This window comes from Rhinolophus sinicus, linkage group LG14, assembly GCF_036562045.2.
Source record: "Rhinolophus sinicus isolate RSC01 linkage group LG14, ASM3656204v1, whole genome shotgun sequence".
Classification (NCBI taxonomy): Eukaryota; Metazoa; Chordata; class Mammalia; order Chiroptera; family Rhinolophidae; genus Rhinolophus; species Rhinolophus sinicus.
The window spans coordinates 44,748,413-45,036,770 of NC_133763.1; the positions used below are offsets into that span (position 1 = coordinate 44,748,413).

The 288,358-nt window shown below is 41.2% G+C and overlaps 8 protein-coding genes, 4 long non-coding RNA genes and 2 pseudogenes across 37 annotated transcripts; 6 read left to right on the plus strand and 8 right to left on the minus strand.

Annotated features, from left to right (window-relative positions):
* Window positions 1-459: 459 nt before the first annotated feature.
* On the minus strand, window positions 460-44,637 carry PHTF1 (putative homeodomain transcription factor 1). 2 transcript variants are annotated; one of them, XM_019730380.2, is made up of 19 exons: window positions 44,120-44,635; window positions 43,734-43,808; window positions 43,057-43,113; window positions 20,577-20,646; window positions 19,415-19,573; window positions 16,816-16,972; window positions 15,507-15,641; window positions 14,163-14,322; window positions 13,093-13,266; window positions 12,892-12,981; window positions 11,662-11,883; window positions 8,729-8,857; window positions 8,055-8,327; window positions 7,168-7,299; window positions 6,611-6,697; window positions 3,187-3,342; window positions 2,091-2,186; window positions 1,536-1,661; window positions 460-998 (listed from the first exon to the last, which is right to left on the minus strand). In XM_019730380.2, exons 2-19 carry the CDS (start codon window positions 43,776-43,778, stop codon window positions 978-980), a joined length of 2,289 nt encoding a protein of 762 aa, XP_019585939.2. In that variant the 5' UTR covers window positions 43,779-43,808; window positions 44,120-44,635; the 3' UTR covers window positions 460-977. The 2 variants fall into 2 exon arrangements, with proteins under 2 accessions (XP_019585939.2, XP_019585940.2); XM_019730381.2 differs by lacking the exon at window positions 2,091-2,186 and having other exon boundaries at window positions 44,120-44,637.
* LOC109446711 (uncharacterized) lies at window positions 44,037-49,427 on the plus strand. The gene is made up of 4 exons (XR_012491655.1): window positions 44,037-44,324; window positions 44,453-44,940; window positions 45,759-45,828; window positions 49,298-49,427. It is a non-coding gene; the product is annotated as an uncharacterized LOC109446711 (long non-coding RNA).
* On the minus strand, window positions 47,338-90,926 carry RSBN1 (round spermatid basic protein 1). The gene is made up of 7 exons (XM_019730377.2): window positions 90,171-90,926; window positions 79,861-80,534; window positions 62,672-62,809; window positions 62,215-62,357; window positions 54,266-54,433; window positions 52,566-52,674; window positions 47,338-51,964 (listed from the first exon to the last, which is right to left on the minus strand). The coding sequence occupies exons 1-7, from the start codon at window positions 90,877-90,879 to the stop codon at window positions 51,491-51,493; spliced, it is 2,415 nt and encodes an 804-aa protein (XP_019585936.2). The 5' UTR covers window positions 90,880-90,926; the 3' UTR covers window positions 47,338-51,490.
* Window positions 90,746-114,988, plus strand: LOC141568478 (uncharacterized). The gene is made up of 2 exons (XR_012491632.1): window positions 90,746-91,247; window positions 108,785-114,988. It is a non-coding gene; the product is annotated as an uncharacterized LOC141568478 (long non-coding RNA).
* On the minus strand, window positions 91,866-138,410 carry PTPN22 (protein tyrosine phosphatase non-receptor type 22). The gene is made up of 21 exons (XM_019730373.2): window positions 138,324-138,410; window positions 127,944-128,052; window positions 127,598-127,674; window positions 127,345-127,440; window positions 126,888-126,926; window positions 125,661-125,732; window positions 125,483-125,542; window positions 124,764-124,906; window positions 124,189-124,255; window positions 123,293-123,370; window positions 120,826-120,912; window positions 109,603-109,679; window positions 108,635-109,455; window positions 107,016-107,099; window positions 106,731-106,861; window positions 105,605-105,632; window positions 102,911-102,994; window positions 102,537-102,652; window positions 102,007-102,037; window positions 96,873-96,950; window positions 91,866-92,972 (listed from the first exon to the last, which is right to left on the minus strand). Exons 1-21 carry the CDS (start codon window positions 138,408-138,410, stop codon window positions 92,908-92,910), a joined length of 2,430 nt encoding a protein of 809 aa, XP_019585932.2. The 3' UTR covers window positions 91,866-92,907.
* LOC109446710 (peroxiredoxin-1) lies at window positions 97,444-98,326 on the minus strand (annotated as a pseudogene).
* Window positions 138,411-142,902: 4,492 nt separating the features above from the next.
* Window positions 142,903-156,126, minus strand: BCL2L15 (BCL2 like 15). 5 transcript variants are annotated; one of them, XR_012491623.1, is made up of 7 exons: window positions 155,989-156,126; window positions 152,377-152,482; window positions 150,952-151,105; window positions 150,515-150,636; window positions 147,709-147,933; window positions 147,024-147,096; window positions 142,903-142,968 (listed from the first exon to the last, which is right to left on the minus strand). XR_012491623.1 is itself a non-coding variant. In XM_019730390.2 (6 exons), exons 1-6 carry the CDS (start codon window positions 156,003-156,005, stop codon window positions 147,079-147,081), a joined length of 642 nt encoding a protein of 213 aa, XP_019585949.2. In that variant the 5' UTR covers window positions 156,006-156,126; the 3' UTR covers window positions 146,956-147,078. The 5 variants fall into 5 exon arrangements, 3 of the variants coding, with proteins under 3 accessions (XP_019585949.2, XP_074174698.1, XP_074174697.1); XR_012491624.1 differs by lacking the exon at window positions 142,903-142,968 and adding an exon at window positions 145,505-146,554; XM_019730390.2 differs by lacking the exon at window positions 142,903-142,968 and having other exon boundaries at window positions 146,956-147,096.
* AP4B1 (adaptor related protein complex 4 subunit beta 1) lies at window positions 155,863-164,790 on the minus strand. Of its 7 annotated transcripts, none has more exons than XM_074318593.1 (11): window positions 164,771-164,789; window positions 164,150-164,339; window positions 162,517-162,741; window positions 161,930-162,060; window positions 161,438-161,585; window positions 160,332-160,828; window positions 159,144-159,227; window positions 158,333-158,436; window positions 157,372-157,579; window positions 156,876-157,157; window positions 155,863-156,612 (listed from the first exon to the last, which is right to left on the minus strand). In XM_074318593.1, exons 2-11 carry the CDS (start codon window positions 164,260-164,262, stop codon window positions 156,185-156,187), a joined length of 2,220 nt encoding a protein of 739 aa, XP_074174694.1. In that variant the 5' UTR covers window positions 164,263-164,339; window positions 164,771-164,789; the 3' UTR covers window positions 155,863-156,184. The 7 variants fall into 7 exon arrangements, with proteins under 7 accessions (XP_074174694.1, XP_074174695.1, XP_019585942.2 ...); XM_074318594.1 differs by lacking the exon at window positions 164,771-164,789 and adding an exon at window positions 164,628-164,731; XM_019730383.2 differs by lacking the exon at window positions 164,771-164,789 and adding an exon at window positions 164,703-164,725.
* DCLRE1B (DNA cross-link repair 1B) lies at window positions 164,759-172,017 on the plus strand. Its single transcript, XM_019730387.2, has 4 exons — window positions 164,759-165,322; window positions 165,888-166,053; window positions 166,403-166,585; window positions 168,881-172,017. The coding sequence occupies exons 1-4, from the start codon at window positions 165,134-165,136 to the stop codon at window positions 169,957-169,959; spliced, it is 1,617 nt and encodes a 538-aa protein (XP_019585946.2). The 5' UTR covers window positions 164,759-165,133; the 3' UTR covers window positions 169,960-172,017.
* A 4,585-nt stretch (window positions 172,018-176,602) lies between these two features.
* Window positions 176,603-179,827, minus strand: LOC109446712 (uncharacterized). 8 transcript variants are annotated; one of them, XR_012491627.1, is made up of 4 exons: window positions 179,691-179,827; window positions 178,787-178,850; window positions 177,025-177,181; window positions 176,603-176,874 (listed from the first exon to the last, which is right to left on the minus strand). It is a non-coding gene; the product is annotated as an uncharacterized LOC109446712 (long non-coding RNA). The 8 variants fall into 8 exon arrangements; XR_012491629.1 differs by having other exon boundaries at window positions 177,025-178,365; window positions 179,543-179,751; XR_012491626.1 differs by having other exon boundaries at window positions 179,496-179,751.
* Window positions 179,828-179,883: 56 nt separating this feature from the next.
* HIPK1 (homeodomain interacting protein kinase 1) lies at window positions 179,884-228,429 on the plus strand. 8 transcript variants are annotated; one of them, XM_074318589.1, is made up of 16 exons: window positions 179,884-180,014; window positions 192,256-193,333; window positions 200,306-200,429; window positions 206,020-206,139; window positions 206,967-207,053; window positions 207,941-208,125; window positions 208,433-208,595; window positions 209,500-209,728; window positions 213,607-213,728; window positions 214,623-214,757; window positions 217,432-217,574; window positions 217,989-218,171; window positions 218,619-218,822; window positions 220,546-220,787; window positions 222,496-222,626; window positions 223,696-228,429. In XM_074318589.1, the coding sequence occupies exons 2-16, from the start codon at window positions 192,258-192,260 to the stop codon at window positions 224,182-224,184; spliced, it is 3,633 nt and encodes a 1,210-aa protein (XP_074174690.1). In that variant the 5' UTR covers window positions 179,884-180,014; window positions 192,256-192,257; the 3' UTR covers window positions 224,185-228,429. The 8 variants fall into 8 exon arrangements, with proteins under 8 accessions (XP_074174690.1, XP_074174689.1, XP_019585929.2 ...); XM_074318588.1 differs by lacking the exon at window positions 179,884-180,014 and adding an exon at window positions 180,239-180,390; XM_019730370.2 differs by lacking the exon at window positions 179,884-180,014 and adding an exon at window positions 180,758-180,906.
* On the minus strand, window positions 180,022-189,375 carry LOC109446707 (suppressor of cytokine signaling 5; annotated as a pseudogene).
* Window positions 228,430-229,900: 1,471 nt separating the features above from the next.
* Window positions 229,901-232,766, plus strand: OLFML3 (olfactomedin like 3). Its single transcript, XM_019730389.2, has 3 exons — window positions 229,901-230,240; window positions 230,871-231,156; window positions 231,482-232,766. Exons 1-3 carry the CDS (start codon window positions 230,127-230,129, stop codon window positions 232,300-232,302), a joined length of 1,221 nt encoding a protein of 406 aa, XP_019585948.2. The 5' UTR covers window positions 229,901-230,126; the 3' UTR covers window positions 232,303-232,766.
* A 31,542-nt stretch (window positions 232,767-264,308) lies between these two features.
* Window positions 264,309-279,807, plus strand: LOC141568691 (uncharacterized). Its single transcript, XR_012491916.1, has 3 exons — window positions 264,309-264,424; window positions 267,849-268,002; window positions 279,639-279,807. It is a non-coding gene; the product is annotated as an uncharacterized LOC141568691 (long non-coding RNA).
* Window positions 279,808-288,358: the final 8,551 nt, after the last annotated feature.

A 288,358-nucleotide genomic window follows, 5' to 3' on the forward strand; every position in this document is an offset into this window, starting at 1 on the left:
GTAACAGTAAGAATTATGTGTAGACTATACTAGAGTTTTCATTACTGTGTGTGTATGCCTAGGTAATAGGGGATGCTGATAAGAAAATCTAAATCATCAAGGGCATAGTGTAGGGGACATAGACCCGAAATTATACTAAAATTTGGATACGTTAAAGTGCGTAACAGGTGAACTATTAATGCTTCACTTAGTACTGTGATAGGACACCCAGCTCAGATGCTTTATATGGACACCAAGTTGTGCAATGGGCATGGATGGGTTTGCATGCACTTAAATTTCTCACACTGAATTACATTGCGTATTTTATGCATGACCCTTTCACCAACATCTACATGGTTACTAGGTTAACCTCAAAATTATAAGCGAATTAAAATTTTCTCCATTGTTTAACAGAAACTCACAGTTTAAAAGGTTACTTTTTTTCCTTCAATAACAACAAAAAAAGCCTACAAACTGAAATTCTCCAATAAAGTTATTTTATTTGGGTTCCACCTAAAATAGTTTAAATTTGACCCCTCCATGTGCTAGAGAAATGGAATCTCCAATTCTATAGACTGTAATACAAAAGTACCGAATTTGCATATTTCCAACAAAGCATATTTGCTTCATGCTTGGGCATCTACCATAGTTACCCAAAAGACTATTTCCAGTAAATATATATAACTGTAACAGCACTGAAATGTCCAGAATAAATTTCCTAACTTAGAAAGTTGTCCTTGTGTTACCAAAACACACAGTCTTTAGTCTCCTGACTATTCACATTGTTTGAGAATCATGAAAATATAGGTTTTCAGCACACACGTCCAACTGGAAAAGGACTGGTTCCTCTGAAAACACCATTCGATAGATTAGGCTGAGTCGAGGGCACCTCCGTATATGAAGAAGCAGGTGGGTATCTCATGGTTTCTCCGGGGATATCTTTTCTTAATGGGTAAGTTGATGCCAGCAAGGGGAGCAAGTCCAGGCCATGGCTCAGCTTATGGTTTAATTTTCCACAGCTAAGAAAAGAAAATCACCAAAATAAGTTAGTTTTAAGACAAACGGGTGGGGTTTATAGGTACACTTACATGACTATGAACCAAGAACCCTTTACAAATAAGAAAAAGTATTAACTCCGGCAACAGCAACCACAGAATACCACAGAGGAAAAAAACACTAAAAATCTCCAGGATCAAAAAGAACGTACTGCAGTTGATGGGTTTTGGTTTTCATTCATTCTGCCTCTGTACATTTCCCTAGATCAATGGAAAACCCTTACCCAGTCCATGCTAGTAACTTGACATGAGACTCAAACTTGATTTTTTTGTTCCATTTGAGAGAATAGTCTATTGTACTTGTGTAATATGAGAAAACCTAAGCTGAGAAGCCTATGGACCACCAATCAAAATGTCTATCTCTTCAAGAGTTATTTCCTGCCAGCCTCTCTCTTTCTCTCTCCCCACCCCCACACACACAGAATGAAGAACAAAGATCATTATTACATATAGTAAGTTTTAAGACTAAGGCAGATGCTACAGAGTGGTAGTCACACTTACTCGTATATTAAATCCTAGAAGATCACTTATAACACCTGAGACGGCAGAAAGGATAACTACTCGTGTGATATTGTAGATTAAAGGATTCATTGTCAGCCCATAGAGTCGAAATGGTGTGTCCAGTTCCTACAGAAACATGAAAGCACCGAGATGAGATACATGGCTTCTCAACAGCTATCAGTGATTCTGGGCTGTTTTTTAAGTCTTGGGTGAGGGTGACCGCTTAAGGCCGTCTTTCTTTAATGTTCAATAGCTACCTTCAAAAAAAGCCTCTAATGGAGTTCACCTACTTTTCCATTAGCTGAGTTTTTAAAGGTGGATTCAAGCAATATGCTACTTGTGGTTCTTTTTTTTTAATGTTATTTAAGAAATATGACAGATATCAGCAAGCACCAGAACCTGGGTAACAAGACAGGAAATTTTCTCTTATACAGTCATTAACCCAAAACTATGAAGTTGGCATTTTCAATCTACACAGCTTGTTACTAAGGTCTTCTCAAAGAAGTAAAGCATGATTTAAATGGTAGTAAACGTGTATCGGAGGAAACTACTTACTTTCAACAATTTGGTGGAGAGTTTTAATACATTGTTTACTAGGGTAAGCTGTTCTTTCTTATTTGGCTTTTTTTCCATCTTAAGATATAAGTTAATCTAAGGGAAGGAATAAAGATTAAGGTAAAGGTCATAGAAAAAGATATATATACTGCACTGAATCTGGCACATTTTGAAAATCATGTTTTCAAGTAAAATAAAATTGGAAATTCCAACAGCTATTTCTACAGAGCACATCTGTCATGTACCCTAGCCCCCAACCCCTGAGGAGTCAAGTTTGGCACACGCACACACACAAAAAAAGTTATTTAATGACGGAAAAAATGAGGAAGCAATTTAAATATCAAAACAATGAAAAATCTAATATTAATTATAACATAACAATTAGACTATAAACTCTTTGAGATCAAAAATGATATCTTACTCTTCTTGGTATATCCCAAATAATCTAACATCCATATTAAACATTTTTGGAATGGAAGGAGATAGTTGTCTTTAACTTACTCCGTATTTTATCTCTTATAGGAAAAATTCTCTACTATAATTCTAAAATAAGAAACTAATGACACCAAATGTTTTTATTTAAAACTTATAAACATGAAATTTTTTAAAATTTAAAAAAACTTCATACTACTCTATATTTATGAGAAACATTGCTCAATAATAATAGCTATTCACATAATAAAGAACAAGTATTTTCCAAACACTGAATGCATTCTATGGCTGCTACAGAAGAAATTCAAGAAGCTTATTCTACATACTTAAAAGACAAGAACTCTTAAGATCCAATATTTGATGTAAAATATGAGATTAAAATTATGCTCTGTTCCCACCAATAAAAAAAAACACTTTATAGTATCCAAAGTATTTTCAATCCATTAGATCTTACTTACTTCATACAGTCCTGGGAGCAGGTGGGGAAGATACTATTCACATTTTATAAGAAGGAAACAATTACATATGGAAACAATGGCAGAGTGACTTATAGGGTCACATGGCTAGACAGTGTCAGAATCAGGACTCAACCCTGAATCTTCTGCACAAACCTTATTATGCCATCTCTAACCACTGAACCAAACTGACAGGGGCCAATCAATACCTGTTCAGTAAGTAATATTGAAACATTGCTGTATTTCTTATTGGTTTCAGACCCCAATGAGGCCAGGCGCAGTAAAAAAAGCAGTAAAGCTGTTTCCCAGATCAAAAACTCCCAATTATAAGCATCATTCAGGAAAGTTTTATGTCCTTGGAGAACCTATATGAGGGACCAAAAAAAAAAAAAGTAGTTTTTCATTTGTCTTAAAATTTGTAATTCCTCCTTTATGCTAGCAATTTAAAAACATTTACAAGATACCAATATTTTAAGACTTAAAGCAGAAGAATTTTAACTCATAAAGTACTATCTATCTAATTAGTCATTATGTATTTCTCTACATTTACTGGACTTTCTCCTCTGCATGAAAGACAGCAAGGGTCTGGAAGTAACAAAGGAGGAAAACCTAATACAATAGGTGAAATAAGACAAATGCATTTCCAGCCTCTTTAGCCACCAGTATGCCCACTCACAATTATATGGTGACCATTTTTCCAAGTACTAAATTTGCTTATGACTAGTAGTGCTCCCTAAAACACATGGACATATCTCACTGGTATGACTAGAAAATCCTGAGGCTCAGTTCTTTACTCCACTTTAGGCTCTGAGTAACAACAGCAGCAGTAGCTACCAGTTATTGAATGCCTGCTATATGGCAAGTTTTCTGGTAAAAGTTTTTGGATTTTTCAAAAGTTTTTTCTTGATCTGAAAGTAAAGAAATTTATTCAGGCAAGCCCAATGTACAACGGAATTTACTGAAACACATACAGAGACTCCTCACAGAGACCAATTGCAGGCCTTTCGAAAAATAGGAAGTCACCAAGCAGCTGCCTTCTCCATCTCTCTTCCCCAGGGCCATTTGGGCTCCCATCTCCACTCCTCTTAGCTAATTCCACTGCCTTGCAAGACTCTCGTTTACTGCTCCCCGCTACTTTGTCTTGTTCCAGCCTTAGTTTATCACAGCATCCTGCCGGCCCCCCTGACCCCTACTGACCTTTCTTCTCCAAAGTCCACCACTGATAGCTCGGGTTTTCACTTCTATTAATAATTTTCAAAAGAGGGAATATGTTTAGCTTGGTCTGGGTCAGGTGTTCACCCTTGCCAATTACTTATAACGGGGGGAGGAAAGTAGTAACTGGTAGCAACCGAGGCCCACCTCCTTAGCAGGTGATACAATTTGCTGTAAGCAATAGATAACTTATACACAAACCACAGCCAAACTGCTACAAAACCAAACACAAAGAAAACTCTCTAAACCAGCCAGAGAAAAAGGATGCTACTTTTAAAAGAGCAGCCATAACAATAACAGTTGACTTCTCAAGATAAAATATGGAAATCAGAAGAACAATAGAATCCTACAAGTGCCAAAAGTAACTGGCAACCTAGAAATCTACACTCAGTGACAATATCCTTCAAACATGAAAGTGATGAAAGACATTTTCAAACAAAAACTGAGAGAAGTCATCACCAGCAGATTCTTCAAGCAGGAGGAAAATAATCCAGAGAACAACAGAAATGCAAGAACTAATGAAAAGATACGGAAAGGATAAACATGTAGGTAAATATAAATGAATAACTGATGACAAAAAATAATAATTACATCTTGTGGGTTTGAAATGTATGTAAAATTTAAATGAAGGACACTAATAATACAAAAAGTGAATGGATAAATGAGATAAAGTGCTCTAAGGTCCTAGCATTATCGAGGAAGAGGTAAATCAATAATTTTATTAGACTATAAGCTCAGGATGTTAAGTTGTAATCTCTGAGGTGACTAGTAACAAAAGAACATATAACAAGTTAACAGGATTAAATAGACTATTAAAGAATATTTGATGGCAAGAAAGGAGAGGAGAAAGGAAAATTAACAGGTAGACCAAATAGGAACCAAATCGTGTTTGTAGTTATAGTAATTACATTAAGTTTAAATGGGCCAGATACTCCAAAACACTAAGACTGTTAGGCTGGATAAGAAATAAGAAATGAAAAAAGGACATGCTGATTACAAGAGACACAACTAAAATATGAAGTCAAAATAAATGAAATAGGGTAGACAAAGATATAACATGCAAAAACTAGGGAAAGGACAGATGGTATAAACTGATATCAAATAGGGCAGATGTTACGAAACATAACACTAGAAATAGCGACATTTCCTAAGGTCCATGAAAGAGAAAGACCTAACACTATTCCAGATTAAAGGAGACTAAAGAGACATGACAACTAAATACAATATGTGATCCTCAATTGGATCCTGGATTGAGAAAAGAAGTAACTATAAAGGACATAAAAGTCAATCCACCAAGATGGATAACAATTCTAAATCTGTATGCACTCAGTTCCATAGTTTCAAAACATATACAGCAAAAACTGACAAATATAAGGAGAAAAAGATAAATCCACCATGACAGTAGACTTGAACATACTTCTACCAATGGCTGACAGAATAAGCAGACTAAAAAAGTGAGTAAAGTATATACCCTGTTTCCCCATAAATAAGACCTAGCCGGACAATCAGCTCTAATGCATCTTTTGGAGCAAAATTAATATAAGATGCGGTCTTATTTTACTAAAATATAAGACCAGGTCCTATATAATACAATATAAGATCAGGTCTTATATTAATTTTTGCTCCAAAAGACGCAGTACGGCTGATTGTCTGGCTAGGTCTTATTTTCAGGGAAACACAGTAGGAGATTTCACAACTAATAAACTTGGACTAATTTTTATATAGAGAACATTGTTCCCTAAACAACAGAATATAAATTCTTTCAAAGTGCTGGTGGAAGATTTAATAAAACTAGGTAATAAAGCAACCCTCTACATATTCAAAGGACTGAAAACATTCAGAGTTATGTTCTCTAAACACAGAAGAATTCAGTTTAAACTCAATAAATGAGAAAGTGTATGATAAACCTGTAACTTCTTGTAATGGAGAAAGCACAGAAGTGCCAAAAACACAAAATACATACAGGGCCCTGTCAAAAAGGACACAGGAAGGGACTTCAAGGGTCTCCTACTGTCCAAATCTGGAACAATTTAGGCATCAAAACAAATATAGTAATAGGTCATAGTTCACTGGATAAAAACAAGAATACATGAGTCCATAGTATAATAAATGAATGAGTGAATGAATGAATGGGAAACAAAGGAAAGGTCTACCTTCGAGTGAGAATAAATGTAGAAGGAATGATGGAGTCAGAAAAATCACTACTTTGCCACCATTGTGGTATGACAGCCTTATCATCAGTCAAAGATTAGCAACTAAAACTAAATTAGCATGCCCTTAATAGTTTTCAAAATCATCTTTATTCTCATTTCCAAAGTTAAGAAAATTAACAAGCGTTCAAAATGGCAGAAGAAATTTAGACACATTAAAAATATATATATACTTAAACACAGTGGTCTAAAACAGGTCTGGACCATTTACCTGGGCACAACAAATGAAAGCAATCGAAAGGGTCAGGAGGAAGACTGATGACACAACCACATCCACGGAACGCTGCGGCCCCCGCCTCTGTGGGGGGAGACACACGGGTTTGCACGTTAGGTCAGAGACAGCAGCAGCCTCGGTACTGTGAACATCAACTTTAATAAGCAGTTTCTGACACACGACTTGAACACAGTTTGGACACCTTCAACTTTAATGAAGCACTGAAATCCATGCTGCTCCAAATTAAGGGCGTGACTGATTTACTGACTTATTTCCAGCTGGCATATTTCCCACCAAGTCAGACAAAGATGCAATATTCAATTTATCGCTCTGCCCTAGGAATTTAAATTTTCTTTTCCCTTTCGAAGCTTTTCCTTACTTACCTCTAGCAGCTTTGCAGATGTACCACTTCCAGCAAGTCTGTCAGCCACTAACATAATCTGTCCAGTACCTACAGCTACACTGCCTATTGAGTATCAGCTGCCAGAACTTTCAATGAGCATGTTTTCTGCATATTTTTGCATATTCTTCTATGTTAATAAAATAAAACTCACCTTTAGAAAGGAACGCAATGATAACCATATCTTAATGTTCTCCACCTTTTTAAGTCTGAAATGAGGTATTTCATATTTCCTAGCTTTCCTGGCAGAAGTAATATGGCTGAAGAGTTTTGCAAATAAAAATCTCTAGAGGAGATTAAAAAAAAAAAAAGACAAAGTGAAATGTACATGTCTCTGTGTGCTTACATGATTGTAAACAATATCCCTGGCATATAAAAATTATTAAAAGAATGAAATTCTAATCGGTGATCACTAAGGCAGTGAAAAACTTTGTTAACAGCTCACTACCCTGTTGCTTGCAAAGCACATGATATAGTAATATACTTCTTCACAACATGGCGCACTCTTGACATTTTCAACGAATATTCTTTGCAGAACTTGGTGAATTCCCAACTTCACCAACAAATGTTTATACAGAAGTCTGTCTTACTCTCAAATTCCATTTCCATTCAAAATCATGTTTTTTATACATATCAATACACTAAATCCTCAATCCCTAACTCGTACCAAATTTCAATCCTTTAAATTCTCACTAGGCCCTTTTTTACAGAAACATTTTAACCATGAGAATTACTACACATGCTACGGATGAAACCCAGCAAAGGCACAGTGAGGCACAGGTGCTAAGTTAGCTAAGAGCACTCGCTGGCTGAGCCACTGACTCCCACACGTGGGTGCAACAAAATCCCAGATTACAGCAAGTTATCTGTGAACAATCAGTGTCACAAGTGTTAAACCCACAAACACCGAAAGCCTACTGACCCATCTTCATTGCCCACATTAACTTTTGGAGAAAGAAGAAAACAAGAGGACAAAAACAACTCAATGGAATATCATAGACAAAAGTAGAGGTAAGAAATTTTACGAAAGTTTCTACCAACCTGTTTATACGTTCTCTCTGCCACACACATCATAAAGAAAAACATCCACGTAAGACACAATCGTTCAAAAAAAGTAATTAGAGACAAAATAATAATAGGTGTAACAGGTGGTGCCCCACAAAAGAGAGTAACGATCTCCTCTGCTGAAATGGACTTGAGCTGGTCAAGGTTCTTCTCACGGAAAAGTCGATGTAAAAAAGGAAAAAATGCTAATCCGATGGTGACGGCATTTCCCAGCATCTGATAACCTACTCCTTGCTGATACGTGTTAACCTGGGAATTAATTCAGTATGTCCATCATTACTGTATAGCTGAATGGAGTATTTATCAAATACGATTTGATTATTAAAAACTAAATAAATTTTAAATCTAAAAGAAATAAAAATAAAAATAATGTACAGACTTATGATTTTTAGATCTTATTAAAAATTAGCCTGACATGAGATAAGGAATATTTGTAGAGTCTAACTGAACAATTGATCATGTTCATAGAGACCTCTGGAACAAATTCAAAAAATACTACCACATAAATATTCTGACTACAAAATTAAAAATACATATATTTGTGTTTCAAAAGCAGAGTCAGTGTTTTGATCACTATATAAATTCTATGAAATAGCTGCTGATCACTAAATAGATTTTTTTGGAAAATCTGGAAAGTTATTAAATCTTACCCTGCTCATAATGATGCCACTTATTTCCAACACAGACATATCCATCTTTTTGCACTCATTTCCTTCCCAGATTATTGCACTAACTCGATCAGAGGCAGGACTTGAGTTCTGAAGCCAGAATAAATGATTCTAAGAAGAAAAACAGAAAACAATTTCTATTCAGTCCTTCTTTCTCTCCTCCATTAGATCTTCCCCCTCTGTCCGTCTCCCGAGCTCACTTCCCCAATGGTCGGCCTCATCGCTCTATTTTCTCCGCTGACAAAGCTCATCTCTCCAGCTCCCACTTCTATGGGCAGACTTCTGGTCCTTTTTTCTTTACTAAGCCATTTCCTTACCTGGAGAGGGGCTAATTGTCTTCTATAAAGTAGGGTTGCATGATCTCCAAGTTTGCTCTCCTCTCTAAACTTGTGCAAGTGAGGATGAGCCTGGTGTATTTACAGGATTTAAGGAGGAAAGTATTTCTAGAGCAACACAACTGTATTGGGGGTAGCAGGAAGTTAGGTACCAGAGATGCTAATAGGTCTTAGTTACCACATGAGTAACTGACGACTGAAGCCTCTCTCTAGTCTAATCAGGACACAGCAAAGCATAGCAAGCTCAAGAGAGGGTCACAATGAAAAAGCCCCATTTCCTCTGCCACATCATGTCTTCAAGTACCAGCTCCAGTGCCATTTCACCCACAAGGTCCTCTCTGACCACCACAAGCCTCGTCTGGCCCTTTTCTGAAATTGAAAACCTTATAGTCCATATCAAATTAGCATCTAATTACACACTGCTGTTTGAGTGTCCTCTACGTGACGTCTCCCATATAAGCATCTTATCCCAAACTAAAGTTTCTAACAAATATGATTTATTCACTTTCTACCGCAATGCTCAGCATAATGCTGATGGGCATTTATTGAGTCGATCATTGATTTGGCTAAAAAAATATGTATCAAGTACCTACTACGTAACACACACTATGGATACAATGGTGAACAAGATAAATGTGGTCCTTTACATGTGGAGCTTAGAGACTCATGAAAGACACATGATTAAATGGAGCTCCTATACAGTGCGATAAGGGGAGCAGAGTGTGCTCATTTAGGAGCCTACAGGAAAGGCTTCCTGGGAAGGTATCACTTGAGCCAAGACCTAAAAAATCAAGAGAAGTGAGCCAAAGGAATGGGTATTGGAGAAAAGTGAGTTCCGGGCAAAGAAGCCAGTGTGTGTGAAGGCACATGAAAGACGGCACGTTTCAGACACTGGAAGTAGTTCATTGGAGTTAAAGTACACCACTGGAGGGGCGGGGAAGGGACGGTCAGAGATGAGACCGTATCAGACAAATAGAGGAACAGAAACAAATCATCCAACAGGGGAACAAAAGCAATGAAAGGATTTCAAGAGGAGTGGCATCAGTTTTGTATTTTAGAAACATCACACTGGCGGCAGTGTGGAAAATGAAACGGTGGGGAGTCAGCTTAGAGGGGCTACTGTAATGACCCAGGTGAGAGCTGACGATGATGGTGTGTACCAAGCAGGGCAGACGCGAGAGGGCAGATGAATCGAGAGGAAGTGATGACCCATCAGAAACACGGTGAAGAGAGTGAAGTCATGAATGACCCCAGGGTTTCAGCCTTGAGTGGTTAGTAGTGGCATTCAGAAATGCAGGGACTGAAAGAAGAGCAGCTTAGGTGGGGGGACTGGGAAGAGAGTTCCCTGCGACATGGTGAGTGTATCTTACCCACTGATTCTTCTATATGCCTTAATATTATATTGCTGATCCCCAAAGTGCAAAGGAGGTCGAGACCATCGTGATGCTGCACGTAACTACTGAGGGCTACTGTCATTTAGATGCCTCGTCAGATGAATGTAAAGAATATTTATATTCAAACTTTGCAAGCAACAGCAGAGAAAGAAGCTTAAAAGTTTAATGAGAAAATGTACGTTGTTCCTAATTAGTTTTTTAAAATTGTATACATTTAATGAAGGATTTCTTTTTTTCATGAAAATGTGTGACCTAAATCAATGGTATCTTAGGATCAAGAAAAGTCAATAATTACACAAATGCATATCCTTCATCTACTATTTGTAAGTCACTGTGGAAATATTTAGCCTAAAAAACAAAAAAACAAAGAAGAATCATGACCATTGTCAAATATCTGGAAGGTTGCTATGACAACAGTTTCTTAATCATTCAATATGTCCAGCAGTGTATCAAGCTGTCTCATGAAATCACAATCATTCCAGCTCCAGAAGTATTTACGCAGAGGTTTGATTTAGCCTCTGAAGGTTTGATGTATACACTTCGCCAGGCATTGTGCTAAGTCTCTAACAAGCAGGACTTTATATTATCTTCCTTAGACATGTCACACCATTCCTAAGAAGTGGAGACTATTACTGCCATGTGATGGGTACGTGGTAAACAAATTTTAACAGGTGTAGAATGAATTCCTACATCGGGTGGAAGGTTGAAATACCTCCTAAGGAATATCCAATTCTAGGCTGTCTGATTTTATGTATTAATATAAAACCTAAAACTAAAAGCATCAGTTGGTTTATACACTATTTGAGAAGCAAGCAATGCCATTTCCCAGTAACTCATATACAATACAGGGATGTCTGTAAAAACGTAACATGAGGTTGATGTACCATTCAAACAACCTCGCTCATATACTCGTAAAATGAATATTATTAAGTAAGGATCACTCTAAGGAAAATAATGAGCAAAAGTATTACGAAGAAAAACGTAGGTTAGGGCAATTCTAGAGTACCCCCTCCCAAATTCTAACCCCAACATCTTCATTTACAAGCTATGCTCAATTTTCTCATCTCTAAATTAGAGATAATAACAGCATCCACCTTACAGGATTATTATAAAGTTAAATGAGACAGTACAGTGCCTGGCACATGGCAAATACACAACATTAGCTATTCCCATCACCTTTATATACCTGCTGAAAAACGTCCTCTTTGGGGTCACGTTTGGTCCCTGAGTGAAGGGTATTCACATGGGCCCCCTCACTGTCACTGGTGACAGACGACCTGCACTCTGGACCATGCAGCAGGTCATCCCATAACATGTCTTCGGTCTCCGAGTCCTGGCGGGTGCTTTCTGAGTCTCTTCTTGACATGTTGAGGTTTCGAGAACCTCCACTCACACCAGATCTGGAGCCCTTTAAAGGAAAACAAAACAACATTTTTTTCATTCATTTTAAAAAAAACAATTACCTATCTGAAATAAAACGAAAACGAGTTATCTATGGGGATGGCTGGCCAGCTTTCATAAGCTGATAACCACGTACTCATCTGTTCACAAGGCTTCACATAATAATACATTTTAATATTCAAATGTTAAACTCTGATGACTCTCTAACAAGCAGGACTTTAAAAAGACTCCCTCTCAGAAGTTACTGGCAAGTTAGGGGATTGTTCAACTAAGCTGTCCTAGGGTGGAGTGGCGCCTGCAAGCCTTTCCAGAGGACCGAGCCTGGATGTAGGCATGGCTGAGCCCTCTGACACCCAAAGCTTCCCCTATTCTAAACATTGTGAGGGTGACTATAGGTCTAGTCACGTCCGGGGGCCCAGCCAAACACAGAAAAGGGTAATCAGCAGAGAAAAGGACGGACCACCCAGCTCTCCTGCGGTACAAACATCAAGATTAAAGTCTGTCCCTGACCCCGATTGCTTCGTCATTCAAAACCAAACCCACATCCCCAAACCCACCATCAACCCTGCCCACCTCTGAGTTATTATACTCCAGGTGTGTAATATGCCCACCAGCCTTCCGGATGGGATTCCCTGCTCCCATCTCTTGGGGGTCCTCTCCCAAGTCTGTCCTCAGCAGTGTCAATCCCACATAACATGGGAACGAACGGTGCTTAGGAATAAACTCCATATTCTAAGTGAACATTATGTAAGCGTCCCATCTTTTGAGGACTGAGTAGCCTCTTTCTGAGCATCAGCAATGATACTTTTAAAATCAGAGTCAAAGTGAAAAGAGGTCCTTCTCTTTCTGAGGGCAGGTAGTCATACAGAAGCTGCTCGGTAGGTGGACAGGCGGCTAAGGCAGGAGAGGGGCAGGCAAATATAAACGCGACTTCAGGACAACCAATTGAAAAGGAATGGATAATGTTCTTAGACTGGAGAATACTCTTTCAACAGCGATCTCTCAAAAGGATTACCTGACTGAAGGCTGCTGATTCAAATTCTGATTCGGCCAGACTATCTGAATCCCGCACAACATGATACCAGTTGGTAGTGGTTTTCTTTACCTGCCAAAAAATCAAGCCAACACACAATAGGAAAGCATGTGAAGTGCCCTGCTACTGCTCAAGGATTTAGGAGTTAATTCCTATCCTATTGTAAACTAAAAGACAAATTACCTGAGAGTTTATGTGCCTTGAGAGTATTGATTTTCTGTTCTTGACTTCATAGCCATTGTCACTAGAGGCCCCTTCCACGCTCCGACGCAGAATCATCATCTGTGTCCGGGCTTCACCATCTTCCTCACTCGACAGCTCATCTGACATCCCATTACCCACCTGTTCCAGAGCCTCCTGTAAAGAGAACAGTAATTCCTTCACAGAGGGCAGCCCAAAATACTCTGGTAAACTGCACACGTGAAAACAAAAAACCATGTAAAACTAAGAAGCAGCAAAAGGCAACAAAACCCAAGCTGAGCAAACCTATATAGGGCTTGGTCTCGATAAAGAAGAGTATTGAATTGGCTACTAAATAGCCTAAATAATGAGGCAGCAGAAATAATGAGGCAGCGTTATGCAGCGCTAAGAGAGGCACAGGGTCCAGCCAAACTCTAACTCTGAATCACAGCTCTTCTGCTTCTTAGCTATGTAACCTTAGGCAAGTTTCTGTACCTCTCTGAATCTGTTTCTTTGTCTGAAAAGCAATGATAATAAAAGCACCCAGTTCCCCGAGTTACTGGGAAAAAAATGAAAGGAGTTACTACATGTAAAGACTTAGAATAGTGCCTGGTTGTAGCAATGACTCAAAAATATTAGCTACTTGTGTAACTATGAAATGCTACAGTTTAACAAATGAGAAAAACTATTTCAAGACTATAAAGTAGAAGTGTTGTTACAGACACAGAGCAGAACATCTGTACCTAAACCTAGAGAACAGTTTCCCGAATCGTCACCACACCATCACTGACTGTGGAATATGACACAGCCGCCTCTGCACTAAGCTGGTTGGTTATTAAACCCCCCAGCCTACTGCTGAGGCTGGGTCAACAGCAGAAGCAGTAACAAGTTCTTGTCCTAGAAATTAGAAGAATAAGCTACAGTCGCCTTTTCATGTCCTTACCTTATTTGTTAAGACAAATTATGCACACCTATTAGCATCTATTTTGTTGTGATTCTAGCAGTCTAAGAATAGGAAAATTTTACACGGGAAAGAAAAGATGTTGTCACATTTATACTCATTGAAATCTTACCCTACGGCACTTTTCTCCATCGGAAAATTTTGCTTTCTCTGTCGTTTGCCACATTTTAGTATCTGGTCGACACTGTCTCTTCTTAATGACAGGAAGCAGATTACTTGAGTCATTGTCCGTTTCAGTCCCTTTGTTACATATTAATTTTACTCCTTTAATCCTATTTTTTCAAAAAGGACAAAAGTTTACTGACTAGTTTTCTGAAAGTAATTATCTTCCATGAAACGATTCTCTTCTGAGGAGTATAATATCTTATTCTGGATATCAAGAAAATTCAGAAATCATATTTTTCAGATTTCTAGCTTGCTAAAGGTATAGAAAGACTCATGGATAATCCCTAGTCTCGAAGACTCATGTCAATTAACTGAGAGGAAGCCTGGACTTCAGTTTTGCACAGGAAGAGGTTCCCAGTCTTCTCCACTTTCCTCCTCAGACACAATGACAATCCCTACCTCACACCTATAGGTGCCATTTGACAGAATGTCCTCCCTTCTCCGGGTCCCTCAAAGCCTGACATCTCTCAGCTTCTTCATGACTCCTGCTGACTACTTCACCCCAGAAAAATCACTCCATCTGCTGAACGCATGGCCTCTCGGCCGCATGTAATTATTTATACTTTTTTTTTTTTACATTGCTGTGACTGCATCATACCGGCTACTTTTCTCTTCCTAATTGGATGGTAAAATCACTGAGAATGGGGATTCCCAGTGCCCAGTACAATGTTCAATACGAAGAACTCAAACACCTCAACTCAAGAGTGGAGTGCAGACGTATCTTTAGAAAAGTATGTGAACATACTTCTCATCTTCAAAAAAGGAACTGCAAAAGAACTTTATTTCTGAGTCACACTCATTAATAGATGGCAAAAGAAGTATTTCTCTGAGGCATACTGAAGCTGTCACAGCCTGCCAAATCATCGAGGAGGCAGAATTTGTCTTGGATCCACTTCTCTTTGTCCTGCAGCCCTAGACACCATTTCTAAGGAGGGAGCAGCTTTCACACTGTAAAATACCTCATCTTTTTAAAACCCTTCTTTCTCTCCTCTTTCTCCCAGATGGCTTAAAATAGTTACCCTTTCAGAATACTTGCATTTCTGTAATCTTGTGGTCTAAAAAATCATTAAAGATCAAACAGAATGAAACTCTGATGGTAGATTACTGGATTTACAGGTAACACGACAGACAACAGAGACGTTTTAAGTAATTCATTCTAAAGCCCTAAAATTCACACCACAAGGATAATATGCTTACACTATATACTCCTATGACCTAATCAGATTATATACCATGTAAATACTAATACAAATACAAAATCAAGTAAAAATTCCAATGTAAGACTTCCCACCTGTTGCCAAAGAGAGTCCCCCAAAAACCACGAATAAAGGGTACAGGTCCCACAGTTTCTACTTCTCTGACTTTATCAGAGGAGTTATTTCCATTTTCTCGGCTCCCATCACCATTTACGGTTTTTCGTAATTTTCTATAAAAAAAATAATACTTCAATAACTTCAGATTATTCAAGACCTTTTCTATTTCTGCCCTAAATATCCTTCTAGGAAATTATAGTAACAGATTACTACCTGAAATTAAATATGGTGAACTTCATGTAATGAGGACAAATGTGCAGGAATATATCTGACTTAAGGGCAAAAACAGATTCCAAGCAAGTCCTGGGCTATCATTTTGTTCGGTCATTAAAGAGAACTACTATTCAAAACGGTTATGAGAAGAAAATTTTCACCTGTATGACTGAGAGTCTTTTCAGGTACCACTGGCAGAAGGAACAATTTCTTTAAATATGGATGTCAGAAATCTACCAATGTGGCACATTTAATCAGGAGATCACAAAATAATAGCAACTGATCACTTATTGATACCCTATGCAGTTAAAAGAGATAGCCTAGAAATACCAACGAGACACAGCACATTTGATTTCCTCAGCAAACATTAAATCAATTGAACTGAATTTTCAAGGAATCTTTTTTGGAGAAAAAATTTGATTTGAAAATAACATTCATAAATAAGAATAAATATGCTAAAATTCATTACAACAAATGAAAAAAAACTTATTTAGTAGTTACTTAGGGGAACAAAAATCTAGATATTCTGAGGAAAGATCATACTACATATACTTAAGAAACCTTTAACAATTTCAAAACCCACACATAGCACATAACCAATGAAAACATGACATGAATTCAATGTGTAGAAAAAAGTCAACCTTTATTAAAAATTTAGAATACTTAGAAATCCATTTTTCTTGTAATTATTGAAAAAAGGTAAAATTTTAGTAGCACTAACCCAATGTACTAAGATCCTTATTTATACTGAATTTTCAAATTTTGATTAAGACTGAATTTTGAAGAATATTTTTTCAAAATCAGTATAAATTTTAATAAAGAATACTACAGGAATAGTACAGGAAATTCCTTTTAAGCAACTCTAATGACAAAAATCCCACACTGGATTAAAAATTCATGACAAGGTTTCTTAACATCAAGCAGAAAAGTGAAACATTTATTTTTTTTTAAGCCAAGAAATAATGAAAATTATATGCAAATTGGTATTTTTATTACTTCAATCAAAGATTTTGTAAATGTTGACCATGCCTCTCCCAGAAAATACACAACTCCAAGTGTAATTTCTCATCTCACCTTCGTCTTCGATTTCCATTATTTCCGGATGGCTTGGTTATCTGAGTGGACACAATTTGACAGTGGACAGTTCCCATGAGTAACATAAGGCACAAGGGTCCAAGTACTTCACTTACATTCACAATAGGCATCATAAAATATAACACGAGTGCTATCACTGAAAAGAAGAGATTTCAAAATGTAAAATATTAGGGCTCAACTCTAGTAGTTACACAAATTATTTCTACAAAAAAACCTATCATTTTAAAAAGTACACAAGTGAAAGCACATAATTTCCTATAATACAATCTACCTGCCCATTAGCTGAGTAATTCAGCTTTCTGGCAGTACAATAATCTTATGAGAATAATCATACAAATTGATGATGCAGAAAATAAAGCCCAGCAATAGGCCACAGTATACATGAAAATCTACTATATATAATTTATTTCAACAACAATGAAATAAATTCTTCAGTAACAAACTCAGGAAAATATTTAACTTTCTCCTTATCAGTGACCAAAGAAATGCACAGTAAATGAGCAAAATTCTAGTTTCTGTATGTCAAATTAGGTAACAATTTTTAAATTATAATAATGCTGGTAAGATTGTGGTAAAACAGGCACTCTCATCCACTGCTTTTCAAAGGAATTATGTCGCCAACAATCTCACTATATGTACTAAAAGCCTTAAAATGTTGACACTCTTTCGTCTGTTACTTCTGCTTCAGAAAATAAATGCTAAAAAAATATAAAATATGAAAAATTTTATTCATGATGGCATTAAGAGGAAAAAAAACACCAGAAACAACCTAAATGCTCACCATATGGAAACAGTTATGTAAGTGACAGTTTTATAAAATTTTACATAATGGAACATTAAGCAGCTATAAAAAGGCATTTATGGTAAATCCATTATGATAGACTTATACAGACATTAAAATGAGTTTTAAATGATGGCGTGTTCATAAAATGAAATATTATACAGCCATTAAAATGATAGTTATGAAGACTTAATTACGATTCAGTAAAATTTAGAATTCAGTCCCTTATTCACACTAACCACATTTTGAGTGCTCAGTGGCCAACAATTACCATATTGGACAGTGCAGACATAGAACATTTCATCAACCCAGAAATTCTATTGGATGGCATTGCCACGACTTTAAAAAATTAAAGATTTGTAAATTCATAGATACATTTTTCATTCTATAATTTAAACAATTCAAGAAAAATGAACATAAAGAAAGCAAAAATCACCCTAACTCCTCTCAACCTAAACCAACCTTCACTAATCTGTTCTCATTCATGTCTTTTTGCACAGGTACAACCGTAGTGTACATGGGCCACTTTCAGTAAGTATTCCCGGGGGGCACTGGTGATACTGCGGTAAAGAGAATATACTGGGTCCCTACACATGGTGAGAAGAGAAAAAAAACACCATCAGGTAGTGATGCGTAATGCAGAAATTAAAATAGATTCCTGTGATGGTGATTGGGGAATGGAAGGATAATTTAGAAAGTATAGATAGGGATGGACTCTGAAAGTTACATCTGAGCTGAGACCTTAAAAATGAGAAAAAAGATGGCCATGTGAGAAGCCTTAAGATTGTTTCAAGCAGCAAGAAAAGCTCTATGTGAGGAACAGAAAAAGGCCATTATGCCTAGAGTGAGCGAGGAGGAGAGTGGTAAGAGATGACATCTAAGAGGTTAGCAGGAAAGGAGTGGTAAAGAGCAGTGGGGTTTTATTCTAAGGCCAATGAGAAGTTACTAAAAGGTTCTAAGCAGGAAAATGACATGATATGGTTTCTGTTTTCAAAGATTTCTCTAATTCCCGTGAAAAGAACAGTTGGTGGAAAGAAGAGTCAGCATCGACGTTATTTGCGTGGTCTAAGCAAAGAGATGCTGGTACTGTGGACTGTGATGGCGGCCACAGAGACGGAGATAAACAGAGTCAAGACACGTATGAGAGGCCAAGCTCACAGATTTGGTGACAGCCTGGATGTGAGAGTTGATGGCAGTGCAGAATCGGGACACTTAATTTTTCACTTGAAAACTGGGTGGCTGATGATATCATTTAATGAAATGCGGGCTATACCAAAAAGGTACAAGCTTGTACAAAAAAAGTTTGTAGAAAAAAACTAAGAGATGGATATGATTAAGTTCGAGATACCGAAATGTCAAGCAGGCAATTAGGTGTACAAGTCAGAAGTTCAGCAGAGAGTTCTTTCGGCCTGAAGATATAAATTTAAGAATCTCCAGTATATCAATGATATTTAAAGCAATGGGGCTTGATGAAAATACGTAAAGAAGAGAACAAAATCTGGGATCCAACCTTGAGGTAATCCAATATTCAAACGTCAGACAGAAGGAAAGATCTTCTGAGAAGGCCTGGCGAGTGAGGCAGGTAGGAAGAAATTCAAGAGAGGAGAGGTTCAACAATTGTGTTTGCTCCCTGTCAGAAAAATTTTAAGATGATCTCCAAATGACGTGTGTCCCTTCATTTCTTTGAACTTTAAACCATCAAAAGAAAGAATAAATGTAAGAACTGTAAGGTCTGCATTATCTGATAGCAAAAGCAGCAAAAAAACCGTCATAACTTTTTCCATCTCCACCAATTACCTTGCATGAGGTAAAGCAGGAGCAGCCAAACAAAGATTCTTAAAGAGGTAACCTGAATCCACCAATGGCTGAACAATGGGAAAAATACAACTCGAACAAGCCCCTTCCGGGTCAGAGATGTCCATGGAATTTCAGGTTTGGCTTTGGCAAATGTTGAACCTTTAAATATACAATAAAACAAAACATCAAACATTTACATACACTATACTAGTGCCTACTTGTAAGACTATTAAAAACAGGTGAGAGCAAAAATCAGCACACAGCCTGTTCAGTTGAAAAGAATCGTCTTTGATGTTCATTAAATGTAGTAACTTCTTGCCTCACTCGCTAGGACAGGAGCTCAAAATAAGTCTGGCTCACTTGAATGTTTTACAATAGATTTTTCTTAATTACAGAACAGTAAGTCTCCAAGTTCATCCCTCCTTCATCCTTATGGAAACCATGTACCATATTTTGCCGTGTATAGTGTGTACTTTTCCCCCCAAATTTGTGAGGGAAAAATAAGGATGCGCATTCTACATGAGTAGTACTAATTCCGTATCTATATAAATGTTTTTAATTCTTTTATTTACGAGTATGCTTATGAGTTAAAAGTGTAACTCTAGCAATCAATAACGATATCCATAATCAAAATACCAGCCTGGAATAAGATAATCAGTTTTGTTGAACTTAGACGAACTTGCAACGATGAAGAGTTCCCAGCCTTCTATGATATGTAAATATTGTAAATTTGTCACCGGTACATAAAATTTCTTGTATCTTTTAATCTGTTCTTGTATTTTATAAACATTTATTACATAAAACTTCTTGTACCATAATATGCTAAAAAATAAATGCTGAAATTCCTTTATAATACAAAAACAAGTACCTAAATTAAATAAAAAATTTGAATTAAAAAATTAAAATAAATGATTTTTTTCCCTGAAAGTTTGGGCCAAAAACATGGGTGCACATTATACACAGCAAAATACAATAATTTATGTAGCCACACAGTACTTAAAGCAAAGGGGGGGGGGAAATGCTAAAGCCTGAATGAGGAGGAAAAATCTTTACTTTTGGAAATTAAAGTACACTATCATATAGGGGAGAAACCTAAGCACAATCTTTGGTACCACTATAAAATAATAATATACATAAGAAACAGAACAAATTTGGAACTCACCTCTAATTAAGTCAACATCAATCAAGTCTGGCTTTATGTGACCCATCTTTTTTGGTTTGTTTTTGAAGCCCTAGGAAGAAACAAAACAAAAACAGAAATAAACAAAGAAAAAAAGCCCGTTTAAATACAAACGGTAAACTTGTATTTCTTTTTCTCTATATCTGACTCCCTTTTACCAGGAATATTTGTTCCTAATGCTCCTAAAAGTAACTTGTCATTAATATTTGTTTTAGTTTTATGAAGTAATGCATAGATACACTTTTATCACTTTTAAAAATAATCACAAAGTGCCAAAAGATCAATTAAGTGAAAAATAGTAATCCCCTGACCCATCTCTCCTTCCAATCTTATTCATGAAAAACAATTTTATTTTTCAGCTGTCTCTCTTGGTATGTACTTCCATACCTCTAAATAATATGATTATACTGCTACTGTTAAATTTATTGATTTTAGAAATCACCTACTGACTCTCAATATAGTATATGAGAATTCAGCTCTTTCACTACTAATCCCCACATCCTAACTTCCACCCCAAAAATGTATCTTCACGATATCGTGATATTGATTTTTTGACAAATCAGTAATTAGAGTGTGATCACCTTGAAATATCATTCCCTGTAAGCTGTATTTTATATTCTTCCATTGACTCTATGAGGTCAAAATATTTATCATTTTCCAAACATTAAGATGCCAGAAAACAAATCAAAGTCCTTTTTCTCTAAAAAACTATTTTCAAAAAAAATCCTGGTAACACCCTTCCCAGAACCCTCTCTCTTCCTGGTCCAACTGGGCTAGTTGCTCTCTGGCATGCTACTTAGCTGTAACCCCAGGACATTCCTTCACTGTCACCCTGACAATTCCCTTCACCTCTCTCTGTGGTGTGCTGAATCCCTACTTCCTATTCCCCATGTCTTCTTGGAGCACAATCTTCAGTAGCTTCCTAAGAAAGGGGTCACAAACGATAATTTTTTGAATCCTTGCATATCTGAAAATGAATTCATTCTACCCGCAGACCTTTTTAAAAGTTATACTACATAGGAGCAGAATTCAAAGTTGTTAATAATTTTCCCTCAAGAATTAAGACATTGTTCCGTCATTTTCTGGATTCCAATGTTGCTGTTGCAAACCCCAGTGCCATTCTGAATCCTGATCCTTTGCACACAAATTATTTCTTTCCTCAATACTCACTTTATTCATGGTATTCAGAAATTTCGTAATGATGTGCCTTGATATGAGTCTTTTATCATTTACTGTGCTGATATTCCTTTCTACACAAAAATTCAAGTCTTTCAGTTTTAGGGCAGTTTTCTATATTTTTATATTTCTTCCCTTGTCAAAACTTTTTAACTTTTCTCTATGTTCTATCTTTTTTGTATTTTTGTTCTGCTTTCTGTAAATTTCCTCAAATGCTTCTTTTTTTTTTTTTTCATTTTGATTCTTTGGGTTCATTTCTTTCTATTCTCTTTCATATTGGAGGATTTCTTCAAATATCTAGTAATCATTGGCTGTCTGTTTACATATTAGGATGAGGAGCTAAAAACCTAAAGGACCCAATATTCTATCTACTTCTAAGTACATACCAAAGAGAAATACATACACACGTCACTAAATAATGTGTACAAAATGTTCATAGAAGTATTATTTATAAGTCCTCCAAATTGGAAATTACCCATCAGCAACTATTGGAAATTGCCCATCAACAGTAGAATTGATAAATAATTGTGGTGTTATACCGAATAAACAATTATGCAACAACATTAATGAATCTCACAAACATAATACTGAAAAAATTAAGACTCAAAAGAATGTATTGTACAATTCCATTTACATACAGTTCAAAGAAGGCATGTGCTAGTAGTCAGGATACTGGTTACCTTCATTGGTGGCAATGACTAGAAGAGGAAAGTATAGGGAGAGCTTCTGTGGGACCACTAATATTCTGTTTCTTGAACTGAGTGTTTGTTACATTGTTATGTTCAGTTTGTGAAATTCTTCAAGCTGTATACTTATAATTCTGTTATATAAGTGCACATGTACATAAGTATATTCATGTTTACTGAATATGTTTTACTTCAATAAAAAAATTTTTAAATTTACTGGAAGCTCTGTGTATGTGAGTGTAGCTTATAGATTTGGGACTTCACTGCAGGGTAATCAAGCAGAAAGCTTGAAGGAATCTCCAAATGTCAATATCCGGAGGCAGTTTTTCTGGGGTCTTTTACAATGATGGAATCAATTATCAATGTCTGGAAGCATTTTTTCTGAGATCATTCAAAACTCTTTAAAATTATCCTCCATCACTATTTGCAGATGACATACTATATTTAGAAAACCCTAAAAAATCCACCAAAAAATTATTAGAAGAATTCAGTAAAGTAGCAGGGTAAAAAATACACAAAAATCCATCACATTCCTGCATACTAATAATGAAGAAACAGGAGGAGAAATGAAGAAAACAACCCCATTTACAAGTGCATCAAAAAGAATAAAATAGTATGTCTGGTCAAGATGGCGGAATACGTAAACCCTGTGCTCACTTCCTCCCATGACCACATCAAAATTACAACTAAATTATAGCACACCACCCTTGAGAACCAGAGATAAACAGAACTTCTATAAAGAAGCCATGTTGATCGAGACTGGTCGAGGGGTGGAGACGTGAAATGGGCAGGTGCTACACTCACCATGTGGTGGTTAAGAAACAGGAGGGATATCTCAGCTGAGGAGGTCCTTCCCCACCCCCTACTCCCCCCACCCCCGCCAAGGAACAACAGTTGGTTAACTGAGGCTCCAGAATCAACACAACTGGTGGCCAGCTTCATACTACACCAGAGCACCACACAACCAGCTCCAAAAACAACTCACCTGAAAGGTAGACTCATCTGGCACTAGAAACCTACAAAAGTGACTCCCGTTCTGTGGGGTTAGCGGTCAGCCCCTGCACAACAGCTCATCTGCTGTAGTCACAGCCAGCCCTCACAGCCAGTCAGCCTGACTGTCAATCCCATATACTGACATGCCAACAGCAATCAAAGCTCAAATACACACACAAGGGACACCACTGAAACACTCAGCTCAGGTAAACAGGGAGACTGGGCCACACAGGACACCTACTACATACACCTACTTCTGTGACAAGATGAGGAGATGCAGCAGATCTACCTAATACATTGAAGAAGAAGGAAAAAAAAAAAAAAAAAGCGAAACAAGAAGACACCCAAAATGAGGAGACAAAGAAAACATGACCCAAATGAAAGAACAGGACAAAATTCCAGAAAAAGAACTAAACGAAATGGAGGCAAGCAATCTACCAGGTGCAGAGTTCAAAACACTGGTTATAAGGATGCTTAGTGAACTTAAAAGAATAGAGAACTCAGTGAGAACTTCAATAATGAGATGAACATAAAAAAGGACATAGAAACCATAAAAAAGAACCAGTCAGAAATGAAAAACACAGTAACTGCAGTGAAGAATAAATCTGATGGAACCAATAGCAGGTTAGATGAAGTAGAGGATCAAATCAGCTAATAAGAAGACAAGGTAGTGAAAAACACCCAATTGAAACAGCAAAAACCAAAAAGAAGTTTTAAAAATTAGTATAAGGGACCTCTGGGAAAACAGAGAGTCACAAACAAGATGAACCCAAGAGGCCCACATCAAGACATCACAATTAAAATGCCAAAGGTTAAACAAAGAGAAAAATCTTAAAAGCAGCAAGGGAAAAGCAGTTAGTTACATACCAGGGAGCTCCCATAAGACTGTCAGATGATTTTTCAGCAAAAACTTTGCAGGCCAGAAGGGGTTGGTATGAAACATGAGAAGTTATGAAAAGCTAGGACGTACAACTAAGATTGCACTATCAAGCAAGGCTATCATTTAGAATCTAAAGAGAGATAAAGAGCTTCTCACACAAGAAAAGGTTAAAGAAGTTCACTACCACCAAACCAGTATTACAAGAAATGTTAAAGGGACTTCTTTTAGAAGTAAAAAGATGAAAAATATGAATAATAAAATGGCAATAACTAAATACATAGCAATAATTACTTTAAATGTAAAGAGATTAAATGCTCCAATTAAAAGACATGGGAGGGGGATAAATAAACAAGAAAACAAGATCCCTACATATGCTGCCTACAAGGGACACACTTCAGATTGAGAGACACACATAGACTGAACATCACAATGTTCACTGCAGCATTATTTACAATACCCAAGATATGGAAGCAACCTAAGGGTTCACTGATAGACAAATGGATAAAAAAGATTTGATGTGTGTGTGTGTGTGTGTGTACACACACACACACACACACACACAATGGAATATTACTTGGCCATAAAAAAAGAAACCTTACCATTTGAGACAACATGGATGGATGTAGAGGGTATTATGCTAAGTGAAATAAGTCAGACAGAAAAAGACAAATACCATATGATTTTACTTATATGTGGAATCTAAAGAACAAAATAAACAAACAAACAAAACAGAAACAAACTCATAGAGAACAAACTGATGGGGGTGTTGAGGGGCTAGGTGGAAAAGGAGAAGGGATTAGGAATTAAAAATTGGTAGTTATAAAATAGCATGGGGATGTAAAGCATAGGGAATACAGTCAATAATATTGTAATAACTATGTATGGTGTCAGAGGGGTACTAGACTTATTGGGGGAATCACTTCATAAGTTATATAAAAATCTAAACACTGTGTTACTCCTAAAACTAAGATAATATTGCATATCAACTGTAGTTGAAAAATAAAAAAAATAAATTTAAAAAATTAAATAAATGAAAATATTTTTTTTTAAACAAAGACTACATTAGAGAGAATTATATATACAATGCATATATACAACACATTAGATGAAGCAGAGGACTGAACTAGCAATCTGGAAGACAAGGTGGGGAAAACAAATTGGAACAGCAAAAAGAAAAAAGAAAAATAAATGATGATACTTAAGGGACCTCTGGGACAACATCAAGCATACCAACATTCACATCATAGGGGTACCAGAAGGAGAAGAGAGCGAGCAGGGGATTGAAAATCCATCTGAAGAAATAAGGACCAAAAACTTCCCTACTCTGGTGAAGGAAATAGACATACAAGACCAGGAAGCACAGAGAGTTCCAAACAAGATGAACCCAAAGAGGCCCACATCAAGACACGTCACAATTCAAATGCCAAAGGTTAAACACAAAGAGAAAAATCTTAACAGCAGCAAGAGAAAAGCAGTTAGCTACATACCAGGGAACTCCCATAAGACTGTCAGCTGATTTCTCAACAGAAACTTTGCAGGCCAGAAGGGATTGGCATGAAATATTCAAAGTGATGAAAGGCCAAGACCTACAACCAAGATTTCTCTACCCCGAAAGGCTATCATTTAGAATCAAAGGAGAGATAAAGAGTTCCTCAGACAAGAGAAAGATAAAGGAGTTCATCAACACTAAACCAGTATTACGAGAAATGTTAAAGGGACAACTTTAAGACAAAAAGATCAAAAATATAAATAAGAAAATATAGGAAAGAAAAAAAAATCTCACTGACAAAGGCAAACACTTAAAAACAGTGAATTAATCATCTATAAAAACAGTACAAAGGTTAAAATGCAAAAGTAGGAAGACCATATGTAATTACAACAATAAATTAAGGGATATACACAAACACATACACACGAAGCAAAAATGACAAAAACATAAACATGGAAGGGGTGAGTGAGTTAAAAACTGTAGTGATATTACAATGTGTTCAAACTTAGGGGACCATAAACTTCAAATAGGCTGCAGTAAACATAGCTTGATATATATGAAGCACATGGTAACCACAAACCAAAAATCCATAAGAGATATACAAAGGAACTAAAACATAACACTATAGAAAGTCATCAACATACAAGAGAAGAGAGCAAAAGAATAAAAAAAGAAACAGACAGGAATTAGAAAAACAATCAGAAAACAATAAAATAGTAGTAATTACATACCTATCAATAATTACTTCAAATGTAAATGGACTAAATGCTTCAAACAAGACATAGGGTGACTGAATGGATAGAAAAACAAACACATACATGTGCTGCCTACAAAAGACCCACTTTATATCAAAACATATACACAGACTGAAAGTAAAAGGATGGCAGAAGATATTTCATGCAAATAGAAACAAAATAAATCTGAAGTAGCAATACTTATATCTGACAAAATAGACTTTAAAACAAAGGCTATAATAAGAGACAAGAAAGGCATTTCATAACAATAAAGGAATCAATCCAACAAGATGATATAACTCTTGTAAACATCCATAAACCCAACATAGGAGCATATATATATATATATATATATATATATATATATATATATATATATATAAAGCAAATTGTGACAGACATAAACGGAAAGATCAACAGTTACACAGTAATAGTAGAACACCCCATTGACATCAATGGATAGACCATCCAGTAGAAAAACAACAAGGAAACAGTGGTTTCAAATGGCACATTAGACCAGATGGACTAAATTGATTATTTACAGGACATTTCATACAAAAGCAGCAGAATATGTATTTTTTTCAAGTTCACCTGGAGCATTCTCCAGGATAGACCACATGTTAGGCCACAAAACAAGTCTCAATAAATTTAAGAAGACTGAAATCAAATCAAGCATCTTCTTTGATCACAATGATATGAAACTAGAAATCAATTACAAAAAGAAAACAGAAAAACACACAAACGCATGCATGCTAAATAACATACTATTAAACAATGAATAGGTTAACAAGATCAAGGAAGAAATCAAAAGATACCTTGAGACAAATGAAAATGAAAACACAACCAAACACAGAGGGAACTAGAAAAAGAAGAACAAATAAAGCCCAAAGTACAAGGAAAGAAATAATAAAGATCACAGCAGAAATAAATGAAATGGAGTCTTAAAAAAAAAAAAGAAAAAAAATTAATGAAATCAAGAGCTGGTTCTTTGAAAAGATAGACCAAATTGATAAACCTTTGTCAGACTCGGTAAGAAAAAGAGAGGGCCCAAATAAATCAGAAATAAAGGGGAGCAGTGATAAGCAACACCAGAGAAATATAAAGAATTATAAAGAAATACTACGAACAATTATATGCCAACAAATTGGACAAACTGGAAGAAATGGATGTCTAGAAATATAAAATCTTCCCAGGCTGAATTAAAAACAAACAGAAAATTTGAACCATACAAAGACACTAAAAAAAAATTACACTAAAAAGATCATACATCATCATCAAACTGGATTGCTGGGATACAAAGCTGGTTCAATATCCACAAATCAATATGATACACCACATAAACAAAATGAAAGATAAAAATAATATGATCTTATCAAAAGATACAGAAAAAAATCCAAAACCTATTCATGATAAAAATTTTCAGCAAAGTGAGGATAGAGGGAACATATCCCAAGATAATAAAGTCCATATAAGACTACCCCATAGCAAACATCATACTCAACAGTGGAAAGCTGAAAGCTTTTCCTCTAAGATCAAGAACAAGACAAAGATGTCTACTTTCACCACTTTTATTCAAATTAGTATTGGAAGTCCTAGCCAAAGCAATCAGACAAGAAAAAGAAATAAAAGGCATCCAAATTGAAAAGGGAAAAGTAAAACTGTCATTATTTGCAAATGACATACTATAGAGAGAGAACCCTGAAGATTCCACAAAAAAACACTATTTGAACTAATAAGTGAATTCAGTGAAGTAGCAGGATACAAAATTAATATTCAGAACTGGGTTGCATTTTATACATCAATAATGATTAGAAAGAGAAATTAAGAAAACAATCCTATTTACAACTGCCTCGAAAAGAATAAGATACCTAGGAATAAACTTCAACAAGGAGGTAAAAGACGTGTACTCAGAAAACTACTAAGACACTGAAGAAAGAAACTGAAGAAGATATAAATAAGTGGAAGGATACATTATACTATGCTTATGGATAGGAAGAATTAACATCATTAAACTGTCCATACTACCCAAAACAATCTACAGATTCAAAGCAATCCCTATCAAAATACTAATGGCAAAATACAAATAGTCAAAGCAATCTTGAAAAAGAAGAACAAAGTTGGAGGTATCACAATACCTGATGTCCAAATATACTATAAGACTACAGTAATCAAAACAGTATGGCACTGACATAAAAACAGACATATAGATCAATGGAACATAATACACTGTCCCAAAATAAATCTTCACTTACATGGTCAACTAATCTAGTGACAAAGGCAAGAATATATAATGGGTAAATGACAGTCTTTTCAACAAGCGGTGGTGGGAAAAGTGGACAGGTACATGCAAAAAAATAAATAAGTAAAACCGAACCACTCTCTTAACACTATATACAAAAATAAACTAAAAATGTACTAAAGACTTAAATGTAAGGTCTGAAACCATAAAACTCCTAGAATAAAACATAGGTAGTAAACTATTTGACATCAGTCTAATATCTTTTTGGATATGTGCCCTTAAGCAAGGGAAACAAAAGCAAAAATAAATAAACGGAACTTCATCAAACTATAAAGCTTCTGCACAGTAAAGAAAACCATCAACAAAACAAAAAGACAACCTACTGAATGGGAGAATATATTTGCAAACGATACATCTGATAAGGGGCTGATATCCAAAATATTTAAGTAACTCGTACAACTCAAAAATAAATAAACTATCTGATCAAAAAATGAGCAGAGGACATGAAAAAACATTTCTCCAAAGAAGACATACAGAAGTCCAACAGACATGAAAAGATGCTCAATATCGCTACTCATCAGGAAAATGCAAATCAAAACCACAATGAGTTATCACCTCACACTTGTAAGAATGGCTATCATCAATAATTTAACAAACAACAAATGCTGGTGAGGATGTGGAGAAAAGGGAACCTTTGTGAACTGTTGTTGAGCCTGCAAATTGGTGCAGTCACTATGGAAAACAGTGTGGATATTCCTCAAAAAACTAAAAATAAATCCACCATAGACCCAGCAACTCCACTTCTGATTTATCCAAAGAAAACAAAAACACTAATTCAAAAAGATATATGCACCGCTAACCTCATTACAGTGCTATTTACAACAGCCAAGATATGAAATCAACCGAGGTGTCCATAGATAGACGAACGGATTACACACACACAGAGCAATATTACACAGCAATAAAAAAAAATGAAATCTTGCTATTTATGACAGTATGGATGGATCTAGAGGTTATGTTAAGTGAAATAAGTCAGAGAAAGACAAATACTATATGGTTTCACTTACATGTGGAATCTAGAAAACAAACAAAAACAAATGAATAAACAAAACAGACTCACAGAACAGAGACCAAAGGGATGACGGCCAGAGGGGAGGGAGGTGGGGGGCTGGATGCAAAAAGTGAAGAGGGAATATAGTCAATAACACTGTGATAAGTTTGCACAGTGACAGATGACTACTAGAATTAATGGGGAAATCACATTGTAAGACATAAAAATGTCAAATTACTATACTGTACACCTGAAACTAACTAATATAATAATGCATTTTAAGAATTAAAAAATAATAATAAATAGAGTGTGGCCGGGTCCACATGCAAATGATCCAAAGATCCAGTCACTACCTAGGAAGGGCAAACTCATTTGGTCCCATCTATGTTTCCTTCTTTCAGACCTTGAACTATTTCATCAAAACAATGCCATAAAAAATTGTTTCTAATTTCATCCTTTTCTTTGCCCTCAGAGACAAACAACTTCTATCAAAAGCAATATGTTAAAAATTAACTCATTGCTGAACAAACATTTTGGAAATTATTTGCAAACAAATCTTTGTTACATCAATTGTACTTTATTTCCTGTCTCAAAATCTTCTGGATTAATGACATCTGGAAAATAAATTCACAACTCCTTAAGATGTTGGGGAAAGAAAAAGAATCATACAGTGTTGTCCTCAGTCAGGGGCTAGGGAAGCTGAAGATTTCTACGATGGAAGTTTTGAGATTGGACAAAGGAGCTCACAATTCTGTTTCAAGTATCCTGCCCTAACAAGAAAGTAGATATTGTGACTACTGGACTCAAAATTAAAAACATTGTTTAGAATTAGTGTCACTATGTTAGCTAATCTGCACCAATAGAAATGCCTTCCTTCTATTGATCTAATTGTTGCCCTTCCCTTTCTCCTAATTACCCATTGCCTTTGTCTCCTGATGGGAACACTATTTGGGCTTCTGCCTGATTCAGTGCTTTCCAAATAGCTTTTGGTTTTTTTTAATCTCAAGTAAATGCTCATTGCCTCTCACTTTGGCATTTTTAAATTAGCACTGCCAACATAACCATGCAAGACTTGACCAGTGTAGTTCCTCCTCTTAGGCAGAGGGACAAAAGCACTGGAGGTAATACGCTGTGCCAGTGGACTTTGTATTTAACAGGGAATAAAAGACAAGTGAAACCCTATGACACGTCTATCACTTAGTGTGCTGAAATTTCCAGTTGACTGCCATTGAAAGAATCAAACTACCATCTAGTCAGGCACAAAGAAGTCACCGCTGACTTAGGGCACATGATGAACAATAAAACAACAATTAAAGGCAAGGACTGAACCACAGGAACACGTGTAAAGGGCACGTAACTCAGATTCAAAAGTCAAAGAAAGATTTCCAGAGGAAAATATCTAACCTGAGACCTGAAGGGTAAGAATTTGCAAATACGGACATGGGGTGGAGCAAAAGGGGGAAATAAGGAAAAGCTATGAGAAGACCCAGAAAGGAGAGACAGCACGACAAAAACTGAAGAAGGTTCAAGAAGGCTGAAAGCACAGAGGAAGTGAAAAGGCATGAAAGTACGAGAGACAGAAAATGGAGAGGTAAGCAGAAGCCATATTGTGAAGATTATAATCAGGCCAAGAATGTGAATTTATTGGAAGGATACTAGGAAGTCACAGGACAGTGTTCAATATGAGAAAAAGAATCAGATTCGTGTTAAAACACAAATAAGATAACAATAAGCCCGCAGACAAACAGAAAGTTAAAAAGGCTACTCCAGGAATCTAGACCAGGAGTGGACACGTTTTATCTGTAAAGGGCCAGATGGTTATTTCAGGCCTTGTGGCCTGTTGGATCTTGGTGGCAACTACTGAACTCAGCCCCTATTGCACTAAAGCTGACTTGGACCCAGGCAATAAACATGTAAAACTCGGAGCCTGCGGCGCTCCAGCGGATCTGGCCTGCAGGCCAATCCTTCAGACTCAGTAATCAGAAGCATGAACTGGAAAAGGATTCACACTCAAAAGATACTAGAAGATAAAACACAGAAGTTTGAGTAATTAAAAATGACGGATCAGGGTGAAGACGGAGCCCCAGAAAAATTCCAAACCCCAACTTGAGCACTCCAGCTACTCACTGACTAGGAAAGGCAAGAGAAGGGGCAAGGCTGGGTCAAGAGAGGGCAGCTCACGGTCTGGTCACCTTCCACTCACCAAGCCGGAGGGAGGTCTGTGGGGCAGGATTCCCAGACCACAGGAAGGCTCGGCAGGTCACGTGACAATAGGTGGAGACACAATCTTCTTACAGGTAGGGGGGTGATCAAGAAAAGTAATACATATTTAAATCTACCTGACTCCAAAGCTCATGCCTTATGTTGATGAGATTTGTTGGTTTTGCTACTGGCATAAATAAAAGATACGGGTATATCCACATACCTATATATTACACGCCTCCATCAATCGATCCATCGATCTCATTTGGATTACATACATATATGTTATTCCTCAAGTAACTTCATTTAATATATTTTCTTTTTTTGTAGAAGAGAAACTTTTGTTTTTTATTAAAACACTTATATTACAAAGCTAGTAACAAAAAACCAACTCTTTCCAGCCTCAGCCTTCCTTAACCTTAATGCCTCCTTCCTAGTTATTTCTTCCTTGTTATTTCTCAATAAAGTATGTAGAGTGCTTTCTTCAATTTTAGATGCTATGCATTCACTTCTTACTGGCGAAGAGGAGGTGGCTTTCTTACTTAGCTTTTCTGTGCCTCAGTTCCTTCCCCTATAAAATTGGAATGATAATAAAGGTACCTCATAGGGCTGATGTAAGGATCAACTGAGAGACAGAGACAGAGACAGAGACAGAGACAGAGAGAGAGAGAGAGAGAGAGAGAGAGAGAGAGGCTTAGAATGCAACACACACACTACATGCTAATTATTAATGATTATTATTATTACTATTACCCCACCAAACACACATACACCCTCTGAACTACAGTTTTCCTCCGTACAGTTTTATCACAATTTTACTCAAATCCATGTTTGATGTTTTGAGTGTTATTAATTACATAAATATTGTTCCCGGCTAAGCCAAGTAGTAAACATGATTACATTTCCTTTCTTAGAAATTGTGTCTGTCCTAGAATTCTAATTGCCTCATTTTTTCATTCACTTAATTTTCTCCATACCTATTTATAATTCATCTTAAAACTCCCTAGAAATGTTACAAATCTGCTCACAATGTGCTCAGACACAACAAGGGCTAGTTTCTTTTTCCCCCCTGAAGCTATCTATACCACAGTTTCCTGCTCCATTCTGGTCGGGTTGTTTTGCAGTCCTGATAGAAACTGTCATCCTGGGACATCTCTTCATTGTCCTAGAATTCCCTTTACCTCTCTGTGTTGGCTCTCCTCCTTCTTGAAATTATGGATTGCTCCGAAAGTTTACTCATTGTAATCCAGTATTTGTCCTCCCCTGCTTTCTGAGCGAGGGGACATGGGTGATACATGTTTTTGAGACTTTGAAGGTCTGACTATACCTTCACATGGAGCCTGTACACTTGGTTAATAGCTAGGCTAGGCATAGAATTTTATGTTGGAAGTCATTTTCTCCCAGAACTTCGAAGGTTCCATGGTCTTCTGGCTTCCAGATGAGCTAGAAGTTGCTACTGAGAGGCCCGATGTCATTGACTCCCAATATTTTGTATATGATCTGTTTTGATCCTTCCCTCTATTCCTCGCTTAACTCAAGCTCTAATTCCAAATGTCCGTGTGTGTGTGTGTGTGTGTGTGTGTGTGTGTGTGTGTGTCTCCCCCTGGTTCCTAACACAGGGCTCCTGAAACCCTTTATAATTTCCTGGGTGTTATCAGTGTCTTCTGTTTTGTTCTAATGAGGTGACTCTGGGTGGGTTCCTGGATGGCTCCTGGGTGAGGACTCGTCACCAGAAAGAACAAGCTGTGATTAGATGCTTGGAATATTCATCCCTGCCACCCATTCTCTCAAGGGAGAGGGACTGAAAATGGAGTTAATGATCGATCACGCCAGTATGAGGAAGCCACCATAAAAATCCCAACAGTACGGGGCTTGGAGGGCTTCCAGGTTCATGAGCACATCCACACTGGGAGGGTGATGTACCCCACTCCAGGGGAGCAGAAGCTCCCACAGTGGGGACCCTCCCAGACCTCGCTCTCTGCCTCTGGTTGTTCATCTATATTCTTTATCATATCCTTTAATTAACTGGTAAATGTAAGTGTTTCCCTGAGTTCTGTGAGCCACTCTAGCAAATTAATCAAACCTGGGGTGGGGGGGTCATGAGAACTTCCGATTTGTAGTCGGGTCGGACAGAAGTGGTGGAACCTCAGGACCTACGACTTGCAATTGGCACATGAAGTAGGGTGGGAGCAGTCTTTTGAGATGCAGCCCTTAACCTGTGGGATCTGACACTATCTCCAGGTAGACAGTGTCAGAATCGAGTTAAATTTGTAGGCTACCCACCTGGCACTGCAGAGAACTGCTTGGTGTGGGGAAAAACCTTCCACACATTTGGTGATCAGAAGTGAAGTGTTGTGTGTGAGCAGGAAAAAGAGGCTCACAGGAAAAACACATGAGGAGACTGAACTGAGTTTTTCTAAATTTTAGTTCTGAAATTTCATGATAATGTTTCTTACTATAGGTACTGAGCACTGAAAAGATCCTTTTAACCTGGAAATGTGTGTATGCCAGTTCTGGGAAAACTTTTTGTATTACTTAGTAATTTCTCCCCCACATGTGTTTCCTTTTTCTGGAACACTTATTGGATGCCAGCCTTCCTGCATGAAATGTACTCACTTTTCTATGTCCCCCCCCCCTTGCTCTTTTGTACTATGTTTTTGGAAAATGCCTCAACTTTATCTTCCCATTTTTCAAATGAATTTATTCAGGTTGTTTTTATTTTCTGGGTCTCTTACTTTTTTCACCTATAACCCTTTAAAAAAAAATAGTATTCAGGGGGTGACATAAGCATCATGGCGAAGTGAGAAAACTCTTGGTTTCTCCCCTTCAAGTTACAACAAGTTGGACAACTATAATTCACCAAGAATTTCCTGCACAACACACAAACATATCTGAGAGATCTGTGCACTGAGACATCTCACGGTGGGTGTGTGGCGTGAGCAGCAGATGTGGGATTGGGGAAGGATAGAGACAGGAGCCACAGGTACAGTCCCGCGTTGGCAGCGACCCTGATGACACGGGAACAGTGGAGGGTTGGGTTGCAGCCCTTACTCGGCAGCCCACAGAGGGCTGGAGGGGTAGAGGCAGCATGCCAGCCCGAGAGGCTGGTACACATTGCTGCTCAGACCGGTGACGAGAGCAGAGACATGGTGCAAAGGGGTGGCAGCCACGAGCTGGCAGCTGTCATTACCAGGGAAATTACAAAGCCGCAGATGCACGAAACCTGACTCCCACTCACCCTCCCGTTGCCAACCTGGCTCCAGCTGACACAGTAGCAGCAGAGGTGTCAGGTTACAGCCCTCCCTCAGTAGCACAGAGAGGCCAGAGGGGCAGAAGCAACACTCCAGCCTGAGTGGTCAGTGCACATAGCAGCTAAACCCAGTAGAGAAAAAGCCGCTGATGTGGGAACCCACCTCCTTGCACCCACCCCTCCCACACCCATCACAGCTGAATCCTGTAGAGGCAGCTGGGACACTTCAGATAGTACAGGGTGGCTGGCAGCCTCTGGTTGCAGGGAGGCAGCGCCAGGAACTCACAGGTCCGGAGCCCCATCAATGGCCACATCCCACCACCGGTGTGGTGCCCGGAGACCTAGGCAACCCAGTCAGAGAGTGGATGCCCATCTCCTCAGAGAATATGGGGGCATTTTCCATGGCCAAGGTGACAATGCCCCACCGAGATCCTGGAAGTACCAGTAGTGCAAGTGAGAGAAAACAAAAACTTGTGCTATAGCCCCATCTACTGGAAGACAAAATAAAAACCTATACTTATCAACCTGGTGAATTGTTAAAAGCAAAACAGTACCTTAAAAAGATTTCAAAACCTCAAATGCCCAGGTAGAGAAAACAATCCATCTAGTACCACAAATAACCAAGGTAATAAGGTAGCTCAGAAAGATGAAAAGTTTCCAGAAAACAAACTCAAAGACATGGAAGACTGATTTAAATGACAGAGAATTCAAGACGGCAGTTCTGAAAAAATTTAACAAGATGCAAGAAAACTCAGAAAGGCAGTTCAGTGAGCTCAAGAATAATACCAACAAACAAAAGGAGTCTTTTACCAAAGAGATCGAAACTATAAAAAGAAAACCACACAGAAATTCTGGAGCTGAACAACTCAATAAATGAGGCAAAGAATGAATTATAGAGCTTAGGAAATGGAGTGGACCAGATGGAAGAAAGAATTGGTGATCTTGGAGGTAAAAATCTAGAAATGACTCAGGTGGAAGGAGAGAATTGAGAGTTTTAAAAAATGAAAGAACTCTACAAGAACTACCTGACTCCGTTAGAAAAGCAACATAAGAATATTGGCTATACCAGAAAGAGAAAAGAAGGAGAAGGGAACAGAGAGCCTATTCAAACAAATAATCAATGGAAATTTCCCAAACCTATGGAAAAAGCTGGACCCTCGAGTCCAAGAAGCTAACAGAACACCCAATTATCTCAATGCAAAAAGACCTTCTCCAAGACACATTATATTAAAACTGTCAAAAGTTAATGACAAAGAAAGACTTCTCAACGCAGCCAGGGGAAAAAAAGACTAACCTATAAAGGAAACCCCATTAGATTATCATCAGATTTTTCAGCAGAAACCCTGTTACAAGCTAGGGGAGAGTAGAATCAAATATTCAAAATATTGAAAGAGAGAAATCACCAGCCAAGAGTAATATATCTGGCAAAGTTATCCTTTAGATATGGAGAAATAAAGGCTTTTCCAGAGAAACAGTAGCTGAGGGAATTTACCACAAGACCTGCATTACAAGAAATGTTTAAAGGAGCTCTTCCACCTGAAACAAAAAGGCAAAAGGATACAAAACTGTAAGATGACAAAACACAGACATAAGCAGGAAATTGCAACTCTATTTCAGAACAGGGCATTAAACACTTACATATAACAAAGGTTAAAGGGGGTAAAAGCATTTTTTAAAAAGACAATTAATTACTGCAATTTGGAAAGGCGTACTGCACAAAGAGGGATAATTTGTGACAACTAAAACGTAAAAGGGGAGGGGAAAAGGGACTGAACTTGCACAGGTGAATGAAGATGCAATCAGAAGAGAAAGGACTATTATACTATGGAACTATTTTTTACATAAACATAATGGTAACCACAAAAGAAAAATCTAGAACTGAGACACATAACATAAAAAAAGAAGAAACAAGGGGGAAAAATCATAGATTACCACCAAACTAAAATAGCAGAGAGAAACACAGGACACAAGGCAACCAGAAAACAAAAGATAAAATGGCTATAGAAAGTCCTCATATATCAATAATCATCCTAAATGTAAATGAACTGAATTCACCAATTAAATGGCATGGAGTAACAAATAGATTAAAAAATAAGACCCAACTATATGTTGCCTTCAGGAAACCTACCTCAGTTACAAAGACAAAAATAGACTCAAAGTGAAGAGGTGGAAGATGATACTCCAAGCAAATGGCATGCAGAGAAATGCACATATAGCTGTACTTATATCAGACAAGAGATTTCAAGATAAAAATGGTAACAAGGGACAAAGACAGACATTTTATAATGATAAAGGGGACACTATATCAGAGACATAACACATCAATATATAAGCACTCAACCTGGGAGCACCAAAATATACAAAGCAATTATTAACAAAAATAAAGGGAGAAACTGACAAAAATACAATTATAGTAGGAAACCTAAATACTCCATTGACAGCAATGGATAGACTCTTCTCAAGTGCACATGGAACGTTCTCTCAAGGATAAACAATACGTACTAGGACACAAAACCAGTCTCAATACATTTTAGAAGATTGAAATCATACCGGACATATTTTTGGAGCAAAACAGTATCAAAGCAGAAATTAACTACAAGAAGAAAGCTGGAAAAACAACAAACATGCGGAGACTAACAACATGTTCTTCAACAACTACCGTGCAAGAAATAAAAGACCAAAAGCTATATAGACAAATGAGAATGACAATACAACATATCAAAATTTAGGGGATACAGCAAAAGCGGTACTAAGTTTTAGCATTACAGGCCCACCTCAAGAAACAAGAAAAATCTCAAATAAGAAAGCTAACATTTCACTTTAAAAACTAGAAAAAGAACAAATGAAGCCCAAAGTCAGTATAAGGAAGGAAACACTCAACATTAGAACAGGATTCAATGGAATAGAGAATTAAAAGAAAATAGAAAAAATTAATGCAACGAAGAGCTGGTTCTTTCAAAGGATAACTAAAATTGACAAATCGTTGGCTAGCCTCATTCAGGATAAAAAAGACCCAAAATAAAATCAGAAATGATAAGAGAAGTTACAATGGACACCACAGGAATACAAAGGATTATAGAAGAATACTATGAAAGGCTATACACCACCAAATTTGATAACCTAGAAGAAATGAACAAATTCTTAGAAATATATAACCTTCCTAGACTGAACCATGAAGAACTGGAAAACCTCACTAGACCGATCAACAGTAAGGAAATGGAAATGGAAACAGTCATCAGAAACCTCCCCAAAACACGCAAGTCTAGGACCACATGGCTTCACTGGTGAATTCTACTGAACACTCAACCGAGATTTAACACCAATCCGTCTCAAACCCTTCCAGAAAACTGAAGAGAGGAACACTTCCTAACACATTTTATGAGGCCAACACTACCTTGATACCAAAAAGTAGTATCCAGTTCTTTAAATATATTAATTATAGCTTTAAAAATAGTTTTCTCATGATTCCTGCATCACTTGTATTTTCTCTTCCTTTTTTTTCTTTAGGTCTCAAATATTTGATGATCTTCAATTATCCATTTACACTTAAGAGAAAGGTACTAACATGCTGAATGCAAGTTCAGTGCGCAATGGATGGAGACTTTGAACAGTGAGCCTCAGGTACCCAGCCATTTCACTTCCAGTATCCTGAGGTCTTTTCCCTTTAGACAATTTCTGCAGAGATATTTATTCCAGTCTTCTGTGTGAAGATTATAAACCTGGCCATCAGACGTTGCTTAATCTCCATCATTAATACCATATTTCACCCCACTCTCATTTGTGACTGGTGTTCCAGAATCCAAAACTCCTCTGGTTCAGCCTCTTAGAGAGCAAGCTTCAATCCAATCTTCTGTCAGAGGAATATGAGGGTAACAATATGGCCATGCATAGTAAGAAAGAGGACCTGGGGACAGGCCTATAGCTCCTTATACATATACTCAAACAATCCTATTTTCACATTTTCAGTTCTACCTTGTACCTGCAGATATACCTAACGCATCTAATTCTTGAGTCTTTCAGGAATACAGGGGTTTTACACAGAGAGTTCACTTGTTTCTTACAGCCATGCCCTAATGTAGACGCTTAACTTTCTGCACTTTCCAACTTTCAAAATGGTGTTAATAGCTCTCATTTACTGTAGTCTTCGAGATCAAATGGAGATTAATGCACGTTTAAACTGTCATCTTTAATGAAGATGTCTACAGAGTCTCACCAGTCATGTACCTACCATCCAGCTTAAGAAATAAAATACAAACACACCTGAAGTTACCTCTGTGCTTACAATCAGCCCTTTTAAATTTTCTAGGTAAAAATCATTTCATTTTCAAATACTGAGTTTTGTTATTCTAATATTAGGGGGGAAATCAAAGAAAAACAAAAGAAAAATATTTTCAAAATAAAAGATAATATGAATTAGAATGTTTTGCTCATTATGCTAAATAGTAGCATAGGGGCCATTCTTGTTTTACTCATTTTTTGTGTGTGGAGGGGGCTTCATTAATGAAAATGTTAGATTTAATCTATTCTCTCAATTAAGAAATTTTAGAAGACAGTTTTCTTTGGGAATATGTATGAATTTCTTGTGTATTACAGTATGATTTCTCCTATTTTTTTTCTATTGGTGTGATTTAAGAAAGTTGCTCTATTGAGGTATAATTTACATACAATAAAATTCACCCATTTTTAGGTGTACTTTTCATTAACTATGTAGATTTCTAGTAAATTCATAGAGTGATACAAGCACCATCACATTCAAGGTTTAGAACATTTCCATCACAAAGTCATTTTTATTCATTAGTAGGATTATTTTTATTATTTTGTCTCCCACTTGACTGTAAGCTCCATGAAGAGAAACATGTTGAGTGTTTTTGCTCATTATGCAGACACAGCGCCTAGCCGACTGCCTGACATATGGTAGGTAGGAAGCCAACTAATCTTTGTTAAATGAAAAATACATAATGACTGTTTTAGTTCTAGTTTTGGCATTTCTTTCCATTCTTTACTTTGACTTATTGTGTTCTTTCATTAGATTCTTCAAATGTGAACTTAAATCACTGTAACTCTTTCTTACTAGTCAATCTAGACATTTTTTTTTATTCATATAGACATATAAAGTGGTAGTTCATCAAGTACTACTTTGGAAAAATTCCACAGGTTTTATGTCTATATTTTTATTTCTAGCCTTCAAAAATACAGGTATGATGTAGCCTCCCAAAGCCATAAAATTTTTTCAATTTTTCTACAGAATAGTATCTAAAGTTCTTAGTAAAACACTCAAGTCAGCTCCAAAATGGTTTATGACCTATCATCTCATCTACATATCTTATACTCCAATCAGGTTGGGCTATTTGCTCTTCCCTTAAACAAGTATTGTACTCTGTTTGTAAATACTTTTTCTCTTGTGCGCAGGATCTAGCAAAATGCCTTAAACATAGCTGTTCAATAAATGGTTGTGGAAGAGTTTATATCAGTCTTTACGATCCAAGATTTTTAAATTTTATATCTTTTGTAATTTCGTATTTTTATTATTAATTTCTAATTTTATTGTACTGTGATCTGATATGTTTGTTTTTTAATGTTTCTTTTTATTTTTTCTTATTTTTTTGTTTTCAAAATATTTATATTTGTGTTCTCTATTTTTAGTTGTATGAAATACTTCTTTGTATCCTATACTTTGATCAATTTTTGTCTAAGACTTAAAATATATTTAAAAAGATATCTTGGCTTTTCTGCCACCACCATTAGACCATGAAATTCACGAAGGCAAGATCCATGTCTATTTTGATGACTGTATTCTGATGACTATGTTGATACATTAGCTCAGCAAATTTTTAGAGTTGTCTTTAATTTTATTCTTTCCACTGCTACTAAATTAAGAAGTATACATTAAGGTGTTCTTCAGTAGATTACCTTATGAGACAACAATGATTAAAAATATACATAACAGATGGGGTTCAATTAAATACAGCAATAGACACTGAGTTCTTATATGAATCAAGATGTAAGAGTGAGATACAAACACAATTCCTCCCCTTGAGGCCTATGAAAAGGCAGGCACAGGTTAACAAATAACTTGATAAGGTGTACTAATAGGAAGGTACATATAAAATGGCTTGGAAATCAGAGTTGAGGAAATCTTTAAATTGGTTAAGGAAAGGAGGTAGGCAAGGAAATTCTACAGCAGGAAGTAAAACCCTTCTAAGGATAAGAAAACCAAAACCCAGACAAACTATAGTGCATGTTCAAGATCACCACCGGCCTAGAGATCACAAAAGGATCTCTGCCAGTTCTGTGCTCTTTCCATGACACCATACTCACTATCGATACTTTTTAGCAGCTCACAAAACATAACAGGAGAGGATTTAGTTACTAAACAAAATTGTAAACCCATCGCCTATTAATATTAAAAAAAAATCAAGGACTGTACAAAATTGTAAAGAGTTAGCCAAGTACCATGTGGTTAAAACAATTTTCTAGTCGATTGGCCTATAAAAAGAAGGCACCCTAAAAGTGTTGGTTAACTGTATTGCATGAGAGATATACACGTCACAGTCCAATCAATGTACTTGGCGATAAACAGAACTATTAAGTTGTATTACACTTATATACACATATTTTTTAAAATGTTAATAGCGAGTCTGCAGCAAATCTTAAAAAAAAAAAAAAAAAAAAAAAGTCCAAACACATGATTCTGGCAGCCCTTAACTCAGCACTTCCCAAAGGAAGTGAGACCCTGAATCTGTAGATTTAACTATTAAAGTCAATGGAGAGACATTGTTTTAGGGGCAGGGATAGTGTTTAGTCTTTCCCCATTTCTCGAGACCATCCAATTACATTTGCTATCAAAGCAAACTTTGCATGATTAATTTGTACCACCTTGCCCCCCCATACATGTTGACCACACAATCCTGACTTTGGAACATTACGTTATTTAATCCCACATCCCCTAATATAAATTACTAAACTGGCATTCTGAATCAACATATTAGTTTCTGGTTGCTTGTTCAGCATGAAATAACCCCAAGAATCTGCTCAGTTCTAAACAGCAATGTAGAAATAGCTTAAGAACCTGAAAAATGTAAGACCATACTCTAAACCAGTAATTGAAAAGGTGACTCAGGCCACAAGTGGATTTTATCTGGCGTGCAGGGGAAGAGGAGGAAGTGGGGGAAGAGCTCTAAAACATCTGGATATTTCACATAAAAAATGCATATTCCCAGGTTCTCTTGAAAACTCTGAAGCTTTGGCAATACTGGGGCCACATTGCCACGAAGTAAAACCGGCCAGAGCTACCCCGTTTCCCCAAAAATAAGACGTAGCTGGACCATCCCCTCTAATGCGTCTTTTGGAGCAAAACTTAATATAAAGACCCAGTCTGATATTATTTTATATTATATAAGATCCAGTCTGATATTATATTATATAAGACCCCGTCTTATATTAATTTTTGCTTCAAAAGACGCATTAGAGCTGATGGTCCGGCTACATCTTATTTTCGGGGAAACACGGTACAAAGCCATAGCTCCATTTATATGGGACATTTGGTTCTAATACATCACAAACCAACCACTCCCTTCTATTTCCCTACTGAGGCCACAGGTCAACTGTCATTTCTCATTCTGCTTGCAGTGATGTCTGCCTTATACACTTCAAAGAACAAAGAATGCCATACTTGGTGGATAAGTGCAGTTTTTTTAAAAGTACAACCCACTCTTCATATTAATGCAATAAAATAAAGCTAGAATCAAAGAAACCAATTTACCTTAATCTGAGTCTGCTCGATTGACTTTTCCCATATCTGCTGATCATATGCTCCAATCTGAAAGAGGGAGCAGGCTATTTAAATGATGCAAAGGAAATCCTTTTATTTAGGTCAAGCCTCACAAAAGTCAGAAATTATTAAATATCAATATATCTAGAAAACGTTTATGCTTCTCAGAGTTCAAATCAATTAAGAGTTTCAAGGACTGTTTCCTTGAAAATCCTAAAGTAGCTGGATTTGAAAGATTAAAAAGCAGCGTCCAAAACATTTCAAGTTAAATACTACCTTAAAAGATATTTCCACTTCTTAAGGAAAACTAGAGAGGAATAAAAGACAAGGAACAGCTCAGGTATGATTGTTGACAGTGCTATTCTGAGACTGCAGATAAGTTTCATGTCTTAAGAAAAAAAAAGTTTGATCAGAATTAAACTTTCAAAACATTTCTGGGGCACTGTGTATGCAGCCTGGAGAAGGGAGGGGACTTGAAAATCCTATTCAGGAACCTGGAACTGAGTTTGAAAGACCTACTGACCTTGTCCATCCGTTTTTCCACTTCTGTTAAGAGCTGTCATGTAAGAATACCTGGCACCACCAAGCTCAGGAGAAATTAACGTGAAATTCTTTGAAGGCGCCTGGTACAGTAAGTACGCTTTACAAATAAAAAATACTGACATTACCTTCTTTTGGTACCACGATATAGCATCTCTTCCATTTGAGGCCATCTGTGTCTCCAGCCAGAAAATGGGATTTCACTGAAAATGAAGGAAAACCAGTGGTGAGGCCAGCTGCGGAAAGGTCCCCTCCCAGTTTGGGTAGGACTCAAAAACCGCTTCTCTCAGCCTCTCCCTGAGCTGCTATTTCTTTCTCTGTTTGACAGGGAAAGACAAAACAAAACAAAAGCAAACGACAACAACAAAACTCTGGCGCAGTGGCGCCGGGAGAAGCGTCTCTGCGATAATTTTACGCGAGGGTGTTCATGGATGCGGGGAAGGGCGGGGAGGGAGGTCGCGGGAGCTGACCTGCCCCCCACCCCGCCCGCGGGTCCCCGGCGTCCGGCTCTCACCTGGTGCCCGCTGCCCGGCAGGCCGGCGGCCGGGACCTTCCTCTTCAGTGGCCCCGGCCCCGCCGTGAGGCCGGGGTCCAGGCGGCGGGCCCCGCAGGCCGCATCTTTCCCCCGAGGCGGTGACGCCGGCGGGGCCGTTACCATGGAGACCGCGGAGGCCGCCGCAGCCCGCGAGGCAGCCCTCGGCTCAGCGCCCAGAGGACGCGTCTGTTGCCACAGACCCGGCGCCCTTCAAGCTCGACTTTCGGGGTCACCGGACTGACACTAAAATAAGCCAAGAATGAACTGGGAAAGAAAGGGAATAAAAAGTGAAGGGGAGGGGCGTCTTCGCAGGCCACCTGTCGCTACGGCAACGGCAAAAAGCTTTGTGCCGGGCCGGGAAAGTCAGGTGCCGAGGCCCCAGGGCCCGGAGGCAGCGGCTTCGGAGCAGCTGGGACACGTCCTCGCCCGGCCGGCGGTGACTCAGCCGGCGGGGACCGAGAGGAGAGCAGCCCCGCAGCCCCGGTGCAGCCCGGCCGCGGCTTCCGCTTTCCGGGTTTGGCTGCGAAGGTGGCTCCGCCCCCGGCCCTTACCCTGGAGCCTGGGTCTAGGCTCCCGGATGGAGGGGCTGGGGAGCCGCAGGGCCACCCCGGGCGGGAGCAGCTGCCCCAGGTCACTCTGCAGGTCGCTTCCTCACAAGTGCCTTTCCCGTCCATCGACCTGAAGGAGGTCGCTCCTGATGTTCTAATAGTTGTCCGCTCATTTGTTTGGGCTTCATTATTTACTATCGGTCTTCCCCCAATGGGCTGTGGGCTCCACGAGGTCAGAGACGGGCCCAGCACGTATGTTCTCAATATCTGCTGAATGGACGAATGTTTTCATCAGTTCACTCTGGGCTGGGACGGAGGGCCTAGCAGGCTGCGGCTTAGTTGTTTCCATCCTCCCGCCCCTCAGCAGCTCTGGGACTTAGGCTTTTCGGGTGCTCAAGGGGAAGGGAGGGGATGGGCTAAACTTGGTGCAGTACCAGGGCACTTTTCCCAAATTCGGGTGGAGGAAGGTGGCAGCGGGAAGAACTGTTTCTAGGTTAAGAATTCAAGCAGGCTGATAGAGGTAAAGGAGAAAAGCACAGTTGCTCCCTAAAGTGAAGATTTAAGGACATGTTAAGATTTTAAGCCACTTTCTTCCTCCTCCTCCTCCTCTCTGTGCATATATGGGTGTATGTAGAGAGCGTTCCAAAAAAATGTATACATATTTTAAGAAGAGGAAAAACTATAAAATTGTAATACTCAATATATACCGGTAACAAAAGATGAATACAAGTCATGTTTGACTTCTGCAATTATAAGAGGTGCTCAAAGTGGTTACCATCAGCGTAATTTTAAGTTTTTTCCTTTCTTAAAATGTGTATACATTTTTTTGGCACCCCTCCCGTGTGTGTGTGTGTGTGTGTGTGTGTGTGCGCGTGTGTGTGCACGCAAGTGTGTGTAAAGATAATTTGGCCATTGGTGGAATATGACCTCAATAGCCATCTCACCACAATTGAAGCAGTGACCTTGCTTGCCCAGCATATGGCATTTGGGTCAGGTAAAGGTAATCACAGATCATGGTTACTAGATACCACTTCAGAAAGCCTGAGGAGTATGTTCTAAATGTTTTACAGACATTTCATATCATTGGCTTCAGGTGGAAGTTATCCCATCTTACTGAGGAGGAAAATCCAGTTCAAGAAGGTAAGTGTAACTCCCACAGAATGAATTTAAAATTATTTCACCCAGGCTTATTTTTGTATTGCACACATTGGCAGTAGTTTCCTTTCTGCTTTTGCTTTCCAACAGCTTTTCCCCTCCTTAAAGCTAAGTTTTGGGTTTCAAGACAAATGGACAACTTAAAAAAAAAAAGAGCCAGAGGGTAAGGGGGGTGGGGGGTGGGGGGTGGGGGGTGGGAGATGTGGGTAAGGGGGATCGAATATATGGTGATGGAAGGAGAACTGACTCTGGGTGATGAACACACAACGGGATTTATAGATGATGTAATACAGAATTGTACACCTGAAATCTATGTAATTTTACTAACAACTGTCACCTCAATAAATTTAATAAAAAAAAAAAAAAAAAAAAAAAAAAAAGAGTAAGACAAACGAAGTCTTTTTGTTTTATCTAAAAGTTTGCTTTAAGACGTAAATTACATTAATAGCAAAAACATTTTACTTCATTGCTTAGTGTTCAAATGAGGCATTGGGGGCAGTTTGTGGAAGAACAGAAATCAGGTCAATTGGTAGGGAAGAGCAGTTAAGTAGCAAATCATCTTTCAGGAGCCTCTTTCCAAACTTTCCCAAGTGCTTCCTAAGGCTGCCACTGAAGAAAGCATGGTTTTGAACCCAGAATTGCACTCAAATTCCTGCTCCCACTAACAAACTATGTGATCTTAGGCAAATTTTCAACCTAACAAGCCAGTTTTCTCACCTGTGTTCTGCAGACTGTCTTGTTACCTTTCTAATAAATGTTGTGAGGATTAAAGGAGATACCCTCATATTAAGTGTCTGGCCCACTGCAGTTACTCAGAAAACATTAGTTCCTTTCCTTTTCCTTTACTAATTGGAACCAAGGGCTATCAGTGCTTAGGACAGTTCCCTCAATTAAAAAGAGTTCAAATAAAATCTGATGAGGAAAAACAATCCATTGCATTGTCACAATATATCAACGACATCTGAAAACTCTACACACCACCTTCATTAGCTAACACTGAATGCATGCACTTTCAAAAATATCAATATCGTCAGAAGAAAATTTAAGATTATCCTAAGTAGATATAAACCAATTTAAGCAGCAGGAGACATAATTGCCTCAAATGCCAAAGATGTGTGTGTTTTCTTCCCCCAAAACTTAGTCGCACCTCAACATGGACGGAATTTTCCCCAGATTATTCATGACCTTTTTTTTTAGGAAAGAAGAGTCACAGGATTTTCTAAAATACTAGAAAATAATAGGGGATATATTAGGAAGGAAGTAATACTTTAAAAACAGGTTTTAGGAGATCAAATATATGGTGATGGAAGGAGAACTGACTCTGGGTGGTGAACACACAATGTGATTTATAGATGATTTAATACAGAATTGTACACCTGAAATCTATGTAACTTTGCTAACAATTGTCACCCCAATGAAGTTTAATTAAAAAAAAAAAACAGGTTTAAAGTAGCTAGATCCTCATGTGCTATTCATTTTGTCATGACACATCAGGAAAGGACAAATCAGACTTTGTTTATTAAAAAAATACTTTACAGGAAAAAAAAAAAACCTCTATGCATTCCATTGTCCTATTTTACAAAGAAATAGCTTAACAATTTAACACACTTAGACAGCTACAAAAAAGCACTGTGTTAAAAGATTATTCACACAAATTTAGATTTAAGACTATTCATTAAAAACCTTTTTAAAACACTTGTTAATGTCAATAAACAAACTAAGGCCACACAACGCAAATAGTCCACCAGGCAAATTATACGTTTCATCTATATGCAAAGACCTCTTAGATAAATTAAAGCCACAGGAAAAAAAGTCTTAGCTGCCAATCAAAATGGAGTTTAGTCACAAAAAACACTATTACATGAAAATTTACATGTGATAGAAGTAGTACATAAGTATTTCTTTAGAGAGAATTGAAAAGTGCTATATTAAGAGACAGTGGTCTCAACTTACATGCACAAGTGGATTCTAAAACAATGTATGAGGAAAATGGAAGGCCATAATATTTATGGAGAGATACTTGCTTTTAAAGCAACAGACTTTCAGGATGAGGATGGGTCCCTTATATGCTAAAGAAAAACACATCTTACACATTTCCTCTACTTACTGCATGACCAATAAATACAGCTACAACCTGTTTAAAAAAAAACCAAAAACAACTTAGCAGAAATATGAACCTTTGACATGTATGTACTAGTGAAAGGTTCTTTTCTTAAAAACCTGTTAACAATGATAAAACAGATTTATTAAAAAGATACAAACTCAATTATCCTGAAGGTATAAACACAAATAAACTTTTAATGGCAAATACAGATGAAAATATAATGGGCTAATATTAATGGTCAAGAATATATTCACTAAGGGTTTTCTTGAATTTTAGAGTCTTGTTCCTAAATTAATTTTCATTCTAGAGAATATTTATAGAGGGAAAGGCAATAAGCACAAGATTCTCCAGTCATTAAGTGTGAACTTTATGCCTATTAAGACTGATGCAAGACATCTAAGGTTTAGTAAAGAATTTTATTTAATAAGCTCCTTTTTCCTACTACAAGAGCTTGTAATATTAGTCAACTGATATTCTAACTATCTAAGGGGAAAGGGCACCTTTCAAAAGTCTTTCATTAAAAATAATAAAGTACCAGTGAAACAAATGGTAAGTGCCAAATAAGCAAATTAAAAGTACAATGAAACCTAGGTATTCATTTTTAAAGAGTTAAAACTTTGAAGGGGGAAACTCACAGGTAGGGTTTTATTATTATTGCTTTATGAATTTGGAATACCTTTTTGAATTGTAATCCTACTCCTAGCATACCTCGGTATAATTACAGAATGACTTCTGGGGCAAGGGGAAGACTTTGATCCTTATTAATAAATACCATAAAATCACTCTAGTGACTAAGTTAGGAGTAGTCGTTTATTGGGTCCTTTCCATCAGCACATTTAAAAATATGTGCTCCACAAAATACTAAAACTTACAGTCACTTCTGCAAGTAATCTCAAAAAGTTGGCACAATGGATAATATACCAAAAAAGGAAGATCAGCCTCAATTTCAGTTATAACTTCACTGCCATCACTACTTTACAAATCAGAAGAGCCTGCCTGCTCCATGCCTCACTCCACCAAACCAAATAATTTAGAAAAGTTGCAATCATTTGTATCATTCAACTAGGATACAGCTTTGAAAGCAGGAAGAAACTCAAAACTTGGGCTTTTATATTCATCAGTCTTTAAAGCATGCTATTAAAATCTAATACTCACTCACATAGGACATTTAGAGTTTCCAGATACATTACTAGCTAAATATTTCTCTCTCCATCCTATTGCAATACTAACATACAATGAATTTATTAGTACATGATTTTAAACATTTTTATACTCTTTTAATGTGTTTCTATTGGAGGTGAGGGTAGAATGTTTTATTAAAGGAAAATGGGGATTTGCTTTTGATTGTAGGTCTTTGCAGATCCGCTGGTTCCTGAGTGATTATACACAGTGCTGGCTGTCAGGAGACAGTCTCCTTATTTATTAGCAATGACCAGCTTAGATGACAGATGGCATCTGCTGGATGGCAAGTGGGAGATGGGGAAATCGGATCTTGGAAGACAAGAAAAATAAAGTTTTTGCTTTAGCAACCTTGTTGTTCATGATTATTTTAAAAAGCAAATGTTGCCTGAGAAGAATTTTACTTTGCACAGCCTAGTAAAGCTCTAAGAAATTCTTCTGGACACAAAGACAAAAACCAGAAATAACCCAAGCCCACATACTTTGTGATTATCCCCCCTCCCCCACCCCATAACAACAGAAAAAATCCTTAAAGGCAGGTCCCTTAAAAACTAGTCTTGATAAACTAGAATTTACCCTAGAATTTATATCCCAAATTTAAAAACACCCTTGCAATAATCACATTACTTTTCATACCATTCTAATTACCTTATTTACAAAGATAACTAAAACCACCATCACTTCCAATTCATAAATGGTTTACATTGAAATGTTTCTCTATTTGTCTTTATGCTTTTTAACAGAGAATACATACATATACATATATATATAAGGAATAATACAGATTCTAACTAATCACTGCAGTATTTGCTGATGGTTACTTTTCTATCGGTTTACACAGTGACCTCTATACTTTGCTAATATGCAATTAACTACACAACAATATTGCACAAAGTAATATTTATATAAGATTTAACCTATTTCAGAATATTTTAGAGAAAATTCATATTTGATATTTCAAAAGATGCAGCTACGTTTTCATGGTGACAGACACAATAAAGCAGCATCTTTTTTTGCCTACATTAATGTAAATATTCCAAATCTCACCCTCCAGGAAAAAAAAAAATCTCCAAATTGCACTATAACCAGGTAGATATAAGAATCTGGCCTTAGGTGTGGGGAGTACTCTTCCTTTAATAAACAAAGGGGCTACTATATTATTAACTAAGGGCAAGTGAAGTGTGTATCACATTAACATTCTAAAATAATAGAAAGTTAAGACTACACTAGCTATATGAACTGTGCCTGTCTGAAAAGAAATTGAAGTACTCAGGCACTAAGCATTGGGCTACTGAAACTCTAGGATGAAATCGAGTGCTATATTCTTTATCAGAAAGTAGCAACACAGTAATAGTACATAAAACCCAGGTATATTCACCAGTTAAACTGTGAATTGAAGTGCCTTAACACTTGATCTTTATCATGAAGAGATTGATGCCAGTTGACAACATGAGTTTTCCCTAAGTTTCATGCACAAAATATGGCAGCCTCATCAGAAAGATTGATCTCATTCTCTAATTTCGATAGTCATGATTGGTTTTGGAAGCAAAAGTATCCACACAAAATGTGAGGATGCCAGGAAGCTGAACAATAGAGTATCATGTCAACATTATCGCTTTTACTCAAAATATCTTCCATACTTACAGTGTATTCTAGAAAGATTAATGAACCATGGATAATGAATGACCAAGGACTATTCATCTTTAGATATTTTTAACTGAAATATCCACTGGGTTTTAAATAAGATATATATATTTTTTAAAAAAGAAGACAGTTTGGATCAGAAAGTGCTGTGCTTTCTCTTTTGTTAAGAAATCAGAGAGCCACTGAATTTTCCTTAGAAACTACCTGTTCTTTATGGTTGGAACTAAAAAACTTGCCCACATACAAGATGCAGGAACTCTTTCCTGCAGCCTATGCCATTTTTACTGTAGAAATTGAATCTGTGCCATAAAAACACAGTACTAACCCATAAATCTGATCTTCTATCATAAAAACAGCAAATATGGCAAGCGACAAGGCAAGATAAAATTAAGGGAAGTGAAGAATTTGCCAAATAAGAATCTGTTATTCCAGAGAGTTCTCATTTTGATTTAAAGAAGAGATTGAATTGTTACCTCACACCTTAAAACAGAAAGTAGCAGCAGACCCACTATTACGTACTGTACTAACGGGATAAGATACAACTCTTAGCTTTGCATAATCTGTATAAAAAAGATATGCTTGACATTTGTGGAATGTCATTTCTCTTTATAGAATTATAGGCAAGATTTCTCCAATAAAACTTAACTTAAGCCAGTTATAAAACTATAACTTCACATCAAAATTTAAAAAAGTTAAAAAATGTGTTTGGATATGTACATATCACACAGGAGTGCTTGAATGTTCCTGCAGGTTGTGTTGCTGGTCAGAGTCCAGTCTACTTTCCACCTTTAAAACTGGAATAGGCTGAGTCATCTGATCTTGCTGTAGATTCAGTTCTGATGAAGGTGGGAAGGACGATGAAGCAGTTGTCAAAAGCTGCATCTCTGTGCACGTTTCTTCAGGTTCAGTTTTTATCCTCACACACTGGGGGTCAACTTCTAATTCTCGTTTTACAGTTAAATCACAGTCCATGTTAGAACTGCTTTCCGTGTTCTGAGTGGCTTCCACAACAGGGTGGTACTGTTTAAGCCTTATATGCCAGGCTAAGCTGCACACTGCTGACACCGTTTTGAACTGATGAATGACATTTCTAGGGATGAAGTAGATGTCATTGTCGCAGAGCTGAATTCGAGCGTAACGAATGCCTTCCCGCCTCATTTGGTTCAGTTTCGCTTCATCCACCCACTGTACACACTGAAGAGAGGGAAAAAGTTGCATGAGACTTTAAAATATGTAATAATTCAGTCAAATAAAATATTATCATTAGCACAGGAAAACAGTCAGGCCTAATTAAAGCTTAGCAATATTAAATGATATACAACTTTCTAAAATTTTCTGTAATGCCTGACAAATACCTTTCCTATTTTACTACCTCTCTAGTAACAAAGGGCAGGTTAAAGTCAGGATGAGCTATGGAATCATTTGAATAAGTATTTCAAAGTGCAGCTAAATAGCAATATTCTCTGCCACACAGAAGGGCAACATTTGTCTGCTCCTTCAGTCTTTCCCCTTTTGCAGGTGAGGGCACACAGTGCATGAGACTTCTCATGGCCAGAACTGGGCAGCCTGGGCTCTGACCATCCCAGGCTTACCTGGCTTCCCCAAGATCGAAAGGCTCTTAAGCATTCTGCTTGGGAAGCTCTGCTTTAATGATTTCTGACAGCCTTTAATAGTAATAAAGTTAAATTCACTATCCCACATATGCAACTACAAGGTAAAATGCCAAATAAAATGGGTAAAGACACTTATTTCCAATATCACACTCAAAGGGTAATAAAAAAGCAAGAGTCATTACCTGGGAAACTGGAGGTTCATGAAGGTCTAACTGGAGTCTCTGTACAACATCAGTAAAATCCTCAGCATGAAAACAAATCACGTCTTTGGTTATGCGAGGTTGGTCACTCCTGTGATTAACAAAACTACGTTTTAGAAACAAGCATCTCATAATGGAAAACGGAGACAAACTTCAGTTTTCCTATACCTGGAAATATTACTACTAGCATAGAAACACATGCACAGCTCCTAAGGACAACATATACATTTGCTTCTTTAATCAACTTTAAAAAATAAACAAAACACTAACAAAGCTGTTTTAAACAAGATTAGGTGTCACAAAACTAAAACGACAACTAAAAAGTTTTATTCTGAACAACTGCATTTGCAATCCTCTTACCACTGTGCCCCACCATCTCCATGCCACCCTGTAAGGTCACTATCAGGGAGGAATCAAGTGAAGAGAATACGTCTCAGTCACACAAGTATCACACCTTCCAGTTTTCGAAGTAGAGAGGGGAAAAAAAGCTGAATGATCTTTAACTTGAAATACTTATTGTCAAGCTATGATCGAACTCTACTCCTACAAAGGTCAAATCAAACTCTACAGTAATACTGAAGGCCCTGAAATCATAAATATGAAAAAGAAAGTCAAAAACGTTTTTTAAATAAGCTAAATTCTATGTTCTGAGCTTTGTTAAAACTAGGCCCCAACTGAATGTAAAAGAGGGCAGCCACTATGGAAAACAGTATAGCAGTTCCTCCAAAAATGAAAAATAGAATTACGGTGTTTCCCCGAAAATAAGACGTAGCAAGACAATCAGCTCTAATGTGTCTTTTGGAGCAAAAATTAATGTAAGACCTGGTATTGTATTTGTATGTTATATTATATTGTATTATATTATATTGTATTTATTATACTACATTTATTATACTATATTTATTATATTATAATTATATTACATATTACATTATACCGGGTCTTATGTTATATAAGACCGGGTCATATAGTAAAATAAGACTGGGTCTTATATTAATTTTTGCTCCAAAAGACGCATTAAAGTTGATTGTCTGGCTACGTCTTATGTTCGGGGAAACAGGGTATTGTATGATCCAGCCATTCCAATTATGGTCCAGAAGATTGGAAACAGGGACACGAAGAGATATTTGTTCATAGCAGCCAAAAGCTGGAAGCAACCCAGGTGTCCACTGATGGATGAATGGATAAACAAAACATGGCATATACACATAATGGAACTCTATTCAACCTCAAAAAGGAAGGAAATTGACACATGGTGCACTAGAGCAACCAAGAGGATATTATGAAACTTGAGGATATTATGCAAAATGATATAAGCCATTCACAAAAGACAACGCCTGTATGATTCCACTGATATTAGATATTTAAAATAGTCAAATTTATAGCCACAAAGTAGAATGACAAAAAGCAGGAGCTGGGGAGAGAGGAAAGAAGGGAGTTATTGTTTATGGGCAGAGAATTTCAGTTTTGCAAGATGAAAAGTTCTGGAGATCTGTTCCACAATGATGTGAATATACTTAACTCTACCAAACTGTACACTTAAAACTAGTTAAGATTTTAACATTTAATTTATGTGTACTGAAGCACAATTTTTTAAAACATTGGTCCCCAGCCTTTTAAACCGAGTCCACATTTTCTTAGACAACATTAACCAACCTTGCAGGTGAGCGCCATTAACTTACCATTCGCCAAACTGCACAGCTTTCAAAACCCCCACAGCAGCCGTACTCTGCCAGTCAAACCCCTGACCCACATGATCGGCATGAGCTCTGGTCCTGTCTTCAAAGAGGACTTCCCGGGGTTCACTAGTCCGAGGTAGGTACTGGAGATTTTTAATTTCATTCATTGATCTGGAGTTGATTTGGTGTGAAGTCAAGGAGGGGGAAAGAGTATTAACAGTAATAGGCCAAAAAAAAAAGTGCTAAAATACCATATTTTAAAAAAGCTGAGGGCTGAGAAGGTTTCAATGACTTTGATCATTAGCATTTAACATACTATAGTGCAATGCTCAACATGATTACCTTCCTCTCTTGGTTTATCATGATAATATAGAAGCTATACCTTTGATTTGGCTCAAATGTAGTGTTTGAATGTATAAAATTTAGTTGTTTAGCAACAGAAAATACAATTCAAAGTTCAAGGCTATGTTTCTTTACCCTGAATCATTTTTAACTCTCAAAACATTTTTAACTTCCAAAACATTCTCCTAGACTTAATTCAAGATGGCAAACTGAACATCTATATGATCTCCTTCAACTTTAAAATGACAGCAAAGCGCTTCAAATTAATATGGTAGGGGTGGGGGGAGAGTAGACAGGGGAATGGATGGTGGGGATAGATGAAACAGAATTGGCTGTGAATTGATAACTGTTGATATATGGGTGTTTATTATATTATCATCAGCTTTTTTATGTGCTCAAAAATTTCTGAACATAATAATCTAAAGATGACAGTAATGAATAAAAAATAACAAAGGAAATAAATTACTGAGTGATCAATATTGACAAATTTCTAGAAGATGGAAAATGATTAAAAGTATCTTGGACTAATAAAATTGAGCAGAGAAAGCCACAGGCCTAGAATTCACAAGAAGGGAATGGCAGATGAAAAGGCAGCAGGCCTGCCCGACAGACCTTGGAGAAGCTGAAGAGCCAAAAAAGGCCTGCTATGGTGATAATTAGACAGAAATAAAGGAAGACCGAGAAAGGGGGAATTAACGTGAAATTCTGCAAATAAACCCATCACCTGCCACGCTGTGGGTAGAAATGTGGACAGTCAGGCATTTACCCCCATAAAGACTATGAGTGGCCCACCCAGCAGCCATGACTCGTCTGTATTTTCCGGACAGAAAACCGATTTTCAGTAGCCTCTGTTCCTCCCCCATACGTAACCGCATTCACAGGCTCCAGCAGTAAGTCCTCGGGAGTCCTGATAAACTGTGCTAAGTTCACCCCCTGCCAGTGACTGATGGAGGAAGGCACGAGCTGATTGTGGCTAACAGTATGAGAGGACACCTGCTATGGAGACTTCTGGGAAGTTTCCCAGCTCTGAAGTAAAAGGAAAGACAGTCTCTTCTGTCACCATGCAACAGCTTAACCGTTTGTTTCCTTCTACCTGTCCCCAAAGAAAGGAGAGTCTGTAAGATGGATCCTTTCAGGGACTTTGCTAAACCTTTGTGTTTGCACCTTATGCCTCCGTTTGGTCCCAGAAAAATGACTGGACAGTCAGTGACAAGTAAGATTCCTCACGGAAGGAACAACTCAAGCCAGGCGCAGTCGAGTGGGAACCAAGAGGAGAACCCACGGGGTTCACAGAGGTGGGCACAGCCCCCCACCTTCCTCAGGCTAAGGAAAGCCTCTGCCTCTGTGGCTGCATTCCTTCCCACAACCTGCAGGGGAAGAGGTTCAATGAGGTGCTCTCCGTCTACTCATATGTATATAGGTTTTGTCCGTTGGGGAAGTTGAGACTTAGGGTCCAGCTGTCTACAGGCCAGGGTGATTGGCTTAAATGACTTTCCTATTATGATGTATGGGATTCACAGATCTTGAAATTGACAAGCTTTAGCTCCTTTACTTCCCCACCGAACTAATAAAAGCTGATGTGAGACCGATTCCAGTCCTTGAGACTGGGGGTCCCTTGGCCCACCCACCCCCCACTGAAACTCTTTTCATGACGACTGTCTTTTCTTAGCCCTGCCCCGCCCACCTTGCTCCTCACAACTCCCGTCACGCGGGACGCGACACTCTACTATTAGATACAACCCGATCCAGATGTGATGCCGAGAACCACTATGGCCATCCAGCAACCGTAAGGAAGGCTTTGAGAATACGAAGCCGAGGCAAACGGAAGGACAGCAGAAAAAAGGAAAACACTGGGTTCCTTGATAACACTGGGTCACTGACCACATGTACCTAGAAACAACTGGGCTTTCGATACACAGAATAACATGTTATTTGATGAACCAGTTTGAATCGAGATTTTTGTTGCTTGGAGCCAAAAGCATCCTGATAAACTGTCACCAAAAAGCCTTGCATGTTCTCTACACACAGGGAACATAGAATACAAATGGAACTACATAACAATCCTGCGGCATTTGGACGTCTTTAATGCCCAGTTCTATGCCTGTTAACTCTACAGTGAAACCACCTATTGACAAGCCTCACTGAAAGATACGGAGACCACTCAATGAGCCTCATGCTTTATTTCTAAGTAAGAATGGATCAACCAAGAATCACCAGATATGTGAAGACAGCCTATAACAGCTTAACAGAGGAAGACCAAAATAATGCCGAAATTTAAGAATTCAAAAAAAAGGTTAGAAGACAAAAGTCAAGTAAATGTCCCAAAATCAAAAGGAAAAAGATAAATAGAAAGTATGAGTGTTGCAGAATCCAAGACCGGAAAGAACCCAAACGGCACTCAGAGAGTTAGGAGAGTCAGCTTTATTATGCCGACGGGCTCAGCGGGATCCTTCCCAAAAGACTGAGCCCCTAGCAAGGTTTTCAGCAGGTTTTTATGGATTGGGGACTTAGTCGGGGAAGGGGTAGGTGTCATCTGGCGATTGGCTCAAGGTGTGGCTTGGAGGGGGTTATGCGGAAGTGGGCTGGGGCTTAGGCTGGGGACTTCTCTCTCCACTCGGACCACCATTTTAGGTCAGTTCCACATGACAGGGAACCATTTTAAGGTCAGTTTCCCCATCATGTGGATAATCAAACTGGGAGATCTGCTATTCAACCAATAGTGGTTTCAGAAAGAAATAGAGAAAAATGAAGAGATTACAAAGCAATTAAGCAAGAAAAATTCCTAGAAATGAAAGGAAACATGAATCTTTAAACGTAAGGGGCCTACCAAACAACAAAAATAATTAAAAAAAAAACATAAGAATAAGCATGAAAGACCCAGACCAAGACATACCATTGTGAAATTAAGCTTTCGAGAGGGGGAAAAATATAGGTTACGTATGAAAAAATTACACTGATGTTAAGACCAGAAGACACTGAGGCAGTGCTAAAAATTCTAAGGGAAAATACATCCTTTGCACTCCAAGTAAACAATCATATTTAATGACAGAAAAAGAAATTTTCATATGTACTGACTGAGAATACCTTCCTTTTCTTAGTCTATTACTTGAGAATGTCCTCAAGCAAGAGAACGAAAGGAACCTAGAAAGAAGACAATCGTAGGTTAATGCAGAAAAGCATTCAATGGCAAGTCCTAGGTTGACAACTGTGAAATAAGCTTTTCACGTTGAAGCAGGAGAACACAGGGCTCCGAAAGACTTCTAGGTAAAAAAGGGATGTGTGAGAACAGAGAGCATGGTTAAAATGCTGGGTTCTTGAGGATATGATAAAAGTTCAGAATGCAAGATAACTACCAACACTCTCCCCCAAAAAGTCATAGCCAAAGTCAGACAGTGTGATTCTAGAAGAAAGTAATGGTTCGTAAGCAATAAAGAGAATAGACGATATTAGAGATATGGTCAAGAAAAGTCTATGTCTCCCCTCAAAAAGGGGCAATCAGAAACGTTAGGAAAAAGAAAACAATTTTTTTTTAAAATCATCACAATCTACGTATGAAACAAACTGAAATGTGGGCAGGATTTTCAGTATCTAGGTGAAATATGGGAAAGATCCTTTTGTATATTATTCCTTTGAGTGATAACACAACATTGGAACCTTAGAATATAAATTTTTAGCCTACTAATTGGGTCTGCAGTAAACTTACATGTATTGTCACTTATTTGCTTTCAAATTTTAGAACATAACTACTGACAAAGCATATAAATCCTAATTTTGGTTTTAAAGCAGAATATGAATTAACCTCAACACTGTAAGCACAGCTGACAAAAAGCAGACGTGGAGAGGACGAGGGTAAATGTGGAAACAGTTGAAGAGAAGGAATCTCTATCTGTTATATGGAGACATTGACATACTTCCTGTCTAAGTCTTACAACAAAACAAGGCATTAAAACCAAATGGTTTTGCTTCTAGTGAAAAGGTGTTTGCCTCTCAAGGAAAAGGTGGCCAGGATTTTTCATTATAAACCCTACCATGCCATTTGATTTTTTAAAGGCCATGTATTTCTTTTAGTTGAGTTCATAAATTCAACGATCATCTTCAATAGCAGTGCCCTTGATAATTCGCTTCTCACATTGATATCACCATTTTCAGCAACTGGGTGTTCTCATTAACACAAAGACAACATTTGTGTTTAAGTTCTGATTTATTCACTGTAGAAAAGTCACAGTGCTTTTGAATGTCTCACTTAAGAATACTGAATCTCAACAGAAATACAATTGAATAGCACCTCAGATGAGTGGGAATAGTGAATTATTGAGTAAATGACGTTGGTACAGCTGCCTAACTACTTGGAAAAAATGTTAAATCTCTCCCTCCATACTGAAATCAATACACAGTAAATAAAATATGTAAATACTAAAATCACAGGAGCACTAGGAGAAAATGGAGATGAATATTTTATAATACTGAACGAGAGAAAGCCTTGCTATGCGTGCCACTTGAGAGAAACCGCAGAGAAAAAGACAGACCTGATAACATAGAAACAAACATTGAATGAGTAAAGAAAAAAACAGCAAGTAAAGAAAAAAACTGAAGGGGGGTTAGGAGGGTGGGTGAAAAGGGGGAAGAGATTAATAAGTACAAATAAGTTGTTACACAGTGGTCGTGGGGATGTAGGGTATAACATAAGGAATATAGTCAATAATATTGTAATAACTATGTATAGTATCAGATGGGTACTAGATTTATCAGGGTGATAGATGGGCGGGGGGTTGGGGGTCAGGGTGAAAAAAGTGAAAGAATAAAGAAGTACAAATTGATAGTTACAATAACAGTCACGGGGATGTAAAGTAAAGCACAGGGAATATAGTAAACAATATGGTAATAACTACGCATAGTGCCACGTGCGTACTAGACTAGTCAGGGGGATCACTTCATAAATCATATAAATGTCTAACCACTATACTGTGGTTAGACAAAGACCTGACATTAATATAAAATAATACTGAATGTCAACTGTAATTGAAAAGTTAAAAAATGGGGGAAGGTGAAAGGGAATAAGAGGCTCAAATTTCCAGATATAAAACAAGTAAGTCATGGGGATGTAATGCACAGCATGAGGAAATAGTCAATAATATTGTGATAGCGTGGTAGGGTATCAGATGGTTGCTGGACTTATCATGGTGGTCACTTGTTTAGGTACGTAAGTGTTGACTGACTATGGTGTACACCTGAAACTAATATAATATTGTATGTTAGATATATTTTTAATAAAATTATTTTTAAGAAAGAAAAAACTGAAGCTAAAAGGAAAAAAATGAGGAAAATTTGCAACATACGAAAAACAAGTTAATAATCATAATACATGGGGAATTTTTACAAATGAAAAACACCCCAATAGAAATGTGGGTAAAGAAAAGTAAAAGGGAGTCACAAAAGAAGAAATACAAACTGCTCAAAGAAAAGCAAATTAAAATGAGACATTTTTGTCCAATGAGATCATTAAGTTAAAAAGAATATTAGTGGAGGGTGTGGGGAAAAGCGTACTGTCTTACTATATGGCTGGGAAAATAAATTGGTACTTTTCTGGGAGTAAATCAGAAATGTATGCGGGGGAGATGGTAGATGAGGGTAAAAGGGGTCAAATATACAGTGATGGAAGGAGAACTGACTGGGTGGTCAACACGAATGTGATATATAGATGATATATTACAGAATTGTACACTTGAAACTAACGTAACTTTACTAACGATTATCACCCCAATAAACTTTAATTAAGAAAAAAAAGAAATGTATATATACTTTGAGCCTTTAGGAATTTCTACTAATAAACATATATATATATATATATATATGCACAAAGATATCTACCTACCAACCAGCCAACCAGCTATCCAAGCCATCTACAATTAGTGATGTGTTATACATGTTTAACAACTGGCTACAGGGAGAAATGGCTGATTTGTAGTTGATTTGCTGATTTTGTGGTGTAAATACTCCCAATTTATGGCCAACTTCAAGCTACTAATGTGCCCTCACTCAGTGTGGAACTGGGAGGCTAATAAGTAATAAGGGCTTGTGAGCCAGTACAAACTAGCTCTAGTACACCCGTCATGTTTGTCAAAACAGTTTATATTGAAAAATCAGAAACAATTTGCACAATAAAGTATTGGTTAAATAAATCTTGATATAACCATACAGTGAAAACAACATAGACAATTAGAAATGATGATATGGCTGCATCTTAATCTACACATAAACCTAAGGGGGAAAAAGTAAACACCATATAAAGTACATATGGACTAAAATTTGAAAGGTCAATATGCTCAAATTAGGTGGGATTATGGGTATTTTTTGCCTTTTTACCTATTATCTAATTTATTTTAAGATTATAATAATCAGGAAACAAACAATGGTTATTTCCTATTTAGAAAGATAATAGAACAAAACCAAAAACGTATACAGGACTTAAGAATTTAGAATTTCAAGATTCACCACCATGCTGTGGGAGCAGTGCTGTGGCCCAGCACGCACAGGAGCTCTGGGCCACCAGGTTTGACCAGGCCACCACCTGGCATTCACAGTAGGTTTTCACAAAGGACTTTTCATGCATTATCTCAGGTACCTAAGGTCATTCCACACTTAGCTCTGGTATCATTCTCCTCTGAGCTTCAGGGTAAGGTCTAGACTAGTCCATTAAAACTCACTGGGTACTTATTTTCAGTTGCTATTTCCATAGTCTAAAACAAATAGAAATCATGTTCAAGTCTCATTAAATGAGATTTTCCATACTACTAGAGCAAATCTACATGTGTTTTAAGTGTCTGAAAAACAAAACACATTAGCCCAATATGAATTATTGTGGAGAAGACATTGGTTTCACTCAGCAAGCACTGATCACCTACCATGTGTCATGAACAGACAAGAATAAAACACAGTCTGTCCTTAAAGACCTCAAAATTTAGAAAAAACAGATCAACAAATTTAGTGTAAACAGATCATTAATGAACAGAACAATGTGTGAGCCCACAGAAGGGACCAATTAATTATCTAAGGGAACAAAGAAAAGCTTCACAAAGAACAAGTCAACCAAGTAAAGGTCTGACAATCTATTAAGAGTTTGCCGGGTAGAGAGGAAGACAGAGGAGGGGGTGCCATTCCAGGTAAAAAGGACACTGCAAAGCACAGGGCTGTCGATGACTACGGTTTGCAAACCGAACCCCGTGTGGCTGGAGCAGACCAGATGAGCAGCCGCGTTCAGGGTGGTGTGGCCGTAGACCGCAGCGGACCAGAAGCAGATACATGTAGAAGAGGTCCTGTTGGGGCCAGGTTATGAAAGATGCTTCCAGACCACACAAAGGAGTTTGACTTCTGTCTTGCAGGCAGTTAGGACATCAGTTTTAAGAAGTAAAAACTAAATTCGTTTTGAGGAGGATGCCTAACTGGTGACTGTGTGAGTGGCCTGCACTGAGAACTGGCCACTAGGAGATGTACTTAAGATAGCTCTTCAAGTCACCTGGACAAATGACGCTCAAACCGCGCTCAGGTCTCAATCATTTTTATAATCAACTGAAAAAAGTATTCCTGTTTATCTGAGAAAAATAAATGTTTACCGTCGTCTTTTGAAGGGTGACTTTGGCATATCTGCTGTCGGGATCATCTGCTCTCCGGGCCTGACCCACATGATAGGTCCGTCGTCACTCTGGGACCGACACTGGAGGCGGAGGCTGGAGAGCGTACCCCAGGGCAAAGTCATCTACAAGCAGACCAGTGAGTCCCATTAAAAACAGCGTGAGACTATTTACAAGTTAACCTCCCCACCCAAAAGAAAGCTCTCGGAAGCTTATTTTGTATGGATATATGAAAACACATATGTTATAGTAGATAATAATTTGTATGTACAAAAGACAATTGAAATTAAGTACTTTGTACCAATAATTTTCTAAACATTTCTATTCAAAACATTGAATAAAATCTCATTTTAACAGACAAGATTAGCTTAATACTTTTTAATGAAAAGTGTCCACTTAAGTAACGTTCAGAAATTTAATAATATGAATTAACACTCACTTTTAGAAATGGTGATTCTTCTAACATATCAAGGAACTCTGGGAAATAATCACCAACTTCTTCATCTACTGCTCCAACAAGACTTATCTGCCGCATAGGACCTGCTCGGTAGGTGCCACAGCAGTATGTCCTGTTGACCTGAGATACAAACAAAGGGAGACAAAGGACTGAAGTGACACTGTAATTAAAGAATTAGAATAGGGCACTGTTTCCAAGGTTGCTATTTTTTTTACACACTAAAAGCTCAACTGTCAGTACCTGTAACTATAAAATCAATAGTTACAGAAAAGCATCCTAGCACACCGACAAATACATTGATACCACGTGCCACAAACAGAAATTTCAAGGTGAAAGTCTATGATCCCAACATCTCAAAGAAATATTGAAGACATTAAGATACACTCCTCTGAGAATAATGATCTTTGAACTTTGTAAACACTTTAGAGTGATCTTTACTTAGGTAAAATCAGTAAATACACAATGATATTGGCAGGGCAGGCAAAAAAAAAAAAAAAAAAAAAAAGACCATGGTCAGATGAATCCTCCACACTCACTTTGTCCTCCCAGCTTGAAAGCCTTCACATCAGGCCAGATAACAGGCTGCTCTCAAACCTAACCAGCCTCTCGTTACTACTTCCATGTAAGATCCTCCACCCTAGGCAGGCTGATCTTTATCTCCACCCAACTCATGCCCAACATTTCTACCTGCAATGATTTTTCTCTTGAATCTGCCCTACTTGGAATATCCTCCTTCTTTGTCAACCCAAATCTTATCTTTCAAAGATCAGTTCAAGACTTCTGTTCTTCTGGAAGCCTTCCTGATCACCCTTCATGATCTTTACCTTTTCTGACGTCTAATGTTACTTGCAAACACACAAACATTTTCTCTATATCAACTCTCTAGTGAATGTAGGGCACATTCTAGACAAATTTGTAGCCTGGAGAATCCTAGCATTCAAATGGAATCTACTGATTGATTCAATACAATCTGATATTATCCTTTAGTCAATTCACATACTTCTACTTCCAACTTAGAGTGACTGTTTCCAAAGAGTAGAGACAGATCCTGTGTATACAGATGACTAAACTAAAAACGTTGAATTCTAACCAGGATTTCCACCTTGAATCAGTAATCTAGCATTTTCTACTTAAGTTAAGATGCAGATTAAATTGAAAAGCATAACATAGCATAATTGTACCTTTATAAGGTAGGCCTTTATTGAACATTAAAAAAAAATCAATTGTTACTGCTTTAAATGCCACCTATTTTGCCTCAATAGAAAGCACAAATGGCTACTTAGTATTTCTTACACAGTTCTGTGCTAGTAGTTCTTTAGCGGTGTTTTCAGAATCAACCCACTATTTTTTTCCATAGACAATTTAACATCACCTCCACCCATACACATACACACAGAAAAAAGGTCTTAGATCTTATTCTCAAATAGCAGGGACTTAATTCTTAATTCCTTACAAATCTGACTCCTAAGATCACCTTAGGTGACCTTTAAGCAGTAACAGCCCAGGTCGGAATTGCCTTGCATATATTTGCATGAGTTACCGTCCAGTCGCTGGTACAATCATCATGCTATGAAAAGCCTGCGGCCCAGCGGCGGCAGACTGGGAAAGAGGACAGTCATGGCATATGGAGATAAGGATGGGGAAATAAGAGAGCTTTTCTAAGCATTATTCTAACTTTTCTAAGCCATGAAACGATTAAAAGAGATTTAACCTTCAATGCCAGTTCTAAGAATCGTGTGCTTTCAGGCGCAATAATATCAGTTTCCCCCTAACTATTCCCAATTATCAGAAATTCCTTTACCTAAAAAGGCTTTCAAACTATACATGATGGTGGCATCTTATGGGAGAAATATCCTAAAGACTTATCACAATGTAAAGCTCACGTAACTATAGACCAACCCTGAAAAAGTACACTGCCATGTGGTAACTTTCAATTTACTTGGTCTGCTAGGTTTGAGATTATACAGCTCTTAATGCATTACTAATTTGAATTAATTCACATTACTTTAAATTTTGCACACATAGTGAGACTGAATTAATAGTTTTATATGACAGTACTCTAAGTCGTATTTTTAATTTAAATACCACTAAATTCAACTGAACTTGAAAACAACTTAAAATGCAAATACCTAGGGTAAGTAATATGTGATGTGAATAATTATAAAGTATTCTTTCCTATTTGGAAAGAGAAAGAAAGTAAACCTGAAAAGGGGAATGATTAAGTTTATATTTGCTGAGGCTAGAAATGAAGTAATCAGCTTAAACTCTGGCAAAAAAAAAAAAAAAAAAAAGTAATGGTATTAGTAAAGTTGATTAAGTGTCTAACACTTGAGTAAGAATTTTTAATAAATGCTAACTTTTGTGCTGCATTTAAATAATTAACAGATTAAATAATTAACGGATTTAAGATGGAGCATTTATGCCCAGAAATTCACCAGGTACCAAGTATGTGACACTAATGCCAAACAAGAGAACTACAAATTATCCCCCAGTATCTAGTCCACCCTTCTTTTCAGTAAAAGAACTTTCTGAGCACACAGCTGAGCTGGGCTCCTTGGCAGGTAGGTGTGGCCTAGGACTAAGTTCTGGCCAATGAGATGTTAGCGTAAGTTACACACACAATGTCCAGAGCGTGTCTATAAGTAAGCACCCTGCTCGCCACTTCCTCTCTCTCTCTTTGGAGAGCCAGGTTCAACCAAGCAAAAAGGGCACGGCAAAACGTAAAGACAGGAGAAAAGTGGAATCCTGGATGATACCACAGAACACAGCTGCTTACCTTTGGACTCGATCCTCGAAAGAGCAGCTTTTATTTTGTTCTCACCAGTGTATGTGAGATCTGTTTGAAATGGTGTTTAGCCGGTATCTTGTACGCTTTGCACTAAGGGAGGCAACACTCTGTTTTGCACAGGAGATAATCTGGATCATTATCCCAGCTTTGGGCTTGAAAAAAACAATGTCTGTACTAGAGTACACTTAAGAGAACAATTAAGACGATCAGTGAACTTGAAAACCATACAAATTGGAGGAAGAATTAAGAAATTAAAAGTATTTCAAAAGTATTTAACCTGAAAAGATTAAAGTGAGGACCCAACAATCTTCAAATACTTGGAGCTTATCACAGAAGAGTAGATTTCTAAAACCTTAATTAAGGACAGAAACTATAGGAACGCCAGTATCGTTCGTTTCATAAGCGTTTACTGTACACTACATGCCAGGCTCTGTCCTAAACACAGATGCAGCAAACTATACCCGTTCTTGGTCCCTAGAAGCTTACAGTCTAGGAGGGAGAGGCAGACAGTAATCTAAACAAATATAATTATAGACTGTGGCAAGTCTTCAGAATGGAATGAGTAAGAACCTATGAACGAGAACATTAAGAGCCTGATCAAGAGGGTACAATGTTCCCCCGAGTGATACTGAGATAAAATCTGTAGCACAAATGTAAAGGTAGTAAAATCCTTTTTAGCTTCACCCTTTCCGGGTCTAAAGAAAGCTATTGATGCTGAACACAGAAAACAAGAGATAAAGAAGAGCCTGAGAAAGGAGCTGTGGCTGGATTATGGAGAGCCTTGAAGACCACACTAAGGATTCCGGGAATCATAAAGGATCTAAAGTTGTAAAAAGAAAGTTATCAGATTTCCCTTTTTCTTTTTTTTTTAAGGCGGAAAGGGCTTGTTTTTTCTTGTTTTTGTTTTATTTTCTCAGAGGTGTTCTGAGAGACCAGTTGGCAGGTTTCTATAATATTCCAAAACAGAAAAAACGGACTAATCTAATAGCAGAAGTGCTAATTAGAAAATAAAGTAAAAAAGAGATTTGAAACATATCCAGGAGATAAAATTGTCAGGACTTGGAGACTGGAAAGGAATGTCAAGGATGTCTTCCAGGTTCCCGTTTTGCAACCAGATGGAGAAACCACTCTTTCTAGGGGAGGAGGACCAGGTTTGGAGAGGAGGTGGTATCTTCAGTTTTGGACACGATGAGCCTGAAGCGCGTGTGGTAGGCTGAATAATGGGGCTGAATAATGGCGCCCAAAAATATACAGGTACCAATCCCTGGAACCTGTCACTGTTATATGGCAAAAGTACTCCGCAGCTGTGAATGGACTAGAGCTTTTGAGATGGAGAGATTATTCTCGATTAGCCAAGAGAGCCCTAATGGAATCCCAGATGTCCTTGTAGGAGGAGGCAGGGGCATATGTGACTGCAGAGAGGAGAGGCAATGTGATGATCAGAAGGAAAGACTGGAGTCAGGCCTGCCCTTTGCAGACAAGGAAGGGGCCACAAGCCAGGAAATACAGATGGTCATTAGAAGCTTAAAAAGGCAAGACCAACCAACCAACCTCAGGATTCTCCTTCAGAGCCTTCAGAGCAGTTAAGAAACTAAGTCTGTGTTTGAAGACACTGCGTGGTACTTTGTTACAGCAGCAATAGAAATGCATGAGGAAATACCTTTGAAACACCCAAGTGGATCATGGCAAGAAGGCAACTGAGTCTAAAATCAGAAGCCGTCTGGACTGAGGACATAAATCCCAGTGAATTGGAACTGCAGCCTTAAAAGAGATTTGACAAGAGAAAATATACAGAGTTCAAAGAGCAGGGGTCTTGGAAAGCTCCAACTCTGAAAAAAAGCACAAAAGGGGAAGAAAAGCTGATACAAGAGAATGTAAAGGAGTTGTCCAGTCGTCAGAGAGGTCAAGGAGAAAACCAAGAGAGCACAGCATCACGAAAGCCAAAGTAAGAAAATACTTCAAAAAGAGCTTGATCAAAATGCTGCTGAGACGTCCAGTAAGAAGATGAAAAACGCTCATCGGTGACCTTAGCAAGAGACATTTCAGAGGAATCATGAAGGCAGAAACAAATCGGTGTGGTCTGAAGAAAGATGAGGAGATGAGGAAAGCAAATGCAGGCAATCCTTTCAAGGAGTCTGCTGTGAAAAGAAGAAAGGTTGGTAGAGGAGGCAAGAGGATCACGGGAGAATTGTTCAGATGGAAACACCGAGCAGCCGTCCACAGGCTGCCATAAACGTGCATTCCCACCAGCAAGGTAAGACAGGGTGTGTTGCTCACAACCTCATTAATAGGAACTTCTGAATCATCATCAAACTTTTGGATTTTTACTAATTTGGTAAGTAAAAACTGGCGTCTTACTAGTCTTAATTTCATTTTCTTAGGAATGAAGTTGGATAGCTTTTCACGTAAGAGGATTAAAGGGCCATTTGTATTTCTTTTTCTGTGAACTGTCCATTCACAATGCTTGCTTACTTTCAGATTGTATTTCTATTACCTATTTCTAGAGCTCCATAGTTTAGGAAGGTTAATCCTCTGTCAGTGATATGAATTGTAAATAATTTTTCATAATCTGGCTATTGACTTTGTTTACAGTAATTTTTATTTTGTTTTGGTCATAGTAAAAAAGACCTTTCCCACTCCGAAGTTCTGAGAATTCTTTCATTTTTCTTCAATTACATTTATGTCTCTACTTTCTACATTTAAATCTTTTGATTCCATTTGGAATTCAGCTTGGTATATACAGTGATATGGATCCCAAGGTAAATTCGAGATAGGTACCCTGATGCCAACACTATCTTCTCTCTGCCACCAACGATCTGAGACGCTATCATTTTTATATATCAAATGCCTATATTTATTTGGCTCTATTTCTGGACTTTTCTGTTTCACTGGACAGTGTTCATAAACTGGTATAGACTTATTTAATAATTAAATCTTTATACTGTATTGATATCTGATAGGGCACTCCTCCATGATTGCATTTTTTTCCCAAAGCTTTCCTGGCTACTTTTGCCCACTTATTTTTTCATATAAACTTCAAAATCAGCTTGTTTGTCCCGAGGGGGGGACCTATTGGTATTTTTATTAAGGTTGTACTCAATTTATAATTTAGGGAAAATTGTTGTTTTGATTCTTCTTAATCTAAGAACACAGTACATCTTTTCATTTAAGTCTTCTTTTGGGTGGTGTTTTAGGGCTCATGGGAAGAATCTGGGAAAGGTGAAAAGGTGAAGAGGACTGATAGTTAAACATAGCAGACCGAATTTATTTCCTTATCAAAATCTCACTCAAGTGAGAGTAACACAGAAAGGCTACAAATCTCAGAAGCTCAAAGAGAATATAAGTAAACAAAAACCATGTGAAGGCGAAGTAGCAAAGAAGGTGGGGAACAAAGTATGGAACTAAAACTAAAGGAGACGAGTTTAAAACCTGCATCAAGGTCCGAGAGACCCCTCCACTTACCGTCCCCTCCCCATCCCTATCTATTTTGTGGGGAAAGTGAACCAAAGAAACTACAGAAACAACGATACCAGGCGCAAGTATGGAAAATAACAATTATACTGAAATCAAGAAAGTAAGTAAAGTTTTATTTGTTTAACAATGAAATCCCCCTATGTACTTCCATTCAGTTCCACGAATTCTAGCAGCACATAACCTACTCTACTTTCCTGGCAAAATGTGGTGGATGCTTAGCTGTAGAAATTAGAAGCTCCAGAGAGATGATCTCAGTGTTGACATTTGGGGCTTTCCTTACAATGATGGGGCCAGATATCCCCTACCCAGCATCAAACGATAAGTTCCACCTATATGTTCAGAGTTTCTCATTAGTTTGTACTGTACTGACTTATGTTTCAATATAAACAGATCACCCAACGTCTGAAGAACATATCTAATAGAAACAAAATTAAAACAAACAAAAAGGTACTTGATGAAACAGACAACTTAGCGAATAAAAGAAAATTTCAAAACAAGTACACTTAATATCTCAGAGAGGTGAAAGATATTGCATCTATGAAATAACAAGAAGTTATTTAAAACACACACACACACAAAACAAGAACAAGCTCTTAAATTCAAAACATTACAGCTGAAATGAATAGGGGGAAAAGAAGATAATTAAATCTCACCAGAAAGAACAAAATGACAAAGAAAAAATAAAAGGTTCACCTGTTATTTTTCTTTGAAAATTAGAGGTTCAATCAGGAGGCCTAATACCCAACTAATAAAAGTTTCAGAAAAAAGAACAGTGAAAGCTGAGGTACGGAAATTAACAAAAATAATCATATAAGAAAATGTACCCAAATGGAAGGACATGCATTTCCATATTGAAAAGGCCTAAATGCTCATTAGAGTGAATATAAAAACACACCAATGAGACTTGAGAAAATCATCGGGGTTGCGGGGTGGCCTTCAACTGCACTGGTGATGTTTTATTTCTTGGGCCAGGTAGTAAGAACCTTGTTGGTGTTTGTTGTTATTCTTTATAGCTCTTCATACATCTAAAATATTTTATAGTAAATTTAAAAACAAAAAAATAGACACATCTCAAAGCACATTATCCTCAGTTTCTTGAAATTTTGCAGCATAGAAATTTTGAAAGCTTCCAGAGAGGAAAAAAAAACAACAAGACCCCTGAAAAGCATCAGGAATCATTATGACATTGGAATTCTCAATAGCAACACTAGAAGCTTAAATGAAGACACTGGAGTAATGCCTTTATAAATCTGAAGAAAAATGACCTCCAACCTAGAATTCTACACCTAAGTATTCATCAAATGTAATAGTAAAAGAAAGACTTTTTAGATATGTGAAGTCTCACTTGAGTCACTCAATTTGGGCAACACAATGGTCATGGAACCCCAGGACAGGAAAAAGAGGCAAAGAGAAATCCCAGGATGTACATGTACACAATATATGGGATGTATCCAGGACATACATCCCAGGATAGATGATATACATTCTTACCGCGACACAATGTTACAAAACTGTAAACAACGTGAACAGGAGAATAAATAAACTGTGATACAGGCACACAACAAAATACCAAATATAGTGGTTAAAATAAATGAACCAACTTGGGTTACAAGTATCAACATAATTCTGAAAAGTAATGTTGAACCAAAGCAAGCTGCAGAAGGATACATGCAATATACAACTGACAAAGTATTAAATCACACGAAACAGTTGTACGTAGTGTATCTGTTCATACATACCTAGCAAAATATTAGAAGATGTATGGAAATGATAAACCACAAATTCAGAATAAAAATTTACTTCTGGGAAGAAAGAAAAAGCTTTTATTAAAAATAAGGAAACATATATAAAGAAGAAATTCATTTAATATAATTTGCACTTTACATGTGAAGGGGAGATAAACAGAGTTTCTGTTTGGGATAATGAAAAACTTCTAGAAATGGATAGCGGTGATGGCTGTACAACACTGTGAAAGTATTTAATGCCAATGAATTATACACTTAAAAATAGTCAAATATTAAATTTTATGTTCTGTATATTTTGTGACAATTAAAAAAAATAATAATCCTAAGCAAGGTGAGGAATGGAATCCAGAACACAGGTAGCAGGATTAGCTTTTGAGGAGAAGGTGGGACATCTTCTCTATTGTAATAGGAGAGAATGCAGAAAAGATGCCTCAGGATAAAGTCTGAATAGCCATCATGAAGGACAGGCAAGCAAGTTAACCAAAGAAAAAAGAAGTAAGCTTCCTAGATGATGTTGAGGGCCCACTGGAAACCTTATGAAGAGACAGCTCCTGAGTAATTATCAATACAAACATGATTTTTAACAACAATTTGCACTATGTAGAGGTTAGACAAGATTATCTCCAGGAGCCCTGGGTTTATGATTCTATGGAATTCTAAGAGGATGGTATGTATCTACAGGTCAAATAAGGGGAATCAGAGTAATGGTAGATGGTATACAGTTTAAAATGGTGTTTCTTAAACTTGTCTGATCATAGGAATTGAATTACTTGAGGTATTCATCTCAGGCCTTACTCCAGATCTAACGAATCAGAATTTCCATGAGAGGAACCTGAGATTCTAATATGTATTTGGAACTAACAACCACAGATTATTCTTAGGACCTGACAAGTTTGAGAAGCTCTGGCCTGGAAACAACATTCAAAAGCAAAGAAGTTGAGTTTTACCACCTCACAAAGTCTATGTACTCTGAATACAATGAAGGAAGAAATAATTGTCAGGAGGATAGGAAGAAGGTGAGCAGAGTTCAAAGAACAGAAAAAAACTAAGGCTGCCATGGAAACAGGAGACACAATGCCAACCAGATAAAACAGCTTTTAGTAAAATCAAGGCAAAGCGGGGAGGGGAAAAGAATTGTGATATCAAGGGGTCAAATACCTCTAAGAAAGTAGTAGTTAGCTTTGCATGCACTAAAAAAATGTATTTATAATATCTATAAAAGTTTAGACAATTATATTTGGATACTATACATGTTGCTCTCTATCAATAAGTATGTAGTCCTTTAGATTAGAATCTCAACTTTTCAGTTACCCTGTATTGATTGCTGAGGGTTAAATAAGCTCAAGTGTGGTTCCATTAAACCTATTAAGAAGGACAGTTACAAGTCAGTTAAAAACTTAGAAGATAGCAGCTTTATTCATAATTGCCAAAACCTGGAAGCAACCAAGATATACGTGAATGGATAAATAACTGTGATTCGTCCAGATAATGGAATATTATTCAGTGCTAAAATGGAATGAGCTATCAAGCCATGAAAATACATGGAGAGGGCCGGCCCGGTGGCTCTGGTGGTTAGAACACTCCATGCTCCTAACTCCGAAGGCTGCCGGTTCAATTCCCACATGGGCCAGTGGGCTCTCAACCACAAGGTTGCCAGTTCAATTCCTCGAGTCCTACAAGGGATGGTGGGCTGCGCCTCCTGCAACTAAGATTGAACACAGCACATTGAGCTGAGCTGCCTCTGAGCTCCCGGATGGCTCAGTTGGTTGCAGTGCGTCCTCTCAACCACAAGTTTGCCGGTTCGACTCCCGCAAGGGATGGTGGGCTGTGCCCCCTGCAACTAGCAACAGCAACTGGACCTGGAGCTGAGCTGCACCCTCCACAACTAAGATTGAAAGGACAACAACTTGAAGCTGAACAGCACCCTCCACAACTAAGATTGAAGGGACAACAAATTTCCTTGGAAAAAGGCCTGGAAGTACACACTGTTCCCCAATAAAGTCCTGTTCCCCTTCCCCAATAAAATCTTAAAAAAAAAAAAAAAAAGAAAAGAAAATACATGGAGAAACCTTAAATGTATATTATTAAGTGAAAGAAGCCAATGTGCAAAGGCTACATACTATATGATCCCAACTGTATGACATTTTAGAAAAGGCAAAACTATGGCGACAGTAAAAAGATCAGTGGTTGCCAGGGGTTGGAGAAAGGGATGAACAGGCAGAGCACAGAGGACTATTAGGGCAGTGAAAATATTCTGTGTGCTACCATGATGGATAACATGTCATTACACATTTGTCCCAACCTACAGAATGTACAGCACCAAGAGTGAACCCTAAGGTCAGCTATGGACTTGGATGATAATGATGTGTCAATGTAAGTTCATCAGTTGTGATAAGTGTACCACTCTGGTGGGGACGTTGATAATGGGGGAGGCTGTGCATTGCGGGAGCAGGGGGAGGATGGGAAATCTCTGTACCTTCCCCTCAACTTTGGTGTGAACCTAAAATTGCTCTAAAAAAAGTAAATTCTTAAAAACAGAACAAAACAAACATTAGAAGAACACTAAGCTATAAATACACTATACGGAAAATGCTGTGTGTGGGGGCGTGGGGGATAATCATTCCACAGAACTCATGTTTCAGGAAGAAGCATTTTCAAGTTGTTTAAAAAAACAAAGGAAAAAGCTAGCCAGCAATCTTCCTAACCTTGTGACCTGTGAATAGAAAGGCATTCTCACTTTAAAGCACACAGTGAAAAAAGCAGTGAGTCAAAAGTGAGATTATAAGTGACTTAGAATGACAGAAAAAAAAGAACCAAACCTACCACTTTTATGAAAGAACCAAACCTGACCATTTTCTTTTAAAAAGCCAGCTTCTTAAAATACTTATTTCTCTGTTTATGTAACACTGATGTGCAGTTCTTTAAGAGTTTCTCAAAGCACTCTACTAGTTCTACTTTCTTAATTAGTGCCAGTAATTTACTATGAAGTGCTAATTATATTAATCAAAATGGGGAACAACTAATAAGCCCATTTTAGGCCTTGCCACAACACACAAAGAATGAAGGAGCAACATTTGTTGATTTTCTCTGGAACATTAGACATTATCATTTTATGGTAATAAAAGTAACATTCATAAGAACTTCCAAATAAAAAGCTGTGATCCTCAGTAAAAGACTTCAATGTTGTAAACATATAGAAATCTTTGGAAAATCCTACCGTGTTTCCCCAAAACTAAGACTTAGCCAGACCATCAGCTCTAATGCATCTTTTGGAGCAAAAATTAATATAAGACCCGGTCTTATTTTATTATAAGACCAGGTATAACATATAATAACATAACATAACATAACATAGCAGGTCTTATATTAATTTTTGCTCCAAAAGATGCATTAGAGCTGATGGTCCCGCTAGGTCTCATTTTCGGGGAAACACGGTATTACGATAGATACGTTGTCCTAAACAATTCCTTCCCCAGCACATACATACACACACCCTTCTCCATGACACACTTTGATTACTTAGTTACTATAGGGTGAAAATAGCCTCATATGGTGATATTTAAAACAACTCTCTATTTAACTTCACTATATTTTTAGTGTTTTTTGTTGCTTTTGTTTGCCATTCGTGTACAGAATCTAAGACCGATATAGCCTTGCTGGTTCTGGAACCGGTAACACCAACACCATCCGGGAGTTTGACAGAAATGCAGACTATACAGCCCCAACCCAGACCTACGAAATCAAAATCTGCATTTTATATGCACACTACATTTGCTAAACCCTTGCCTATAGGATTTAATGTCATTCAGAGACAGAGGAAAAATATTTCCTCCTTGAAGATCTGCCATTATATAACCTTGGGGAAGGTCACAACCAAAATGTGACCTTCCTCAGCTCCAAAGCAAAGGCTTAGAAATGGTTCCCACCACTCTACAATCCTGTTAGCCCGTAAGACAACAACGAGAAGAATATATGAATTTGTAATCAGTTTATCGGCTGCTGCAGGATTTTTATAAGGAGGGGAGCCAAGTATTACATTACTTATTGCAGAATTATCTCACTTCAAAGTTTAAAACCATTAAAAAAGTATTCTAGTAGCCCAAAATTACATGATTTAACACCTAAGCAAAAAAAGTTATATTTATTCCTAAAAGTATACATATATTTTAGAGATAAATACATTTCCATGGGACTAATTTTTCTCCATTAACTGATCAAGAGATTCCACACTTAAATGTAAAATTGTTATTTAGCCAATGACAACTTAAAGCTAATTAGACCTGAATAATCCTATAGAATCATAAAAATACCGTATTTCAGTCCTTCAGATTAAAAAAAACTTTACAAAGATACCTTATATCAACTGCTGAGAGTTAAGTAATCAAATGTGAGGATCAGCTTAGTACTAAAAAATTGATATTTATCACAAACTTACCTCCTTCGTTATTAGAATATTTGAGTTGTATAGACTATTAAAAGAAAAAAACCTAGCTTTGCCATTACAGTACTTTAAAAACATAAAAATAACAGCAGCTAGTTTTTCTTGCACAAAACAGCTACTCCAGACAGTGGAGATGAGTTCTAGAGATGTGTTTTTCAAACAGTGTGCATTCAATGACCAGGGGATCGTGTTAAAATGCAGATTCTGATTCAGAAGATCTACCGTGTTTCCCCAAAAATAAGACCTAGCCGGACAATCAGCTCTAATGCGTCTTTTGGAGCAAAAATTAATATAAGGCTCCATCTTATTTTACTATAAGATTGGGCATAGCACAGTATAATGTAATATAATACAATATAATATCTGAGTCTTACATGAATTTTGCTCCAAAAGACTCATTAGAGCTGATTGTCCGGCCAGGTCTTATTTTCAGGGAAACAGGGTAGTTAGGGGTCTCAGACTCTGCATTACTAGCAAGCTCCCTGGTGATGCGAAATTCATACATACAGCACAATTTAAGTAGCAAGCTTCTAAAAATAAAAAAAAAGGCATTAACATAATATTAAATGGCCATGGTTTGCAAAGCTCTGGTTTTGATAACGTTTCCAATTAAATCCCTAAGTGAGCAACCTAACATTTTCCCATCCTTACCTTACTTGATCCCTCATATGGGTGATACTGAATAACTCCATCATCCTTAAAACCTAGAAAACTTGTATCCTGCACCTTCCTTTTACCATTCTTGCTTTGTGATCTCTTCCCATGTTCCTCATACTTACATGTGGATGTATCACAGGATTCCATTCTTAGCTTCATCCGTTTTCCATTCTAATGCCATCCCTGGATCATCTACATGGTGATGTGTCCCACGCTTAGATCCACATATGTAACTTGCTAGCAGATATGCCTATTAGTCTTCACAGGTACCTCGACACAAGTATCAACACCTTCCACCCCTAAAACCAGCTTTTACAACCCTGTACTGATTTTGTGACCAGCACAACCATCCACCCCTTGTCCAAATCGCGTCTTTAAGACTCTCTCCTTCTCCCTCACCAAGTGCAAATAATCCCATCTTCTAATTATTTCTCAAATTTTATTCTTTCCTCTCTAGTGTCAATATACTGGACATGGATCGTTTCTGATCTGGTAGTTACCACAGTAACCTAACCAGTCTTCTTGTTTCTAATCCTATTTCCCTCTTCAAGTCCATCCTCCACACTACAGTATAATCTTTGCTAACACTCCCCGATTAAAATTCACCAATGATTCCCCATTACTTTTAGGAAAAAGTACTCTTTTTTTAGGACATCATATAAAACTCTTCACAATCTTGATTTTTTTCTATCTCTCTGGTCTCAGCTCTCACCACCCTGTACCAGTCAGCATGTACTCTTGCCATGTCAAGCTATTTGCAGCTCCCTGAAAGTGCCATTCTGTGACGTCTCTGTGTGTTTACAGAGGCTATGATTTCCTTTGCTTAAATACCCTTATTAAGCTATGTAATAATCGCCTTTCAAGACTCCACTCAAGGATCACATGCTTTAAAATGCCTTCTCTAATCACCTCTAGTCTGAGTTAGGTAACACGGCAAACTGGGCTCCCTCTGTTACAACTGTTTTCTCTTTGCATACCTCTATGCCAGTACTTGTCAAAGTGTGTTATAATCGCTGGTTTATTCATCTAGATTGAGCTTATCAATTAGTCCTTTTAAGGACAGAATGTCTAGTACACGGTAGGTTCTCAATAAATGTTTGCTGAACAAACTATCTTGAAATATAGTCATAATAATTATTATGGCTACACATTTAAACTATAATTTCCAATAAGTGTCTCTGAGGTAATAAAAAAATTATTTCAGGGCCAGCCCGGTGGCTCAGGTTAGAGCTCCGTGCTCCTAAGTCTGAAGGCTACCGGTTCGATTCCCACATGGGCCAGTGGGCTCTCAACCACAAGGTTGCCAGTTCAATTCCTTGAGTCCCGCAAGGGATGGTGGGCTGCACCCCCTGCAACTAAGATTGAACATGGTCCCTTGAGCTGAGCTGACTCTGAGCTCCCGGATGGCTCAGTTGGTTGGAGCGTGTCCTCTCAACCACAAGGTTGCCGGTTCGACTCCCGCAAGGGATAGTGGGCTGCGCCCCTGCAACTAGAAACGGAAACTGGACCTGGAGCTGAGCTGCGCCCTCCACAACTAAGACTGAAAGGACAACAACTTGACTTAGAATAAAGTCCTGGAAGGACACACTGTTCCCCAATAAAGTCCTGTTCCCCTTCCCCAATAAAATCTTTAAAAAAAAAAAAAAAACTTATTTCACTTTATTTTTGGTTAACAAAATTTTATAAGACTTCACAAAACACGGAAGTCCACAATACCTCAGGTATTCATTTAAATCTCAACAATCTCCTCTTAAAAACATTAGAATAGCCTTCTGAATATTGTGTTAAACTGAGATATTTTAATTCCACTGACTACAGTGTTTGGACAAGTAAAAGCACGGGTCTTTTCTCCAATGGCTGAAGGAAGGAGCACAGTAGAATGATGCACATATTGTTCAGGTGGCCTAGGTTCACACTCTGACTTCTACTTACTATTAAATTAATACTTGACCTTGGATAACAATATACACCCCCAAGCCTCAGTTTCTTTGATGGAAAACAGAAATAAAAGTGCTTACCTACCACATACGTTGTTCCAAATATCCAGATATGAATGTGAAAGCATTTCTATAAACCACAAAGTGCTAAATTAACTTTGAACTATTGTGTTAGTTCAAATCCCAACCTCTGCCAAAGGTTGTACAGGCGCAAATTTAAAAGTTTTGCAGGCTTCGTCAACCTGCCATACCCACCTCCCACTTCTCTCCAATGACTCAAATTTCATAAATAAAATTAAATTCCAGGATCACTGGAGCATGAGAATTATTCAATAGTCCTCAATCTTTTCATATGGTTGAAGTGTTTAATGATATTCTAATTTAATAATAATCTGATATGTTCTTAAAAAGTGATGATTTTATAAGTCTCAAAGTAAATCTCAAGGTAAGTTGTTGGTACAGTCATTTAAATTTCAGCTCCATTAAAAAAATTAATAGGAGGACAAAAATCAGCAGGGAATACTGAGCAATATCTTCTTTTATCAGCTATTTAGATTGGGTATTGTCTACTGACATACAAGCGTGATCCACTATAGACTCCCTAGTATGAAAGGTTGAAAATCACCATCACAAAACCAGAACTTTTTTCCCCCAAGTTTCTGGCTTATTTCTCAGATATGCTTGCTGGTCTATCAATCAGAAAAGAAAATTTGCTGCATTTTTCTAAACTAAAAAAGTGGTAGATAGAGCATGTTAATTCTGCTCTCAGCAATATCTCTATTTCTTCATTTAAATAGGGATGTATGGGGACTATGGACTGTATTAGAACTATTTTCAGTCCCTTCTGTAATGTTGATAAAAATAGGTTTCCTTAACCTTCAATGGGCAAAACTCCTTAAAAAAAAAAAGGAAAAAGAAAAACCAAAATCTACTACAAAAGTCAGCACTTCGGTACCTGATTGTGGTAACAAGGCCAAAATCCAAGACGAAGCCCTTTATTGCACATGGTGTTCCAACGTCTTGGGCAGCCCCATCTTGCGACCTCTCCAGTTTGGCTGCTCCTGCTCTCTCTACTGCAGAGAGAACTTCAATTAGAGAAATTCTGAAGCTCATAAATCTACACTGGATACTCCCCTCACTGGAGGCAAGGATAGTAAGAATCACTTAAAAGATTCAAATTAGAGGAGGTTTCAAATAGAAGTGGCTTGAAACCACTACAATGCAGGCAGCTGAGAGTCGTATTATGCAACAATACATTTACCTAAAAAAAAAAACTTAAGGAAAGGAATGGCAGCAAATTATTAGATAACCTGAAAAAACAGGTTATAAAATCATAAATCTCTAAAAAGCGTAACATTCTCCACTAAACTTGGGTAGAATTTATCTGTAATATAAACTTACAGCTGACCATTCATGTTCATAATCCTCATGAGAAAAGCAAGCAAGAAAAAAACTAGGACGTGTTATCAACTTCATTTTATGTCCTAAAATAACTTCAATGAAAAAATGTTTGGTTAAAAACTGCTGCTTAGGGAGGAGAGGTTTCCCTGCTGACTTAAGCCTAGCTGCCCAAGCAAGGCTTCAGAAAACGTCTTCCGCTACAACCGTGCATAGGCGGAAGGAGCGGAGGCTATGGCGGTCTTCCTGGTGACACTTCCAAGTCACATAAATAAGGTATGTTTCTGGGACAGACTGCCAACAAGTTACTGAAAGAAAAAGAAAAACAGCTACAACCTGGCAAATAAATAAGCCAATGGCCTCGTGTGTTCAGCATGACATCAAAGGTAAGTTTCCCAAAGCTACCGTGAGGCTAACAGATCTGAGTCACACCTTCCACGCTAACACTACCTGATTTGTGAACAGAATGGATTCGTTTTCAAGCTGATTTTCTAGAAAGACTTGCAATGATGTATAACGTGTATAAAGCATTTCTTAGACCAAGCAAGTAATAAGCCACATCCCGAAGAACCTCAGCAATTCAAATTTTTCAATTAGAGAAATAAAGAATTTGCACCACTTCTACCACCATGAGTTGTTACCAAGTGTGCTGGTATGTGCGATGCAACAGAATGAGATTACCACTGTTGAGATACTGTAACTGTATTTACTGCACAATGATGTTACCTTACCTGAGTGTGAAAATTTGAAATGGTGGTGGTTTCGATATCTTTCTTGCCCAGAATTTCCATTTTCACTGGAGTGTTGGGGAAATTAAAAGCAAAGTAGTCCAGGAAGTCGGGGAGATAAGCGGCCGCTCCATGCACTATTGCTAAAGCATAGTAAGCAGCATTTTTCTCATTTTCACTGAATGTCAAAGCGAGAAACTCCTCAGCAAATCTCTCCATCTCCATTGGAGACAAAAATGAGAGTTCATCCATGTAAGCATGGAGGACAAGAGCACCCCCATTGGACTGGTGTTCTTCGTGAATAAAGTTGCTAAATTTAGTACCTGTTTTTAAGAAATTTCTACGAATAGAATGCTCCTGGTGAGTCATAAAAGGCGTTTGTACTCCCTGGGGTACCCGATATTCTTGCATGCCCAAGTTTAACCGGCACAGCTGTTCATCGTTCAGATACCTGAAGGACTCCTTGTTAACTCCTGAAGTGCTATTTACTTGTCCTTGGGTGAGGATTTCCTTACTGATACGTGTCAGCCCAGCACAGACGGTTTGTACTTCCTTATTGTACATTTTAAGGCGTCTTCCTCGCATATCTTCTCGGTGTTTCTTTTTCTTTTTCTTCTTTATTTTCTTCAAGACAAAATCATCAGCTCTCTGGGTTTTACCATTTTCATCTGGTGTTTCTGGCCACAATAATTAAAAAGAAGTTAGTTGCTAGGTCTAGTGTCAACAATACAAGTTTCTTAAGGTATTTGACCTCAAATTAAATAGCCTATTCTCAGTTTCTCTGAATTTATCATTACAATTTACATGTTCATAAAATGAATGAGACAAAGATCTTAAAATACAATAATATTCTGGGTTGAAGAGTATGCTAAAAAGTAGTGCAAAGGTAGGCATATTACTTAATATGAGTTGCAATCAAAACTAAAGGAAATATCCAAGCAATTAATTTCACATATGCCGCAGAGTATGGTATATCTGTTCAGTAACCATTGTAAAATCTAAATCTAAACTCATCATATTTTGCTGTCAGTCTACACATTACGATGATACATACAGGTGAGTCAAACAAAGGCAAATTGCGCTGTAAGATGCCATTTTGCCTACCAAATTTGCAAGATTTTTCTTTGGGTGGGGAGAGGTGGTATTCTCATGTACTGCTACTGGAAGTATAAACTGGTACAATTTTCATGGAGGGCAATTTGGTACCCTCCAAAATTATTATGTACCAAAAGCCCTGAAAAAATTAATAATTCTCAGACCCCAAAATTCCACTCCCAAGTAAAAATTACCTAAGAAAATAACTGAAGATACATAAAGATATCCATGACAGTGTTATTTAGGGAATGCACTAAATGTCTGCTAATAAGATATTGATTAAACTCTGGTACTTACATACTGATAAAATACTACCCAACCATTATAAATTACAGATGAAAAGAACTGACAAATTACAAAGTAGCGATATGCCTACACTGTCACTCTTCCAGAAAGCCTTCTCTTAATGACTCTCCCCACCCAATTAGGAGAGCTACTCCTACTACGTATTCCCTTATTGCTGTACTTCCCCCATCACAGCATTTACCACATTCTGTACTATTACTTACTCAATTTTCCATCTCTTTCTTCTAGACTATAAGCAATCTAAGGTCAGATACATACATATCTGTATCTATACATAGACATATATTAACATAAACACACATATACATACATACATACACATACATCTTACCTTTCTTTCCAGAGCGTCTAACACCTATGATTTTATCCCATTTTTATAATATTAAACATTCATTCATTCAAACATTTATTTAGTACCTATTTATCAAAGACACTTCTGAGCACCAGAGATACTGTGTTAACTGAGACACAATCCCTCCTCTCTTGGACCTTGCACTTTAATTTAGTTGGACTAGAAAAGAAAGTATCAGTAAGCTACTCTAGATGCTGGGGAGGCTCTCTTTGGGAGGTGACATTTAGGTTGAGTCCTAAACAATAAGACAAGCATGCTTTCCAAAGAAAATTATTCCAGGGAGAAGCAAAGGACCCAACGAGAGGAAACAAGTCTGACTTATCTATATACGTTTTGTATATATACAACACAAAAAAATATCTGGAGAAATATATACCGAGGTGTTAATAGTAGTTATCTAGGCTGGTAGAATTATAAATGTTTACCTTTCTTCTTTTCTGCTTACCTATATTTTTAGTTTTCTACAATAAATACACTACTTTTATAACTAAAAATTTTTAATTTTAAAGGATTATCATGGATTGACAAACCTAAAATACAATGGCACCTTTTATTTACGAGTTGGAAAATATACCTAGCAAGAATGTTTTAGGATTAAATATCAAGTATAGTCCTGACCAACCTTCAAGCATGGTGTGGTATTTACTGTATAGAATTTATCAACCTAACAATAGTATTTCTCACGTGACTCAACTATTTTAGTGTTAAGACAGACACTCCAATTAATCCTATTATTACACTTGGGAAGAACAAGTTCAATAAACTTCACAGTAAAAACATTTACTTGGTATAATATGTAAATATACGATAGTTGCAGTACTCCATACAAAATCATTCCAATCACCAAATATTACAAGCTATAAAACCTTCTAAAGAAAATATTTAAAAGTGAAATTCAAACTTTAAAGTGTATAGATACCAAATGACTTTCATTCTGTTTAATACTTGCTTTTAAACAACAGAAAGAAAACTATTTGCAAACATCACTTTTAAATAAACTGAGATCATCTACTAAAATATACATGTAATCAGATTATTTAAATTGGCCAGAGAAAAAGTAATCTTGTATTCTACATGCAACTAAATCTATGAAAATTCATTAAAGCTCTTAGTAACCGTCATTTATATTTCTTACTAAATAAAATTAAACTTTTCCCATATATCAAATTGGTAATTTAGGCAATTTTCCCAAGGAACTAAATGTTAATGCCATTAAATATAAAGGTTAGTCCAATTTTAAAAATCATCTAATTACCTCTGCTAAATGTTCTAGCAATTTCACAGGAAAAAAAATATCTCTGAATAGATCCTGTTATTTGAAGCTTCAGAGGAAGTATTTGGTATGCAGAAGATGAATTGTGACCTAGATCTGCCATTGAAATTAAGACCAAGGAGCTGCCCTGATTGTAATACATTTTCTATATCACTATCAGATTACCAATGGTATTTCTCATATGGCCAAGTCTCTATGGGTTTTATTTCAAAACTCATTTATATAAAAACCATTCAATTAGTCCAACAGGGTCCATCTCAAAAAAAAAAAAAAAAAAAAAAGAAAAGAAACTGTATAAGGAAAAGGACCTTAAATTGATTGGAATCTCGCATTTCAACATAAAAGTTTAAAATATGGAGTAAATTTTTATCTACTCACTAATCCTTTTCAAATTTTAAATCTTATCTAAGGCTGAGATATAGGAAGCTCACCTTTGTTTATAGACAAATTTGAGACAACTGTGTCACACTAATGAATTTCCATAAATAAATAAAATTTATTTTTGAATTATTGTGGTGGCAACTAATTGAGAATGGCATTCATACAAAGTTGTTAAAGGTTATTACAGTAAGCCATCCTTCCTTTGTAAGAATGATATTGAGGTTGCCTTGCCTTGAATTAAGAATATTTAATAATTAATAATATTTAAATATTATTTAAAAACCAATGTCTGCAATATAAATGATTCAAATCAATATATTGTACACCTTAAACTTACACATTATATCTCAATTTTTTTTAAAAGTCAGTGTCTAAAGTCTTCACAATCTTTCCACTTCTGGTAGAGTGCATTAGCTTTCCAACAGAGCACGTATTCAGACCAACTATACTTAAATAAAAATAAACAAAAAATGTTTAAATGTTTGTCAGTTTGAACAAAATAAAATAAAACTGTGATGGAACTTAAAGAAACAGAATGTGCTCAGGAAGTAACACTAAAGTATTTCCCTACAGTGCAAAAGCTAAAATTTATTGACAACAGTTCTTTTATAAAAAAGGAGCCAAGCTACACCATATCTGTGATTAAGGAAAGCTTTTATATATCAAACTGTGAGATTAAATATAAAGAGAAGTACGTACTTCTACAGAGGAAGATACAAACATTCATGTAAGAGACAAAATGCTGGCTATCTTTAAAAAGATCATTATAACTACAACTAGATCAAGGGTGTCCAAACTGCGGCCCGCGATCCATTGTTAATTGGCCCACAGCAAATTCCAAAAATATATTTAGTTTACTTAAATAAACCAGGTGAGGCAATACGTACTTCACCTTGAGTGAGTGGCCCGGCTGTTTGTGTATTTTACCGCATACGGCCCTTGGTGAGAACCGTTGAAAAAAGTTTGGACACCCCTGAACTAGATTAACACATGGCACTATCGATGAAATCCTCATATGTGCTAATATCATATATCATCAACTATCAAATGGCATAATTTATTTAACATCACTATTGAAAGTTCTCATTAATGGAAAAAATTAGCTTTCCACATTACAAAATATAAATTGTAACTCCATCCTTAGGCTTGAATTATAGCTTAGCATTGAAAAAAAATGTAATATCCTCTATTTCTCAAAATCATGGTGGATAAGCAAAACAATTATAATTTTTTATTTTAACAATCATAATAAAGAAAAAGACTAAAATTGAAAATAAATTATTTTGGGTTTTATTAAGTTCTTTTGGTTCCATATAAAAACCTGACTACAAAGGAAAAGCTAATAACTGCTCATTTTGAAGTTCGTTATTTTAGTAAATCATTGTATCTTTATAACATTGTCTTACTTTAAATCCCCCCCGCCCCCCCATATTATGGTGTTTAAGAGTGGCTAGCTGGATTTGAATCCAGGTGCTAGCAGTATTACCTTTTTCAAGTTAATTTTTTTGTACTTTGTTTCGCATTGGTAAATGGCAGGGAGACACATAATAGCACTTCCTCATATTAAGACCAGTGTGCAGAGTAAAAGAAACAAAGTATCTAAAGTACTTAGACTAGTCCTGGAACAAAACAAATAATACATGTTAACTGCTAGTATTACTGTTAACTGCTAGTATTTCCCCAAGGCGGTTCAATTGTGGAGGCAGTAGAGTGTGCTATTTAAGAGCAGGACAGTTAGAAAAGCACGGGTTAATGTCCCCGCTCCACTGTTTACTAAGGTCTCTGGGCAAGCTCATAAATCTCTTTCAACTTTCATTTTCTCATCTGAAAACATTATCAACACTAATATCTATCTCAGAGTTACTGTAAGGATTAAAGGAGACAATAGATATAAGGCCTTCATCACAGTATTTGACCACAATAAGTTCTCACCATCTTTAGTATCATTTTCATAATGTTTGATAACATTCCTTGAAGTAACTGGCAATAACTCTGTGCTAGAATAACTCAAAGCTAGAATTCCCGAAGTAGACTACAATGTACTATACCACAAGAGAAACACCTAAAACGGAAAAACAATCTCCAAAAGAGGGAAGAAAACTATTATTCATCCTGTGTCTGCTAGGAATCATATATGTTACCTCATTTTAATTCTCAAACAAACCTCTTTACAGACAAGAAAACAGAGCCTGAAACAAGATAGGTTACTTGTACTAAGGCACAAAGCTAGGAGGTGACAACCAAGATTCAAACTCTCACACATCTGACTCCGAAACTCACTCTTCCAATAAACTCCACTCTCCTTTCTTTCTGCCTTTCTGTTGAATCTTGAGACAACTCCCATTAGGTGACCAACAAAAATGATCTAGTAGTTACAACTAATGGACTTGAGGTAGCTTAGAAGAACCTCCAATAAGGGAGCATGACATCAACAAACATTTTACTGAGCGCCCGCCCACTACATAGCTCAGCATGATCACAAAGATGACATTATGTTCCACAAACATTTTCATACCCTTAAAGGCTTTTTTGCCTCCTTCTGGGTAAGGAAAAGTATCAGTCCCTGAAATTGTTGCTCTGATAAATGAGATTATCAGTTTATTTCAGTTCTCTGTATAATCCGCAAATAACCCCTCTCCTATCACCAAAAACAAACCCGTTTCTGGATTTAAAATCCCTGCCAAGAGCTTTTTGACATCATAGAACATTTCAATTAGTTGTCTGGCTTAGGAGCACTCCCTGTGATAGCCGCTGGGCAGTTGATCAAAGATGGAAAAAATGTGAGAAAGGAAGGCTGACTCACAAGGGAATACGTAGAGCAATCCTGTCATTTAACGACACTGGAGAAGAGAGTTACAGAAATTGACTCCCCCCTTTCCTTTTTAAAAAAATATATTACTAAAATCATACATTAAACCAAGAATAGTTAAAAAGAAGCATTACGTCTGATGGGGTTTTTGGAGGAAGTTTGTTCTATGCTTTTAATGAACAATAAGAGGGAGAGAGAAAAAGATTTCAAGACACAGGTAACTGTCAATTAAATTAAGACTCAAGCCTGCTGCTTACAAGAAATAAAAAACATTTTAATATCTCCTTATTAACTTAATCCAGTGTGCTTCCTGGAAAGTCAAAAGCCAACTAGACCAAGAGTAAAAAAACTGGGTTATAGATTCAGTTCTATCACTTACTAACCAGAAAATTTCCAGCATGCCACTTCACCACTTTGAGGATACATGGACGACAAACGATGACATGAAAAGATGTTAAATATCCCTAGCCACTGGGGCAACGCAACTTAAGTCCATGACGAGCTATCACTATACATCTAGTAAAACAGAAAAAATAAAAACGGCAATGAATATCAGGCACTGGCAAGGACGAGGAGAAAGTGGATCTCTCACACATCGCTGGTGGGGCTGTAACATGATACAGATAGTCTAGAAAATAGTTTGGTAGTATCTTTAAAAAAAAAAAAAAAAAACTAAACATACACTTACCACATGACCCAGCAATTGCATTCCCAGAGAAATGAACATTTACAGCCACAAACACCTGAACGTGAATGTCCCCAGCAGCTTTATTCACAACAGCTGCCTGGAAACACGCAAACCGCCCTTCAATAGGCGGATGGTTAAACTCGGATACATCGATACCAGACTGCCACTGAGTAATGGAACGAGTGTGCTACCCACACACAGTAACATCATGCTGAGTGAAAAACATCTCCAAAGATGACATACTGTATGATTCCATTTATACAATCTCAAAACAATGACAGGACAGCGTTGGTGAACACATCAGTGGTGGCTCAGTTAGGGGAGGTGGGCAGACCTCAGAGCTGCCTAGGACTAGAAACAGGTGACACTGGGGGATCTTCGAGGTGACGGAATAGTCGTGCATCTGGACTGCAGTGGTTCAACTGCTCTACAGGCGATGAACTGGCACAGACGTACATACATACCCTTGTGCATCTCCTGATGTTGACAAAACGATAGTGGGGGTAACTAGTGAAGAATAAGAACCCCTCTGTACTATTTTTGCAATTTCCTGTGAATATTTAATTACCTCAAAATAAAAAGCTGAAGAAGTTTCTGAAAATCTGAGGGTAAGAGAAGGCATCGCTGTGTAAAAAACAAGGGTGTAGCCACGGTCCATACTAATCTTAGTTGTTTCAAGGACCAAACATGATAAAATAACAAAAGGCAGTTGTAAAAGTGCCTCACTAATATCAGCCAGACACTGTTTTAAGTGCTTCCCACGTATTGCCCCATTTAAACCACATAACAACCTTATAAAAGAAATACCACAACCCCATTCTACAAACAGGAAAAGTGAAGCTGAGGGAGGTTAAAGGAATTTGCCCTCGATCGCACAGCAAATGGTAGAGCCATGATTTAAACTCAGATTGACTCCAGAGGCATGCCTCCTGCATACCACTCTAACAAGTATAAAGCGGTTCAGTGAAAAAAATACAAGGTATCCAAAGTGTGTGCAAAAGCCTGGACTAAACAAGGTTACAGCAGGTTGTTTTTCTGGAGGGTTTTCAGAACTCTTAAAATGCCAGTGTGTGTCATACATCTGGAGGCTTGCATATACGGCTTTTCCCCAATGTATCTGGCCAGGAAGCCTTTGCCCCCCCAGAATATATAATTAAATAGTCTCATTCAAAAGTTAAAATTTTAAACTGGACTTATTATGGTGATCATTTCACAATATATACAAATATTGAATCATTATGTTATACCCCTGAAACTAATGTCAATTATATCTCAATTTTTTAAAAAGTTTAAATGACCTGATCGTAGCCCACTTCTCCACAGATTGGCATACTACAAATGCTTCCAGCTGTGCTCTCCAATACAGTAGCCACTAGCCAAAAGGAACTATTTAATTATAATTAAAATTAAATAAAATAGAAAATTCAGTCCTCAGTCACACTAGCTACACTTCTTCCAGATTTGGTTCAAGAGCTACATCTGACTAATGACCACCATATTGGACAACACAGATATAAAACATTTCCATCACTGCAAAAAGTTCTGGTAGACAGCACTGTGTTAAAGATTTGTTTTTGTTTGTTTTTTTTGGAGAACACGGGGCCTCTGCAATCTTCAGAGAAGTACATTGTGAATTATTATACATGTAATTGCCACTATCCACCCATAAAAGGAGGCTAGTTCAGAAATTCTTGAATGGGGCTGGGTACTGGCACTGACGCCAAGGGAAAGAAGTGGATAAGATGAATAGCAAAAAGAGAAAACAACATCATACTGCTGGGGATGAAGCTTGAACTGAGATTCAGGAGGTCTGGGTTCTACTCCCTATTATGCCAATGATTTATCACATTTAAAACAAATATTTGTGCTTGGTACTACTTTGGGCCTCAGGTTTCTCTTCTACTACCCAAATCTGATTTGGATCATCTCTAAGATTTCCTCTAGCTCTGTGTGGTTAAAACACAAACACATACACAATGCACACATGAAATGAGGTGAGAAATAAAGGTAATGATAAAAAAGAGAAAGCTCACTGCATATTGATGGTGGCAACTGGCACGCCTGTCATCTTGACACAAATTCTATTCCTAAGAATAAGACTTGGATACCTCCAAAGGAAGAAAGATTTAATTTAATTCTGTAAACACGTATTATTATTTGCCACAAATTGAACTATTTTGAAGTAGCACCAAAAAAAAGAATAAAATGATTAGCCCTAAATTAAGATCAAATATATAAAGGAATCTAAGACTCCCAAAACTTTAGATTGAAAGACTCGTACATTAACACGTAACAACCTAACTGGCCCAGTACTAAGAAACACAGAAGTATCTTCAAATCACGAGGAGATACAACTAACAAATTATGTAAAATTATATACAAAGTATAAACACATGGTATAATCAAAATTCATACCCCTCACCCCTTTGTTGTACAAAGAATATAAATAAATGCTACAGGTACTTGGAAATAGGAAGACACGTATCTGGGTCAACTTAATTTCTCAAGAACCCACACTTAATTAGGTAGCCCTACATTTTCTGGATTAAATATTCTTGACTTTAGTGAGGATTTTTGGAATCAAATAAATTCTCAATTTGTTGGGCCAGACAGAATAAAACGCAACTGGAATTCTTGCTTCTACTGCCTACTACTGCACACTTGCCACTTTTCAGAGGCAGGGTTGGTCCTATTTCCTAGGATCAAAGGGAAGAAAGAGAAAACCTTTCCCCCACCTTTCAAAGGCACGGTTGGTCCTATTTCCCAGGATCAAAGGAAAGCGAAAACCTCCCCCATCCCTTTTATGAGAATGAAGATCTAATATGAAATTTTTTAATGACTTTTATCTCTAGATTAAAAAGAACGAGGATAAACTGCATTTGATAGTTTACCTTGCAGAAACGAAGGCAACCCGTGAGTCTAGTAACGTCTCTTAAGAATTCAAACTCATTCAAGCCCCACACCACCCATACCCGTGAAGACGTCGGAGCAGACGAGTGAATATTAAAGCTTTCCATCAAGGAAAACAGGAAGGAAGGTCTTTAGCGACAAGCCTTTACTTTGGGAAGGCAGTTTTTAATACTCCATCTACTAATCCCACGCCAAGGACCGCACCGCGCGGAAACCCTGCCTAATTTGAAAACAAACGTTGGTCAAAGCTTGGAGGGGAGGGGGGCCGCTGGTAAGGAAGGGGGTGAGGTAGTAACTGACAGCTCGGCCTGGAAGCCAGAAGCCTCAAGTAGGTCAGACTGTGTCAACGGTCTGAAATCCAGAGTCCACCCCCCTGGGCTTAGGGGAGTAGAGCAGCAGGAGGTTAGTGAGCAGGGGTTTGGCGTCTTGCAGCGCTGAAGGGGCGGGGTATCCCTACTAAGACCTAGGGCTCAAGCTCGGCCAGTTCGCCTGCTCTCACCTCTCTTGGGGGCCTTGATCACAGCCACCCCTCCGGTCCTCGCGCCGTTTTCCTGCTTGTCCTTGCGCTTGAGATCGCCCGGAACGCAGGAGCTGGGGTCACCGTCGGAGCCGCGGTGGTGATGGTGCTTGTGCCGCTCCTTGTGGCCCTTATGCTTGGGCCCGGCCGCGCTCACCGTCAGGGGCGAGAAGGTGAAGAGGGCCGAGGTGCCTGGGGCTGGGAGCGGGGCAGCGACAGGGGGCCCGGCGGGGGCCAGCGAAGGCGGCGGCGGAGGCGGCAGGAGCAGAGGCTCAACAGGGCCTGGGATGGTTGGGGCTGCATTGGTTGGCGGCAGCGGCGGCCCGGGATGTTGGCGGCTGCGACGCCGCCGGTGAGGGGGAGCGAGAGGGGGTTCCTGGCTCGGCCGCCCCCGCTTCTCCTGAGACCCCCCACTGCTCGCTCGGCGCTGCCGCTTCACTCCCCGCGGCGAGACCCCAGCGTGGGGTTTCTCCTTCCCCTCTTTGTCCCGCTCCTCCTGCGACGCCACCGCCCGTACTACGCGCACCGCTCCGACCTGCGCAGCCATTTCACCCACAAACACACATTTAAATGGCCCGACCGCCCCCCCGTCCGCGTATCGCGCAAGCGCTATCCGCGCACGGCCCTCTGGGCATTGGAGTCTCTCCTCTGCCCTCCACTTATCGGCCGCTCTCGGTCCGGAGCTGAACATGCCGGAAGCGGCCGTTCCCAGCGTTTCTTCACAGGCCTCTCCGCCGCCGCTCTATTGTAAAGCACCCTGGGCCGCGCACAGCCTCATGGGAGCGGTAGTTCCCCGGCGTCCCCCGCCGCCTTCCGGGCTCCCGGAGGGGAGGAGCGGAAAGAGAGCGTGCGCCGAGTCACGCTCCGGGCTGCGACGCAACCGCCGCTGGGCGGAGAGTTGCCGCCAACCGCCTCAACGGCCCAAACAATGTTAATGGTTTTCAGAATCGGGCGGCGCGTTCCCCTCGTCACCTTCTGGTGCCCTTCGTCATTTTACGCGGAGTTGGTGGTCTCCATGGTTACTTTGAAGTTGCGTATTCCTCTCCTAACCTTTGCGAGGTAAAAGAATCTTCGGCCTTTTCGTCTTAAACAAGCGGAGGAGAGGAAAGGGGAACTTAGTAATAGGTGAAATGAGGACGATTTTGCTTTAAAATCTAAAGGGGCTGCAATTCAGGAATGTTTTGAACCGCCCCTTGGGCATTGCCATGGTAACAGCTCAGGGCGTAGCGAGGCAGGTGCAAGGGCTGCCTGGGCGCCACGTGAGCGCCTCCGACCTCGCGGTCCACCCACCTCCTGTTTAATGCCTGCAAAAGTAGAGTCCGTCGTTTAAACTCATTCTTACAGTGAGGGGGGCGAAATCTAGATGGAAAACCATCTTTTCTATTTTTTTAAAGGTGTTTCAAGTTGTAAGGATAAGGTTGCATGCATTTGAGAAGTGTGTCTACCAGAGAACACTCCAGAAGTTGTCACTGCTCTTCACCAAGGTTTCCGCTCAAAAATTCATTGACAATTTCACCGTCACTTCCACTTTTACCTAAGATTCTTTTAACATATTTGGTCCTTGATAGAGATATTTGGAAATAACTGATGCCAGTGAAGTACTCAGATGAAATTGCCGTGGTTTGTTAACCACCGGTGCCTGGAGAAGTGTTCAGCGGAATGAACACTACAGGAAAGTTAGTTTGAAAACAAAGTTTATTGAATATCAGTTGTGTACATTATACTACAATAAACAAGTAACAATATTTTATCCAATTTGCGTCTTCATTAGGCTTTCTAAATGAAAATGAAGGACAAATGCTGTTTTAAGTACCACTTCATGCTTCTAAAAGTTATAAACTTTTAGTTTTTAAAAAGTTAAATCGTTAGGACTTAGGGGGACCCTTTGTAATCCCCACTAACTTACTTGTTACTTAAAATAACATTTGAAAGATCAGATAGTCTTAAATTATGGCAGATGCATATTCATACAGAAAAAATTTTTTAATTACCTCTGATTGGTTGGACGTAAGTTGCACATGTTTATATAGAATCTTTGAAGTGAAGAAAATGCTACCAAAAGAACTGTTTTAGTATTATTCTAGATTTGGTAATTTAATGACTGGTTAAAACTTACCAGGAATGTAATTAAACATCTTGTTAGTTGGTATATACAAATAAAAAATTATTACAGTAGTTATTTACATATTTTATTATCTTAAATATAACTTCTCTGTAGTTTCCGCAACATTTGGGAAGATATGCAAGGTACACTCCATTTAGGCAAAAATAGTTCCCAGGGAAGAGTCATTCTCAAAAGCAATAATTTTGTACTAAAACCACAGGATTTTTTTAAGACACTTTTTATAGTAAATTCTGGGAATGTAGACATTTAATTGAGATCCAATTCTTACAAATCTTTTAAAGTTTATATAGAAAAGTAAAGTCAAATAAAAATAAATTCTAAAAATGAAAAATAAGTCCATTCTAAAACTTTCTCATACAGCATTCTCTACATAAACTCCAGTGACAAACTTTTTTGCGGTTTCCAACCCACTGTAAAGGAGACTAAATGTAAAACTTCTGGCACTTATTTGCGTATTGCTTTTCTTTTAAAAGCTATCAACACATTACCATATATTCATTGTTGATAGTATGAATATAGAGCACTTATTTTAGGTTGCCGTATTCTAGTCATTTTATTTGCAGATGCATTTGCAGCCTATAGTTCAAAGCTGTGTTAAAGATCCCAAGTTGGTGGTGGGTTCCTTGGTCCTTTGGGTTTTGAAAAACGATTTCCAAATCCTGGGAACAAAAATAAAATTAAGGGTGAAAAGGGGGAAGGGATTAAGAAGTACAAATTGCCAATTATAAAAGCATCACAGGCATATAAAGTACAGCATTGGGAATATAGTCAATAATATTGTAATAACTATGTATGGGCCAGATGGGTACTAGATTTATCAGGGTGATCACTCTGTAAGTTATATAAATGTCTAATCACTATGTTATACACCTGAAACTAATATAATATTCTTTGTCAGTTGTAATTGAACAATTTTTTAAAAATTTTTAATAAAACAATGAAGAAAAAAAATATTTTTTTTAAATAGAAATAATTTTATAGTGTACTATATATGCAAATACATGGGTTTTTTCCCCCAAAGGTTAGGCAGTATCTTCGATCAATGTAGTAAGAGATTGTAAAGGTATTATAGTAATTGAGTTAATGTTTAAATGATAACAATAGAATACTAATAACATTTTAAATTTGTAGAACACTTACAAATTTAATAATGGTGATAATTAGATAAAGAACCCTGGTTAGAATAGCCTTTCGTAATTCAGCATATAATATCCTTTTCTTCTCAGCTTTGTTGAGATATTACTGACATATAACGTATGTAAGTTTAAGGTGTACAACATAATGATTGGATACACTTACGTATATATCGTTAAATGATTACCACATTAAGGTTACTTAACACCTATCCCCTCACATAATGGTGGTGGTGACATTTATGATTTACTCTCTTAACTTTCAAGTATACAGTACTGTTAGTTACAGTTACCATGCTGTGCATTAGATCTCCAGAACTTACTCATCTCATAGCTATAAGTTTGCACCCTTTGATCAACATTTTCCCGTTGCCCTCACCCCCGCCTCTGGCAACCTACTCTGTATTTCTGAGTTCAGCTTTTTTAGATTCCACATAGAAGTAAGAACATACAATATTTGTCTTTTTCTTTCTTATTTCACTTAGCATAATGCCCTCAAGATCCATCCATACTGTCACAAAAGGCAGGATTTCCTTTTTTTATGGCTGAATAATATTTACGTATATAACTTTCTTTATCCGTTCATCTGCCATTGGACACTTAGGTTGTTTCTATGTCTTGGCTTTTGCAAATAATATTGCAATGATGGGGTGCAGATATCTCTTCTGAGATAATGATTTTATTTCCTTCAGATAAATACCCAGAAGTGGGATTGCTCGATCATTTGGTAATTCTATTTTTAATTTTTTGAAGAATTTCTGTACTGTTTTGCATAGTAGCTGCACCATTTTACATTTCTACCAACAGTGCACAAGCGTTCTCCTTTCTCCACAGCTTCTCTAACACTTGGCTCTTGTCTTTTTGAGAATGGCCATTCTCACAGGTGTGATTTTGATTTGCATTTCAGAAATGGGAAGTTTCGATTTCAAAAAATAAGCACTATTACTTTATACGATTGTATTAAACCCAGTTATACATCTACTTCAAGCCAAAAAGCCCTCAATTTACTCAGAGATTATGTTTGAAAAGCTTAGAAAAAATAAATTAATAAACAATCCTGAAAAACTTAAGTATGTAATTAATCATTTATGTCTCTCCCTCAAATACTCCTCCCCCACCTGCCCCAAAGAAGGAGGATGAAAAATTTTGCACAACCAATGAAGTCTATTTCTGGGTAGTTTCAAAATATACGAGTATGAAAGTTGATGACATTGGTTCTTTATCACTTCAGCAACATATGCCTTCCTTTTCTTTGATGGAGGTATGTTTTCAAGGTACTCTTGCACTTAGCAACTTTAGGGGTTCAAATGGAGAAATGAAAGATTTGAAATGCAAAAGCAGAACAGAGAATGGAAAACTCGAAGATAATTCCTATTAATGTTTAATTTCATCATCTTAAAAAATTGTGGGTATTATTATATACCTTGCAGAACTGATGAAGGCATTAGAGGAGATACTTGTTAAAGCATCCAGCACAATATCTGACACATAGTAACAAACTCAAGTGTTGCTTACATCTGAACCACAAAAAACAAAACAAATAGACAAAAACTATACCAGACCTGGAAGAAAAGGAGAGTAGGGAAGAGGAAAAGAAGATAAAAATAAGAAACCCACTAAAATTTATTAATGGTGGTGGTGGTAAAAAAATAAATAAATAAATAAAATGGGGAGGTGACACAGTCTATCTAGTTCATGTACATTTTACTCCTCTGTGGTAAAAAAGAAGGAAAAATATTTCAGGTTAAATAGTTTCCCACAATAGTCATAAAATCATCCATTCAATCAAGGTAGCTTGACTGTAATCCAAGTGGACTGAAAATAGAACATAATATGCAAGTATTCAGTATCTGAAATTTGAGGAATACCTACATTCCGTCTTTTTCACTGATCACATCAAAGTAGTTTAGAACAGTAGTGAGCTACCTTTTTTTGCATGTAGGTTAATTCAGGGAAAATTAAAATGTTTATAAACCACTGAATTTTTTCAGTCAAATGTAAATACTTGTTTCAGTAAAGTATCTTTACAATTTATATTGCCTTCTTTATAAAAGAGAGCCAATGAAAAAATTATGTGCTGCTTTTTAAGTAGGTAAAATGTTCAACTTTGAGAAGAAACAACATGGAAGCAGCTAATAATAGATCACAATATCCTCATAATAGATCACAGACTGTTGTAAAGTTAGGAGGGTCATGAGTTCCTCAAGTGGTATCACTGATGGAGAGAAAAGAAGGAAGCAGGAAACGTTTGTGTTCCAGGCAAAATTTGCCTTTTTCATAGGTTATGTAACATCCTATATGAATTTTTTAACTAAATTATTTCATAAGAATAATAACATTTTTCTAATTAAAACTTCTTTTTTCCTACTTACAACATTTTAAACCTTAGGGTTAATGTAAGCCAAATAAAATTTTACAGCACAAGAAACAGATCCAGAGATTCTAGTTAATTATCTTGCCAAGGTAAGATAGGGACCACGACCCATGTGTGGCAGACAAAATCGTTCCTGCTTCTTCCTGAGGAATAGAATTGCACATGTGTAACTGTCTGTGCAACACTGTTACATTTCCCAATCTCCCTTGCAGTTCAGATAGATAGAGCACACGTCTAAGTTCTCTTCAGAGAACGTGAGCCGACCTGACATTGCCACTTCCAGGCCAGTGGCTTAAGAACAAAAGAGGAGGCCCCATCTCTTCCTGTTTTTCTCTCACCTGCAATCTGGGTAAGGCAGCAACCCAACTTTGACCATACAGCTAAGGGCAATATCACAGAGCAGCAGTTCTCAAAGTGGTGTCCCCCAGATGCTTTCAGGAGACTGTTTTTTGGTTAATAATAATTTTGAGTAGTAATGTCCTACATTAACTGCTAAACTTATTACAAAAAATTATAGTGTCATGAATTTGTCATTAGAATAGAATTTTTAAAATAATATAAAAATATTTTATGTTTATAGCTTATATTTGGGGTGATTAGACAAACAGTTCCTTTAAACAGTCAGATTGTGCCTCAGCACCTACTGTTGAGTTCTATAAGATTAGGTGGCAGCAACTGCTGTTTCTTCTCATCACACATCTGTATTTTTTTATACCTCTGCTTAGATGTGAACTGGAGTATTATAGCATCTCAGAATTTTTTTCCCTTTGTCTTGTCACATTCATTTACTACATGTCAACATAATCATTTCGTTACGTAGTGTTATTTTCCACATATGCTAGGAAATTCTATGTAATAGAATATGTAGTCCTAGGCAAAATGTTAAGAGGTAGCTGAGGTCAAAAATTAAAAGAAAAATTGCGTGGAAAACAATATAAATATAAGGACCTATGCATCCAACCTCAAATCATATTTAAAGCTGCATCTCTTATACTGTAAATGCATAATTTAGATAAACATTTTTTTAACTTGCTGGAAAATAACACACATACCGAAATTCAGTAAAGAGCTGGAGTTATTTGACTGAACAGAGTCTGCAGGCTTGTTTGGTGAGGAAGAATTACAGATACCTAGAATCAAAAGAAAAAATATAAGGGAAAGAATGAAGACAAATTCAGATAATTTTCAGACCACATAAGGTTGAGATCAAACATTTCCTCCAAGCTACTTAATTCTCCCAAATAGACATGTCACTATCAAAGCTAACAAAATATTGATGCTTGCAAGTGGGTTGACACTATAATCTCATTTTTCTATATTTTTTAAAAGGTTTCTTTTCTTTGCAGATCATTTATATAGTAAAGCCCAACACTAAAGAGAATCACCAAAGGATTCAGGAGGAAGAGGCATTATATTGTGAATCAACTTTTTTGGGGATTCACGTTTTGGCTTTCGACTTCCCCTTACTTTGCACTATTACCATTCATAGTACACTTTTAAATCATTTGTTCTCCACATTAGTTCATCCATGGCGAGTCTGTGATTTTTCTTATACTATCCTCTACTCCCATAATATCTTCACTTTCCAGTCTATTTTTTTTTTTTTTAAATGAAGAAACAAGGTCTCAGTTCCAGTTTAATAGAAACTACAAAAGATCAAAAGTGATGCCTCACTACTGTACACATCAATTGGTTTGCATCATAGCAAAGTTCAGGCCATTTCCTCCACAGGAATAAAGGCCTGTCTATCCCATACCACATCTGGGCTAAATCTAAGGACTTGTGTTTTAAGCATGACAGTAGTACAAGAGGTTTTGTCTCATGGCTATCCACTAGCCCAGCACTTATTTCTGCTTAGAGAAATATTATTTGCTCTTCTGGACATCAGGCTTGATGGTATCACTGCCAGGCTTCCAACCAGCTGGGCACACTTCTCCATGTTTGTCAGTGAACTGGAAGGCCTGAACTAATCTCAGAGTCTCATCCACAGAGCGGCCGACAGGGAGGTCATTTACAGTGATCTGCCGAAGGATACCTTTATCATCAATGATAAAGAGGCCCCTGAACGAGATGCCTTCATCAGCCTTTAAGACCCCATAGTCCTGAGCAATGGTGCGCTTGGGGTCTGACACCAAGGGAATGTTCATGGGTCCCAGTCCTCCTTGTTTCTTGGGTGTATTGATCCATGCCAGGTGACAGAAGTGAGAATCCACAGAAGTACCAATCACTTGGCAGTTGAGTTTCTTAAATTCTTCTGCCCTATCACTGAAAGCAATGATCTCCGTCGGGCACACAAAGGTAAAGTCAAGAGGGTAAAAGAAGAACACAACATATTTTCCTTTGTATTCAGATAGACTGATATCTTTGAACTGTCCATCTGGCATAACAGCTGTAGCTTTGAAGTTGGGGGCAGGGTGCCCAATTTTAGCATTTCCTGAAGACATCTTGTTATCCGCAGCTCTAAGGCACCAAAACCAGTCAGGAAGAGGACCCAGTCTATTTTTTTCAATTACAGATGACTCTAGTTAGGCCCAGAATCTCCCGAAAGCATTATGTTTCTTTGTTTTGCTATTTTGACTACTTATAGGTAGGCTCAAAAATGTATTTCTCTTCCCAGCACCTTAACATATTCATGTATCAGTTCTGCCCAATTTTGAAAACAATCCAGTGAAAACATGGCCTACACCGTCTAGCTGTGAAAAAAGATAATTTCAGCTTTGTATAAACTTCCTAAGAAATAGCACATAATTGGGGAGAAATGACTAGTCGCCTTTTTTGTTTGTTTCTTTTCAACATTTTCAGAATGTATGAGGACTGCGTATGTCTGTGTACACACACACCTAATACTAGGATTCTAGAAACACCCCCCTGTTCCTGGAGGTACTTGAGTGTGAACAGTAGAGTACATACTGAATTTCAATCAGATTCAATCAAAATATATTTTTATTTATTGAATACTATTTGCCAAGCACTGGGCACTCACGATAGACTTATGAATAAGAAGTGGGTGAAGGCGAGAAAGTTCAGGAGATATCAGTCATCTCTACTGCATTTGAGTTGAGTTATACACATCCCTCAGACAGAAAACAATGGTCCCAAAAGGGATTACTGGTGTTTTACAACAGGAGACAAAGATTCTACATATAAATACATATATAAATACACACACACATATATATATATATATATATATATATATATACATATATTTATATGTGTATATATGTATATATATATGTGTGTGTGTGTGTGTGTGTGCATATATATATATATATATATATATATATATATATATATATATATGAGCTGCTATTTTGCATATTGGCCCCTTGTCATAGATATTTTTATGCCACCTGCCCAGCATTATCTCCTTCTTCCGATAAAGGAACTTGAATTTCCCTTTAGGAAATCACCCCTCCTCAATTTGCAGCTCCTAGACTTGGGGTGGAGCTGATTCCACCCTTCGATGAAGGAGCTGACCTATGACTAGGGCTCATTTTCAGTTGATACTTTGCCACGGTCATGGTCACACCAGTTGTTTCAGGTCTGACCTCATTCCTTATTGGTCAGTGTCCACGTGTAACAATTATTAAATATTATGCATGACACTGTCCTGCTTACTCAGAGGCAATAACTGGTTCAGGGGTGGGCAAATGAACCAAACCAAGACAATCAGGCCCAATTGACACTAGTCATCAGACTGTTGCTTGAACAACCAGGAAAGCTCATTTTTCCATCAGAAACCTGAAACCACATGGTAAAAACCTGCCTATGAGTGAGCTAACACAGAATGAAACAAAGCCAGGAGATACGGAATGCGATATTAGGTCCTGATTACATCATATGAACTCTTGGTTACAGGCCAATAAATTTACCTTTTCTGCTTGAGCTAGCTTAAGCTGGATGTTTTGTCACTTGCAACTGAAAGATTTCTGAGCAATTAAAGTTTCCCACCCAAAATAGGCATCAGGCATCATGGTTGACAGTTTTGACTGTTGTGACCCTGTAATTCTCCATATAGCAGCCAGAATGATCTTTCTAAAAAACAGATCATTTAACATCTCTGCCTAAAATTTTTCTGTGACCTCACATTAGGTCATTCATAAGGATATAATCACTTCCCCACCACGTCCACCATTTTTTCAGCCACACCTCACTCCTCTCTCTTAATACCCTGCAGCTTCCTTTGAGTTCCTACAACACACCAAACTCACACCTCAGAGCTTCTGTGTATGCTATTCCCTCTGGCTGGCTGCTCCTTCACGTGTCAGGGCCTCCTGGATCATTCATTCTAAAATAGGTCCTCTTTGTTATTCTCTCTCATAACTATCCTCTTGGTTTCTGCATAGCATTTATCACAATGTGCTATTATATATGTATTTGTGAATTTACTTGTTTAATGTCTGAATACCTCACTAGACTTAAGTTCCACAAAGGTAGAGCCCAGTATGTGTTTTGTTCACCATCATATACTCAGTGCCTTGTCGAATGCCTGGTACATAGTAGGCATTTGGTGAATAGTCAGTGAACGAATGACTGTATATATGTATATATACCATGCTTCCCCAAAACTAAGACCTAACCTGAAAATAAGCCCTAGCATGATCTTTCAGGATGACATCCCCTGAACATAAGCCCTAATGCATCTTTTGGGGCAAAAATTAATATAAGATCCGGTCGGGGGAAACATGGCATATATATATATATGTGTGTGTACATATATATATGTATGTATATATATGTACACACACATATATCTATTTATCTATCTATATATATATATATAAAGAGAGAGACAGAGACACTAGGTTGTTTAGATGCTAGCTTAAAACTAGTTTCCTAATTTCATAAAAATCCTAATGATTTTTATGAATCCTAATTTCATAAAAAGTAGGACCAGCTTTAACTACAAACCAGGAAGAGAGCCAGGCTAAAGGGAGAATTTAGGGAATTCAGGAGTCATGAACCATGTGAGAGGGGAAGAGGACACATATGCAAGTACAGGCAGATAAATCTAAAGCTTCAGGATCAATTTTGGAGCCAAGTATTGTTCTTCATTTAAGGACAAAAGACCAGTGGATGAGGGCAGCTGAGAAACAGAAATTAGCCTACATATAGAGAATGACCTGGGAGCTGTTTCTTAGAAGTAAGACTCAGAATCACAGAGTCCAATATCTCAAATCCATGCCAACTTGTATCTACCTGAAGTTTCTGTGTCTTTATTTGGTATCCCCAAGACAGTGTTGGAACTAGAGAAAGTTTTCTTGTTTGTTTTTTCAAGGGAGAGAAACCTGGGTGCTTCATAAGCTAAGCTGATTAAATCAATCATTGGTTGGCTATTCAAGTCACTCATGTCTTTGCTTTTAACTGCTTAATTCTCCTGTTTTATACTATAATTTCCTCTAGAAATGTTTAAGTTCTCTTTTGACTGGCTGTAGAGGAAAGTATATTTTCTTAGCCATCATAGGTGAGAAATAAGTTCACTTCAGAGATCAAATATGTCAGTGAAAGCAGATTAACACAAGTTTACAAATAGGAAGATAGTGACATCTCAGAAAAAAGAGAATAAGACTCAGCTATAAACCTTCTTACTTAGAAAATACTGAGAATCAAGTTTTCTCATGTTCTTTGTCCCTCCATAGAACACCCGTATGACACCAAGGAGCTGGTCCTTGATGATTCACCAAATGGATCAAATTTATAAAACGTTTCTCAGCATGTTTTTTATACTTTGTAGTTGTAAATAAGGATTTCTAAGATAATCAATTTCCCACAGTTTCAGAAGTTTTGTTTTCATTACGATATGGCAAAAATAGCAAGCAACAGGCTTACTATTGCTCATAATACTTGGTAAAAATGGAAACATGTTAATACTTTGCTTATTTCATTAAATCAACACATTTGTTTCACAATATGCTTTGCTGTGACTGTTTTCAAAGAAAATACATCTGAGGTTAGACTGATGGGAATTTTAAATAACACACTTGGATGATGGCATCTTAGGATGGGTAGAAAGTGCCAAACATCATACTGTTATTTCTGTCTTATCAAACAGAAGCTAACCCCCCTTACTCCCTACCCAGTTTAGTAATAGTATTGGCTTTTTCAGAGTGGTTACTTAAGGAAAAATTACAGAATTATGAAAGTGGTATGTATAGTCCAAAAAATAAGTGTAAAGAAACTTACTCTTTTTCATGTTTCGCAAAATTTTCAAACTCTACAAAAATGAAGAAAGGAAAATGTTAGTTTTTTCCTGTGAAATCCAAAATACTTGAATCAAGCAGAAATATAGGCTTCAGTCAAAAGGATTAATTTCCTGAAAAATAGCCATCAAAATGCCAAAACGATTCTTCCATCTTGCCATTTTGAACTCAGTGCAAAGTCTCCACTTGAATTTATCTTGTTATTTTTCCCAACCATGTGAGAATCACACTGTGTATTTAGAAATAGTGCTATCAGAATATCGGCAGGGGGATGGAGGGGGGGAGAATTGATGGTTTTATTGGGTATGCTTTAAACTAAACTTTTTTTTCTTTTTGGTTTCCTTCTATTAATTTTGATTGTCATGAGAACAACAATCAATTTTAGCGGAGATATTTAATCTAATTTTCTATCTTAATGCTGGCAGCCAGCAGGGGAAGGGGGACAGGGAAGGGAGAACACTTTCAGTAATAGAAAGCCTCTGACATGTTTCCATAAACTCCCATCTTCTTTACCTTACTCCTTGTGAAACTTTTTCCAGAAGTCTTCAATGTCTGTTTTGAAGATGTTGAATTTTCCATGGTTTTAGGATAGCTAGTAGGGTAAGCATCTATAGGTGGAACCTGCATATCTTAAAAAAAAAAAAAAAAAAAATGTTTTGTTGTATAGCTTCTTAAGCCGTCAGGTTATATATACGTACATATTTAGTAATTCTAAGCTTGGCATTTTTATGCATTATTTTTACAATACGTTATGGGTTTTTAAAATGTATTATTTTTATTTTATTTAATCTTTTCTTTGTACCTTTTTCACTTAAGTCCTACTTTAATGTTAACCTTTTAACAGTCTTGTTCTTATAACTTTTTTGAGAGAAAATACTGCCACTTACAATCTTCATCAGCAAGAAAAAAGGACTCTCGGGTTCTTTCTGGGAGTGGAGGTGGGGGAGAAGAAGACCGATCTTCACATGCATCTGTGATAAGAGTATACAGCAAAACACAAAAAAATCCATCACTTGAAAGTCCTTAGTGAAGGACCCCTCTTTGGTTTTGTATAACTTTGCCAATTTTCCAAAATTAACCTACAACAACCAAATAAAAAATTATCTGAACAATGACGGGAGCCCCAAGAACCTTGTTTTTCTAGCTCTTTGGCCAATGAGGTTCTGATTCATCACAAACGTGTAGCTCACTTACAGAAGTGTTCTTCCAAAGAAACTGAACCTGAATTTAATCAAGCTTCTCGTGCCAACTACCATTTTACAGAGAATCCCGGGGATAGAGGAAAACAATAAATAAAACCATGAGGATACAAACAGCCAAATCCAGAATGTTATCAGTCTTTAGGACTAATGGCCTACTGTTGTCTTTAAATAAATGTCACGAAAAAATATAAAAAGAAAGAACTGCTACAAATTTTAAAAGACTTAAGAAATATATAAATCAAATGCAATGTGTACACTCTGAATCCAGATTCAAGTAAACCAGCTGTAAAAAGACATTGTTGAGACAATTTGAGAAAATTGAACAAAATCTGGATCTTAGATAATATTCAGGAATTATTGTTAATTTTTGTTCGTGTGATAATGCTGTTATGGTAGGTTTGAAGTTTTCTATAATAAAGAATTGTAAATAATGGAGCAATTTTCCCATGACGTAAGTCCTAAAGATACAAATAGTGTTCTGTTGACCAGGCTTCTCATCACACAGTGCTGAGTATAATTATATACTAATGTTCTTTGAAAATGAAAATGTTTAATTTTTCAGTTAAATGCTAGAGTTTCACCTGTCTTTGGTCATTGGCTTTTTAGGCCTTAGTATTTGTCCATAAAGCAAGTTCTCTTATTTATTCCTTATATGCTGGATAGTATGCAAAAATAAAGTACAACACATACCTAATACAATAATTAGCATAAAGTAGGCATTTAATAAATATTTCATCATTACTCTAAGTGGCTTATTGTCTTTCAGTTTGCTGTTAGGAAATATTCTGAGAACTAAAACTAACTTTTAGTTTAACGATATCCTATCAAATACCTCCCTAAAATACCATCTTCTACTCCCCTGAAGAAGAACCTTACACTGCTTATTACTGACTGCATTAAATCTAAATCCTTCTGCCTCACTTTGTGTGTGTGATACACATAAAAAAAGTGCCGTTCATGACATTTAGTACATTCATAGTGCTGCACAGCCATCACCACTATCTAGTTGCAAAAACACTTTCCCTAAAAGGCATGTCTATACTCATTTAGCAGTCATTCCCCATTCTGTTCAGATTAGATCGCACCCATGAAACTGCTTTCTCAATATATAGATTTGCCTGGTCTGGATATTTCATCTGCCTAGCTTTCAGTCCGTCAGAATCTTCCCACATTTTATCTATCCCAATTTATTTTCCATATTTCCCCAAATAGAACCTATATTGCAATTAAATTAATCTACTTACCGTTTCTCTGTATTCATCATGAGCATGTCTACTTTTGAGTCACTGTTACCCCAATCCTGCTCCTGGAATTCCCTCCTTTTTCCTCTGTCTATCCATAGCCTTAAATTGTTTTCGTCTACTCCATGAAGCCCTCCCTAACCATGGCAGGGACACCTTCCTTTTTCCCAGACTCCTGGTGATTATAATCAGTGCACACAGATTATCACTTAATGGTTCTAAGTGAGTTTTAATTTTGCCTACTCTATTTGACTGTAAGCATTAAGCAGCTCCCTTTCATACACACCCTCCTATTCTAGCACAGAGCTGGCTTAGAAATGCTCATTTAATAATTATCGAATAAAAATTATAATAGGTAACATTTAATGAGAGCTTATTTTTTGACAACCACTGTGCTAACAGCTTCATGTGCATTATCTCACTTAATCCTCGCAAAAATCCTCTTAAGAAAGGAGCTCTATTATCTTCATTTTATAAATGAAAAAGATCAATAGAGAAAGCATATAATTTAACCAAAGTTATGCATTTTGATGACTTGGTAGTCTGGGGATTTGAATTAAAGTGTGACTCAAAAGCCCATGCTTTTTGACCTCTATGTTATACTACCTATTTACATATAATATGAATATGTTAAGTGACTAATATGTTACCATGAATAAAGATGTTACGGGCAACTACGATCTGTTATGGTATATACAAAGTACCTGTCAGTGCCCAATAAATGTTAGCCGTTGATGATGTCATTCAGTATATACAACAGCCAAGCTCAGGAAAGTCCAGGAGAAACAACAGCAAGTTAAAGATCTAAGTGGCCAGAAATATTTTTTTTTAAATCACATTGTTAACAGTGATAAAACTTATAGACTGGGACTCCTGCTAAGTTTTAAGAGAGTCTACCTGAAATAATTTCTTAAAGGGTTATATATCAAGGAGCAGAATTCTGAAGTCCTGTGTTTACCTGGCCCTTGACAAACAAAACTCCTAGCCTGGGAAAACCAGAAATAAATCAATAAATAGTGGAAGCTATTGCGGGAACTATGCCATCTCGTGAGGTGAAATACTCTGAACTTAATAAGCCATTCTTACAGTACAAATTCTTGGGACTAAATGTCATGTAAAGCCAAGGGAATTTTTTTACCTGATATGGGACTCTGGAGTTTTACACTCTAAAAAAAAAAGAAAGAAAGGATAAGTGAAAGAAAAATATGTACACAAATTTCCAAACTCAAAGCAATAAATAGCATTTTTGAAATTATATTTCATATGCCTATGAAGACAGTTATGAAACGTTGACTCTATTTTTTCTAATTTATAAGTGTGTTGAATTATGAAAAGGCATCAATTCTGAGTGTGATTTTTATGTCAAAGAAGTTGGTCCTAAATTGATCCTTTTTTGACCTGTTTCCTTTCTATTCAGAACATTTCCCTGAACATTTCAGTAGGTAAGTTCTTGAAATCAAAGTTACTTTGTGACACTGGAAAAGGAGTGATTGTTCTTTGCTCTGGAAGTTAAGATAAAGACCATTACATTTAGCACATTATTAACAATAACAATAATAATTAGTAGTAAATTCACAGTATAATTAAGGCAGAGTATATTTCCCTACCAGCATTGCAACTGAGGCACATTTAAATGTTTGTTTAGTTAATTATTTTTTTGGTCTCTGAAATTTTAAGACAGTTGGTTTACAGAATATATATAAGTACATAACAGATAGTTGAAAGTGTTGATTTTTCTTCCAGAAGCAGGGAACATTATCCCAAAAGTTTTATATTAAATAATATGGACATCTGTCATTTAAAAAATTACTCTCTATAATGTTATCAGAGTTAGCATAATACAACTGACCAAATGACCACTGTGAACAAGCTACCTACTTATGAAACATTTATTTTTTCTTTAACTGTCCAAGAATCAGCTCAAACGTTTCCACTTTCATTAAGTCTTCCTTGATCACTTCCAACCTGAAGGGATCTCTCACACTTTCAAATCTCTCATCTCACATATGGCACTCATCATATTTGCCTCATTATAATAAATAGACAAAAATAAAGACTTGTGTATACTGCTAGACTGTGAGTTTCTGAAGGGCAATAATTGTGTCTTATCCATCTTTTTATCCCCCATATCCGCTAGCACATTGTTTTGTAAGTAGTTATCTGCTTAATATTTATCAACTGATAGGTATTAAAAATGGCCCTGCTTCGTAGGACAATAGTCTGTTGATTACAAATGAGTAGAGTCAGAAAACAATGTTATTAACCTTGCTGGGCCTGAGTCTCCCAGAGTCATCTGCTTTGTTTGATTCAGATGCTCCACTCCATTCCATTGACGTTCCAATTTTTGTCTTCACAGCTGAAGATAAAGATTTGGGAACACTGAGTGGAAATTCTCCTGGAAGAAAGTAAATATGGTCCAATTCTTAGGAGCGTTATAATTCTTTTAGAAAGCAAATGTTGCTCAGCAACACCACACAGAACCTTGACAGGCCTTGAGAAGTAATCTAGTTAATCCACACCTTACTTTACACTTACTGAACTGTACTCACCAGCTTCCTCTACCACAATAAAAGATTCAGGAGTCCTTTCAGGAAGTGGAGGGGGGATTTCATCATCTATCCTTGGAGAAGTTGCTATTTAAAATGTCAGAAATGTTCATTACAATTTTCAATTAGAAAAATCCAAAGAAAATCCTTACATTCCAATCCTGATCTAAATTCCATCAAGCATTATTACAATATTTAAGCTGGTATTTGTTCACTCAAGCAAAAGGCAAAATAAATTCTCTCATCTTAAAGTTGCAAACCCAGGAGGCTTTTTCTTATTAAAAATATATCTTTTAAAAGCCCAAAAGTATTTTGATTGTATCAGTTAACATAAGACATTACATTAATTTAAGAAGCTTTGAGTTGTTTTCTACATAATTCTTTCCTTGTTTTACATAGAATAACCAATATAGCATCATAAAGCATTTGACATATGCCAAAGGTTCAGTTACAGACTAGGTAACATCATAAAGATTTTAGTATCTCTTCTTTATTCTACCAGGATGAAGAATATGGATGGTTTCCGTTTTTTACAAAACAGTGCTATAACAGGGTATTCTATATTTCTGTAGAAATAGAATTTTTATAGAAAAATTTAATGCTATTATAAGAAACTGCCACCAGATGGCACACATGTCAACACTGCCACAATCTCTGAAGATAAGGATTTGTCTTTTCATGATGATGCTCAGAGAAGTTTAAGGGATTACAGGCATCTAGAAAAATTAAATTCCTTTAAATTGTAAAACAAGATCAAATATATAAAATTATCTAATCAAAGGAGGAACTATATCCAGGTAAAATGTTTTTGTAATAAAGCTACACATCTATTACGAAACTCTGTCCAACAATGTGATGGACCAAAAGTTCCCGCTACTTCCTATTCAGGAAGAATATTCTGCATAAACCTCTGACGCTGTACCTAAGAGTGTTAACTTTGCTTTCCCTCCTCTTCTTCCACAGCAAACTATTATAGTCACTTCTAACAGGATATTTACTTCCACTTTCAAACCATTCAGGAAAACAAAACAATACGCCTAATATGCAAACTTTCAGAATTGTGAAAGAGATAATGTATGAAAGTAAAGGTGTATATAGGATTAAAATCCCGCACAGAACACTGAACACATATTCTCATCTACTAAGTTACTATCAAGTTATTACAAGAGGAAATCAGGTCCTCTTCCACCTCATGCAGGAAGAGAATTCAATTCTTGGCAATCTGTTCAACTCAGTATAGCTACATGGCTGTGCAATAAAAATTCTGAGTGACTGTGGTGCTGTTGACCAAATCTTTTTTTTTTTCCGTTCTTTTGGAAGTTGCTTCCGTATGTTAAGGGTAAATTGTGAACCTCTGATATACATTCTTAGGAATGAGGATTGTCGTCTTTAGAAGCACTCTGCCTGCCATAGATGATGGATCATAGATCATGGAATGTTATTATACATCTGTCTTTTTGCTATTTTCAACTTGTCACATCATTAAAACACTCCCAGAATGTATTTCTTTGAGGAGGAGAAGGAAGCAGAGAAGGACAAAAGGGAGGGTGAGAAGAAACCAAATCTTCTATAGAAACAAAGTGACATGTAAAACGCCATAGAAACTTTTAAAAATAACATACCCACTACTCCTGTCTCTTGGTTCAGTGTTGGGGAAAAATTTCTTGGAGGACTCAGTGCTAACGAATCATGGGAATTGTAATGAGAAAAAAGGGTTGTAGAGGATGTTGGAAACAAAGAACAAGGTGACACAGTTCCCTCTTGTTTCTCAGGTAAATCAAGAGACATCTTAGAACCAGCACTACTTGGAGACAATGGTGGAAAATAAGGATCTTCTACTAAAGACATGTAAGAGTGTACACTAAAAGCATTAGAGTTGTACTGCGTTGCATTCGAAGCATTACTCATTTGGTGCTTCGAGTCATATGACAGTGAGTTATTCAGTTCTGCTGAAGAAGCACACATCCCTTTTTGAGCCTGCTCAAGAGAAGAGTGATTCAGTTGAGATTCCAAATAAGAAAAAGGTTTCTTGATGTCCCGCTGCTTGGCGTCTGTCTGTTGTGTCAGTTCAAAGGGAGTTGACTGGGTCCGCGTTATTGGCCCCTTTGAATTGAAATATCTTCCTGCTGCATTTACAGGTTTAGAATTGGGACATGTTCCAAACAAAATGGAGCTCAGGTCCAAACTTTGATGCTTCTGAAGAGGCTCACCAACTGCCGGACATGCCTTTGTCTCCCATTTCATGGTGGTGTCAGCATTTTTGTTACAAATACAATTTAACTCCAAAAACTCAAAAGAACTGTCCTGTTCAGCAGGGTGCAAAACTAACCCTTCCTTTTCACTTATTTCAGAAGTCCTACAGTCAAAGCAAGAAGCTTCTACACTTTTCATCCTTATCCTTTGTTTGTTCTCTTGGTTCATCATGTTTGCTTCTTTTATGCCGCTGAAACAAAAAGAAAGTAATAATGACACAACACCCCAAAAAGCCTTCTTCTACATATTTTCCCCAGCATCACAATGAGTTATAAGCATGAGACATGTCTACCAGACACAATTAGACAACATTTAGATGTGTACAAATTATACTCACCTTTTTGGGAAATTAGGAGAATAAGAATGTGCGTCTAGAGTGGTATTTTGCTCAGGAACTGAATACTTTGCTTGAATCTTCAAGACAAATAAGCAAGAGATTGTTTTTTAGTGAAGCAATAGCAGTGAGATATTTTAACATTCATAAGGCTAAGAAGTTGTTTTTCAGAAAATGTAAAGATTTAAAATAATTCATGGAAGAGTTAGATGAGTTTCCAAAATATTGAGCCCGACAAGAGCATGTTCACATACTGATATCAAAAGGATCAGAATGAAGGGTTAATAATGTTATAGAAATTAGAAATAATTTGCTTACAGAATCACCTTTTAAAATGTGGGAATTTTACAATGTTCTTGGGGTTAACTTTATTCTCATGAACACTCTACCTTTAGAAATTTCATCATTTCAACACTTCATGTTAATAGATGCTTATTAAGTCCTCATACTTGTCTTGTTCTACTTTTTTCTTCCTTATGATGCTCCAGCTATACTGGTTTTCTTGTCATTCCTTACGCATACCAAACGTGTTTCCAGTTCAAGGCTTTTACACTTACTGTTCCCCTGGTTGAAATACTCTTGCTCTAGATTTTGCATGGGTGGTTTCTTCTAAGTGATTATTCTTTATGTAAATGTTACCTGCATAAGAAAAACTTCCCTGACCACTCAACCTAAAATCATACTCCCACACACTTGCCCCGCCACTCTCAATCTATATTTTCTTCATTGCAATGATCATATTATGAAATTTGTTATTGAGACTCATGGAATCAAAGATACCACCAATTGTAAAATATATCGTGATTTCAGAGATGTTTAAATTTAAAAAAAAACAAAAACAAAACAAGATTCCACCTGTTAGGGTTTAATTGTGACTCTCAAAAAGATACATTAAAATAACCCCATATACATAACCCGTTATGCATAACTGTGAACTTACTTAGAAGTAGGGTTTTTGCAGATGTAATTAGTTAATATGAGGTCATACTGGATGAGAGTGGGCCCTAACACAATGACTTGTGTCCTTATAAGGAGAGAAAACAGATACTGAGACACACAGGGAGAATGCCATGTAATGAGAAAGAAAGAAACTGGAATAATGTATCTGCAAGCTAAGAAACACCAAGGATTGCTGGCAAACACCAGAAACTAGGAAGAGGCAAGGAAGATTATTTCCCTAGAGCCATGAGGGAGGGCATGGCCCTGGTGACACCTTCATTTTGGACTTCCTGCCTTCAGAATTGTACGAAAATAAATTTGTTATTTAAGCCCTCCTCAGTTTGTGGTACTTGTGACGGCAAGCCTAGTAAACTGATACAGAGACTTGACTATCCACTTTCAATAATGCATAGAACAATCATACAGATCAATAAGGAAATAGAGGACAATGAACAACACAATAAACAAATTAGACCTAACAGGCATATACAGAGCATTCCATCCAACAACACACACATTTTTCTCAAACATAGATAGAACATGCTTTAGGACAGACCATATGTTAGCCACAAAACAAGTCTTAATAAATTGTAAAAGGCTGAAGTAATGCAAAATATCTTTTCGAATCACAATGAATTGAAACTAGAAATCAGTAACCAGAAGGAAAACTTGAAAATTCACAAATACGTGTAAATTAAACTATTAAACAACCAGTGGGTCAAAGAAGATATCACAATGGAAATTAGAAAATACTTAGAAATGAATGAAAACACAACATACCAAAACAGGGGATATAGGGAAAGCAGGGCTCAGAAGGGAATTTATAGCTGTAAGTGCCTACATTAACAAAGAAGAAAGATTTCAAATTAGTAACTTAACTTGACAACTTAAGAAACAAGAAAAAAAGCAAACTAAACCCAAAGCTAGCAGAAGAAAAGAAATATTAAAGGTTAGAGCAGAGATAAATTAAATGGAGACTAAGAAAACAGTGGATAAATTCAACAAAACCAAAAGTTTGTCCTTTGGAAACACCAATAAAATTGACAAACTTTTAGCTAGATTTACTATGGAAAAAAATTACTAAAATCTCAATATGCAGAAATAAAAGTGGGACATTACTATTCATTTTACAAAAATAAAATGTATTATTAAGACAATATGAACAATTGTCCACCAGCAAATTGTACAACCTAGATGAAATGGACAACTTCCTAGAAACATGTAATCAACCAAAACTAACTAAAAGAAAAAAAAAAAAGAAAATCAGAATAGACCTACAACCAGTAAATAGACTGAATTAGTCATCAAAAGACCTCTCAACAAAGAATAGCCCAGGACAAGATGGTTTCACTGGTGAACTCTACATATAAGGAAGTTAACACTCGTCTTCCACAAACTGCCAAAAAATTGAGGAGGAGGGAAGGCTTGCCAAGCATGACTCTGATACCAAAGCCAGACAAAGACACTACAAGGGAAAGAAAACTACAGACCAATATCCTTTATGAATATCGATGCAAAAGTCCTCAACAAAATACTAGCAAACTGAATTCAGCAGCATATCAAAAGAATTGTACACCATGACAAAGCGGGATTTATTCCCAGAATGCAAGGATGATTCAACATACAAAAATCAATGTAATATACCACATTAATAGAATGAAGGAGGGGAACATCCTAAGTGATCATATCAATTGAAGTACATAAAAAGCATTTAACAAAATTGATGATAAAAACACTCAACAAACTAGGAATTTTGTTGAGAGAACTTCCTCAACATGATAAAGGCCACATATGAAAAACCCACAGCTAACATCACATTCAATGGTGAAATAATGAAAGCTTTTCCCCTAAAATGAGGAATTAGATAAGGATGCTGACTTTTTCCACTTTTAGTCAGCATAGCACAGGACGTTCCAGCCAGAGCAATTAGGCAAGAAAAAATAATAATAAAAGGCATCAAAATTGGAAAGAAGGAAGTAAAGTTATCTTCATTTGCAGTTGACATGATCTTATATATTGAAAGATTACACATACACATTTACACACACACACACACACACACACAATGCTGGAGCTAAAAAACAAATTCAGCAAAGTTGGAGAATACAAAATCACACAAAAACTAGTTGTATTTCTATACATAGCAATAAACAATCTGAAAATAAAATGTTAAAAGCAATTCTATTTATATTAGCATCAAAAATACTTAGGAATAAATTTAACCAAGGAGGTGAAAGACTTGTGTACTGAAAACTACAAAACATTGCTGACAGAAATAAAATAAGACATGAATAAATGGAAAGACATTCTGTGTTCATGGAGTGGAAGATATAACATTGTCACCATAACAATATTACCCAAAGTGATCTGCAGATTCAATGCAATCCCTCTCAAAATCCCAATGGTGTTTTTGCAGAAATTAAAAAACTCATCCTAAAATTCAAATGGAATTTCAAGGGACCCTGAATAGGCAAAACAATCTAGAAAAAGAAGGGCAGAGCTGGTGGACTCACACTTCCTGATTTCAAAATGTACTACAAAGCTACAGTAATAAAACAGTGTGGTATTGGCATAGGACAACCATATAGACCAATGGAATAAAATAGAGAGCCTAGCAATAAACTCACATATGTTGGCATTTGATTTTCAATGAGGATGCCAAGATCATTCAATGGAGAAAAAACAGTCTTTACAACAAATGGTGCTGGGAAAACTGAATATCCACATGCAAAAGAATGAAGTTGGATCCTTACTTTAGACCATATACAAAAATTAACTCAAAATGGATTAAATACCTAAGTATAAGCGCTAAAACTATGAAACTCTTAAGAGAAAGAAAACAGAAAGCTTTATAACATTGGATTTGGCAATAATTTCTTGGATATGATACCAAAGGTACTAGCGATAAAAGTAAAAAATAAACAAATTGGATGTTTTGAAAATTAAAAACTTTTGTGCATTAAAGTACATGATCAAACAGAGTAAAAGGGCAATCCATAGAATGGGAGACAATATTTGCAAATCACATATCTGTTAAGGGATTAAAATCCAGAATATATAGAGAACTAAAATTCAACAACAAACAGGCAAACAAACCAGTTCAAAAATGGACCCAGGACTTGAATAGACATTTTTCCAAAGATGATATACAAATGGCCAATGAACTCATGAAAAGATGTTAAACATCACTAATCAGGAAAATGTAAATGAGAACCACAATGAGGATGGCCACCATAAAAAACAACAACAATGAAAACAGAAAATAAGTGTTGGCGAGGATGTGGAGAAATTGGAACCCTTGTACATTGCTGGAAGTGATGTAAAATAGTGCAGCCACTGTGGAAAACAGTATGGCAGTACCTCAAAAAATTAAACATAGAATTACCCTATATACCCAAAAGAATTGAAAGCAGGAACACAAAAAGATATTTACACATTCATGTTCTTAATAGCATTATTGACAATAGTCAAAAGGTGGAAGGAAACCAAGTATCCTTTGATAGATGAATAAACAAAATGTGGCATAGACATACAGTGGAATATTATTCAGCTTTAAAAAGGAAGGAAATTCTGACATGTTACAATGTTGATGAATTTTGAGAACATTATGCTAACTGAAATAAGCCAGACACAAAAGGTCAAATATCATGATTCCACTGATACAAGGTCAAATTCATAGAGACAGAAAGTAGAATGGTGGTTGTCCAGGGCAGTGGGGGAAGGCTGGAATGGGGAGTTATTGTTTAATGGGTTTAGAGTTTCAGTTTGGCAAGATGAGAAGAGTTCTGGAAATGGGTGGTGGTGATGCTTATACAACAATATGAATGTACATAATATCATTGAAATATATATGTATATTAATATTTACATCTATATGTATACATATGTATGTATATACACACACACACACACAAACACATGCACATGCATGCGTCTATATGTATATAAAATTGTTTAAGGTGGTAAATTTGATGTATATTTTACCAGAATAAAAATTTATTTGAAAAAAATGGGCAAAGGACTTGGATAGACATTTATCCAAAGAAGATATACAAATGGCCAATAAGTACGCAAATAGCCACTAGGATGGTGATTATCTAAAAAAAAACAAAACAAAACAAAAAATAGAGAATACTACGTGTTGACAAGGATGTAGAAAAATTGTGCATTGCTTGTAGGAATGTAAAATTTTGCAGTCACTATGAAAAGCAGTATGACAATACCTTAAAAAATTAAGCATAGAATTACTGTATGATCCAGGAATTCCATTTCTGGGTATATACCCCAAAGAATTTTAAGTAGGAATTGGAATAAATATTTGTACACCACTTTTCATAGCCGCATTGTTCACAATAGCCAAAAGGTAGAAGCCCCCAAGTGTCCATGAGGGATGAATAGATAAGCAAAATGTGGCATATACACAGGATGGAATATTCTACAGCCACAAAAAGAATAAAATTCTGATACATGTTACAAAATGAATGAACCCTGGAAACATCATGCTACACGAACTAAACCAGATACAAAAGAAACAGTACATGACTCCACTTCTATGAGGTACTTAGAGCAAGCAAATTCATAGAGACAGAAAGCAGAACAGAAGTTACTAGCGGTTGGGGTAGGGGGCACGGAGAGTTTCTGTTTCAGATGATGAAAAATTTCTGCATGTAAATAGTGATCATCACACACATTGGGAAGGTACTCAATGCCACTGCACTGTACACTTAAAACTGGTTAAAATGGTAAAATATAAATGATAAAGTGTCTCCTCCTCTTCTGTTTTTCTGGTACAGATTGTATACGATTGGTGTTAATATTTCCTTAAATATTTGGTACAATTCTCAAGTAGAACTGTGTGGGCCTAGAGATTTCTTTTTTGGGAGTTTTTAAATTACAAATTCAGTTTCCTTAATCATTATGGGGCTATTCAAATTATCTGTTTCATGTTGAGTGAACTGTGGTAGTTTGTGTTTTTCAAGGAAGTAATCTATTTTGTCCAAGTGATGAAATTTAATGTGTTTGAGTTGTTCATAATATATTCCTTTATTATCCTTTTGATACCGTGCATCCCCGAAAATAAGACCTAGCCAGACAATCAGTTCTAATGCGTCTTTTGGAGCAAAAATTAATATAAGATCCAGTCTTATTTTACTATAAGACCACATATAATAAATACGATATATAATTAATATAATATAGTATAGTATAATACTGGGTATAATATAATACTGGGTATAATATAATATAATATAATACCGGGTCCTTTATTAAATTTTGCTCCAAAAGATGCATTAGAGATGATTGTCCGGCTAGGTCTTATTTTCAGGGAAGCACAGTATTTGCAAAGCCTGTAGAGATATACTGTTTCATTCCTGATATTGGTAATTTTTATCTTCTCCCTTTTTTTCTTCATTAGTCTTCATTAGAGGTTTGTAAATTTCATTGATCTTTTCAAAGATCAGCTCTTTGATTCACTGATTTTTCTCTACTGTTTTTCTGTTTTCAATTTCATTGATTTCTGCTCTTTATTATTTCCTTCCTCTGTTTTCTTTGGGTTTGCTTTGCTCCTTTTTTTCTAGATTCTTAAAGTGGGAGCTCACATTATTGATTTGAGACTTTTATTATTTTCTAATGGGTGCTTTTGGAGTGCTATAAACGTTCCTATCAGCACTACTGTAACTCGGTCCCACAAATTTCAACATTTTCATTTTTATTCAGTTCAATGTGTTTTGTTTTATTTTTAATTTCCCTTGAAACTGCCTCTTTGATTCAATGGATATTTAAAAGAGTGTGGTTTAGTTTCCAAGTATTTGGATATTTTCCTGTCATCTTTCTGTTGTTGGCTTTTAGTTTGACTACATTATGGTCAGAGAATACATTTTATATGATTTCAATTATTTTAAATTTTTCACATTGTTTTATGGCCCGTGATATGGTCCATCTTGGTAAATGTCCCATCAGCACCTGAAAAGAATGTGTATCCTTGTGTTGTTGGTTGGACTGTTCTATAAATATCAAATTGATGCTGTTGGTTGATGGTGGTGTTGAGTTCTCCTTATATTCCTGCTGATTTTCTGTTGAGTTTTTCGATTAGTTATTGAACGAGGGATATTGAGGTGTCCAACTATAACTGTGGATTTCACCTTTCAGTTCTATCACTTTTTACTTCATGTATTTGCAACTCTGATTGGTCCATAACACTAAGGATGCTATGTTTTATTGATGGGTTAACCCTTTTATCATTATATAATGTCCCTCCCTGTCTGTGATCATTTCCTTTGCTTTGAAGTCTACTTTATCTAATATAGCTGTTCGTGCTTTCTTTTTATTCATGTTTATATGACGTATCTTTTTTCCAATCCTTTAAACCAGCCTATATATTTGAAGTGTTTCCAATCGACAGCATATAGGTGGGTCCTGTTTTCAATACACTCTGCCAATCTGTCTGTTAATTGGTGTAGTTATATCATTTACACTTAATGTAATTATTAATATGTTAGGGCCTAAGTCTGCCATTTTATTTTTTGTTTTCTGTTGCTTCTCTTTTTCTCATTTCTCTTTATCCTGCCTTTTTCTCTTTCCTGTATTTTTTTAGAATGTCATTTTGATTATGTATAGTGTTGTGTGGTTTTTTTAGGATATGTCTTAATATAGCTTTTGTATTTGTGGCTCTAAGTATTCCATTATATATACATAACTTACCACAGTCTGCAGGTGTTACGCTTTTACTAGTTCAAGTACAGAAACCTTACCTCCCTTTATATTACTAACCCTTCCCTACGTACAATTGTCTTTAATATTTCCTCTAATTTAAAACCACAACAGACATTTTTGCTTCAATCATCAAACACTTTAGAAAACTAAAGAGAAGGAAAACCTGTTACATTACCCATGTTTTTGCTTACTATGTTCTTCCTTCTTTCATCATTTCCTTTCTATTTAAGAAACTGTCATTTTTTGAGGGTAGGTCTACAGGTGACAAATTCTCTTAGTTTTTCTTCATCTGAGACTGTCTTGATTCCCCCTTCATCTGAAGGATATTTTCACTGAGTGTAGGATTTTGGGTTGAGAGTTCTTTTCTTTCAGCATTTGAAAAGTATTGTGCCACTTCCTTTGGGCCTCCATGGTTTCTGATGACAAATCTATTGTAATCCTAATTGTTTTCCTCCTACAGTTAAGATCATTTTTCTCTGGCTGCTTCCTATAATTTTTACCGTTAGTTTTCAGAAGTTTAATTATGATGAGTCTTTTAGTACCTTTTTTAGTCTTGCCTTTTTTCTCCTCTGCTTCTTGGACTTGGATGACACAAATGCTATGGGTTTTTTTGTTTCTTTGTTTTGTCTTTAATAGTCCCTTAGTTCCCTGAGGTTCTATGTGTTTTTGTGTGTGTGTGTTTTTTCCAGTCTATTTTTTTCTGTTGGTCAGACTGGGTGATTTCTATTGTTCTCTCTTCTAGTTCACTAACTCTTTCTTCTGTACCCTGTATTCTGATGTTGAACCCATCTACTGAGATATTTTGTTTCAGTTACTATATTTTTCAGTTCTAAAATTTCCATTCAGTTCTTTATATCTTCTGTTTCTTTCCTGAGTCTTTCTATTTCTTTGCTGAGCCTTTCTATTTGTTCATTTGTCGTTAGCATGTTTGTAATTGCTCGTTGAAGCATTCTTATTGTAGCTGCTTTAATCTGTCAGATAATTCTAACGTCTTTGTCATCTCAGTGCTGTCGTCTATTGATTGTCTTTTATTCATTTGGTTTGAGATATGAGGCTCTGGATCTTAGTTAAATCTTCTCATTTAACTGGGTTTTTGTGTATTTGTTTGTTTTATTCCATTCTGACAAGAGAAGGGGGTGCTATGCTTTGTTACTACCAGGTGGATTCTACCTCCTCCGGCCTCCTCACTTAACCTCTGTTGACACTCAAGGAGAGATACCATGGGAAAGGCTCCCGTGTCATTTTTGACATTGTGGTGGGGGTGGTCTCCTTACTGCTGAATGATGGTAAAAGTCCTGCCTCTGCACTAGGCCTCCTCTGACCCTATTTCAGTGGGAAGGCATTGGGGTGCCACTTACTGCCGGGTGGAAACTCAGGCCCCCCATGTAGTCTCCACTGTCACTGCAGGGAAACCTCATTGCAGGCCAGTGGGGATGAAAGTCCTAGCTCTCTACTTGACCTTCTCTCACACCACCCGAGCACTTTATTACAGTCTTGCGAGGGTAGGAATCTACTCAGCCTTTGCTGGCAAGGGTGGGGTTGGGGGCCATTTCTTTTCTTTGGTGTTGACTGGAGTACAGTGACTGTTATCTAAAAGTTTTATGTCTTGCTGGACTGCTCCTTTCCTGGTCCTCTGGCTAGAGAGAACAGGCTCTTGTTGGGTCTTGTTTTCTCTGCTCCACTGGCATTTCCAGCTTATCGGAGTCTTCAGTTCCACATCTGAGACATATGAGGCAAAGGAAAAACCCAAAGAACTCACCATTACGTCTTTCCTTGGGTCTCAAAGTCCCTAGTTGATCTGCCTTCTTATATGTGTTTTAGATATGATGTCCAGGGTTACTAGATGCACTTACTGGGAGGAATAGGGAAAAGTAGGTCTACTCGATCTTCCCAGAAACAGAAGTTCTCCTTGGTGAGCTTTCACCAGTTTCCGTTGTGGGGGCTTGAACCATATTCCCATGTTACCATTTACTGACACAGGACCCACTCCAAACAACCCAGCTGCCTGGAGCCAAGGCACTGCCACTGGACTAAATTTGAGTATTGACATTTCCTGGAACCTACAAATAATATCAGCCCACATATTCCAGCAACGCATTAAAAGAACATTCTTTGTTTAAGAAGGGTTTCTTCTAAGAGTACAAGAATGGTTTGATATCAACAAATCCAATGATATGACTCTATTAATAGGTTAAAGGAGAAAATCCATGGGATCATTCCGTAAATGCAAAAATATGCAACTAACAGAAATAAACCTTCTTTCTGAAAAAAATTCTTAACAAACTAAGAATCAATTAATACTTTCTTTAAACAATTAAAAAATGCATATCTCCAATCAAGTCAGCATCACACTTAGAAGTGAAACTTAAGAGTCTTACCCATTAAAATTAGGTTGTCCATATGACCTCAATTATTTAACCTCGTTCAGGGAGTACTAGCCAATGAAATAGGCACAACTGGACAAAAGTGACATTTTCTGGCCACTATACTCTTATTTCCATGATCTCCCACCATATTGTTTCTCTCTGGAGTTGACATTAACTGTTTGCTTAGTTCGTTCCCTTGCTTCAACAGTTTTTCTGCCTTTCTTTCCCTCCCCCTGCTTCATCATGAACTTATAAGAGTTATGATCAGGGTTATCTCTTATAAGCTTTGTATTTCTTTTTTTTTTTTTTAGGGAATATTGGAGAACAGTGTGTTTTTCTAGGACCCATCAGCTCCAAGTCAAGCCGTTGTTTTCAATCTAGTTGTGGAGGGCGCAGTCCCACTGGCCCATGTGGGACTCGAACCAGTGACCTTGGTGTTATGAGCACCGCACTCTAACCAGCTGAGCCAACCGGCTGCCCCAAGCTTTGTATTTCTAATGCTGTGAAAGCAGTAGGTCCTCAGTGAATATTTCCAGATTAACAATCCAAAATGTGATATTAAAAATTAATTTAATATGTATATATTGCATATACCCTGGAAGATAAATCAGTAATTTTTGTCTTCTTAAGGTTTGTTCGAAATCTAACACTTTGTGATTACACAGGAAGTACTTGACTTATCAATTTCTATGATGAAATCAAAATAGCATATCATAGAATACTCAAATTTTTTTATTGGAATTTGGTCAAATCATAATTGTTTTTATACCTAAGATCTTTGGATATTCTAAAATAGTCTCAAAATTCGATGAGACATACACAATCAAAACGAGGCAAAAGTAACCTGAAAAATATATGAGTACTTAATTATGATTTTACTTCGTAATTGTCACTCTCACTTCTAACTTGCCACACAACTGTCTAAAACATGGGAACAGAATATATGTTTGCCCTTTCACTTACTCATATTATTTCTGAATTTAGCTGAAACTTGTATGCAATAGGTTAACCAAAACATGAATTTTCTAAGTTAAAGTACGTCGATTAATTTGTCCTCCAGATTTGCAATACAGCCCACGCACACCTGACATTCCAATTTAGTTGTGATGATAAATAATAAGCTAAGTCCTGCAACTAATCTGAGATCTATTCACCAAAATCAAATACTCTTTTTAAAAATTGACAAAATATCAAGTTTAAAGCTTACCTGTGTTCCAGAGTGTTTATTCCTGATAATATCGATCTGCCTCTTAAATAATTCTAAGACAGCTTTGTAGACCAGTTCATATTGTTCCTAAAGAGCGCCACAATCCAGAACAATGGAAAACAAAGGAAAAGACTTGGTGAACTACAGAAACAAAAAACTTGGTGAACTGTGAACACCAATCACATCCTAGGATAGCAGACCTGAAAAGACCATCAATACTAGTTTAATTACAAGGCCTTCTGTTTGTGTAGCCCATTTAAGATTTCAAAGCACTTCTAGGCTGCTAGAAACAGCTAAATAATTGATCGACTTCTAGCTAATATACAAGAACCTTGAAGTATGTTTTTTATGTTCTAACCCCACTTTCTTACTTATCTTTCCCCCCACCATCATCCCTCTCATTCTGTTTTCCTCGCTCACATTTAAAAATTTTTATTTCATACTGGATGCATTTTTTGTAAGCCACCTTCACCTTTTCTTGAAAAAGGTAGAGCGTGGTTGATGGGTAGTTTAGATGGCTTCAATATGTATTATTTAACTTGACCCTCACAATTGATCTATGAGCAAGCTAGACTATTACCCCTGTTTATAGGCAATTTGTCCAAGGTCATTCAGAAGTAATTTCCACGACTTGGGTTAGAACTCAAATCTTCTGACTCTCAGTTTAGTGCCCTTAGAATAAACTGATGAAATTCTCTTCTAGTAAAGACATCAAAGGAAAGCAGACCACTGAATAGAGTTTGGAAATTTGTGGTTACAAAAGGATTTCACCATAGAGAAATGAGACCTTTACACATTACAAGGTTTGTAGGTTTTTACTACTCCATTTTTGCTTCTGAACCTACTCAAGCATTTGATTTTGGGTCTACTTTTCATCTGAATGGGCCTATTCCGGTTTCCCCTGACACTTTACACAATTTTATACAAATAAAGCACAACTTTTTCCAAAGATAATTGTAACAGGAGAATAATGCAGAGTCTTCACCCAATGCAGCCATTGGTAGGTACACTCTTTAATTTTTTAAAAAACAGAGAAGAGTCACCCAGGAAGCACTCATCTGGTTACTGTGCTACTTCCTGGTTAGAGGAGTGTCAGAAAAAGCAGCTGCGACGGGTAAGGTACGTGTGCAGCCAGTCATTGATGATGCCAAAACATGAAGGCTAACTTAAAACTGTTTCCGCTGTCTTCCAACTCTTGAAAACAGGCCTGCAATGGACTTTTTCTGAAATGGGGTATATTTATTGATTGATTCAGGATTATAATTTAATATTGTACTCTTACAAGTAGGTGGCATACTTCCTGGAGTCTTTATATACTTAACCTGGATCAGCTTTCTTTTAAGTCTGACCCCACTAAATCAGCTAATGCTTTCATTTCACACAAATTTTCCCCCTCATAGGTTGAATATAGAAAACACCTACAGTCAACACATGAAAAGAAATTATTTTTTTCCACTGGCTATTAGTGGAAAACCTGTGTGGGCCAGACAGAAGGTTTACATTATAATACCTCTTCATTTTTTCCCCTCAATTTACAACTGCTAGATGAAAATATTTGAACTGCCACTATCGATTGTTTTACCTCTAACCCTGTGTGCAAGTTCATTTGTTAAGTGCTTTACACACGTTAAGGTTTTGCTATTTAAGCAGTAAAAATATCAATAAATGTTTGATGAATGAATGAATCGGTGAGTACTAAACTGTATCTTAAAGATGGAGACCATTTAGAAATATGGGTAAAATTTTTGATAAGGAAATATGGGTGAAATTAATATTGTAGAAAGTGAGAGATTTGGGCTGGGAATGTTTCACCTAGGAGGGACAACTTGAGTTGGAGAGAAGAAAACAGGAGAAGAGCATTATAATGGAGTGAACAAGTGTGAGCAATCTGGGATGGGTGAAAATATTGTGATACATATTATGGATTTTTTAAAGTGTGCATACAGTAAGAACTAGGAGAGACTACAGAAAAATAGTAACAGTGTCTCCTCTAGGTGATAGGATTAGGGTTGGTTTTACTTTCATTTTTCATTATTTCCTCAAATGAGCATATAGACCTCATGCTCCAGATTCTGTTGCCACCTCCTGAAGTAGAAGATAGTTCTGATTTTCTGCAGTTTCAGAAATGAATTACTACTACACACTTCCAAGTTAACCTGACCAGCTATTTCTTTCTCATAAGTCCAACAACTCGTTGAATTCTTTTCAACATCCTTTGTAAGAAATATTATATTGGTTTCTTAATATTTTCCAGATAGTAAAATATAAGGAATGAAAGGAATTTGACCAAGGGCAAGGGATACAGGAAAAATATTGGGATAGTCAGAGATGGAGGAAATGGGACTGGATGAACACAATAGTAAATTGGTGTCAGGTACGCAGTTGGCTGTTTCTGGATGTCTTATTATTAAACAGAGGAGGAGCAAGGCTCAGACACATGTTATGATCCATTCACCATAGTCCATACCTGAGTTTGAACCAATGAAGGCCTCTGTGTTCGCATTTCCTGGATCAAACTAAAAACACTGAAGTTCTCAGGAATTATCTGTCCAAAAGAAGAAGAAAAAACAACAACTTACTCCTTTGTTCCTATCTTTGTTAATAAATTATTGCCACTTTCTCAGAGTCTTGTTACTTCCATGATATCTGCTCTCCTAACATGGGATAATACTAGAAAATGGATATATTTTTAAAACTAATGACGATTCTCATCACTACACCATGATTTACAACCTGGTCTTAGAGAAGACTTAAGAAACTCTTCAGGATGATTTCACATGGGCTGATCAAATGTCTGAAGTTAAGAATATAATGAGGGAGAATGCTCAGTAGATGAGCAAGTATGAGAGTTTTACAAAATAAAAGAAGGTGGCAGGTAGGCCTAAAGTCCGTATCTTAAACTTCCCACTTCTTATTAGATTTTTACAAAACGCTGAATAGATTGGAATACAAAGTTTGAATGTGGTAAACTGAGTCCATCTACTAAAGCAGTTTGGATAAAGGGGTGACTGTGTGACTTAGGACAATGGTCCTCAAACTATACCATCCATCAGAAGCAGTTGGAGAGTTTGCTTCCCCCCACCCCGACCCCAGAAGCTTCTGCATCAATTCACCTCAGGCCTGGGCCCAAATTTTTGCATTTCTAACAAGTTCTCAGGTGATGATGAAGATGATGCTTGTCTGGGGACCACACTTTGAGAACTACCAACTTAGGAACTAATTCAATCACCTGATGAAGCAGGGCTAAAATCTTGACGTATTCTAGAAAAGATGAATTGTGGCGATCGATGTTTAACCAGACCATTGCTAAGTCTCAGAGAAGCAGTGTAAACAAATGGGAAGTGCCTGCCAACAGAGACTCACCCCATCTTTTAGCAACATCCATGTATAATCGATAGCACAGATAACCCCAGTTCTTCCACAGCCGGCACTGAAATGAAAGATCACAGCAGTAGCGTGTTGCGTTGCAGAGGGCGGATCATAGCTGGGAAATTTCACCAGCAGATGTGAGGAAGAAGAAACGTGGAGGCACTGGAACTTTCTAAACCCTGCCATTTCTCAGAGCATGTTCGCAAATTGCCACATGCTACACTGAAACTCAGGACAGGCCTTAGGCAACTTCGCACAGCAAGGGTCTCTAGAGCTGTACTGTTCACAAGTAACGTATCAGAACAATATTAATGTAACGATCAGATCGAATTTTTTATAGTTTGTTTCTGTGATTGACCTTTTTCAAAAGTTCAATCCCTCTCATTTCTAAGCTCCATTCCTTTCTGATCACCTGGAAAAGTGGGGTGAGGGTCAGAAGCCTACATCCTGTGTGCTCATGCCACTTTAATTCCCAACAAAGCCAGTCTTCCTTCAGTTAAGGCAGGATTCCTGCCCAGACAGGACATTTGGGCTGTTCTGGGGAGGAGGTTCATACACCAGCATCCTACCTGCAGTGAATGCATATGGGAACACTGTCGTCTGCTTGGCAACAACGCACATCCCAGATGAGCTCCAGAATAGGGTCTATAGATGAAGGCACGTCATGGTCTGGCCAATTCTTGTAATGAAACTGGTAGATAGTGCGAGTTTCCTATTACAAAAAAAAAAAAAAGCCAGAATAAAAGGAGGGTTCAAGATTCTGCCACAAGAATATTCTGACTAAGCAGCATCTACATCTTTTTTGCAATTTATGCTTCTTTCTTCCCTGTAGACCTCTGGTGACCACTCGCCTTTTAAGAACAATTAAAGGTGACTTTAGGTCACTACTGGCCTGTCCCTATCTGCCCCACTCACCAGAGGAGGTAGATATGAAGACAGTCCAAACTAGGGCTTCCCAACTGGGAAACTTGAAATGGGTCACAGGCATGCTGATATAGTAAATCCTTTGGCCTTAGAGAGACTGGGCAGCCTGAACTCTCGAGTTGGTTCCCAGCCTGTGGTCACTATACAGCCTCTACAAGGATTATCATTTTATATGGGTGTCATGGTGTGAAATAGACTGGGGAACACAGATTACACCAAAGGTCTCTTCTGACTATGAAGATTTCCCCAGAACATCAAAGCCCCTCCCCCCCCGTCTTATGCCCAGACTGAATCACACATGTATGTTATTTATCTGCCTGATTGCTGCAAGTTTTTGAGTTTACTGCTCCTGTGCTATACTTACACTGTTGAACTTGACTTTTAGAGTCCTGATTATGTAATCCGATTTTTTATTTTCAGCTTCCTAAAAAGTAAATTAAAATATGAGTTATTTCAAAGGCTAAGATTCAAAGACTGCTCTCTATAAGACTATTCTCCTGGTGCATTTGCTCGGCCATAATGGAAATAGGCGTCATACTTACACAGGATATGGAAAAAGGGCCCAATTGCAGTTGCATCTCTCCTGGCTCAGCCCAGTAGCGCTCACATTTTTTCTGTTGCACAAAGCAGAATATAGTGATTTCCCTCCATATAGTCTAGTCTCCTCTGGATAAGAAAACCCACATCCTCATTCAGAAGCAAATTCAGCTGTGTGTGCTTCACCTGGGGTTAGGAATTTCTAATCCCCTTAAACTCCAACCCTAATGTCATGGTCTAGAATCTCCAAGGATGGGAAAACAACCATTAAAGGAAATATAAATTACAGATTTCTCAGAAGTCTCAAAAAGTAGAAACAGGGATCTGACACTTTCAGTATTTCAAAAAGAGTAACAGAAATCATTTGTCCACGAAAAGCTGCACAGCTTCCCTGAAACACCACGTTCCCTTGGTTTTAACTGGAATTGTGTCAACTCAACATGGCAACCGTGGGTTAGAAGAATGCTGTTCAATAGAAATATAATATGAACTACATATGTAATTTTAAATTTTCTAATAGCCACATTCAAAAATGAAAAAACAAGGTAAAATTAATTTTAATAATGTATCTTACTTAGCCAATCAATATGTCAAAACATTTTTCAACATGTGATCAATATGAAACAGTCATTAGATATGGGACATGCTAAACAAAGTCTTCAAAATCCAGTGTGTTTTTAATACTTATAGTGCATCTCGTTTAATATGCTAAATTTTCATGGATATTTTCTTTCCATTTAGATGTCATAAAACGGATAGTTGAAAATGAGTCATATACCCAAGTTGTTCCAAACATACTTAAAGTTTTGCAATAAATGAAGTATCAGTTTTTAAATTGAAATTCATAAAATAAAATGAAATAATTGAGTTCCTCGGTCACACTAGCCATATTTTAGGTGCTCAATAGCCGCATGTGGTTAATGGATGTTGGAAACACAGGGTTAGAAGGTCTGACTGGCAACTAAAGATGTGTGACTAGTGAAAATGGGAGGATGAATTGTTACTTCAAAAAGCATACCTTATTTTCATTTTAAAACACAGACTCTACCAGGAAAACGGACAAAAGGGATTTTTAGGGGTAAAAAAAAGCTTTGAGAGTCACTGGGGCATTGCCACCCTGAAAAATAGTAAGAGGAGCCTGATTTTTAACTAGTTAAAGGAAAGTTTGCTACCAATTTCCCCCCTTCTTGTTCTTCTTTCCTTTACCTTGAGATATACTAGAAAGAACTCACCTTCCCCATTTCAAACTCCATGCACGCCATAACAATGATCTGGAGAATGAAATAGAAACATAAACATTGATATAGCCAGAAAGGGCAGTCAATCCATGGGTCCCAGGGTCAGAAAGTATGAATTATTCTTTTCTGTTTTGTGTTTTAACGAAAAAAGAAATCTTGATAAATTATTAACTGTTGCTCCTACCCTTTCTTCTTTCTGTCCTCACTTCCCTTTTCGCTATTCAAATGAGTCAATTCTTATTAACAAATGAGCCTGTTAAGACAAGAACTTTCATTTCCTTGAAAAACAGTGATATTGTGATTTTGACTAAGAAGTGCCCAAAATTCTAGTGACTGACCAAAATGTGCACGAATTTTAATACACAGTAAACCTCAGTCACACTTCTGGCTTCCTAGCCCCTCTACCCCTAGAAACGAGAGAACATAGTAAGTAAGGTAGCTCTGCTCTTACCAGCACACTGTATTCCCAAATCATCCTCCAGAAGTCCAGGAGAGTGGCAGGCAATGGTCCCTGAGTAGCAATGTAAGCCTTGGGTCCATAGACTCCCTGAAGGGGTGCAGAAATGACATGGGGTGACGACAGATCACACCCTTTTCTTCTTGCCTAGTGGACTTCCCTCCTTTTATTTAGATACCCAGAAAAATACGGTCTGGCATCCCACCCCCTACCTAGGTCCTTGGAGAACATGGACTATGGAGCTGACCTTAATGAAGTTGGCATTGATGTAACTGGAATCCTCATCAGAGGTTATCAGGGATAACTCTACTCGGCTATGATCATCTATAATACAAAAGAAAGATAGGGTATAATTAAGAGGACTTAGTCAGAGGGTTTCCTGTAAGTCAGGGACTGACCCTGTGAACAGTGGGTGCTCACAAGTGTTTGAAGAGTGAGTGAGTAAGTGAGTGTACTTTTGTAGTCATAAATGGTACAACCTAACTCGCCAAAGCCACGTTCCAGAATTAAGAACAGCAAACAATGGGTAAAAAGAGATAGGAATAATTGAATTTGGGAGAATGTGCTAGTTTATAAGGAGAAATGAGACTTACAGGGCAAGATATCCTTATATCTGTTTTTCTTGATATTCTTGGGCCTTTCTGCTACAGTGGTGGGATAGGTTTTGTCTGCCTTGTATTTGGTGGATTGTCTTTTCAGCTTCTGTAATAAAATGCCAACAATTAAATCTTCCTGGGGAAAAAGAGAGGTAAGAAGCTATCTCCAGAGAGTTTTTCTTCTCCACTAACCAAACAGTCCATGGTAGCGCTTTCAGCACCCTCCATGGCTGACTCGATTCAGGACAGAGCCCCAGACTACAGGGACAGCAGAGACCAGTGACATTTGGAGAAGTGAAATGGTCACACCTAATGAGTTAAGCCACAAACAGCTAAAACTTAGAGGTGAAAACTGATGAACATTAAAAAAACAAAACAAAACAGGATCTTCTGAAAACAAACTATATGTTCCACTCAAAGGATCGGATACTACAAGTTTCATTTACTTTCTTTACAGCTATTACAGGACTATTTCAAGTAGAAATGGAGCTTAAACTGAACAAAATCCCTCCATATCTAGCAAAATTTCAAAGATTCAGTCTCAAAAGCAGTCTTTTTTTTTCCGATGACCCAAACTTCAAGCCCACCTCTCAACCAAACAACGTTTAAATAGTATCAGATTCTGTTGGAAAAATATGATCTGGGCCAGCCAAGGTGTAGCATAATATGGCTGAACAAGATTTCTCAAGATAGAGAAGTAACTCCTTAAAATTATTCCCATTTGCCAGCATTATGCTACAGACCAAAATTTCAGGCCAGAGGAAATGATAATTCGTCTTTAGCTCCTTCTTATAAATCAACCTTGTCCCAAATTTTGTTTAATACCCTTATCATTAAAAGAAACCACATTTAATAGATCTGACCTTTGTGAACCCCTATTCAATTTAAGAAAGATTAAGGGAAAAACGTCTGTGATGGCCAATAAATATTTGTTGAATTTAACTACAGAAAATAAGTTTTTATTATTTGCCCACTAGTGAATAGTGAATTGGTCACACAGAGACCATTAATTACTTCCTTTGGGTGCGATCCCTCTGTGTCTACTCAGTTTTCGTTCCCTTTTAACTTCCTCCTTCCTCCCTTTTAATTTCCTCCTCCTGTGGCCCTTATTAGTCTACATTATCTTGGTTCTCCTCTTTCTTCTCTGACTTCTCTTTCCCACTTCTCACTCTTTCTTACTGACTCTGTTTCTATCTAATTGTGAATTATCCAAAGTTAAGTCCTCAACTCTCTGCTCTTCTCTCACTATATACAGTTGATCAGAGACATCATACACTCTTACAGAAGACATACCAGTGTTTTTTTTTAATTTAACTGATTAAAATTGAATTATAATTGCAACTCCTATTGGATAAGTCTCAAATGTCTATATAGAGATTCAACTATGAAATTCCAGTCAATTCCTACCCATGTCCTAGACATTTCCACTTGGGTATCTGATTGCAGCTTCAAACTAAGCACATTTAAAACCAAAATCATCATTGTTCCCACTTTTAATGCTAACGGCACTATCTGTAGGCCAGGTAACCATACTCTAGAAACTGAGAGTCACTTTTGGTTTCCCCCTTCCCACAATTCAGTCAGTAAGTTCCACTGATTCTTTCCACACAATACTTCGCATCAATATTCCTTCCTATGCCCACCTCTGATACATTAAGTCAGGCCCTTTCCCTTAAAGCTTGAACTGTTACAGCTGTTTCTTAACTCATCTTCACACTTTTCTGTCTTTCCCCATTGCAATCCATTAGGCACAATTATGCCAATTTAGTCTTACTAAAATATTGCTTTCCTTATGAATCTCTGTCTCATGCTCAAAACAACGTCAGTGGGGCCGGCCCGGTGGCTCAGGAGGTTAGAGCTCCATGCTCCTAACTCAGAAGGCTGCAAGTTCGATTCCCACATGGGCCAGTGAGCTCTCAACCACAATGTTGCTGGTTTGACTCCTGCAAGGGAAGGTGGGCTGCGCCCCCTGCAACTAACAACAGCAACTGACCTGCACCCTCCACAACTAAGATTGAAAGGACAACAACTTGACTTGGAAAAAAAAAAAGTCCCGGAAGTACAACCCCTGCAACTAACAACCGCAACTGGACCTGAAGCTGAGCTGTGCCCTCCACAACTAAGATTGAAAGGACATCTTGACTTGAAAAAAAATAAAGTCCTGGAAGTATATCACATTCTGCACAAGAGCAGTGGGAAGCAAGAAGGGCGGCACAAGGTTAAGAAAGACAGTAGACAGAGAGTAGAGTGCAAGCGGGGCCAAGGGACTCAAGTCTCAAGGACTGAGCCCCAAATCGGGCCAATGCATGGCTTTTATTAGTTAGGTGTGGAAGTACAAGAAGTAAAGCTTGTTAATCTCAAAATCTGTGAATCCCATACATTACAATAGGAAACTGATTCAAGCCAATCACCCTTGCCTGCAGGCAGCGGAACCGTAAGTCTCAGGACTTCCCCAAGGGACTAAACCTTTATGTATCTGAATAGACGGAGAGCACATCACTGAGTCACTTCCCCCGGGGAATGCAGCCGCAGAGGCAGAGGCTCTCCTTAGCCAGGGGAAGGTGGGGGACTGTGCCCACCTCTATCCATCGCACGAGTTCCCCAGATGGTCCCCACGTGGCTGTGTCTGGCTTGGGTTCTCCCCAGCTCCCCGGGGAGTCGAACCCATCTTTGACTAGCCAGCCGTCATCCTGGGGCCAAACAGGGAGACATAAAGTGTAAGTACAAAGGTGAAGCAAAGTCCCTGAAAGGATCCGTCTCACAGACTCTCCTTTCTTTAGGGGCAGGTACGAGGGGACAGATGGGTAGGCTGCTGCGAGGCAACAGAAGTACAACTGTTCCCTAATAAAGTCCTGTTTCCCTTCCTCCCCCACCCCAAGAAAAACGTCAGTGAATCCCCTTTGCTACTAGGAAAAAAGTCTACACACCTTACAGGTCCTTAAGATTCTCCCCAGTTGGACCCCAAGCTAATTTTTCCATATTTCCCACTGTCCTATTATGAGGCTTCTGAAGATTGACTTGTAGCTTCTTTCAAGATTGTATAAATGGATGTCACTGACAATTACGTGTAACATCACTTCTTTAAAACTATGGTACTTCTTTTCTTTCTCATAAATGTATGCCTGGTACTGCTTTTGAATTTTTCGATCATGATTATAGTCTATTTTGTTCCATGGGGTAAATTAATAAAGAGACACACAGAAACAGAGAAAGAACTATTCTGGAGTGACTGGCAACAAGCGAAAATAAGAAGGGGATTGTTAATTACTGTTACTTAGTTGCTTATATTTCACATAGTGTTTCAACATGATTATTTAGGATGTGTGTCTGTCAGTAGGAGTTTACTTAAGGATACTTTATAACTAAATCATTAAAAATAAATGGGTGAGGAAAAGAAAGCTGAAAATAAGGTATGATGAAACAAAGAGATAAAAAAGGTATTAGAGAATAGAAATTTGTTTCAACCAATCATCTCAATCCATCATTAGATTTTTAAATTAGCTCAGGATGACTTGATAACAGAGTCTACAAGGAGAGGAAAAAAGTTGGGGTCGCGAGGTATTTGGTAGCTGGAAGTTCATAACACAAAGAATGACCAAACATCTGGAATCTAATTAAATTGACACTTTCCAAATAACAAATAGATTCAATCATCATAACAAGTCAGTGTATAGGAATGTAAACTTTTTCCAACTAAAGATGACAAATGGAACACATCACCACTGCCTGTTTATTTACTGGACCACAAATGCCAGCATGTATTGCTCTAATGACCGTGTTTTTTTTTCTGTTTCTAGAGTTAGATCAGACGTGGGTGACTTATTAAAAAGCAAGCATACAGTCAGTTCTTAAGTCCGAGTTTCTTTTCATGGTTTGAATTCTTGTGGGTTTTCAGAATTGGATTTAGGAAGAGAGAGGATGAGCTTATAACTCTATACTGCGTATTTTTATAACAAGATGGATGTGAGTGGGCTAGTTTGGGAATGTAAGTAAGGGCATGGCACAGATATATGAGTGACTGTAAAATATCTACACTCAAGTTATAGTAATTTTTCAGCTCTCTTTGCTCATATGTACCTTCAGGATGATCATTTTCAGATTGCCATTGATTCCAGGGCTGCTGAAAAGATGTCAAGTCCCAGACCAGCTCCTTCTATGAGTCTCCAGAACTGAGCCTCATGCATACTCCTTCCACTGTTCTTATTTGTTTGTTTTGCTTTGCTTGCTTGTGGAGTGCTTTCCAGGGAGAATGCTATAGGGCAAAGCCCTTTTTATAAGACATGCCTCAATTAATTTGGTAAAATGTTACAGATAAAGGTTATGCGTGTATGTGTGTAACCTCTGCTTGTTAAGCTGCCTTGACTGCCACCTTCAATAACGGGACAGGACGGCTTTGCTTTTTCCTACTCCCTTCATTTTCCTGGAGTCCTCTGACTGGATGACAAAAGGAGACACTCTTTTAGCCAAAACTTCACATAGGAAATGACTATAGAATTTGTTGAATTTGGAAAGAATGAAAGATTTATTTTTCCAGGTATCTTACTTTAAGGTGAAGTCTTCCTTCTTTTTTTTTTTTTTTTTAAATTCCCTTTCTCTCTCCACCAGACCCCCAGGCTCCAATACCCCAACAGAGAGCAAAACAGAGCAGAATTAGGACAGAAGAAGTGACAAACCTCACCAGAAAAGGAGACACTCTGAGAGAGGAAGCAAAAAGGTATGCAAGAGAAAGCAAGGTCCTGGGGTAGGTTGGGTTGGGAAAGAAAAGATAGGTCAACGGGAAAAGGTATTTATTGATCTGCAAGCCACAAAGTAGGGGATGTGAGTTCCCTACAGGCAGCACCAACAAGAGAAATCGGGGGAAGAGCTGCTAAGAGAATAAATAAAAGACATAAGCATCCCTCTGGGACCCAGATACGTTCCGAAGTAGAGAAGCCAGACTCTGTGTGTATTTGATAAGCTAACAGTGAACTTTTTTGCTTCGTGTACTCTACTACCCTTTTCCTTTCAAGATGGGAAAACAGAACTGAGTCCTGGCCATAGAACTCTAGAAATCAGGACTGAGTCCTTTGCATGTCTTTCTCATTGAATAATCAATTAATTATCGGCAAATGAATTAAGGTCACTCCCCAAAGCGATCAGAAAGCAAAGAGGAAGCACAAGACCACAATGGCTTTGCCTCGGAAGACTTCATTATTGTATAGAAGATGCAGCATAACTTATATTTTGGACTGGGACCGATGGAATGTGACCCTCCTGTGCTAGGTGGGAGAGGGGAATCAAAGTTGGGCCGTCTCCAGAGTTTCCCAAGGTAGTTTCTCAGTGCCTTCCCACTGCAGGTCAGTACGATCTATTCCAAGGCTCCAACAGGACAGAGAAAGCATGGATGATAAAAAACGGAATGAGGAGCTTGGGTCTCTAAATCCAATTAACACGAGTATTACTAGTAGGGATACGGGTGGGCCAAGACTGAACTGGCCCTGCGTGACCCAGCTTTATGCAAGGATGGATTTATGAATATAACGTACAGTAAAAGATGAACGATATAAAGAAAAAAAATGAGATGCTTTCATTTACACAAGTCCAAAAACAGGTAAAGTGAAGGTCTATTGCTTAGTGATATATATATATATATATATATATATATATATATATATATATATGTCTTGAAGCTATACAGAATAACAAAGAAAGACAATAATCTCGGGGTAGTGTTTGCCTCTAGTCTGGCGGGGGTTGGGGGGAGTTGTGATCGGGAAGGACACCCAAGGGATTTCTGGGGAGTGGGCGAAGTTCCAGTTCTTGATCTGAGTGGTGCTTATACGGGTGCCTCCTTTATTACGAATCGTTAAATTCTATATGTGTGTTTGAAGTATTTTTCTGTGTCTATGTTAAGAGTCTGCAGTTCTTTTAAGTTTAAACAGTTGAGACCCATGGATACCCGGGGAGCAACATAGCGTGGAGGGGCATAGGGGACCAAAAGCTTAGGCTCAAAAGTCAGACAGCTTCGGTTCACATGTGAGTTCCACCACTTAGGGACTTTCAGCTAAGTCGTTTCACCTGTCTGTCCCTCAGTATCCCTCACATCAAACTCTGCTAGTCACTGACGGACCAAGGGACACAGACGACATCTGAGCCTTGCCTTTGTGGAATCTCATTCTGATGGGAAAGCAGACATTATTAATCAAATCATCACACAAACAAGGGTCACATGGGAATTCTGATAAGTGCTCTGAATACAAATATCTGAATAACGCTGGGGTGCCGGGCAAGAAATGTAAAAACATGACAGGGCTCACGAGAACGTATGACTGGCGATTTGATCTACTCAGGGAGGTCAAGAAAGGCGTCTTTGAGGAAGTGACCACCAAATTGACATCTGAAGAATTATGAAGGATTAACTACTATGTACCAGGCATTTTATGTATTTATTCTATTATCGTCAGAGCAATTCTGCAAAGTGAACATTACTTGTTCCCACTTTTTAGTTACTCTGTTCAAGGTCACACAGCTAATAATAGGCAGAACTTAATTTACGCCCCGATTTATATGCCTCCAAAGTTGTTACAAGGACAGACACTAGAGCTAGAAAACCTCGGTCCAAAACTCAGTTCCACCACGTGCTAGCTACGTGACCCTGAGACAGTCAATTAACCTCTCTGTGCCTCAGTTTCCTCATCTATAAAGTGGAAATAATAATAGTGCCTTCCTCAGTGGACTAAATGAGCTGCTATAAAAGTATTTAGAACAGTGTCTATAACAGGTATAGAAGAATTAGCTATTATTACGATTATTATTTTTTCATTATATCATGCCGCATCAAAAGCCATTAATATAGATTTTAATCAACATGGTAATTTTGGTATAATAAGTGAAAATAAGAATACAAAGTTGTGGGGCGGCCAGATGGCTCAGTTGGTTTGAGCGCGAGCTCTTAACAAAAGGGTTGCCGGTTCTATTCCCGCATGGGATGGTGGGCTGTGCCCCCCTGCAACTAAAGATTGAAAACGGCCACTGGACTTGGAGCTGAGCTGCGCCCTCCACAACTAGATTGAAGGACAACTACTTGGAGCTGATGGGCCCTGGAGAAGCACGCTGTTACCCAATAAAATTAAATAAATATTTTTTTAAAAAAAGAATACAAAGTTGTATCTATGCTCATAATTACAATAATATAAAAGGCATTATATAAATGGACAAGAACTAGAATTTCTACACCCAAAAAAATTGTATTTGATGGGACGCTGGTACTATGGTGAATTTGCTGCCTTTTAACTTTCAATAATGTTGCTTTATAAAAATAACCCCAACTGACATTTTTTAAAGTACCTTTAAGAAAATTTCAATAGTGTGGTTGCACACTGCAGCTTCTGCTGTATAGAAATTATACTATATAACTAGGGCCTAGCCTTAGGGTTATACAGGGACTCAGTGGTACTGCAGAAGCAAGACATTATTGTATAAGGACCGATTTCACAGGCTCTGAAATGACAGGTCCAGGTTAAATTTCATGTCTGGCTGAATGGCTGAGTGAGCTTAGGCCAATTCCTTAACCTCTCAGAGCCTCAGTTTCCTCCTCTGTAAGTCAGAGATCGTAACTGCCTCATAGGTATGTGTGTGGTTTTTTTTTAATGAGTAGAAAATAAAATAATAAATGTGATGCTTCCCTGAAACCCCACCAGGACTATCACAATTACCATTAAATATTTAATAGAGGAATTAGTTGTTTAATATCTTCCTCTCTAGCTGTCCTCACATGTCTTAGGAGATAGGCTCTCCCAAATCACGGGGCATTGCAATGCCAGCACATAGCATAATGCTTTGCACATAGTCAGTGCTCAATAAATATTTGAATGAATGCATGAAAACCTCATAGGAGTGGTCAGTGGCAGTGACGACTACAGAAAGGTGATTGAATTTAGTCCTGGCCCAGGCCAAAGACCTAAGCAGCATGGTATTTATTGCCTTCAGCGGTGATGGCAGGGCTGTGTGCTCTGCATAAAGCTACCTGGCCCAGGGGGAAGTGGGAAGTGAAGTCTAAGTTACGGACCGGGCAGTGGGCAAGGAGCACAGAGTCCACCTGAAAGGAGAGACGACTTCGGTAATTCCCACCAAGGCACCGTCATTTTGGCTAACTGTGGCCTTGTGGCCACAGACTCGGTCCTCAAACCTCAGAAACATCGAATCTTTGGAGAATACATTAAGGGCTGAAGGTGGGCTGTGGGACATGACCAGGTGCAAAGCCCTCCAATTTAACGGCACGATGTACCTTGTCCAAGCAAACAACCTAGCCCCGTTCACCACTCCCCAGCTCCCCCATAGCTGCTCTCTGGTGGCTCAGCTGAACATTTAGGTGGGGCTGAGGACAAGACTCTGTTTTTCCACTGGAGGACGTGAGTCAGTGAACAGTGAGATTCCACTTAATCACCACCCAAAAACAAGGTCCTTAAAATCAGGAGCTAGAAAAGCAAGGAAGTGATTAATACAAAAGTCAGGATAGTGATTATTCATAGGGCAGAGCAGGGCAGGGTGGGGGTGGGTGAGGGAGCTGGTGGGGAGGGAGACAGCCAGGTCTTCTGAGGTCTGCAATGTCCTCCCCCTTGCCTCGGGCCGTGGTTCCTTTACAATTATGCTACACACCTTGTGTACTTTTCTAAATGGGCATCATATTTCACAATTTTAAACAACTGGAAAAAAGAAATACAAACTCCAAAAGGTTGTTAAGCAGGGGAAAAAAATGACTGAGTTTGTATTATTAGAAGATCACTTGAATATTGAACAGAACATTGATTGAAGGTGGGGCAAGACCAGTGGCAGAGAAAACAGGAGGTGAGACAGCGGTATAATTTGGTGAGAGATCATAATGACTGAGCTAAGAAAAGGTGAAATATTAGGGACATAGTCTACATTGTTCTAAAAAAAACCACAACTAAAACAAAACAGAAGCTGGCACTGCCTCCTCAGGTTACTTTCTACCTCTATGTGTTGGGTGAATTTGGCTCAGGAATTACCATGCGGGGCAGGCACACATCTACACAGACATACAGGCCAGGACTTACCTCCCTCCCTGGTAACTCTACTCAAGGGGTTCAGACTGGCCAGCGGCAAGTAGAGCATGACACCATAGTATCCAAGTTGAGCTGACACAGGGTTTCGATTATAATATATAAGCATTCAATCACAACATCTAATCACTTGAGACTTTACAGAGTGTTTTCACATCTACTTTCTGGTACCAATGTTAGCTCCACAAGGACAGACAAAGGCTTTTGTTTTGTTCCCGGCTGTAGCCTCAGTGCCTAGAACTGTACTTGGTACATACTAGGTGCTCAGTAAATGTTAATGAATGGCCACATTTAATTATTACTGATATTGAATCAGCACAACAATCCTGGGAGGATATGCAAGACATGAATTCTTTTCCCCTTTTTAGAAGTTAGAAAACAGAAATTTGGGGAGATTAAGGAATACGTCAAATAGCCGATCCTTTGGTTGATGACAGAATCGTGATTTCATTTCAGGTTTATACTTCAATTCTCTTGTTTTTCCTACTTCTTCACAGCTGGAGAGCTAAGGTTTGAAGTCCTCATAGCTCTGAGACACCAGCTGGAAGTATTCCAAAATACATGATGGGTGCTCTCAGATATCGTATGTCATCGGATGTGCTGGGTTATAGGATGAATGGGGACGACCCAGCTGCCATTGTAGCAATAGCAACAGTCCCCTCAGAGGAGATACAGGGTTCCTCGGGGTCATCTCATCCCGTTGACCCTAATCTACCTTGTGCTTATGTGTCCCTCCGTGTCCTTCACTTGTGTCTACTCCCCATCCCAGCCACTGCGCCCGTGCAAACAAACGAAGGTCAAGGAAACCCTGTTATTGCAACAACACATATTCTAACCTTATTTTCTCAGAAAAAAAGAAAGAATAAAGAAATGTGGCAGTGGACAGTTTGGGTGCTCTTCAGGAGCCTCTGTCACCCAAATGGAAAAACAGAATGTTCCACAAAAAGTTAATCCTAATCTCTCTCTCTTTAACATTAATTAAAATCAGTCATTGGAAGCATAAATTACAACTCGATACCTGGGAACTCCAGATGTACCATAAATATTAGTATTTATATACCTGAAATGCTGTACACCTTTCTCAGGATTCCCCGTCAAACTCCAAGAAGTAGCAAAGAAAGCATTAAAAACAGCATTTTGGAAAGAGTATCTAAAATACACACAAACAACTCAGAGAGGTCTCACGTTGAGATTGTCGTCCTGCGCTCTTCCCTGGGAGGTGAGATACGCACTTGATCCCCAGGGCAATTCGGTCTGAGTTGGAGTCAGTTACACAGCCTGTAAGTACGCGGAGGGTGTCACACATGGGACTCACCAGAAATTCAGTGGCAAACTCCTCTTTGTGAATTTTCTTGTTTTGGGCCCCATCCAGAAACTTCTGCAGAATTTGTCTTTGGTCCATGCTGCAGGGCAAGAGAGATGGTCTATGAGCCGCCGGTTAAGGGAGGGCAGGTGTGTCCAATGTGTGTCATGGCTGAGGCACCAGTGACAAGCCACCGCTGCAGGCTGAGCAGAGCATGCTGAAGGCTGTGGTTTACTGACTTCATCACAAGCCTGAGAGGAAATTAGTATGTAACCAGCTTCTGTGGTCACAGTACAAAGCCAACCTCTCACTCCAGGGCCCTAGCGCCTTCCTTCTCAAGGAAGCAACCTGGTTACAATTCAAGTTTTTAACAAACAAGAGGCTAACCAGAAGATAACGTGTGGTCTGCTTAGCTCTGAGACTGTTATATTTCCATCACCCTTCAGTGAAATTTTTTTTTTTTTCTAGCTTCCTAGAGAAAAGGCAGAATGACAGGCCTGGTGGAGGGGTTCTGCCTCTCCCCATTTGCCCTATGAGTACAAAGGCCCTGCTGACACCTTCTGTTTTCTTCACGTCCCAAACAAACTCCGCAAAGTTTAGTGAGGCCCAGAAAGGGAGACAAACACTGCTTGGAGTTAATAAGTTTCTGAACAGTTTCTTGTCAGTGTGATCAGTGGCCAACTTCTTTTCCTCGGAGAAGGCATTTTTATTCAGAACTTTTAAGTCTGCCATACAGACCTCAAACTCTCTTTTGGATGAAACAAAGTCAGCTGCTTCTGACAAAGTCTGTGCTTCTCCCAGGGCTAAGGAAGTGCCGACCTCTGTTAAGGGAAGTGCTATGGATTTCAGGACCCACCTGACCCTCCAGTACTTTTTCAGTTTCACCTGGGTTCTGGATATAAAGACTGGGGGTATTGGTCTGTATAGGATCCGGGAGCACGGTGGCCCCCACAAGCGGGGCCTTATCAGGAAGTTGGCGTAATATCCCCTCTATGTAATGAAGGAAACTATGAAGGAAGAGAAAGAAAAAAAAAAAAAAAAAGCAAAATCAGCCACCTTGCTGGCAACAGCATAACTTTCCAGACCAAAAGCCTGAAGAACGATTTCTAGAGAAGACATGTCTACTCTGTAACTTATGCCTTAGAAAAGGCCATTGTGTCAGGAAGCCAAACGGAGTCTGTGGCATTTTGGCACCGACTGACAGAGGGGCTGTTCTAGAAAAAGCTTCCACAGCTCAGCTTGCATAAATTGTCTTCTCGAGGGGTACAAACCTATGCAAGAGTGTCTCAGTGTGACAACCACCAAAAGTCAGCTTATCAGCTCCGTTTGGGGACAGAAGTTCAATAAACATATTAACAAAATTAGTCTCAAATAAGCCTGAAGAAAACGGTGCTGTTAGAACTTCCTCTATTTCAGGTATTAGCAACCCTGCACGTTTGGCAACATTATTCAAACACCCTTTAAGAAATCACGATTCTGAACGCTATTAGGCTGCATCCACCTTGCTGAGCCTTACAAGAAAGGAAAGGTCATCGAAGTATCTTCGCTGACGCCAATGAAGAATTTCAATCCCACACCACAGAATCCATTAAAATGAACCGTAATTCTTCAACACAAGCTGCTGGTAATAAGATAGTATTTTTCGAATTATCCCCATTTAGCATTCAAGGAGGATTTCTTGCTAAATAAGGCAATATTTAATTTGGCAATTTAAAAACATAAAATATGAGAAAAAAATTTAAAAGGCCAAAAATTTCAAGTTTATAACAACTAAAACAAAGATGTACATGGTTAAATGAGGACCAAAAGACACACAAACACACACACAATACAATAGTGTAAGTGGCGTGATTAACGATGCTTTTATTACACCATTTTCTTAAACTAGAAAACAACACAAAAATCCATTAATTTGCTCAACAAATTTTTTGAGTAGCCACTAAATGCTGAGCACCGTGGTAGGGGCTGGGTATACAACAGTGAACAAACCAGGATCTGGTGAAAAACACCCTTAACCAGTTAATGAAGCATCTCAGATTTAAAGAGATAGACTTAATTACGGATGAGAATAAAACTATTTCAAACTAATTTACTCATCTGCAAAGTAGCAAAGGAGAACCCTAAAAGGAAATGGTTTTCTGTACTTACATAAAAGAGATACACAGTTTCATAATCTCCCTGTCCACTTAGAATGTCTTCACTTCCAAACCAGAACCTTACTAATTAATAAACAAAAAGATACCTAATAAAATTTAAATCTATTTTCCTCAAGCCTGTATTTCAGAACAATTTCTCTCTAAGTTTCTTTTCTTCTTAGGGTGGGATAAGATGGAGAGAGATATAAGAAAGATAAAACTTGCTTAGATGCCCTCTATAGTTTTTTTATCCAAAATATAATGATCTGAAAGTAGTGTCTTAGCAGAACTGCAGATTTCTTTTTAAGTAGCAATTCTTAAGAGCCTGTTTGACTCTAAAACTAAATGATAGAAACATTGTAAAATAGCCAAACCTCAAAAACCCACTTAGCTAAAAGGTCATTTCCTGAGCAGACCACTCAAGCAAGCAAAAAACCAAACTGAAGGAGAAAACAAGGCAGGCGTGTTATTTTTAACAAATCTAAGCTTCTAATTTTTCACACTTCCTTCTGCAGGGACTGGAGAACCTAGTGCTTTTTGATGAAGATTCTGTTGACTCATTTGTATCTTGTGGGAAGATCAAGAACTGGAGAGGGGAAACAGTCCTGCCGCAAAGATTGCCAAGTATCTGAAAGAATTTGAGAATTTACTATGAAACATTTAAACCAGTCTGGCATAAACCCTAAGTGAACACAACAATTCCACCCAGTAAAAGCATCGTCAACACTTTATCAGATTCTCGTCAAGGGTGAGACCTTGTGGAAAGGAAAACTGTGAAGGAACAGCTGAAGAGGAGTGAGGAAGGACCATCCCCTGGCACCCTTGTGTGACTGTGTTTGCTCAGAAGGAAGATGACAACACAGGGGAGTGGCAATCACACTGCCACCTGCTCCACCAAGAGGGGAGTGTGCCAGTTTACCGGGAAATATTGGTGTCATGGAGGTCAGGAATTAGATGACCAAAAAAACTTTAACCAAAGAGAAAGTCCAGGGCAGGGTTATTAGGAGAAGATAAACTAGCCACATTTTCTCAGAACATGCCTCTATGAGGAGACGTTTTAATCTGGGAAAACCACTTAACTAACCTTTTAGTTTCACTCCGCCTGCCTTTCTCTGTGTCCCAAGGTCATTGATTTGATACCTGCTATGTGTATTATCTGTGAAATACTCAGTCCCTCATAAGCATCCTGTTGGTCACCAAGAACTAGTGAACCTTTCTCCTCAATGTCTTTTAGATTCAACCTGTCTTTTCCGTTCCTATGTTAACCACCCCTCATTCCCCTTTCACATCTGGATTCCCACAGCATATGCTCTTAGCTATCTCTATGTAGCTTGTATTCTAGTATCTCCTGGTAATCAAGGCTGGGTGAAAGGTCTTAAAAGTCCACTTTAGTGCTGCAGAACCAAAGTACTTAGTGCTCATCCATGGAACATGTCCAGATTCCTCACCTGTCACCAAGCCCCTCCCGGTCTGTCCCCACCCAACCTATCCAATCCCATCATCCATACACCTTGTTCATTCTACTGCTCCTTCTCACCTTTCCCCCTGGTTTTCACCAAGATGAAAATAAAGCCACAAAGCCTGGATACTCTTTTCTTTGAAAATCGTGCCCCAAACTCCTTCTCACCATGACATTCTCTTAGTCTGAATCCTTTCAGTATGAATCTTTATATTCAGCTCTAGTTTTCTTCTATGTATTTGCATGACCTTGACATTTGCATGTGCTTAACCTGGCCTTGGGCACACCTATAATAAGGCTACTGTGACAAACGATGCTGCACATGTGGTCAGTCCATGGTGACCTGGTTCCTCACTCCATCAGTTACTCCAGGACTCTTGCCTGGCACAGTCGAGGCTTCTCTCGCTAGGCACTTTGGCTATGCCAGGAGCAGATGGGCCTTCCCGACAGGGAGGTCCTGGAACCTGGCAAAGAGAACCTCCCAAGGCTATTACTACAAAAGGAATGGGGCTGCTAATGACACTGAGTCCAGCTCAGAAGGGCTGCAACAGCCAGGAAAAACAAATGATCTCTTTTATTCCCATGCTTGACCTTTCTTCTTTTGTAAATGGGCACAGAAGAGGCTCGTAAAGCACTTAGCTCCTGTTTTCACGGCATCAGCAGCAGAAGTTCCCCCTACCCATCTTCCAATCTGCTGCTTGTCACTACAGCATTCTGAGACTCAAGCTCTTTAGTTCACCTTCTGTGAACTTCAGTCAGCTTCCTACATGCCACACAGGGAAGTACTCTGCTTTTGGTTTCAGAAACACAATCTTCAGGAGGCAAAGGTCAAGTAACAACAACTTGCAATGGAAACAATTTCTTTTTTTTTTTTAATAGAGTCGGGACTTGGTGAGGCTTGGTTGACATCTTGTTCAAAATATAATCAAAGTTGAAGTCTCATCCTTCGTTTGATGTCCCCTCAGTATTCATTCATTATGAGATCCATATACACGCAAGAGAATGGGGAAGGGGGTGCTATAGAAGTGTTCAACAGCTTGTCTTCGTTCGAGGATCCTTTATTCTAGCAGGGAAGACAAGTACACAAGTAACTATCATGTAGGGCCTTTTGTGATAAGACCGTAACACGGTGCAAAACATTTTTGAGCAGGCAAAGTCACCTCTTATTCAGGTTACTGGGATAGCCTTCATAGAGGAAGTAACACTGAGTTGGGTCTTGAAGATGTCAGCAGAGCCCGAGAGAAAGCAATACGAAACATACAAAACAGGAGGAGGGGGGCAGCTTCGTGAGTGGCTCAGTTTGACTGGAGCACTCCTTACGTAGAGTCTTGACTGATGACGCTGGAGAGGGCGGTTGGGGCCAAACCCTGGGGGGAACTTGAATGCCAGGCTGAAAAGTCAGGCTTTCATTGATGGGCAGTGGAAAAATCACCGAAGGATTTTTTTTAAACAACTTGATTGAGGGAGTTCTGACGTGCACTAAACTACACATTTCAAAGTACAGTTTGATAAGTTTGGGCATGTGTATATACCCACAAAACCATCACCACAATCAAGATAACGAACATAGCCAATCACCTTCAGAAGTTCCACTGAAAGATATTAAGAGAATGACAATCAAAGCAAAGCTTCGGGAAAACATTTCTTGAGTTTTAAAAAATAAATGCTCCCTTCTGATAGTTTTTGGAAGTCTCATAATCTCCTTCAGTGGTATGTAAGATTTCAAAATGAATTATAACATCTAAAAATGAATAAAACAATGGACACAGCTTTGGTCGATCTGGTGGCAGTATATTGCACAGACTGGAACGGGGCAAGCCTGGAACAGGAGGATCGATTGAAAGCTTAACTAGGAGGCTTTATCAATAGCCCAGGCAGGTGGTCATAAACTCTTGTAGGAAAAATCAAAACAAGAAGGAAAGAATACATGAGAAAGACTACTTGGGTGAACAGGACTGGAAAGAGGAAGGAGGGGAAAAAATGACTGAAGTTCTGAGCTAGTTAAACGGCAATTGGGGAAAGAAAGGGAATAAGAAAGGTATATAGAAATAAAGGGTTGGAGTTCGTGGATATGGATTTGGGAGGAAGGGAAATAAGTCAGACTTACAAATCACCCACATGAAGGCAAAAGGTAAAAGCACAGATTGGCTTGCCTTTGTGAAAGACAGAGTTAATGGAAAGAAAAAATGTCAAGCTAGAACTTTATAAACTTTAAGTCACAGGGGCTCCAAACTGTTTCAGCAGTGCTTAAAATATTTCAGGCCCCGGGCTTTACAAAGAGTATTGTTTCATTTATCCCTCATAGTGATTGTATGAATTAAGTTACCAAATCATCTCTATTTTAAGATGTGGAAACTAAAGCACAAAAGAATTGGAGTACCTGCCCAATGTCACGATTAATCTATGGTGAGAGGAAACTGTTAAAACCAGATCATCTGAATGCATTCTTAGTTTCTGGGCTACAGCGTCTTCTTCCTATAGCCCAGTTACTTCAGTTTTCCTAGGACGGGGGGCCTAGCAACAAACACAACACCCAGACCAAAGAGCAGACCAGGGTAATCCCCAGGGGCACCATAGCCTCTATCTCAAGACACCAAAGTATACTTGGAGCTCGATTCACATTCTGATGTTTTATAGGCAACACGGGACAGAACACAGAGCTGGTATGGCTAAGAGGGAAAAGAAAGGAGAAAAAGGAAGCTGCTGGCCTCTGACATTTACCACTCAATTTAATGTTTCCAGGTTTATTGAGATATAATTGACATTTAACATTGTCTAAGTTTAAGGTATACAAAGTAATGACTCTGTGTGTGTGTGTGTGTGTGTGTGTGTGTGTACAGCAAAACGATTACCACACTTTTTGGGGGGAGGTGAGAACTTTAAAAATCTTCTCTCTTAGCAACTTTCAAATATACAGTACAGTATTGTTACCTACAGTCACCATGCTGTACATTACATTACAGCCTCAGAACTTTTTCATTGTATACTGTGTTTCCTCGAAAATAAGACCTACCCTGAAAATAAGCCCCAGTTAAATCGTCAGCCAGACGGACGCATTTAGTACGTTATGACGATGTTCCAGAAGATGACATGACTGTATTTGAATAAATGTAGATTGTTGTACATGAAAAAATAAGACGTCCCCTGAAAATGCACCCTAATGCATCTTTTGGAGCAAAAATTAATATAAGACCCGGTCTTATTTTCGGGGAAACATGGTAACTGGAAGTGTGTACCCTTTAACCACTTCTCCCTATTTCCCCCAGTCCCTACTCTCTGCCCCAGCAAGCACCAATCTGTTCTCTATTTTTGTATCATTCAGTTTAGATTGCATTTGCTGAGAATCAGTTCAAATGCGTAGACAGAAGAATTTTATTTCATGAACAGAACAGCATTAGTCAAAGTAAAACCTGACTTCACCTAAGAGGCCAAATACCACAAAACTACCATGTTGAGTTCATAGTAATGGAAGGGACAAAGGAATACATCAAGCATCTTAAATTGGTAGCAAAAAGCTAATTTCTACTAAAGAGAAACATGAAATCTCATTTCTGCATTATCAACCTATTGTGATTTATCCAAGAAAAGAGGAAACGGCCTAACTTGAAAAAGTAAAAATTTATTAACAGCGCTGCATCTTTATTTCTGTGCATTTAAGGGAGCCAGATGGCCAGCTGGTTGAAGGGATGGGATGCCATTAGCTCTGTAAACTTCTGCCAAAGCCATTCACGCCTCTCTTCAAGGCTTTTCTTCCTGACAAGCAGATTTGAGGGCTTATGGGTGAAGGAGTCTCTACTGGATGGATCACCGCCTACTAATCTGAGATTGTGAAGGACTATTATGAGATCCACAGAGCACAGAAGCCACAGGCCTTGCTTCCAATCACCTCCAAGCCCTTGTGGTAGGGCCAGGGAAACGTATACCCTCTCTGGATGACTCAGGAGTCACAGAGCTCTGATTTGCCAAAGTCCTAAAGAAAGTTTGGACTTTGCAAGAATTAACACTCTCAGAATAAATTATGAAAAAAAGAGTTATTCTGTGTACAACTATGTTTGACAAGAAGTATCAGGATTGCAACAGAGTTTAAATTATTTGAGGAGAAATGTCTGCAAACTTAAATGGCCAGGTAGTAAATATTTTAAGCTTCAGGGGCCATAAGGTATCTGTCATCTGTCATAACTACTCAACTTTGCCACTGCAGTGCTAGAACAGCCATAGATAATATATAAACAAGACAGTGTAGCTGCATTCCAATAAAACTATTTACAAAAAAGGCAGCAGGCCGTGGGCTGCAACCCCTGTTCTAAAGTGCTGGTTCCCAAACTCTAGATGTACACTAGAATCATGTGTGGAACTGGTTAAAAAGTTGGGGTTTTAAGACCCAGCCCACCCCTACAGAATCAGAATATCTAGGGACAGGGCCTGGAAATCAGCTATTTATAAGGCCCACAGATGACACATGCATCACACTTTGAAAAACACTGTGGTATGCAGCTAGCTTCACCTAAGCTGAGCTGGCCCTCCTGTCCCAGAGATGGGTCTGCATTTCCTGCTTCCGGTGGCAGTACAAATGCAGTGACTGTTTTCTCTTTCTTTGGCCTTTCTAGTAGCAGAGCAGATGAACAAACTGCTATTTTTCACTTCCAACCCTGAAAATGCATAAAATAATTCTGATCAGGTGAAATTAACATGAAATTTAGGTTATGAATTTTTTTTAAAAATCCTCAACTTAAAATAAGATTTCCCAAACAAAAATCTTCCTGAAATCCTTTAGACTGAAAAATTAGTAGACAAGATTCGCACCAAACACAGGGTAACTCTGAAGGACTCGCTAACTGGATACGCCCTTTCCCCAAAATCTCCAGCAAAACGCCTGTCCTGGTGCCTGGAATTCCACTACTAACAAGTCATTGCTTTTTGTCTGGAGGCCTTTGCTTCAACAGAATCTCATTAAAACTCACATACAAACAGAAAGTATAAAAATCTCTGCAGACCTCTGGGTGCTGCTCCCAACTTTAACAATCAGTAGAAAATAAATTACTCAGCTAAGTTCAGTTCTGTCCAAAACAAAATGGCACTTTATTTGGTTGTCTGTTTGAATCACCAGAAATCAATCACCTGATAGGTCAAACGGAAAGAGAGGTTCAGACTGGGAAATGGCTCTGCGTCTTCTTCAGCTCTCCAGATTTTCCTAGGAAGGACAATGAATATCCTACAGTCAAAGGTATGGCCGTGTGGAACTCCCTACGGAAACCAGGAATGATGTGCAGATACCCCCGGGGAATGCAGCCCTGACAAGGCTTCTGCCGATCCTGGAAAGGTGAGTGCTCTATGAGAGCAGCTGTTCGAATGGTGCCACTCAGTCCTGGGCTTAGAATGGCTCCTCTAGTCATCACCACGGCAGATGACACTAATCATTTTTTGTTAGATAATAGTAAGATGATTCTGAACGGCCTCAACACACAGCCAAAGACGTGAGGGAAATTTACCCGGGAACAGGGAAGCCAGGCTGAGATGAGAATCCCACCACCAATACACTCTGCAGATGTGCAGGAGGTGGACATTAGCCGTATAGGGTCAGCGGTCCACACTTTAGGCAGCATGACTCTGCAGACCCACACCCACAGGCTGAGCTTCTCTGACTGTTCCCCTTTTCTGTGGCATTGTCGGCAAAGTAGGGAGGCCTGTTTTCCTGCCTGGTTTCCAACTCACAGGAAGAATCGTGGACTGGAGTCCCAGGTGTTATCAGTGCAAGGGATTACCAGCAAATGCCTCGCCAAGCCAGGGGCCCCAACATACTTACCCAACCGCCCTGGCATTGGACGAACTCCCGGATGGCACTGTTCCCATTGATCATATTTGTCACGGAGATGGCCACCTGTTTTGCCATTTTGGGAGCCATACGGGCCACATGTTCAAACAGCTTCACCGACACTGCCAGGAAGGCTCGCTCATAAGCAAGGCTGGAATCCTGAGCACACCAGGCACTGCTGAGAGATTTTACTGTGTCCTGAAGTATAGCCCCTGACTGGGGAGAAACACAGGGCCTATCAGTGGGGTATAAATGAAACGTGCAAGACGCTGCAGGTATAGGAATCCAGTCGAGAAAGTGTTTCCCCAAGAACGGCAGATGAACCACAGTTGCATCTGAACTCATCTTCGGGAGCAAGTAGATGGATAGACTTTTCTCATTTTACTGTTTTGTTACTTATTGTAATGGGTGTTAGAAAAACCAGAAGTGGCCCATCACACCCGTGATTTCAGATATTGCCTAGAATGAACCAAATGATTGAAAGAAGAACAAAAACATTTGAAAGAAAAATACTAAGCACATGACAGTACAGCTCAAATAGTGAAGGAATTGCTCGAATGACTGAAGTCTGGGAAACGCTAAAGTAAAGCAGCAGATTACCTTTTTCTCTTCCCCCCAAAAAATGTGGCACAAAAGCCAATAGATAGGGCCAAGCAAGATCCCTTGTACTATAGTGTCGGGGGCCCCAGGGTGGTCAGAGCAGGGAGTCAGAGCCCAAACAGGCTGAGAAGGGCACCCACATGAGGGTAGCTAGATCTTGGTGTTCCAAATACGGTTCTCCAGTAAAAGAAACCAGAGCTCCCTGGAGAATGGCTGACTTCCAGCTAGGGCTTGGAAAAATACAAGCTCTTTTGTCAGAAACCAAGGAAGTCCTCAGAGAATAAGAAGGATGTGCTGAAATGACATAGTCCAGGTTGAAAGAACCGCCACGGGTCAGAGCTGGGACACTGTGAGCATTCAAGTCAATAATGAGAGGAACAGATTGCAACCCACTGAATAAAGCAGGAATTCATGAGTCAATATTGACGTAAAAAATAAATGAATAGATTGAAATTTGGGTAAGACATGGGATATTTACATGGTTTCAAAGTACCTCCCTACAAAACACTTATTGACTACAAAGGGGAAATGAGTAGCTTTCCAGTGGAGAAGCCTGGCAGACACCATCTAAGTGATTCAAGTCAGCACCAGTAGTGGGAAAAACTGAAATCTGTGCCACTTGACAGGAAGCAATGAGAAAAACACAGCAATACTTCTGTAATATTCCTACCAAAGGTCCGTATCCTGAGTCCATTCAAGAGAAAACATCAAACCCAAGGGACATCCCACGAAATAACTGGCCTATAATTTTCAAGTTTCAAGGTGATGAAAATCAGGGAAAGACTGAGCAACTCTTCCAGACTGAAGGAGACTGAAAGGCTGTGAGAGTGAAATGCAGTCTGATTCTGGCCTATACCTTTCTACGATAAATGACATCAGTGGGACAACTGGCAAAAGTTGAATGGGATCTTAGGATGAGATGAAAATATACCAATGCTAACTTCCTGATTTTGATGGTTTAACTGTGGTTATATAAGAGAATGTCCTTGTCTGAAGGAAATATAAAAAAAGGATTAGGGGGTGATGGAACATCACGTTGGCTACTTACTCTCAAATAACTCAAAAGGGAAATTCTTTGTACAATACACGCAACTTTTCTGTGAGTTTGAGGCTGTTTCAAAAATATTTTTTAATTAGAAAAGTAGATTCAACTATCAGCTACTTAGGAAAGCTTCGGTGCAAGCAATTAGGAATCTATTCTACCTGAATGTAGAGTAGGCACACCACCCAAGTTGTATTCAGTAAGAAGAATAACACATTAATGGTTCTAGAATCAGTCTGGGCTCAAATCCTAACTTCATCACTTATGGCGTAACCTAAATTACTTGTTTCCCTAGATCTGTTTCCTTCTCTGCCTAAATGGATATCAAGTCAGAAAATACTTACTGAGGGTGTGTTATGTATCAGACACTATTCTAGACTGTGTGAATACGAACAGTGAATAAGACGGGTTAGCTGTTTGCCCTCACAGTGTTATGTGCAGATGAGGAGAGGTTGTGCTACGGGTAACAGCTTCCATAATACCTCATAAAGTGGGGTAAGGGTTAAAAGAGATAATAAGTGTAACGCATTTAGAATACTGCCTGGCACACGGTACGTGATAAATTAGTATTAGCTGTCATTATTGATATTCATCAGCAACATCTTCTAGAACATTGTCTGTGGTCTTTCTATCCAATAGAGGGTCCAGTACTACTGCCAGTAGTCAGCTTTCTAAGGAACAGCGAGATATACCCTGTGGACTACTGCACCATTATCCTCCATTGCACCAAGCTTGTCAACTGCCTATATCCTTCCTGTACATAGTTTCATTGCTGGACCTTGGAAGAAAAAAAGAGGCCCGTGTCCAGAAAAATAGGTATTAAAACAGGTGCATAACAAAATAATAAAGTGCCTTAGCAAGAATAAAGTGCTAATGATGTGCTGTGTGCCACAAGGCACAGCTCTGACGAGAAACAAACAGAAACAAGGTGAAGGTTGACCCCCCTACGCCACAAGCTTTCCATCTCAGTACCAGGAGGTTTTGATTAACTCCTTAAGAATTAGCAATTAGAGCATCCCTGCTGGACCTCCTTGGGTAAATATATATAAGACCCAAATCTTTCACAGAACATTTCTAGGCACACTCATACAGGAGTATAAGAAAAGGGAAATAGAAAACCAAAGCAGTGGACAATAGAAACAGTAGAAACTTGACCTGCCCCTGACTGATGTCCGCGATGACGCTTTGGGCTGAAGCTTCCAGTTCTCCGTTGAACTTGTCCCCTAACATCCGAAGGCGACCAGCAACGATGGCCACGTCGAAAGAGCAATCCTCTTCTAAGACAGAGGAAATAAACACAGTCACATTTGTCACAATGCTTGCAGGGAGGGCAAGTCCCAGGACTCAGGGCATTGGAGAAAGTTCTCTAGGTTTTTAAACAATGTTGACATTGTTCTCTTCCAAGAACAATGTTCTGTCAGTACCAATGGTCAGAAAAATCGCCCTTTCCTGAGAATCCTTCCCTTCCATGAAGACTTCAGGCTTTGCTGAAAGCTTCGCGTTTTGCCTTTGGAAACGTGAGTGGAAATGAGAAAGCATACTTCAGATTCTCCCACTGGCCTGCAATCACCACCTCAGGCCAGGAGACTTACCTGGTGAGTCTGTTTCATCGCCACCGTGTAGGCTCCGCCCAGCAACCTGCGACGCGGTACCTAAGAAGTCGTTGAGTAGAAACTCCACGATGCGTTCTGTTTGCTCTTCAAAAGTTCTGGGGCTCATTTTGGATGTTGGTGCTGTTTTGCTTTTCTACAAAACAAGCAGTTTTCAGTTCAGCAGGAATTCCTCTCCCTCTCTGTCTCCCAAAGAGTCCTAATGGGACGTAGGGTCCTGGAGCCTTGCCCACCACTTTGCTTCAGAAATAGCTGCTCAGATAAGTGAGGCTTCTCTGAAGGACTTACCCGCACAGAACTGGGCGATGACTGAACACTTTTAGTTCCTTGTCTCAGAACCACACCCTAGTCAGTATCTAAGATTAATGAATAACTTAGATTGACTGCCAATTTTTAACTGAATTAGGATCGAGGAAGAACCTCTTGGGTAATGTCACTTAAGAAACACTTCCTGTATGGTATAACCTAAAGAAGGAAGGTTCGTAATAGACAAGCATTCAACTCCTGATTATGGCACGTATTTGCCATAATCATACATTGGTTATTTATTGAGAACCCACATGGAAGAACTATACCTGGCACTACAAATAACACACACAAAAATGACATAGACACAGTCCCCATCCTCACAGAGCTTACATTTTAGCATGAATGATGGCTATTCAATAATTAATCACATAATTTCTTGTGTTTATTGAGATACAGTGTGATTATAGTGTGTAAAGGGAAATGAACCGAGGGGGTTAGGAAGGCTTCCTGGAAGTAGTAACATCTAAGATGAGCTCTGAAGGACAAGTAAGGATTTATTAGGCGAGAGGAGGAATGACACCATTCCAGGTAGAAAGAATGGAATATGTAAAAGCTGAGAAGGTGGGGGGAAAAAAAACCAAAACACTGGGCATTTGAGGAACTGTAAAGGGAGATACAGTGGTACCTCGGTTTTCTAACGTAATCCATTCCGGAAGACCGTTTAAATTCTGAAATGTTCGAAAACCGAGGCACTGTTTCCCAATAGAAAGTAATGCAAAACGGATTAATTCGTTCCAGACCTTTAAAATCAACCCCTAAAACTGCAAATTTAGCATGAATTTTACTATCTAATGATACCATAGATCCATAAAATTTATGGCGTTCATAAACCAAAATGGTCAACGGAGACGTTCGAAAACCGAGGTACCACTATAATACAAAGTATTTCACAGAGAAATCGTGAGGACTAAGGTCATGTTATGTGGAATGACCCAGCAGGGTCTGACATGCAGTCACTGTTGAAAATGTCTTCCTTTCAGCCCAAGGCCTAATGACCAGAATGAAAAGGACCTGGGATTTACTAACAGGATTAATTAGGATTTTCTAAAAAGGGTTGGACTGTCATCGTTTTACAAGATCTCAGGATCGGGCACTTACCCACATAGGCTGCCTTCGTAATGTAGCTACACCTATATTTTGGGCTTGGGTCTCAGAAGCAGCATTCAAACCTATCAGCCCTTCCAGGGTATTCCGACCTGGTGAACTAATAAGAGATTCAAGTATAAACAGTAAGTCAATTGCTCAGAATGGAATTTCTATCTTGCAACATAATCAGAGCCAGTCTTTTGTTTTCTGTTCCATCCTATAAAAACATAAATTGCTTGGGACTAGGAATAGGAATTATGTAGCTGAAGGGCCATTTTCATTTGTCAGTTCCTATCACTAGGGCTGAACTGTCAGTTACTACTCAGTAGCCTTCAGACCGCTAAGGTCGGAAGGTCCCTCAGAGAGAATTCTAGGCCACCTTCCTTGCCCACTACAGCTAGCCACTGACAATTTAAGGATTACAACAAATACATTTACAATGTACTCCCAAAATAATATACAAAATCAAAAATGTGTACAAGAGGCCATCCGACTGGTATAAAAAGGCCTGCCCCAAGGTTAAGCGGTATCAGTCAGCGGCAGAAGAGAAATTTAAAACCAAGTCTGTCTTACCTCAGAAACCTTTTCCCACAATAATAAACCACCTTCCTCATTTCACTACTGATATGCTTATACGCACATACCATCTGTCGAATCTAAACTGGACTCCTTTGCATTATCTTTCTGATCAATGTTGTGAGGCCACAGAAGCGGACTATATGCTCTCGTGGTCAATGTGGGATCGATTTTCCTTCTTCGTTTACCTCTCTTTGGACCTTCAATGTAGCACCCTCCCAAACCACCCTTCCCCTCCCACCTCCCGCCCCAGCCCACCTACCCTTCACTCTTACAGTTCTAGTATCGTTCTCCTAAATATTACTGAAAAATGAAGCCATAAGTTTTTCACTATTACTTGTTTCTCTTGCTGCTCTGGCCACAATAATTTACATCCTTCTTCCAAAAGCCTCATCTCATCGTATCATGGGCTCAAAGTCCAGGGTCTTGTTATCTGCCCCAGGTCTGCATGAGGATGGGGAGCCTCAGGTATAGCTCCTTCAGTGTGGAGACCTACAGCTAAGTTGTCTCCCCTCCCCAAACACCCAAAAGATGAGAAAGGGACAGAAAATGTGCAACAGAACTCCCATTCAAAAAGGGGGGGAATGGAGGCATAGAACAATCACTGGTCCATAGCAATAAAATTACGATCAGGAACTATGCAAATGATTGTCTATGCAATGTTCCAAAACACCACTGTCATTGGTGGGTACTCATTATGTGTATTACATTCTATTACCCATTCTAAGACAGACATTAGGAACGCCATCTTTCTAAAAAGCACAGTATCAACTACCCTCGTGGATTTTAAAGCATCTAACATATCACATCATCAAACCATATGCCCACAGAGGCTAGAGAGAGCTCCTGAGGGGAAGGAATAGTAAATAAATAACTATGTGGTATACTGAAGCTTTAGTCATTTTGCTTATAAAGCAGTAAAACCAGGCTACAATTAAATCAGTTCTTCATTGAGATCATCTTAAGATTGTATTTTCAAAAGCAACAGTTTCATATTCTGTTATGCCCCTTACATGACAGAAAATCAACCAAGTAAAACTTAATTTTCTAAAAGCTCCAATAGTTGGGATTATTTTAGTAACATTTATTCAATTGCTGAGCCATACCTAACTTTCTTTAGGTCAACATTTCAATTAGTCTCTAATTTTTTTTACAAGTCAATAGATTTACGTAGTTTCTATCACCTATATCCTGTTTCCTTGTAACACTTTTATTTCAGTTACAGTTGACATTCAACATTATTTTATATTAGTTTCAGGTGTACACCATAGTGGTTAGACAGTTATATAATTTATTCAGTGACCCCCCCACCCCCACCCCCATTAATCTAGTGCCCTTGTACACTTTAAATTGGCAGCGCTTGACATTTTGGTTTAACTGGACAAGTCAAAATATGGAAAAGCACTTCTGAAGCTGTTCTGGTCCCTCTACTTTCAGTCCCTGGGGACCCAAGGTCTAGATCAATCATTCTCAATTGGGGGTGATTTCACCCCCCAGAGCACCTCTGGCAATGCTGGAGACATTTTCAGTTGCCACAACTGAGGGTTCTCTTGGCATCTAGTGGGTATAGGCCAGAGCTGTGGCCAATAACCATCCTACAATGCACAGGAAAACCCCCACAACAAAGAATTCTTTGGCCCCAACTGTCAATAATGCCACTTTTGAGAAACCCTAGACGGAATTCCATTATTTTCTACATAGTTGACACAATGGAACACAACACACTTCAAACACCAATCCCAAAACACCGTCAGAATCTAATTACTTCTAGCCATTCATTCAATAAGTATTTATCAAGTAATCACTAGATGGCAGATATTATGAAGACAGATGGAAAGAAAGACAATCTTGTCCACAGGGAACAATCAACTTACAAAACCGAGGGCCCTTACCAGAAAATTCAATACTGTCTGTTACATATTCCTATTAAGAGCCTCACTGTGAGAAGTGAGGGGTGAAAAAGTACTTGAAGGCTACGCGGTCCACCTCCGTATCTAGGTAACGGAAGTCCTAGTTAAGCTGGGTGATATTTGGAGCATCTTATCTTAACTCCTTGAAGAAATCCTCTCACTAAGCTCCATGTTAAAAGTTATGCGCTGTGTTCACTGAAGAACAGCATAAGAAACAGTCACATGAAGCTAACTTCCCACGGAAATTGTGTCCACATCAGTCAGTGCCACCTAGGTGAAGCTACCTGTGAATTTCTTTTAGAAGTTAGGTTTGGAATGTTTCTTTCTCACCGATGACAACTATATAATTATTTCTCTTCACTCTGACTGCCAAATCACTTACAGAGCTAATTCGGAGGCTCAGCTATATCAACTGTGTAGGCCCTTAAGCCTGAACATTTGTGTATTTCCCCATCCCTCATCCAGCTGGTCTTTACTGGTAGTTTCATCTTCCCTGTTCTGGATTCTCTAGTTATTTATACTTTACCACAATTTCATTAAATCTGTTCTCGCCATAAATTGTTTCAATTATAAAATGTGGCCAGGTATGAATCAAGTGAAGACTGAGGCAGAGTGACAAGCAAGGAATTACAACAGTACTGCTAGGCACGTGCACTGATGCTTTCACAGCTTGGAGGAGACCCTTCTGAAGGCAATGAGGCTCACAGAAAACGTCCTGGAAGAGCTCGTGACTGAGCTGAACGCTGACTTAAATAAAGAAGATTTAAAGGTGAGGCAATGTTTTCAGCAAGAAATGAAAGCAGGTGCCAAAGCACAGAGGTGAGACAGAGCTGGTGCATTCAGGAAAATGCAAGTGGTTTGCTTTTGTCAGAACAGAGGGTGTTGGGGGAGTGGTGACACGTGACACTGAAGACTCTGAACTCTGGCCTAAGGAGCAGGATTAGAAATATGAGAACAGTCAGGAGTTTACTGCAACAATCCAGGGAAGAAAAGATGACCCCCACAGACTCCATCAGTTTCCACACACATCAGGCATCTTTAATTAGTAAAATGCCCTAAAACTGATTAGAAAAGAATCCAAATCCTAGCCTCACCCCCATTCCCGTCCCCTCACCGACATGAACTTTTACAACATCACCTGGAAAAATGGGTCATTCACCAATAGGTAGGAGAGGAGTGAGTCAATGGTCTTTGGACGAAAACATGAGATTCGTGATTCCCAGGTTTCCCATTCTCCTGTGCATGTGATATTATCTGGACTTACAAACAGCTCCAATGAGGAAAACTAAGGAACTGAGAGCTACTCATCTCTCAGGACAGGCATCAAGACTCTGTTAGGATTTTATGTCTCCGATTGTTCCAATCACAGTTTCTAATACAGAAATAAAACTGCTCAGGGTCTCCGGCCTCGCCTCACTTTGTTTCACAGAGATCTGCATTCCCAAGCTCTCGGGCTCTAACAGCAGCTCTGTTAAGAACAGACAGCCAGTGTCCTCCTGGGCACTGAGGTAGGCTTTCCATGGCTGAGCCCCTGCCCTGCTCACTGCGATGGTCTGGATGTTCACCACCTGCAGAGCCATCTGGAGGGTGTCGGGATGGACTGCTCCCTGCCAAGGGACCACTTGCTGATGGGCCACTTTGAGGCTAAGCCAAGTTTTCTCGAAATACTCAGCAGTGAGCTGGTGATTGGGGACCAGCGTGAGGGCTCCCGAGTCAGGGAGTTCTTGTGCTCTCTCCTTGTTCTCTTCAGGAATCAGGGGTCCTAAAAGAGTCAGAAAGCTTGTGTAAGAGATGCTCTTAATCTATAGGAACTACATTTTTTATCTAGATTTCCAAAAGTATACAATGTGGCTTTTATCTTTACATCAATGGCTTAAATAGCCAGTGATGAACTTACTTGCTCACAAAGCTTCAAATTCAGGCAATAGTCTGAGATTTAGTGAGGGTACTCTACTTTCCACTCGTCATTGGTCGTTGCAAAAGGTAATGTTTCATGCCAAGATATAAAGTAAGGACTATTTTTACCTGATGTGGCGAAGGATGCAGTGTTAGAAAGGTCTGGGCCACGACGCTCTGTCCCCTGGCACGCACAGATGGTGGCCCAGCGGGCTTTGCCATATACTGGCACCAGTGTGTTGAAGTCTGAGGCCCAGCTATTCACAGGCTTTTCTGCCTGATCCTCCAAAAGTCGAAGAGAAGGGTCAGACTTAGGGCTGCACAGGACCCGCTTAACTTCATCAACGCCAGCTAAGAGGAGGCGGTAATAGAAGAGCCCTCGGTCTCGTACTGCCATGTCCTTTTCTTCCTCTGAGGTAAGACAACAGGTGAGTTCATTAAAAACCAAAACACTCTTCTGCTACCCCTGTGCCAACCAAAACAGCAGGAAAAGATGGAGGGAAGAAACCCTAGAAAACACTGACATTTTCTTCTTGCATCCCAGACAGGACTCGCCAAGCAATGGAAGCGGTGGGAATTTGCAGCATCGGTCACGGCAAGTCCTGTTTCCTTCGGAAGAACCTACCTATGCTGTAATGCAACAGCCGCCCCAGCGCGTCCTGGCACTCAGCCGGCCGCGAGAGGAAAAGGCGCAGCAGGGCAGTGAGGAGCTCCATCTTAACAGCTGGGAATGTCTCTGACTTCACGTTGTCGACGAAGTCTTCGAACACATAAGGCGCATTGGGAATTCTTTCCCCGTGGACACCAAGTAGCCAAATAAGTGCCTGCTTCCCCTGGGGAATGAAGGAGTAAGAACAGGCGCTCAATGCGTGGCTGTCCAAACAGAGTCGGCAGCACACAGCTGCAGGTGTTGCCGTGGCCCCGAGTGTCAGCAGAAAGGGTATCATCGCTTATTAATTGCAGCTTGCATTGTAGCGATCCCACCTACTGCACTCGCTACAGCAAATAGGAATGAAACTGTCCTCCACAAAAGGAGACTAAAGACGCTCACGGACCATGCTGATGAAGCAATGAGGCTTCCTCAGCTTTGGAGCCTCTTCACCCATTTGGGGTTTAATGGTACAGTGAGAGCTACAGAAAATTTCCTCAATTACTTCCTGAGAGTGGTGATTCACCCGGCGTGCACGTCAGAGTCATCCGTGAGGCTTCTTAAAAATACATGTGTCTAGGCCCACGACTCCTGAATGTTTACGTCAGTAGACCTGGGTGAAGCCCAAATATTTGTGAAAATTCCACAAGTGATTCTAATTTTCATGCCAGCTGAAAACTCCATGGTCTAAATCTCTGACTCAAAACTGTTCCAGAGAACAGTGGTATGAAAGTTATTTATAATAAACACCATAGATAAATCCCAATGCTTTTATAGTTTATATCCCAGCTACACCTAAAAGAGAATCTGAGGTGGCAATCCATTCTAAGAATTTCCACTTCAGACACTGGGTAGAAAGAGTAATTCGATCCCATTTCAGAGAGCAGGGTCCCAAGCATGCCCCTCTGCCTGGAAGTAAAGGAGCATCACCGTCTACCTCGCCATCTTGAATGATCTCCTCACAGCCGGGCAGGGCCTGACACACAGCTTCCGTACACTGAGGACACAACCAAACCAGGTCTCGGAAAGTCTGCACCACCACTACGAACAGCCCAGGACACAAGAGCACAGGATTAGAGCCTCCAAGCAGGAAGGAATCTTGAAAAAAGTCGTACGTTATGACTACACTGCTAAGTGAATTTCTGTAACATGGGTGTTGGATAGGGTGGTCAATGATTATCTGAGAAACGTCTGATGTGGGCAATAATTTCTCAAGTGAATGTTGCTCTTATCAGATTACCATGAGTATAAATGAGCTAATGTATGTGAAAGCACTTCGTAAAATGTAAAGCTGCCTGCAAAGGTGAGGTAGTGTTGTTGAATGATACTCTGAAAACAGTATAAATGGAGCCACCAGGGCTGGAACTATGGTGAGCCAAGCACGGTGCCGAGGGTGTAAAATTTAAGAGGACACAGAGGGTTAGCACTTGCAGGAACCTGAGAGTATCTCTTTAAATCTTTGCATTCAGGCACTTTGCTTGTCTCACCCTAGTCCCAGCCACTGGAAGCCACTGCTTACAGCACGCTGCCATTCGCAAAAACAGGAGTAAAGGTGGGGAAATAAGCAAGGTCATCTAGTATAGTCTGTAGACTCACGGTAATCTGAAGACTCTCTACCCTGTTAGAGCTACATACAGATCCTTTGCTTCTCTGATGGCAACAGATGACGATGTAAAGAAAAGTTTAAACCTCCATGTTACTCAGCAACAAATATTTTTTGAGCAAAATCCTAGAAAGGCAGCCATTACCTGTGGTGATGTGCTCTTGCCGTAGCCCCAGCAACTCTGTCAGAATCTGCACGCACTGATCTGTGTAGGTCCTGGCAATACCACCTACCGAGGAAAGGAAAGCAGAGGAAAGTGTTAAGTCAAACACTAGCACCTCATTCTAAAGTTATTTCCCAGCAGCCAAAGCCAAAGAGGACCAGATGATACCTAAACAAATCACCCCCTGCTGGATGAAATAAGAAGAATCTAAGTTTGTTATAAAGGGAACTTTGGTAAAAATGAATCCGTTTTGTTTTTTTTCCCCCATAAACCACTAGAAAATCGGAAGTTCATGGCAGATTGAAAACTTTCAGTAACAAAGGTCCGTATGTGGCAACCAGATAGGAAGTAGCGTTTGCTGCAATGCACGAGCACAGAAATATTCCTGCTGGGGACACTTGACAGCATGCAGTCTCCTGGCTGCTGGTTTTCCCCTCCTCTCTTTGTTCCCTTTTCTCTGCCCCCTGAAAATAACCATACTTTATTCTTCATGGAGGGTTCCTTCTCTTCCTCCACTTGAAGTTCTCCCAAACTTAGCTCACTAGCTGCTTTCATTTTGTCAGTCACTCTAACCTTTTAAATTCCAGGCAGAGTAGTATGAAAGTCTGTTAAGATTTAGGATTTATTCTGTGTTCTCTGTACTCAGCACAATACATAGCCCATAGCAGAAGCTCAATAAATGGTTGGTGAACTGACACTGGACTTTGAGTCAGGAAATCTGGGTTCCAGTCCCAGTTCGGTAACTATACGACCTTCTGGACATTTAATAAACTTTTTGTGCCTGAGTTTCTTTATCTTTAAAATGAAGCTAATAACACTGGTCTACTTTTCCTGATAGTCTCACAAGACAGTGGTAAGAGGACGAATGTGAGAGCATTTTGGAGAGTACACAGCAAAAGGCAATAGAAACTGTGTAAATTGTTAAGTATTACAGTTTGAGTTACCCGGAGTCTCCATCCTGGAAGATATGGCAACAGCAGGGTTGACCAAAAATAAATTAATTAATTAAAAAACTTTCCTCCCTCCCTTGCTTGTAGCCACTGCCCCAATTCTCTGGCGCATGGTCCTTTGTCTCTAGAGCCAGATTCCTTCCCTTTTGCTCTCTGCGGTCCCACGGCTTTCTCGCTGGGTGGTCTAGGCTCTCAAAACGGAAACGCAGCAGACACCCACCTATGGCAAAGACTGCCGCCTGCGCCAAGTCGGCGGACACATCGGTGCAGTACCCTCGGAGCTCCTCGAGCACCTGCTGCACGTTCTCGTCGTTCACCAGCTCACACAGCACCTCCACCTTCTGCAGCTTGATGTAGTGCGGCTCCGAGTAGGAGCAAAAGAACTTCTTGTAGTGGCTGCTGAAGTGGCCGGGCAAACTGCGCAGGATCTGCCGCACGTGGCACAGGGCAGCGAAACAGAGCTCCCGGCTCTCTGAAGAACAGGCGGCCAGCAGAGGGCCCTTGACACGCACGAGCACATCGGTTTGAACGTGGGGAAACTGTCTGGCCAAGATCAGAAAGAGTTTGGTGGCTCCCATCACCACCCCTGGGCTACTGCTCTTGAGACAGCTGTCCAGCAGGTTGAGGATGTCAAACAGCTCCTCCTCGCTGCGCGGCTGGTAGCGCAGCAGGAAGCTCAACACTTCAGCCTGGCCCCACTGGTCCAGTTTTGACATGCTGGCCCCAAGAAAGAAAAAAGTGCTGTTTTAGCAACAACATTGGGACCTGCCAGTCATCTGTTCTTCATAATAAGGGAGAATCCTTGAAAACTGGCTGTGCCATAATCGAATTATTCTTTTTACATGCTATTTAAAGTTCCCACAAAGTAGGCTATTAATTCCAAGATGAGTTTACAGTACAAATGCACACGCAACTAAAGCCAAAGACATGAGCCCTATACCCTAGATCCAGACTGTCTACGTTTTAAGAGCAGTAAGTGGCTTAGTTTGGGGGAACATGTTGACTGCAGATGAGAACAGAACCTATCCTCACAGGATGTTGCCTCCATTTCTCTATCTCACCAAAAGAAACGAAGGCAAATATTACGTTGGTGCAAAAGTGATTGTGGTTTTTGCGACTATTTTTAAACTTTTAAACCACAATGTGTTTTGTACCAACCTAATGAAAGAAATTCTCTCAACCAAATTTGAGGGAGTTAAGAGCTATGGTTCACTTTCCTACTCTACAGTTGTTCGAGACCTCTCTTTAACTCAACACATCAACAAAATTCCACTAGGATCGAGATCTCATCATAATAAAAAGAGCACCAAGGTGAGGCATCCAAACCGATTTAAGAGATGGTGGGCGATAGGTTTATTGATGACAACGCCGCCTTCCTGTTTCAGAATTTCCTCTAGAGACCTCAGGCAGTTTACCACAACGATGGGGTCCTGGTCACGCAGCAAACTATATAATTCATTTACCAGGGCACCATCTATAAAAGAGAACAAAGACCTCAGATTCAGAAGGAAAGCCTCAGGGTCACAGGAATAGAGCCAGAGTAATGGCTCCAAGCAGACAAAGCTGAAGTTCTATGCTACAGAAATCACAAAGGCCTATAACCAAGTCAAGGCATGTTCTAAGTAGCTAAGGCAAAGGATCTCACCTGGGCCCCAAAGGAGTTCTCTAATCTCAGAAAATACCAAGCCCTGCACCCTCCTTAAAGAGACATGCACAGAAATAGGGCTACATTATTATTTTCTACCAAGGCTATGTAATATTTTACAAATGTGCAAGGCCAACTAAGTATTGATCAGGATGGATTACACTGAAACTTACCCACTTCAGATTCTCCGTGAAGATTATGCATCTTGGCACAACCAAGGACTGCCACCCTCCTGACGTATGAAGCCTTATCCCGCAGACCATTGAGAACAGGCTGTTGGATATATTCCTGCACACCCGGCATCCTAAGCAACACATCCGAGAGTCAGCCAGATCCTGAAATACTAGTTTTGACACAATTCAGCCCCTGTGCACTTAACAGAGGATTTAGGAGATTTTTGAATGTGCATCTATAAGATCATGAAGAATTGGAGAAAGCCGCTGCCAAACTTAAAAAGCCGTATTTGACTTTTCATTTGGAATAATGCTACATCAGCAGCAAGAAAAAAACATACATAAATTGCTTAGAAATCTTCAACCGAAACCAAAAACTATTTCACCTAGAGTGAGAATGGAAACCCCCTTTAATGAAACCATATGATACAGCTTTTTAAGCCAAAGCAATGGCTGAAAACTTGAGTTCAGGTATCACAGTGTTTCCCCCAGTATGGAGCTAACACAGATTGTCATCACTGAAAACCTGCCCCGTGACCTCCAGAATTCATCAGCCACTAAGAAACAGGCAGGAAAAGGATGCTCACCTGAGGCTACACATACTCCGTAGTGCCAGCCCTCGCACCATCGGGTTGGGGTCCGAACAGTCTTTGCAGAGTGTATTGATGGCCAGGAGAGCCAGATCTGGTTTCAGGGGAGCATACGTGCACATGTACAGATAAACCAACTTCTTCTGAACGATATCTACAGTGGCACTCGCCTTCACCATTTCCATGAAAACACCAGACACGTCCAAGCCCTGAGTCATGTGCCTGAGACCAACACAGAAAGCAGCAAAAAGTAAAATACCTCATTCCCAACCTACAACGGAGGGCGTTTTATTTTATTCACGTCCTGGTTATCCAACTCAATTGTGATCTCTGAGAGGGAAGCAACCAGGTTTACCTTGTCTACTGTATCACACAAAACACCAAAGGCCTGCAATAAACGTTCTTCTATTTATTCAATGAACACTTATTAATTTCTAGTATATTTCAGTGAAATTCAGCTTTTACACATAATCTTGAAAAAGGCACGGTCTCAGATCTCTAGGAACTCAGTGTCTACTAAGGAGCCAGAAAAGAACACCACGAATTACAGTACACTAGGTAAGTATTATGACAGAAGTCACAGAGGCAGTGAGTGAAGATCCAGAGGTCTACGACTGCCAGGAAGTCATAAAATGTTTCTACAGAGGAAGTAATACTTTAGCTGAATGAGCAGGAGCTCACCAGGCAGGTGTGATAGATACATGCTGTGAGGTGCGTAGACGTGAGCAAGAATGGTACATTCTTTGGAAAGTGCAGGCAGCTGAGTTAGCCCAGTGTCCCTTGGGTGCTACGATAAGTTTGGACTTTATTCTATATATAGATCACTGTTCCTCAAACTATGGTCTCCTATAGGAATCAGATGGGATATTTGTTTAAAATGCAGATCCCTGGGTTCCATCCCGCCATACTGCAATCAGAATTACTGGATTGGATGAAAAACTTACATTTTTTTAAAAAGCACCCCAAAGGACTTTGGTGCACAACGAAGCTTGTGATCCACAGGAGGCCAGACATGTTATGTTTAGATTTATACCCTGGAAAAATCATTGACTGAAATGAGGAGGCAATGTGACCTACTAGTATGCTACTGCCATTGCCTTGGTAATGAAACCAGAACAGCAGCAGTGCCCAAAAAGGGGTGCGGGGGTGGGTATTTAGAACTATAAATCCATAGCATCTGACTTGAGAAGTGAAGATCAGGTGTCATCAAGATTGACTCCCACGCTTGGTCAGCTAGGTGGTGACATTCATCAACACAAACATAAGTGGAAGAGCAGGTTTGGGGACGGGGAAGGATGTAGGTGCTATTTTGCATGTCTCTGGAAAAATATCCAGGTGGACATGCCCAACAGGCAGTAGGCTATGCGGGTCTGAAGATAAAAAAGGAGGTGTGTACTAGATATATTTATTATCGGCCTGAGAGTCAGCAGTGTAAGTTAAATAGGGATGAAACCACCCAGATGGATACACGAAGCACAAAAATCAGTCTCACAAGGGAGGCTGAGACGGCACTGCAGGGAAGCAGGAAGACCCAACGATAGCACTGGCATGTGTGCAAGTTCATTTTCACACGTGAGGTGAGACAGCCCCGATGGGACCGCAGTGGGGCAGTGAGGGCGTCGGCTGATACCTAATCACTCGCTGGATGACATTCCGGTAGCGCAGCCTATCGGCCTGAATGTGAGGGTTACACAGAGCCTTCTTCAGCTCCTTGACCACGTCCTCGGAGCCCAGGTATGGCATCTTCTCCGACAGCCCCGGGGCAATTCCCACAGCCCCCTCGGTAAGTCGTGGGCTCCTGCCAGCCCCGATGTAAGAACCTGGGTAAAGGAAATGTCAGTCAGAGAAGACACGAAAGCCGTGGCCTCGCCCCAGCCGTGGCTTCCCCAGGGACTGGCACGCTCAAGCTTCGGCTCCCTCCGCCGCCCGCGGGCCCCACCCTAGGCCCTCCGGTTCCTTCCGGGACCTGCCGGCCGGTTCGCTCCACCCACAGGTCTCTCCCGCTACCTTTGGGGCCCCCGCTCAATTCCCAGCCCGGCAGCCGACGGCCCGCAGACCCCTCCCTCTCAGTTCCAGCCTTTGGGGTGCCTCCACGCGGTTGCCGTCACCGATAAGCCAAAGGACGCCGTCTGCGGAAGTCCCGCCTCCTCTTCGAGAGACCGCGCAGAGCTGCTGCCACTCACCCTCTCCCGGAGAGCGCCGAGCGGAGCCTGGGCCCCGACCTCACGGTGCCCTTCCCCCAACCTCTCACCTCCGGGCGCAGCCGCGTAGCTCCCTCTAGTGGAGCTGCCGCGGACGATCGGAAATCGGCTACTTCGGCCTGTCTCCGCCCGGCCGCGCGCGCTTTGAGTGGAGGGCACCGGCTCCCGCGCGCGGTTAGGCATGGCGCTCCGCTGCGCGACTTCCGCGGCGCGCGGTTCCACGCCCGGACTCCACTAAGCATGATCCCGTCCTTCTTTTTTGTAGTGACTTACTCCTCTTTGGGGCTGGCTTTCCCTTAGGTTCTCTAGCCCTGTTCTTGCCACAGCCTGACTTTTTTCAGGGCCGTTGGAGGAGGCTCACGCAGGCGCTCTTTTCCTATGAAGACCCCATTGGTGGTTCCAGCCCCGCCACCATGAACGGAGTCCAGATCCCCCACACGCCCATCGCGGTGGACTTTTGGAGCCTGCGCCGGGCTGCCTCCGCACGGCTGTTCTTTCTGTCCCACATGCACTCGGACCACACCGTGGGGCTGACGAGCACCTGGGCCCGACCCCTCTACTGCTCCCCAATCACTGCTTTCCTCCTGCATCGTCACCTACAGGTATGGGGGGGCTGGAGTCGGCCTCCGAGCGCTGGTCTAGGCATCTGGGTGGGGACTGCCGATCTGTCACTGCCTTGGAGTCTTGTGGACCAGGAGGACTGGTTGTTACAAGTGCGGGAGTTTGAACCCAGAGTTGCATCTTTAGCCCAGGATAGAAGTGTGGCTTCCAACTGGCAGACTGGGACGTTACAGCTGTAAGTAGGTTAGGGAGATCTTCTGGTCCAACTAAGGAAACTTGTTCCACCTCTTCACATAAGCTAGGCCAGGGTTTCCCAAACTTGCGGCATCACAAGAATTCATCTAATGTGTTGGGTAGATATACAAATTCTCCAGCACTTCGTCTCTCCCCACTTCCGATTAAGTAGATAATAGCTGGTGCCGGTTCTGGAAATATGGTTGGAATTTTTCAAAAAGATGCCCCAAGGTATTATTATGATAAGGTAAGTTTGAGAATCGCTGTCTAGATGGTCAGCATTCCCTGATTCCGGAAAGGGATAATTTCTGGGCCAGGGAGGTATCAGGGAAGGGAATCTGTGTTCACTGGGATGACCAATTATTTCCTCAGGTATCTAAGCAGTGGATCCGAGCCCTGGAGGTTGGTGAGAGCCATGTCCTGCCTCTAGATGAAATTGGGCGAGAGACCATGACCGTAACCCTGATGGATGCCAACCACTGCCCTGGCTCTGTCATGTTTCTCTTTGAAGGATACTTTGGAACCATCCTTTACACAGGTGGGCCTCCGAAGGGGTCCCTCCTACCTTCTCCACCTAGACACTATTTTTCTTGAGCAGCCTTAACTCATAATAGATGTCTAGAGGTCTCCTAGCTTCATTCCATGCAAGTACAGGGGTCCTTAACTGAATTCCCACTCTTTAAGGGTCCACACCTTGTCATGAGTAATGAAAAAAACAGGAGCAAGATGGAGACATATCCACAAGGAAGCTGTAGTCTACATATTTATTCAGTACCAGACTCCAAGATAGCTTTCCACAGGCCAGTAAGCAAATGCCCATCTGTTGTTGGAAAGCCTCGTGTTTTATACTTTTGTCTCTGACCCTCAGACCCCATATATTCTTTCAGGTGATTTTCGATATACACCATCCATGCTTAAGGAGCCAGCCCTGAGAGGGGGGAAACAGATCCATACCTTATACCTAGACAACACCAATTGCAATCCAGCTCTGGTTCTTCCTTCCCAAGAAGAAGCTGCCCGCCAGATTGTCGAGCTCATTCGAAAGCACCCAGAACATAATGTAAAGATTGGTGAGTAGTTTCCTTTCCTGTTTCTTTCACCCACAGCCAGTACATCTAGGCTTGGGGGGAGATGGGGAGTCCTCACATCTTTTAAGGCTTTGTGCAGCTCTCCCCTTCTTCACGAAATCTACCCTGACCATCTTATTTAAAGTTGCCAGCTGTCTACTATCCCTACACTCACAGCCCCTACTTCTGATCCCCTGCATCAGTTCAATTTTTTTCATAGCACTCAGCACTTCATCATATTAAAACACATACTCTGTGTTTTAATATGCTATTGCTTGTTGTTTATTCCCCACTTCCCCTGGCACGCACACACCCCAACATAAACTCCTTGAGAGCATGGATGGAGGTGGGAAGAAGCCTTGTGTGTTTGTAGAAAAGAAGCAGCAACTAGTGTGAGAGGCACACAGTGGGTGAGGAGGCTGGAATGGCAGCAGGGGCTGAAGTACTTGTAAGACTTTTTGACCTTGATCCTAAATGCAACCATTGCTCTTCGGACAAAGAGCTTTGATTTAAGTGACAGAGGGACAATAGTGCACTCATCACCTTACAATGGATTCCATAATTTACGTATTTATTGTATTTAGTTTTTATTATGTCTCCCCCTGCTAGACTGTAACAATGGCAGGGCTCTTTGTTTTACTAATGGATATATCCCAAATGCCTAGATTAATGGCTGATGAGGCATTCCATAAATATTTGTTATGAGTGAATGGAATTTATCAGTATATAGATATTCAAGTTAATGTTGTGCTTAAAATTAGATACACTGAAAAACCAACCGTATGCTTCTTCTAGTAATTCCACAATAGAACAAGACATTTTGGGGACTCCTCTTTTGGAATTGCCTTTTAAGATAGTTTATGAAACTCAATTATTGTTTTTAAAAATGTAATAGAGCTAGTTCTAAATTTTTTTATTGTTTACAAAATTATAATAAAGCCACAAAAGGAAAAACATTTGTGCCACGATGAATATTTTAAAAGTATATGCCCCAACTCTGGAAGGAGTTTCAAAGTAGAGTTAAACAAAGTCATTGAAAAAAAATTGTACACCTTCCAGGGTGGCTACCAGATTGATTGAGAAATATCCCCTCCTCTCAGGACTGCTAACTATTCTTAGAGTTTTCAATGCTGAGTTTTCCCAGAGAAGCACAGCTGGCTAGGAGGGTGCTGTAGTAGGGTTTTATTAATTTTGCAAATATATAATAAGCCCCTACTATGTGCCAGGTATTCTGATAGGCAATGGGAATAGAAAGATGAATAAAATATGAGGGCTTACAGTCTCGTGGTAAAGGACCTAGAAAAGGTTTAAAAGAAAGGTGGGGAGGGGGCGCAATAGGGAGAGAGAAAAGAAAATCAGCTACATTTGTGCCGTGATGAAGAATAAGGTAGCTATAAAAGAAATATAAGTTGTTTAAAGGAGTTCACAATCCGGTTATGGACTTGAAATATACCTCCAGAAAAGGCCTGAAAACAACTGTGAAACAACATCTCCCATATGTTACCATCACCATTACCCAAATTCAGGCCTCACTTTTTTTCTGTATAAGTACTGTTTGGGTTTTCTAACTGGTATTTCTGCTTTCAGTGTCTTCTTCTCGAGGCCATTGAATAACACTGCTGCCACATTTTTTTTCCCCTAACACCCTGATCATATTATTCCTGTGATTTGAATGAGCTGTTTTCCTGCTTCAGACTCTTCAGTGGTTCCCCTTCAACTTACAGAATTAAGTCCACGCTCCTCAGCAGTACATAAAGGCCCTGTATTGTATGACCCCTCTTAGTGGCATTTCTTATCAGTTCCTTCTTTGTACTTTAGTAACACCAAACTGACCTCTCCAAATGTTCTCTACCATGTTAAGTTGGACCCATCCTTTAAGACTTAGCTCAGTTGTCATTTTCAGGAAACTTTCCCTCTGTCAATGGGTAGCTACGTTTCTGTGCCCTCATAATGCTGTGTGAATGTCTCTAATTAACATTGCCCTTAACCACGTGATTTCTGGGTTCCCATGTCGATTAGCTCCTTGAGGACTGAGACTTTTTGTTTTCACACTGTTTAACACTTGCTAGATGCTTTCCTTTGTTGAACTGAATGAATGAATGGATTCTGTGTTAACCTCCCCCTACCCCATTCTCCATATATTATAGCTCAGCTCAAATGCCATCCTCTCCCTGATGTACTGATTGCCCCGTTAATTTTGTGTATTTTTGTTAACTATTTGGTTGATGTATTAGGATTTCCTGAGCGCTTCATTCTCTTCCTATTCTTACTTTCCCCAACCCCTTTACCATTATTCAGGACTCTATAGCCTGGGGAAAGAGTCACTGTTGGAGCACCTGGCCCTGGAGTTGCGGACCTGGGTGGTACTGAGTCCTCGGCGCCTGGAGCTGGTGCAGCTGTTGGGCCTGGCAGATGTTTTCACCATGGAGGAGAAGGAGGGCCGCATCCACGCCGTGGACCACCTGGACATCTGCCGTTCTGCCATGCTGCGCTGGAACCAGACCCACCCGACCATTGCTGTCCTGCCCACAAGCCGGAAAATCCACAGCTCCCACCCCAATATCCACGTCATCCCTTACTCTGACCATTCCTCCTACTCAGAGCTTCGTACCTTTGTCGCAGCGCTGAAGCCTTGCCGGGTGGTGCCCATTGTCAGTCGGCAGCCCTATAGGAACTACTTTGAGGACAGCCTGAGCCCCAGGCTCTCTGTGCCCCTGGTTCCAGACTCTGTACAGCAATACATGAGCTCCTCCTCTAGAAAACCAAGCGTTCTCTGTCTGCTGTTAGAAAGGAAGCTAAAGAAGCCAAGAACCCACGGTGTCGTGTTTGAATCCCTTGAGGAAAATGCTGATCAATCTCAAGCTGTCAGTGACTCAGAGAGGGCGGAGAATGAGGACCTTTCTGGGAACCTTGAGAAGCAGCCCTCCCACCATCCTTTGCGGATCAAGAAGCAGTTGTTCCCAGAAGTCTGCAGCAAAGAATGGGATGGGGCAGTCCCTTTTCCTGAGTCCCAGAAGATACTGACTGCCCCCTTGGGCTTTTCAATGCACTTAACATCCACAGATGAGGAATTTCTCTCTCCGGAAACTGGGCAGGAAACTGGTGTAGGGCCCCACTCGGTCCCCAGAGGAGACAATGATGGCTCCGCAGGGTCAGGGAACCAGAGCAGCTGGAGGGGCTGGGATTCGCCCCTGCCTCAGAGCAGCAAGGCAGCCCCTCTGTTGGCTCCTGAGTTCAGGGGCTTAGCACTAAAATACCTTCTGACTCCAGCGAACTTTTTCCAGGCAGGCTTCTCTTCCAGGGGCTTTGACCAGCAAGTGGAAAAATACCATAAATCCTTGCTGAGTCAAACCTCGTTTGATCCAACATCCATCTAGCTTTGAAGATAGTGGCTGAAGGCTGGTGGGGAGAGTTTGGTCAGGGCCTTACTTTTCTATCTCCACAGGATCCTATGGGCTCACCCTGGAGCAACACTTCTCAAAGTGTGTTCCTTTGCACGACTGATGCCTATGGAATCCTTAGTTTATACTTGACAGTGTTTAAGAAACACTTAATTATAACCTCTTCACACCATGAGCACATCTAAGGTTCTAAGCAGGCCTTCAGTAACTTAATCTGTTTACATTTGTTTAACATGGTATTTCGCCAACTTTTTTGAACATGCATTCCTCTTATGTGGCTGCAGAAAGATAGAGTCTGAATCAAAATGGTCCAGGTTAAAAAAAAAAAGAAAAAGATATAAAGGAGTGGCCGGTTAGCTCAGTTGGTTAGAGTGTGGTGTTAATAACACTAAGGTTGCCGGTTCGATCCCCACATGGGCCACCATGAGCTGCACTCTCAAAAAAAAACACACAAAAAAAACACACACACACAGAAATCCAGGTTATTCCCCATTGTGATTTTGTGTGTCATGTGCCATTCTCCATGTCCCCTTCTCCCTTTTTCTTAGATAAAAGTCCCCAGGTAGTTCTGTTTTTTAAGTTAGGAACGCTGGCGCTGGAGGATAAAGTGGTGATCCAGGCAGCACGTTCCAATCCAGAATGTCACTGACTTGCCATGACCCTATCTAAGTGACTTCCTGTTTCTGCCTCTGGGAGAGAACAGGAAGTGATGAAGAGCCTTGGAACCGGGGAGAAAAATTCCACCTCTCTCTGCCTCCGGGAGGGTTTGCAGTTAGTGTCACTGGGGACCGAGCTGGAACAGAACCAGCTGGGGGATTGGGCACCCCTCACCAAGGCAATACCTGGAACCAGGCTTAGGGTAGGACAGGCCTCCCAGCCGTAGAAGGCCCTGACTTTGATTGAAATAAAGTTACAAAAGATCAAATGTGCTGCCAGATATTCCTGATTGTTCACATAGCTGGGATATTTGCTGCTGCCCCCCCGCCCTTGGGTTGAGTAGGGAGCCAGAGCACACAGCCTGTTTGTTTTAGTATCCAGGGCAGAGACCAAGGAGCCAGCTGGTGGAAGGGGCGGGGGCATGCAGTTCTGCCCTGTCCTGCTCACGGCCTGACAAAGTGCCAAACCAGTAAGCAGGACAGCAGATCCCACAGGCTCAGAGACGGCACAGGCACGTGGAGCTGGGCACGTGGGTAAAAACTGCTTCAGCATGGAGCCCCGAGGCTTCGTAAGGAAGAAGCCTCTGTTTCTGGTCCAGGAAAAACAGTTTCCTACTTTTGGAAGAAGATATGAAGAGTTAAGAAGGCAAAGTAAGGCCTTCCTCTTGGGCAAGCTGTACACAGCTGTGTTTTGTCAGTGACCTTCACTGTAAACCTCCCCTGGGCCCATGAGGAGCCGCAGCAGGTGAGGCATGTGGGGCAGCAGGAAACCTGGGCCTGTCCTGGGCTTCGATCCAGGGCACCCTGGGCCAGGAGAGACACCACGCTTACACAGCAGAGCCTCTGTACAACAGACAGATACCTACCTCCTGCTTGCCACGAAAGTTAGATAATTGGGAAAATTCCTAGCTCTGCCTCCCAGATGATGGGTGTTTCAGAAATTGGTTCTCAGCCTCTGGTTCTTTAAAAAGTTATTCTGTATACAAAATAAGAAACTTCGGAAATCATATAAAAATATAAAGAAGAAAAAATAAGTTATAATTCCTCCATGTAGATCACTTGTTTTAGTCTTTTATGGTGCATGTAAATGTATTAAATATATTTTTTTTCAAAATTGGGTAATACTGTTTACAGTTTTCTATCCTGCAGTGTACTTTCTTAATATCTTAAGCATTTCCTTGTATCATTAAGTATTCAAAATGCCATTTTTAAGAGTATATTAAATATTACATGCCCTGTCATACGGGTATATCTCAACATTGCAGTATTCAACATTTTGTGTGCCCTTTTTGCACAACTATACACATTACAATGAACATCTTTATGCCTGTATCGTGACACTTTGGTTTGTTTCCTTGGAATAAATTACTGGACATGAGATTACAGTTTTAAGTTCTTGGTGCAAATTCTGCCCAATTGCCCTCCAAAAAAAAATTTTTTTTACCATCCTTCCTGCAGAATAGGATAGCATTAAATTAACTTGAAGACTCATTATGTTCAAATGATGCTATTAGAACGGTATATGTAAACATGAAAAATCATCTTGTGTGTTAACAAATATCTACTAAGCTACGTGGTCAAGGCTTAGCCTGACTTCCTACTAGGCACCTGTCGCTGTCTCACTTCTGTGCTACCCAAAGGTGGCAGGGAGAGATAAGGCAATCTTCAGTACCAGGGGCCCCAGATTGGCTTTATCTCCTTGCGACATGGGGACCTGTCCACTCTTGGCATGTGCTGTGTCACGCATATTCCTTGAAGTGGGATCTATATGAATTAAGGTAGGGGAGTAGAAGCAAAGGGCTTTGACAAATTTAATTGGTGGCATGTCTGTGTTTTATTAATGGGAAAATTCCATACTATTATCCTAAAGTAACTTTGGCTTATAATAGAGATTGGCAATTGCCTTATTTGTTTGGTGTCTCAATACTCTGATACAAAAATGCTGCATGGCATATATCTAAGTAGCCAATTTATTTTTAGAATCTTCAGATAACCCCCACAGATCTATGGAGGTCTTGCATTAGGCTTGAAGGTACTGGGGGAAAGGAAGTTCCCTAGAGATCAATTAGTTGTTTCAAGATCTGTGGGAAAAACTGTATTTTTCCACAAGGAGACTGACAGTGACTTTAGTTCCTTTAGAGAAGAAAATCTGCCTGGCTGGCTTTGGGGGATGATCTCTCATTTCTGACCCAGACTTCCCTTTGTGGTAGGAAATTGGAAATAAGTGAGTCTGCTTGTTTTAAGAAAAGGGATTTGGACCTGGGTCCTCTATCTCAAGTCCACACCCAGGGAGACAGCTCTCTCTGCCCTCTTGAAGTGGTTCTTAAGCAGGAGAAATTCTGTCCGGGGGTCCATGTGCATAAATTTGATGCTACCACTAGTGCGTAGCTGTCAGTCTGTTACCTGCCTCCCACCTCTCACTCTTCCTAACCACCACTGCAACAAGCTATTTTGTCTTGGGTTCACGGTGCTTCCTCCAGTGTCTTCCCCAGGACAAACTACCTACATCGGTACAGAATGATTCTGCTTGCCTTTATAATCATAAAGGAGTGAACAAGTCAGAAAATGGCCTGCCCATCGGGAACTTCCATTCTAAAGGAGAGAGACACACAGTATACATAAATACATACCAGACAGTGCTAAGTGCTAACAGGAAAAGAAAACTGGCTAATGGGGCTGGGGAGAAGTTCAGATCCAGGTCAAGGAAGGTGTCTGTGGGATTGACACTCAAGATGAGACCTGAGTGATGAAAAGGAGCCGGTCACGTGCAGACCTGAAGGTCGTAGCATCAGCACAAGGACCATGTGATGGGTGTAAGCTTCACGAAGAACGTGTGGCCAAAGGGGAGAAGAGAAGCGCTCAGAGAGCGAGGCAGAAGTGGAACCAGAAGGGACCGAAAGAAGTTTGGGTTTTATCTTAAGGGTAATGGGAATCTATTGGAGAGCTTTAATGTAGGGGAGTGATATGAGCTATACAGATATATATATTACATATTGTACACATATATGTATATATTATATATTGTATATATAAGACCTAGCGGGACAGTCAGCTCTAATGTGTCTTTTGGACCAAAAATTAATACAAGACCTGGTATTCATTTATATTATATTATATATTATATTATATTAAAGACCCAGTCTTATATTAAAGTAAAATAAGACTGGGTCTTATATTAATTTTTGCTCCAAAAGACGCATTAGAGCTGTTTGTCCAGGTAGGTCTTATTTTCGGGGAAACATGGCATATTTTAAAGCAACAGGTGGAGAATGGGGCAAGAATGAATGCAAGAATACCGGTAAGGACGCTCTTGCAGCGGAGAGAGATTGGTGAGCTGGACTGGGTTTTTGGAAGAAAGGGCTTTGCATGGTGTTTGGATATGAAGCTGTCAGAGTTACCTCTTTGGCATAAGCAGCCACAGGGACAAAAACACGTTTTCCTCCACCAAAGCTTTCACAAAGGAAAAGTGTATACATAACCATATACATACCCACAGATATTATATAGATGCACTTATTTGGGCGGAATGAAGAAAGGAAGAAGAAAAAAACTGAGTGAGTTTATTTACAATAAAATAAGTGGAATATTTTATGAATAACACTTTCCTATAAGACATGTTTTAGAATTATGTACTCAGGGGAAAAAAAAATCACGGTTTACTTGCTTGGAGTCAACACAAGCCTTGGGGTTAGAGGTTGCATCTCCTGAGAGACTAGGACTCTTCAGTTAAAAAAAAAAAATTCATTTATCAGAGAATACTTACTTTTTAAATTATTTAAATTAGTATGAAGTTTTAACCAATAACTTTTATAGAGAATAACATTCATCCTGATTTTTGACTATCTGCATTTGTAAAGACAGATGTATAAGATATAAGGGAGAACAGAGCATAGTTGAGTTCAGTTTGAATTGAGCCTTTGTATTTAACTCACCAAGAGGTAATAGTCGACATCCTTACAGAAGAGCACCAGAACGAACAAGATAACTTTTGGTCCCTGAGAGTGTGTCCTTTCTCTGCAAGGCTCCTAGTCACTACAGACATAATTAAAACCTGCCTTCCGTTTTAATTGAGAGTGAAAATCCATATCTATTCGTGTTCTGTATTTCACTTTGCATAGACTTTCTGATTTTGCAGACAGTATCAGCGGAGATGAATAGTAGTGGAGTCAAGATTTCTTTGGAAGTACCATTAAAGAAATTTTCTGATGGATGGAATGAGGGAGATAAGGAAAAAGTATTATTATCTTCATTTTAAGAGGAAAGTGGGCATGCCCACTATCACACCCTAGGAACTAAAGTCAGGATTCCTAGTGACATCGGGCTCTAACGCCCACATCTTTCTTTCTTCTAGAATGGGCATTCTGGGAACACTGAGGTGGGTCAGGCAGAAGCCTATTTCACGTCAGACAATTTACCCTCTTGAGTTTTGATAGGGAACCTCCTTCCACCCCACCCCCAATGGGAGAACCATTTGCTAACCATTTGATGACAGCTTACAGATCTTATAAAATTGAATGTCCAAAAGTAGTATCAAAATAATTAAGTTAAATTCACAGCCAAAGATGAAGATTGTTATTTTGAGATTTCTTAAACTCTGTTCTACAGTTAGGTGAATTCTGATGCTTTGAGCACTGTGAATAAACACTCAGTAATTTACTCAACAAAACAGTTATTCTACCAACCACCTTCAGGAATTGTGCTTGACAAGGGGTACTGCACACAGGCCTCTTTGACTTCCGAAAGGAAGTGCTAAATGACTTTTGTAGGAAGTGCTAAATGAACTTAGCATAAGTAATATTCAATTATGAAATTTCGAGTTCCTGTCCTGATTCATGCGCCTTTCCGGAGCATTTGTTTTGGCTTTGGCTTTTGCGTGGAATTGATGATAGGGAAAGATTATATGGAATGCAGGCGCTAAAAGCTCGTGTAACCCTTGGTCAAAGAAAAGGTGAGAAGCTACAGAATGGCGGGGACACGATGATAATGAGAAATGAGGACGATCCAGAGAAAGAGAGAAAAAAGCACCATCCCTTGGTTTTGCTGATAAAAGGTTGGTATATGAAGAACATGAGAGTAAGCCAGTTATGCAGAAAAGGGAGAAAACAGAAACCATGACAGGGGAAGGTCTGAAGGGGAGTCGACATGGGTTGTGTGAGTATTCAAGGCATTTGCTCTTCCCCCAGAATAGTCTCTGGGTTGACCCGTGAAAATCAGGAAAATTAGGGGTAACGTCTCTTGCCCACTTTCCCTAATTCCTGCAAACCTCCCATCTCACAGGTATGGCCTTCGTCCAAATTCCTATTGTACCAAAGCCATCATTTCTGCGGGGACACAGTCCCCAAAATGCCCTATTCTGATGCAAAAAGAAAACAAGACTAGACTTGAGAACAGGCAAGTCAGATTCCTACCTGCAGAAAGACTACTCAGCCCCACAACCAACTCCGCTTTAGTGGGGAGATGCTGGGGACGGAGGGGCGTGGGGAGGCAGTGAGCAAAGCCTTCTCACAGTACAGAGGAGAAAGCGGGGACGAAATGGAATGCTCACTCACCTGATTACCTTGGAGTTTCCTAGCGCAGGCGGGTACCTCACTTCTCAGCTTTGTTTATACCGCCCTCACCTCTGCCCTGCGTTTACTTCCTAACCCCCAGCTGCCCAGCAGCCTAGTGCAGACCAGTAACCTTAGGTACTTGTCACACCTCAGAGCTCATGTACCTTCGATATGATAACGGCATGTTTATTCTTCTGTTCATATTTTGCATAAAAAATGTACTTTCGTTACTAAAAACAAACAACAGCTCACTGATGCCCCAGAAGTAGTGCCATCTTCTTTAAGACCACAATACTTCTAGAAGTCACCTACAGACACAGTAAACTGTCATATTTCTCAGCACTTATAACACTTCGAAGACCAATGTCACAGACGTCTCCTAAACTGTACTGCAAGACCCTCAAGAGAAGGGAGTGTGCTTTATTAATCTTTTTATTCTGTCTAACTCAGTGCCTGGTATACAGTCAATCAATCCCGGAAGAAAGACAAAAAGGTTCTATTCTAACCTCCATCACACATGCTGGATTTGCCCTCTATAAAACCAGTTAAGGGGCCAGAACAGCTTTTCCTGGCTTATTCCTGTGAGAAGTGATACACGGAGCAGTCAGAATGATTCAGTTCACGATTCCCCGGATGTAGCTGAAGTGGACGGCACAGACCCAAGTAGCTTCCTTGGAGGTTGACAGCTGAATGTGGGAATTGACCAGAATAGATTCCATCACCAGGTGGACCAAAATCATCCTTCCCAGTTTGTCAGTCACCACTCATGCTATGAAAAATCCTATGTAGGAGCCACATGACTTCTGTCTCCACTATGTTACTAAAATTGCTCTTACCAAGATCAGTAGTGGACTTCTGGTGGCCAGATCCACTGGCCACTCTTCAGTCCTCATTCTCTTTGACTTCTCAGAACATTCGGACTCCACCGATTAGCTCCTTCTTCTAGAAAAATCTCCCCTAGTCCTCGTCTCTATTAGTTAAGACTGATCTGGGCTGCAAAATAATAGAACATGTGTCTCACAATGTTTTTAAAACATAAAGACATTTACTTCCTTACAAAGACGTCCAGAAGTGGGTGGTGCCAGGCTCATTCAGAAGTGCCACTATGTCATCAAGGACACACTTTCCATCGGCTCCTCTGCTGCCCTCAGCCTATTGACTGTCTTTATCTTTGCTGTCACATTTATGGTCACAAGGTGGCCATGGGAGCTCCAGGACTCCTGTCTTCACTATTCTGTTGGCTCAAAGGATTCTTCCATGTGCTGCCTCCTATCCTTTCCTTCAGACTTGCACTCTTGTCTGGTTTTCCCAGTTTTACAATTGTTGGCTTCTACCTGAATTCTCTTTTTCTTCCTGGCCCCTTGGATTCACTTGTCTGGATAGTTTTCCTAGCTTTTTGACTCAGCTTCTCTGAAGACACAGCCGTTGGTCGGCTTCACTTACTTGGCCGTAAGCACTGCAGCTCCTGAGCAAGGGACTTCTTGCCTGCAACACTGAATGTAGGCTCTAGGACCTAGAGGGATGTCATACCCCAGGTGAGATTTCACTGCTTCCAACTGGCATCATTTCCATCTCCCTCTCCAATTGCCCTGACTTCGTCTGGGAGGAAATCGGTCACATATCTTTCCCCTTCTCTCAACGTTCCTTGCTTGATCATACCCTCGTCATAGTTTTCTAATCAGGCTTTTTCTCTAGACATCACCCTCTCCAGCCAGCCAGCCTCCTTACGGCCACCAGTTCTCTCTTTAAAGCACAGGTTCCTTCCTATTTCCTGTCTGATTAAACCTCTGACAGCTCTTCATTGCCGTTCAACATCTGACTCAACCTATCTTCCTAATTCCATATCCTGCCACTTCTCTGCTGAACTGGAAGCGCCTTCAGGGCATGGACTATGCATTCTCTTCTTTGTATCTATCATTTCTAATATAGTGCCTGTCACACAGAAGGTACGCAATAGATATTTGCTGAATGGGCCAATGAACTGCAGCGACGTTAAACTTTGACACTCCTTTGACTGCACTATGCTCAAACACTGCCTTCTCCAAAGACGCTCTCTGACTTTGTCATTCACGTCTTATATGTCTCTATGCATTTCCCTCCTCACTAGACTATAAGCTCTTTGAGAGAAAGACCATGTCTTCCTCATCTTGCATCTGGTCCAGACTCCAGGAGAGTACCTGGCATACAGTAGGCACACAAGCAGTTTGTTGGATGGATGAATGAATATTAGAGAGGGGAAAATACTAGATTTTAAGGTCTCCATGTAATAAGACAGACCGAGGAAATGATCTAAGAACAATAAAAGTAGAGATCGACACGTGTAAATAAGTAAGCAGTCAAATGGTGATGCAGAACTGAACAATTTGAATACAGTGGGGGTTGGTCAATCAGGAAAGTTGCCTACAGGTGTATTTTGAAGCATGTTTGAAAAGAGAAAAGGGACCTAATTTGGGGTGAGTAGGAGCTTAGAAGCATGTCATGGAGTTGGGCTGAACCAAGGCAACTAGTGTGTTTGCAGCCTGCTTTTGGAGCAGGATCTGTGCTACCCCAGAACTCAAGTTCTGCCTTTTTCCTGGTTCCCCACACAGGCATGCTCACCCACTCTCTCTGTCTTGATGTTTCCCAGGTCAGCCCAACGTAGGACTTTATGTTCTCAAAGTTTCTGTGGAAATAAGCAAACAAAACTGTTTAGCTAACCCTGATCCTCTAGGGAAATAACTTCCCTGTTCTCAACAAAACAGAACTGCTACCAGTGTGGTTAAGCCAGGAGAGAAACCCAAAGGTAGCATAACCACTTTAGCACACCTTCACAAAAATTGTGTGCTTGTGTGTGTAAAGATGGGGCTCCAAAGAAGTCAAGTGTGTAGGAATGAGATCTGAGAAAGACAGCTTCACTCAGCCATAGCTGTCTCCCTCCTCAAAGAGTACACATGCAAGTACCCATGGTGCTGGACAGACACTGTTAGAGCTCAGATCACTGCAGCCTCCAGCACGTTTGGGATGGAAAAAGTCAATTATACTACTACCTCCCTAAAAATGTCCCCCACTTTAGGAATCAGAACATTTTACACAGCAGGAGGTTTATGTGAAGTCCTGCAGAAATACCTCGATCATGGGAGATGGTACCTGTCTTTCTAAGCTCCTACTCACCCCAGTAGAAACTTATGTTCTAAGTAACCCACTGGTAGTTTTCACATTGTCTGTTTCTTCAGAATGTCCTGTGCCCATCGCCTTCCGTTTCCGGACAATCCAGCCTTCCTACGTATCTCTTGGGAGAGGCAAGCAAATTATGGTAGCATTTGCTCACCGCATGTTTCAAGGGGTTGGGTTCACAGCACAGCTGTTCTTTCTCACCTCCTAAAGCAAACCCAGGATCCCCAAGGCGGCCAAGGGAGGGCCCCCTAAGTGGCTCTGGGTGTCCCCGTGTCCCCGGGTGTCACTCTGCTCCAACATCTCTAGATGGCAACGAAACATTAAAGCCTAAACCGGGGTAATTCCTCACCAGCAGGGGAGCTTCCCGGGGAGGCACTGCCTTTCCGCGCGTTGCTCAATTTCTGGGGGTGTCACACTAGACCGTGGTGATGTCACACTGGTTGGGCTGACATTTTACAGCGGGACCCCTTCCCGCCACCAATCTCCTTTAAATCACCGCGGGTGGGCCGTGGGGAGGGGGCGGAGAAGTCGGCCCCCGTCCTCCACCCACGCTGGCTCCCCACGGGCGCCCCCACGGATGCCCGACGGAGTCGCCCCGCCGCCGCCCCCCCGTCGGTGCGCTGGTCCCGACCCGTCCGCTCTCCTCCGCGCGCTCGGCGGCACTTCCGCCTCAGTAGGTATCATGGCGCGGGGCGGGTGAATAGCTCCCGCGGGGCGGGGCCGGCCGCTCGGCTCTCGGCTCGTCGGGTCTGGCGACAACAGCGGCTGCGGAGCGAGGGGCCCGGCGGTGGCCCCGGACGGCAGCGGGAGGCCGAGGCGGGAGCGCACGGGGCTGAGGCGGCGGCCAGGGCCCGGGCGGCGGAGCGGGCGGGGGGCTGAGGGGGCTCCCCCCGCGGAACGGGCGCGGGGGCGGCTCCGGGGGGCGGGGGCCGGGGCCCGGGCCGGCTCGCGCGGGGGGTATGATGACCCGGCGGCGGGGCCCCGGATCTCGTCTCCGCCGCCTCCTCACGGCAGCCCCCGCTCACGGCTGAGAACCAGACACACCGGCGGTGAGTCGGGGCGGGCGGGCGGGAAGGGTCCTCGGGCGGGAGCGACCTCCTCTCTGCTCCCGGAGGCGGGACCGGGCCGGCCGCGGGCTCTCCGGGAAGCCCGGCCTGCGGGGGACGCCTCTCTCGGGGAGCCCCCACCCGGGACCGGGCGCCGTGTCCTGCGGCCCGGCCTTTCGCGGTCGCGGAGGGGATTGCGTTCCCAGGAAAGTGAGGAGGCTCAGGGCTTGTTCTCGGGGCAACTCCCCCTGCCTCCTGCCACTTGTCTCCTGGGCGTGTTGTTGTCCTCAAATGACAGGGGGCCGCCTTGCGTCTCCTCGCTGGGCCGGTTTTTTCCCCCGGCTGTCGTGGCAGATTCCCAGTGTGTGGCTTGTGCGTGTGTATTTCACAGCTCTGCCGATCACCATGGTTGTGGGTTATTTGTGCTGTTTGGGACCAGGAAGCGGTGTCTGGAGAGGACGGAGGCGGTGGGGTGGGTGTGGACCCTTTCCTGTCCTCTCCGCTGATGTTCTTTAATCGGTAGGTTTGTCATTTGTAATGATGGGGGAGACGCCGTGGGACCAGCCCACTGAATGTACGTAGATCTGTGCGAGTCAGATCTAGAGGTCTGGCTCGGACGGAAACTTTTGCTGTCTGTTGTCATTTTCCCAACGCTTTCGGGTTTTTTTTCTTTCCTTTTTTTTTTTTCTTTTTTGTTTTTGTTTTTAAAGGTGAGGAAACAACCAAAACTCTTGGGTGAGGCCCACACTGTTCACAGATCTGTGGGAAAGAGGCCCTTTTTGTGCCTAGCAACCGAGACCCCGAGTTCGGTCGCCAGGAGCGCTGGTCTAACCTCCAGTTTGTTGTGGTGACAATCCGGGAGTACTGGCCTGTGTTTATGCTGGGCGCGCTTTCTTTCCTGTTTAGGTGGGGGAAGGGAGGAGGGGCTAGAGAAGGGGGAAAAACAAGCCCGAGCTCTAACGTCTTTCCTCCGCTTGCCCTCATTTTGAGGCATCCCTAGATGCTTGGTTTTAGTGACACTTTGGGGATTTTAAGTAATTGTATCAAAATCTTCATTTCAACTGTAGATTTCTGCCCAATCTGCCCTTTATCTTGTTTCCTAGTAACTCGGTTGAAAACAGCAGCGTGGCTTCCTGCTCCTGATGAAGTGGGGTTAAATTAAGTGGCCGATGCCCTCAGCAGAACCTACAATTTTGCTCTTGTTTGTGTCAAGCTATTTTTGATTCCTGGTCTGTAGTCGTTTGAAAAAAAACAAAAACGTTACAGACAATGCAAATCGTTACCAGCCTTTTTTCATGTATAGGTCTAAAGCTTTCTGTAAAACGTTGAAAAATCTGACAAGTCATTTTACCTCGTAGTTGTTATTTAGCTGGTGATTTTGGATCTTTACATGTAATTATCTTAGGGTTCTGCATTATAATAATGATATGATGGTATGACGAAGGATATCAGTGACTTTAAGATACTGTTCGTGGCTTGAAGCATATTTTGGTAAAAGCACTTGTGGTTGGAACTGGAGGCAGCCAAGCCAGTAAAGCATCTGACGATTAAAATGGTGAATGAGATCTTGTAGATATCCTGGCTCTGGTTGTGTTGGTGACATTTTCATGATGAGTTTATCCTAACTTTGGACATTGTAGATTTATGGATTGTAGAGCAAGTTGATTGATAACTTGAGATTTAAAACCAAACCCGAACTCCCTTCTAAAAGAGAAAGAGGTAATCTCAAAACTCACAATTCTCAGGAAAATAGAATTCTTTCATTCTGTGGTTTTGTTTTCATAAGCACAGCTCAGCCAGTGCTTGGGTTGGTAGAAATCAGTGAGCCAAACTTGCCTTGTAAACTTCTGACACTTGGAGCTTGTGCAACTTGTTGTTGGTTGTGTATTGTAACTGCTGCTTTTGTAATTTGAATTAATTTTGCAAACATGAACTTCCTGATCTGCCCATCTATATTCATTTTCATGGCCTGTGTTCATTTTCATGACTATAGAAAGCATCCATATTTTTTAAAGTTTCTTTTTAAATTACAGTTTTTAGTGTTTTTCCACTTTCTTATGTTTCGTACCATTCTGAACACAAGTTCATCAAAGTCATTTTTCTTTCCAGTACCACTTCAACAATCACCGGTTTGCTTTTTGGTTCCTTTTTTGTTTTTTGTTCCTAATCCCCCAGCCCCCTAAATGCGTTATGTATTTTCATAGAGCATAATTTGGCATTAAAAAAAACGTTACATCCTGTTTTTATATTTCCTTTTTCTTTTCTGTGTGTCATATCACCTCAGCAACATTGTAAGCTCTTGGAAGATAGGAAAACTTATGTGTGTTTCTTTTGGATTCTTTAAGGGCACCTGGTACAGTGCTTTCTCAGAGGGCCTAATGAAAAAGGATCAGAAGATCTGAATGCTTTGCCAGCATTGCTACTCATTAACTCTGTGTAAAGCTTGTTTGGATTTCTTAGGTCTCCTTTTTCTCATCTTGGAATTAGGGAGTTTTAGAAAGAGTATTGTAAGGTCTGTTTTAGCTGTAAGAATCCCTGTGCTTTTTTGCCAGAGTCTTCTCCATTCAAATACATTTTTTATTTCCTTCTTATTCTAAACAGTTTTTCGTTTTTCCACATCCCCTGGCAGACTGGCAAAAGTTATCACATTGATCTGAAAGAGCCTCTTCCAACTGCGATCTGCCAATCTGTTGTTAGCTTACTGAAGTACTATTTTCCTTAGGCCTTTGCAGGCTGATCTAAACAGGGTCCTCTTTCAGTGTCTGTGTTTCATACTGATCTGTGCTTTGCTTATTTGACATTTTCCTTATGCTAGAAATTCCTCGAGATACAGTTTTCTTTATTCTAAACGTTATAGATCTGTAAGCCATCCTGTGCACATACTAAGATAGTACCTTTTACCAAGCACAAAAAGCACCTACTTTCTTTTGTTCTGTTACTATTGATTCGTCATTCTAAGTAAATCTTAAGAGAGCTATTGAAATTTAGGGAACAGTATCCTGCCTAGAAAGATAGGTTGTATCCCTCAACTAGTTTACCAAAATATTACAAAATTGGTTTAAATGGATGGAATTGTAGTTACACCTTTGTCAGCTAACCACCTATTTCACACCCTATTTTTGTATACTAGTTGGGAAACTGGCTTGTTTCACATAGTTCCATATGAAGACGTGCTACAGGAAAGGGGGGAGGGCTTTGTTTCAAATGGTGTCCTTGGAGTTTCAAGCTTATTTTTTCCTTGTGTATTACTATACAGTACTTCAAAAACTAATATACATTTTCTTGTACACAAGAGACTATAATTTGTATCTCATCATGTATTTCTCTAATTTAGTCAGAATGACTTCTTGAGGACTCCTTATGTTTACATATGGAGAAGTAATGCGATCTCTTTATAGTCCTTCATTATAGCAGACATTTGACACCTACTGTGTCAGCCATTGTGGTCGATGCTGGTGACAAAAAGAGGGGCACCTGTTCTGCTATTGAGACTTGTTCTCCTGGCACTTGCAGTTTAGAAGACAAGTCAACTTTTAAATAAATAATTGCAAATAGTCACATTTAGAGTAAAATCCAGAGTGGCTCACAGGTCAGTGTGTGATCTGGCCCTTGTCTGCTTCTTTGGGTCCTGCTTTTACTATGTTCTCCCTTGTTCCGTCCCATCATACTGGTTTCTTCTTCAAGTAGGCCAAGAATGTGTCTTGACACTAACTGTCCTTTTTCACTGGAATGGCTCCTTCTTGTCAGTTAGGTCTTAGCTTAAGTGCCACCACGTTGTAGGCCTTCCCTGACCACGAAACCATCTTTCACACGGTTATAGCGCTGGGTTTTGTTTTTGTTATAGCACGATCACTAGCTGCTATTTTCTTGGGTGTGGGTGTGTGTGTGTTACCCCAATAGAAGGCCTCCAGGAGCTAAGGAACCTCCCCTATCTGGAACACCACTGTTATCCCTGTTGCCTAGCACAGTGCCAGGGAGACATACTAGGTGTTCAGTACATGTTTGTTAAATGAATAAGTGAAAAATAACTACAAGTGTGGTGAGTGCTAAGTGGCAGTAGAGGAAGCTGTGGGAGGCTTTCCCAGCAAACTGACCTGGTGTGAAGCAGTCTGGGGGAGGCTTTCTTGAGCGTGCTTGTGAGCCCAAGGCTCGCTCAAAAGCAGTCTCGCTGAAGGAAAGCAGCTTTTCTCTCCCAGAAGCCCGAAGTACATGTTCCAGGTTGAAGGGAGCATTCCTGGTGGGCAGGCAGCTCGGCTCTCTGTGACCATCCAGGGACCCGTGTTCTTTCCATCGTGTTGCTCTGCCATCCCTTGGGTGCTGTCTGGTGATAGAAGCTGGGCTTCCATGGGTTCCTGCTGCTGGAAAGGAAAGGAACACGAAAGGCTCACCCACACGTCTGTCTGTTGGAGGGAGGGACTGGTAAACGCCGTCTAGCCATGTGCCTGGGACGAAGGAGAGCAGACGTCGGTCAGACCAACAGCCTGTGCCGCACTGAAAAGGTGAGCTGTCAGTGGAGACTAACAGGATAAGTAGAAGTTAGAAAAAGAGAAGGCTAAGAGGGCAAAGTAAAATTCAGAGGGGGAACATGATGTGTGAAGTAACTGGGGCAGGAGACAGCAAGGCCTACTGCAGGCGCACAGAGAAATTTAGTACCTACGGGGAGACAGGGTGTCTGCGGGAAAGACTGGATGAAAAGAGGCTGCGAAACTAATCGGGCCAGATCTTAGAAGGCCTGGAGAGCCAAATGAGAGATTGGGACTTTATCCGAAGGTTTTAAGGGGGGGACAGAGGTGCATTTTACTTACTTACTTAGGTACTTACTTACAAGAGCCAAACATACTCCATTAGCACAAAAAAGCAGCCATAACAGGGCACAGCAAGCAGAGACATACATTTGCAGTCAAAGGATTAGTGTTGCATACAAATGTAGCTTTTCTTTTTTGTAGCCTAGGCAATAGCCATGAGGACCTAGAATAACTTTCTGGTACAGCAGGTAAGGAAACTCAGGAGCACTCACCAGTGGTACAGAGCACAGTAACAAAAAGACAGAAGGATGGATTCGACTACTTTCGTGCAGAATGTCTAGGACAGAACTGTAAATTCAGTTCAATACTAAGAAGCAAACACTGGAACTTGGTATTACTTCCAAAATAGCTCACTCAAGTGTATTGTATACTATTCTAAGTGACAAAAAGGTGCTAAGTAAAGTTATTTACAGGTACAATGGTTGTATAGTACCTTTCAAATCTGCAATTTAGGTTTCAGATTTTCCATTAAAAATTAACTGCAGTGAAATTCTATAAATTGTACTTAAGCAATTTTGCTATGAGAGTTTACCACAAAGAGATGAATACTGCCATCCAAATTATTATAGTTTAACAATAATCTCAACATCAGCAACCACTATAGTTATTATCTGACTTGTTTGAGCATCTTCTAGTCTCATTTTATTCATGCTTCACAAACTCATGGGCATAGGAAAAGATCCAACGAACGAGTCAACAATTAGACTACACATGTCAACTTTAAAAATCGCACAGGGACTACATGGCAGCAGCTATTCCCAGTGTGTTTTAAGTTAAAGCACTCATTAAAAAATTTGTACCTGGGCCGGCCCGGTGGCTCAGGTGGTTAGAGCTCCGTGCTCCTAACTCTGAGGCTGCCGGTTCGATTCCCACATGGGCCAGTGGGCTCTCAACCACAAGGTTGCCAGTTCAATTCCTCGAGTCCCGCAAGGGATGGTGGGCTCTGCCCCCTGCAACTAAGATTGAACACGGCACCTTGAGCTGAACTGCCTCCCGGATGGCTCAGTTGTTGGTTGGAGCGCGGGCTCTCAACCACAAGGTTGCCAGTTCAATTCCTCGACTCCCGCAAGGGATGGTGTGCAGCGCCCCCTGCAACTAAAAAATTGAACACAGCACCTTGAGCTGAGCTGCCGCTGAGCTCCCGGATGGCTCAGTTGGTTGGAGCCTGTCCTCTCAACCACAAGGTTGCCGGTTCGACTCCCGCAAGGGATGGTGGGCTGTGCCCCCTGCAACTAGCAACGGCAACTGGACCTGGAGCTGAGCTGCGCCCTCCACAACTAAGACTGAAAGGACAACAACTTGAAGCTGAACAGAACCCCCCACAACTAAGATTGAAAGGACAACAATTTGACCATTGTTCCCCAATAAAGTCCTGTTCCCCTTCCCCAATAAAATCTTAAAAAAAAAAAAAAAAAAATTGTACCTAAGACCTTTAAGTAAAATTCTACCAATTTTTGTAAGTCTGAAATTTTAAGAACTACTCTTTAGAAAACCTGGTTTACGTAGCAGTACCTTTTGCAGAAGAGAAAAGGAGACTGACTGTAAACTATATCAACACTTAAGTGAACTGCACTGTGCCCTTGTGGCCAGAGAATTGCATTTTGTTTGTTTCTAAAAGGAAGGTGGTCTTTATGTTTTGGACTTCTGAAGCTTGGTTTATAGTAACTACAAACATCACTACTTTTGGAAGGTTACAGAAAAATTCTTAGAAAAAATAATACTTTCAAGCATTAGTCACACTGTTGAAATACTCATCCAATGTTAACAGTTTATTTTTCAGTAAGAAATAGAATTCTTCATAGCAAGTGCCCCAGAGTTGCCTCACGCATTTACTACAGCCATTAAAAGCCAAACAGCTAAATCGGCAAAATGTTTTTGTAGCCTTACTGAACACCTATAGTTCTGTCCTCGGTTGTCTCAATGGACACCATGTTTTTCTGAGTAACAGCAGATCGCATCTGACAGATATTAACACTGAGCTTACATCCTGTACTGAGAAAGCCTGACCCTTATGTGTGTGCTTGCTGTAGGGTCCTGTCTGATGCCCATGAAAGCAGATCTAGTTAATGCCCTTTGGGGACAGGAGAGTTTCCTTTGCCTTGATTGGCTGTTGTTCTAATGAGCCAGCTCTCACTTTTTGTTTATAATGATATTCTTTTTCAAAGTCCGGTAACATTGATGGTAAAGGGAGCCCATCAAGTCCACTGTATGTGGTGCATCTGTAGATGACTGCACAGCAGATATCTTGCAGGCTGAAAGGGAAAGTCCTGTTTAGTGAGATAATAAGCTGTGGTTCAAACACTTGCGAGAAGTAGGATCTTTACAGTGGAGGGGGGAAGTCCACATGGGTCGCGAGCATGAGAACTAAAATTGTGTTCCAGTGTTCAATTCGGGCATGCAGGGGTCTGTGGCAGCGATGGAAGCTCACGGAGAAGAGGTCGTCAGTCCTCTTGTGCAGAGTCCCTGAGCAAAAACGTGCCTTCAGGTTTCCCTTCAGGAAGGGCTTCTCCATCACAACGGTCCCTTGCTCCAGGAACAGGGAATACCCGTAATCGGAAGCAAACCGAGCACGAATGAGGCTGTGTGTGTAATCCAGCTGTGTATGGGTTTTCCACACGCCTGTCTGCTAACCTGGGCATGGCTGTCTCCAGACGCCTGACATTGCTTCTGCCTGTGTGACTGCAAACAGGGTGGTTGTCTCCTCTCCTGGGTCACAGTTAGCTTGTGGAATTCCAGAATTGTCCCTACTTATTTCAGACATGCCAGGAGCTAACTTTGGTCCCAGTTTATATACCGGATGAACCTATGCAGTGACTTCAAATGCATGTATTTGGGCACCGGGAGGGGTGTCAACACCTTGTTCAGTGCTAAGCTGCCTTCTCTCCGCAAGCCGACCTTCTCCATCTTCTGTAGAAACCAAGGATGGATCAAATGTATCAAAAAATGTGCAGTGTGGGCTCAGAGGGCTGTGTGCGGTTTAATCAAATGCCATTTGGGGGCAAAATCTGAGCCAGCAGGAAAAGGGCATTTCTCAAGCATGAATTCAGAAAGGTATATTTTTCTTTTATTAAAAAAGAGAGGCTTCGGCTGCTTGTTTTAAGTTCTCGTGGGAAAATACTGGCCACAGTTTGCTACAAGCTGTGTCTCCGAGCAACTTCTTACAGTTCTGCTGGAAATACTGTCCATATCACGTTCGGAGCTTACCCCATACCGCCTCTCTCTCCTTTGAGTGGGCTTCGAGTGCTACCAAACTTTTTACCGGTATCCAGTGAACTTGGTGTCTTTGTGGACCAGGACTATCAGGACTATTTCTTCTTCCACCCCATGGAGCATGTCCAGAGGAGGATGCTCTTCTTGCAAGTCTGGTTCCTGGGTGACACCCGAATCATTCTCCTTTTTAGTGATTATTTCAACAATCTGAGGAATTTCAGTGGCGGTTTTGGTTTCTCCTTGAAGAGTTCATTGAAGGGCTTAATCCCAGTTGTAAGGCAACCTTTTCTCCGAAGGGACCGCTTTGTTGCTGAGGAGTTGTCTCCTACGCTGATTTTCTCTGTGACAGACATTTGTTAGAGTTCCTGTGCACATTTTCACCAGGGGTTCCCCCCTCCTGAGTGAAGAGATTCTGATACCTGTATTCCACGTTTTCCCCACTTTATCCATTGATTATGAGGTCGGTGGGGGCCAGGCAGGCTCAGTCACCCCGAGGACACATCCGCCCACCCGAGGGTCCGTCCTGTCCCATCCAGGCCTGTCCCCTTCCCTCCCTGCCAACTGCCTAAGCAAGCGCAGTCCTTTCTCCGGGCCAGATGTCCCCCCCCCCCCCCCCCCGGCCCCCATCTCCTTCCCAGGCCTCCTCCCTCTCTTCACCCTTCTCCCCTCAGCTCCCACTGGAATGAGATGTGCTTTTTTAAAAGCTTCAGTTGTACGGTGAAGAGTGAATTGGGAGAAAGGAACTTAAAAGGGGGCTTGAGAGTGCAATTTGGGGGACACAAGTGAGGCTGTTGAAGGAAGTAGTCCAGAATTGTGCTATCGGGGTGGAGAAAAATGGGTGGAGTAGAGAGATACTTAGTTTTCTTACCAAATTTGTCGTGCTTTATTTTTACAGAACATATATTCTTATTTACCGACTTACTGTGTGCTGGAGAATATGTTCAAAATTGGCTAAAATTTATGACAAGAAATATTTTTGCATATATTTTAATAGGTAAATTTTGTAAAGGCACTACATGGATTCCCATTTTTCTTTTATTATAATTTGGTATTATGTCAGTGATGTAGGTAGAATAAGACGATTTGTAAATTCATAGCCTAGGAGTTAAATAGCACTGACTTTAGCTTTTAATTTACACTTCTTTCTCTTCAAGGTTCATATAAATTATGGACACTCTTGTTTGAAGTGAATCCAGACCACGTTTTAGAAACTGAAGGCTGAGGATTTGTTCTTCGTTCCAGCTGTCTAGTCCAGTGCAGATGGTTTTTAGTTGCATTCAGGCACAAAGAAATGTACACATTGCTTTTTTATGTTCTGTAACATCCTTTGTCACGCTTCCTTCCTTTCTAGTTGTGTGTTTATTCTCTTATGACTAGTAAAATTATGTGATGTGTATTGGCGTGGAGACTTCCCCATTTCCCAAGGACTGCACAGATAAAAGGGAAGAATATTAAAAAACAAAACAAGCATTTGCAACTGCATCCTGCAGTTTAATATGAGTGGTAGGGGGTTAGGAGGTTGGTAAGCAGGGATCAAATCACCCAACAAACACTTGAGTGTCTGTAAATTGCCAGAGTCAGTGGTAGGTTCTGGTGATAGGAGCAAAGAACGTGACAACTGATGGAAGTTATACTGTAACTGGGAATGCAGCATTAAATAACTTCAAGTTGTAAGGGAGGGACAGAGTGCTGTGGGAGGGTGGTGGCTGAGGTGATTGTGGGGAGAGAGGGAGGGAGGGAGGGAAGAAGAGGGAAGAAGAGATAAGGAGTAAGGGAGGGAAAGAGGGAGAGAGAGAAGGAGAAAAGGAGGGAGGGAGGGAGAGAAAACAGCTTTCCCAGCAGGGAGTCTTATGTTGCATTAGAGGGCCTTCCAAAAACTGAAAGAAGGGCAGTGTGGTTGGAATGGAGGAGATTTTAGAAGACAGCAACGAGATTTTTGGAGAGCTTTCTTAAGGCAGGTTGAGGATTTTGGACTTTGTCCCCAAAGCACTGGAAACCTGGGAGGCAGGGGGAGGGAGGTGGTTGAGAAAAAAAAAGCAGACATCGATTTGCATGGTTTAAAAACAGAAATCCCCCGTGTGCACGCAAGGTTAGTTTGGAGGCTACTGGAAGTTTGAACTAGGATGGTTCCAATAGGGGTAGAGAAAAATGGCGGATTTGAAGTAGACTTAGGAGGTAGGGTGGAGAAGATTTGGTTCCAGGTTGGATGTGGGGGAACAAGGGAGCAGGATGAGTCAGGATAAAAACAGTGACTGAGTTCCAGGCACTACTACACGATTAAATCTTTAAATTCTCACAAGAGCCCCTCGAGGTAGGTATTGATAGATGAGGAAACAGACTCATTGCCTCCCTGATTTTTGGCTTGAGGCATTGGGTGCATGGTGGCATCTCATAATTGAGATAGAAAACCGGGGTGGGGTAAAGGCTCCTAAGTTTAATTCTGGACATGTTGAATTTGAGGTGTCGCTAAGATATCCAGGTGCAGTGTGGAGTGGTTATTTGGAAATAAGGAGCTCAAGAGAGAAGTCTGGGTTAGAGATAGAGAATTGAGAACCTTTTCCAGAGATGATAAATTCCCGGAAGAGGATTTTGAAAAAGGGAAAAGTATGGAGCAAGAGAGGAAGGATTAATGTAGAGCCCCAAGGCATCTGAGGGCTGTATTGTTGAGAAGGGAGAAGATAATTATGAAATGGCTTGTACGCTATGTCAAATGTTTGGACTTTATTCTTAAAGTATTAGCATTGGGATTAGTCTCTGGGCTTATTTAGCCTGAGGTGTCGATGGGACAGACATTCAGGGACAGAAAGCGGGGTTGTTCTTCCTTCCTTTCCCCATGTTTTCCTGAGAATAACATCTCACGGTTCTTCAGAAGATGCTCTCCACTTTGCACCATCCTGATTACTTTTTTCTGGGCAGTGTATCACCGGTCCTCTTGAAGTGTAAGGACAGAACGAGACACTTACGGACGACCTGAGCAGGATGGATGCCTTCCCATTGCTCGCTGCGTTCTGGACACATTCTATGAATATAGTTTAAGATTGAATTAGCTCTTGATTGGAGGGGAACATTATTACATAATGTTTCTCTTGCCAACTGAAGGTGTTTTTCATATATTTTCCTGTTGAACCTTGTATCTTATCCTGTGCTCCGTGCGAGCCGTACTTTGGACCTAAGTAGGGAGGGGTCTATATCTGTGTTACATTTCAGCTGCGGGATTTGCCGTATGGTTTCTTCCCCGTGGTGATCAGTTTGGACCTGTTACTTAGTTCTATCGAATATCCTGCCCACGCTTGGTTCACCTGTGAATTTTATAAGCATGCCATCTATGTATAAATTTAAATAATTGATGAAAAAGTTAATCGGGGCAGGAATGAAGACAGAGCTGTGGAATGAGCTTTGGCCAAAGAGCCTGGGTTTCACTTGCAAATTAACTAGGCTGGGCCTTAGTTTCCTCCTCTGTAAAATGGCAATTTTAGTATCTGTTTCAAAGGGTTGGGGTGAGAATTAGAGGAGTAATGTCTGTGAAGGGCTTAGACTACTACTTGGCACATAGTAAGTGATCAGTCATCTAAGCTATGATTATTATTGTTACTATTTTATAAACCGTCATAGATGTTTATACTCCTTTAACAATATGTCCTATTGTTGAGTTTCCAAGAATTATTAAGGGTATGTAATTAGACCAAAAAGTTTATAATTCTATAATAGGAAACATATTTTGGAAAATGTATAAAACAAAACCCCAGCCAGATGCATGTTTTCTTGTGGTTTTCGTAAACAAAGAGTTTTCGTACGTACTAATGGAGGGGTCGTAAGCATTTGCGGATCTAATTCTTCCTCTGTCCCGACACAGGTATGGCATCACAGCTGCAGGTGTTTTCCCCCCCATCAGTGTCGTCGAGTGCCTTCTGCAGTGCAAAGAAACTGAAAATAGAGCCCTCTGGCTGGGATGTTTCTGGACAGAGCAGCAACGACAAATATTATACCCACAGCAAAACCCTCCCAGCCGCACAAGGGCACGCAGGCTCCTCTCACCAGGTAGCCAATTTCAACATCCCTGCGTACGACCAGGGCCTCCTGCTCCCGGCTCCTGCCGTGGAGCATATTGTTGTAACAGCTGCTGACAGCTCTGCCAGTGCTGCGACGTCAACCTTCCAAAGCAGCCAGAGCCTGACGCACAGGAGCAACGTGTCTTTGCTTGAGCCATATCAAAAATGTGGACTGAAAAGAAAAAGTGAGGAAGTGGACAGCAACGGTAGCGTGCAGATCATAGAAGAACATCCCCCTCTCATGCTGCAAAACAGGACTGTGGTGGGTGCTGCTGCCACGACCACCACGGTGACCACAAAAAGTAGCAGTTCCAGCGGAGAAGGGGATTACCAGCTGGTCCAGCATGAGATCCTTTGCTCTATGACCAACAGCTATGAAGTGTTGGAGTTCCTGGGCCGGGGGACGTTTGGACAGGTGGCGAAGTGCTGGAAGCGGAGCACCAAGGAAATCGTGGCCATTAAAATCTTGAAGAACCACCCGTCCTATGCCCGACAAGGACAGATTGAAGTAAGCATTCTCTCCCGCCTGAGCAGTGAGAATGCTGACGAGTATAATTTTGTCCGTTCTTACGAGTGCTTTCAGCATAAGAATCACACCTGCCTTGTGTTTGAGATGCTGGAGCAGAACTTGTATGATTTTCTAAAGCAGAACAAGTTTAGCCCACTGCCACTCAAGTACATCAGACCAATCCTGCAGCAGGTGGCCACCGCTCTGATGAAGCTCAAGAGCCTCGGCCTGATCCACGCCGACCTGAAGCCTGAAAACATCATGCTGGTGGATCCCGTGCGCCAGCCCTACCGAGTCAAGGTCATTGACTTTGGCTCTGCCAGTCACGTTTCCAAGGCCGTGTGCTCAACCTACTTACAGTCCCGCTACTACAGGCAAGTGGCAAATGCTGAACGACTTGTCTTGCAGTAGAGATCTGGCTTTATATTTAACATGTATCACATAGGGCTATGTGTCACAAGGAATTTACTTACAGATTCCAAGATGCAAATAGGGTGATGTTTTAGTCCATTTCAAGCGGGTGGCATTCCTACATGTAACATTATTTTATATCGGAAATTTTATTTAACACCAGGAAAATTAGTTCCGTCTTGATTCTGAAGGTTGTTCCTAGTTGAATTATATAGTTGACCCTTGAACAACACGAGGGTTTGAGGGACCTACGTCCCACACAGTCGAAAATATGTATATAACTTTTCACTGCCCCAAAACTTAAGTTTTTGAGTATTCTTGGGGCATTCCTTTGTACGTATATACCACATTTTGTGTATCCTTTCATTTGTTGATGAACACTTGGGTGGTTTCATATTTTTGGCCATTATGAATAATGCTGTGATGAACATTGGTGTTCATTTGTTTAAGTTCTTGTTTTTAATTCTTTCAGCTGGAAGTAGAATTGCTGGGTCATATGGTAATTCTATGTTTAACTTTCTGGGGAAACACCAAACTGTTTTCCACAGCTGTTGCACTATTTTACATTCCCACCAGCAATGCATGAGGATTCTCAGCTCTCCACATCCTTGCTAACATTTGTTATTTTCTGGGGTTTTTTTTGTTCGTTGTTGTTTTTTTTTTTTTTTTGGATAATAGCCAACCTTATGTTAGTGAAATGATACCTCATTTTTTTTTTTCATTTCCCTAATGATTAGTGATGTTGGGCATCTTTTCATGAGCTTGTTGGCCATCTGTGTGTCCTCTGGAGAAATGTCTGTTCGAGTCCTTTGTCCATTTTTGAATTGTTTTTTTTTTTGTTGTTGTTGTTAAATTGTAAGAGTTCTTTATATATTCTGAATATTAATCCCTTATCAGATATATGATTTGTGAATATTTTCTCCCATTTCATGAAGTTAACGTTTTCACAAAACTTTTAATTCTGTTGAAGTCCAGTTTTTGTTTTGTTTTGTTGCTTGTGCTTTTGGTATCATATCCAAGAAACCATCGCCAAACCAATGTTATGAAGCTTTTCCTTTGTGTTTTCTACTAAATGTTTTATAGTTTTAGCTCTTACATTTAGGTCTTTGATCCATTTTCGTTTAATTTTTGTATATGGTCTAAGATAAGGGTCTAATAGTCTATCTCATGTAGGTATTCAGTTTTCCCAGCACCCTTTGCTAAAGAGACTATCCTTTCTCCATTGAATGGTCTTGGCACTCTTGTCAAAAATCCTTTGACCATATATATGAGGGTTTATTTCTGGTCTCTCCATTCTATTCCATTGGTCTGTATGTCTGTTTTTATGTTAGTACCACATTGTTTTGATTACCTGTAGCTTTGTAGTAACTTTTGAAATCAGGAAGTGTGAGACCTCCAGGTTTATTCTCTTTCAAGATTGTTTTGGTTACTCAAAGAGTCCCTTGCGATTCCATGAATTTTAGGATGGATTTTTCTTTTTCTGCAAAAGCCTCATTTGTGTTTGCTGGGGATTGCACTGACTCTGTAAATCACGTTGGTTAGTATTGAGGTCCTAACGACGCTGTCTTCCAGTTCACCCTCATCAGTTTTTTATCTTTTCCTTTTATAGTTTTATAAAACTATGATACTTCTTACTTGAGTGAGATGGAGTAAAGAAATTCCTAGAGCTTTTGGTTTCTGGTTTCATGCTGCTCTCGGCCACTTGACTAATTTTGAGAATCTCACCTCCATTTATTTATTCATGACTTGGAAGAGTTGGGTTCCAACTACTTTTGTTTCTCCTCTTCTCCTCTGAGCAATCCCACCGCCACCTGCACATACTTATACATACGTACCACACGGTTTCCAGGCGCACTGAGGGTTCAGTTCTGCACCTCATTTGGAGCACTGGGGCGGTAAGGAGAGCACAGCTGAGGGCTGAGGGCTGATGCGCTCTCGCTTTCTTGATCTTCTCTAGACAGTGGCTGCAGGTGTTCTCTAACTGTTTGCTCTGTGAAAGACCAAGTGCATTCTCTTGTAACTGAAGCAATTTTAGGACCTAAAAAGAGCAATAGAGATGAGAATTACTCATGAAATAATTTTTGATGGAATTTCCCTTAAAGAGTAAAGGAGATTTGAGGGATAAATAGTTCCGGCCACTTAGCTTTCTCTAATATGAAATCTGAATAATTTTCAGTGTTAGATTGCTGGTCTTTCCCCCCTTTTCTTATCCTTTTAAGCTGTCATTTGAGTAATTTGGATCTGTGTGGTTTTTTTTAATGGAAAATACCAAACTTTAAGCTCACTGGTAAGTACTCTTCAACAAAGTCCTGTAAATCCATTGCATTTAGTTGTTAACCATATGAGTAAGTTTAAATGGAGCTCAGTTTCCCCCTTAAAAACAGGAGGTGGTTCTGTGTATTACTAATTGCTGTGCGTACTGGAGTTCAATGTCCAGGGCTGGCTTACGTTTAGGGTTTAACAGGAGTGTTCTGTTGTGTCATAGTAATACTTGATACTTAACCTAAGGCAAACGGAATGGCAGCTCAGGCATTCCTTTTTATCATTAGTTTTATCCAGTGTCTTCGTGTTGCTTTGTATCTTTATTGGAGTCCATTAAGTGGTCACCCTCTTGTCTTTTAGAAAACCTCCGTGAAATTCTTTTGGCCAGTGAAGCATTCTGGCTCCAAGGCTGCCTTCCTCTTACCCTCCTTTTCAGTTTGCATTGCTTCATCTTGCTGATAACATGCCAACATATTATCAAGTAACATCAAGTTTTGCCACCATGCTGTCTCTGTTGGCCATGGCCATGGCTAAATGCCTCAGGCAATGGAAATCTACTTTATTTCCTGGCCCACTGTGAATGTAAATGTAGACTCATTCCAAGAGAAGTTGCTGTCTTTCTTTGGGGCTTGAGTTTTAGGCACCAATGTTTCCCGTGCTTATAAGCTCAGTGCTTTACCGTTCTGACCAAACTATCTGGCCTTTATTTAAAGCTGAGCTCACTTTGTTATGTATGGAAGGACAAGGTTTAGCGAAGGAAAGCTTATTTTCATTTTATCCTAGACAAACAGTTCAGGTTCATCTGACAGTGAACCTACAGTGTCACCTAAGCCGCAGATGCAGGAGATTTGATTGTGTGTAACGTCTCTGACCTGTACGTTTGATGCCTCTGCGAGGGGCAGGAGGAAACAAGTATGGTCATGAAAATGAGCGGAGATGGCTCGCGCTGTTTGTCGAATGACCCTAACCTCAGCGTGCTCTGGGTCCCACTGCAATAAAGCTTTAGGCTCTTGGAGGAATTCTCCAATTTAAAGGAGTCTGAAGTTGGGAAATCAGTATGCGGGGGTTGTTGCTATTTCTACCATCTGATTATAGTCGTTAGAGCCTGTTGAGTGTTTGTTCTTTAAGGATGGGATGTATTTTCAAAGAGACACCACCATGTCCAAAGTACAATTAATGCCATTTTCCTAAAGTGAATACTGCTAGTTTTGTTTTTTTTCCCCCCTTTTTGCTGTGCTTTAATAGGTAATCTTTTTTTACGGCCCAGCTGTTAGAATGTCAGAGCTGGAAAGGGACCTAGGAGAGTAATTACCCAACTCAGCCTCCTTATTATACAGATGAGCAGAACCAGAATTTCGTGTCTAGAGTTTATATTGAGGGATTGAGAAATAATGGAGGCCAAGGGGAAAGATGATATAGTAATGAAAATATTACCAAGAATTATAATCTGAACTTAAAGTTTAAAACATTCAGACCTTGAAATGAACGTGCTCTATGTGATTCCTTTCTGTTCAGTAAAAGAACACAACTCAGTTTTTTCGCTTCCTAGAGTTTAGGTAAATAACATTTGTAGGCTACAATGATAGTGAAAATCCCTCAATAGACTGAGCGGCCTTATTTTATATTTACTGCTTTCATTTTTTTTTAATTTTGATATCTTTTTGTGTGGTAGATGTGGTAGAATTATTGTTTTGAGGGAGCTTTTGCTGGAAATCTTTAGCTGCTTTTGTTACTCCAGAAGCGGGGTGAGACCAGATGGAAAAACTGATTTCAGCCAGTCTTCAGTTTTTTGTTTAATAGGGTTTGAGAGCTGCATTTAGTGTTTTTCTTAATTTCTCTGAAACTTGTACGTTTTAGAAGCCTAACGATTGTCACATATTATTGCTACCTTTTTAAAGAGCTTAGTTATTAGGTGCCTGGCCCCTCTCTGTGACCTGCCTTTTGGATTTGAAAAAGTCTTCCTGGTGTAGTGGGACTGGTAGAATCTGTCCACTTCTCTTCAATTGATGCTTAGGAATGTTCTAAGCCCAGTTTTTGTTTTGGCACAAAGCCATTTGCGTTCTCCCTGCCAGCTATTTTTGGCACTGTCGTGAACTTGGAAATTAACGATTCTGCTCACTGAAAGTAAAAAATTTGTTCCTTTTCAATTTTAGAAAAGCTTTTAAGTTTCTGGGTCCTCTTAGCCTCAAGTTTATTAATGCTGTCAAACTTGGGCTGTCTTCAAATCATGCCACAGTGGTTGGGATTTAATTGAGCTCTGAAATCCTATCAGAGTGGTTCTCGCCACCTGTAACAGGAATATCGCTTTGGAAGTTTGTTTCTTTAGCTGACAAAACCGCAGCTCACATCAAAAAGTACAAAAACTGTCTACTTAGCGGTTCTACGCGTAGCTGTCACATAGAGTAAGTCTCAGCAGGCCGGGATCTTCTGTTACTTCTGTGCAAGGATCAGGGACGATCTGAAGGATCCTATGGAGCCCTCAACTTACCGTAACTGTTCGCTAAGGGCCGCTTGCTTAGGACATGACTTGGGGTGGATAGTCTCATTTAGGGAAATATCTTTATACCCTCCCCCACTCAATTTTTGCTCCCACCCAAACCTCCCCCAAAAGCACACGTTACATGAAAGTGAAGTTGGGGAAACCTGGGCACTCCACGAAGAGGCATATAGCCTGTTGGATGGTTCCTGATGGTTAGATGGTTTCCCTTGTCTCCTTTTAAATGAGGGGCCTGAATGCACTGGCACATTCAAATTCTGTGACTTGGAAAAGGAAAGGAAATTATTTGGAGAAGATGATGAAAGTGTTTAAGAGCTCAGCCCCTGGATCAGGGTTGCTTGGGTGTCACCATTTAGTAATCGTGGGGCTTTGGACAAGTTATTTAACCTCAGTGCCCAGTTTCTTCACCTGTCAAATGGAAATGATACTTTGTTACGTAGAATCTGAGATACCCTTGAGTATAAGGTGAAACATTATTTATGTACCAATGAGAAAGTAAAAGCACTGCCATGAAACTAAACTATACCATCATTTGCAAGAATCTTCTTAATTTCAGAGATGTTAAAAATGTGAAAAAATGTCCATCTGAGAATTGATGTAACGGTAATACCTATTTTCATCGAATTGTTGCAAGGGTTGACTACATTTATAAAGAACTTGGAAAAGTACACGATACATAATAAGCACTATGTATCCTCTCTTAGAATTATCGATATTAGGATTACTATTATCATCCTCATTTCTTTCTGAACCCATTTATCTCTTAATTTTAGTCAGTTTGAAAAATGCCCTGTGTACCGCCATGCCAAATAGGTTGTTACAGATGGATATAACCACTCCAGAGCCAGACTACCAGGATTCAAATTCTAGCTCTGCCCCTTACTAACTGTGATTTGGGGCAAATTATTTAATCTGCCTGAGTTTCCTCTGTAAATGGGAGTAACAGTTTTGCCTTGGATGTGTTCATAGATGTATAATGCTCTTACGTTTCTGGGATTTCCTTCGTCTTCTCCTCAAGGTTTCCTAAGGTTAGGTTTCTCACTTGGAGCATCAATAGAAGTAAATATTTCTAAAAGCAAACAAAGAATTCAAAGTTTTAAAATAATGATAATATAATAATAATAGATACTGTTGTATGTAACACATATAGTGCTTACCATGTGCCAGGCACTGGTCAAGAACTTTAATATTTAAACATTTATTATGATTGTTAATTGCTTACTTAGCTAAAACATACAGCACTCTGTGTGGTAGGTACTCTTATGTTCATTTTATGAATGAAGACCTAGAGGCACAGACAGATTAGGTAATTGCCTACAGCTATTAAATAGTGGAACCTAGGATTTGACCCCAATAGGCTGGCTCTGGAGGCCCTGCTGTCAACCACCACCGTGTTACCCCGAAAATAAGACCAGGTCTTACGTTAATTTTTGCTCCAATAGGGCTTATTTTCAGGGGATGTCTTATTTTTTTCATGTATAACAATCTAGATTTGTTCAAATACAGTCATGTCGTCTCCTTCTGGAACATCGTCATAACGTACTCAATGCGTCCGTCTGGCTGACGATCTTAACTGGGGCTTATTTTTGTGGTAGGCCCTATTTTTGGGGAAACACGGTATGGCTGTACAGTAGGTATTTTGGTCACAAAGGGGCATTTATTGACCAGACCATTTAATTGCTTTTTCCATAATTAAAAAAGTGCGAAAGATAACAAGAATAAATCTAGGACTCCTTACCCGCGACTTCAAAATTCAGAAAACTGAAAACTGAAAATCTTTTTCTACGTTTGGTATAAACTCATTTATTGGCAAGACCTGACTTGAACCAGTTAAGGCTATTTAAAGTATTTAGCCGACTTAGTATGATTGCTCATAGGTTTTATTGCAGAAATATTAATGTGTTTGATTAGGGGTGCTTCCCTAAACTCCTTTGGGGTTGTTATGCAATATATATAGTGTGTGCCTGGTAGTACCTTTCTGAAATTCAAAAAATTCTGAATTCCAAAACACATCTGGCCCCAAGAGTTTCTAATGACGGATTTTATACCCAAGATCATTTTCAGTTTCATGAAACCGATGTACCTTTAGCTGATCCTGAAATAGGACTTAGTCGACACAGTTCACTTCCCCAAATAATGTGTATTTTTTTAAATCTCCTATGTTTGTTTTTGCTAGAGCCCCTGAAATTATTCTTGGATTACCGTTTTGTGAAGCTATTGATATGTGGTCCTTGGGCTGTGTGATAGCTGAGCTGTTCCTGGGATGGCCTCTCTATCCTGGTGCTTCGGAATACGATCAGGTAAGTGTTTATTAAATGGAAATAGAAAGCAGGTGGTTACTAGTGAAATAGATTCTAGAGGGAGGGAAGTACTAGTGAAGTATTTAGAGAGTAGGGTAAGAACAGTCCAATTAGAAAGAATGTTTTACAGAATAGAATTCTTAGTTTGAAATTATGCTTGCAATTCTACTTTTTAAAAAAGGATTTTATTTTACATTACTTGAGGTTGGTACTTTCCCAGATCTGTAATAACTTATTAGTGTTATTAACTTTGGTTAACTAATGTGCCTTATGAGTTAAGATATGAAAGTAAGGATGAGGAATTGGAATTTTGAGTGAACTTTGGCTCATTCACGGCTGTTACTTCTTTTTATACATAACACACACTGAAGTCGATGCCCTCTGCACACGGAAACACATTGGGCCCCAGGAGCTGTGATAGATATTGGGTCTCTGCAAAATTGGGTTTTGGAGGGAAATCATATGAGGTGAAAAGTATTATAATAAATGATGTATGTCTCAAAATAGACAAGCTTTAGAAGATATACTGTAATTTTCTAAGGAGCTGGTCCTGAGGGGAAAAGTTTTGCCATGGAAATAAATTGTGAATTCTCATTTTTTAATTCTTTTATAACAATTGGTCTAACCACTATGTTGTAAGCTCTTTGAAGGCAGAGACTGTTTCATTCACCAGTATATCCTCAACTCCTGACATTGTGTCTGGCACATAGTAGGTTCAATCGGTTTGGCTTGTTTGTTTGTTTATTTTTAAAAGAAATAAATGGTTATTTGGAATTATTCAAAGAAAAAAAGAGCAAAACAATGTTTTTCCCTATTCAGCTTAGAATTTCGATTCCTTGATCTGTTTTAGAATACATGTAACATTTACCAACTCCCCAAAATTCAACTCTCTGAACATGTCTTTGAGTGAAACATAGAAAATGACATGTCACAAGTAACCAGTTACATTGTGCTTTGTAATTTTTAAATCTTTCTTCTGTCTGTGAGAAGCAAGCCAGCTTCCTTATTTTGTAATAACGACAAAGTGTGAGGTAGATTAAATGAAGCAAAACCACAGTGGTTGAGCCATTTCTCCTTTTTTGGATCTTAAACCCTTTTCAGAACCTGATGCAGCCTTGGGTCTTTTCAGAAAAATACACTCACAATGTTTTGTGTACACATTTAGGGGCTTCATGGACCCCTGAATAAGAAACCTGTTCTGAGCAATTACATCCTCTGAAGTGCCATTCTTAGCCCAAGTGCTTTGTGACATCTCTTCAACCTTAGTAAACAGATAGGTATTGTAAATTTTCCTAGTAAGTGGAACCAAGTAAAGTTAGATTTAGAAGCTAAGGTACAGCTGGGGCTTTCCTTGTAAAGAAATGATCTGATGGTTTTGAGAAGTTTTTTTGTGGTACATGGATGTGAAACTGGGTGGTAGGAGGAAGCTGTGTTTCCCATGCTAAGTAAATAGGACGCTGCTGTATAGGGCAGGATTGGGGATAGTTCATCCTGATGCATCTGTGCTTATACAGAAGGATTCCTATGACAACGTCCTTATTCTTACAGATGAGCTATTTTAACTTTATTGAGCTATAACTCACATACCATGTAATTCAGCCGTTTAAAGTATACAATTCAGTGTTTTTGTAGCATGTTCACAGGGTGGTGAACCATTACCGCAATCAGTTGTAGAACATTTTCATCACTCCAGAAAGAAACCCCGTATCTATGAGCAATCGTCATTCTCCTCTAATCCCTGCCCCAGGCAACCACTAATCTACTTTCTGTCTCTGTAGATTTGACGATTCTAGTATATCATATTCATCACGTACAAATGTGGTGTTTCTGACAGGCTTCTTTTACTTAGCATGCTTTTCATCTGGGCTGTAGCACAGATCATAACTTTATTCCTTTTTATGGCTGAGTAATATTCCTGTGTGTGTGTGTGTGTGTGTGTGTGTGTGTGTGTACGTGTACGTACCATATTTTGTTTATCCGTTCATCTGTTGATAGACACTTGGGCTGTTTTCACATTTTGGCTGTTGTGAATAACGGTGCTTGCTGTGAGCATGGGTGTACAAGTGTTTAAGTCCCTGTTTTCAATTTTTTTGTACATATGGGGAGGTGCCAAAAAAATGTATACATATGGTTTGTAGTCATCTTTTGTTATTGGTATATATTATTACAACTTTAATACAGTTTTTTCCTTTCTTAAAATGTGCATACATTTTTTTGGCATCCCCTGTATATAGCTAGATATACTAGAATTGTTGGGTCGTATGGTAATTCTATGTTAACGTTTCTGAGGAACCATCAAACTGTTTTCCTCAGTGGTTCACCATTTTATACTCCCACCAGAAATGCACAGGAGTTCTAATTTCTCCACCTCCTTGCCAACACTGGTTATTTTCTGTTTTTTTAATTGTTTGTTTTTGTTGGATGTGAAGTGATACCTCATTGTGGTTTTGATTTTCATTTACCTAATTATTAGTGGTGTTGAATATCTTTATATATGTGCTTACCAGACATCTGTATATCTTCTTTGGAGAAGTCTAGTCAAGTCCATTGCCCATTTTTGAATTGTTTTTTTTGTTGTTGAGTTGTAGGAGTCCTTTATATATTCTAGGTACTAACCCCTTACCAAGATACATGATTTGCAAATATTTTCTCCCATTCTGTGGGTTGCCTTTTTATTCTGTTGATACGTCCTTTGATGTACAAAAGTTTTTAATTTTGATGAAGTCCAGTTGGTTTTTTCTTTTGTTGCCTGTACTTTTGGTGTCATATCAAAAAAATCGTTGTCAAATCCACTGTCATGAAGCTTTTCACCTATATTTTCTTCTAAGAGGTTTAGAGCGTTACAGTTTTAGCTCTTACATTTAGGTCTTTGAGCCGTTTTAATTTTTGAATATGGTGTGAGGTAAGGGTCCAATTTAGCCACTTTTGCTTGTGGCTATTCACTTTTCTCAGCATCATTTTTCTGTAACTCTAAGAAAATATACTGCAAATTAAACTATGATAGCTACCAGTTATAAGACATCCTGATTTCAAAGACGTTAATTTGAAAAAACATGTCTCTTAAAACCAGTGAAATGTAGTAATTAAAAAAAAAAGATATATTTAATTTGTAATCCACTTTTTCTACTTACTATATTGTGAAATAGCTTTACATGTTAATATACTTCTACCCTATTATTTTAAATGCATAGTATTTCATTGTACAGATTTTATCCTGGATTAAAAAAAGATTTCATCTTTTTTTTTCTTCCTCCTTTTTCCCCCTCCCCCCTCCACTCCGGTTGAACCCGTTGTTTCTCAGTCTAGTTGTGTAGGACACAGCTCCCTGACCTGATTCAGTTAGTCGCCAGTCATTGGTGGGCCGCTCACAGCAGCTCATGGCAACTCTCGGCTGCCAGCCGCTCACGCTGGCTGCCGGCCACTCATCCTGGCCACTCACACTAGCCCACAGCAGCCCGCTGCAACACATGGCAGCCCATGGCAGCTCACAGCAGCCCAGCTCCAGGGAGAGCCATTGTTCACAATCTTAGCTGTAGAGGGTGCAGCTCACTGGTCCATTTGGGAATCAAACCAGCGACCTCGGTGCTAGAAGCATGGCGCTCCAACCACCTGAGCCACCAGGCTGGCCCAGATTTCACCTTTTTTGTATGCAAAAGAAGTTCACATTTAAAATATTTTTATCCACGTTGAAAAAACAGTTTTCTATTTTGCTGATGCTGTGTTTGATTTTCAGTTGTGTAGCTCCCATACATAGTAATATCCTGCTGTTGTCTAAAATGGTTTTGTGATAGCATGCCAGATTTGGCCTGTTGGCCATAGTTGACTGACCTCTGCTTTACACTCTTAAAAAATTGTTGATTGGGCCGGCCCGGTGGCTCAGGCGGTTAGAACTCCGTGTTCCTAACTCCGAAGGCTGCCGGTTCGATTCCCACATAGGCCAGTGGGCTCTCAACCACAAGGTTGCCAGTTCAATCCCTCGAGTCCCGCAAGGGATGGTGGGCTCTGCCCCCAGCAACTAAGATTGAACACGGCACCTTGAGCTGAGCTGCCTCCCGGATGGCTCAGTTGGTTGGAGCACGGGCTCTCAACCACAAGGTTGCCAGTTCAATTCCTTGACTCCCGCAAGGGATGGTGGGCAGCGCCCCCTGCAACTAAAAATTGAACACGGCACCTTGAGCTGAGCTGCCGCTGAGCTCCCGGATGGCTCAGTTGGTTGGAGTGCACCCTCTCAACCACAAGGTTGCCGGTTCGACTCCCGCGACGGATGGTGGGCTGTGCCCCCTGCAACTAGCAACGGCAACTGGACCTGGAGCTGAGCTGCGCCCTCCACAACTAAGACTGAAAGAACAACAACTTGAAGCTGAACAGAACCCTCCACAACTAAGATTGAAAGGACAACAACTTGACTTGGGGAAAATAAATAAATAAATAAAAATAAATAAAATCATTAAAAAAAAAAAATTGTTGATCCTAAAGAGCTGTTTATATAGCTAATATCTATTAATATATACTGCATTAGAAATTAAAATTGAAGATTTTGGGGGGGAGAGGTGGGAAATAAGATTTATTATTTCCTTGCTTACAGTTTCTCTCTAATATTATCTTAAGTATAGCCATATTCACATAGGGAGATGGGGTGGTAGAAAAAATTGCTTCTTGCTTTGTTTTCAATAGTGGGGAGAGAAGCCAATCCCCTCTTCTATTGCTTTCTTGGGTTGGGAGAATTGTGGGAGCAAACAGAATTGTGAACAGTTAAACTGGGAAACTTGTAAAACAAGTATATTCAAACACACATTTCATTAACCGTCAGGGCAGGGACGTCATATATCACCTCTGGAAATCTCTACAGTACCCCCATCAGAAGAGAATGAAAAAGGCAAATCACTTCTTAGCATTATTATGAAAGTCGTTTTTACTTCACAGACCCCCTGAAAGTATCTTGGGGACCCCCACATATCCCCAGACCACATTTGAAAACTGCTGGCCTAATTTGTATGTAGTAGGTGTTCAGTAAATGTTGAATGAATGAACACAGTCCCTGTATTGATAAGGGCACAGAGAAACTAAATTAAGTGCTTGATTTTATGGTATGTGAGACAGATAAGCTCTGTGGCAATTTACAGTAGGGCCAACTGACAGGAGCTAGAGTAGCCCAGAAAGAAAGGTTTATAGAAATGTTTTCCTAATTGTTTTAATTTGATAATGTATCTAAAACAAGACTAAAAAAAAAAAAAATCTTGGTAATCCATGAAATAGATTTTGTTGCCATTAGAAATTTCCTAAAGTTTTCTGAACTTTGTATCAGAAGTCTACAAAAGAGCAAAAGAGGTTACACACTAAATTTTCAACATTGAGTTTTCCTTGTAAATAACATAGTAACAAGGAAGTTACTAAATAAGTATTTGGGAATTACCTGTGAGTGGGTTAGTATATATGTATGTATTTATAGATAAATTCTGTTTGTATTTCTCTAAGAGTTATTCTTTGCAGTACCTTTCTTTTTTGGCTAGAGCTAATGTTTTAGTGTAAAAGTTTTGAATAATTGCCCTTTTCATTCCAAATCAATATTTCGATGGTTTTGATGTTTCAGATTCGTTACATTTCCCAAACACAAGGCCTGCCAGCTGAATATCTTCTCAGTGCCGGGACAAAAACAACCAGGTTTTTCAACAGAGATCCTAATTTGGGGTACCCACTGTGGAGGCTTAAGGTCAGTCTCTTCTACTATATTACCCATTCCTGTACTCCTTACTCCCAACTTTAAATTTTAAATTTGTTATTATCTTGAGGTGGAGGAGGGGGCAAGGCCGGGGGTGGGGGGGTGGAATGTATGTTTGCAGGAGGAAATACTTTGAAAAATTATTTCATTGTACACATTTGGCCTTATCCTTAGTTAAAAAACAAAACTTTAAATGCTAGTTCCATTGGCTGAATTAATTTTGTATATTTGAATCAGCAGTTGAGAAGGAGGTGTGGAGAGTAGTTGTCACCATTAAGCCATAGGAAAAACTAGAGTAATTTAGTAATGACTATTTTTTAGAGAATTCTCACTAAATATGACAAAACATAATTTCCTAAATGCCCACATTAAGTCCTTACATAGTTTCTTTAAACAAATATCTGCTTTTTACTTACTAAAGAGCATACCCTTTAATTTGAAATATCACTGAATAATTTGATTAACTCTGTGACTCTGCCTCTGAGCCTTTGCATAGTTAGCATTTGAAATACCATCCCATTTGAAAGTAGCTTTAAGAGAAAAACGGTAATGTCCCTTCTTACCTGGCATTCGTCATCATTGCTTGCTCATTTATTTTATCACTGTTGAAAGAGGGTGGCTAGATATCAAGGTCACATCTCTCCACTGGGAGGTTTTCTAGTTGTAGAAAGCTTTTCTAGTTGTCCCTTCTTACTTTGATATTTGCCATCTCTGGTTGGCAAGGTGATGACACTTGTTTCTTTGTATTCTGGCTTTAGTAAGAATAAAATGTGAAAGTAATACACAGATGGAATTTTTTTTAAATCTATATTTTATAGACACCTGAAGAACATGAATTGGAGACTGGAATCAAATCAAAAGAAGCTCGGAAGTACATTTTTAATTGTTTAGATGACATGGCTCAGGTGAGTATAGAAACTTTAAAGATGCCAGACATTTATGTATCGCTTTACTCAGAAATACACTTCTGCTGGTTATATTAAAGATAGGTTCAAGCTGTTATGTTCTAGTATATGTTTTTATATTTTACAGAAATAAATATATTAATATTCTGTCATGTATTAAAAGAGCATTTGAATCCTAACAAAGGGTACTTTTATATATTTCTTCCTTGCTTTTGCTAAACTGGTCTTGTTACATGTCCGTGTTTTTTTTTTTTTAATGATAAAGAGTTCGAATTACTTTTTATTTTTTTTTTAATTTATTTTTTAAATTTATTGGGGTGACAATTGTTAGTAAAATTCCATAGATTTCAGGTGTACAATTCTGTATTACATCATCTATAAATCCCATTGTGTGTTCACCACCCAGAGTCAGTTCTCCTTCCATCACCATATATTTAACATGTCAGTATTTTGAAATATTGTTTATGAAGGTTTCGTTCTTGTCTAGTTTATCTAGTAAATACTTACATGAGAGCTAACATTTATTGAGTGCTTATTACATTCAACACTGTTGGAACACTTTACACTTTTGTCATTTAATCTTTTCAACAATGGGAACTTTTATATTTAAGTAATAATAGTCACTTTTACTTGTTTGATTCAAATTTTGAATGAACAGAAATTTTTTTAGCCTTATTCTACCAATAAACTCTACCAAACGGAAGATTTTAATTAGGCAGCATGAGAAGAGCTTCCACCTATGAAAATGATTATGCTATAATAAAAAGAATTTCCTCAGGTGTTTCTCTTGAGCAAAATATATATATAGTTTGGAGACAAAGCAGATATTTAGTGGCAGCAGTAAAGGTTAAAATACGAAGTGTAATATTTCTAACTTTCCTCTGAAGGTGAATATGTCCACAGACTTAGAAGGAACAGACATGTTGGCAGAGAAGGCAGATCGACGAGAATACATTGATCTGTTAAAAAAAATGTTAACAATTGATGCAGATAAGAGAATTACTCCTCTGAAAACTCTTAACCATCAATTTGTGACAATGACTCACCTTCTGGATTTTCCACATAGCAATCAGTGAGTATGACAGGGTTTGGTGTTTTGCCATGATGTGCTTCTCTGTTGAGTTGCCATCTTTTAGGTTTATGGAAGTATCATGTGAGCAGCAGCTTTGGGGCTTGCATATGTGGTGTGTGTCTTTCTTGTTGAAAAATTATGAAATTAAAAATTAGATGTGTATTTTTCCTCTTCATAGTTTTAAAAACTCTTGATTCATTTTTATCTGAAAGTACTCAGGGGAAAAACATTGGTCCATATTCATCTTGAGTTATTTTCTATTTAAATCTTAGCATTCATTTTATTGACTCTTTGCTCTTTTTTCCAGTGTTAAGTCTTGTTTTCAGAACATGGAGATCTGCAAGCGGAGGGTTCACATGTATGATACAGTGAGTCAGATCAAGAGTCCCTTCACCACGCATGTTGCCCCAAATACAAGCACAAATCTAACCATGAGCTTCAGCAACCAACTCAATACAGTGCACAATCAGGTATGTGGTAAATGGTTTCGGAAACTTAAACCTAGGAGGGGTAGACGCCAGTAAGAATACAGGGTGAGGGAAAGAAACCAGTCTGCTTTGGTGGTCTTTTTGCTTCTTAAGAATTTTCTACTTGGCAAAAGTGATGGAAGACAGAGTAGACAGATAATACCTATTAGTCATGTGCTGACCATAATTAATTATGAAAGGCCTAATCCATGCGCTCATAGTCACAGCATAGTCACACAGGTGGAGCCTGGCTATCGTTCTGCTTACCGCTGTTAGTGGGACTGACTTTAGCCAAATGACTCTCATTATATCTATTATGTCTCATTATATCTATTGAAGGGGGTTTCCAGTAACTTTTTTTTTACATGCTGTACGTTAGTCCCAGAACTTATTCATCTTACAAGTAGAAGATTGTACCCTCTGACCACCTTCACCAGTTCTCCCTCCCGTCTCTACCCCTAGCAACCACCAGTCTACTTTCTGTTTCTATGAGTTCAGTTGGGGTTTTCTATAATTAACTTGAAGAGTGGTTTTGCATTTCTTTGCTAAACAGTGATATTTAGATTTAACTTGGTTTCTTAAGATGTGTGCTTCCTAATTTTTTAGTTAGGTCTGCTTTTTAAATGAGATTTGGTGGGATCTCACATCCATCAACTTTTTGCACAGAAAGAAGAGGTAGGGGTTTATACGGCCTCAACCAGTACAGAACCATTTTTTATTCTTTGTTTTCTTATTCAACCTTATAATATGCCTGAAATCTAGAGACTGGGAAAATTTCTTAAACAGGGTTACTTCAAAGACAGCATTACATTTTAAAACTTTAAGTTTTTATGGATAGAGTCTGTGTGTGTAAAAATATTGTTATCTCTGTGCCAATATACAACTATAATGTTTTTGTTGTTTTTAGGCCAGTGTTTTAGCTTCCAGTTCTACTGCAGCAGCTGCTACTCTTTCTCTGGCTAATTCAGATGTGTCACTGCTGAACTACCAGTCGGCGGCTTTGTACCCGTCGTCAGCAGCGCCCGTTCCTGGAGTTGCCCAGCAGGGCGTCTCCTTGCAGCCTGGAACCACCCAGATTTGTACTCAGACAGATCCATTCCAGCAAACGTTTATAGTATGTCCGCCTGCTTTTCAGAGTAAGTGGGGAAACTCCCGTATCCTACGGTGTTCCGTCAACCCTGCCTGCTTTAGGCAGACCCTGATTAGGTATCTAGCTGTATAGTTTTGGTCTTTGAAAAGTTTGATCTCTGTCTCTGATTAGGAAGATAACTAACATTAACAAAGTGGATTTACCCTTTTTATGTTGGTTATTTATCTAATTATGATACTAACTGACACATTATAGGAGTTCAATTAACATTTCCTTATTTGAATTGCCTGATACCTGTTTTTTTGCCCATTGAGACCTTGCACCAATGTCATATATCTTGTATAAACTTGTTCCCCAATATGCAGGATATATATATACATTTTGAGAAAATGTGTCGTAAACACAACTGCTATATATTGAATCTTATTTCCTATATCATTCTGTTATAAAATAAAATTATAGTGTTCCAAATAAAAGGCGATTTTATTATAAAATGTAAAAACCATGTTTAAGAACGTGGAAACCTCTTAAGTTACATCAGAAATAAAGATCATTATTTATTGAACTGAAAACTTCTATACGCTGAGGTGCTTGTGTGGGGAAGACATTAAGATTATCTACTTCAGGTTATGAATCGTTATTCCTACAGACTCCTATTAACAGGAACAGAAGAGCTGAAGAAGGTGGCTCTGACCCCATGTGTTGCAATAAGATTTTAATTTTCACATTCCCATCCTGCCCCGTTTTCTTATATTATAATTCAGTCTGTTCACTTCCTTTTTTCCTGAAATCTGGGAAATGTGTGCTGTTTGATCTGGTGAGTCATTTAAAGGGTTAAATTATGTTGAGGATATTTTCTGATGACACATTTGTGACGTTACCAGTAGAAAATCGATCTCAGTGCCCTATGGGAATAAACCAGGAGTCAGGCTTCTCATGACACTTTACATAAAAGTGGATAGCTTTTTTTTTTTTTGAATGTTTTGACTTCAGTTACTTACTGACTGTGACCCTTTTGTTTGTTTGGTTTTTGACAGAGTTGGGGCAAGCAGAAGGCAAAGTGGGGCTAGGGGAGACTGAGAGATTACCGGGAGGACAAGGGAGCAATAGTAAAGCAGGGAGAGGCCGCAGGGAGAGCTGAGGCGCAGACTCAAAACCCGTAAATGCAAATTAGCCGAGCTTACCGAATGCTTTTCTGCACATGCTGCATAATAGTAAATTCTATACTTTGGGTCATCATATGCTGAGTGATTCTTCTACAGACTTTAGCATTTAGCCCCCTACCCCCTCACCTTTTCCAAAGTGAGTTTCATTGGAACAGTTTTCACAGGTGGGACTCCCAAGTTTTCTGTTTCTTCTCAGATGATATTTAAGAGATGAGGCAGAAGACCTTTTTATTAGTTCCTTTAACAAAACAAAATGTAAACTGAAGAGGTACAGAGGGAAAGTGGTATAAACCCTTTTTGGTATAATTAGGTAAGCTTTGGACATTATTTTCCTATTTAGGAAGTCTAAATCACCTGAGGAGCCAGGGAGAGCAAAGTTCAGAATTTCCAAGTGAAAGGGAGTTTTTAAATTAAGGTAATGACGATGATGAAAGCTGCTATGTATTACTACGTGGCAGACAGTGCTCTGAGCGCTCTTATATGTACTGATTCATCCTTACAAACAGCCTTAGGAAGTGGGTAATGTCATGATGCCCAAGTTATAGATGAGAAAATTGATCATGATTCCCTCATCTGCCCAGAGTCTTTATAACTAGTTAGTGGTATTTGAACCCAGGCAGTGGGGTTCATACCAGCTTATGTATTTTGAAGTATTGTTCCGTATGATCTCTCAGTATTGAAACTCAAAGAGCTGTAGAGTTTGTCAATTGATTTGCCAGCCACAGGCACATGCTGGTTTCTGCCCAACAGTCTTCTGTTCCAGATTGTCAACGTTGCTTTCACGATCTTCTCTTTTACAAGGTATCTCTACTTGGAGGAGGGAGAAGTAGGCCTTCCGAAATTAGACAGTTTTACTGTTCTTCCCATGCTTGCGTGGCTTTTTACTTAAAGGGCTATGTTCAGCAGAACAAAATATTAATCCATAGTTCAGGGGAGAACCTTCCAGAATTGTTGCCTTTTGTTAATTCTTTGTTTCTACTTGGGGTTCCTTGAAAAAGCTAGTTTTAAACTATTAATAGCTTGACTGCTGAGGCTTAGCCTAAATTAGCAATCTAATAATACTTAAGAGTTATATTTGTAGGTCAGTAGTATAAATACTACTTTCTATACTATTCTGGTTGACCAAAAAAGATACACATTTTGCTCAGTGGAAATTATTATTCTGTAATTTTGTCCCCTTTTACTTCATTACCCTGGGACACATAGATGAGCTTCTGTAGTGAACATTTCTTCCTAAACGTTGCCTCCTCAGTTCCTATTAATCTGTTGGAGGCTATTACAATAACATTGTTTTGTAGTTAGCCACGTGTTCTGGGAGTATAGACAAGAATTTTAGTGTTGCTTAGCTTTCTTATTAGATAGCATTGCTTTCGGAAGAATGGTGGTAAGTTTTTTTATCTGGATATCTGGATTTGTTTCCTTTTATTTTTAGAGTAAGTAGCATTTTTAAAAAAGTTGTTAGAGTGTTTTAATTATGATTTTACTAGTCCCTCTTAGTTTGTATGTTGTGTTTATGTTTTCCTATATGACAACTTGTTACTAAATTACTTGTAAATTACTGAAACGGAAAATTAGAAGACTTGCTGAAAACAACAGTATTCGAGTTTATGAGTTATGTTCACTTGATACCTCCATAGTAATACTGAGAGAAATTAGTTGGTAACAGCTTAAAAAGCGTCACTGATGGAATATCTAATTAAAATGTTTGTGTTCTCACTTAGCAAAACTGAAGGCATTAGTGAATTAGAGGCATAATAGGAACTTAAATTCTCTATGTTGAAAGTTTTGATAAGGTAGGTTTAAAAGAAAGCTCTCTTCTCAATTTTTGGCAAGAGGGAGAACTATCTTGAGAGCCTCTCTTTTCCCCAGAATGAGATATTCCTATTTGTAGGAAACATTTATTCAGCATTTGTGCCCAGAGAGCATAATGAATAAAAAGATAAATGAGGTGTGGTCACTGTTTTAAAGGCAGCATAAAGTTCTTGATTTTCCTAGCTACCCAAGCTGCAAAAAAGCCTTATTAGAAAGCTGTCAGTGACCAGAGCAGATTTCTAAAATAAGTAGAAAAAAGTGTTTCTGTAAACCAACGTGTGTACTTTTGAAATATTTTTATTCTAGGCATAATTTCTTCAGTTCACATACTGGTTAAAGAAAAAAATATGACTAATTTGTGAACTAAGTGATATTTTTTGCGGTGTAGGGTAAAACATCCCCTTAAAATAGTCTATAAACAAAAGGGTAACTTACGTGATAAAGTGTTGAGCTTTTCGTAATACTTTCTTATCTAATTTAACCAAAAGTTATAATTATATTTAAGACTTTGCTTTTTAATAGATTACATTTAAAAAATACTTTTTTCCCCCAAATTGATCAAAAGTTGGATGTGTCTTACTAAGTGAAGGTTTTTGTTTGTTTGCTTTTGCCTGTACTGTTAATGGGAATTGGATGGCTTGTTTTGGTCATGTTTTGGATGGTCATGTTTTAAGTTTTGTGGGATGAACAATATTTTAGAATCCCCTTAAATCAGCCCTCCGTCCCTGTTTGGGACACATTTTTATTAATCTAACCTAAAGGAACCACATCTCCATTTTCTTAACTCCCCAGACTTCTGTGAAGCTTCTTTGTCTTAAGCGTCTAGAACGGAAACCTAGGTGGTAGACTATTTGAACAGAAAAGCTAAAAACAAACAAAAGAAGCCCAAACAAACAACATCCGCAGACCTGGCAAAGCCATTTAACTGTGCTGTTGTTTTCTACAGCTGGGCTGCAAGCAACAACAAAGCATTCTGGATTCCCTGTGAGAATGGATAATGCGGTGCCAATTGTGCCCCAGGCCCCAGCTGCTCAGCCACTGCAGATCCAGTCGGGGGTTCTTACGCAGGTAAAAGCCAGAGCAACCCGGAGACTCAGGCGCTGCTGCTGCAACACTATTGGGAATCAGATATTTTGTCCTAGAAAAGGGTGTTTGCTTTTGACTGTAAGGTCTTTCTTGGTCACGATTCAGTGGACTTGGATTGAAACACCTACGATGGAGTCACGTACTCATTCCTGACACTGTTGCAACTCTGCCAGTGTCTTCCCGAGACTTGCAGGGAGAAATATCCAGACTTGGGGAAAATTTAGTTTTGTGAGATGACGCTAAGTTTTTGTCTTGGCTCTTAGAGGTGTAGCACACATGTAAGGGCATTCTGGTTCTGAAAGTGAAAGGTTCCCCTTGTGCTTCCTTAGTGTCCTCTTTGCTCCCTCCTTCAGAATTTCGTCACAGTTGAGAGGCTGGATCTTATCAGGATGCCTCAAGTATTATATTCCTTTATTCCTTGTGTTTAATTAGCCTGTAGAAAGCTTTGAAACTTTATACCTGCCGTGGAGCATGTGACTAAAAAGGTCAAAAAAATCATAAGGATTCATATAAGCAACAAATGTTATATTTTCTATTTTCTGTGTAAACGTTTATGGCCCATGACACACAGGAAATTCTGAAATCCCAAACCCCAAGTTTGTGAGTAGAAATTCTTAATATGTGCCTTGGTGAGCTGAGTTTTGGATCTGGCCCAAGAAGGCTTTCCCTCCTTTTTCGCTTTAGGCCATTGACACTTGACCTAGTGGGCCCGTGCTGTGTACAGTTGGGGGGGCAAGTTGTGTTTGGCACATCATTTGAGATGATAGAAAAGGACTGCGTATTGTTGGTAATAAGCTGGGGGGAGTGCGAAGCCTTCTGAATCCAGACTACCTGCCTCCGCGTGTGTTTCACTCACCTGCCTCATCTACGTTTCAGGGAAGCTGCACACCACTAATGGTAGCAACTCTCCACCCTCAAGTAGCCACCATCACCCCGCAGTACGCGGTGCCCTTCACTCTGAGCTGCGCAGCCGGCCGGCCGGCGCTGGTTGAACAGACTGCCGCTGTACTGGTAATGCCCTCACTCGATTGTGTTACTAACGGACTTTCTTTGGTTTCTTTCTTTTTCCTTTTTTCCTGTTCGTCTTTGTTCTGTTTTCTTCTGGTTTTCTCATTTTTCAAAACCAGTTTTCAGCCTAGTCTTTGCAGAGGGCATGGAAGCATGTGCCATCTTGTGGCTGTGTTCTTGCTACATCTTTAATGTCTCTTTGTTTTCCTCCCCACCTTTGCGCAAGCTCTGTTTGACTCTGGTGTTCAGTGTGGCTCTGTAAGGAGCCAGGCCCCTTGATTCTTCTTTGCCAGCCTAGTGGGATAAAAGCTCTCGGTGTAGTCTCAGAAGAGCATCAACACGGTTACGTTTTCTGCCCTCTCTTTTATCCTCTGCTCCTTGAGAATGAAAGGAATGGCCTTTAGTTTGGCTCTGCTATAGGTACCTGGATGGCCAAAATTTGAACTATTTGGCAAGTTAGCTTCCTTTTTCATTTGCTGTTTTAAGCTTCTAAAACTTTTGTGCACGTAGAAATGTTTAAGATGCCCTTAATTTACTGCTTTATCAGTTGATACTAACCTTCCTTCTGTGAACACATAGATCCCCTTTTTGTCACTCATGATCAGTGGCAGCTCATATCTTCCATTTAAAGATGTTCCCTTTAGAATCCTTTTAGGCCGTGTTTCATTTGTTGGTTAAAATTAAAGGTGATCTCATTTTTAGGGGGTTATGGAGAGATCATTTTACAAATAGTCCTTTATACAAAGGTGAAAACGTGGCTGAAAAACTTTATGCAAATACAATATTTGTTACTAAAAGTCATGGGAAAGGTTATTAAATGCAGCAGCAAATGTAACCTGGGGCTCAGAGATAGGAAGAAACAAACAAAAAGGACTTTGAGGTATATTTCAGAATTTACCTTAAGAATTGTTACCTTAAGAGTGATTTTTAGATGTGTTTTGGTTTATTTGGGGGTTTGTTTATTAGAATTGTTGACTGGACAGCCAGCATTTCATGGCTTGAAATTTAAAATTAAGCAAGCATTTAACAACGTAACTGATACTACTGACTCCTGATATTTCCACATCTTTGAAAAGAGGCTTTCAGTTGCTTTTGTTGTTTCTCACGGACTCACGTGAGTGAAAACACTTCCAGAAACACACTTTAGTTGTTGCAATTTGTTTGGTTTTCATTTTAAAAGATGGTATCACCTCCAGGTTAATTATATCATAAGCATAAAACCCAAGTGCAAGGAAGTCAGATATATTTTCAATTTAGCTGATCCAAACCACTGCTTTTAACTTGCTCACCTGTAGTTTCGAGGTTGGAGTATTAGTTGACATGTCTCTTTTGCTGCTTCTCTTAAGTTTGCACTAGTCACTTGCTAAGCTTTGCATATTTTTGTTCTTCCTCTGTCAAAACAGTTTCGTCGCTTGGAACGCCAGATTTCTGCCTCACGTTGGAATGTTATTATTTCTTGCTCTGTATTAAACTACATGCTTTGTCTTGTGCAGGTGTTGGCTTATGGAAAGACGCATGGTGTGACTTAACATATTTCTCTTATTTTTTGTTTTGTTCTGTTTTGTTTTGTTTTCAAATTCTGCATATGGTAGCAGACGTGTTTACAGTTTTTCTGCTTTGAAGGCGTCTTGTTTGGAACCAGTATTTGTAACAAGTGGATCTGTTACTTGCAGAAATATTTTTAAAACAGTGTCTTGATGGTCTTGCAGTTTGAAATTCAAGAAATAGAACCATATGTACACAAGCACTGTAGGTGATTGTACTGTTGAAGTCAAGTTTAAAAAGGAAACTTACAAATCTGTTCCCTTTTTTTTTTTTTTTTTAGAAAATGCCAGAATTTCTGAAGTACAGAAAACATGTGCTGCTGTCTATTGCAAGTGATGTGGCTTGTTAAAAACTAGTAACGATGTATTTCCTTGTAGTGATTAGTTTTTATGTTGAAGTATGTTTCTACAAATGATATATAAAACAATGTTTTAGGTACCTACTAAAAACAAAATATGGTGCTGTCTGCATCTATTTCATAAATATTTTACTTATTGCCTTATTTTAAAATTCTACTAAATGGCTATAAGTGATGAAGTTAGCTTTCCTTTGCTGGCATAAGCTTGTTTGCCAAAGGATTTTTGGCCTTTGGTCATCCACATCTGGCTCCATTTTCCAAGTACTACCCTTTTTAAAAAGGAACAATTCTCCCCTTTGTTTTGTGGGTTGAATTGACCTGATGTCTTACCTGATAGGCACTCAAATGTTAAAATGCCTATTTTTAATCTCAAGGGAGCTGTCTTAACTCTGTTTAGGGTTATTTTGAAAATCTTTGCAAAAATAATACTCCATCATTACACCAGAGCTTCCCTCTGAACTTTCGGACTCCTTTACCATATAGTGCAGACTCTTAACCACAGGGGTCTTCTTTTCTTTAACACCCTGGTGGGCAGGGTGTGGAGGTGGCCAAGGCAAAGCAGTGTGCTCTCTTTCCCTCATCATAAGACTTGTAACCTTGAGCCCCTCTGACCTTTCTTTTTGAATCTCTGCAAGTTAACAGTCTACAAGCAACTTCTCTTAAGATATGAATTTTTCTTTCATCTAAAAAACAAACAAACAAACAAAAAAAACCAAAACAAAACAAAAGCCAAGAATGAGTCAAGTCTGGATCTTTTTGTGTGTTTCCTTACAGCAGGCTTGGCCCGGAGGAACCCAACAAATTCTCCTGCCTTCAACTTGGCAACAGTTGCCTGGGGTAGCTCTCCACAACTCTGTCCAGCCCACAGCAGTGATTCCGGAGGCCCTGGGCAGTGGCCAGCAGCTCACAGACTGGAGGCAAGTGCCCTGTGCTCGTTCGTCCCTGGGAGATTTGTAAGGGCAGATCCATTAGGGGAGGCACACTGGATGATTTGGGGAGACTGGGAAGAAAATAAAGGAAAGGAGAGGTTTGTCTCTGTCTGAAATCCTTTAAGAAGAGAACCCATATCAGGCTAGGAGATGGAGTTAATAAGAAAACTTTGAATATAGGAAAAAGTTAGGTTGTAAGATCAGTAATCATTTGCTTCAGTTTTAAAGAAAGTCTTATGCAATTAGAAACCATACAGTGAAAATCTAAAGCCTTGTTGTAATCCAGGTAGCAAATAAAATGCAGCTCTTTTTGGTAGTTTTAAGTGCTTTTCGTACCTTCTTGACCCTGATTTCCCGGTGTTTTAGACCTTCACTCTTCTCTGTCTCTTTCCGTTGGTACAGGAATGCCCACTCTCATGGCAGCCAGTACAGCACGATCATGCAGCAGCCATCCTTGCTCACTAACCACGTGACGCTGGCCACTGCCCAGCCCCTGAATGTTGGCGTTGCCCATGTTGTCAGACAGCAGCAGTCCAGTTCCTTGCCTTCAAAGAAGAATAAGCAGTCTGCTCCAGTCTCTTCTAAGTAAGTCTCTGTCGGAGCTGATGGTTAAAGCTGGGCCGGTTTGAGAGAGATGTAGCGCCGCTGTGGTGCACACGGTTTTGGTGGGCAGTAGCCAGTGCCGGGGGGAGCCAGGCTTTGTGTCTGGGCGTGCTAAGTTACCAGGTGTGTTCTGTCTGTGCTGCTCCCTTCTCCCTGCTGCCACTGCAAATCCTGGCCCTCTTTATGCTGGTTTTAGTTTTCTTCCCACGTTACAGAGTGAAATTTGACTGTGGGGTGACGGGCAGGCAGAAATGAAAGCCTGGTAGAGCACATACTTTACTTTTTACTGGAACTTTTATAGTTAAGTGTATTGGCTTGATGATAAGGTAAAAAAGAATCAAAGAGCAAATTGGAAAGCGTTCTGGGGAAAAAATGTATAGTTTTGAGGGCCAAGAAGTGAGTGGCCTTTCTTATGGTCTTTTCTTACAGGTCCTCCCTGGATGTTCTGCCTTCTCAAGGCTGTTCTCTGGTCGGGAGCAGCCCCCTTCGCACCACATCTTACAACCCCCTCGGCCCCGTGCAGGATCCCCACCAGCCCATCGTCATCCCAGACACTCCCAGCCCTCCTGTGAGTGTCATCACTATCCGCAGTGACACCGATGAGGAAGAGGACAACAAATACAAGCCCAGCAGGTAAGATGGCTGAAGGTTCACTGGCTCGGCAGCTCCCAGCTGGCCTTGGGCTGTTGGCTTCAGGCAAGTGGTCCAGTTTTGGCTACGAAAGGAAGGACTGAAAAGAGGTGTTTTGAAAGCATGGCCTGGGATGAGTGAGCCCAAACACTCAGGCTTCCATAACTGAGCATCGTCAAGTCTTCTGTAATACCCTGCACGCTCTTCAGTTAAACCAGCCTTGCAGACACGTGAGATGGAAGGTGGATATTAAGTGTCAGGCTGCTCTGGCTCAGAGTGTGTGTGGTACTACAGACATGATCCCCTGCCTTTAAGGGACTGGAGAGTCAGAAAACACATACATAACAAGCACACAAACAGCAGTTAGTTGCAATGAGACTTGGGTAAGCTCTTAATCTGAAAAGGTCTCTTTGGAAGAGGTAGAACTGTAAGTAGGCCTACCTTCTTTTTCCTCCTCTGCTGTATGGTCTGAGGTTAAGAATTGAACTACCAGATTATTTCCTCTTATCCTGACATCTTAGTGCAAGCCCTTAACTGGGCGATGAACTAAGACAGAGTGGATACATTTAAGAGTTGTCATACACGGGATGTAAAGTCCAGCGTAGGGAATAGAGTCAGTGGTATCGCGACAGCTGTATACAGTATCAGAGGGGTAGTAGATTGTGGGGGGGGAGTTATCACTTTGTGAGGGGTGTAAATGTCTAATCATTATGTTGTTTTGTACACCTGAAACTAATATAATCAAAAAATGAAAAAAATTAAAAATCAGAAAAAAAAGAATTGTGATCCACACCTCTCTCGTAGCGTAAACATACTGTCATCAGTGGCCTTCGTTGTTCTGGGCTGTATTCTTCATAGAGGTTGTGTCGGGCACATGGAACAGGGAATAAGCCTGCTTTTACCTGAGGACTCACACGTGAAAGTCACGTAGGAGACTTTACAGTCACTTATAAATGGAGGTAAATGAACGCTAAAGAGTAATTTTAGAATGAAGTACTTCAAAGGCCTATTTACAAAATGGTATTTACAAATGGTAAGTAGACTCGAAACTAAGTTTTGAAAGTGATTATTGAGCTGCTTTGGAGAAGAAAAGAACTACATTTTGCAGTAAGGAAAAGTGGCCTAGGAGTGGCAGAAATTGTAACCAGCCGATTGCTTTGACTAGAGTCAAGCCTATTTTAAAAATAAGGAAAAACTACAATTACTAAGTGAAGTAAAATCAGCTTGTGAAGGAACGTTAAAAAAAAACCCAGAACATACGGTGAGAAGTTTGATTAGCTCTGAGAAGGAACCAGTGTAGTCTGCGAGGGTGATGTGGGTAGGAAGTGGTGTTGGAAGAATCCTGTTGGTCACTCAATGGGAACGGCTAAGAGGCAACATGGAGTCGTCGTTAGCGGTGTGTGCTCTGGAGTCATTCCTTCCCGGGCCTGAATCCTGTCACCACTTGTCACGTGTGCCCTTGGTCAAGTGTCTCAATCTCCCTCGGTCTCAGTTTCCTGAGGACATGGGGACAATGGTACCTACCTTCACAGACGTGTCGTAAGGATTCAATGAGATGTGTGTAGAGGGTAAGACGTGCTGGATGCGGAAGGAGCACTCGTAAGTTTATGGCCACTGTTATCGTGACTGTCGTCACCATCATCATCGTTACGGTGGGAGCACCAGAGACCGTCAAAGAACCATTGCTGAAAGGGGGCTGAATTTCCATGTGTTTTCTTCCCCGCAGCTCTGGCCTGAAGGCCAGGTCTAATGTCATCAGTTACGTCACCGTCAATGATTCTCCAGACTCCGACTCCTCCTTGAGTAGCCCGTACTCCACCGACACCTTGAGCGCGCTCCGGGGCAACAGCGGGCCCCTCCTGGAGGGCCCGGGGAGAGTCGCGGGCGAAGCCGCCGGCACCCGCACCATCATTGTACCTCCGCTGAAAACCCAGCTTGGCGACTGCACCGTAGCGACCCAGGCCTCCAGTGAGTAGCTCTCAGCTAGAGTGGAATTTTCCTTTGGTGCTGTGTATCCTTAATATGTTACTGTCGTCTGTTGATACCAATGGTAGAGACCAGTGCGTAGATTTTTCTTAAAAATTACTTAGTTCAGAAATCAGTTCCTTGTGATGTGAAGTTAGTTTTTGGCCATCAGTTTTTTCTTCCTATTTTTATTTTGCTTGGATTAGTATAGAAATGTATTTGTAGTCTCAGAACTATACTGACTATTGATCGGAGAAGGTTGACAAGACATGTTGTATGGCAGGGAGAATTAGCAAGTAATTTTTTTTTGCCCACAGGTGATTTGATTTTGATAATCCAGAGGTAGACAGGAACTGGTAATATTAACACGTTGCGTACGGATCACGAGAATCTTCATGAGGGATTTAAACCCCGCCGTACGAAACGTGTTAAAAATGACTGCCAGCATTTTTATGGAAAACAATGGGTACTGCAGATCTTTTCTCTCCCAATGTCATAACAGTGATGCTTTTGTGGGTTTATTGTCAACCCATGACTCCATCTTTTTTGCTGGTAGAGCTGGGCTTCGGCTCCTTGGTTCCGTTATTGGGTAATGTGCATGGCAGTAAGAAGCCCCAGATCGCCCTGGCGTGACGCACAAAGTTCACATACTCCGGTGCTGGTCCTCCTGGTCGGTAGTCCTGCAGCGAGTTAAGGATCAGAGCCTTGGAATCCTTGTGTCCAGTCAGGAGGAAGAAAGTTTGGAGGGGCACATGCATTTCACTTCTTTAGTCCCAGAAGCAGTGAAAACTAATCACATGGCCCCACCTAGAGGCAAGAGGGCCCAGAAAATGTAGTCTTTGGCAAGGCAGCTGTTTTCCAGTGGCAATTCTGTACACCAAAGCAGGGGAGCGTGAATTTTGGGTGTCAGTATAGCTGTCTCTGCCTTGCTTATGTAAATTAGTGTTTTACTATGAATTGTATACTGCCAGAGACATAAACAGGCTTCCAATTTGAGAGTATTGTGTTAAGTGTGGTTCTCCTCAGAAGTAAACAACTGTCCCATTGCAGACAAGGCAGAAACTTCCTGAGGCCAGACTATTGCAGAACAAGATTCTCAGGAGCTCTTTCTACTGTTGGGTCCAGAGGACGTGGGCTACTCCACACATCACTGAATACGTGCCTCAGCTTTCCTACTGGGACTCCACCAGGAAGCTAATTTTTGAAAATTCATCTTGCTTATTCAAGGACCCTGCAGTTTCTCAGAATTTGAAGACAGTGCGTGCCCAGCAAGATATAATCTCGCCTTCCTTTAAACCCTTCTGATACTTAAATGTGCTGAGTATTACCAGTATCTTACTCAGCTCACATTGTCATTTCTATACTTGTTTAATCCCTTCCTACATCAAAGTAGGCTCCTTGGGGACGGCAACTATGTCCTACTTGTACTTGTATTTCTGGTTAACACCTTGCACATTACAGGAGATTAGATAATATTGACTGAAGTGAACATTTTGAAGATTCTTTATGAGCTTTGTAGCAAGACAGAAATGGATAATACAGTTTTTGTTCTGATGTGAATGTAATTGTGGAAATACGATACACCTGAAACCTTAATGCTTGCAAACCTCGTACCAATGTGGACTGACTGACAGGATGCCATCTGAGGCTTAGGTCAGCGATTCTGACCAGACGTCGACTCTTAACTAACTAAGGCCTGACCCTTTTTTAGGTCTCCTGAGCAGTAAGACCAAGCCAGTGGCCTCAGTGAGTGGGCAGTCATCTGGATGCTGTATCACCCCCACAGGGTACCGAGTGCAGCGTGGGGGGACCAGCGCAGCACAGCCACTCAACCTGAGCCAGGTAAGAGCTAGGGGCTGCGGCCTCCCGTTTGGGTCCCCGCCTATTGCTACTCTCTGGGGAATCCTGCTTCTGGCTGGACTGCTGAATAAAGCCAAATGAAGCCGCTTTTGGTCAAACACTTTGGTGTTCTGTGGCCTGCTCCATATCCACATGTGCTGTGTCTCCATTTCCTCTGTAAGTGTGTCAGGATGTGCATTTCAGGTTTTCCATCAGCCCCTTCTAGTCTGTCCTGGAAAATTAGAGGAATGTCTGGAATTTAGCAAGAGCCCAGGATCCTTTAGTCTATACCTGGTTCTGTACCAGCACATGCTCTGAGACCAGATTCTCTTCCTTCATCTCTCAGATCGTAAATAACCGGAGCCTCGCACTGTTTACTTGAGGCAAGAGACAGTGAAAAGCTTTCTGGCCACTTAGTCAACTGGTTCTAGTCCTACATGTTATTTGAATCTGGGATTTGGGGCTTTTTCCTCCCATTCTGCTTCTCTGGTGTGGTGGGGAGGGTCAGTATTCTATTTGTGTTCATTCTTTTCTTAGTTAAAATTCTGGTGCTTGTAGTGAGAAAGTGTACACATGAGGGTGTACTTTGTGTGTGTGTGTGTGTGTGTGTGTGTGTATGTGTGTGTGAGAGAGAGAACACGCAAGTGCAAATGTAAGTTCGAGTTAGTGCATGTGTTTTAGGCTCCACAACTCAAGAGGGATGTGAAGAACTTAGAGGAGAACAGAAGAAAACAAGGGCAAGAAAGAAAGGTTAGGAAAAGTTCAAATTCGCTGACACCAGAATAGGGTGAGTTGAGTGAACAGTTCCTAACTGGCAGGAGTGGGTAACCCCGTGAACTCTTGATTCCCCTTTTCCTCTGTTGTACTTAAGAGCATAGCACGGCTGTGTGGGCTGGGTTAGGATCTGTTCTGCCAAGAGGCAGAGGGCTGGATGGCTGCCTTCTGACGGCACTGCCCACCTGGGCGAGTCTGTGCTGTGGGAGCCCAGGAGCAGTGTGTTAGAATCTCCGGTCTCTGGTGCCCTGAACCAGGGTGACCTCAAGATCCCTCACGCCCTTCTCCCTCCTTCCAGAACCAGCAGTCACCGTCAGCTCCAGCCTCGCAGGAGAGAAGCAGCAACCCTGCCCCCCGCAGGCAGCAGGCCTTTGTGGCCCCACTGTCTCAAGCCCCCTACGCTTTCCAGCATGGCAGCCCGCTCCATTCGGCGGGGCACCCACACCTGGCCCCAGCCCCTGCTCACTTGCCAAGCCAGCCTCACCTGTATACGTATGCCGCCCCCACCTCTGCTGCTGCGCTGGGCTCCACCAGCTCCATCGCCCATCTCTTCTCCCCCCAGGGCTCCTCGAGGCACGCGGCCGCCTATACCGCCCACCCGAGCACTCTGGTGCACCAGGTCCCTGTCAGCGTGGGGCCCAGCCTCCTCACCTCTGCCAGTGTGGCCCCTGCTCAGTACCAACACCAGTTTGCCACCCAATCCTACATTGGGTCGTCCCGAGGCTCTGCCATTTACACTGGATACCCACTGAGTCCTACCAAGATCAGCCAGTACTCCTACTTGTAGTTGGTGAGCGTGAGGGAAGAGGATCGTGGCCGCCGTTTCCTGGCCCTGAGCTCTTCACAGTGTCCTACGAGGAGCTGCTCCCTCTTACCCTCTCCTGAAACTCCGTAGGCAGCAGCTTGCTCTGCAGGGGCCACTGAAGCAGAAGGCTGCTCTCTGGGGAACCTGTCTCAGTGTCGGCTGCATTGTTGTGGTCTCCCACCGTCTGCCCTACTTTTTAATTCTTTATTTTTGTGACAGCATTTTTGGTATTTGGAAGAGTTCAGATAACCCATCTTCTTCAGTTACCAAGGAAGAGAGATCGTTCTGAAGTTACCCTTTGAAAAATATTTTCTCTTCTCTCTCTGACCTTATTTCTATAAATGCTTTTAAGAACGAGTGAAGCCCCTCTGTATTTAACTTTGTTTTCTTGTAATTGCCAGTCAGAGGAAAAATGCTGATAGAAGGACATGAAATCTGGTAACAAGTGAGAAAAGAAAAATCATTACGTTTTGCTTGTTAAAAAACTAAGACTTAATTGCTTATTTTAAGAGCAGCTTTCACAAGTCTGTATTTTAATATCAGGCATTTCTCCTCAAATTTTTACCTTTGTTTATGAGACATTTAAACTTACAGTGTTTTAGTTTTGTTTCCCTATCACATTATACTTAGTGGCCGCAATTGTTACTTTTGCAAAACTGGCTAAGTACTATTCTGTGTTACTATTGGGATTCTCTCAGTTGCTCCTGTGTTTATTACAAAGTAGTCTTTAAAAGGCAGCTCACCATTCGCTGGTAACTTTGTGCGAGAATCCATACCTGCCGTGAAAACACCAGGTAATTCTTTTTAAATTATTTTTTTAAAAGTCCTCTGATTCAGCTTAAATTTTATTATTGGAAAAACCACTAAGGTGGTTATTATTGTATGGTGATGGATGTTTTATTATATACAAAATCTCTTTGTATTATGTGATAACTGGCACTGATGAGCTTTGCCTAAAGAGCAGTATGAATTTTCAATAATCCACCTCTCTCTCTCCTCGCCTCATCTCTCCCTTCTGTTCTATGTGATTTATTTGGGGAGAAAGCTAAAATCTGAAACCAGATAAGAACATTGTGTATAGCTTTTATACTTTAAAGTAGCTTCCTTTGTATGCCAGCAGCAAATTGAATGCTCTTATTAAGACTTATACAATAAGTGCATGTAGGAATTGCAAAAAATATTTTAAAAATTTATTACTGAATTTAAAAATATTTTAGAAGTTTTGTAATGGTGGTGTTTTAATATTTTGCATAATTAAATATGTACATATTGATTAGAAAAAATATAACAAGCAATTTTTCCTGCTAACCCAAGATGTTATTTGTAATCAGATGTGTAGTGATTACACTTGAATTGTGTATTTAGTGTGTATCTGATCCTCCAGTGTTACCCCGGAGATGGAATTGATGTCTCCATTGTATTTAAACCAAAATGAACTGATACTTGTTGGAATGTATGTGAACTAATTGCTATTATATTAGAGCATATTACTGTAGTGCTGAGTGAGCAGGGGCATTGCCTGCGAGGAAAGGAGACCCTTGAAGTTGTTTTGCACAGGTGTGTCTGGTGAGGAGTTGCTCAGTGTGTGTCTCTTCCTTCCCTTATTGTAGTGCCTTATATAATGTAGTGGTTCTAGCGTTTACAGTGAGCTTGCCTTAGGACGGACCAGCAAGCCCCCGTGGACCCTTAGCTGTTCGCTGGGATTATATCAACAGGATTAGTAGCTGTGTTGTGTAAATGCATTTTCCCATCTCAGTTTCCCGGCCAATGGACATTGGAAAATAAAAGTAGCAGCTTTTCTCCTTGACCGCCACCTCTGCCCCTCTCCGTTTTGGCATCTCAGCTGAGTTCTCACAGAGCATGTTCCCCACGTGCCCCTCTGCTTCTGGGAGAATTCAGGAAGCAAGGCAGAGGAGTCAAGCCAGTACTTAATATGCATTTTTGCTTTTTTTTAAAGTATGTACAATCACTTTTAAAATGAGATCCCCCTCCTCCTTTTCCCATGTGGCAGTGCTTCCTGCAAATAGTTGACATTCCTAGTAAAACATTTGTTGAAAAAAAAAAAACATGTAACAGATGTGTTTATTATACCAAAGAGCCTGTTGTATTGCTTACCATGTCCCCGTCCTGCGAGGAGGAGTTTTGTGATGCCGCTGGTGACAGGGAACTCACAGAAAGGTTTCTTAGCCGGTGAAGAATGTTAAGAAGGAACCCCAGCCTGTCGAGTCATTGGGCTTTTGAGGTTTCTTTTTAACAAACGTGTATATTCTTGGGGCCCTTCAAACTGTGAAATTGTCCGTGTACGCTCAGCTCCGGCATGGATCTGGGTCACGTAGAAGGTACTGGGGGCGGGAACGTGCCTGCCCATACAAGATTTGGGGGGAGAAGGTTCACCCTGAGATGGAGAAGTGTTCCATCGGAACTGAAAAGGGCGTATTTGAGGGATGGATCTAGGACTGGTTCTTTGTAGAGATGGTGTCACGGAGGTGCAGGATGGAGATGGGAGATTTCATGGCGCCTGGTCAGCACGCTCTGGACCGGGTTGAACACCGAGGAGCTGTCAAGGTATTTGGAGTTTCTTCTTTGTGAGGAGTCAGTGCTTCCAGGATGGGGCAGATAGTCAGTACAGCCTACCAGGAACGTGTCGCGTTTCCTTTGTTTATTTTTTTTTTTAAATCATTACATTGAGTTGTGTTTTCAGCATTACATTGTCAAGATACTCAAGCAGTTTGTATAGTTTGTGTCTCTAGTCTCAACAGTTTTCAGGTCAGCAGGTGTGATCTTTGTGTCTCCTTTTGCCAAACACATTCTGATTCTCTTGCCTTTGATTTAGTTTCTGATGGAAACAAGTTTTTGTTCCTCATCTTTCTTTTGCAAGGAATAAGATTTATCGTTTTTGTAAGAAATGAGATGCAGGGGGAAAAAAACCCACAAAACACTCCACTCCTGCCCCCCTGTCCAATAGGAGGTACCATGTATGATAGGAGTCTTCACAGGGAAAAGACAATACCAACAGTTTGTATTGTTTCCTTAATCACCTTCCTAGCAGTGTGTGGCTTTAAGGATTTTAGAGATTTTCAGTCTTAGTCTACAAATTGGCATTTCAGATTTACCAAGCTAAAAATTCACTGTGTGCTGAATGTGTGTGTGCTCAGTGTGGCTTTAGATTCTGTCCCTGGGGCTTAACCTTGCCGGCCTCGGAAGGAAATGGGAAGCCCCCCCTGGAATTCAGTGAGCTCCTGGCACCGCCTGGTCAAGGGGCCTGACCTCAGACCAGGTTACCTTTGGCTTGAAATCCTCTCAGAACTTGCATTTCTAGCTTCTCCCCTTCAGGGCGAGAGAGAAAGTGGGGAAGGGTTAAGTACTCTAGGCTCATCGGGACCCTTGACCAATCCAGAGTTTTTAATAGCTCCCTAGAGGTGACCCTCCTGTCAGCGCTCAGCTAAAATACCAGCCCCAGGAATAAGAATTCCATTTCCAACAGCTCTGGCCATCCATCATCCTCCACTAGAGGGGCTCAGCTTGACTGCCCTTAGCCAAGCAGGCAGAGTAATGTATATTCTATTCAGCATTATTATGCAAAAACCCATTGGTTAGGATGGTTTGTTTTAAGTTAGAAAATGAAATTGCCTCTCAGTGACAGGAATGGCCCACGCCTGCTTCCTATTTTGATTTTTTTAACTGATGGATGGTGTAGCATGTCTCCATGGTTGTTTGTTGCTAAACTTTATATAATGTGTGGTTTTGATTCAGCTTGAAAAATAATCTCACTACATGTAGCAGTACATTATATGTACATTATATGTAATGTTAGTATTTCTGCTTTGAATCCTTGATATTGCAATGGAATTCCAACTTTAAATGTATTTGATATGCTAGTTATTGTGTGCGATTTAAACTTTTTTTGCTTTCTCCCTTTTCTGGTTGTGCGCTTCCTTTTACAACAAGCCTCTAGAAACAGTTTCAGAGAATTACTGAGCTATGTTTGTAATGCAGGTGTACTTAGGGAGTATGTAAAATAATCATTTTAACAAAATAAATAGATATTTAAAATTTAATACTAACTATGGGAAAAGGGTCCATTGTATAAAACATAGTTTATCTTTGGATTCAGTGTTTGTCTTTGGTTTTACAAAGTAGCTTGTATTTTCAGTATTTTCTACATAATATGGTAAAAATGTAGAGCAATTGCAATGCATCAATAAAATGGGTAAATTTTCTGATTCATCTGGCTGTTTTTGACTTTTGTTATAGGGACACAAAGGGGGTCAACAAATGGCATCTTTGGAGTGGCTAAATACATTGCATCTGAGCATCAGTAGAATGTATTAGAGACATTCATTCTTCATATAAACCTTCACAACACAAATGAATAGGGAACACTTTCCAAGAATGGAGTGTCCAGGACCCTAACTTAAGATGACCTGGATCTGGTCACTTCAAAGAGGTAGAAACTTCGGGTGCCGGCTAATTAAACTTTGTTTCCTAGCATGTTCCACCAAACATCTAAAGTAGCAGAATGAAAGAGTCACCACGAGAAGATTCTACGTTCCCCGCCTTTCAAGCGGCTCTGTTAGAAGCATAGTCCTCTTTAGAGAAGGAGCACTTCTGATCAGATCTCTCTTGATTCTAAAGTGAATAAAATTTGGATAAAGAATTAGAGATTTGTCTGGATTAATCACTACAGGTCTCTCCATAAATGCTATATTCATTTGACTTCTTTTGACACGTGTTTTAGGTCACGTTTACTCTACAGTCGCCATCAATTCATTTGGGGCGCCCGCAGTCATAGTTGGGATATAAAAATGAGAAACATTTAGAAACACCCTTTTTCGACCATAACCAAGAGAAATGATCGATAGCTTGTTCTCTCGCATTAATAGGTAAGTCAGAACACATTTTGATTTAGACTGCAACATATTTTTCAGATTTTTTTCCTGCATAAATAAATGTAAAATTAGTGTGAACTCACCAAACACTCCCCAGTTTTGGTAAGAGAATATACCTAGAAGCTTTCAGGCCAAAGAAAGCCATATAGAAAGGCTCTGCTGTCCATCTAGCTTCCAGATAATCAAGAATTAGTTTAACCTCCCTATGACTTGTTTTTGTTTTGTTTTTCCAATTGTTCTTATCTCAGTTACACTCTTCTTTAGACTAAACCAGAGAGAGACTGGGATCCCCTTAAGTAATTGGGTAGTCTGTGGGGGAAATCTGCATTTTAATGATGAAAGTCCCTATAAATTCAGTCCTCTTGGCTTGCTTTGTGGAAAATTCCACTTGAAGTGAAGGCGAAGCCTTCCCTCTTCATCCTGAGACAACACCTGGTGTTCAGCGCAAGGTGGCGCCAATGAGCTACAGACGACGATGGTACAGCCTTGACCAGTGTGGTCTTTTCCCACCTCTTCCCCTCAAACCTCATCTCCACTTCCAGCTTCCAATGAACAAGGCAGAAGACAATCCATGCTATTGCTGGGAAAGGGGAGCATTGACTGATGAAGGACGTTTCTTCAGGCAGCACTGGAAGCATTCTAAAACATGGGAACAGAGTGTGCTGTTTTCTCTGGGGCCTCGGCCTTCCCCAGCTAGCTCCTCCTGGGTGACTGCCCAGAAGGCACTGCCCTAGGGTTTCCATCGCCTTCCCCTCTCCTGGGGAGCCTACAGCCTAGGCGGGAGGTGGTTAAGTCTTCTGGCTGCTCAGCAGTACGGCCATCTGTGTTTGATCAATGCAGGCGGAAAGGAGGGGGTGGGGGCTGTGAAGAGACTGCAAGCATTCCAGAGTCGTGAGAGAGACCCAGAGATGCAGAAAGAGAGGAGGCCCCGCCCCCACCCCGCCTCCCAAGCTGACCCGCGGGCTTGAGTGGGAGAGGCCGCCTGCACACACACACGAAGGCACCCTCCTACTCTGGCTCCCCTTTCCCGCTGCCATGGGACCCTGCGCCACTCTCCTTGTCTTGCTCCTGTTGTCCTGGTCAGGACCCCTCCAGGGACAGCAGCACCACCTCATGGAGTACATGGAGCGCAGACTAGCTGCCTTAGAGGTGAGCGGCCCCTTTCTCTTCTAACCCAGCGTGGCAGGATTCCACATCTTCCGTGGATGCACCTAGTTTGTCAGGCATCTGGGGGTGACAAGCTAGGGCTCTGTAAGAACCCACGGAAAACGCCAGAAGATCTTCCACATTGTAAGTCCTCTTCTTCCCCACATACGTAGAGCAATTCAGACCTTTGTGTTTTACCCCTGGGATGAGGTAGAAAAAGGGGACAGAGTGGAAATGAAAGCTCTGATTGTGGGGATGCATCTCAAAACAAGCTGATGATTCTGTTTAAGTTGCAAGTTCCCAGGGAAACTCAACTTTCTGTTTGAGTCTGTAGCCTCTTACTTCCCAGGAGGAGGATTGTATAAGGGAGCAGAGACCCCAGTCCCACCCGCACGCACTTAGACCTAGAGGCTGGGGGAACATGTCGTAGGGGGGAGGGGCCTAGGTGAATCTGACTCGGGCTTTGCACATCTAACATCTCTGAACATCTGGTTTCCTTTCTTTGGGGGTTGAACGCGATATTGCCACCTGGCTGAGTCCTGTGCTTTTCCCCATCCCGACTCCCTGCTTGGGCCTCTCCCTGCCCGGGATTTGTAACTCGGCAGCCCTCCCTCCCCTCCCCCATCCCGCCAGGAACGGCTGGCCCAGTGCCAGGACCAGAGCAGTCGCCATGCTGCTGAGCTGCGGGACTTCAAGAATAAGATGCTGCCGCTGCTGGAGGTGGCAGAGAAGGAGCGGGAGACCCTCCGAACCGAGGCTGACACCATCGCGGGGAGAGTGGATCGTCTAGAGCGGGAGGTGGACTATCTGGAGACCCAGAACCCAGCTCTACCCTGTGTAGAAGTTGATGAGAAGGTGACTGGAGGCCCTGGGACCAAAGGCAAAGGCAGAAGAAATGAGAAGTACGACATGATGACAGGTAAGCGAGCGGAAAGCAGGCCCCTAACCCTGTCATCTTCCTTTGTTCTTCTCTGTTTTTCTCCTTGTCATAGTCCACTTTGGATCTATCTTCTGGAATCTGTTTTAGGGCAATCTCTGTAGTGACAGGTCCATTAAGGAGAGTTTCTGGGGGACCCAGGCCCCCGTGATGCCCTTTGTCCCCATCCTCCATAAGAGTGGAGGCATCGACCGAGCCAATGCCCACTGTTCTCCAAATGGCCGACCCTGGGGCGGGGGTATCCTGTGGTGGGCATCTGTCTCTCACCTGTATCTCCTTGTCCTGTGCTTTTTCCCTTCCCCATCAGACTGTGGCTACACAATCTCTCAGGTGAGATCAATGAAGATCCTGAAGCGGTTTGGTGGCCCAGCTGGTCTGTGGACCAAGGATCCATTGGGGCCAACAGAGAAGATCTTCGTGTTGGATGGGACACAGAATGATACAGCCTTCGTCTTCCCACGGCTGCGTGACTTCACCCTTGCCATGGCTGCCCGGAAGGCTTCCCGAATCCGGGTGCCCTTCCCCTGGGTAGGCACAGGGCAGCTGGTCTATGGCGGCTTTCTTTATTACGCCCGGAGGCCTCCTGGAGGACCTGGAGGGGGTGGTGATTTGGAGACCACTTTGCAGCTCATCAAATTCCACCTGGCCAACCGAACAGTGGTGGACAGTTCCGTATTCCCTGCGGAGGGTTTGATCCCCCCCTACGGGCTGACATCAGACACGTACATCGACCTGGCCGCTGACGAGGAGGGCCTTTGGGCTGTCTATGCCACCCGGGAGGATGACAGGCACTTGTGTCTGGCCAAGTTAGACCCACAGACACTGGACACAGAGCAGCAGTGGGACACACCATGTCCCAGAGAGAATGCTGAGGCTGCCTTCGTCATCTGTGGGACCCTGTATGTCGTCTATAACACGCGCCCGGCCAGTCGGGCCCGCGTCCAGTGCTCCTTTGATGCCAGCGGCACCCTGACCCCTGAAAGGGCAGCGCTCCCTTATTTCCCACGCCGATATGGTGCCCATGCCAGCCTCCGTTATAACCCCCGCGAGCGCCAGCTCTATGCCTGGGATGATGGCTACCAGATTGTCTATAAGCTGGAGATGAGGAAGAAAGAGGAAGAAATTTGAGGAGGTAGCCTTGGGTTTTGAATCTCTCACACCCATGCATTTATCTCCCTAATTTCCTGCTCCTCATTCTCCACATGTGGGCAAGTTGTGGTTCAAATCCCATACTTTTAGCGCATGGAAGCCAAATTCTCACGGCCCTTCATTTCATATGGGACTCTGGATCTTGAGTTATCCTTTTAGAGCTAAGAGAGAAAACCCTAAAGCTTCACTCCTGTCCTGACCCAGGCCAACAAATTGCAGGCCAGTCAAAGACAACCCAGGCCCGGAGCTCTGACCATTGTATGGGGGCAACCCCACTGAACAGGCAACAAGAGTATTTCTTGTGTCAGTTTGAATCAGAGGAGAGAAGAGGAAGAGAAGGAGACTTTCAACTCTGCCCCCCTTCTCCCTTTAGTGCCCTCAAGAATGGGACTTTTCGCACCTCATTTTGTATTGCAACATTTTGCATTAAAAAGAGAACCCACCGCTCCTTGCCTGTACTTGTTTGGGGCAGCCCTGAGATCAAATTTCACCCCATCACCCTCCATTTTCTTACTCCACCCCATCCTCACTCCTTAAGCCACACTTGGGACTTGGCTGGGCTCCCTGGCTGAGGGATAAAGGAACTTCTCTAGTTACAGAGTTTGCTGTGAGGGGCCTGGGGAAGCAGCAGAATCCCAACACTTTAGGAGGTTGAGCAAAAGGCCTCCCTGCACGCCCTTAGTCACACTCACCAGCCCTCCCAGAACCACCAGTGGCACCGTACCTCTGGCCACGAGACAGCCCAGGCAGACCTTCCAGTTCCCATTTTCAGAGGTTTTGAACCAGAAAATGGATTTTAGTCGCACTGAAGTCTACTGTGGAAGCCAGAGCCCTGAATGTAGGTGTTTTCAGTAAGAACTGAAAGTCTCCCCTCTCCAGTGGACTGTGCCCCCACTCCGAACCCCACTCCTATTTCCAGCATGGGGCTGGCCCCCAGGGCCGCGTTGCACAATTGTGCTTGGTCTGAACCTCTCGGATTTTCCTGCTGCCACAGCGTCTGCGGTTTGGGTGAGGAGGAGGGGCAGTGACCATGTCTCAGATGTTGGTCCTACCAGTTCCCCAACACATTCCTGTCTCCACCCTCGTCACCCCCACCCACCCACCCCAGGCCTGGAACCTGGCAGAAGGCTGTCCAGGAGTCCTGGAAACTTAACCTTTTCCTGCCTAGTACCCCAGCCTCTGGTTTGGAATGGCCAAAGGCCATCTGGGGAAGGGAGACGGGACAGGCAGGGAAAACCCTGGGTTTTGGGCTCCGGGCTCTAGGAATCTGCTGAGCTCTGTACCAGCCCTCATCCCTGTGTCCAGCCGTGGGAGCAAGGCTGTGTGATGGACCAGACCCACTGTTTTTATGGAGAAGTCGACCTCAGGCCACCCTGGGAGTCCTCATGGTGATTTACCCCCAGGGGAGAAGGAAAAGGAGCAGGTCTTCTCCCCACGAACACCCGTCCTCCCTGCGGAATGGGGTGAATCAGCCAGGGCCCTGGGATCCTCCTGTGCCTTCTTCTCTCCTCAGGCAGAGCTGCTCCTGACATGGGTGGTGAGGAAGGGGAAAGACCGGCAGTGGGGCCCCTCCCAAAGGGGCCATTGTAGGAGCCCCAAGCGGTGGGGGCTGCCTCCCATTCAGCTGTCCCCTACTGTGGGGCTGGCGACGGTAATCACCGCCTGTCAGCCCAGAGGGTTCTGCCCACGGAACATCTGGCCTCAGCGCACTGGGCACGGGAGGGGTGTGGAGGAGGGAAGGCGTTCTCAGTGGAGCCTGGAGAGAGGGGTCCGGGCCACGCGGAGGGGCGGCACTGCGCATTGTGTGCGCACATGGCGGGAGCTCGTCTCCTTCCTAGTGTGACCCTGTGTGTCCGTGTCTGATTGGAAGCTTCTAGAGGGTAACTTCTAGTAGCCGTGTCTGTGGGCGGTGTCTGTGGCGATATCTTGCTACAGCACCAAACATCAGGAGTGGCTTTTCGATGACCCTGAGGAGAGAGTAGCTCCGGGACTCTGTGTGTCAATGACGTCAGTGTGAGTACAAAACCCGCGTCCTGTCGCACACGTGTGTGTCTTTGTGGCAACTTTGCCTGATTCCTCAATGAGAAGGGGAAAAACAGCCTTTCCCCCTCTTCCCGGGCTTACATTTTCCATAGAAAAGTTCAGACTTTTCTGAAAGGGCAGAAATCTCTGGGGCTTTGTCATTTATTACTTTTCGCTTTTTTCCCTTTTGGCTCCTGTACAAAAGCGAGTGCTATTTTGGAAGCGTTTTGGAAGGTGAGTGGAACTGTGTGGGCAGATCCAATGAACTGTCTAAATTCATTAAATTAAATTATCTGCTGCTCAAGGAGAGAGCGCCTCGGTAGCTGAATCCTATCGTCCCAAACCACCTTCTCCTCCCCTTCTCAGACCCTCCATGACCCATCACTTGGCAGAAATAGGTTATGGCCTCTGGTTTGGTTTGAACACACGGCAGTGGACAGCAGAGGCCCTAATGGGGGAAGGAGAGGCTAAAGCCCAGAGCGAAGTCCCACATCTGCCCCGAACTCCTGGCTCTAAGACAGTAACAGCATCAGGAGGCTGGAGGGGGCGCTGCTGTGGGGACAGCTTCTGCTAGATCCTTGGTCCAGATGTTGTCTCTCCATCACAAGGCAGGGGCCGGAGGGCTCTCCTTACCCCTACTCTGGCCCCCAGAGTCTCCCACCCTAACTTCCAAGCTCTCCTCTTTGTTCTCAAGATCCTGTCGTAGTGTCTGCCTGCCAGAGAAATCAAAGTGTCCATCTTGTCATTGTCATCCCGGAACCTGAGCCAGCGTGTGGGAGCCCTGGATGGTGGGGAGGGAGGGGGCAGAGGTGCCGGGAATGAAGTTGTTTCAGTTGTCAGTGCTCAGGGCTCTGAGCTAAACAAGAGCCAGAGCCCCTTTCCCTCTTCCTCCTCCTCCAGGCTTAGGTTTTCTGTATCTCTTCTCAATCCCTGTCCTTACATAGGCGCCTCTTCCCTGAGGCTCCTGCGAGCACCCCCTTTCTCTGCTCCCCATTTCTCTACCTGGTTTAGGTCAGAACATGCTCATTGGGGAAGCTGTTGGGACTGTCCCGGTATTTCTCCCAGCCTTCAGGACAGGTCTCTTTGGGACCTGCTCTCCGGCCCTCCCTCCGTGGCTGCCTCGGCAGTGTGGTCTCTGGCCCAGGTCCCTGCCCTGAGCTCCTAGCAGCAGCTGCAGCCTCTCCTGGCCCTTCTGCCCCAGCAGCCTGGAAGCTTCCTCTTTGGCTGCTCCTCCCACCAAGGCTGGTAAGCTCTCCTCTGCCTGCTCTTTAACGCCTGCTCTCACAATGCAGAGTTTAGAAGATTAAATCTTTATTTATGGATTTAATAACTCCACAGGAGAATTATAAATGTGGAAGCCAATGTATTAAAGGGCAAAGTGAGAAAGTAAAAATGAAGACCTCTCAATACCCTCTTGCCAGAGCGTGGGTTCTGATAATATCTAAATTTGGACATCTTGCCAGAAGACTCCGGCTTGCTCTCTAGGGGTCTGTGCAGCCCAAACTCTGCCTTCTCTGAGAACGGACACCCTCAATCCCTGGCCATAGCTGGGTGGCCCAAGGGGAACAAATCAGATACTCTCTCTTGGGATTTAGCGTTACACATCAGAGCTGTTAGAGCTGAGAAAGTGTTTGGAAGCCTCTTTTCCCTGCTCCCAAGAGGCAGTGAACATCAGACAGCAGAGGGAAAGGGGTGAGGCGGACACTGACCGAAGCAAAGACAGGAGTGAGGGGCCGGTCATCCTGGCCAGTGTGTATGTCCTTTCTCTAGCCAGCCCTACTGTGGTCACAGGACTTTTCTAGCCCTTGGGTTCTACAAAAATGCCTGAATCCTTAAAATAAATACAGTTGACCCAGAACAACGTGAAGGTTAGGGATGCCGTGCCGACCCCCAGGCAGTTGAAGATTGGCGTATAACTTTTGACTCCCCGAAAAGTTAGTTGTCCCTCAGTATCCGTGGGGGATTAGTTCCAGAACCCACCATGGGTACCCAAACCTGAAGATGTTAAAGTCCCCTCTGTAACACGGCATCACAGATCAATGCAGACAGTTGGCCCTACGCATCCGTGGACTCCCCACCACAGACTGAAAACAGTACAGGTATTTATTGAAAAAAAAAAAATCCACATACGAGTGGACCTGCGCAGTTCAATCCTGTGTTCGAGGGTGAACTGTACTCCCTTTTCTTGTTTGTTTGCTCTTCTTTCTGTCTTTTTTTCTTTGCCCAAGTTAGTATGAGTAGGTTCCTGTTTCCTATCACCCAAAGGCAACTTCTCTTCTCCCCCTAACCTCCCCACCTAAAAGGTCACCCCATCCCCTGGACGGCTGGGCAGGTAGCCTTGACCCCTTAGAGTGTTCCTTTCTGCTCCTCACTAGAATAATGAAAGAGCCCCTGCTGGCCTGTCCTGAATCATTCTACCACGGCTCACTCGTCTTACCCTCCAGGATACCCCCTGGATGGCCTGTCAGGTACCCGTTCCCGTTCTGTTCCTTCATGGTGTGTTGTTTCTGCCTCCGTCATAGCTTAGAGCACAGTGTTCTCTGAGGCAACCTGACGTATTAGAAAGAGCGCGAAGTTCGTAGTCAGAGCTGCTGGGATCAGAGCCTAGCTCTGCTGCTTACTGCTATGATTCCTCCAGCAAGTTCCTGAATGCCTTATCTATAAGATAATAACAGATGTGTCCAATAGGACTGTTGCTGTGAGGATTAGAGATGATATATGCAAACTCTTTAGCAGTGCAGACAATACAATAAATAGTATGTCGTTCGGAAACGCCTTTGGGAGGCTTTTTTGACCATTTCCACTCCCGCCCAACAGGGTCAGGTGCCTTTTCCGTGGGCCCCGATTTACCCTGTGCACAGCGCAGTTAGAACCTGTATCACAATATGTTGTATCATGTTCATCTTTGTGTCCCCAGGGCCTAACACAGAGCCTGGCTCATAGATGGGGCTAAATAAATATACATTCATGTCCCCTGGTTGGCTGGGAACCCTGGGAACTCCAGGCATATTTGTCTCCTAACTCAGAACCTTACTCAGGAGTGGCACAGTGCCTGCAAGCCGTAAATGTTCTTGGTGGCATTTTTCAATTCAGTTGGACAAAGACAAGCCACAGATAAAAACTGAAAGCAGCCTCCTTTCAACTGCAAAATGTGTGAGGCTTCCCAGTGATGATTTCTAGCTCCAACATCCAAGAGGGAAGTCTCATCAAAGGCCAGCACATCTAAGCACTGTGGTCACAGGGGAGGAAGGCAAAACGACAGAGGCAGTGAGGAGAGGACCTTTGTTGTTCAGGATCTGGTTCATAGCGAGGCTTCTGGAGTAGTTAAACCTGCTCCCGCCCCAGCCCTACCCCTTGCTAGCAAGTTATCTCGCCTCTGTGAGCCTCAGTTTCTTCATCTGTAAAATGTGGATAATAGTACCCATTTCACAGACGGTTGTGAAAATTCAATGAAATAATCCCTGTAAAGCAGTAAGCCCAGTGCCTGCCACATAGTAGGTACTCAGTAAATATTATTATAATTATCGTTAATATCATCATGACTGCAGAAGTCTTTTCAGATAGCAAAGTGCCTGTGCATTTTATGTCCTTTGGTTTTTATAGCAGTTGCATGACAGAGGCAGGTCTCAGGAACCTGAGGATTATAGACCTTAAAATGATTTGTCTAAGGCCACAAAGCTAATAAGTGCCACAGCCAGAGCCTGTGTCCTGGAGGCTGTGTGGAGGGGTGGAAAGAGCTGCAGCTCTGAACTCAGGCTGAGTTCAAATCCTTGCTCTGCCACTCACCAGCTGAATAATCCTGGGCAAATCAATTCTCTGCGGGTCCGTGAATATTACCTACCCTAGGGACTTGCTGTGAGGCATGAATAAGCTGGTGTTCATAAAATATCTAGCACAACATCTACAACAATAAAGGTGCTTAATAAATGCTCGTTCCCAGGCCCGTGACTCTTGCTGTCTTATATTGGACAGTATGCTGGTGGCCATCTCTGGTGTTATAAACCATCTGTGTTGCTCTAGTAGCTCTTCAGCTGCCTTTTTTCTCCATTTGTACGTTGTAGAAAAACATGGCACCTGTTTTCCGCCATAGATGCTTAGCAGTAACAGCAGAGTTGACAGGTATTCCGAGTCAGCCATCAGCGAAGAAAGCACGGTATGTGGAAGCATCCACCCTTCCTCTGTGCTCGAACCAACTCTACCAGCAATGTGTGTTTGGTTCTGGTTTCCTTCCTTCCTTCCTTCCTTCCTTCCTTCCTTCCTTCCTTCCTTTTTTCCTTCCTTCCTGCCTTCCTTCATTCTTCCCTCCCTCCCTCCTTCCCTCCCTCCCTGTCTCCCTCCCTCCCTTTCTCTCTTCTCTCTCCCTTCCTCCCTTCCTTTTTTTTTTTTTTTTTTTTTTTAACATAGTGCTCCCAAGCTGCCTTTTTTCTTTCTACCACATTTTCTCTTGATAGTTTAGTGGTTAGCATATGTCCCTAGTAGCCCTCGCTATTGACTTTTTGGACTTCCTGCTGTTGATATTGACAGATTCTTCAATGCCACTTTGGTTGCACTTGGTCTTAGAGAGATGTATTATTGTCCAATTGCACATGATTTTTGTTTTGTACCTGCCGAATGTTGTATTCCAGACCTATAAATCCTTGCAGCTGTTGAATGCATGAGCTGTTCTCCATCTCTTCTGATTGCCCTTTTGGAGGAAGGGAGACCGTGTAAAGACCCCAGGGGTGGGAGTAAGAAGACCTTCCTATTTCAGTGTAATGTGGCTGAGTGTCCTGGCCCAGCTCATCATTAGCTGTGTGACCTCGAGCCTGACGCTAACCCCTCTGAGCCTCAGTTTCCTTGTTTGCTGCACAGGATTGTTACCTGGATCACTTACCACTCAGAGGACTGTCGAGGTTTAAGGCTGAATCTATAAAGCTTTTGAGTGACCTCCAGGTAGGAATCTCCAGAGTCACTGAATTCGCCTCCTCCCTTTAAAATGGAAAAAACTAAAAGCCAGGGAGCCTTCCGAGGGCAGGGCCCGTGCCTCATCTGTCTTTCTATCTCCAGGTCCGTATAGTCAGGTGATATCGGGTGTCCACTAGATACTTTGCAAATGAGTCGAGTGACCAGCTTGTAGTGACACACCCATGATTTAACCTCTCTTGATGACACAGAATTATCAACATTGATTACTACGTGCTGTCAGAGCCAGTTATGCTGCATAGAATATGACCATTATGCTTTTCTACTTAGTGTTTCTTCTCGCTCCTCTCTCACGGTCACTGTCGCTTCTCCCTGTACCATTGGATCCGTGCTGAGACGTCTTCATCACTGTTTCGAATCATCTGTCCACTCTAGGCTGGGACAGAATATGAGTGAAAGGGCTTTGGAAGATTCAAAGCTGACTCATATGCCAGGTACCTTTACTGGAGTCTCAAGGAGTGTGGCTGAGTATTTCATAGACCAGAAGCAGAGCTTATTTTAAGTCATGTGGCCTGGTCCCCTTGAATCCTGCTGGTCCCCTTGAGTTTCCCCTGGTCCCCTTGAGTTTCTACCTCACTGTGCCCTGTCCAGTGCCTTCCACACGTGGTGTGATCACTTAGCTCAGTGACTTGTGAAGCAGGTATGTCTTTGATGATCGTAGCTGAGGACGCGATGGTTTCTACCCCCTGAAATCTCTGCCCAATGACCTGGATTCTTAAGCATTTTTCCCTCTCTGCCCAGAGGAAGTAAACACACACAGATGTGGCTTTTTCCTCTCATTCCTGATAATGATCTAGCAAATTCCCTTCTCTTCCGCTCTCTGTCCTTTCCAGCCCTCCTTAGTCCTGACGGAGGTGAATTATTTTTTACTTTCCTATATTGTTTAGACCTCTAAGGGAAGCTTTAAAGTTGTAAACTAGTAGCACTTGTTTATTAATTAAGTGGGAAAGGGGAGACATGAGGGAAATGTTAGTTGTATCACTGGATTTTTAAATTGAGATAGAAATAATCTCATTTATACCAAACCTCTGCATTCATTTGACAGCCCACAAATTGCAGACAAATTATCAGCCATCAATTGTGATTTGTGTTCTGTGGGTTTTTAATGAGGGAAAGTGAGGCAGTTCAACACTCATTGATTTGTGGTCTGGAAAGGATCAGCCTGGCCTACCCGCTCACTGAGGGCAGTGTACCGGAAGGGCATGGAACAGACAGCTGAGGTTCACATTGTAATTCAGCTCTTCTCTGCCTCCATGATCTGTTTCCTCATCTGTAAGAACCGCAACGTTAATACCCACTTACTGAGATGGTGTGATAACTAACTGCGATAATGTATGTGAAAGTGTTTTATAAATTATAAAGCTAGACAAATGCCAGCTGCTCCCGTTACTCATTTAATACTCAGCATAGGGTGTCTCATGTCTGTGCTGGGTTTGGGACACTCAAAGCCTGGGACAGGCTAGGAGCCTGTCTGGCAGGGAGCAAGAGGATGCTGTACAAATGAAAAGTCACAATTAGGGGAGTTGATTATTATAGGCAAAAGGAACTTGTAACTCTCCCAGCCTCGAACGGGAAAATGAAACCTATCTGATCTGGACCCCACTTTGGGATTCAACTGCTATGAGTTGTCATCGCCCGGCAGGAAATATGAAGGCAAAGAGATGGTGTTCAGGCAGCAAAATCAAAACACCGTGAGCGCGTAGAGCGAGGCCCACCGCCCAGCTCACGGAGTAGGAAGAAAGTCCGGCTGAGATGCAGGTCTGAGCCAGGGAAGTTCACTGAGAGATGTTGAGTTCTGAATAGAGCCCATGAGAGTGGAGCATCTGTGGGAACACTTTAATGTCACAGCCAACTGGGACAGACAACGGACTCACGAATACCGATGCGGTATTTGCTATGTGCTGTGTGCTTATTCACCACAATGAATAAAACAGACAAGGGCGCATCTTCACAGCCCGTGGACTGGTGGGATCCAGAGCCGAATGAACAGGCATCTACCTTACGTCGTGGGAGGGGTTCTGTGATAGGAGGACCTTCTGCCCCAGCCTTGCCTGGGCGGGGATGGGCCAACTTCTGGAGGCTCCTCAGCCTGAGTGGAGGGTCGCCTGTGAGGGCTCCTCTCCACGCCATTGCCACCACTGTCACGGTCACTCCGCTGGACCATTGCAAGAGGCTCCCAGTTGACATTACCCAAGAGTCTCTCTGGCTCCAGCACATGTGTCATTACGCATATGTCTCGCTGTATGTCATTATTTATTAACGGACCCATCTCCTCAGCCCAGCCTGTGGGGCACAAAGGGAGACACGAGAATCTCTAGTGTCCAGGGCTTGTCCTGTCCTTCGAGGATGTTCTGCATGAGTTTGGGAGGTGAGCGCCCCAGACACCATGTTTTCTCACAGGTCTGAGCTCTCTCAGAAGCAGCTGCTCCTCTCCTGTGCGGAGAGATGTGTCTGAAGGCCAGCAGCCAGAGAGCCAGACAAAGGGAAGGTGCTTTTCTTCTGTGCACAGTCTTCTTTACAAGACTCCTGGGAACAGGGCCTTTTGCCAGCCTTGCCTCTCCTGGAGCCCAGATTCATCGCATTTACCCACAAATCCACCTCTGCCTGCGGCTGCAGCCTCCGCAGGGCCCTGACCTCTGGGCCTGCCACCACACAGAAATGGCAACCAGCAGCAGCCCTGGTTGCTGGTCCCTTCCACCAGCCAGACCCTCGCCCCTCAAAACAACTGATCCCACCGGCAAATATTTAATGAGAGCGAAGCTGTGTGCTGAGGGTTGAGGAGGACGCAGTGATAGCTTCTGTGCCTCAGGAGTTGACAACTCAGTTGGGGTGGACGTGGTTGGCGGCGAGGGTAGGGAGGATGGGGGGATGGTCAACAGGCATGCATTTGCCTCTACTGCCGAGGATGACCCGAGCGGTTTAGGATAAGTGAGAATCCCAAGGAGCAGTGGTCCTTCTCCAGGGAGGAAGATTGAAGACATTCTGTAAAGTGGCAGCATTCGAAGTGGCCTTAGAGGAGGAGTGGACTGAGCGGGTGGGCCAGGAGGAAGCACAGCTCATGCCAGTCACAGGCAGAGCCAGGAAACAGCGAGGTGAGTTTCAGACAATAGAAATTGTCTCTAAGGCTGTATGGAGAAATAAAAGCCAATAAAGCCAATTGGGGCCATATTGCCGAGGGGTCTGTTGAGTTGATGTAACCATATTGAAGCTGTCTGACTAATCGCTAACATTTATTGAGTTAACGGGAAAAGTATTGTTTCATTTAACCGTACGACAACCCTACAGATGAGGGCTGTCATCTTCATTTCACAGATGAAGAAACTGAGGTTTAAATACCTAATATATCCAAGGTCACACACCTAGAATGTAGCAGGGCCAGAAACTGTACCAAAGTCTATCTGGCTCCAAGGTCATGTTCTTGACCTCCTTCACTACAGTGACTGCATGAGAGTGGGCGACCTTGTTGAGGGAGAAAGCATAGATGGAAAAAGAGGTTTGCAGTCCCAGGAAGCAGAGATGTATATTCAGAGGCTGGGAGAACGTAGAGGAACCAGGGAAGGAGAGACTGAGGAGACCAAAGAAGAGTCCTCATCTCTCAATCCAGGAGAGGAGAGAGGTCCAGGAGGAGGACGAGGCAGCCAGGAGTCTCGAACATTCAGAGAGGCCAGGAAATCGAGGGAGAGGGCTTTCATTGGGCTGCAGGGCATTTGCAGTGGAGCCCAAAAGTCCGTGAGTGGAGGCGAGGCAATGAAACAACAGCTACTCACTGAAGGCAACAGCTACTCACTGATGGGAGGCAATGAAACAACAGCTGCTCACTGAAGAAACTCGGGGTCCTTCCCCACAGGTAATCACCATCCTTAAGTTAGTATCATTCCCATGCATTGCAAAGAAATATGTTGATTGCCTTTACGTTTGTAGAATTTTTTATGATTTAAAATGCACACAAAGGTATCTTCTACAAATACATTTATGCAATTGAAAAAAAACAAAACACCTCAGCATTAATTGTGAGCCTGCCCATGACCTCTGGTTCGTTCATTTGAACGTCCCACTGTATTAATTAGCCATATCATCCTTCCCCCCCACCTCCGCTGGGTGTTTCCATCTCTGTGTCTCCTTGTGCCCGTGGGGGAGAATCACTCCACAGGCGTGTAGAACTGGAGCAACACAAGTGTACATGTCTTCCGTTTTACTGGCCACTGCCACCAACTTTCCAAAGTGAGGGGACCATTCTCTTCCCCATTCCCTTCAGTGCTATCGCGCGCGTTGATTTTTGCTGGTTTGATGGCTGTGAAGTGGTATTGCATTAGCAGGTTAATTAGCCAATGAGAGAAGGGATTTTTAGGGCAAGGGAAACATTTCTTTTCCCCACAGGGGGAACTCGAGTCTCGGCAAAGGTTGATATCAGGGAAAGAGAGAGACCAGCAAGGGAACCAGCCCACTTAGGATGTGGAGAAGGAACAGGGCATCTCAGCGCTCAGAGTCAGGGGATGAAGATACCGAGTGAAAACGGACAGTTCGCATCAGAAAGGATCCCAGTCTTGTCGGGAAATTAAGAGGCCAAACGGCCTGCTGAGAGGGAGGGGATGGGACGCAGTACAGAGCTTCAGAAGGAAGGGCAAGAGTGGAAGACTGTCAACGGGAAGGGAATTCGGTATGAAGCCAGCAAGAGATGACGGAGCTGTGGCCGAGAGGAAGGGAGGAGGGAGCTGTATCGGCAGTGGAGCCACGGCAGGCGTCTCCTCACCGCCAGCCTCTGTCTTCCTCGGGGACAACATGTGTCTGTCAACTGAAAGCACCTACGTAGCAGCTGCTTACTTTTTCACGCCCTCGCTGTGTGCACTTGACAGGCATCTTTGCTTTTTACAACCACCTCCAGTTGCCCAAAAGGGAGAAAATAAAAAGACTTAAGCATTTTGGTTGATGGAAGGTTTACATAAGTAAGTACCATGAGGTGCGGCTGCCCCAAGAGCTGACATTCCTTGGGCTGAATGCAGAGAAGCACAGCCTTAGCATGGAGGCAGGAAGCGGGCCTGCGTGGCTGGAGAAGCAGTGTTCTTTCCTGCCCTAGGTGAAGAGGGTAAGTCCAGCGGCTGCCATTTGCTGGACACCTCTACGTACTTGGCTCCCGTGAGATATTTAGCATGCATTCTTTTTCATTCCACTAACAATCCTGAAAAACAGATGTTATTATCTCCACTTCACAAGTAAGAAAACTGAGCCTGCAAGCGGCTGTCACAGGCCAAGGTCACTGGGGAATGGCGTAGGTAACACCCACTGAGGAGACAACCTGTGGGAAATAAACCCACTGTCTTTATCAGGAAGCAGAAAGGTCATCCTAAGGGAAACCGACAATATTTGTTTCATCAGGCCCCAACGTATAGAATGAGCCTCTCAATAGAGGTAGCTTTCACCGAGAGAGAGAGAGAGAGAGAGAGAGAGAGAGAGAGAGAGAGAGAGATCTCCACTTCAAAGGAGGAACAGTCAGCCCTGTGCCAGAATGTTTCATGTCACCTTTGGTCGTAGTGAGCTCCCTATCCCGGGAGGTGTTCAAGCGAAGGCTGGATGAGAGTGGGATGGGGCTTTACAAAGGATACAAGTGTCAGAGAAATGGAACTAGATGCCCTTCACAGTATTTTCGTACATTCAGACATTGTTCTGAATTGTTCAGCAAGATAAAAAAGAGGAAACGTAGAGGGAAGAGGTTCATAGGCCTTGGAATGGCTGGCCTTGGGCATAGCCCCACAGGTGCTATTTTAGGAAATGAGAGGGGTTCTTCTGGCCATTGGGGCGAGGGCCCTGCCCTACCCCACCCCTGACCTGGCCTCAGGTGAAGTCTCCTGCAGAAGTTAGAGGAAGAAGTTTGCTGTGTATAATACATTTCTCCCTGAGCCACTCTGCCTCCATTTTTCACAAGCTCTGGCTCAGGCAGGTGTCTGGCTGTGGTTTGAATCTGACTTGTTTGCATTTCTGTGGCAGGCAGCTGCTGTGACTGGTTGCAACCGGGAGAGTTGCTTTGCACATAATTTAATCCGAGGGTTGGTTAATGAGTTTCTTCCCCCTCAGCAAGGGGAAGCAACACGCTGCCTCCAACCTCCCTCCAACCTGGCTTTCCTTGGTCATTAGCAGTGATACTGCTCTGTGCGCCGTGTTAGATTCACGTGACCACAGCTCAGCGGTGATTTACTGTTAAGGCCTGATATTAAAAATCTCCGAGCCAGACATGTGGAATGAATAATGCTCTGGAGTGAATCTGTTAAGTGAATTTCCTCTCCGCTCCCAAAAAGAGATGACGGGCAAAAGAAAGGGTCTTGGATCAGGGAAAGGCCATGATACTTATGAATCGGGCTTCTTGATAATTCTGGAGAGAAAATAATAAGAAATTGCTTTAAAAAAAAAAAATCTCACATTCTGTTCCCAGTAGGGACTGTCATTAATTTCAGGGTAGAAGATGGCTTGGCATTTTTCCCATCTGCTGAAAATAGAATAAATAAGCAGTCATCTTTAAAAGAAAAAAAGGAGGTGATGACCCAGGGTTTAAGTCATGTTGGCTGGCTTCTGATTTGCATATATATGGTAAAGTCTGCTGCTGTTCCGGAGGGCAGCGACTGCTGGGAAGCTGGACTCATGAAGAATGAAAGTCTGCTCAGCAACAGGTGAGGAGGCAGTGGGACCTCCTGTCAACTCCTCTTGTCACAGTGCCCACCTGCAAATCCTCACCTCGGAGTTAGTGTGTCCTGCTCCAGGCCAGTGACCAGGGCCAGTTTCCTGGGGATGTGACCATGTGGTCACACCGGCCCCACACTTAGAAGGGCCCCACACTTGGTTTAATGCTCTGCTGTTGCTGTCTTGAAATTCTTAATTTCTGAAAAAGAGCCCCCCATTGTTTTTTGCAGTAGGCCCTGCTAATTCTGTGCCCTGCCGGCCAGAGGCTCTTTCATCCGTCACTCTTCTCATCTGGCCTTTTCAATGGTGGCTTTTCTCAGGAAGTTTGCTCTACAGCTATGTGTACCCACTGAAACTCTGCCTGTCTTTTAGAAAGATGGACACTTTATTGTATTTTATGCCCTGTTTAGAAAAATAATACATGTGTAATTGTGGAAAATTTGAAATGTCTGAAGAAAAAAATCATCCCTATACCCACCCACCACATAACAACATATTTTTCCAGCCCTTTTTTTGTACCTATTTTTGTTTTGTTCTATCTTTATGTCATTGAAAATATGCTGAAATAGTGTTTTGGAAAATGCTTTTTAAAGATTCCAAATACAGCATGAGCTTTTCCCTCTGTAAACTCTATGGCAAGAGTTTATGATACCCTGCTGGACAAAAATACATTTACTCAATCCCTTACTGCTGGGTCATTTATGTGTATGACAAATAACACTCCAAAGAGAACACCTGATATAAAACTAAACAAAACAGATTATTTTCTGGGAGTAGATTCCTAGAAGTCAGACTTCCCAAGACATTTGGTATATATCACCAAACTGCTCTCGCAAAAGTGACCCAGTTTACAGCAGGGAAGGGAGGAAGGAGGCTGTTGGAAGGAGAAGGAGAAGAAAATGACAGAACAAAAGGGTCTTTGGCTGTGGGTCAACAGGCAAGGTTCTCTTTAAGTTACGAGATGGTACAGTGATTTAGAACAAGGCTGGTTTCCCCACTAATCCAAAACTCTTTCCTGGCTGTGGTTGGTCCCAGCGTTTTTGCCTCCACCAGCGCTGTCACAGGTGACCTGACAGCCTGGGGGCGGGGGGAGCCCCAAGAGCTCTTTCACCCTCGGTAGCTGTAGGTCAAGGGCACTGTATGTCCAAATGTCAGGACTCTTTCCAAAGTCTCCTGGTTGGCAGGAGGAGGACATTCCAAGCTTGAGAGCCTAAGGGTCTCCATTGAAGAAATAGAGCTTCAGAGACGCCGCTGCCCTCTGCACATTCATTCAGAATGTCAGTGATCTCTGTTTCCATTCGCAGAATGTGTCTGCCACTTGCTGTCATCATTTAAATGTGTATTTAGGTTTTGGGGAAGGGGTATGATGAGCGGTTGGTCTGTTTATGGCTGAGGCCTCAGTCTGTCTGATTACGTGGGAGAAGATGCCATATGCTGCTGATGGGGAGGAAGCTCTTGAATCTCTTTGAAATGCAAGTTGGGGAATCTCTAGATGGTTCCACTCTGGTCTGTGGCCAGTGTGACTCCCAGAGACGCTTCTGCTAAGGAAGTGGAGAGGTGAGGAGTGTGCTATGGGCAGCGTGGGGTTGAGAAGTGGCATTTAGAGACCAGCTGTGCAGGCTCCTGCAGAGTACGGGCTGGGGAAAGATGGCGGGCAGAGAAGGGGAGCAGGGGTCCTTCTGTACATGTAGTTGGTGTGGTTCTTGCCTTGGTGTTTTTCCCATCTGCTGGCGATACACAATTCCTGTTACACTGTGTTCCCAGAGCTTCTTCATGCCTCTGCCCACAGTCTGTCTCCCCCTCAGTTTTGTGAAAGGCACTGCTGGCTCCAGGGCTCTGGTGGGAGGTTGCTGCCACCCACGGGCTGGACCCACAGCAAGGCTAGAATCACCAGGCACAAACCGCTCGCCTTTTGGCTCCTCCTCCCTAGCCCCACCCCCATGCAAAAAACAAATGGCTCCCGGCTCTGCAGACCACCTTGAAGAATGTCCTCTGGAAGGAAACCACACTGTCAGCCATAGACGTGACCTTCTGCCTTCCTCTGCCTTTGGTTCTGCCCCAAGTCAACTTAGTAAACAAAGACTCTTCAGATTGGGGTCTGTGGACTGTCTCAGCCTTTGCGCATTCTCCAATTGCTTGGATTTTGACTTTTCCATTTTATGATAAGCTTTAGAAAAGTCTCACACCATTCATAAAGACAAAACTTACTTTTAAGTCAGTGTTTTTGCATATGTGTCCTCAGGGAGCCTATGAACAATTTTCTCCTTTCAAAGGGATGGAACTTTACACTGTTTGAGAAATACTATACATACTCTAATAATAGAAATACTAAAAATACTATAGAAATACTATACATACCTCTAATACTAGAAATACTATAGACATACTATATATACCTCTAATGCTAGAAATACTATAGAAATACTATACATACCTCTAATAATAACAGCTGCCTTTGTTGAGCCCATAATGGCAAACCCTGCGCAGTAGTTCATTAACTCGTTGAATAGAGACATGGAATAATCATCACCGTCACCACCCCCATTTTCCAAAAAAGGAGGAAAAAGCTTACAGGTAAAATGGCTGGTCAAAGCCAACACAGGCCACCAGGAAGCCGAGATGCAAATACCAGTCCTATCCTAAAGCCCAGGCTCTTAATTTAATTAGAATCTCCCTGTGGTGGGCATCATTCCAGGTATTGTGGGAATGAAGGTGGAGTGTGGTTCCAAAAACGAATTCCAGTATTCCTGGTCAGTTAGTTTATAACCCAGGAGGGGATATAACACATGCACACACTAATAACTAATAAAGGTTGCCCTGCGATAACTGCTAAAAATCAAATGCAAGGAAGTGATCAAGAACAGAGGAAAGAGTAATTCTAGCTTAATGGGTTGGGTTTGGAGAGGGTAGGAAAGAGAGTATTCATTTTTAAACTAAAATTTAATGGAGCTGCTTACTACGCGTGAGAACTTGTGCCGCGTACTAGCACTAGCGACACTGAGATGAAAAGGACACTGTGTGGTCTTCAGCACATTCTCTGGGGCAGACAGATGAACGAAGGGACCATGAGAAAACAGCGGGGAAAACCCTGCAATAGGAATATGCACAAGAGGGCAACCTGAGGGTCATTGTGGGTATCCTCCCCACCTCCAGGGCGAGTAGGGAAGAGCTTGAGCAGTCGGAAGAGAGGGAAGGAAAAGGGATAAACGCTGCCTGCAGAGGGAGCAGCTGGAACAAAGAAAGGGTGAGAGGCCTCGGCCCACACCGGGAATTAGAATCTGTTCTGCATTGCATTGTACTGAGGGAAGGGGGTGCTCATGGGGTAGTGGCTCTAGAAAGATTAGCGAGGCCGGTCTAAGCCCAAATCACAAAGTGTTAAAGCCTCAACAAGGAAGCTGACATTCTCTGGCAGCAGTGGGGACTCATTGAAGGTGTTAAGGATGGGAGTGGCCCTGACAGGTGGGGCAGGCAGCCCACAGACTGGAGTCAGGGCGGCCAGAAAGGAAGCTAGTGTCACGCTGGTGACAAACGGGGACGTCTCAGTTAAGGCTTCCCACTGCACTCAGAGTAAAGACCGGAGCCATGACCGTGACCTGTTACCTCTGTGACCTCACCTCCCAGGGCTCCCCTGGCGCAGCCACGTTAACTTGCTGGCTGGTCCCTGAACTTGCCTGTGAGGGCCTTTGCACGTTTTCTCTCCTTTCTCCGGAAGGGTCTTCCTCCAGATGTCCACATGGTTCCCTCCCTCATCCCCTCTAAGCCTCTGCTTCCTGTCCTTGTTCACGGAAGCCTTCTTCTTAGCCGTTTTATTGAAAATGACCCCCCCTGCCCTCCACGTCCATATGTTACTTTTTCCGTCCACCACACTGTCTTTCTTTCACTTATCTATTTCCTGTCTCCTTCCAGTAGAATGGAAGTTCCTTGAGGGCAGGGATGCGTCTGTTTTCTCACTGCTGTATCTGTAGTATCTGCCTCAGTGCCAGGCACATAGTAAGTCTCTACAAATATTGGCTAAATGACTGAATTATTGGATGAAAGAAAAAAATCCACGAAGGCAGGGGTAGTAAGCTGAGAAAAGGGGAGAGATGAGGAGAAATTTAGGGGGGATTGTCAACAGGACCCAGGCTTGCTGGATGGGGGAGGGGATAGGGGTGAGCGAGGAATCCAGGGTGACTCTCAGGTGCCTGGCCCCCATATCTGGCTAGTGGGGGCTAGGATAGGGGTTTTAAATGATGCTTGGAGGACCCTGGGGGTGGATGCCTGGGAGTTTCCTGGAGCCACTTCAGGGGCCATCAAGGAATGGAAGGGGAAAGCTGAGAGACAAGGCTCCAACCAGAGAAAAGTTGCATTTCTCTATTTTGCTTTTGGTTTCCTTGTTTTTTGGGTTTTTTTCCATCCATGAAGTGAATGATTCACCTGTTAAGCCAATATTTATTGACACCTGCTATGTATGGCTTAATTTTTAAATCCCTGAAATCAGAAAATATACTAAATTACAGTTATTGAATTCTTACTGTGTTCTGGATATTAGGCTAAGTAAGCATTTAAAACGGGAGCATCGCATTTTCTTTCTTCATAACTCGATGAGGGTGACAGTAGTGTTATCACCCTCTTTCTACATACCAGGAAATTGAGGCAGAAGAGAGGTTAAGTGACTTGCCTAAGGTCATACAGCTAGTAAGGAAGAGTAGTGTGATTCCTGAATCCACGATCTAAAGAGAAAATAGATGCGTAGACTGATGGGGGACAAAATGTCCCTTTTATTACCGATTAAAGCTCTTACATCTAGAGCAAAATGGGGTTATTATTGTCCTCACCGCCACTGGACCTAGTCCAAGTGACCTGAAGAAACTGAGGCAAACCCGCCCCCTCAGGGCAGGGAGGGAGGGGCAGAGGGTCAGGCCGGCTTGGTTTCCACCCGCCATCCACCAATCAGGAATGAGGCGCGGAGTCAGGCCCCTCAGGCCTTTTGCCCTTTATGTCCCTCGACCCCAGGTTAGGGAACAGCAGTGAGGGAAGGAAGGGCTCCCCACGGAAGGGAGTGTGCTTGAGTGTGTGTTCCTGTGTGAGACAGTATAAACAGTTACTAAAAGTGGCGAGCAGTGGCCTGAAACCTGTAAAAACCAACTGCTGGGAGAGGGACATTACCCGTTTTTGAAGCTCTAAAACAAAGGACTAAACCAGGATCAAGAAGGCAGAACCATTAAAAAGAAATTGGTCTGATGGGGCGTGTGGGGAGCCTGTGCCTCCATCTAGCCCATTCTTGGTACCAGGTAATGTGGGTTGTCTCATTTTCCAATGTGTGTGTTTTTTTTTTCTTTTTTAAAGCTAGAAATCTGTATTTTTGTGTAAAGCCCTCTGACTTTTAAATGTTGCCAAAACCCCCCAAACACTGTGCGGTCCAAACCAATCACCTCAGAGGACCACATCTGGCATGCAGGCCCTGAGTTGGATTCTCTGACAAGATTTCTTAACTTCTTTGTTTCTTGATAATCTGGTGAACAGTACGGTCTTTTACTTAGGAAAAGAAAAACGCCTGAGCAAACACACAGAATTGTGGATGACTTTTGTGGGAATCTCTGTGCCTCTGCAATCATCCTGTCCTAAAGGCACACTTTGTAGAGAGACGAGCTTCTTCTGAACACACCTGAGGTCTGCGAAGGTACAGCAGACCTGGTGATGCTTGATGGAGCCTGTCCTGTATCGGAATGAGATGGAAATTGTTGGTCCATACATCGCCTCTGTGACCCTGTACACTACACCTTTCCTCCTCAGTCTTGCTTAACTCCCTCTGTGTCAGTAAGTGTGGGTCAGGGAGGGAGGTTGGCCAGGGGAGTGGGGAAGGGGCCTGGAGGCCTGGACACTGGCCTGGAGGACGTGGAAGAGCAGCTCTGGAGGAGTGAGGGAGACTTGATGGACAGGGAACTTTTGAGCTGAACTTTGAAGGTTGATAGAACTTTAAAAGAGGGAATGAAGCATTTTCTGCTATTGGGTAAGGAGAAAGGTGTGGATTTAATGTTGGAATGCCCTAAATGCCAAGGCTGTCTGCATCTAGGACAGGAATTACAGGCAACAGGCTCTCCTTCCAGCCAAGCGTGTGTCCCAGTCAGGCTCCTGAACTTTCACAGGTAGATGACAGCCCATCTCCAGCTCAGCCCGTTAAAGAACGTGGCTCTGCCCTTAATTGGTAACGGGGAGGAGCCGGACTCCATGTACTTGTCAGGTAGCATAACACTGAGCTCCCTGCAGCTCAACGTTTACCAAAATACTCGGTTGCAAAAAATCTCATTAATGGAGGCAAAACACAAACAATCCCATCATTCCTCTGGATTCCCTAAGTCTTATTCATGGATGAGTCAGACCTTCAGAGTTGCGCTCCTGAACACGTGATTTTGGTCTCTAGTCGGGGAGCTTTATTAAACAGGGCTTCTCTGCTATGCCACTGGCCGAACGAGGTACTTGTCGTAAGAATGTTAAGGATGCCGTTCACTTGATTCGGCAAGTTTCTGCTTTTTGAATACATGCGTGATCCGTGCCTTCTGGTGACTCATGTCTTTGTGTAGTCACCTCCCACACTGAATAGGGCTGACCTGTGTAACTAATAGGATATACCTGTAATGACAGCGTGCGATTCTGAAGCTTGGTCATAAAAGATACTGTGGCTGCCGCCTGACTCGTGCACTGCCCACTCGGGGGAAAGTTGGCTGCCATGTCGTGAGGACATTTGGGCAGCCCTGTGGGAAGGTCCCTGGGGTGAGGGACTGAAGGATGCAACCACCTTCTGCATCTTAGACTCAGTCTCTCCGAAAGCAAATTCATTGTCTTGCCCAAGTCTGTCCCTCTTCTGGGTTTTCTATTCTGGAGAACGGAAAACTCAGCCACCTTGGCTTCTGACAAGAAACCTGACTGTCGCTCACCCCATCTCTGCCCACCAATCAATAGACACCAGTCCATGTAATCGTGGATTTTTCCTCTTACTGTCTCATGCCCTTGGTCTCTTCTTTCCATCCCCATGCCAACGGCCTTATTTCCGGCCCCAAGGGCTCCTATAGCCTCCTAACTGGTCTCCCCACCCTCAGACTTCCCTCCTTTAGCCCAATCTTCACATTGTGTCCAGGGTAGTTATTAAAACGACATACCTGGGTGTCACATTCCTGTGTAAAGCCACATCGGCTCCCATGCATTTAGGGAAAATCCAGACTCCCCACCCTGGTCTCAGAGGCTCTTCAGAGCAGGAGCCTGCCTGAATCTCCAAGCTCTGCTCTCTGGGGCTTGCCTCTGTGCGGGCGTGTCTTCAGCTACTCACTTCTGTAAGTCCCATTGCCACTGAGTTCGCTGCTTCCTGTACCTAACGTCTGTATCCATCTGTATCCCCACCTTCCTCACCACATTAACACCAGTCATCCTTCCAGCACCGCTCACGCACCCCTCTTGCAGCCTGTGCTGCCCTAGTCTCCTCCCTCAGCCCAGACTGGCTGGGGTTCCGCTCCCTTGGGCTTCCTTGCCCTCACCTCCATCAGACACTATCACACCGCACTGTAGTTACTTGTTTCCTTGCCTGTAAACAAGCAAGCACAGGACCTGTGTTTCTGTAATCCCAGTACCTGGCGCAATTTGGCCTGTAGATGTTTAACAAATGTTAATTGAATGAAGAAATAAATGAAAGACCACATCACGGAAGAAAATATGTATTGTGCATACTCTGACTTCACAAAGCTGATGCTTCATAACAACAAACATCTTTTTCTTGCATTTCAAGTGCACAAGGTTGGATTAACCAATTCCTCAGCTCTTGTCACACAAAAGGAGTAAATGTGGTCCATACAAAACCCCTGCCATCCATCCATTCATTCATTTATTTTATCTCCGTTCCTTACTCCTGTCACTGTTTTAATTTAATGTTGAATCTCTCAAAACCACATATGATTGTTTTGGGAGCATATGTTTAGTATTGTGTTATGTAGCTCATTATTTTTCTTGCATTTTCTATTCAGGGCCACGTTTTTAAAGATACAACGACGTTGCCGTGTGTGCATCTAGCCAATTACTTTTAACTGCTTCATTGTTCTAAAAATAAACGTATGAAAAAAAAAATAAAAAAATAAACGTATGCACAGATTTTTTTGTTCCCATGATTTTTCGTTTGTTCTGTTTTTGTTTTTAATTCGATCTTCATACCAGCCGTGTGAGGAAGTCAGGACAAATATTAATGCCTCCATTTTACTGAGAAAGGAATGAAGATTAAGTGACCTGCCCATGTCACGTAGCATTTTTGTGGCAGAACCTGAATGGATTCCCTGTCTTCTAACACCCAGCTCAGTGCATGCTCGAGGCTCATGCTCCTTTCTCAGCTCGAGTGTGGTCCATCACTGCTGTATCAAAGGATGTGGGAGATGTGAGCTTGTACTGAGGGCAGGAGGATTCTGGGGAGGAAGACACTATATAGAGGTCACTGTGTTGAGGACTGGGATTCTTGTGGGGTGGGATATGGCTGATAGCTAATTGCTCATGGTGGACGCATGCCTCGCCCTTTTTCAGTTACTTTCCCTGAGCCATTGTTAAGTCGCCTGCAGGGAAACGGCCCCCATCCCTACAGAGCCCAGCCTTCAGGAATTTGCTCCATCTGCCCACCGTGTCGCTGCCTCTGTCTCAGGGGCAGGTATCTGCTCTGCAAGCTCTGATAATTGACATTTGTGCTTGTTTCCCAAATAATGAAAATTATAAACCATTCTAAGTGGATCTCCCAGAAGAATCCCGGTGAACCCTCTGTAGATACTATCCATGAGGGAGAGTTTCCAGGGGTTCAGACCACTGCCTTTCACTCCGTTCTCTCCCCATTACTGGAAACATATAGAATGATTATCACAACCAATATTTGTAATTAATCACAAGCACACTGTTTACAAAGTATCTATTACCTCATTTAATGCACACATTCCATCACTATCCCCTTTTCAGAGATGAGAAAAATTGAGGCTCAGAAAGGGTAAATAGCTTTCTCAAGGCCACACAGCAAAAAAGTAGCACAATTGGAACTCAGATCTAGGCTGTCAAGAACAGATGTCCATCCAGTTTCCTCTAGGAGAATTCCAGGTTGGTGCATGAAGATGATCCTATCAAAGGAAATTGCTTCTGTGTATCCAGTGAATTCCCTACCTGGAGGAACAGTATCATCTATCATTTAGCAACTATGCCGTGAGCCCCTGCTGGGTGTGCAGCCAGCTCCGTGCAAGTGAGAAACTTTGAAGTCTCCTTCTGTCTTAAAGATGTCGCCCAGTGAATCATAGATGTCTAATTAAAATGCATGTTCTCCTGGGCTCCCTGGTTAATTCCTCCCCAAACCAGGCAGGGTTGGGGGTGAGAGTGGAGTTGTTGCAGGATGGAAAGAACAACAGAGAGAGACATAAAGAATGGAAGGGGAGAAAGGGAGAAAATCAGAGGGAGCGACAGGAGGAAGGAAAGCTTACTTTTTTTCTTTTTCCCAAGGAAAACAGGTAAACTTTCTAAGTCTCTAACAAATTTATATTTGCTAGCATTTTCCAAAGTCCTCATCAAGAGCTTGTGTTTTAAGTAAAATATTATTATCCAACTTTACAAAGGAGGAAGCTGAGATAATTGGCGATTAGGGATCATTGAATCTTGGAGACAGCCTAGAAAAACTGGAAAAACCTTGAGTTTTGATGTCCCACAGACCTGGATTCCAGACAGACTGCCTATGAATTATCAACACGGTCTTTGTCGAATTACTTAGCATCTCTGAGCTTTGGTTTCCTCTTCTGGAAAACCGAGGATAACAGCAGCGGTCCCTTAGGGTTATTCACCGTGATGCGGGGGGACACATGGCAAGAGCTCACCAGATGCTAGCTCTCTCGTTTCTGTTGTTTCTGTATTATTATCGTTACTATCACTATTACTAATAGTAATATACTCGTACATTCAGCATATTAGTTTCCCCTACATGACCCCACGTCTCCACTTCCCTAAGGTATCATAGCTAGTAATCTTAGGAAGCGGGCTGGTCGTGGCTTTTGACTTTAGTTCCCATGTTCTTCTACAGTATCTTGCCGCCCGCCTCTCTGTTTAGTGCCTTAAAAAGGCAACTAGACCGTACTATACATTTCATGACACTAATATTCTTTCCGTTTCAAAAAGGATATCCAGATACCTTACGATCAATTCTTCAGAATATCCAATTACCCTCTGCTGCTTGGGGAAGGACCCATGTGCTATCTGTATTGCAGCCCAGTATCCCGGGATATGGTATGTCCCCGAATTACTGTTAAGTTTGAGTAGACAATCGATTCTGTGAAAACAATAAACTAGGAGGCCTGAAAATTATGGGCAGAGTGTTAGGTTGAAATTAATCTGAAAGCAAAGTTAATCAACACGCAATCATCTCTGTGCTACATGGTGATTAGATGTAAATGAAAGCGATTTGTGTAAATGAAAATTGTCAATACTATTTTGTGCAATCAGAGCAAGCACTTGCGGGGACACCTGGGGGGAGCAGCAGTCCTGAGTGTGGGTGGATCGCACAGTTTCAGTCCCAGTGTCTCTAACTTCGGGGATGGATTGGCCACCGAGTCTGCTGCCACTGCAATGCCCAGTGAGCGTGAGTGTTCATTATGCATTCGCTCCTCCTCTTCCGAGTCTGTTTCTTCTTTACTTTCTCTTTTTTCTTTGTTCTATTATTATTATTTCCTAGCCTTCAGTGAACCAGTCGCAGGACCACTAGCTTAGTTCCCAATGTTTGGGAGTGAGTAATTAGGAGCTAAGGTTTGGAGACCGCTGTTCAGACCTTCAGAAAGAAGGAAAATACTACTCTGGAAGAAATAATGCTCGGAGTCATTAGAAAGTTCTCATAACAAACGATACTTTCTCAAGATAAGAAAAGCAATAAATGAAACGCCAGAGTGTAGTCATTTTTAACCCTCCAAGTTTGCTGGAGTTAAGGGGGCAGAAGAGCTGCACTGGCAAAAGAAAAGGGGCTCTCTGTCCATGCAGGGAGTAGGTGTTGGGGGGATTGCTGCTTAGCCTGCTGTGACCCTTTGAGAATCCTCCCTGCCCTGCCCGGTCCCCTCCCTGGAGTCGTCTCCCATTGTGTGTTAGTTCCCGTTCACTTGGCGGGGATTGGAATGGATGAGTGTTTGACCCGAGCTGTGCCAGTCAGACTCTTTGTCCTGGGAATGTGGAACCTGTGAGTCAGGGACACTGAGTTCCTGTGAGTGGCTTGAACTGAGAACACATACACTTGAGAGTTGAACTATGGCTGTCACGTAGAGAGAAGCAGAAAGAAGCCAGTCTGCAAAGAGGGAGAGAGAAGATTGAAACAGAAGTACAGAGAGGAGCGGAGATGAGCGTCCACGTGGTCCTTGAGTGAAAGAAACACAGAAAATGGCCGATTTGGGTCCTGTGGGTTTTCCAGCTCCTGCTCTGGGTCTCTCCTGAGACCCATGTGCTCTCCCTGCTCTTGGGTTCTGAGAGACACTCTTATACCCATGTCATCCATTTTCCAATTCTGTTGAAGCTAGTGCACGTGGGTTTTTGTTATTTGCAACCACGAGAACCCTCACCAAAACACATTGCTCCGTCGGATTGCTTTCCCAGCGCCTTTTACCAAAGGACGAGGAAATGTGGGTAGTGTCACTGAGAGATGATATTGCTCAAAATAGACACTGCTGCTTTCCTCTTAGAGGCGAGCTTTCTCTGAATCACTTGCCTCCTTCTCCTTCCTGGCCTGGAGCAATTAGGCCAGAAAGGGAATGGGTGACTGGTGACAGCGGGGCAGGGACAGGATACAGACAGCTGCACTGGAGACTTTTTGTCCCCTGTTATGTCTTCTCGGAAAAGCAGTCACTGCCTGGGGCTCATCAGCCGAAGCTCAGAGTCCGCTCCTCTGACTGTTTCCTGCAGACTGTTCTAGGGCTTCCTGGGAACTGCTGTGCGTTCTCACTGCTGGACCTGGGAAGCCCACCCAGGGGCTTTGGAGGGGCTTGGAGGTCAGTGGGCCAATAAAAGCAGAGAACCAGGGGGAATGGAGAAATCAGGTTTCAAGAAGTACAAGTCTACTTCCCTTTCTTACAAATAGATGAGACGCATTTGAAAATAGCACCAAATAGACTTAACTTTTTTTTTTTTTAAAGTCCTTAGTTTTCTTCTATCTCCCCTGTGGCAGAAAAACTCATTTTCCCAAGCAGCTTGGAGTGGTAAGAGATTCAGAATGACTGACAAGAGGCTCCAAATGTGTTTGCTGTGTTGGAAGTAATTTAAAAAATCCAGAAAATATGGACAATGAGAGCTTAGTTAAGACAACAGTGTCCCAAGTTTGGGGCAGGTCAAGCCGACGTGTACGGAGGATGAATTTATCTCACAGAACAGAGACTTTCTCTAGAGAAAAACAATTAAGAACACATTTCTGAGTCTCATGTATGCGCACTGTGTGCTGGATTTCTGAATGTGAAATCCTGGGACCACCCAGAAAATTCTATTTTCAAGAACATCTGAAATTCTAGATGAAAAATTTCTCTGGTAATCCACCCAGCGAGCATTTGGTGAATGCCTGCTTGGGCCACAGCCCTGAGCTGGGAGCAGCAGCAAAACAGAAAGTCACCCAAAGCACAGATCCTCCAGGGAGAACCTGAACGCTTCATCCCCGGGTTCAGGCAGCACTCGTGAAGCCCCTACTATGTGCCAGACACTGTTCTAGCCATTGGCATAAAGCAGTGAACTTAAGTAGAGGAAGCCCTTGCTCCATGGAGTTTAAATTCTGTTGGAGAAAGGCAAAAAACAAGGAAGAAAGTTGACAGAAATGAAATGTATGCGCTAATTTCAGAGAATAAAGGAAAGAAAGCAGAGTGGTGGGATACAGTGGGCTTGGGGAAGGGGGTGATTTTAAATATGGTGGTCATAGTTAAGGCCTGAATAATGAGGGAGAGGCAGTTCAGGGAAGCTGTAGGGGAGAGCCTGTTAGGTGAAGAAAACAGGACAAATTGAGGAATATTGACCAGGAACAGGAGCAGCACAGCCGGAGAGTGACAGTCCGTGAGGCCAAGGAGGGGCAGTGGCCAGGTCATCTGAGCCTCGCAGAACACAGAGCGCTGGATTTTATCCTAAGTGTAATGAGAAGCTTTGGAGGCTTTTAAGCCAGAGAGTCATCGGGTCTGATTTGTGGTAAAATGCGAAAGCCCACCTTGGCTGCTTTGTGGGGAATGGACTCCAGGGGAGCAGGAATGGACGCTCCTAGAGGGGAGACTAGTTAAGCCAGAGCAGTCAGCTCAGAAGAACCATGTCGGTGGCTAGAATGAGGGCAATGGCAGTGGGACAGTGACAAGTGATCAGCTTTAATATACAGCCTGAGGGGGTCCCACATTGGAGCTGCTGGGGGCTCCTGTGTTGGTGGGTGGAGGACTTGACAATGACTCAGGATTTTGGCCTGAGTAAATGCATGGAGCCACCAGCTAAAACTGGGGTGAAGGAAGACGGGAGATGCAGATATTTTGGTGGGAAATTGAAGAAGAGGTTTAGAGGGGAAATGATAAGTCCTACCGTGTTTCCCCGAAAAGAAGACCTACCCGGAAAGTAAGCCCTAGCATGATTTTTCAGGATGACATCCCCTAGACATAAGCCCTAATGCGTCTTTTGGAGCGAAAATTAATATAAGACCTGGTTTTATTTACAGGGAAACATGGTATTTTGGACATGTTAAATTTGAAGTGATTTATTATAATATATAGCTTGGGTGGATAAACACATAAGCAGGCAGAACAACTCAAGTGTCACGGAAAGCTCTATCTACAAGAGTTCTCCAATATATAAAACACCCTTAACATGTAAGACCCTTACAACAAAAGGTCCTGGACCTCAAGGCTCCAACTCCACTATTTACCTGGGTGATTGTGGGCATGCACTTAACTCCCCAAACCTTTTATTCCCCACCTGTAAAACATGGATAAAAACAGTATCAATGTCATAAGGTTGTGGTGACGAGTAAAAGAGAGTCTGCACTACAGTACTTAGCACAGCTCTTGGTACATGGTAAGCATTCAACAAATACTAGCTGTTGGTAATGTTTGTATCAGTTTCCTAAGGCTGCTGCAACAAAGTAACACCAAGTGGGTGGCTTAAAACGACAGACATTTATTGTCTCACAGATCCGGAGGCTGTAAATCTGAAATCCAGGGGAGGGTCCTTCCTGTCTCTTCCAGCCTGGTATTTGCTGGTAATCCTTGGAAATACCTTTGCTGGTATTCCCGGGCTTGTAGATGCATCACTCCCATCTCCGCCTCCATTGTTACACAGCTGTCTTCTCCTTGTGTGTCTCTGTGTCTTCACCTAGTGCTCTCTGTGTGTGTCTGTCTCCTCTTATAAGGACACCAATCATTGGACTAAGGGCTCACCTCTCTCCAGTATTAACTAATCACATCTGCAAGGACCTTATTTCCAAATAAGGTCACGTTCTGAGGTGCTAGGGGTTGGGAAGAGGGACACGAGTAACCCATAAAAGTAGTATTAAACATGTCACTGATAAGTTATTTCCTTATAGTAGTAGAGGGCCTCGCCCAACAGAACACTTACAACCAGCTCTTCCAATTCACGTAATGGTCTTTGTCTCGAATAAATAGCTTGATTTTATGTGGTTGGCATTTTCACAGAAAGAGAGTTGAGATGATCTCTTTGTCATTGGAATCGTGGAATTTTTAGACTTTGAGGTGATCAAGATAACTTAATCCAACTCCTTCCTTTCATGATTGAGGAAACATAAGCTTAGAAACGTGATGGCAAAGGACCCACATCTGGGCAGCAGCCACGCCCAGTCAAGGAAGCTTGTCTTCTGACTGCTAAGATGTTCCCGCCTCTGTACTTATTTCATCCTGCAGGCAAATATCAGTTGAATTTTACTACTTTTGCCCTTTCTCATCACATCTCCCCTTCCAACCCTCTCACCTACCTGAGGTCCAAACTTACCTCCAAGTGGAAACATCACATGAGAAGACACCTCCCTCCTTCTTCCTGGATTCAGAACACTGACTTTTCACTTCCTGTTTGACTCTGGAGAGGTGAGGCCACAACCAAAAGGTTGTAAAATATAAAACTCTAAACAAACGGGATGGGTTATTGTGACTGCCTCTATAGTTCCTGCAATGATGTTATTTCAAAGCAACTCATGCTTTAAAAAGCATTTCTCGTGCAACAAAACCCGCTGGAGTTAGAATTTTTGCCTTTAAAGTACACTGAAGGCTTAAATGCCCTTATCAATTAGGATGTTTTTTTGCTGCAAGTAACAGAATAGCTGAGTGAAAGTGGCTGAAGCCGGAAGGGCTGTGTCTCATAAAATGAGATCAGAGTGAGGCACTTCAAGCTTGCTTAGCTCTACAGGTCAACAAGTCCAGGGGGCGTGGAGTGGCTTCCTGGGCATCCTGCTGGTTTTTTCCTGCAGTTACAAGATGGCTGCAGCAGCTCCAACAGCAATGGGGTTCATGATGCCATTCTAGTTTCTGTATTCCCGGTGCTTTGATCTCTTGGGCCCTGGCTGTCCCTGGAGAAACTGCCCCCACCAGGGCAGCTAATGCCTAGAGAGAGCAGACCACTCTCCTTCAAGCGTGCATTTCATACACAGTCCAGAGCCCATACCCCAGGCCCCTGCCACCTGCTTCTTCAGGCTCTTAAAAGGCTCGCACGCACTGGACCACCGTCCCTGCCCTAGTCATCCCAGGGACAGGTCCCAGGCAATTCGGGAGAGCCCCTATGTCCCAGAGCCCACTGAAATTATTCAAACGAGCCGAGCCTTAGCTTGCTTATGCTAGCTCATGTTGCCCACCTTTGCTCCGTTCACTCTCTCCTGACTGAGACCAGTGCTTTCCCACATGGCCCCCGTGGCTGTGCGCCATCCTCTTGGAAACTGTGAGTAACAAACTGTCTTTTCAAGGGCCATCACCCCCTAATCTGTTGGCCTCACCGTAACAAAGAATACAACCTACATTTAACAAACAGGACTAGCCTCACACGATGAGTCCAAAACCACGAATGGGCTGGGGAAGGAACACCTTCCATGAGCACAGGGGAGGGGAATATCAGAACTAAATCTGAGTTCTGATGACAAAGGCAACCCCTTTTGTTGGTCACAAGCCCTAAGGGAATAGAAGAGAAAAGATAAAAATTGGGTTGATCGAATCAAGGAGGTCTTTCTGGGGCGCGTGAGCGTCCATGAGTTCTGGAAGTCCTGGATGGCGTGTCTGGCGTGTAGAAGAGAGAAGGCAGTCGAGGCAAAGAAGGAGCAGAAAAAAAAATGAGTTGTACTTGCTGACGTCACCCTAAGAAATGTCCAAACCTGTAGAGGATTTTTATGAGTTTATTTGAGCCAAACTGATGACAGTTTATAGGAAGCAAAATCTCAATGGATTGAGAAAAATGCTCCGGAGAACGGCAGTTTTGCAGCTTATTTTATACCTTAGAATCAAAGAAGGAGGCTTAAGGAGACATGAAATCCACCGGGGGTAGATTAAGGGGGCAGGAGAAAGCAAAGCGGAGAAACCTCTGGGATTGGATAAAAAGCAACACGGAAGGACACACACTTATTTTGCATTGGTGGGTACAGGATAGTTAATAATTAGTATTTGCAACACAGAGATGGTATTCGGGGGACAACAATGAGGGGTTCTATGATCTCTGCTCTGGTGCCAGGCTGTGCCCTGAGGGGTTCTGGAAAAGGAGATCACTGACATTTCAATGGTATGTTGTCTTAGATGCAAAAAGGCAATAGACAGGCTCACTTAAGGTGAAGACTGACTTTTATCAAGGAAGCTACAGGCCTAGGATGTGACTTCCCACGACGACCCACTTTGAGTTAGGGATTTTTATGTTCAGACCGTCCTATGTGGTTACTTTCTGTCTCTGGGTTTGTAGAGCCTGGCATACAGGCCTCCCCTGAGCTTGCCAGGTTGAGTATGTGGCTCCCTTTTCGTCCACATGGAGCATGGTAAACAGACGTACTTGATGCTGATAGAGAGGTAGCCTTGGCCAGGGACATTTGTCTGATGATACTGCTGGTCCTTCTTAACTTTAAATCACTTCCGTTTGGAATGGAGCAGGACAGACATGTCATCAAATGGACCAGCGCATGAATCCCTACCCACTCGGGAGTCCTGGTTAAAGACGTAAAAGACATCTGTGACAAGGAACAGGATCATAATATCTATTTCTGACTCCTGCTTATGACTCACGGGATGACTCAAGGTGAATCTCTACCCATCTCCCAGTCCCCGGTCCCCCATCTTTGAAGCACAGAAGATACATCAGTGTTTCCCTCCAGGCAAGGTTGGCTGTCTCGGGACCCCCAGGCTACCCTGTCCTCCCGTCCACTGATTCTCTTTTCAGCCTTTCCAGCTGTTTCGCCACCCTCCACCTCCCCACTTTATTTGTCTGTTTCTTCTTCCATACAGCACCGCTCCAAAGCAATGGGAGTACAGCTCTGTGTGCTGCCCTGAGCTGCGGGAGCAGGCCTGCGATTGCTTCCTCTTAGCAACTCCGTTTGCAGGATAAATGATGAAAACCTGAGTGCTGGCTCCTGTGCGGTGGCGCAGATCTCCGTTTTGCAGCGGGTCAGCTTCCATTCCGTGAGGGGCATGTTGAATGTTAATAGGCATTTCTTTCCAGGTGCCCTTCTCCATTCGTTACAGAGCACGAGTCCTGGTGGGACCTTCCATTGGAATCCCACAGAGACACTATTACTCTTCTCGTTGTTTTCCTCCCAGATTAGTTTCTGTATTTAAGGGCTCTGGTTGCTGAGCAGACTTATAAAACTGGGACGAAGGGTGGGGTGGGGTGAGCTGGAACGCCCATGATGGGCCCCTGGTTATTGATGGCCTCTGGGAGCGTGGGGCTTGGGATTTAGGTGGAATTAACTCTCATTAGCTTCTTGGAGACTTGGGAGATAGGGGTGGGCATTCTCTTCCCCTGGAAGGAATTATGTTTGTTGTTATTTTATGTTTAAGAAATGTATAGAGATTGTAGCAACAGAGTACAGCAGAGAAGAGGTGCTGGGATGTGGGGGAGAGTTGCTCAGCTGTAGGAAGATTTGGAGTCAGAACTGGGGACTGAGCTTTACCTCACGACAGTCTTGTTAATGGCACAGAGCATAAATGGAACCAATGCCCGGGTGCTAGGAGAGTGGGCACAAGTGCAGATGGGGTGGGTAGACAGAGAGGAAGCTGAGAACCACAGATCAAGGAGGACAGGGCTGAGATGGGTTGGGCGACGAGGTCACAGTGTCCGTGAAAATATTGGTTGGAGCCAGTAACCTGAGTGATTCATCTTCGGATTTAGGATGTGTTAGTCATCTCTGCAATGAGCTTGGATCAAGAAGTGCCCTTTTGGCTGGAAACTATGGCTGAGTGGGAGTTCCCACGGGGGGCTGCAGCCTCGAGGTCCGAAGATGGAAGTGGACGGTGGGGTAAGCAGAAAGAAAAACAACTATTATTAAAAGAGAAATGTGGGGATTGGAGAAATTATACTGAGGAGATGGTGCCATTAAGTCTTCTGATTCAGGCTGAGCGTTTTCAGTTAACGGAAGGAGCTTTGTAATAAAAACCAGGCCAGGAAATGGGCGAATGGCCTTTGAGCATAATAAGGCCAGGATAATTACTTCCCAAAGAGTAGGGTCAGAGCTGTGTTAATGGGAAGACTATGTTCTTCTTACATATCCTGGGCTGTGGTCTTTGGAAGAAAATTAATTGTTGCTGTTGCAAGGGATGTTTGCTGTTAGGTCATTCAGGGCAAAGCAGGCTGCAGCATTGGCTTCTGGAGAGAAACTGAAATGGAGCTGAAGCTCCATTTCTGCTCATCCCATTGTCTGCTCATCGCCCCTTTCCCACACATACACACGTGCACACCTAGTTCCCGTGGGGGAACGCCTTGCTGACGTTTGCCTGAGGGAATGGCGTGGCAAGAAGAGAAGGGTCTGAATCTGTCAACATTCTAGGGGAGGGGAAGACTATCCCCACAGAGGAAAGGCTTAAAGGGGAGACGGAGGGGAGGAGGAAGTGGGACAAGGCAGAGAGTTGGAGAATGAGGGCCATTCCACCTGGGCCTTGTGGCTCTTACTGTGCAAACAGTAGCTGCTAGCACTTATTTGAAGGCCTAGTCTGCTCTAAGCTCGTTTACCTCCATGGTCTCCCTTAACCCTCACAACAACCCTAAGAGAAGCTCACGTGACTTGTCCCACTAGCTGGCAGTGGAACCAGGATCCATCTCGGGCAGTGTGAGGCAAGAACTCATCTCTCAAACCCCTCACTGTCCGGGTTCAAAGAGATGGAAGCCACATGGTCGCAACTCCAGTGCTCAGGGCCTTTCCCGCTTTGGATGCATTTGGTAGAGAATTGCTTCAGCTGCCATCACAGATGTGCTGTGCAGTCTGGCAAAGAGCATCCAGGCTGCACTAGGACAGGGAGAGGCCATACTCCGTGGTCATCTGACACCCTGGTCGACAGCTTTGGTCACCCAGGCAGCGAGGACGACCAGATGGCAGGTAATTTCCCTGCCACTTTGAGACTTGGAGGGAGCTGTCTGTCGCAGGGGTTACAGGGCTCAACCTAGCTAGCGATGGCGGTGCCAGGCCACCTATCACATGGGAGCTGATGAGGCTGAGCTCCAATAGTGACCCAGGACTGCAAAGGTCACAGAGGAGCTGGGCCCACCTTAGTGCCCCTCTGTCTACTAAGTCATCGCTCTTCAGGCAGCTGCGTGTGACAGAAACAGGTCAGGGCTACAGCAGAGCGGTGAGGGACCTCTGTTCATTTGTTCATTCGATCAGCAAACGTTCATTGGAGCAAGTACGATGGGCCAGGCATTGTGTGAGGTGGTAAAGATACAGGACCTGATTTATGCCTTTAAAGCTTTAACAATACAGATAGACAGACAAGCAAAATTCACCTGAGTGTGGAAAGTGGGAGCCAGGTCACTGTGCTAGCCAGGGGTGCGAGGGGTCAGGCATAAGGACAAGGTGGCAGTGCAGCTGACACCTGAAAATGAATAGGAGTGAAGCAGACTTGGGGTGTGGGGAGGTGGCAGGGGAGGTGAACTTTCCAGGTAGAGCAAATAGCATGTGTAAAGATCCGCAGGCAAGACAGAACTTGGATGACCTAGTTCTTTCTGGTTGAAAGCTGACGTCAGGGGAGGTGAGCAAAAGCAATATCATGAAGACATTGTCGGGGGGTGTGCACTTTATCCTGGGGCAATGGGAGCCATTGAAAGCCTCAAGAACTGAAGCCGTGAGGTCAGAGGTCCTCTGGCTAAGATGTGGCAGGCAGCTTGAAGAGAGACCAGTTAGGGGACTATTGAAGTCTTCCAAGCAAGAGATGGTGGTCCTGTGACCCTCAGGTCTGTGTAGGACTCCCCAAAACCAGGGGGAGAAATCTGTAGATGGGGTTTGGAGACAGGCCTTCCTTTCCCAGAGTCCTGTAACATAATCTAATGTGTCCTTACAAGACAAGAGCAGAGCTTTCTCTCTCTACCGTGGGAGGATACAGTGAAAAGGCGGCCATCCACAAGCCAGGAAGAGAGCGCTCACTGGGAACCAAATTGGCTGGCATCTTGATCTTGGACTTGCCAGCCTCTAGAACTGTGAGAAACAAATTGTTGTTTAAGCCGCCCAGTCTATGGTATTTTGTTATAGCAGCTTGAGTTGCTAAGACAGGATGGGTGTTGTCCTTGATCCAATCAGCTGTGGCACAAAGATGCAGCAGAGATATGAAAGACAAAAGGAGCATCTGCAGCAGAGTCCCATAGCAGGGAAAATTCCCTTCAGGGGCTATGGGCTATGGGAGGACAGACGTCAGGGAGACAGACGTCAGCAGATGGTTTTTGGTGCCTCACATCACCTTGGCCTACCTCTGATATGAGTTGCCGCCGTGGAAGATGGTTCTGTGTAAGCTCAGGCTCACCACTCAATGGGAGCGTCCACCTCAAGCACTCCACTTTCTGCCTCTGAGTATCTCTGAGGCCACAGAACTGCTCCATGGGGGCGGGATGGGGGGGTGAATACACTCCAGGACTGGAGTGGAGGGGCTGCTGCTGGTGGGCACATGTTCTAGCCTCTTTTTTTTTTTTAGGTGGACAATTCTGAAGGACTCAGTATACGTCTCAGGGGTCTTTGCAGAACTGAGCCCCTCAGCAGTGGGGCCCCCCTTGTAACCACACATTGGCTTGTCTCTTTGTCTCTCTCTCTTTCTGTGCCCTCGGTCTTGCTTTCTGGACAATTTCCTAATCTGTCTGCCCCCAAGTCTTAATCTTAGATAGACTCTGCTCTCGGGGAACACAACTGAGATTTATGCTGAAGGCAATAGGGAACCCTTGAAGCATTTTTTTCCTTCCTGATAACAATCTTATAATGAACTCTAGACATTCCTGGGCAGAGAGGATACACGTAGAATATGTCACAGTCCTTGAACTTAAGGAGGTTATAACCTCCTCCTCCTCCTGTAAACTTTTCAGTTTTTATTTCCATAATCTCATTTGGCCTTCTCAGCAACCTTTCCATGAAAGTAGTACAAATATCACTATTCCCACCTTACAAAAAAAGCAGAAGGAGACATAGAAAGGGTAAAGCAGTTTACAAGGGCACACACCTACTGAGTGGCCTTTTAAGCAATTAACATCTTTGGCTGGGTATATACATTATCGTAGTTTCTCTGAGAAAATAATATTAAAAGCAACACATTCGCTGTGATTTAATTATTCACTTGCCTTTGTTAAATTTTCTTTGCGTGCTCTACTTCTCAACTTTCCAAATATTGTACTGGCTTTTAATCAGTGCTATATAATTTCTTCTGCGAAACTAGGTCATTGTACAACGTGTTAACATAATTTTCCTTTTACAGTTTAGACAACATTCTAGTAAAATTGAAACTTAAAACAAGAAGGAAAAAAAACCCTTGGATTGCCATTGCATAATTTCAAGCAGACGGACAAGACTGAATTTGCATTTTCCAATGAGTCCAAGTCCAAGGGCAGCATGGAGGAGAGACTGGAAGGGTGAGTCTACATTCCCTCCCTGTGTGCTTCTAGCCCATCCATGGTTTTAAATAACATCTTTATGCGGATGAGTCACACATTTATGTCTCCAGCCCCAAGATTTCTTCTGAGCTCCAGATTGGCATATCCAAGTCCCCTACCTGACACTCTATGGGGATGTCTGACAGGAGCTCAAACTTTACATGTCCAGAATAAACTCTGGATTTCCACTCTTCCCCCAAACCGTCCCTCTCCCAGAGCTTGCCATCTTGGTTAGTGCCATCACCATAGTCCCTGAGGTTCACCCCAGAGACCTGGAAGTCATTCCAGATTCCTTCTCTCTCACCTTCTGCATCCAGTCAGTTAGAAACTCTGGCATATTATGTACTTTCCAAATATGTCTCAGATCTCTTTACTTCTCCCCACCCTGGCCCCCATCATCTCATGCCTGGACTATGTTTGTAGTCTCCTATGGTTCACTCTCCTTCCACTTTTCTTCCTGCTGAGACGGGGGTGGGGCTCATGGGCTTCATGTTTTCATGTGGAGGCAACTGTGTTACATGAACAGTCCTGGCCTCTGACAATGGTCTGTGTGGCGACTTTAGGAAATGGAATGACATGAACGGCTTAGCTTTCTTTCGGGATGACCTGCCTGCCTCAGGAGGCTGTATTAGTTTTCTAATGCTGTGTAACACGTTAACACAAACTTAGCAGCTAAACCAACACACGTGTATGGTCTCAGAGTTTCTGTGGGCCAGGCTTCTGGGCATGGTGTGGCTGGGTGCTCTGTGTAGGTTCTCACAAAGCTGCAATCAAGGTGTCACCCAGGGCATTTCATGTGGAGTCTTACCTAGGGCAGAATTTGCTGACAAGTTCATTGGGTGGTTAGCAGAATTCATTTACTTGAAGTTGTATGAGTGAGAGCCTGGCTTTTTGCTGGCGATGAGCTGGAGGCCACCCTCAGCTCCTAGAGGGTGCCTGCAGCTCCTTGCATGGCTGCTTACTTCATCAAGCCACCCAGGACAATGTCTGAATCCAGCCTGCTAGGATACAGTCTGTGGAAGGTGATGTAACCATAGGATGACATGCTATCACCTTTGCCAGGTAATATAACCTACCTACCTGTACGAGTGACATCCCATCACCTTTGCCATATTCCATAGGTTAGAAGCAAGACTCAAGTTCTACCTGCATTTCAGGGGAAGGAAAGCACTGGGGGTCACCTTAGGGTTTGACTGCTACAGAGGCAGGTGCTGTGCTCTGCTTCTCCATCCAGGGGTTTATAGGAAAGGGGACCTGCTGTCGTATAGAACTGCCTGTTTGTGAGGGGTAAGGGGTTCGAAACTCTCTATAATTCTGGGATAAAATATTAGAAAGCTCATTGCTGCCACATCTCAGTCACATTCTCCAATCCAGCTTTAATCAGTAATACAGATGCAATTTTGGTTTCCTACTGTAAGGAGAACTCCAGAACCTCGCACATAATTCAGAACCCAGTTGGAGAATCAATCCATGTATGTTTCTACCCTTTCAAACACTGAATCCCCTACCATTCTGTTATCCACAGAGTAGATAGTGGGATCTCTTAAAAACCCAAATCAATAATATTAGGAGGATAACAAGGGAATATTATGAACAACTTTATGTCAATAAATTCAACAACTTAGAGGAAATGGAAAAATTCCTTGGAAGACACAAAATATTAAAACTCTTTTAAGAAGAAATAGATAGCTTGTGTCTATTAAATAAATTGAATTTATAGTGAAAAAAGCTTTTTACAAAGACCTCCAGCCTTGAATATTTTCACTGGTGAATTACACCAAACATTTAAGAAAGAAATAATCCCAATTCTATACAAATTCTTCCATAAAATTGAAGAAGAGAGAATACTTACCAATTCATTCTTTGAGGCCAATATTTCCCTGGTACCCAAACCAGACAAAGACATCCTAAGAAAAGAAAACTACAGACCAATATTCCTCGTGAACACATATGCAAACATTCTTAAAATTGTGCTGAACCAAATCCCACAATATATAAAAATAATAGTAAATCATGACCAAATGTGTTTTATCCCAGGAATGCAGGGTTGGTTTACATTCACAAAAAGTCAATACAGTTCACTCTATGAAACTCAAAAGAAAAACCATCGGATCCTCTCAATAGATGCAGGAAACCTCTCAAAAACCAGGAATAGAATAAAACTTTCTCAACTTAATAATTGGCATCTGAAAAACCCAGAGCGAACATCATGCCTAATGAAGATGAACCAAATGCTTTCCCACTAAGATCACCATACAGTAGATGAGACAACGCTACTAACTGACTTGATCTAATGACCTTTATGGAATATTACCCCCCATCCTCTCTCACCACTTCTGTTCAATATTGAACTAGAAGTTTTGGCCAGTATAGTAAGGCAAGAAAAGACATGAAAGGTGTAACGATTGGAAAGGAAATGCAGATGTCTGTATTCTCAGGTGACATGGTTGCCTACGGAGAACATCTGATGGAATTACAAAAGAGCTACTAGAACTAGTGAGTTTAGCAAAGCTGGAGGCAGTAAATATACAAAAATCAACAGTTATATATATATTAGCAATGAACAATGGAAAATGAAATTTTCAAAAGCAGTACCATTCACCATAACATCGCTGGCCACCGGGAAGGTTGGGTATGTGATCTTAGTTTGTCAAAACAGAATGAATTTCATGATTTCCGAAGGGAACCCGGACAGAGACCCTTTCCTTTTTCTGCTGTATTTGATGGTAACCTGGCTGACACCCCTTGTGATGAGGAATGGGACGTCGGTGTGAGAATGCATCTAACACAAGAGGAGAGGGAGAGAGAGCACTGAGGCCTGGGGACATCATTTGAGTTTATGGATCAAGTTATGCGTGATCCCAAAACTACCCATGGCTGCTCCAATTCATTTCCTGTCATTTAAAACATTTTGATTTTCTTTCACTTGTAACCAAGAGTATTCACCGATGTCAACCTGTTTGGGGACCATCTTGGTGGAAATGTGAGGTGGCAAGTGGATACCGTGTATGGGTCAGAAACTCAGGACAATCTGAGAGGCAAACAGTGTGTGGGTAGGAGTTGAAGCCGGGGAGGTGGCTATACACCTAAGAAGAAATACAGACTGACAGGAACAAAAAGTGACAGAGTCTCTGAGTCTGAGAAGCAGTAGCATTTATGAGCTGGGTGAGTAAGAAACTGTGGAGAATAAATGAGGGCCAGCCAGTGAGGGGAACCGGGGGTGGGGGATTAGGAAAGTCAAGTGAGGAGAAAGTGTCAGGAAGGGGGACAAGAGCAACTGTCTCAGATACTGTAGAAATTTCTGGGGGTTAAGGGGGGCGTCAGGGGAGGATAAAAAAGGAAGAGCCCATGTCCTTAGCAGCTAGGAGGTTGTAAGCGACTTTGCCAGGACAGTTTCAGCTGAATGTGGGGGCAGAGATTAAAGGGGAAGAAAGGCTGCGGAGGCAGCAAGTGTGGACTGACTTTGCAAAAAGTTTGGTTGCGAAGTGAAAGACGGATAGGAAGAGAACAGTGCACTCGTGACACACCTTTGACTGTGACCCTCTGGTACTCCCAGAGATACTGTGAGTTACCTAATAATACCTGATCTTTTTTTTCTAATTAACTACTAAAGTGGGTTCTGTTGCCTAAAATTAAGAATCCCTGGTAAAGCACCAAACTTGAGGAAAGTGATAAAGGTCTGAAGTGGTTAACTGGGGAGAAAGCGGGAGAGGGCTTTGAAAAAATACTTTAACTGCAGAAGATATGTGAGTAGCGCTTGTTGTTGAAGGGAAAGAACCAAGGCTGAAGGCTGAAGGTAAAGGATTGAGAAGGACTGACTGATGGAGCAACATTCTAGAGGAGAATGAGGAAGAGGAGGTAGAAGTGGGATCTCTGGTGGAAGAGGCAGGGCTGGCCATGCCAGGCGGAGGGATGTCACTTTTACTGACCCAGAGGGAAGTCAGCAAAGATGGAAAAGAAGGAAGGTAAGGTGCATGGGTGTTGTGCAGGGGTGGAGGAAGTCATTCCTGATGGCTTCTACCTTCTTTGTTCAGGAGGAAGTAAGGTTGTTCACTGAATCTGAGAGAAAAGTGATGCCATAGAGGGTGGAGCACACATTTATCGTGTTATAGTTTCCTGATTCCTTTTTTGAAGTTTCTTTTTTTATTTTGAAACAATCTCACACAGGAAAGTTCAAAGAACAATTTTTTTTTCTGAATCATTACAGTAAGTCATGGTGCCCCATCAACCTCAAATATTTTATTGTGTATTTTCTACAAAAAAAGGAATATTCTCCCACATAACCACAACATAATGAGCACAATAGAGAAACTCAGGCACAGACATTGCTACCATTTACTTTTCCGACCTGATTCAAGTTTCGCTGATTGTTCTGACAGTGTTCATTAGAGCAAAAGGATTCAATTTAGAATCACACGTTGCATTATTTGTCATGTCTCTTTAGTCTCTCTTAATCTGGAAGCGTTTCCTCAGCCTTTCCTTGATTTTCATGATCTCGACACATTGCAAGATTATGGGCCGGTTATTTTGTAGCATGTTCTTTGACTTGGGTTTGTCTGCTATTTCTTCATCATTATTTTTAGGTTAAAATACCACAGGCGTGATGCTATGCTCTTCTCATTGCATCTTACCAGGTGGCCCATGATTTCTATTTGTTCCACTCCTGATGATATTAACTTGGATCACTTAATTAGTGATGTCTACCAGCCCTCTCCACTATAAACGTACTCTTTTTTCCTTTTGTAATTAATATGTACTTTGTGAGGAGGTACTTAGAGACTATGTAACTATCCTCTTCCTTATCAAACTTTTCATCCTTTTGTTTGTTTATATCAGTAGTGACTCGTTTTCTATTTATTCCAAGGGTTATAATATGTTACTATCCTTTCTTTTCATGCTTGTTTTTTTCCAGATTTGGTCATTGAGATCTCCTTCAGTCTTGTGTCTTTTTTGACACGTCTCCATTATTCTTTGAGCACGTCCTCACTTTTCTGGCAAAACAAGATGTTTCAGGCTCACCTTGTCGTTTTCCTGCTCGTTATCTGCTGTGGATTGAATTCTGTCCCTATGAAATTCATGTGTTGAAGCACTAACCCCCGATGTGACTGTATTTGGAGAGAAGGCCTATGAGGACGTAGTTAAGGCTACGTGAGGTCATAAAAGTGGGTTCTTGATCTGACAGGATCAGTGTCCTGATAAGAACAGACCCCAGAGAGCTTACTTCATCTCTCTGCCATGTGAAGACCAATGAGAAGGCGGCTCTCTGCAGGCTAAGAAGAGAGACCTCAGTGCGAACTAAATTGGCCCGCACCTTGATCTTGGACCTCCCAACCTCCAGAACTGTGAGGAAACACATTTCTGTTGTGCAAGTCACCCGGTCTGTGGCATGTTGTTGTGGCAGCCCAGGCAGACTAGGACGTCACGGAGTTAGCCATTTCTCTAAGAAACCCTAGTTCCTTTTACTTGGTATTTAGAAGCCACGCCCTGGGTGCAGCGCTGCATGCGCTCGCCAGGTGGAGGCGCTGCTGTTCTCTCGGGGACAGAGCCAGAGAATGCTCACAACACGTGTGTGCATGTACACACTCTTACACACGCATATATTTTTCTATCTATTTATATTGAAAACCATCGATTCACACCAACACCTCCATTTCAAGTGCCAAACTACAGGGTTCCTTCTAGTTTTTTCCCTTTCCTTATTTGTAACTCCATCTCAAATAGTGAGAAACTTAGCTCCATCGCGCTTAACGTTAATTTACTTGTTTGATCAATTTCCCTACACATAACCAGTCTTTCTTCTTGCCCCCTCACCAGTAAGGATCCCTGCCTTACCTCTTTTGGGATCTGAACCCCAGTTCTGCGCCCTTGGAACTGTCCCCATGTGGATGCCCTCCCTCTTTAGCCTGCCTGGGTTCCAGAACGGCCCATTAGCCCCCCACCCCCCTTTACCGAAACTCTCCTCTTTCCTCTCAAGCTCTGGTACTCATACTGGCATGTGAATATCCTTCTCACTCCTCTGAGGCTCTGACACCTGCCTCAGGTCACATTTTTGTGCACTTGCCCCTGTTCCTGCTCAGGTTTGGACACCCTGAGATGGGCGGTACCCCGTGTGCTTGCCATCCCCACCCTCGGGCTCTGACACTCACTCCTGCATGGGCACCTCCTTCCTTACCCTGCTCAGGCTCCGTTATTCTGTGCTACCACTCTTCCTTCCTGACGCTCTCCCCACCCATTCAGGCTCTGATGCTCTGCACGGGACACCCGCCTCCTCCCCGGTGTAGACACCCTTTCTTTAGTCGGTCTCTGACACCCCACTGTACGACACCTCAGTGCCTACATCAAATTTGTTTGGCCCATCTGATGGCTTTTGGACTGAATTGTTCAGGAAGGGAAGGGAAGAAGAGAAGAAGAAAGAAGGAAAGAGGAAAAAGAAGGCCCTATCAGCTTTTGGACAACTTTTCAATCTTTGGGAAATTGAGTCCTGCCTCTCAATTTCAAACTCCCTCTTTGAGACTCCCTTGCAGCTCAGGTACAGACGTGTGAATCTGCCGACCAGTTGAACCCGTATGAGGCTTTAGTTCAGAAGTGAATGTCAGGAGAAAGCAGCAGCTACCTCTTTTTTTCTTATTGATGAGGTTTCAGCTTTTCACAAATGGTGATGGTGGAGTTTCTTGCATCATCAGTGAGAGCTGCCGAGTGGCTGGTCCGCGGGGTGTTTGGGACATTGTCCCTATTGGTGTCGCCTCTGAGCCCACTCTCTGGCTTTTCCAGAGATCCTTGGAGTTACTAATACTCTTTAACAACTTCTTTTTCTGTTTAAAGTAATTAGCATGGATTCTGCTGTCTGCAGCAAAGAACACTTGATTTTTGTCTCTTTTATATCCCACATGATGCCTTTATAAATATTTGTTGATTGTAATTCTGCACAAATTCCACTTTCACAAGGGCCTCTACTTCTCTGGATAATATAGTAAACAAATATTTCCTAAGTCAAAGGAGTGTTTATTAACCAACAGGCTGTTTTAGCCAAACAAAGAAGAATGAATTTAGCTGACACTTTAATGTGCTTACCACTCCAGGGCTTATCGGTAAGACATGACAGCACAAGCTCCTGAGATGTCCTTAAAGAATACACCACACGCCAGTGTTTTCAAATCAGGAAAGAGGACCTATGTCAGTATCCGCGAGATTTGTTTTTTCCCAAAAATGACTGAGCCTCTCCCGGGGAAATTCATATTTGGCAGGTTTGAGGTGGGACCTAGGAATCCAGGCTTTTTGAAAGCCCTTCAGTTGATTTTGATTTGCCACCGTCACAAGAACAACTGTATAGCTGAAGTCTTGGCCTCCCAGTGCTGTTTGTTGGACTGGACAGATAGAATAGACACTCAGGTGATCAGCAGAAACGAAGGGAGGCCACGTGGGTAGTGGAGTAAACATGAGGCTGAATTGGGCTCAGGGGCTAAGCAGTCAGGTCTAAATGTCAGAAAAAAGGGTTTAACGTCAGCTTAGCAGCAATGAATAACCCTCTAAGAACTTGGAATTAAGGTTGCCTCACAGATAAACTAGTAAAAACGACTTTCAGTGGATGTGATTGTAGGTCGGTGGAAATAAACTAAGAGATTGTCTATAACGTGCGACTGAAGAATTTGGGAACACCCAAAACCACTCAAGGTGTTATGGGAAGAATCTCAGGGCAGTAGGACTAAAATGTGAGTGTAATTTAGTAAGTGGTCATCTAGTGATTAGGTTCTAATCATTGCACCCATTTTAAGAAACATCTTTGTACGTTGAAGAGAATTTGTCAGATTCAAACCTGAATACCACTGGCCACTTTGGGGTAGTCTCTGCACACAATACAACGTCAAAAAAATCCTCATAACCCATATTTCTTCCCTCTCATTCTGGCAGTTGTTCTTCAAAAGGCTCTCCTCACTTTCCTTCCAGAATCTTTCAACCCATCTGACTCCTTCACTCCTTTCTATTTCACCCACTTCCTCTTGCCTTCTGAACCTCTCTCTTTTTTTTTCCTGGTGCCATGCCTGATTAGCTTTTACCTTCTACATTTACCCACACCCTAATCAAAAAACAAAAAGAAAGAAAGGAAGGAGGGAGGGAGGGAGAGAGGAAAGGAAGGAAGGAAGGAAGGAAGGAAGGAAGGAAGGAAGGAAGGAAGGAAGGGGGATTTTTCCTTAGATTGCAGAGGGAGGGAGAATGATTCACATTTTGGTCCCTACTTAAAATATAATAACTTTAACAGTTAAGGTCCTTTTGATACATGTAACCAAAACCAACTCAAGCTAGTTTAAGCCAAAATGAGAACTAACGGTATGTATTCCTGGAATCAAAAAAGGGGTTAACTAATGAAGTGCCTGAAAGAGTAAGAATAAAGAACGTTGAAAGCTTTCCATTATTCCCCATTTCCACAGGATGAAAGTCAGTATCCCATGAATTATCACTGTACTAATAAAATTACAAGGGGGGGAATGCATGCATATAGGGGCATGGTGATGCTATATGAATTATAATGCATAGTTTTAAAGTCTAATTATTGAAAAGGGATAGGTCTAAAAGATCACACAGTGATCACAATAAACTAACCTCATGATTATAAAGCTAAATCATCAAAAAGCCAAACTTACAATGGATGTAATTTATAATTAATGATCAATGTAATTAAGCTATGTATCAAAACCCACAGTTAATTCAAAACAACTCTGAGGAAGCCCTGACAATAAAGTGTCACTACCCCAAACTGCAGGAATTCCAGCTATCTGTGTGCCCATGCTGTGAAAGGGTCACATCACATCATTGCCACCTGGACCCACAGATAGCTACCTGAGTGAGACATGGAACTGGTCTGCTTAGAACACTCTGATAAGTATCACTTCAGTTTGGGAATCCTAAATTTTAGTAACCCTTCATAACCCATTCAGTAGATTATTAGAAACTTGTCCTTCATCATGTATAAAAATTGATGGCATTGCATAGAAAAAAGTCATTTGCACGTAAAAATAGGAGCATGGACTTCACGTTTTGGGTCAGTTTGAGACTCTCCAGGAAGCTCACGCAGTACTTGGAGTCACTGCTCTGGAAATCTGCCAGGATTTCCAGCAACTAACAGCTCATCTTCCTCAGACCAAAATCTCCAAATCTCAAGGCAGATTCTGATTGGCCCAGCTTGAGCCAGGTGTCTGCTCATCCCTGGCATTGGAGTCGGGGCAGACCTCCTTGTGGGAAGATGTTTTGTGTGTTGGGACTGCCTTTTGGGTGCGGAGGGCAATTCCTGAAGAAGAGGGACTCCACAAAGAATAGCATTCACTAAAATAGCAACAACAAGAAATACTGAGGCAGCGTCATTAGACTTCGACCATATCTTGAACATCTAGAAATAAGTGGAATCTTTATTTTGTTTCCAGCCTCTGAGGAACAGGAAGAAAAATCTAGATTCAGGTCAAGCCAAGGCCACAATGTAAATAATACCTCTAGGAGCTACTCAATCTCTGTGTGTAAAAATGCTGGGTCTGCCCACTTTGGGAGTCTTTTGTCCCCTCCCCACGCCTCCTGCAGGGCAGTGTGTGCTTGCCCCTAGTCCAGCTCGCTACTGGTACTGAGGGACTTGTGGTTTGCTCTCTCTGGCTGGTCAGGGCCCCACGTTACGCCCTAGATAACTAACGCAGCCTCCCTTCAGAGTTCCTGGCTGGGTGGAGATCTCTGAGTTTCTGTCTTGTCCCCACCTGGCGCCACACCCTGGTGTCTGCTCAGTTTTCTCTAGACCCTCATTCTGCCTGACTGAGCTACTCGGTCCTCATTGTCTGAGCTTTGCCACGTGAGGTCTGTGTGTCCCTTGTGCTTTTCACTTTCTGGGTGTTTCAGAAGGTCAGTCCCAACAATATGTGCGTGTGTGTGTATGTGTGGTATACGGTGTGTGCGGGTGTGTGTGATGTGTGCATGTGTGGTGTATGGTGTATGTGTTGTGTGTGTGGTATATGGTGTGTGGCATGTGTGTGATGTGTGTATGGTGCGTGTGTATGTGTGTGGGATGTATGATGGGAGGGGGAAGTTTTCTCCATTCTCTCTCTCTCTCTCTCACCTGCTCTCCCCACAATCCCTCAGGGCTGAAAGGAAAGGCTTTCATCACTTTCTCTATGTCATGTCTCCAGTGCACCACAGAGAGAGCTTCGTGGCTTCCCTGGCACTCTGAGAGCTGGTTCTTGATACATTAAAGAGGAAAATAAAGGAATTTTGAACATAATAACTTATGCTTATTGAATACTTATTATGTTCCAGATACTTTCTAACAACTTCTAAGTATTACAGTACTTGGTGTCTAGAAAGAGTCCAATTTGTTGAATGTATGCTCTATGGGTACTAGCTTGTTGAATTCACATAACCATCCTCTGAGTTAGGTACTAGTATTATGCCCATTTTACAGATAAAGACACTAAGTCATAGAGAAATTCAGGAGCTTTCTCAAAGTCACACAACTGGTAACTTATAGAACCTGGATATGAGTCCAGCTATTGTGTCCCCGAGTCTGTCATTTTAGCCAACTGGCAATTCTCCCTCTCAAGACAATAGCCTGGATCAGAAGATTAGTGTCTTCCTGAGAAACCTCATTTTAAATGGCAATATCAGAATACTAATTCTTTATTTCTTTTTGCATTCTTCTGTAACAATTTAATCTCTCCCCAGGCCTAAGGCTAACCAAAGGGAAGGTCATATCCACTGAAAAGCGAAAGAGAATAGCACATTAATAATTTTTCAAAATATTACCTTCTTTGTAATAATAATAGCAATAATAATGATCTAGAAGCATAAAAATAGGAATGTAACAGAGACATTTATGGATGGTGACTATCTAAGCACTGTTTTGGGAAAGGAGTTTTTGGTCAAGTCAAGTTACCGCTGAGACCTTCTTGACAAGGCTACTTATCTAAGTAGAGAGGTCCTCAAGCTCCTTAGCTGAGCGACATGGCCCAAGATAACGAGAGCTCCTAGAAGTGTTAGGGGCTTCATTGCTCACTGAGGGACTTCTGGCCACGTGGCCTCTCACATTCTCACCTGCAGGGAGAAGATGTGCTGGTTAGACACGCCAAGACTCTGGCCTGCTTGATGATTACATTTCGGATGGTCACTCAATAGATGGATATCCTATCCTAGGGAGCTTGGGGAGCATAAACCACCCCTGGGAGAGATCCCGTACTGGGTTCTGGAAAAAAATCAAATCTCTGAACCAACAAGACTGAAGACCAGACATGGCGAATGATGAATTAACCAACACCTGTGCCCTCTCACGGACCCACCTGGGCAGCCAGGCATTCCTAGGGGTCACTCTTTCTGTCTCTACCCGAGTCTCGGTTATCCTAAAAGAAGAGCCTGAGACAAAGGCTTACCTGTGAGATCTTATTGGAGACGGGGAACCAGAGAGCACGAGTGAGACAGGAAGTGAAGCAGCGATGGAGAGAGCTGAGTCAAGGATGCATTTCGTTACCACTTGGGCTACTTCCTGGTGGTCTGACGTGTGGGACTGTCTGAGAAGCCATTTGACAGATATCTCAGAACTGTCTCTGGGGAAGAAAGCACTTATCCATCAGTTCCCATCCCTCTCTCGTCAGGTTTGTCCCTCTACCAACTGGCCAAAGGTGAACTCCTCAGCACTCCTAGGTTCCCCTCTACCTGGCGGAGAAATCCTGGCTGGGCAGCAAACAGTGCTGTAGTGATGGCGCTCAGGTTCAAGAGCATAAAGATGGGCTTAGCCCACAAAGGACTCATTGCTGCATCGCGCAAGAGGTAAGGCCAATGTCTGAAGGGGTATGTATGCAGTACCCGCCTTCTTCATGCTGCCGCAACCAGCAGTGTGAGCTTGGGTGGGTCATTTCAGACTCCAGAGCTTTAGGTTCCTCTGCCATTAAGGTGTGTGTGTGGGGGGGTGAGCGGGAGGTAGGGAGATAGGGCCGTAAACTCCGTCATTAATGCCCCTTTTTATTCTGACATTCCACATAGAACAAAACTTCCAAATGTGATCTGAGGAGACAGGATGGGTGAGATACCAGACTAGTAGGGAGGAGCAGGCTTCTTGGGAAGGTGTGTCTTGGGAGTCAAGTGAAGGGGGTTCGGCTGAGGTAGAAGGTGTGGAAAGGCTCCCAAAATGTGGGGACAAGGAAGGCTCAGTTTGTGCAGAGCAGTAGGTGATTTAGGGATTGGTCAGAGATGGCAGCCTTTACTGGTAGAGGCTTGAAAGATGTGTGGTGTGATGGAAAGAGTGGATGGGGGTCTGGTCTCTGATCCCAGCCCTGCCACTGACCGTCTGTGTCACCTCGGGGAAGTCGAGTGCCCGGTCCCAGTCCTTCCTCTGTAAAGTGAAGCGGGGACTGCAGGGCTCTCAGAGGCTGGGGTGTTCACTCATGGCAGGGTGGGTGAGAGCAAAGGGGTCTCATAAGAGCTGGGCAGCTGACCCAGCCGTGTGTGTGTGTGTGTGTGTGTGTGTGTGTGTGTGTGTGGCCTTTTTATCCCCAGAACAAAGAGTGGACACCCTTACTGAAGTGGCAGGCAGATAGTCAGTCCTGAGACCCCCGATGAGATAGCAGCGTTCCCCTGAGGGGAAGCGGAACTAAGTAACAGCTGGCAGCAGGCAGGCGAGTCTGGGATTAGGTGGGCCCAGGTATCTGGGTGGGGTCGTCTGGGCTCCATCTGCTGGGAGGAGGACTGATTTATGCCTCCAGGACAGGCTTTCATCAGTCTTTGCAGGTGGCCCCGTGACAGCAGTGGTAACCCACCACCAAAAATGCAAGCTCTCCTTCCATAAGGTATGGTTACTGTTAGGTCGTGGCTCCCTAGCCAGGTACCGTCGTTCTCGGTCCGCTTGTCTCTAGCTGGGCCCATGGAATGACCTCTGGCCAAAAGAATGTAAGCCAAAATGAGGTGTGTCATTTCTCTGCCGAAACTGAGTTGGTTTTCAGCTGCTCCTTCCCTTCCCGGCAACCTTGCAGGCTGCACGTTAAAAATGACGGCATTAGAATAGTGCGAGGGCCTGGCTCTCTGAGCCACCGCTTGGAGGAAAGCTGCCCAGGACGTTTCACGAGCAGGAAATAAACATGTGTTACGTGAATCTGATCCTGTTTTGGGATTGTCATGGCAGTTAGCCTAGCCCAGCGAGTGCAGCTGTCTTAGAAACTTCCAATAAGCCCCAGAGCAGGAGCTCAGATATTTAGGAGATCTGCAACCTAGGGAACCTATAAGGATGAGCCCTCATTAATCAGTCTTGGAGGGTATTTATTTCAAAGTATTTGAGGGGTACCTGCTACATGCCAGGCCCTCTTCTCTGTTCTGGGGTACAATGTTAGCATGATGAAGCCCACACGCTGGTGAGTCTCACGTGCCAGGGTTGGGGCACAGATAACAAGCTGGCATGCTCAGTGCATGGTTGGTGGGGCCACAGCACGACTTACGTTTTGCCCCATTTGAAGTGAGCAGTGGTGGTGGTCTTTTCCTGCAGTGGAAATGTGGGCCGATGCCACGACTGTTCTACTCACTCCTAGGTTAGAGACAGTCCTTGGGTCACTTTAACTTATAAAAATAGCCTCAATCTAAAAACTGGAATGTCTGGGGAAAGAGCATGCATAAATGCTTCAAGTTTACCTACACTTTTAATGAAAACCTCTGCGTCTTGGCTGACTGATGGTTTCCTGACTCCAGGGAAGGTAATGGAGTTTCTGCTTTCTCTTCTTTCATCTTTGTCCCTATCTCACCTTCTCCTGCTTCCTGGTTAGTGTTTTGCTCCTTTCAGGGTGGGGATTGTGCGTGTGATGGGGATGGAGGCAGTGCTTATTCGACCAGGAGATTTCCGCTCTTTGGGCCTGGCAGGTGGCTCTTTGAAGATTCCAACCACTACAGTTCCTTTGGCCCAGGTAGATGCATTTTAACTGTGAGGGGTTATTTGCTATTCTTTCTTAGCTCCTAGGAACCTGGCCTTCTCTTTTAGCTTTTTGTTGCTGGGATCTCTGCATTCTCTAGGAGCCCCCATTGGGCAGAACCCAAGACAACCCCTCTCTGATTTTTCTCGTATGGCTCACAGTGCTGCACAGGAGATACTCAAGCATCTCTCATCCCAACAGGCTCTTGAAGTCCAGCCTGAATCCAGTACCCTACCCTCTATCCTGTTTTCCCAGGCTAACCATTCAGGTTTCCCAGGTGAGAGTCAGACACAAATCCCATATTTAACACCCTACTCCCCTCTAGTCAACCTGAGAGAACACACAGAAAGCTCTCTAACGGTGAAAAGAGATCTTTGAGACAACCTAGGAAATTTGAATACAGACTTGTTACCAGATGATATTAAATAATTACATTAATTATGTTGTGTGGTCCTCTAACACCTTCTCTCTCTCTCTCTCTCTCTCTCATGCTTGAGGGAGGTGGCACTTCCCATCTACCCCTTCCCCTTGGGGAAGAAGCCAAAAGCTCCTTCCAAATCCTTCTATAAATTTCTCCTCCTTCATTTTCTTACCTCTTTTTTCATGTACGTGCTCCAGCTCAGGGGATCAACAGTCGTGAAAAGTCCTGGACCATTTCCTTTGTAGATTTCATGTATGGTTAACTAGCTTTGAAATTTCATAGCTATAGTCTCTTGGTGTTTTGGTGGAAATTTCTATTTAATGTTCTGTTACACAGGTAAACAAATTAAAGAGAAGATCATTTCAGATAGTAATAAGCAGCATGAAGACATTAAAATGGGGGGATGTGATGAAGAATGGCCTGGGGGAACAAGAGCTGGTTTAGAATGTGTGACCCAGGAAGGGATCTCTCTCTGAGGAGATGGCATTTTGAGCTGTGACCTGCAAGAAAAGGAGCCAGTTTTGCCAAGATCTGCGTATGTGTGTGGCGAGGAGGGATAAAGCATTTCAGGCAGTGGAGACAACAAGAGCAGAAGCCCAGGTGGGGACATTTTGTTGTGTTCAAGGAAGACCATCGGGGAGGGATTGAAATAAGCAGGTGATGAGAAACAGTGGAGAGGGGGGAGGGCCTACATCACCAGGGCCTTGGGCATCGTAAGCATTTGGTGTTTTATTCTAACTGCAAGGGGAAGCTGTTGGAGGGTTCTGAGCAGGGAATGACCTGATCTTATTTACATTAAGAGCTTTAAAGGACATAAAAAAACATAATGTCTAGACTCAGTTTGGATCCTTATTCAAACTAACGGTGAAAAGAGATCTTTAAGACAACCTAGGAAATTTGAATACAGACTTGGTATCAGGTGATATTAAATAATTGTCGTTAATTATGTTAAGTGTGATAACAGCATGATTCTTAAGTTAAAAGAAAGTCTGTGTTAGTTTGAGATACATAATGCATAGGTGTTTGTGGGTAATGTGCCATAATATCTAAGCTTTGCTTTGACATATTCAAAATAAAACAGGGCTTCATTATACTATGTTCTCTTCCGAGGTAAGTTTTTTTAAAAAATGCATATTGAAAGTTACAAAGAAAAGAATTTGGCTGTCATGTGGAGAATGGATTGCAGGGGGTGAGGATGGCGTGGAAGCAATGACCAGTTAGGAGGCCTTTGCCGTAATCCAAAGCGGAGAGAGGCAATGGTGGCTTAGAGTTGGATGGTAGGGGTGGGGTGGAGATGGAAGTACAGATGGGTTTTAGAGATAGAACCAACAGAGCTTGCAGAGCAGATGTGAGGGATGTAAGCGCAGCCTGGGTAAGACTAATATGAAAGTGACCTTGGGGACAATGAGGGAGCCCAGTGTTCTACCCAGACGTTTGCATTCTCAACTTAATCCCCACTAGATTGGGGATGGGCAAACGGGAGATCCAAGGCTCTTTATTTATGTCTGTCGTGCGGGGGACCCGCGGGGTCTCTGCTCCCGCTCCCCATACGAGAATGCAGGATATGGTGAGGCCAAAAAGGAACACCCACGGAGCCATAGGTAGGGGAGTCATACCACTATATTCTCGCTGGTGGCTGGGTTGGAGAAACAGGAAACAGGAGCCACACAATTCTCAACCCTCACTGCACTGCTTGCAGGCTCAGCCACCATCTTCTTGCTAGGCCCCACTTTTTTTCCTCTTTCTCTGCTAGCACAGCCACAGCAGTTATATTAGTGGCCAATGGCTCACTGGTGATAGCTGACGGCCAAATAGCCACAGCTGATGGCCATGCAATCACAGTTGATGGCCATTTACTACCTGAGCCAGCACCTGTCTATGTGAGGCCAAGAGCCTGGAAACTGCTCTCTGGGGCTCTGCCCCCACAATGTCTCAGGTCAAGTTTATGTTCTTGGATTTGGGATTGAGCCTTAGTTAGCAATGCAACTGTGGGGAACTAGCTAAGGGGCAGGGGGAACTGGAGGGCTGGCCAAGAAGTTTGGAATAGCTGGAGGTTCTGTAATTCTACAAGGTGGGCAACTGGAAGAAATCTCTTCCCATTAGTTGTCATTCTCAATGTTCAGGTAAAACCCTTGGTTTATCTACTCCTGGAATAAGTTGCTTTTTCCACACTAGGCCACACCTACCACAGTGCATTTCAGTGATGGGACCCAGAAACACAGATCTCAGAGGGACTCTTGGTTAGATCAGCTATGCAAACCTCATTTAGCGGCTCGAACCTTTATGTCTGCGGGAGCTTTTAATTCAGCAACAAGTACTGATCCCAGTAAAGGAACTCCTGACAGCCTGTGATCTGCCTGGAGGCAAAGCTGTTTGTTGGTAGCGATTTGTTTTTGGTGTCAGTCTTTTCTTTTCCTTTCTGTACAGCTGGTAAGACAAATGGAGCCATGCATCTGTCATTGTGGGTCTATCAGTGGCTTGGGTTTTCTGGGCATAATTTCATTTAATGGAACCATCTCTCTCTCTCTCTCTCTTTTTTTTTTTTTTTGCTTGAGTTTTTCCCCTATGTGTGGAGCATTTGTTTTTATTCAGAGCTAAAATGCTCTGATGTCCTGGCACTGAAAAACAAACAAAACAAAAGCCAAAGTGCTCTTACTGAGCATTGAGAGCAGAGGCTCTGAAGCACTGAATGGTGCTTGGAATACAATGGAGACAGTGCCGTGTGAGGGGCAGACCTCTCATTTCTCACGGGCAGCAGCTGCTTACCCTGTTCTCCATTCCACCATCCTCCCTCACCCTTGATTTCCTCCCTCTGCTTGGCCTACCTTGTCCTGTTGTTCTCTAGCAAATCAGGTCACCCTGTCCCTAACTTTCCTCTGGCCAATAATTTTCGGCCGCTTACTGAGCTTGTTGTGTTGTATCTAATCCTTGCTCAGCCCGGCCACACGCACGGACATTAGAGAACACCATGAATCTTCGTGTAAGGACCAGACTATCCAGTCTAATGGTTAGAACACAAAGTCACTCTCTTCCTTGTGTCCAGGTGGCAGGTGGAAGCTCCTTGAACAGGTCGCCAATTATCTTCTTAACAACTTCAGTGTCTCCTGAATTAGCGTCTCAAATCTCACTACTCATAGAGAGCTTTTCTGGAGAACATACTCATTCAGGTGTTTTCTCTGCTACCAGAGATTGGCAGCTGCTCCCCAGCTGTCACTTAGGGGTTTCCCTAGTAGGAACCAGCCCTAACCACTTGCCATCAGGCAAGTCACTGAATATATTTGAATCACATTTCCTTCGTAGGTAAATAACATTCCTCCCCTCCTTTTTCTTGTCCTCGTGCCAGGGCTGGGGGGTTTGCTGGGATGATTCAATGAGACATGACTGAGGAGTATCCTTTACAAAACACAAGACCTGCACAAAAGTTGGCAATCATTGTAGTAACAAAGGAGGGGCTAGGAGATGGGAGGTATATATATATATATACAGTAACGGGTAAGCATATCTGTTTTATTCAACAAATAAGACACAGTCCCTGCCTTTACGGAACTTTAAGTCTTATGATGTACACAGATGAAAAACAGCACGTGCTTACAATACAGTGATAAGAAGTATAATAATGCTAAGTCCCTAATGAAACTGCACAGGAAACACATCTAACGTAGACTGAGAGGGTCAGAGAAGACCACCTGGAAGAGATGTGGGGTACGTGCAAAGCTGAGCCAAAAGAGGGGCTGGAAAGTAGCGGCCTCTGAGAACTGTAAACTTTTCAATATGACTAAGAGTGACGTCAAGCGGTAAGATTGGAGAGGTAAGCCGAAGCTAGATTATGGAGAGTCTGGAACATTGGGGATGCGACTGACAGGCTTTAAGAGTGACATGATCAGATTTGTCTGAAAGCCATGTGGGGAATATTCCGGAAGGAGGAAGGACTGAATGAGGAAACTCAGTTAGAAGGCTACTGGGATAAGCTAGTTAAGAGATTTTAATAGTGTGATCTATGATAACACTGGTTGGTTGAAGAGAAGTAGGTGGATTCAAGAGATATGTGGGAGGTAAAAATCAACAAAATTTGATGTTTGATTCAGTATGAGGATGGGGTAGAAGACACAGTAAAGGTTCATGCCCTCGTGTCTGGCTTGAAGAACCGTCTGGATGGGGATGCTACTCACTCATGTCAGGGCAACGGAAGGAGGAAAAAGATTGCTGTATAGCAAGGTGATAATTTCAGTTTGGGCTGCAACTCAATTTTAGGGGCTATGGAGTCCATGTAAAGATATACATAACGTTTGGGTATTCTGCTGTTTGTTTCAGGATGCGTGGCTACTTCTAACTCTAGGGAGGGACAGAATTACACGCTGCATGGTTTTCACGTGACCGCCAACGCTGACTAGCTGGCATACTGGCCAACACTGCTGATACACTGGCGGACCAGCAACTTTTCGTGTGTGGTCTGGCCCAGATCACTGAGTGACACCAACCAGATTTCAGCCAAGCCGCTGAGTCCTTCCAGTCACTCATGGGCAGTGCTGTTGAAAGGTCTTACGGAGTCAGGGGCCATGGTGGCAGCTGTTGGGGCCATAAGTAAGTTGCTGAAAGGGCAGTGAATTGGCCCGCCATTGTTTTCCTGAAAGGCCTGAAAAGACAGGAGGATGAAACAGACACAGATTGATGAAGAACTGGGTGACCATATCACCACCCCTGAAAGAGAGAGAAAGACAGACAGACAGAGACAGAGAAAGATGCCTGGTTTATTTTCTAATTTTCAGTTCTAGTTTCCTTGAACCTGACTGCCCTTGTTTGTTCTCTCTCTCTCCCTCTCCTTCCACCCATATATATATATATATATATATATATAGATAGATAGATAGATAGATAGATAGATAGATAGATAGATATAGATATAGATATATAGATATATATATACTTAATTATATATTATATATAATATAATAATATATATCAATATATATTAGTATATATTAATATATAATAATAACATATAATAATATATTAATATATAATAATAATATGTAATATATTAATATATAACATAATAATATATAAGTATAAATATAATCTATATACTTATGTATAATATAATTATATATTATATATATATACTTATGTATATATATATATATATACTTAAATGTTAAATAAACTTACATTTAATTTTTTTACTTATGTTCTTTTAAATGTGTAAGCAGAAAAGTTGTAATTAGAATAGAATTGGTACCAGGAGTGGGGTTTCAAGCTATAGAGCCTTCAAACATGAGACTAGCTATGGTATCACTGGGATGAGATATAATAAAAAAACTGTTCATTACAGGGTAGGAAGTTTGCAGTCTGTGGTTTTTGGTGGAAAAACAACTACTTAAGTTGATGCCTGCTATCCCTCAAGACCCAGACCATACGCACACGAAAGATGAAGTTTGGGAGGCTTGATGCCTGAATGTAAGGATAATGAGGCTGATTATTTATTGCATATAACCTTAGAGGAAGGACAGCAGCAAAGAGATGCGTTTCTGTCCAGAATGCCTGCCTCTGAGTGAATAAGAAAAGCAGGGTGATCCTGTGACTGGGGTGCAAGGAAGCCCATTTGCCTATGGCTGGTGCTCTGTGACTTGGAGCCAAGTCCAGAAACCATTGGGGCCTTGCCAAACTGAGGCCTGGTTCTAATTTCCTATCTCATTGTGTGTTTAGTGACAAAGTCAGAACTCTGATGGACATGGATGGGTGTTCAGGCCATTGGAAAAGAAGGATCTGGCAGGAGACGGAGCTGCTAGGGAACGTGACAGCCCCACAAGCCGCTCCCAGGCAACTGTCACTCTGCCTTCCCCACAGAATAAGAACCTCCCTGCACTGAGAGGCAAGTCTCACCAGTTAGGGTGGGGCTGTGAGGAAGGAAGGACATCCCTTGGGCTTTCCAGCGACATCCCTCTGGATCACGTGCTGTCGCCGTTAAGAGGACAGTCTGATTGAAGAAGCTACTCCTGGGTTC

What these genes read in the sequence shown, in the direction of transcription:
- PHTF1 (XM_019730380.2), bottom strand. Translation starts at nt 43,778, where the DNA reads ATGGCCTCAAATGGAAGAGATGCTATATCGTGGTACCAAAAGAAG. An exon ending in CAAGGCACATAAACTCTCAG is followed by an intron (nt 12,982 to 13,092) that starts GTAATTTGTCTT and finishes ATTTTTTGGCAG; the next exon opens with GTAAAGAAAACCACTACCAA. An exon ending in CATTGCGTTCCTTTCTAAAG is followed by an intron (nt 6,698 to 7,167) that starts GTGAGTTTTATT and finishes CTCCCCCCACAG; the next exon opens with AGGCGGGGGCCGCAGCGTTC.
- AP4B1 (XM_074318593.1), bottom strand. Translation starts at nt 164,262, where the DNA reads ATGCCATACCTGGGCTCCGAGGACGTGGTCAAGGAGCTGAAGAAGGCT. An exon ending in GGCGGCAGTCTTTGCCATAG is followed by an intron (nt 159,228 to 160,331) that starts GTGGGTGTCTGC and finishes TTTCCTCGGTAG; the next exon opens with GTGGTATTGCCAGGACCTAC. An exon ending in GCAAGAGCACATCACCACAG is followed by an intron (nt 158,437 to 159,143) that starts GTAATGGCTGCC and finishes GGCTGTTCGTAG; the next exon opens with TGGTGGTGCAGACTTTCCGA.
- PTPN22 (XM_019730373.2), bottom strand. Translation starts at nt 138,410, where the DNA reads ATGGACCAAAGACAAATTCTGCAGAAGTTTCTGGATGGGGCCCAAAAC. An exon ending in TCAATGCCAACTTCATTAAG is followed by an intron (nt 127,441 to 127,597) that starts GTCAGCTCCATA and finishes GCACCCCTTCAG; the next exon opens with GGAGTCTATGGACCCAAGGC. An exon ending in TCTCCTAATTTCCCAAAAAG is followed by an intron (nt 109,456 to 109,602) that starts GTGAGTATAATT and finishes TTTTTGTTTCAG; the next exon opens with CGGCATAAAAGAAGCAAACA.
- DCLRE1B (XM_019730387.2), top strand. Translation starts at nt 165,134, where the DNA reads ATGAACGGAGTCCAGATCCCCCACACGCCCATCGCGGTGGACTTTTGG. An exon ending in TGGAACCATCCTTTACACAG is followed by an intron (nt 166,054 to 166,402) that starts GTGGGCCTCCGA and finishes ATATTCTTTCAG; the next exon opens with GTGATTTTCGATATACACCA. An exon ending in AGAACATAATGTAAAGATTG is followed by an intron (nt 166,586 to 168,880) that starts GTGAGTAGTTTC and finishes ACCATTATTCAG; the next exon opens with GACTCTATAGCCTGGGGAAA.
- BCL2L15 (XM_019730390.2), bottom strand. An exon ending in TACGAAGGCAGCCTATGTGG is followed by an intron (nt 151,106 to 152,376) that starts GTAAGTGCCCGA and finishes CTTGTTTTGTAG; the next exon opens with AAAAGCAAAACAGCACCAAC. An exon ending in CGATGAAACAGACTCACCAG is followed by an intron (nt 150,637 to 150,951) that starts GTAAGTCTCCTG and finishes CCTCTGTCTTAG; the next exon opens with AAGAGGATTGCTCTTTCGAC.
- HIPK1 (XM_074318592.1), top strand. Translation starts at nt 192,258, where the DNA reads ATGGCATCACAGCTGCAGGTGTTTTCCCCCCCATCAGTGTCGTCGAGT. An exon ending in ACCCACTGTGGAGGCTTAAG is followed by an intron (nt 206,140 to 206,966) that starts GTCAGTCTCTTC and finishes TATATTTTATAG; the next exon opens with ACACCTGAAGAACATGAATT. An exon ending in AACAAATACAAGCCCAGCAG is followed by an intron (nt 218,823 to 220,545) that starts GTAAGATGGCTG and finishes TCTTCCCCGCAG; the next exon opens with CTCTGGCCTGAAGGCCAGGT.
- RSBN1 (XM_019730377.2), bottom strand. Translation starts at nt 90,879, where the DNA reads ATGTTCAGCTCCGGACCGAGAGCGGCCGATAAGTGGAGGGCAGAGGAG. An exon ending in TTTCAAATTTTCACACTCAG is followed by an intron (nt 62,810 to 79,860) that starts GTAAGGTAACAT and finishes TTTGTATCTCAG; the next exon opens with GTCAACAGGACATACTGCTG. An exon ending in TCACCCTTCAAAAGACGACG is followed by an intron (nt 54,434 to 62,214) that starts GTAAACATTTAT and finishes AATCAACTCCAG; the next exon opens with ATCAATGAATGAAATTAAAA.
- OLFML3 (XM_019730389.2), top strand. Translation starts at nt 230,127, where the DNA reads ATGGGACCCTGCGCCACTCTCCTTGTCTTGCTCCTGTTGTCCTGGTCA. An exon ending in GCAGACTAGCTGCCTTAGAG is followed by an intron (nt 230,241 to 230,870) that starts GTGAGCGGCCCC and finishes CCATCCCGCCAG; the next exon opens with GAACGGCTGGCCCAGTGCCA. An exon ending in GAAGTACGACATGATGACAG is followed by an intron (nt 231,157 to 231,481) that starts GTAAGCGAGCGG and finishes CTTCCCCATCAG; the next exon opens with ACTGTGGCTACACAATCTCT.